Raw genomic sequence first — 244,171 nt, 5'->3', positions numbered from 1 at the left:
GTTGCAGGCACATCAATCAAGTCTTGGGATGGCCCTCGCGAAGCAGCTGGCGGCTGGGGAAGACCTGGTACCCACAAAGGCATCCGCTGGGGCTACAAAGCACTTGCCTCTAAGGGTTTGGTGGAGGAAACAAAAACACCTGGGTTTGTTAAGTTCACGTGTCTAGTCAGATGGTTCTCGTTATTCCCATTGCTGAATACTCGCTAAATCGGCTCTGCGTTAGGGATGCCAGTCCTGCTCCTCTGGGATGATGGCTCACCCATGCCAGTTTCCTAAGCGTTAAGTACCTGTTTCTGGATATTTAAGAGATTCAACAGATTTGAGTTCCCAGAAGTGTCTTTGCTTAGACTCTTGTCTGCAGTACAGACGAGGACAACATGAAACATCCAGCAGCACCCAGAACTGTGCTATCAGGGTATCTGAACAGCAAAGTTACCCCTCCAAAGGGCAGGTGAGCTTGTATTTCAGAGCATAAGTTGCTTTCAGAAATGTAAAAGTAACTTCCTTTATAGCCAGCCAATTCAAGCGCCTCTTGCCTTTCTTTAAAGCTCGTGGTACTGAAAGCATTAAATATAAACCACTGGGCCATGGGTTTCAGCCTGTACCGTGCTTTCAGCGCATGGCTGGTTCCACAGGGGTGTTTCGGCACCCAGCTCCTGTTCGCTGCCTCGCTTCTCGCCCTTTGCAGAGGGAGCGCAGCTCCCTGAGGAGGAACGTGGAGCCCCTCTCTGCGTCCGGCACGGCTGCCGCGCTTTTTCGCCTGTGCTTCCCTTCCAGCCGGGTAGCAGATGTCAACCGCAGCTCAGAGGTACCATGTAGGAAGCACAGGTCAGCAAGGGAAGACAACTTTCTTTTTCTGGACAAAATCTGTCCACAACTAAAGAATAACTGGGCTTACAAATACCGAGGAGATGAAATCTGGTGGTCTCCCAGCCTCTGCTCCAGGATATGTCCGTGATGGTTTTCGGGTGTCCAGCCTGGGGACAGACACATACAGCGGATCTGCCTTGAGGCCTTTAGCTGTTGCTATGGAAAATGGCTTCCTGCTGTGAGCACAAGAACCCTGATCCAGCTGGAAAAGATCACAGGAACTTCAGATGTACCAGAAGTGGAAGGAAAATACTGGGTCTGGCTCAAATCAGTCTGAAACCAAACTGAAAACAAAAATCCAATGAACTGGGAAGTGCTGCTGTTGGCCAGTTTCCTCAAACTGTCTGACTTTTGGCAATACTCACTCGTCCGTGTGCTTTTTGTCCTACAAGGGTTTCTTTTTTCCTATTGTATGCAATAGCCAATTTCCAAGTGACTTTCTTACCTTTGATATACAAATGCCCCATATTTCCCACACACAGATCTTTCAATCTAGGTAACTTCACTAGCAAATGACTTTTACTCCTAAAATTCCACTCTTTTGCATCACAACCCTCCTTCCCTGTGAGCTGCTGCCTGGTAGTATCACGTTGCCCTGGCTGAGGCAATGTACCAAAACAGTTCCCAGAGTTTGGTTGATATTCAGTAACTAACTCTCCAGAACTCCATTGCATACCTGAACCATTAGTCATTAAAAAAAATGGATAGAAGTCTTACAAAAATGTCCAAGAAACATACCATTTTCAGCTCTGCATGTTGGTCTTTTGGGTTGCTGTTTTTGCACAAGATTTTAAGGGTAAGTATTCGCAGCTGACTAATAAACAGGCAGAAAAGGCTCACATAACTCCATAGCAACTGGTAGTTATCAAGAATATTAAGCCACCTAAGAAAAAAACGATTTATTGTGCAGTCAAAGTATAGAAAACAGAAGCTGGAAGTACAATTCTTACACTGCAAAGGCACATTCCTCCAAAGACCTATTTCTGCTGTAAATTGGACCATATCAACACAATCCATGAACACAGCTGAACACCTCTGACATTTTCACTCCTGTTGGAATCAGTAGTCACAGTAATATTTGTGTTATCCAATCTGCTCCGAATTATTTTGGGGTCTTCAGCTGCCTTTTCACACAGCAGTGCATCCTGCGCTGCCCAGCTGCCCCATTTACCTGCATGTTCTCCATCGTTTTAGAGTCACAGTGAGCAAACACCAAGTGATAAAATGGTGGCTGCAGCTAGCCTCCTCTCTCTCAGAATGATCCCTATAGTGAGAACAGGGGCTTTTTTTCCCCTCAGACTTGCACTATCCCTCATCCCTGTGCTTCCAGATAGATTTGTAGTAAGGTCTTCCATCTCCACGTTTACTAGGAAGATGCCACAGTCCAGGAAGTTCTGGAATTCCAAAGGTGGTGGGACCATCTATGCTAGTAATTAATTTGGTGCAACACAAACAGAGCAGCAGACCGAAATGTCTAGTGCTGAGGCTCCTCACCTCTGACTTGGGGGGTCTATTTTGCATTAGGTTAGGGCCAAACATCCTTCTGAAACATGTAGTTCAAAGCTGTACTGCAAACCTTCACTTCATTGAGTGCAACCTACTTGCTGTCCTCTCACATGCAGCTGACAGTAGTACATCAGTACACAAATCACTATCACCTGCGTAAGGCCTTACATGCAGAAGCCATCTTACTTTTCCTCCATGTACAATCCCCATGTGGTACAGTACTGCTTGATCCACCTCTCCAGTCTGGACAACATCCACTGCAAGGTGCTGGGTGAGTTCTGATGGTCTTGTTTCTGCAGCTCTGGCTGCTATTCTGGGATGATATTTGCAAAGAACTGACGTTCATCCTCCCGGGCAATGAGGATTTCCCTAAGAATTAGGAAAGGCAAATTGGCTTTCAGGGAGCAAATGGTTTGCCTGTGGCTGGCTGGAGGTGGCGGGCCCAGGAGATAGGCTTGGACTGCTGGTATCCCGCAGGATGGAAAGGAATGCACATTGCAAGGAAACCCTTCCCACTCCTGTGTCAGACAAGTTCCCGTGACATCCCCCTATCAGCTCTTCAGCTCCCAGAAGTTACCCATCCCTCCAGTGCTGAAGCACTCTGCTCAAGAGGGGTTGTGCCCCTCCCGACACACAGTGTGCCATCACATCCCAAAGCCAATCACCCACACCCAAGCCAGACCCCTTCAGTCCCAGAAAGCACTTCCACGTTCCTGCAAAGCACTTGCAGGCCAAGCTCTCTGCACACGTGTCCCCTTTCTGTCCCGCCTAAATCCTTTGAGGGCAAGCCTGAAGTTGAGCTCCAAACAAATTGCCCATTTGGACCTCCACACCAGCATGGTGGAGGAGCAAAAACTACAGTTTGGCTTCGTCGACACGGGTGCAGGTAGCAGAAATAGCCATGTGGTGGCAATATGCTCACTGTAGTGCTGCATTCGCAGCTATAAAATCTCCCGGGCAACATTTCAAGCACTCTCACCATCTCCATCTTTTGTACAGGGTCCAAACAAGCAGATCAAGCCTGGTGGTCTGCCCGACAACGTGATTATGAAGCAGCAGCCTGAAATACTCAAGGCCTGATGTTTCAGCAGGCGGCACGTGGTTTAAGGGAGCATTAGTCGCAAGCTTCACCGCATTAGGGGTTAGATGTTTTTCACCAGCTGGATCTTCCAACAGCACTGCAGTCCTGCTAAAAAAGAAGTCAGCACACAGGTCAAAATTCTTTGCAACTAAATAGTAATGTCTAAGTATTTCGGGTCATTTGAGATGCACAACTAACTCACAATCACAAACTGGTTACCACAGACTCTGCAATTATTTCTACATTAAAGCAATAATGTCATTTACAGTTCGATGTATTGTTTCTAAAAGCATTTGTAACCTACCCTGCTCTTCCTTAACAATTGCTGTATTTTGAAGAATAGCCCCAAATCACTTAAAAGGAATGTTTCAAGAAAATAACCGAATGGAAAAATCATAGCTGAACCCTACAATTAATCAAAAGTGACGGAAAAAATGTACATTTAACTTTCTGGTATTTGTGCTGCTTTTTCCTTGCTTTGGGCTTTGAAAGTAGGAGCCATCAGTTTTAATTGGGGGAAAATACCATGGATCTAAGCTGAAATATGTAGGTCTGCATGTCTCAATCCACGCATCTCAGCAGGGATTGCAGGTGTACGGCGCTTCCCAGAAACACTGCCTGGTCTGGCAGAGTATCTGGAGTATTACTGATCACTGATACATGTTACAGCTGCTGCTCACCTTTCCACAGGCTGTACAGTGTCCTACTGCTTTCAGCTGGCCTACTGCTTCTGATAGCCTTATTTCAAGCACTTCAGTTAACTGCTAATCAAAAAAAAAAAAAAAAGTTTTGTGCAGTTTCAGCTGAGGAAAGTGGTATTAGTGCTCATCACAGTGGTTCAAGCCACTGTATGCCATTTCATATGCCCGAGAACCTAGGAGCACAAAAGTGATGCCTCAGCTTAGGAGAAGTCTCTTGCTGATCTGCAGCAAATGGCTTATGAATATCTGTCCACGTCCAGTTTAACGTGCTACGGGTCACTGTCGTTCACGCAACAGCAAAGCTAGAGGTTTTAGCAGCCATTAGAACAGGAACACCTTTTTTATTTGTATCTCTACAATTATTTAGCTATTCAATCCAACTAAAGAGGCAGAAGAAAATCCTTTTTATTTTAGTCAGCATCCAAGATGCCAGGTATATCTTTGTAAGTTTAGTCAGAAGACTGTAGACAGCTGTATCTTTATATTTTAAGTGTAAGATAGCTCCAGACTGGTACAGCTTAGTCCTCTGACATGTATGTTAAACTTAATTTTATATTTTGGGAAAAGGGGAATAGACATTTTTGTTTTACGTAACTGTTATTCAGTCATATGGTACAAAAAAAGAATGACATTTAAACAATTTGTCAAATACTGCAAAGGAGCAGGAGGCAAAAGGCCCCTCTGTCAGGCCGTGGCTGCTGGGTGGACGGGTGCTCCCCGTGGTTCCCCTCTCCGCACAAGCTGCTGTTACTTCAGGGTACTGAATTCCTAAGTAAATCCTGTGAAATATATTCCCCTGATTTGTGTCAATACAAAACAATGCTAGGGCCGCATGGTGAAATGTGACCCTCTCTGCATATGTAATCTTTAACCGTTTTGCTTGATCTTGTATAACCGTAGGCCTAAGGGAAGTAGGAGAGTATGTATATAGTTCTTGCTTCCTGCAAAAGCCATATAACAGTAGGAAATTACGAAAGTTGGAAACGAAATAAAATCAGACATCAAGTAGAAACCGGAAAATACTTTACACGGTCTCTCGGAAGTAGTGGAATCCTATAGTTGCAAAAGAATTTGCAAAGGTTTAAAGAAAAGGGGGGGATTGATATAGAGAACGAACTGCTTATTGCTTAATGATTGTCTCTCTGTAACTTTACATACCAAGGACTGGTGTTTGTCAAGGATTAAGCCTGTCAGAGACTGGTACTTGGGAATGATGAGCAAGAAGGAACCAAGAGCGATCACAAAACTTAATTAAATGTTTGATGAATTTACGATCTTGTTGAGAAGGCACAAGCAGAGGCCTTGCTTGAATAGATAGGGCCGGAAAAGATAAGAACTCCTGCCTTTGTTCCCGTCCTTGTAGATAATTTAGCTTAAACTAGCCATATGGTTTTGCACCACTAATGAGAATTTAGATAATAAGAGCACTAACAATCACTGACGTATCAAAACATGTAAAGGACCATACTGTGCAGAATCACCTGAGGAGGGTCAAGTAGCGGACAAGTGAGGAAGACTATGGAAGACCACCAGAGGACTCCTGAAGACCACCAGAGACCTTCAATGTGCCTGCGTAGAGGACATTTGCATATGCTAATAGTTTCCCGGAAAACTAATGAATATGTATAACATTTCTGAGGAATCTAGTGAATATGTATGTAGAACCTGTACTTAACCTGCACAATTAGACCCGACAGTGTGCGCCTTGGTAGAGCAGAGACTGTTTTGGACATGATCATTTTTCACAACTGGGGGCTCATCCGGGAGGGTCTTAGATCCTGAATTCTGACTTAATCTAGGAGGGGCGCCCCACCATTTGGTGGCTCCTGATCAGGTCGGGTCAGGACTAATGCCATCCTGAACCTGAATAGGGGTAAGCAAATAATTTGATTTTTTGAGCTCCCTTGCCAGCTGCAGCAGTTTATTTTGCCCGTAATTCTGCGCGCGAAGATCCGAACGAAGACGACGGAGTCGTAAGTGTTTAAGGAGTATACTGTTCGGTTGGGTGGGATTCGGTCGCCTGTATGTGTGTGTAAGAGTGTGACTGAGACGAAACTTAGTTTCGAAGCCATTGTGGAGGTCTTCTAACCGCGGTTCCAATCTCCCGCGAGGGACTTGGCCGGTGAAGGACCGAAGTGACTCCTATAGGATTCCTGGGTGGGTGATAGGTCCTAAAACCCCCTGCAAGACACTCTTACCGGTGACCAAGGGCTGTAGGAATTGCCACAGTAAAATTCCTAAGATGGGTCAGACAAAATCGAAGACCAAGGACCAGAAGAAAGGGAGCAAATTACCAGATATACCATCAGAAAGTCCATTAGGAGTAATGATTAAAAATTGGAATGAAAGGGGCCCCAGAAAAGGAAAAAGTAAATTAAAACTGATTCAATATTGCATGGTTGAATGGCCAAAGGAGCCTTTAAGACCACATGTCTTTTAACCTGTTTTTGGATCCTTTGAAGACTGGATTTGCCAGGCCTTAAATATATATGTTAACTCAAAGGAACCTTTTAGTCAGGAGGAAAGTGATTATGCAGGATTATGGATCAGGACTTCACGTCCTTTTCCAGCCTCAATACTTACATTAAAAACAGATGAGAAGTTTGAGGGAGAAGAAGAAGATACAAACGAAAAGGGGGAAGAAAAAGATGATAAATGGGAGCCACTAGATAACCTGCCGCCTCCATACCTTAACAATCTACCTCCGGCGGTGGCTCCCCCTCAGGTGGCCGTAGTACCCCCACCAGTACCACCGTTGTCCCTGCCTCCACCACCAATAGCACTGGAATTAGAACTACCTCCGGCTGCATGTACCAGAAGTAGGACTGCCGTATCTGAGGGAGCTTCTTTATATCCCTTACGAGAGGTACCCCTCGGAGGCAATCAAGGAGGTACCGGGTTTGTGGCAGTCCCATTAAATACCACAGATGTAAGAAATTTTAAGAAAGAAATGGGGACCCTATTAGATGATCCTCTCAGAGTAGCTAAAAAACTGGATCAATGTTTAGGTCCCAATACTTATACCTGGGAAGAAATACAGTCCATTTTAGGGATCTTATTTACCGCTGAGGAAAAAGGGATGATTAGACAAGCTGGAATGAGAATTTGGGAAAGACAGAATCAGGCAGGACCCCCAGGAGACCAAAAATGGCCAAATGTGGATCCCCACCGGGATCATCAGCAACCCCAAGGAAGACAGAATATGAGGGATTTAAGAACACTGATCATACAGGGAATAAGGGCAGCGGTTCCCCGAGGGCAAAACATTAATAAAGCATTTAATGAACAACAAGGGAAAGATGAATCTCCAACAGAATGGTTGGAGAGGTTAAGAAAAAGCCTACAAATGTATTCTGGAGTTATCCGAATACAGTGGCTGGGACAGCTCTTCTTAGAACACAATTTGTAGCTAAATCCTGGGGGGATATAAGGAGAAAATTAGAAAAAAATAGAAGACTGGCAGGAAAGAGGACTAGAGGAATTACTTAGAGAAGCTCAGAAAGTCTATGTTAGGAGAGATGAAGAAAAACAGAAAACGAAAGCAAAAATTTTTGTAGCTGCAGTAAGAGAGAGTCAGAAAAACAAGACCCCGTCTGGGGAAAAAAGGGGAAAAGGAATAGAGCACACACCACGGGGACAGCTTTCCCGAGAAAGGTACACTGTTCCCGTCTGTTACTATTGCAACAAGAAGGGACATGTTCAGAGAAACTGCTGTAAGCGGGAACAAGATGAGAAAATGTTTAAAGAAGAATAGGGGTGTCAGGGGCTATATCTTCTGGGGACTTCAACATCAACAGAGGCCTTGATAAAATTATTAATAGGTCCCCACAAAGAGGAAGTTTTATTTTTGGTAGATACAGGGGCTGAAAAATCAACTATTCAAAAACTTCCAAAAGGAATAGAAAAAGGGAAGAGTTATATGTCAGTAGTAGGGGCAAAAGGGGAACCTTTTAAAGTACCTATCTTGAAAGATGTAGAAGTAGAAACAGAAAAGAAAATTTGCCTTAATGATTTACTTTTGCTTCCTGAAGCAGAATATAATTTATTAGGAAGGGACTTGATTTTGAAATTAAACTTAGTCATCCAGAGTCAAGGGGATAAATTACAGATCAAACTGTACGCTTTAATGCAGAAAGATGAAGAAGCCATTAACCCCTCGGTGTGGTACAAAGAAGGGGAAGCTGGAAAGATAGAAATGGACCCCATAAGTGTTCAGATAATAGATCCGCATCGCCCAATTAGAATTAAGCAATACCCTATACCCATGGAGGGTTGAAAAGGATTAAAACCTGTAGTTGAAAGACTTTTGGAAAAAGGGACTTTAGAACCATGTATGTCACCTCATAATACACCAGTCCTCCCTGTAAAGAAACTAGATGGGTCATATAGAATGGTACAAGACCTAAGAGCTGTAAATCAGCGAACAATCACTAAATTCCCTGTGGTGGCAAATCCTTATACTTTACTGAATCACATATCCCCCAAACACACTTGGTATAGTGTGATAGATTTGAAGGATGCTTTTTGGGCCTGCCCTCTGGATGAGGGATCTAGAGACTATTTTGCTTTTGAGTGGGAAGACCCCACAACAGGACGAAAACAACAATTAAGATGGACTGTGCTACCACAGGGGTTTACAGAGTCACCCAATCTATTTGGACAAACTTTAGAAAAAATATTACAAGATTTCACATTACCCAAGGAGGTGAAATTATTGCAATATGTGGATGACATTAATAGGAGGAGAAACTGAAGAGGGGACCCGAGAAGCTACCATTAAATTGTTAAACTTCCTAGGGGAAAAAGGATTAAAGGTGTCCCGATCAAAATTAGTTTGTAGAACAGGAAGTAAAATACTTAGGACATTGGCTGAGTAAAGGAAGGAAAAAGTTAGATCCTGACAGGGTATCTGGGATACTATCCTTGAGACCTCCACAGACTAAAAAGGAAATTCGGCAAATATTGGGATTATTAGGATATTGTAGACCATGGATTGAAAGTTATAGCGAAAAGATAAAATTCTTGTACGAAAAACTAACTAACAACCAACTTAAGTGGTCTACAGAAGATGACCAAAAATTGGAGGAAATAAAAAAGACGTGAATACAAGCGCCTGTATTGAGCCTCCCAGATCTAGAAAAACCTTTCTATCTCTTTGTGAATACGTCAAACCAAACAGCATATGGAGTTCTTACTCAAGACTGGGCAGGAATAAAAAAACCCATAGGGTACTGTTCTAAGTTACTTGATCCAGTACGTAGAGGATGGCCCGCTTTTCTCCAAGCTTTAGTTGCTACGGCATTATTAATAGAGGAAGTTAGAAAAATTACCTTCAATGCTCCTTTAAAGGTGTACACCACACACAATGTCAGAAATGTGTTACAACAAAAAGCAGAAAAATGGTTAACGGATAGCCGGGTCCTAAAATATGAAGCAATACTAATTGACTCCCCTGACCTAGAATTAAGGGTGACCTCTGCTCAGAGTCCAGCACAATTTTTGTTTGGGGAGCCATCAGAAGAATTACAACATAACTGTTTAGAAGTAATTGAGACCCAAATCAAGGTGAGACCAGATTTAAGGGATATTGAATTAGAAAAAGGAGAAATACTGTTTGTGGATGGCTCCTCCCGAGTGGTAGAAGGGAGGAGAAAATCAGGATATGCAATAATTAATAAGGTCTTAAAGCTTGTGGAATCAGGACCTCTGAGTCCATCATGGTCAGCTCAGGCCTGTGAGCTGTACGCCCTATGCAGGGCCCTGGAGTTACTAAAAGAAAAAAGTGGGACCGTATTTACAGATTCTAAATATGCATATGGGGTGGTCCACACTTTTGGAAAAATTTGGGAGGAAAGAGGTTTAATTAATACTCAAGGGAAAAATCTTATACATCAAGAATTAATAGTAAAAATTGTAAGGGCATTAAGAGAACCAAAAGAGATAGCAGTGGTACATGTGAGAGGACACCAAAAGGGATTAGATTACCGAACCAGAGGAAATGATTTGGCAGATAAAGAGGCCCAGGAAGCAGCCCTAAGGACTCAGGTCGCTAAAATTAATGTAGTACAAACCAAGGGGGATACCAGTGAAGAAAGACGGGAGGAAGGAGTGAAGAAGTTTACCCCTGAGGAACGAACAAAATTGAAAAAAATAGGAGCTAAGTTAGAACGAGGAAAATGGACACTGCCCGACGGGTGAGAAATGTTGCCAAAAGCATATGCCAGACAAATATTGGGATGTTTGCATGCGCAAACACATTGGGGTACAAAGGCGTTGAGTGATCACTTCCTTAAACAATTTGGCTGTATTGGGATTTTTGAAATAGCAAAACAAATTACACAAGGCTGTTTAACCTGTCAAAAGATAAATAAGAAAGCGTTTTGACAAGTAGCTGCGGGAGGTGGAAAAACAGCTTACAGACCTTTTGAGAGAGTACAAGTTGATTTCACTGAATTACCCAAGGTAGGGAGGATAAAATATTTATTGGTAATAGTAGATCATCTAACACGGTGGGTAGAAGCTTACCGTGTAGCACGAGCTACAGCACAGATGGTGGTAAAAATTCTATTAGAACACTTGATACCTAGATATGGGATAATCCAGTACATTGACTCTGATCAAGGCACACACTTCACTTCCAAAGTAATAAAAATATTATGTCAATCATTAGGTATTCAGTGGGAATACCGCACTCCGTGGCATCCACAAAGCTCAGGGAAAGTAGAAAGGATGAATCAAACAATAAAACAACAGTTGGCTAAATGAATGATTGAGACCCAAATGCCTTGGACAAAATGTTTACCATTGGCACTTTTAAATACAAGAACGAAGCCACACAGTGAGACTGGATTATCACCGTACGAAATGTTATATGGTATGCCTTATTCTCATGGGATGCCTCTGGGGAATAATGTAGTTGAAGATCAAAATATCCGAGAATATATAATTACTATCGGGAAAAGATTAAAGGAACTAAGAGAGATTGGCATGTTGGCTCAAACACCACCATTAGGATTTACAATTCATCAATTAAAACCGGGAGATAAGGTTCTAATAAAAACATGGAAGAAAGAAAACTTATGTCCCCTCTGGGAAGGACCTTTTCTTGTTTTATTAACTACAGATACAGCTGTGAGAACTGCTGAAAAAGGGTGGACGCACGTGTCACGAATAAAAGGTCCAGTGAAGGAGTGGAAAATAACATCTGAGCCAGGAGAAACTAAACTAACCATCAAACGGACTTGAAGAGGCCTTACAATTGACTGGTAGGGGTATATGTGTATCCTTACAGACTCCAGACCCAAGTGAATCCCAGCTCGTTGGCTGAGGCCGTGGAAAGAACCATTGTTGTATGGGAGGAGTACCCCAACTGACGACGCGGGACAGCAGAACCCCGAGTCGAGCTAGTACTCAGCTTTGTCCAATTTGTCGCCGGTGCAGTTTGTATCTTATTTGTCATTGTTATTACTGTGGGAAATATATAATCCATTATAACGGATCACAACAAGTATATTTAGTGAGCACACTATCTCCTTTTTGTATTAGATGTAGACGTATTAATCAATTAGAAATACTAACGAGACAAAGATATTTTTGTTGTCGAACTAACAGGGTTGTAGTAATATAAGATAAATTGCTGTGGGAATTTTATTATGACTATTTCTATATAATATATACAAAACCTTTTAATTCCTACCAGGGAAAACAACAATGGGGATCATTGAAGTATTAGGATACCTATAAAACACACTGAACTTTTGCAACATAGCACACAAATTGGACTAAGAGCTGACCCTATAATCCCTTGAGTGTTTAGGACAGACCACCTCTTAAGGAAGAGGGCAAGACTGGATAGGGAACCGGTGGTGCGGCTAAAAGGGTCTGCCAAGGGCTGCAGCCCCTCAGGGCTGTGACCGCCGACCACTATGGCCCTTACTAGACCTCTTCTAGTTCTACTTGGGGTGAGTTCTTTGACCCTGACTACGGAAAACAACTGCAGTCAATGTACAGTGACTACTAGAAGGGGACGAATAAGCTCCCTAACCTTAGTATATCATACTATCTATGACTGCAAGGGTCAGAAAATTGGAAGCTGCATCTATAACCAAACCCAGTATGCTCTATGCAGAGAAGAAAACAGAACTGTATGCTATGATCCAAAGGAACTCCCTTATCAATATTGGGTCGAGATTAGAACGAATGATCAAAATGGGAGATTAATAGGATCAAGTAAAAAAATTACTAATTCAACCATACCCGCCTGGGTATTCTTTGATGCATGTGATGCAATTGACGATGACCCAGACACAAATTGTGGGAGTGTAGAGTGGAGAAAATATTATTCAGAACAACCAAAGTACTTATGTCCAGGAGCCGGGCATTGTCAAATTAATGCAAACTACTGGCGCTCTGAAACGGCAAGATATCAATCTGCCCACTTATGCGGCAGGAGGGGATGGGGGTGTGTGTGTTGGGCAACCCAAAACTGGGGATATGAAAGTCATTGTGGGGAAATACAGGCCTCCATAACTGCGGGGCCTGTAGATAAAAACTGCACCACCCGTAGCTGTAATCCTGTCAACATAACTATTAAAAACCCAGAAAAATGGAAACAGAAACAAATAGTTTACCTTGGGCTTAAAATCTATGGGACAGGAGGGGACCCAGGCATTGTCCTGAATTTACAGATCAAAGAAAAGTCTAGAGAATCAATACAACATCGATTATTGTTTAACTTCTTTTATCATGAAATAGAGACAGGAGTAAAATATGAAATTCCCACAGTTGCTAAAAATTTATTTGTAAACCTTGCAGAAAATATCGCTAAATCGTTAAAAGTGACTAATTGCTATGTTTGCGGAGGAACAAATCAAGGTGAACGATGGCCATGGGAGGCCATGGAGAGCAACATAAGTAATCCCCAAGTATGGAAAACAGTGGGAAAGGATAATAGGAAACAAAAATGGGTGCTACAAACAAGTATAATTGGGAAGAGTTGTTGGCAAAACCTAAGGGATGATGGAAGGCAAGTAGGTAACCTGGAGTGTGAAGGCGGTTTTCTATGGAATGAAACCCGGAATAATTGGGATAGGTGGGGAAACCCACTGGAAGTAAATAATCAATTTAAAAATTGGACAAATGGAACGAATATACCAAATGGTTGGCCAACTCCTGAAGGACATTATTGGATTTGTGGTAGATTAGCTTATGCATATTTGCCAAAGAATTGGACAGGGTCCTGTGTATTAGGAACTATAAGACCCAGTTTTTTCTTATTACCCATAAATCGAAGAGAGCAACTAGGAGTTCAAATATATGCAGAGGCCAATGAGTTAGGAAAAAGACGTCAGAAACAAAACCTACAAATTGGGCATTGGAAAGATAACGAATGGCCTCCTGAGAGAATTATTGCCTATTATGATCCAGCTACATGGGCAGAAGATGGATCTTGGGGCTATAGGACCCCAATATATATGCTTAATAGAATAATAAGGTTACAAGCTGTAGTGGAAATAATCGTAAATAAAACTGGAGATGCACTTGGATTAATTGCCAAACAAAATACCAAGATGAGAACGGCTTTGTATCAAAATCGCTTAGCTTTGGATTATTTGTTAGCACAGGAAGCGGGTGTTTGTGGAAAATTTAATCTTAGTAATTGTTGTTTAGAAATTGATGATGAAGGAAAAGCTGTGAATGAACTTGTAACGGAAATGAAGAAAATTGCACATGTCCCAGTTCAGACTTAGAATGGAATTAACCTAGGAGGATTATGGGGAGACTTTATGAACGGTGATTGGCTCAATAAAATTGGGATAGTTGTAGTAGGAATATGTGGAGGATTGTTAATAATTCCATGTTTAATACCTTGTTTTACTAGACTAATACATTCGGTTATACAAGGAATGCAGATATCTGCTGCACCTGTTGATCCGGAATCTGGAAGAGAAAAGGCCCATTCCCTAATGATAATAAAAACAAAAGAAGATCCGAGACTGATACCAATTCGGCAAGTGTTAACACGACTGGAAATGAAAACACGAATCAATACCATAAAAAAGGAAATGGGGGATTGTGAAATATATTCCCCTGATTTGTGTCAATATAAAACAATGCTAGGGCCGCATGGTGAAATGTGACCCTCTCTGCATATGTAATCTTTAACCGTTTTGCTTGATCTTGTATAACCGTAGGCCTAAGGGAAGTAGGAGGGTATGTATATAGTTCTTACTTCCTGCAAAAGCCATATAACAGTAGGAAATTACGGAAGTTGGAAACGAAATAAAATCAGACATCGAGACTTTAATTAGAATCCTGTTTTGGACATGATCATTTTTCACAATCCTTTTTTAGAAACAAAAAACCCCACCCGCCCAACCAAAACAAAAAGATGCTGCGGTGCTAATCCACAAACTCCGTTCGATCCTGCCCAGTAAGCCCACCGCTCGCGGGTTTTTGGGGGGGGGAAAGCGCTGTTCGACCCCAGCGAGGGCCAGGCAGGGCCTGGCAGCCGCCTCGGCCGGGGCTCCGCCGCCGCTGCCCGGCCGCAGGCTTGGGGCGGGGGACCCCAAAAACCCGGCCCCGGCCCCGACCCAGACCCAGACCCCCCGCCGGCCGTTTCCCGGCCCGCCCGGAGCCGCCGCTCAGCCGCCGGGGGCACCGCAGGCCGCCCGGCCCGGCCCGCCCACCGCCTCCCCGGCCCGCGTCTTCCCCGGGGCCGCGGCGGAGGCCGCACCGCCTCCCTCGGCCGCCTATATAGGGGCGGCGGCGGCGGGACGGTCCGGGCGGGCGGCGTGCTGTGGTGAGCGGTGGTGCGGGGCAGCGGCCTCGGCCTCTCCGGGGGCTGTGGTGCGGAGCGGAGCGGGGGAGGTCCCCGGGCGGGAACCGGGCCTGGCGGGCGGGCCCGGGGTTGTGCCGCGGCCCTGGGGAAGCTGCGGGCCGCGTGCCGGGGAGCGGGACCGGGACCGGGGTGAGGCGGCCTCCGGCCCCCGCAGGCCTCTGCCATCTCCCCGCGCCGCAGGCTGGGGCTTTCCCGCTGGAAACGGGCGGGTGCGGTGGGAACGGGGCTACCGCGGCTGCAGCCGGAGCCTTCCCCTGCCAAGGAGAGCTGCTCCCCCCCCCCGCCCCGGAGGCGGCGGTCCGGGCGGTAAAGAGCCGGTCTCCGCACCGGCCGCGGTCCCTGCCGTGGCCGGGGTGCCGGCCTGCCATGACCTTGGGCGGCAGAGCCGGGGCCTGCCTTGGCGGGCGGCCGCAGGGAGCGGTGCTGCCGGCGGGGTTTGGCTGCTCCGCGTTCGGAGAGCGCCGCAGCAGCAGCAGGGAACGGCGTCTGGGGCTGGGGGGGCTCTGCCGGAGCTCTTGCGCCGGCTGATGCTTCTGTGTTGCCAGGTTGGAGGCTTGGATTCGCTTTGGGAGGAACAGAGCGGTTGTTGCCTCGCTGTATCTACCAGCCGGTTTTAATCTGCTAGCGTTACTACAAATAGGAAGGAAAAACGGAGGGAAGGTACGTACATATGGAATACCGGTGTAGTTTTGACTAAGGCTTAAATCTTCGGAAAGTGGCAATGTGCCCCTATGGATCGGGAAACTAAACTTCCTCGGCGCTTAAAGCTCCCATATTTTTATAGGCATCTCTGTTTTTTCTTCTGCTGCCGAGCTTTCAGTGGGTATCTGTGGGTGATTTGGCATGTGCCCCCTTTGGGGACTGGCACAAGTCGATAAGCATTCGGCATGATGCAAGCAGTGCGGGTTTTACTGAATGTGAGCAATTGTTGCTCTCTGGTAATTCCCTTCATTCACAGGCTGTCTCGCTGATCTGTTGTTCTTTTCTTCCTCTAAATGAGAAGCAAAACTGCAGAGTGCTATGTGAACGCTAACGAGGTATATGGGATAATGAAGTGTAACTTGGTCTTGGAGCCTCTGCTTTGAAATAACACCTAACATACTATGGTTCAAATGAAACGGTTCAACTCTCTAACCACAATTTGGAAATAGCATGTATTAGTGCCATTTATTACAAGAGTAGTGACTTTTGGTTTTTTAAACCCATTACATTCAGATTCGTGCAATACATCTTAAATAGACTGGACATGCAAAGTTACTGAGTGACAGTATTTGGCCTACTGGGTTTTTTGGTTTTTAAGCTTTGGGAATAATAAATCTGCTTAGAGACCGGCTTTCTTAAAGCCTTGCTTGTATGCAAGTGTCTGTGCTTGTAATGTAAAAGTTGCATGAAGGATGTGGTTCATACAGTGTGGTTTTTTAATTATTCTTTCAATGTAGCCTACTGGAAATTACACTTCCCATTCATATTACCCCAAAACATATTTTGGGAGGCAACAGGCTCCAAAAGAAGCATTACAGTAGGTAGAAGAGTGAAAAACATTCTGTTTACTGATGTGCTGTGCTTGAAGCCAGGCTTGAAAGTCAATGAGGGGCTGATTCATGTGTGTTATATGTGTGTTTTTTAAGACTCGTGCAACTTTTTTGACAGCACTGCCAGCCAAGTGTCTCGCTCAGCAACATAGTTCTGAAACAGTGGGAGCTCTTTGGCTCAGTGATTTTACTCCAGATAAGCAAGCTTGTTTTAACTAGTCACCAAGTGAAAGTACCTTGCTGCAAACTTGAGAACTGAATTAATTTGAATGTTTTATTTGAAAGTGTTGCCTTTGTATTTCTGCTTTCCAGCTGCCTTCCTGAGAGATGAGGTGTAATTCTTATTCATAATATGCTGGGCTGTGGGGGACTTGCACTGGGAACATGACAGCCAGACAGTTCTAGATGTTCATATTCATTCCCTTTCTACTCATCTTCTGAGAGCCATGTAGAAATACCTAATGTGCCTGTATCATCATGAATACAGTTTTCTTAGCTGTTGTTCACCACGAGGAGAGCAGTTCTCTCTTTTGCTTTATAGGTGGGGAGCTGAGATGGGGTGGGGGGAAATATTCCTGCCAGCTAGCCTTAGACACCTGATGGAGACTATGCTTCTATAATCAGTAGAAAGGTAATGCTCAGCACTGGTCCCTGGAGCTACTCTTTGCTTTCGTTGGAGAGATCCAGGGAGACTAGAAGCTGGAAGGCCTAAGTAATCTGAAGCTAGGCAGTGATACTCCAGAGGACTTGCCTAATGTGGCAAAGCTAGTCAGTCAAAATGCAAATATGCTATAACTCAGTCCTGGGGACGAGCATTTTCTGTCTCTAAATGGTTTAAAACAAGCTAAATGGAAGAGTGGAAGTGAAAGCATTTGTGTGATGCTTTTGCCTGTCAGAGTTATTGTTGTAAATTGTGTATTCATCTGTCTCTTCCCTCAGGAGACAAATAACTTGACACCTGCCAGGAAACAGGAGACTTCACTCTGAAGGAACTGATAAACAGGTGTGAAGCATGAGGATCAACTCAGCTATTCAGGCTGCTATTGACCTCACAGCAGGAGCTGCAGGTAATGCTGGAGAGAACTTAATTGCACAAAACTTTGAGGGACAGTTTTAATAGCTTTGACAAATCTAAGAGCAGTTTCCTGTTGCTATAAAAAGCCTCGCCTTCTGTATTTTAAGGATATGGAGGTGAAGCAGCTGACCTCAGCCAGCGTGGTAACTGCATCACTATTGTTTGTCCCTGGCGAAAGCCCTGCCACAGTGAAGGTGTAACCCTTATTTCAGACTAATGATTTTCTAGAAGGAGGTTTAAGTTTCAGTGTTAGTTCTCATGCTTACATGAGTTCAAGAATCAGTCACGAGTAGAGTTTTGGAATGAACTCAAACAGTGTGTGACTGATTGAGGTGCTGCTTTTGTCACAGGAACCCTCCTTAATGTAAATGGGCAAGAGGCTATCGGAAGGGTTGTTGGCTCAGACAACATCCCAGTGTGAATCTTTAAACGCTGGGAAGCTTAGTAGTAGGACTGATGATGATGAACTTGGTTAACTAACTTCCACATTGGTCTAGTCTGTGCTATAAAGTTTTGCTGGACCAGTTGTGACAGTCACAAATGTGGAAACAGTTGCATGGTGTCGGTGACATTACCATGTTGGTAGTGTCCGTGGCTGAGGGATGAATTGGTTTAACTCCACCGGGGAAAAAGGGTCTTTTTGGTGTTTCTAAGCTGACTGTGTTTAGACAAATCTTTCCTTCCACCTTTTCTGTGTAATGTACTGTTGTAACCGGTTTAAACAATTTCATGTTTTTCTTTCCCATGCAATAACTATTACAGACAGTCCTTTTATGATGGTGTTAATGCTGCAAATATGACAGTATTAATGGTGTTACGTGCATTCAAGGGTAGTTATTTGAGGTCGTTTGTCAGAGTGGAGATAACCTTACTGCAGTGAGAAGGCAAGGAGTGACAGATAACATGAGTCCCGTGTGGCACCTTTGTATAGCATTTCATCTGCCACCACATTTTGCCCAGTGAATACCTGCTTTGCTAGCCTTTGCAAAATATGTTATTGACTAGACAACACCCTCTTTCCCTGCAAGGGAAGAGGAGTGTTTCTGCTCTTACTCCTTTGCTGCCTTAGAAAAAGTAAGTTCATTAGTCTGTTCATTCTCCTTGGGTTTTAGGTCCTCAGTAAAGAATAGCTGTTACATCTGCTCTATTTCCCAAAGTAGCAACTTAATATCTGTGCAGTTCTTCATGGTTTTGTGGGTGATGCCAGGTGCTTAAATGGGAGGTGTGATTGCTTTCCTTCCAGGTACTTCAGCTCAGAAGTGCTGCTGTTAACATCCAGGGCAGTAGAGCACTCTGGCTTAGGAAGTTGTCTTTCTGGGTTGAAGCCTGGTCTGTCTCATCTTAGCTACTACAAGAGCTGGAAACTAGCATTAGCTTAGAAATCCATTGCTTAGTGATACTGTTCCATGCCTGCATTCAGGCTAAAAGGGCATGCACTTGAGGTTTGCCTGGTTTTTGGCAGTAGGGCTTAGAGGATCTTGGAGCTAATTATGCTCTTTTTTTATCCGGTACAGTTCTCCTTCAGTTAAGATGAAGGAATTCAGACCTTTTTCAACATGACCTCAGTAATCCTAAATCATTGTTCTCATTTTTTTCTTTGCTACTTCTGTCATAATGGATAGTTTTACTGTTCCTCTAGAATTTATTTCCCATATTCTTTCCACATACTTGCTTCTTATTGCTTATGTTCATTGGTAGTGCTTGTTTCTGAGTTCCATGTGTCTCTGCATCCTTTAGAAAGTGTATTTAACTAGGCAAACAGCTAGTTCCTCCAGCAAATGTGTAACCTAGTTTTACCTTCCTCCCCAGATACAGTCTTGACTAGCTGATAAGTAATGACATATTGGGGCAAGTAAATTCTGAACAGGAATAAATAAGTCATTTAGCTGCCTGTGGGTCAGTCCTTTGCTGAGGATCTGAGCAACCTCTAATCACTTCTTTGACTAAGTAGGACTCTTTCCCCCGTGTTCCTGTGTTATTATTAGGACCACATTTGTCTAAATGTTCAAGGAGTGCTGACTTTCTGGTTTGTTTTGGTTTTTTTTAGACTGTCTACTGCTGGCTGGAAGAACTATTTTTTTTCTTTAATATTTTGGATATTAACTGGGACTCTTGGTCTTTACCTTGAGGCTTACAGAGTTCATTGCTGTAGTTTACTGGGCTTGTGCCACCTCCAATGACAGTGTAAGGAGAGCTTTTTCTCTTTTTGGAACAGCCATTCACAGTCAACTTCCCATTTTTCAGCTTTGCATTGCCAAGACCATTCCTGGTTTTCTTGGGCTTCTTCCAACAGCCATTATCTTACTGCATGTGGATGTTTTAGGTTTACCTTTACACAGGAACCTAGCATTTGTCCTGTAGATTAATATCTACCTGACTTGCCTGCAAGTAGCATTGGCTGAGCCTTTCCAGCTCTGCTCTTCATCTGAGGCTTACATGGATGTTACTGGTCTGAGCCAGCTACTTTCCTTGGTTATCCCTCCCAGAGCAAGAAGGTCTTCATGCTTCCTTGCATGATTTGCTCTGAAGCTTTTAATGATGCATCTGGTTGAGAATGAGCTTTTATGGCAGGTAGATCTTGAGTTCCTCTTAAAGCCCTGAAGTACCTCTTTGCAGAGGAGCAACAACAATGTAACAGAAATGTGTTTGCAAAGAGTAAAATCAATTGAAAATAACCCTGGTTAAACAAACACTTGCTTATTCTTCTCCCCACTTAAAAGAAAAATAAATAATCTTAGTTGGATTCACATGTTTGTTTCTATTTCAGTTTCCTTATCTGCATTTACAGATAGTTATTTCTGTTTTGTAGCTGAAAAAACATCTTGTTAATTTGCCCTCTTTAAGGTATATGCATGTCAGCTGTGCTTGGGTTAAAGATCAGCTTTTTCTTTAGGATGGTGGTTCTCTTGCTAAAAAAGCAAACCCATAAAGCCTATATAAGGTACACCTGTCATATGCTTCCTGTTAGGTATTGGCTTCTAATAGATTGCTGTCAGTGTCCACTGGCATTTCTTACTGAACAAGTGTAACATTGGCTCTTTCTGCAGACTACTGAATTGAGTTAGAGCTTGTGGAAGAACGCTGCACTGTGGGCAAAGTGGTTATTGATGACACTGATGGAAATATCTCACAAGTTTTCAGGGCATTGACCTTGCAGTTCAGTTTGAAAAAGATAAGATGTTATGTAACTTTGCCCTTTTGTCCTTTTTCAGCTTATACTGGACACTTTCTTCCAGTATGTGGGAATAAGCGTACATAAGAATCACCTGGAGTTTTAAAGTAAAGGGCTTGAGTCTCTGGTTATCATTTTATAATGCATCATCAGTTTTAGCACTCTCAGCAGTGTTCCTCTTGTCCTGGAGGAATCTTTGTCTCACTTGATTACAAATCTTTCAGGTTTTTGTTATTATTGGAACGTAAAATCAGATGACTTATGAACCACTGTGTTAATGAGCAATGGAAAATGTTGCTTAACTCATTAACACAAGCGGCTTGATTGCAGAACAATACCTCTAATTCAGTACCCGTTTATGTAAGTGAACTGATTCATTTTGATGCTTGCTTTTAGTAAGATAAAAGAATGTTTAATGAGAATCAAGCTGTTACTGCTCTTGCGCCTGTTTTTTTTTGTTTGGGTGTTTTTTTTTTCCCTTCAGGTAACTAAATTCACCACTGACAATTGGTGCCATTGTGCTAAAATCAGTGCACTTGTCTTCCCCTGCAGAGATTTAATTCATCTTTGCTTTCTGCATGATTTTCCTAATAGTGCCGTTTGTGTACAAGTGTTTCAGTTGTGATAACCTTCAGCCACCCTCTTAACTTCCATTGCTTGCTTAGGTGGGACTGCGTGTGTGGTGACTGGCCAGCCCTTTGACACTGCAAAGGTGAAGATGCAGACATTCCCCAACATGTACAGAGGAATTGTTGACTGTTTTGTGAAAACCTATAAGCAAGTGGGGTTTCGAGGCTTCTACAAGGGAACCACACCAGCACTTGTAGCCAACATCGCGGAGAACTCCGTTCTGTTCATGTGCTATGGATTTTGCCAACAAATTGTGAGAAGAATTGTTGGAGTAGACAGGAAAACAAAGCTCAGGTTAGTAATAGAAATCTGTTTCATATTTAAAAATAACTAAATTAAAAATCCTGCAACTGCTGCTTGCAAATACTGTATTGTCAGGGTGCAGCTGATGTCCCAGGCCCCCCTCTGCCAGTATGCAGTGTAGTAAGTTTTGGAATATAGACCTTTGTGCTAGGAAATGGTGTCTAACTACAACAGAGCCATTTACTTGTCACTGCAGCTGGCTGGCTTAGATAATCAGAACTTAACTGGAATATTCAAGACCTGGTATGTTTTTTACCAAAGGGACTGAGCATTGCAACACCTGAAAGTTAGTATTCCCTTGATCTCTAGGTGATTCTGATTTTGCAGGGGAGGAAGTGGCTCTTCTTACAGGGAGGCATACTAAGGGGGAAGGACACTTTTTTTAATACTGCCTTGCTTTTAAAAAAATTATTTAAGTTTCAAAAGCTTGAATGTAATGGTGGTTAGACCAAAGGTCTAATTTTGCACAGTGTGTTGTCTACAGCGCTGGCAGTAAGTGGTTGCCTAAAGAATGAAAAAGAAGAGAGGGAAGTGTCTAATACTTCCTCTGAGTCCTGTGCCAGGCTGTGTTCTCAGTTCAGAGGATTTCTCGATCCTGATGTGATCCAGTCAGTGACCTTGGATCTCTTTTGAAGCACTTGTCCAGTCTCCTCTCAAATTCTTGTAAGTTCCTTGCATCTGCAGTATGCTTTGGCAGGGAGTTCTGCAGGTGATAGTCATTAATTCTGTAACTGGAAGAGGCAGTTGATCCTTAGCCATGGTCTCCATGCTATATGGGTTTTTGCAGACCTCTGTCCATTGCTTCATGCCCCTCTTCCCCACCTGAGTCTTTTCCTAGATGGAAGGATCCCAGCTCTCCTAGTCAGTGAGCACTCCAAAGCTGTTCCTTTAGCTGTCCTCGCTGTCTTTCCCTGAAACTCTCGTAATTCTAATGTGTCTGGGGCTTTAGCTTATGAGACCAGAGCTGTGCAGAGTATTCAGGGTGTGATCAAGTCATGGATTTATGCACTGGCATAATGATCGTAATCTCTTTCTAGCTAGGATGGCTTTTCTCCAGGTGCATCACTTGAGAGCTGTCAGTGGTCCAGCAGTCTCAGTGTGCCTTACCATTACGCATTTCTCAAGGTATGTCTTCTGTGCAGCACTGAGAGTAGCTGCACCTTCTCCATCCTTCTGCTGCCCCATAGTGTGTAAAAGACTTCTCATAACTGTCCTAACTCCATTCATTCAAAGAGTGATGCAAGGTTAATGACATTCAGCTTTTAATAAAAAGCTTTGTTCTGCCTCTGTTGCCTCTGTCTCCAAATGGAAGTAGCGGGGCAGGCCATGATTCTGCATTTGAGATCTCTGACATGGCATGGGTAGCTACCTAAGTGCAAGGCAAGTATCTAAAAGTGGCATTAAGTGGGGTGTTCTCCTGTCCCATGTTAAGATGTGCTGTATCTTAAGACTGAGGCCTGCTGTGAGGGAATATGAAGTGATGAAGAAACAAATTATATTAATTGCTCTCTACTTGCATTCTCTTTCACTGTCTTCCGGCAGTTGAGACAGAACTGTTTCCACCTTTTTTTATTGCTTTCTTAGATCAGGGGGTTTCTGCTTGCTCAGCTTACAGACCCCTTATTTTTTCCTACCCACTAAAACGTAGGAGGGAGGCCTACCAACAGCATGCTTTGCTTCTTAACCATCTTTTGCAATCTTCCTGGGAGGCAGACCACAGACTTGCAGAGGTCCTCATCTCTTCAGGTGACTAAGACAGCATGTTTATGATGCATGTAGGGGAGGTAGCACAGGAAACTTTCAAATAGTATATATATAGGTGTACTACTATGTATCTTTGGAGTAGGATACAGAATGGGAATGCAATTTGAGTATGTAGCAATAGCATGTTCCTCTGACATCTGACCCTTCTTTCCTTGGTCAGGTAATGGTATTTTTCAGACCCAGGATGGCTGTTTAATACTTTGTTGATTGAATAGCAAATAGTGTGACTGCATGGCTCTGCTAGGACAAAACACTAAAGGATTTAAGTTAACTTGAAAGATTTCTCCCTTGGTGCTGCTCCCTTGATCTCTTCATCTGGATCATTGTGGGGGCATCTTACAAGATGCATGTATGAGAGAATTGTATTGACATGGTCTGCAGTGGTGCCCTGAGTACATGCAGTCTGTCCAAGATGTCTCCACTCATTCTTATTGTGGAAGAGTCAAGAAGTCTTTGTAGTGTGCTGTAGGGGAGGGAAGAAACCCTGGTGAGGGTAACCTCCAGACATGACAAGTAAAGAACTGTAATTACCTTCATTGCCTCTGCTGTTTAAAAACTGTCATACCGTCTTAGGCTGAAGAAGAAAATGCATCAAGTCACAAACTGAGGTGAACCTCACCATTTTTCTTACCCATATGTAGGCAATTGCTTCTCACTTTTTCATTATTTCATGATGCTTGAGATTTCTCAAAACCAGCTATAATAGTTTGGTTTTAAGTTACCTTTTCAGTCATACCTTTAAATGGCTTGGGAATAAGTTTGCCTGGTGTGCCTGTGTTTAGGGATACCCCGGTCAGTGTGTGAAGCCTTGCAAAACCGTTACAAGGACAGTTACAAAACAACACTTTTTCTAGTTAAAAGAGTACATGCCACTGATGCATGTGTCAAAAAGAAAACAAATGGAGAGAGAAATGCTAAATTCTATTTATCTTTTAACATCCATTTAGTTCAACCAAACTGATTTCATTCCATGCTAAAGTCTAAACTGAGACAACCAAATTGAAAGAGAAGTGCTAAATTCCGTTTGTCTTTAAATGCCCATTTAGTCTAACCAAACTGATTTCGTTCTGTGCCAAAGTCTAAACTGAGAGAACTATTATCCTTGTTCACCTCAGTTTGACTTTCTCATTACGTGACTAGTCATCTTCAGCGGGTTATTTTCTTTGAAAAAACAAGATAAATGACTTTTATAGAAGCAGCAGCAGTGTAAGAGTAGAAAGATTCTTGCTCCTGTGATGTGTGATCAAAACTCTGCCATCCAGAAAAAATACTGAATTAGGCATTTTGAGTTGAGAGGGAACTTGGAACAGGATTCAAGGCTTATCACTTCTGCAATGAGGTTTCCTATATTAAAGACCAAAGCCTAAACAGCAGGTCTAGTTGAATTTTTCTATGTAGAATTAAAAATCAACAGGCAAAAGTAAAGATCTGAATTATGGCTAAATCTAGTCCTTTATGTATGTGTGTCAGAATTCTTTTCATCTGATAGCATCTGGGTTTTTTCTCTCTTGAAGGAGGAAGGATCCTGTGCACTCCTTAGTGCATAGTTAGGAAGCACCTCTTCCATGTTTTCTTATCCTAATTCTTTAATGTGTAACCTTATTGCCTTGCTCTAGCTCATAGCTTAATGACTGCAGGGCTTAGCCACATACTGTATTTTTAACTCTGCCTTGCTCTGTCTTGAGCTTTAGTGGGTTGCAGTTCAGATCCCCATTAACACCAAGCTGTGTGCTGCAAGATGGTTGTGCAGTCAGTGTTGCCATTTCTTTCTTACTGCCTATTATTCAGTTGCTGCTCTGCAGGCAGTTACTGATTTCTTCCACTTTGACAGTTCTTGTCACTTGCCATATCTGAATATGTCAAAAGCTTTGCTTCATGTCACAACTTTAGTTCCATGATGCTTCTGTAAGGTGAAAAGTTAATCTCTGATACTATTGATGTATAAAACTGCTGGGCACAGGGCAAACATCTCCCTTGTATGAAAAGAATTTCTATGTAGCTGCAAGGTCGGTTTCGGCTGTGCTGACTCCCCAGATTCTGAAAGAAGAGAGAAGCTCCACTTGTTCTGTGCTATGGTGCAGCTCCTGTCCAACATACCAGTATCTGTAGGAGCCCGTTTAAAGTGTATCATAAAGCAGTATGGTCCTGGAGTTACCAGCCTTTTGAGGCCTGGCAGTTTAGCAGCTCAGACTTTGCAATATGTGTAAAATCACCGCAAAGTAAGCCCCGGTTTTGGAATACTGTGAGTCAGTGCAGGTTACAGTGCTGTCTTGTTCAGTGGTGGGGTTTATGTTTGCACTATCTCTGATTCACATGCTTGTGTTCGTGGCAACACATCTGTAGAAAGATTATAGCGGTCCATTGTGCCTTGCTTTCAGATTTCTAACATCTTCCACTGAAAACCTGTAACAACACTGGTGAGGTGAATTTGAAAACGTTGACTTCTGTATCAGGTGATTATTGCTGCTGTTCTCTTTGAGGAAGTAACTACTACCCCAAAGTTTCCCAGTAAAACAAGTGTATGGAAATCTTTATAAAAGCCAAGAAGGGGAAGGTTTGATAGTGTTTATTCTGCTGCAGTCACTAAAGTATAGCAAAAAGGATAAAGGTTGCAACATATCTTATTGGGTGTCAAAAGCATGTATTTGAGTTGTATATGAAGATGGGATGAGCTAGGTTTTTCATCTCCCTAGTTCAAGTAACTGCCCTTTTCGCTTGAGACTCTTTCTCCCTTTCCCCAAGACTGTGCGTCAGTGTTTCTTGATGATATTTAGAGTAGGGGTTCAGGAAGCTGATTGCTGGTGCAGTGGCTCCACTGCACTGACAGTCAGTGCCCAAATACCTTCTGCAGTTTCTCTCTTGCAGTGATCTGCAGAACGCTGCTGCAGGCTCCTTCGCCTCTGCCTTTGCCACCCTCGTCCTCTGTCCCACAGAGCTGGTGAAGTGCCGGCTGCAGGCCATGCATGAAATGCAGTTGTCAGGAAAGATAATCCAGGGACATAAGTAAGTATATACCCTGCCCAGTATCTCTGAAACCCTTTTATATGTATTTATTATTTTTAATTCTCTATTGGCTCAGTGTCACATTTGTAGTGCACTGTTAACCAGAGAGGAGTTGTGGCTGGGAGGGTTGCAGTCTGGAGGTCTTTCTGGTACTGGTAAAGCTGGATGCCAGTGAAGGGCTCCCAGCAGGATCTTGTTCTAAGTCTTACTTGAATTCTGTTGTCTACACAATGGGTCTAACCCTTAATTGTTGCTGCAGTTGCCTACTGTTCTGTAACCTTCTCATTATCTGGCTATTAAGCATCACTAACTGGATCGACCTCTCTCTCAGTACAGTTTGGTCAGTAGTGAAGGGCGTTATTCAAAAGGATGGTCCCCTTGGATTTTACCGTGGCCTGTCAAGCACTCTGCTGCGGGAAGTCCCAGGCTATTTCTTCTTCTTTGGAGGGTATGAACTGAGTCGGACATTCTTTGCCTCTGGGAGATCAAAAGATGAATTAGGTATGGTGCCTCTTTTTCCAGGTGGATTTTAGCATGCTGTCATGGGGGACATAAAGGGGGGTGGTGGGGATTTTTTCCCTGAACATATACTAATGATGCACAGCAGTTGTAAAATACATGTAAAATGAAGGAAACTGGACATACAAAATATGGAGGTCTGTATTTTGTGTACTTACAGTAATGAATTATTGAAGTGACCACTTTCCAATGGAGCAGGATGTATTAAAAATGGAGAATACAGTGAGCTAACACTAATACTACTAAACTACTTAAATATCTGACCCTACAGTGTAACACAATTATTTCATTTCAGCAGCCGTTCAGAGTGATTTTCTTGGAGTCTTTAGCTGTATTCTCTTGAACAGTGTGTTCAAGTGTATGCTGACCACTTGATGTAATTACAATGATAGTAAGAGAACACTGAGATTGAAAATTAGACATGAAAAAATGAGGAGATGGCCAGAATAAAGATTGCTTGTCTCTTGCTGAAAGAATGAATGGTAATACTTTGTCTTGGTGGGAGTTAGGATTTTAGCTGCTTGCATTCTGGTCTCTGTTGCAAAATATTTCTAAACATCTTATCTGAAACACAAAATCAGGTTACATTGTGAAAAATGACTGATCACAAAGTAATTTCACTGTACCAAATAAATCTCTGTATAGGTGATTAACGACACTGTGATGTTACTCTTAAGCCATTTCACAATTAGCCTTAGAAAGTGATTACAAGTGTGAAAGGGGTGGAGTTAACTTAGTTAATACACCCAAACCAGCATTCCAAGTTATGCTTTTTTAGCATGGCCAATAATCTAAGGGGCTAAGAGGCACTCCTTATAACCTTTGAGCTTTTGGTTAGACTTGTAACTTACCAGTGGCTTAGAACTAATTTACAGGTTTGTGGGAGAGCAGAAACTGCTCTTTTGTCATAAGTAGGTTCCTCTGTGTTCTCCTTGGCTTCTGTAGATTAAGTAATGTGATACTTATGTTGGTTAATATTTTGTGGTGTGTATAAAAGCTTATTTCTTAACTTTAGGTCCCATTCCTTTGCTACTAAGTGGAGGTTTTGGAGGCAGCTGTCTGTGGATTGCTGTGTATCCAGTGGACTGTGTCAAATCTAGAATTCAGGTTCTTTCAATGGCTGGAAAACAGGCAGGCTTTATGGGAACATTTGTAACTGTTGTGAGAACTGAAGGTGAGTGTGCAGTTTATCAGATGAATCTGTAGGGCTGCAGATTGAAATCTATACCCTCCAATACCAGAAATTGCTTAAGAAACCTAGTCCACTGATAATGTGGTAGAGACAGACAATAACTGTTTCTAACAGAAATATTGATGCTTCATGTAGTTTGGAAAGCTTTGAATCTAGAAACTGAGGCATGGCAGATGCAGTAGGTCTCTTGGTTCAGGAGACAATTCACTTAAAGCTAACAAAAGCTCAGTATGCACTAAAAGCAGATAATGGAATGAGCTCCACTACCCATGAACAAACCTATACATGAAAATTGAAGGAACTGGTTGAGTCAAGTACAGAATTTTTCTTCACCTCTAGAAGTTAATATTTGGCTGACTGAGGGCTGTTTGATAAATCAATCCTATCTAGCCTGGCAACTTGGGGCACAGCTCCAACAGGGTCCTGCTGTTCTTTCTGTCCCCTTGCCTGCTGTGGTATGGCTGCTGTGTATCCTCAGGTGACCAAGGCAGCCTTGTGAAGACCCTGTCATACCTGAGATAATCTTCTACCATAAGCACTTAAATGGCTAAACTCATGTTAGAACTCTAGATACTCCTTCTCTATTGATATCCAGCAACAGCAACACTGTGGTTAGCAGCTACACCAGTGAGTTCAGCTCTGTGTGTGTGTGTGCCCCTCTAAGCAGAAGTGTTTTACTTCAGTATCCTTTGAAGGTAAAAGCACAGTGGTTGATGCAGATAGGCTGTTTAATAAATTGCTGACTGGCTCTGATTTAATTTCCAGGTGTACTTGCCTTGTATTCTGGACTAAAACCAACTATGATCCGTGCATTCCTGGCCAACGGGGCACTGTTCCTTGCCTATGAGTATAGCCGGAAACTTATGATGAAACAAATGGATTCTTACTGATACCTTCTAGCAGCTGGAGAAGAAAAGGTTGTTTAAGGATCATTTAAATAAATGATCGAAAACATGTAGATCACATCATGGTCTGAGCAGGGCCAAATCAGTGACCTAATTTTAGGAACTCAACTCCAGTTTAGGATTTATAATCTTTTTAAATTCAGGTGATTTCATAGAGATGTGTACATGCTGCTTGAACTGGACCAGCAGAACTATCTCCATCTGGCAGATTCTGCACTGGTGGGTACATTGCATGTCATAAATGTATTTTCCTGACCTGTAATGGTGCTAAAAAGACTTCTCTTGAACTGTGGGGTTTAATGTAACATGCAGCAGTAGGCTGTGACTTGTTTAAGGCAAAGCACTGTTAAAATCTGTGGTGTGGTAGTGAAATTTCCCAGTTGTTGCTGGCAAGTGCCTGATTCAAAGTAACAGCAGTCCTGTCTAATCTTGCTGAGATGGCTGACACATATCCCTCAGCTAGAACCCTGCCCTGCTCCAGCTCCCTTCTGTTCTGTGACTTGCCATGGTCATGGCAGTTGGTGTCTGACTTGACTTGTATACTCTGTCCCAGTGAATGGGGCTTATAAAAGTAGGAAATGTTCACCCTCTACCTTGTACTGGTATGACTTAGAGCCTGAGATATGCCTGTGTTTGAGATAAAAACATATAGTTACTGGGTTTGAGTCCATGCAGAACTTCATTATTTTCTGAATCCTTTCAAGAAGTGCTGGAATATGCTAAGCACCACTGAATTAAGCACTTAACATAAGGGAGACTGCTGGAAATAGCTGCTGGCTCTGGTCATGGAACTGTAACTTTGTGCAGGCTCCTGTCTGGGTCACCTTGACATGAATGAGTCTATGTGCTTGAAGGAGAGGAAGCTGAAGAGGAGCAGAAAGCCAGAACTGAGTTCTTAAAGACAACTCACACCATGGTCTCCATGGTGTAGCACACACTTACTTGGGCTGGAGTCCTGCCACTTGCTGCATCTCTTCAGCTGAGTGGAAAAAGCTGGTATGACTGGGTAGTTTGTATCACCTTCAGGCCTGGAGGGCATGCCTGCTTGGTCATGTTACTTGATTAAACATGCAGTTTGTTAGTGTTACTCAAAATGATGCAATAATGCCTATTTCTAGGTGCCACTTCCATTCTTGAAGTAGAATGTTCTTTATATAAGCATGCTCTGCCTTGTAAGAAGCAGCTACTGCCTATCCCCGGGAGAAAGCAAAGCAGGTCTTAGAGCAAGACAGTTCATGACTCCAGGCTTGGAGTTGCACAGAGGGATGTTGCCTGTGTGCTGTAAGTGACAACCTACCCTTGTGGAAGGCACAGACAGCTCTTTGACCCACCAAGTTCATCAGAGTAACATAGAGATGAGCAACCTCTCACAGCAACCACAGTTCACCAGTGACTGACAGTCACAGCTGGAACAGCTTGGTTTTGCAGGTTACAGCTTCCCTTTCAGATCCCAGAAACAAGGAAGAAGCTTTAGGCCTAGATGAAAACATCTCAGTACCTACTGCCTCTTGCAGTGAAGCCAGGGTGCACTCCAGTGCCCTGTTACAGCCTCTTTGATGAGAGGTAGGTGCTGTAGTTCCACAAATGCTTTTTGCTTCCCCAGCCTTCACATGCAGCAGGAACTGTGTATCTCTCTTTCATACACCCATGAGATAAGGCAGTTAAAGCAGGGCATGGCTGAAGAATCTTCAATGTCTGTTGCACCTATTTACCTTGATGGACTGGTACACTAGGGGCAGTAATACCGTGCATCATCAGTACTTTAAAAGGAATTTATACCAAATGTTTAAATCATTCAGGTAGGAGGGTGAAGCTTTAGGAGTTGTTAGACTTGCCCTTCTTTTCAAAATTGTCTAGCCAAGAGAAATAGTATATTTGTACATGTTTCTAATAGTTATGAAAAGGTGAGGACTGATTCCACATCAGTGGAATACTTCAATCTATTTCTTAGATTTGTCTTTGCTTTCATTTTTTAAAGCTCATGGTTGTAGTTTTTAATACAAAAGTTGAAGCTTCAAGAGAAGCAGGATATTTAGAACTGAGTCACCAGCTTCTTGCTGTAGGTTCAGACATGCATTTTGAAAGTTTAACATCAACTTCTGAAGGAAGCAGTAATTTTTCCATGCACAGCTGCTTAAGCTGTAGACATGTATCAGTTGTTCAGCTAAGAACTTCATAATGCTGGTATAGGAATTCATGGGAATAAAGTTTGATTTGATTAACTGAGTGCCTGGCTATTATTTATGCAACAACACTTAACAAACTTGTCTAGCTGAGAGCAAAGACAGATAGGTTGAAGTCAGTGTCACCACCCCTCCAGAATTAAAGGAAAAAGCTTTCTACAATCAATGAAAGTATAAAGTCCTCAGAACTGAAGCAAAGTACCAGCTGTAACAAGGTGCTGTGAAACAACTGGAGATTTTACATAATCTACTATGGAAAATAAAGCCCATAGTATAGGCCTTGGCCTGGTGCTTTGTTAGTACCAAAGTCAGTTCCAATATTAAGGTTCAACTCAATGTCCAAGTTTCTAGACTGTTGATTATCCTGATTGATACACACTAAGGGTAGGTTTCCTGCCCAGAGTCCCCAACAGGTCACCTAAATGGCACATCTGTAAGTGATGAGTATCCACTACCCTGAAGCCAGAGAAGGTCAGTGCTGCAGGGAATTCAGGAACTATTGTTACCATCTGAGCAGCAGTGCTTGGATCTCTTAAGAGAAATCTCTCTCTCACACAGCTGGTTTGTTACTCATTCCTGCTTATCCAATAGTTTTCACTTAACTGTATGCTTCAGCTAGAACAATCTGACTCCTGCTGCTACAGCCTTCACTGCCCAAGATAAGCCAAAAGGAACTTGGTCATCAGCCACCTCTAGCTGCAATGAAATAGCATCCTCTTCCAGCTCCTGATACACACAGTGCAGACACACAGGCCATAGCTGCCACCTTGCTCCATCACCCTCTAGTGATGCAGCCTTGGTCTCACTCCTGTCCAAGTGGGTACCTCCTCCTCCTTTCCTCAGGCCAGAGATGCAGGGGTTGCATTAACTTTGCCAGCTCCCCTTAACCTTGACGGGCAGTTTACCAAGTCTGTGTGCAGTAATACAGGCAGCCTCTGAAACAACACTACAGTTTGGGGAGCAGCACACCCTTGCAGCAGAGGCTAGGCTGCAATAGCAGGCTCTGGAGCCAATAAATCAGACAGTTCTGACCCTCTGCTCACACCTCTCACATCTGTCAGAACAGCTGTGGAATACCACATCCAATTCCATGTTCCCCAGTACAAGAAAAGCAGTGACATACCAAAGCAAGCCAAGCAGAGGACAATGAGGACAGATGGTGGAGAGAACTGTAACAAAGCTGAGGAGAGAACTTACTGCTGCCTGTAGTTACCTCGTTCATGGGAGGGGACAGAGGGACAGAGCCAGGCCCTTTGAGACATACAGGGGCAGGACAAGAGTCAGCAGCCACAACTCAGAACACAGGAAATTCCAACCAGGAAGGAAGAGCAGTTTTAAGATTAAGGCTTGTGTGAAATCCCTATCCTTGGAGATCTACAGATCTGAACTAGGTTGTGTGAGCCTGCTCTACCTGAGCCCATTTTGCACAGGAGTTTAGACTACATGACTCAGCTACTTCCACGCAGTATCCAAGTGACCCAGGCTCACTCTATCCTGTAGCTAAAACTGCAAACAATTAGTGGCACACTTTTTTTGTCATTGAAGACAGGTTTCAATGTCCACACTTGAAGTACAGTGCTGACAGCAGCAGCTTCCAACTCTGTGGGAGTTTTCAACAGCCCAGTTCCTAAATACCAAGTAATTACACAGCAATACTTGAGTCCACACATGTACTTCATAGTATGCCACTACCCCCAAGTAAGCACCTGGAAAGTATGAGATCTCTCTGCCTACTCTGTTAGCTAGTTATTAGCTATGGAAAGCTAATGTCAGTCCCCTTCTGCTCTTAGTGCCTAACAAGAAGCTAACCTCAACACGTTTCCCATCAAGGAAGGCTTGAACAGTCTCCACAGAAGAGCCATACTGCTGAGAACAGCTGGAAGCAGGATAAGCATTGTCTGTGCATTACAGGTCTTGGCCTTGCTCAAGAGGGGTCAGTGAGCATCTGCAGCATTAGCTCAAAGGAGCAAGTGCACAGATCATGCAGGTACTAAGGCAAGCCTGGCTAACTGATCCCAGGCAGTTAGCATGCTCATGAGCTGATGTGCCATCTCAGCCCTCTGCAGGGAGGAACAGTGCCAGAAAAGCACCTGTGCAGTCTCCAGCCCTCACAGTCAGCTCCCAGGCCAGGTGTTGCTCAGAACCCTACATCATGGATTTCTGATGAACAGCTGTTTAATACCAAGACTTTTACTCAAGAAGCATTAGTCTGCCTGTGCCAGATTACTATTCCTCCCTCCAAATTCCTATGTTCTACTGACCTGTGGAAAACCTTGATGCTGAGCAAAGGGGTGTCAGATTTTTCCAGCAGTCTCCTGCAGACTGCTAGTCTCCACTCACCCTCAGGTTAATGCTCTTGCTTAAAGACAGACAATTGTCTTAGATTAATGAAGTAGGGATTACCTGTATGTAGAGACATCTAAGCTCCAAAGGATCCAACAACTCAGTAACATGATGTGACAGTCAGCTGACGCTAAGTAACTCTTCAGAGTATTATTGCTCTGCACAACAGAACTTCATGTAAGTTTATTTGAGAAGTATCTACACAGAAATACATTAAGTACATCAAAATGAGACTGCTCCACTTCATACTGAAGCAGCAAGACATTCTCCAGGAAGAGAGATTAATTTTACGTATTTCCTTTCTTTCAGCTTTGCCTTAAGGTTCAGTAAAGTTCACCTCCACAGCAAATGTCTCACTATAGACTTTCCATGTTTTAGACTTGTGAGGGTTATCCAGCTCATTCCTGGGAAGGTAGAGTCTGAAAGACAAAATTTGGTAGTGTATCTTACAGCCTAATACATGCTTTTCCTTTCAGCTAGCCAAGAGAACTTCAGGCTCAGCCCTGCAATATTAAATATAGCCCCAGATCTTAAATTCAGACAGACATCAGCCATGCCTGCACCGGGCTTTGGATCTGACATAGTCTGAGAAACACACACAATCAACCTGATGGGTTTGCGAGTTGGTTTTTTGTTGGGTTTTTTTTGTTTGGTTTTTTCCCCCCAGAGCCCTACAATGCAAGACTGTTAGAGTAAAATTAGTGTTACCTTCAGCTCAAGACCTCCTGATGGTTATGCAAGTGGCAGGAATTTAATAACTGACCTTCCTAATGCCAAGGGTTTGATTCAGTACTCAAGCTCATTAGGCATGTTGTCCACTTCTAATGCTTACCAAATTCATGTCTAGTTATCACTTAACAGCACCTGCACATCAGCTATGGCTGAATTAGAGATACAGAGAAAGGAGCACTGCCTTAGCAGCTGTTTCACTTCTGATTAGACCTAGTCCACCTGAGGTCTACCAGAATTATCTGGGCAGAAGGAGAGATAGTCTCCACTAAACTGTGTTTAAGAGAAGGTCTGGTGGGGCATCCTCCCTAGCCCTGCAGGAAACAAAGCACTTGGGCAAAACTTTTGAGATGGCACTGTTGCAGGGCTGTCAGACAGCAGGCATACATTTCTCCTGCCACTGGTTTGGTCTAACTAGATGTCTGCACCTAGACTGCAAGGTGCATTGCTGGCTCAGCATATTAAATTTAGAGTTATGAACATAGACTCACAGCTATCTCTCCACATGCTCTAATGGGATCAATTAAAAATTGTTTCCTTACAATTACTGTTCTCTCCATGACTGGAATAGGATCTCATACATCAAGTTCACTGTTCTTCTGTCTAAATCTGTCAAGTTTAGTAGACAGAAGAGACAGATCTCATGTCTCTGCATTTCTACATCACTCCCCTAGTGAGACAGACGAGCCCAACTTTTGCTAGCTAGAGCTCCACTGGGAGTTCTAGTTTCAACAAGAACTAACCACAGTAATTTCTGATTTTAACAAAAGCATGAGTAGCAGTAAGTTAGAGCCTTTCTTTGGGATCTGAAGCATTGGTACCTCTAACTCTGGTCTTAATATTTGCCTGCTAAGCCACTGAACAAGTTCCAGCCTCTCAGTCAGCCATGCTATAGAGGATGGCAGAGTTGCCTTAGGTTTAAATAGTTAGCATTACCTTTTTGAATTCGAGTTCATTAACAATACCTAGAGCACCAAGGAAAAAGTCCAACAGATTAACTTAAGATAAAGAGCTCACATATGTTTAAAACACTTGGCACAGTGCAAGCAGGTGCGTGCCAACTGCCTGCTCACAAGTTACAGTCGAGAGCCAGAGACAAGTACCCACACAGAAGCTAAGACAGGCTTGATCAGCAAGCTATGTCAGCTTTCAGTACTATGTTTGTGAACTTTCAGCTCTGTTCAGACACTGGAAGTTAGGATCTGAAGGCAGTCACTATGATCACTTACCTGTTATTTTCAATAAAGGAAGTGTTGAACCAGAAGAAGAATGGGCAGTCATCATAGCCTTTGGGGAGAACCTAAAGACAAAGGCCTTGTTTAAGGACTCCATTTGACAGCATGACTCAATTTTTGCAGAGCAAGAGTACCCACCTGTCCCCAGTAGTTTGGTTTACAAAGCTACAGTGTCAGTCAGTACACTTGAAAAGCCCAATATCACACCCAGATAACTATTTTCACTGAAGTTATTTCAGGACTAGGTCACTCAATACTAGGTCACATTAAGTAAGAGACCCATGTTAGAAGCAGCAGCTACTCAAGTAAGAGGTCTTAGTTGTACTGTGTGAACAGCTAGATGCCTCCCCTACCTGCACAGACTGACATAGCAATGTTTGCTGCATCACTCACTGCACAGGGGTGGAATAACAGCTGCTACAGTGGGGCCACCCCACACAGCAGGAGTCACTGGGGAAGAAAACAGATTCTGCCCCACAAAGCACAGCCAGCCCAGCTGCAGTTTGCACTGCAGCCTCTCCTCACACTCAAGTGAAGGTCTTCATGCCATTGTACTTACAGAATGTGATTCAAATCTGACTTTCACATCACCACTTATAACAGGGCTGTCTTCCAAGCCAATGACTACAGAGTCACTTTCAGAATCAAAGAAGAGCTGGATAACAGAATAAAGTATTACTTTTATGAAAAGTTACTGCAGAGAGACAAGGGACCAATTCATGACAACACCTAGCTACTCATTCATGGTATACAAATACAATAGCAGTGCTAGAATAATAGCCAACAATTTAAGCTGCTCAGGTCAGAGTGAGCTATTGCATTTAATTGATTTCTAAGGAAATCTTTCACTATCTTACCACTACTTCTCCTGTGATTTAGCAAAGCTTAGCTTTTTCATTCTCTCAGAATTTACAGCATCCATTTATTTAGATAGTTTTATGTCCAGTATTCAACTTTTATAGGAAGACAGTTTTGACCTGTAAGTCAGCTTTCAGCTTCTGTGACTCAACTGACACAATTTCATAGTACTCTCACCTTGCAGTTTCTTTGACTGGCACATACACATTCTAGTACAACTTGCTTCCTCACAATTATCTGCACCTTCATATCGGTTCCATTGCCTTTCCCAACTCCTAGGAAGAAAGGGTTACATTATACCATAGTATATACATTAGCTGAAAAACCAAGTGCAATCCTGTTCTCTCCAGAATGCCTTGCTATAGTCTTTAGAGAACTCAAATCCTAAAGGTAGCTCAAGATTCAGAGGTTGAAAGCTGTACTTTGAAGTAGCAGTGAATCCTACTAGTGGAGCAGGAACAGAGTAATGTAGAGTCTAGTTCCACTGACTGAACAAGAACAGCAGTTTGAAGTCCCCTTGAACAAGTTGTGCTGAACTTCCAGCCTTTTATCAAAATTACCAGTGTGTATGTACAGAAACAGGTGTTCCCTAATCAGAAACATTAGTGGATCCAGCTTAACATGTGGAGTTAATCTCACTTGAAAAGTGATTCCCTTCCCAAAACAGAGCAGGTTGTATGTGAGCCACCATTAGACCAGACACCCAGGAAGTGACAGAACACATGGGGCAATTGCACTCAAAAAATATGATGAAGAGCATTTTGAACTGTGCCATTTGAATTCTCAAATCCCAGTAAGTCTACATTCCTATCATGGGTTTAGCAAGAGAGACAGTAGAGATCAGCCACCTGTACTAGGAAACCATTACCAGAGGAATGCCCAAATTCAAGAGTTCTTACCATGTATGGAGTGGATTTTGAGGTTTTTTATTTTGAGTTGCCTCTCTGGTGGGAGTTTCAAGTTATACTTGTTTTTCAGGATCTCATAATACCCAACATACCTACTCTGTAATGCAAAAAACCCAGACACATTATACAGTTTCTGTACCCCACACAGACTAATTCTAGGCAGAAGTAGGATTAAATAGATCTTCTCTGCCAAGCTCTTAGCTCTAAGTCCAAATCTAAGAAGAAAGTAGCCATTTGTTCTCCTTACCCTCCCAAGTTCAAACAATCCTCTAGGCAAATTCAACATCTACATTTTCAAGCAGTATTTAAGCTTCATGTTCTGAGAGGAATTCCATACTTTTGAGTTCAGCAAGAAGTGAGGAGCTTTTATATTGCAGCTTTTTAAGGGGCAGAATGTTTAAATGTACAAGATACTTCCATTTTTACAGATGCACATTCTGAAGGACAGCTGTACTTCCATTCTATTTTATACCAGCAACTAAAGTACTTCTGCCACCAGCTTCATCTCACACCTCTGAATCTCACCATACACAGTGAATCAAAAAGAGCAAAGCCCCAGACTGTGATCTGAGGCAGTAACTTGTTTAGTGTTTCCTTATGAATGCAGTCTCTAGAGGATGCGTTCCTTCACCCAGACACAGCAGTGCCATGGCCCTCCCCAGGCCAGGCTGCAGGCTTCAGTACATCCTTGATAAACAGCTCAACTGTCTTATAGGGTCACACTCCTGTGAGGGTGGGCAAACACTGCAGCAGGTTGCCCAGAGAGGTTGTGGAGTCTCCATCTGTGGAGATATTCTAGACCTGACTGCACACAGCCCTAGGCAGCCTGCTCAAGCTCACCCTGCTTGAACAGTGGGGCTGGACTGAAAGCTCTCCTAATCTCAACAATTCTGTTATCTTAGATACCATAATTCAGATTTGATTATATTACAACAGAGAAAGGCTTAAGGAATATGCTTGGACAAAGGGGAAGGGGGTGGAAGATGCAGCGCAAGCCTACCAGCTGATAGTCTTCCAACACTTAAAGAAAGAGTACAGAAAGTTCAGGAGTTAAGCATTGGTAGGAACCTACATCTCTGAAACAAGGCAGGGGAGGTGGGGTAGCATAAGCACTCACAAGGCTAGTATTGGTTTGACTACTGTTGCTGGACCTGCTCAAGCTTACCTGGGAAGGAGTTTCAACTCCTTGAAACTTGGTACTTGTGCTTCTATCAGTTCTTCTCTCCCCAAAGTAGTCCAAACTTTCCTATGTAGGAAAATAATTTCAAGGGTTAAGATATATTCATTCCACCACCATTCCCCTTCCTGAGAAAGGGATAGCAAACTGGAATTACACCAGTCAATTCTAATAAGTGAATGCAAGTGAAAATATGCAATAGTTGTTTTGGTACCTTTTAACAGGAGGCTTTTAACTAGAATAAGAAAGTACTAATTAGGAAGTCAGATACATTAAGTCTGTCATCCATGAAAGAGTGCTAATAAAGCTCATTCAATGAGGAGAGCAATATGCTTTAAGCAATTGCTTTAGAACCATCTATATTCAAGTGGTCTGTGGCAGACCAAGCTGAACATTAGTTCAGATCTTCACAAACCAAACTCAGAGTAAAACAAGCGATTAAATGGATATACACTCTGGCCAGACTACCTTGAGTGACCTGGGCCTTCTGCAACCCAGGTCTCCAGACTGATATGCTAGACCTGGGATACTAGAGCAGCACATGCATCTGTCCTGGCCAGGACTTGCTGATCTTTCTCCCTTTCCCTAGAAGGGCTTCTTGCTGTAATGCCAGCAGTCAAGACAATTCTTGATCCCTCACACTACTTGGAGGGAGGCTGAGGAAAAAATTGCACTTAAACTGTGACACTATCTTTAGTAGAGCATGCTCAGAAGCCATCTACAGTTAAGAAAGTTGTTGCTCAAGATCCTAGGTCTATTATGCTTCCAAAAAAAGTGCTTCAAAGTTGGTCAAAGTTGGTATCCTGTTAAATTCTATTTTCCCAGTTCTTCCTCATCAAGAATAGTCTTCATCAGAAAGGAGTTTACAAGGTAGCAAGATTTGCAAGAACTTTTTTGTAAAACAGGTTGTTCACAGTATCCTTTTTCCAGTATAGACTTTTTGCAGAGTATTAGTGCATTTCACCAATTAAGTAGGTTCTAAAGGGGCATTTTGAATACTAGAAGAATCAAAAAATAAACACCAGTTTTTTTACCTTTGCACTCTCAAACTGGTCACTGTCTATAAGCCAGGTACAGACCATTGTTCCAGTCCTGCCTGTATTAGAAGAGACAGGTTGAACTACAGCAGTTAGGGTGTTTGGGTTTATTTTTGTGAAGATGAAGTTATAACTTTTGAAATAGAAGACATAACAGGAGGTAAGTGACACTAGAGTAGTTAAGTGCCTGTATTCTGGGAAGAATGAGTTAAAGACAAGATACTGCAGTTTAACATGTTCCTTGAAAGCAGTCCCCACATGTCTTTGTAGTATTCCTAGAGATACTTAGGAAGCTGGTCACTATCTGCGTACTCTATTTAGCAGAGGATACAGTCAAGTACGCACTACTAGATTAGGTTATAGACTGGCACTTGCCCACAACTAAGCCTCAAGACTTCTCTGCTCCAACTTTTCCCCTCCAACCCTACAAAGACGACATCAAGACTGCTAGCGCAAAAACTCAAATATAGTCTCAGTTTTGAATTTAAGATCTAAGAGGTCCAGTCACCCCTCCCTACACTTGTTCTTCAAGCTAGTTTTGCCCTGCAGGTAGTTTCAGTGTTCAGTTCTGCAAAACCTTTTAAGCTATGGTTCCAAGCAGGTGAAAGAGCCACCTTTGTGTTAAGTAACCACCTGGTTTAAGCCAAGTATTTGCAGTAGTAACAGCAGGCAGCTAAAGATGTGGCAGATGTTTGCAAGGAAATTTGGCTTATTTGCACAGTTATTATGCACTTCCAACAGCTCCCGCACTACTGCAGGTTGTGGATAGCACCCACAGGTCAGCTCACATGCAGTAGCTTTGACTAGTCTGTCCCCATAAGACTACATTGCACTCTATCACATAATACCTTGTGTATCTCAGTTTAAGACCCAGCAGTACCTACAACATTCCAGCCTCCCCTGCAAGAAATTAAAAAGCTTGAGGTATATTACAGTGCAGGATATTCAGTGTGGGTGACTGGCTGCCAGGGAGCCAAAGCAGCAGCTTAACACTTTTGACAGTAGCAGTTTTAATACTTCCCTATCCCCAGCCTCCCCTGGGGGACTGCTGTCCCAGCAGTCAGGACAGCTGGAAGTTACTAAAGACGATTAATCTAAGATGACATTGGTTCTTAAGAGATCAGATCTGGGCTACCGAGAAATGGGGTTGTGTAATACTAAACACACAGCATTATACTGTTGCTAATCATCACGCTGTCTGCGGAATTTGTGAAGTTACACTCTAAACCCATCTCATGCTATGACTTAAGGCCATACTAACATCAAAGGTGGCATGATAAGAATAACATGATTTGTAGCATACACAGACTACACAAGAAGTCCTACCTTTGCCTCCTTTACAGTGAATTGCTATGATGTTCTTTTCATCTTGACTCATCCATTCACGGACACTAGCAGTGAATTTCAGCATGTCCCTAGATAAGAGGGAAGTTAGTGGATCAAAGCAAATGCCCACATAGAACTATCATGATGTATGTATTTCTTGACAAGACTCACTGTAGCGCTGGGACATTGTGGTCATCAATAAAGATCCTTTCCACCCTGTAGTGGAAGTACTTGGGGTCATAGCCTTTTTCACCTACAAGGAAAGATCTGGTGTTATGCCAGTAAAGGGAATAGACTTGCAACAAAGAAAGTGGCTTGTGACACACAACTGCTGGTCTGAGCATATACTAGTTTTTAAAGTACAGTAGTAAAAATAGACAGATCAAAGTAGAAAAACTATGAGGTAATTTGGCTAAAACCATGCTTGCTTAGCTTCTAGTTTCACACTTCTCACTTTTAAGTGAGAATTCACCTCCAGGCCCAGATGGCCAGTCCTTTCCATACAGGTTATTTAGAGAGCTGAAAGTTAACATTCTGATGTACTGTCAGGGTCAGCCACAGCAACATTCACCTACAGAGTGGTAAGCTGCTGCTAATACCACACTCCTCATCTGTGACCCCTCACCTATCCCTCCACTGGCTAGAGGACAGTTTTACTTTTTCAGCACTTCAGTATCAATGCTTCTGTATCATACCTTGTCTGCTTCCAGCTCTGATGCTCTACTATGAAAGCAGAAACCACAGGACAGTTATTCCCAAAGTGTTTTTCATTGTTTTAGGCATTTTCTAAACAGAACTATTCATTCACTTCTCTTCTCAGCCTTTATTAGAAAAAACCTCCAACATCACCCCAAGTTTTAACCCAGGTTTAGTTTTCCACTTCTTTAGTAAGAGTTTTGGAACATTGAAGCAATTGTTCAGCATGAGCAAGGGAGTCTAAACTGCAAGGCATCCAAGTATCTTCTTTGCAAGCTTTGGTACAATACATTAGATGCTCAAAGTCCATAGCCACATTCAGGACAGAAGGTAGTCAGAGACAGCTGTGCACTTTTGACAGACTAAATTCTTGGAGATCTGGTATTGCCACCAGCATACCTTGAAGACATGTTTTTCTGTTTAGCAGTATTTCAATACAGTCACCAGCTAAACATACTTACTGCAGAGATTGTAGACTTTATAGTGGTCTGCATGTTTGGTGTCCAAAAATCTTGCAACTTCCTAAAGCAATAACAAGATACAAGTTCAGAGTAGTTGGTGCTCTACTCCTTATTTCCACTACCACCTCATCCCTCATCCCCCACCCCCAAGCAGGGTCAGTGACTGCTGTTCATCAACAGCCCTGGGACAGCAGGCCTTCCCAGGCCAATAGCTCAGGTTCTTGTCTGGAATAAAAGTACTACTGCAACTACCTTCCCTGCCCTACATATGTTTCCACAGTATCAAGCAGCATAGCTGTAACGGGCATTAATGCAGACCTTTTAAACATCTTTATTTAGATGAATATACAGTTCTCACTTGTACTATTACTACTCTGGGAGAGAACTGACTTGGTTCTCTGAAGCATTCCCAAGAAACAGGAGCATCAGAGCACCAGTTTGTGCACAGTGCCAGATACATCCCACTAGGCTTAGCTAAGAGACTACAACACAAGTGGTGCAGCACAGTGGAGACCACCATTTAGTCATTCCAACCAGCCAAGACAGTAGGACTAGGGTTGACCCAACAATCTAGTCCACAGGCAAATTAGTGGGAGCCTAGAAGTGAAACAGCATTCAGAAATACTGAACCTGATAAATGATGGATTTTTACCTCAATAGGGTTCCTATAGAAAGACTGCTTCCCAGAAGATGGAAATGACATTGCAATAATGCGATCTGTGGAAGAGAGAGCAATCAGAAATAACAGGGGGAGCCCTCCCCACATGTAGGAACTACATGATTGAGAGCAATATCATTATGAAACAGCTTATTTCTACCCTAATTATAAGAACCACCTACCCATTTCTGAGAGCTTTTCTTCTCCATTTAGTATAGCTAGAGTAGGAGAATAAAGCTTCCTGAAGCATCAGCTACCATTAAGTGTCAGTCTCTACAGAATCACAGGCAAAAATACTATTGAGTTAGTCAATAGTGTCTCAGCTCTGGCTCCCTAGGCCTCAGGAGAATTTCCATCATTACATACAGAATGTACAACCTCTCTCCCAGAAGGCTAATCCTTGAGAATAAGTGTCAGAGTCAGGAATCCATATTTCAAAATGCCACAGAAAAGCAGTAGGCCTGCTTTGAGTTCATACTTAAGTTTCATTAGTCTAAAACATTGCCTGTATTTCATGTCAAGCACTTAATAACTAGTGTTAGCAGGATGTAACATGCAGCAAAGTATCATTTGCTTCTACACACCAGTAACATAAGTGAGATCCAGATCAAAGCCATCTTTCATATAACGCCTTTTGTTTTCAGAGACCTGCCAAAAGAAGTGTAGAGTTAGTCTTCCAAAGGAATGCCAAAGATCAACAAGAGTTGCCTGTTACTATGAAAAACCAACCATCTACACTCTGAACTTCAGTCATGAGTAGCAGAGCCTTGTTTTGCTATAGCAAAGTTCACAGCATTAGCCAAGAATAACATTTATTGTGTTAGCTTTTAGGTAGAAGCTCCATACAGAAATTTTACCCTGAAGTATCAAAGTTTATTCTAGTGGAAAGAACACTGCAGATTCTTTGCAGACTGCAGCATGAATCTGTCATCGCCGTTTGAGTGGCTGGGGGCTAAGGGAAGGAATTAGTTAAGGGCAGCATAACCAAGACTGCTTATTCCTGAGCAAGAGGACATACTTGAAGCTTCGAGTACCACTTTAGTGCCCCTGATGAAAAAAAGAAGAGGCATTTACAATGGATAGGGCTTCAACAGCTAGGTTTTTTTGTTTTCACCTGGAATAAGCACCAGAAGCATTAAAATTCCTATCCTTCCCCATGTGAGGGAAAGCAGCCTATGTACCACACAAACTAGAAATTACCAATTGAGACACATGGTGGTGTTGCAATCACTTTGATATGCTGGCCTTCCAGGTCAAGTTACTGCTTACTTGAGCAAAGTTAAGAATTATTAGCTATACTGAAGTTGGAGGTAAAACTCCAGTACCCTGTCAGGGACACCAAACAGGCATGCTGCTTAGGCAATATTACCAGTTGCAGACCAACAGGCTGAGGGCAGTCTTGCTACTCACTATTGATGGTAGCCTGGAGAAAGAGCTGGAAACCGTAATAGTAGCCTAGATATATTAAGAGGCCAACTTACCATTCTCCTGGTCACCACTTCAAGTTGCTTCTTCTGTGAAGCCAGGCGAAATATTCTTATTAAGATGATAATTCTCAGAACTCGGAGGAGAGTAACCATTCTAGATGAGAGTCAGATTCACCATGAAAGAAAATGAACACAAACTTAGATACAAAGCTTAAAGGTATTTAAAAGCTGTTTCAGAGACAGTTTAAAGCTTTGTTTCATATACTAAACTAGGACTTTTCAGGCTGATTTTGGAGAAAGAATACTATGCTTGAAGAATACCATGGTTTTATTGAGTTTTTTTCAGAAGTACATGTTCTGAACAGCTAATGGAACTAGGAAACCCCCTACTTGCTCAAACAGACTTTCACAGGCACCACTGCCCAGCAAGCAACAAACTCACTTAACACTACCTATGTTATTAACCCCAAATTCTTGTTCCTTGAAGCTTATTCTCAAGTATACATTTAAGTGCAAGTAGCCACCTGAAAAATAGCTGAAAAGAGAAGTTAGACAGGCTATATACATCATGCCTTGATTAAGAAACCTGAGAACAGATCAGTATAAACCCTGTGTTTAATCATTCAGCAACTTGAGCAGATGATTTGGTTTGAGGAACTTTGAACTGCTGTTGAACTTTGAAGCAGGCAAGATGCTTATGTGAGTGATTCTACTGAAACAACTGAACAGAGGCAGCTGCTTTTACATACCCTTAGGGACTAGGGCAAACGAACAATCATTCCTTAAGGACATATGTGAGCATATACTTTTAAGGAATACATGTGCATATTTCAGGTCCTGATACACTTAAGTAAAAACCTTGGTGAATACCTGCAGTAAGGGGGACAAATATTATAGAAACATTAACCCATGACCTGCAGTTGAAGCCAGTCTGCTCTCCACTGATGTAGAGCTTAAAGTCAGCAAGACAAGGTTGTCCTGGACACCTGGAAGAAAGCTTCAGTTTTTCCCCCAGCTCCTTCCTACTCCAGGATCACCCTGCTGTTTTCAAAAACCAGAGTTCCCTTCAAGCTAGCAGCCAAGGAGCTGAACCAACACTGGAGTGAAGACTCCATAGCCCCTCTCCCCTGCCTGAACCACAACTGAGAAGCAGCTCTTCAAGATAAAAGCAGTTTGCGTTCTGCCCTTTAGGAAGTTAGCCAGTTTAGCATTAGCTCCCAGGCTGATACCCAGCTCTCATTCCTCAATGTCCTTTTATAGGTCAGACTTCAAGGAAATGGGTAACTCATCCCAATGCACACCCAGCTAGACTAGATTAGAAATAGAGACCATACCCCTCCATCAGGGCATGTTACCTCTGTGGACTGCCACCAAAATTTCACTTGTCACATATACACTCTCATCCACAAAAAAGCTGCTCAGATTCTAATTATTCTGAGATTTATCAGGTGCTTTAAGACTGCCATCTGCTTCTTGAGGAATGTCTATGACAAAAGAAAAGTGATAAACCCCAGGTAAGCTACTGGGAATTAGTTGGATTGTGCAGACACTACTGGAATGTTAGGCAGGAAGACCATCTCATCTCAAGATCTGGGATTTGGCCAAGTCTGAGGTATCATCTAGTACCAGGTAGTATAATTTTGGTCAGAAGCGGACTGAAGCACCCTTAACAAGAGAAGCCTTACAGAGGGCCTTAAGAATTGCATGGGTGAGATGGTAGGTCCCAGGTGAGTACCTTTGGAGAGCATCAGTGTGAACTCCTTTTTATGTGACCCAAAAGCCTATTCTAAATCCCCATCAATTTCAGCAAGTCAGAATACAAGGCACTTGCACACACCAATCTACAACAAGATGGGTCAGTGCAGGATCAGGCCTACTACTAACATAGCCTAGTAAAGATAGCAGTGCAGATTACCCTGTCACAGTGCCATTTCTCCTACCTGTAACTAGACACTGCCATAAGATGAAAGCTGCTTTAGAAAAATGTGGCCAGAGAGATGGTAAGTAATTATTAAAGTCCAATTAATGTTTAAAAAGACCTAGAAGGAAACAGCTTTTTATGATTGAGGCTGCAAAAGCTATTCCTTTGACAGTTCTACTTTTTGAAACCTGAGTTTAGCTGGCATTTGAAGAGATGACTAGTAATTCCAGATGTTTGTCCAACTCTGGATTCTTCAATAACTAGACTTTGAGTTGGTTACTTCTAGAAGAACGTTTCCCCCTTTGTGCCCAGTAGCCAGTTGAATTGTGGGGGTGATTTTTTTTAAAAAAAAAAAAAAAGAGCTCAACTTCTTTCCCTGGCTGATGCAAGCAAGTTTCACTAATTCAAACCTAGTGTAGATAAAATAATCTTAGTTGTAGTTCTGTCTCCATCAAGAACGGATTCCTCTCACAGGTTATCATCTGGTCAAGCTACAGAAATCAGATGGAAATATGACTTTAATTTATGCACATGAACAGCACGTTTCCCCTCCCCAAGGCATGGCTGAAAAATCCAACACGTGTTACCATGGGGCTTTTGGGAAAGCAAGGTGGAGGAAACAAGACAATGTGGCAGCTCTTTCTATTTCAAGATCCATAGACAGAGATCCTCCCTCAGTTGTCTGTTCCATTTGCTATTATAATCCAACTCTTCTTTCTGACCTTCAGACTCTTCTCTCTATCAGGGCTGCTGCACACCTTCCACCCAAAAAATACTTGAGTTACAGCATTTGATGGCCTCACTCTTCACTTTTAGTTACCCCAAGTGATATGTTTAGATCATCTCTGCCTTCAAGACAGGGACAGTCTATAGCATAACTGTAGTCCAAAGTTAGGTGTCTCTATCCTTCATTAGTCTATACCATGAAATACTATCACTGCCATATTCATGATCTAGTATGCACACATCTAGCTTAGAGGTGCCCAAGAAAATTCTTCGAAGACTATCAAGAAAAGATATCACATTTAATAGCTGCCATACCATTCTTACCTTGGTATCTGATCTGCTGCAGCAAGGTCTGAGAAGGAGTAAGTCATGTTAATTAACAGAGTGCCCACCACTATGAATGCATCCAAAATATTCAGTTTGGACTGGAAATAGTTCTTGAAGCTGAAACAAAGGAGAGTTTTAGACAGATGCCCATAGGGATAGCAAAGACTGAAATACATCTTCAGGAAAAGAATCACCTATACAGAGCTACTGCTAGAGACAAGCTCTCCTGAAATAGTTCTTAACACTAAGCACTGAAGTCTCACTAAGAAAGTAATCTTACACCTGGCCTACACAGGTAAGTCACAGCAAAGCTGATGCAGTTTCCAAGTGCTCACTTTACAGATTATTCTATAGAAGGGTTAACAGCCAATGTACACAGCCAAGAAAAGATGTGGCCATTGTCTATGACCAGGAAATTAGCCTACAGGGCATCCATGTTCATAGTCCAAGCCCAAAGTATTACTTTCTTACTAGCTTGAGGACTTGCCACACTGACTGAATTTTTGTCACTGTCTTACTTACCCTTCAACAAACACCCTCAGGAGAACATCGATGAGAAAGAAGAGTGCTATTGCCAGGGAAACACCTTCAAGAATCTCTCTAACACCCTTCTTCTCACTGATAGCCAGATCCACAATCACAACTATAATGTCCACAATGATAAGTACAACTCCAAATACTCTGCCAAAAGAAAAATACAAGTCAACTTGAGACATAGGAATGACTTGCTGACATTGACTGAAGAGCACAAGCCCAGATTTGTTTTCAGCTGTTCCAGCGAGAGTGTGCTCTTACATACAGATTGAGGCCTGCTTGTATAAGCAGCTGAAGGATTCAAATTGCATTTTTTTTAAGTGATCTGCACAGAATATGTCATCCATGTGGAACCATATATCTACCTCAGACTCAGCTGTAGTTATTAACCTATAATTCCACTGGTACCTAGAAGTGGTACAAACCTGAACGCTTTAAGGCACACAAGTGTCAGTGCTGTCTTTCAGCTTACTCACCTTCCCTCCCACTCACAACTTGGTGTAGCCCCTTAAAAATAACTGTCTTTAATGGCTTACCTTGCTCCAGCACCTAGACTACATACAACTGACCAACTAGTTGTTCAAAAGCTGCCACAGCCTGGAGTAAGCCATTAAAGAGCTTTTATCCAAGTCAACAGCATTTACAGTTCTGACTTTCAGGTCTCCTTGGACAACGTAGTCATATCTGTTTAAGACTTCTTTCCCAATCAAAGTACTTTTCTCAAGTCACCCTTTCTGGGGGTGATAGGCGATTGAGTACTTTCCAGACAGAGCAGGCTGGAGTCACTGTTGTTCAAGGAACTCTCCAAGTTCTCACACCAGAAATGAGGACCATTTCTACCCTGCCCATATCATTACAAGCATGACCTTTTACCTGAATCCAAATGACATCACAAATGGGGAAATTCTTCTCCTAATTGCACTGCAAGAGAAGAGAACTGGCATCAAGACAAGTGACATTTTGTTACTGGTATTAGCCACAAGAGCACTGTTGCATTCTTTTGTTCACATTCTTTTGGTTTTAGAATTCTGTATAGTAGCAATTTCTTAAAGAGGAGATTATTCAGTTGCATTCATGAAGTATATAGGTTAAGACAGTACTTGAAAGCAATGCTTTGACCACTCGTTAGAAAAAGCATTCATCAGCTACAGACCCTAGAAGTACAGCAGTATGTACTTATGCACAACACTATTCAGTGTCACAACTCCAGTGACACTAGAAGTTTGGCTTAATGCCCAGTTATAAGCTTTAAGAAGCGGGCTTATATAATAGCTATTGGTCAATAGGGAAATTAAAGGATAAACATCTCAAGGTATCTTGTTCAAGATACTAGGTTATTGTATCAGAAGATTTTTTTTTCCAGGCCTGGAAAAAGCTGCACTTGTTAATAGCTCCACTACTGCTTCTGTCCTCTTGGAATAGATGAAGAAAAATCCCTCTTCTGCCTTTAAAAGGAAAAATTGGTTTGGCTTTCAGATTGAAGACTCAAGTGCCTTTTAAGAAAATGAGTTACTGAAGCTAAGTTCTTCCAATTGTGAGAGTTATCTCCAGCCCTAGCAGGGTTCCAGCTCCAGTTACAGAAGATTATTTGTTGCCTCTTTGCTATGCTTTAAGCCTTCTGGTTTAAAGCTAGGCCTTTGTGTAACTATCTCACTAGTTGAAAGTCTCTTTAGGCTACACCAAGAACTAAGGTAGAAGCAATTATCTGCAAGCCCCAAGTTCTGACAGTCTGAAAAAAACAGACTGCCAGTCTGTTAAGTAATCTTGGGATTACTTAACTACTGTAAGCACTGAGTCTTTTCTTAGACACTTGAAAGAAAACACCTTCTTCAAGTATATCACTAACAGTAGGACCTAACAAAAACTCCAAGATACTGACAAAAAGTACTGGTAGACTCCTTTTGTATTGTTCACATACCTACCCTATCTCTCCTGTTATATACAGTTACTACACTTCCCCTCCCCACCACCATTAGAGATACCACTGTTACAGGAAGTCTTTGTCAGCTCAATAATGCATATTGCACCCCAGTGATCCTGTCTGAGCTACTTGTTTCCTCTAGGGTAACTTGAGCATTGCATTTCACTTGGTGCATATCCTTAACACCTCAATAACTCAGTTTAAGACAAAGCTAGATATCTTTGAAGTGATTAGGAAGCCTACTGAATTAACCCACACTTCTTATTAGGCTCATACTTCAAACTCAGAAGCAAGGTCTAACCAGCAAACATCTGCATCCTTAAGCAGGAAGGACATACTTAGATTGTAGAACCCACTTTTCCCATGGAAGTCAAGGATGTAATAACAGGTCTTGTCTTGAAGGCAGCCTAGCATATAGGAGGTTCTCCTTGCATTTGAGTGTCTAAGGAAACACTGCAATAAATACACTAGCAGTTTGTTGGTCTGTGTCTTTGCTCAGTCAATCCTACAATGCAAATGTAGTAGGCACACCAAGACTTCAGCTTCCACAGTCTAAGGACAAATACCTTTATGAGGTGCACTAAAGACTGAAATGTATGCACACCACTCCAATTTGGCCTGCCAACATCTTAAATCAGCTGAAGACAACATGGCATATTTGTTCACATACTTAGCTGAAAGCCTTCATGAAATGCATTTGTAAATGCCAACTTCTGAATTCTAGAAAGACATGTTGTCACATAGAAGAACTGAGATAACAGGCTTAATCTTTCTGTTCTTGAGCTGCAGGAACAGAGACACAAGTCTATTCACTTGTCACTGACTTGACTAAGTATGCTAGCAGAGTTAGTAATCTGGTGACAAGAGCTAAACACTGTTAGAAAATAACCATTTCAAGAATGGAGTTAATCACTAGCAAGTTCAGACAATTTAGTCTTGATGAGGGCATGATGCTTATCATTTGCCCCAGATACTCATTCACCTCATCTTCTCACCAGCATTTGTTCTTCTGTGCTCTCCCAAACACACTGCTTTGGGAAAGTTTAATCAATGCAGTTTGCATACACATTCTCCATAATATGATGGACTTCTAACCTGAGAACAAGCTACACTTTCATCTGTAGAGACATAAAGAAGCTTTCTGAACTTACTTGTCTTTATTATGTGCTAGAACAAATGTCAATATCAAGTGATTTACTGGGCTTATCTCTACTTCAGCAGGCCATCTGCCTTCTTATTTTGGCCCAACAGTTTCCACCTTTGGGGGTGAGCAAGGCATTTAGTGTAACATTAGCTTACTTGAAACAGCTGTCTGGTTCATTATCCTCATCACGACCATCATCAATCTTTACTGTGGGCTCTTCTGCTGTTGGAGAGCTGGCAAAGGAATAACACAAGTCACATACTGATACAGATGTCAACTTTATACATTGCTACCCTTCATTGTCCCAGAGAAAAGAATATTAACTGTCAGCTGAGCAGTGAGCAGCAGCCTGGGCCAGAGCACAGCCACAGTACCAGAGGAAGAAAGATTTCACATACATTGGCAGAGCAGAACCCCTTGGCTTGTAGTGACCTAGTTCCCATTAGCAATCCATCTCTCAGAAGTTTCTCTTTTGGGGGAGGAAGGGAACAGATGTGTTCAACAATCAGATAAAGAGCTTTGAAATAGGGCATCCAAGAGCCTGCTGAGGACTTAACAGTCCAGTCCAGACTCTGGAAGTGCTGGAAACACACATATGCAAAATTGCTTCAGAGAGTCCAAGTGACATTAAAGCTATTACAGTAAACTACTTGTTCAGAGAATTAATGTTTTCACCAGGAAAAGCCACAGCACAGAGATGTTTTTGTGCAGAGCAGGATACCAGACCGGAAACTGGAAGACCAGAGCAGCAGCAGCTGAGCTAGTGCTAGAACAGCATTTTTCGGGGGTAGTGGCTGCTTGCCATAACTTCCTTAAAAGGGTCTCTTTAGATCAAGTTTTTGTTCAGCCACCCGAGAAGCTCTGAAGGCCACATGATGACTTCAGAGAACATAAAGGATAACATCCAAAGCCAGGAGTTTCTAATTCAGCCTTCTCCACAGAAATACTGTGCTGCATAATAGCACAGCCACAGCACTGCTGTGGGTCTGCCTCTGGCGTCATTGCTTCTTGGGCAGGAGCAACTACATATGCATATTCAATATTGATGTTTCCATACTGTTCTGAGGCAGTTTAGCATGTTTGAAGCATTAGTGTAGCAACTCAGAGGATCCAAGTATTCTTCATCCTCCACAACGGACCCACGCACCAGCACCGCTTCTGCAGTGTGCGCTAACCCCCTTTTAAGCAACAAGTTAAATGATGCATTTCCTACAGTGTCAGCAACAACCAGTACTGATGGTTCACCACCTGCGCTCAGTATCAGGCTGAACAGAGGAATGATTTCCCCTCCTGCAACAATTTTGTTATTTAAAACTAATTTTCCAGCTCCAGTATCTCCAGACAGCAGTATCTGCAACTTTGTTCCCAGAACTGAAGCAAAGCTCTAGTGATGTATGGCCATTCAACTTTGCTTCGCAGCTATTCCTATGGGATATTCACTTGGGAGTTTCCACTTAATGTACAGCTGAAATGCTTCACTCATTAAAGCAGGTTGCTGCTGCTACAGCAATTTTGCTGCTGGTCACTTGCTTATACTTGTAGACACATGAAGGATACCAAATGCCACCTTCTTATCCTCTACTGTGATTAAAATAACCCAAAATAAGAATGAGCAACAGCTGTGTTTTGGGTTAGGAAGCCAATCTTTAACACAAAAAGAAAACAGAAGTCAAGTCTGAGTACATTATTTCCACTGTGCTCTCACACAAAAATTCAGTTCTAGATAATGCTTTCCTCAGAGGGAGTTTTGTTTTCCTCTACATCTACTTGTTGTCCAAGCTGGAACAAGCTCTCTGCCACAGCTACTACACCTAGTCTTTAACTACTGGGGTAGAAGAGAAGAAAGTGAGGATAGGCTAGAAGAACCTATTTCCTCCCCGCAAACTCTGAACTTCAGACTTGAGGCTTTTAAGGAGAGCAGATCAAGAGCACCTTCTTCTACAGGAGAGCTTGACAGTGTTTCTGGAGGCTAGGAGAGCACTGGCTTTACTGCCAGAGGCTTATTATACTGGAGCTGGGTGCTCTGTACTTCTCAGCTAGCTCTTAGCTACTTGTAAGAAGCCAATCACAACAGCATATTTCTCTCAAAGATATCATACCTCACAGACAACAGCATTTTAAGGGGGGGAATACAAAGACTGTATGCTGTGTAAGCTTCAAGCACTCCATCATTATTCTCCTCGTTAGATTTAAAGCACCAAGACACTCTAGACAGGGGACTGACTTACACAGCATACTTCAACCCCAGACCCATACCCTGGTGCGGTTCGCTCCACTCACCTGGACACTCCTGTCAGCTCTGCCCCGTGTTCATACTTCACAGTCGTCATTTTGCCTGGTGTGGCTCTGCTGGTCTTAAGAGAAGCACATCGAGTTAAAGAGCTATCAGTACGAGAAACGGCGAATACCAGCATCCTACAGCAGCAGCCTCACACGTTACCGGCAGACATTTTCGACTAGCGTCCCCCCCCGGCTGACGAAGCACAATCTTCACCTATGAGGCTAACGAGAGTCAGCGCGATGAAGGTTTTTTGCCCGCACCTAACGTGCCACAGCGACAATCCCTTCGAAACAGCACCTCTACCTCACGACGAAGCACCTTCCCCTGCTTCAAAGCCAGGAAGCGCAGCCGAGCCCCAGCCGGCACCTCCGGGCGGGACGCGGCCCCAGCGAGCCCGGGCTGCGGACCCCGGGGAGCGGCTCCACAGGCTGCGGCCACACGCCGGCCCCTCCGCTCCCTTCCACCACACGCAGCCTGCGGCCCCACCCCGGGCAGCTCTCTCCCGCCGCCGCCCTCACCTCAGCGCGGCCGCCCACCCCCGGCGCTCCGCGGCCTCAGCGGAAAGTGGCGATAAACTTCCTGAGGGCCGCTCCCCCGACCGCTCCCGCCTTCCCTCACCCCGCCCCGGGCCGCAGAGACCCACTCACCCGCCGAGGCGAGGCCGAGCCGCGGAGCACGAACGCGCCTCAACTGCCCCAGCCCCGGGGCCGCGGCTATAAATGAGCCGGCGGCGCCGCACGGCTGCACCTGGGCCGGGGCCGGGCCGGGCCGGGCGGGACCGCCCGCTGCCATGGCGACGGCCCCGCCGCCGCTCCCGGCACCGGCGGCCCGGCACCTCGCCGTTAGCAGCGGGCGGGCGGCGGGCCCGGGCGCCTCGGGGGGACCGCCCGCCTTCTGCCGAGCCTGGGGCCGTGCGGGCTTTGTAAACTGCCGATGCCTCTTAACGCGTTTCCCGCCGCACGGCGGCTTTTGGGGGCTGCGGTGGGGCGAGGCGGGCCGCGGGCTGCCGGCCAGCCGGGCCCCACGGCCGGTGGCGGCCGCTGCCTCCGCGCGGCACGGGGGTTGTGGAGCGCTGATCGACACGGAGAACGAGCTATTGCTTAGGGATTGTCTCTCCGTAACTTTACATAGCAAGGGCTGGTGTTTGTCAAGGATTAAGCCTGTCGGAGACTGGTACTTGGGAATGATGAGCAAGAAGGAGCCACGAGCGATCACAAAACTTAATTAAATGTTTGATGAATTTACGATCTTGTTGAGAAGGCACAAGCAGAGGCCTTGCTTGAATAGATAGGGCCGGAAAAGATAAGAACTCCTGCCTTTGTTCCTGTCCTTGTAGATAATTTAGCTTAAACTAGCCATATGGTTTTGCACCACTAATGAGAATTTACATAATAAGAGCACTAACAATCACTGACGTATCAAAACATGTGAAGGACCATACTGCGCAGAATCACCTGAGGAGGGTCAAGTAGCGGACAAGTGAGGAAGACTATGGAAGACCACCAGAGGACTCCTGAAGACCACCAGAGACCTTCAATGCGCCTGCGTAGAGGACATTTGCATATGCTAATAGTTTCCCGGAAAACGAATGAATATGTATAACATTTCTCGGAAATCTAGTGAATATGTATGTAGAACGTGCACTTAACCTGCACAATTAGGCCCGACCCGAAAGGTGGAGCGATCCCCCGTGCATCCAGCGCTGCCGATAAAGAATACCTACTTAATGAAGCTATGGCGTTAGTGTCATTGAATCAGTCGCCTTTTTCGCAGAGCCGGAGGTGCGGGGCGGAGTACGGCGTGCCACCCCGTGCCCTGCGGAGTCTTCACGCCCCCCTCGCCGCGGGGGGACGGAGGAGCGGTCCCCGAGCCCGGGCGCGGCGGGGCAGGCCGGCGCCGGGCCGCAGAGGTTTCCTGCGGGACGGTCGGCAGCAGAGGGAGCCCGAAGCCAGCGTTTGGGGGCTGCTCCGGGGGCTGCGGGAGCTCGGTCGGGGGTGGATGCGGTGAGCCGATGGCAGGAGCTCTCCGGATGACCCTGGCCCCAAAGAGACAGAATCTTCGAGGCGAATGCTGAGGATAGGGAACATTCCTGGGCAGGAGACGGCGTAGAAGGTTCCCCTTTCAAGTCCGTCATGTCTGTAAATACGTGGGTAAGCAGCTAGTATAGACAGCGGTAGCAAGTAATGAGCTAAATATGTCTGGTATATCCCGATAATTATGTATTCAAGAAGCAGCTAAACGTGGATGGGAGCTAAGCTGGATGATGAGACGAAACAGTCGGTTAATTTGCTTTTGGTTCTGAAAAAAGTTTACATGTGCAGGCTTGATCCCGTGGACCATGTGGGTATCCTGTGAGTTACTCTCAGCAGGAGCTTATGCCTGTGGAGCACCTTCACGGGGAGGACCGCATCGGAGAAGAGTGAAGAAATACAGAAGTCCGGTTTGCCCTGTCCTGGGCTCTGAAAGCACCAAGGTGTGAAGGCAGTTTGGGTACTGAAGTGGACTTTTCACAGAACAACCTGTAACAACCAGTCAAAGGAGGGTCTGGAGGCGGGAGGCTTCCAGTTTGGCACTCAGACTGAACGAATGCCAGGGCGGTAAATGAACCAGCTTGCTAGAGGCTGCAGATGCACTTAAAAAGGAAAAAATGGTCCTTCCCATTTTTCATCAAATAGGTGGACGCCACATTGCCAGTGATAACGCTAACTGTTCCTTTCAATGTTGCTAATCTTGCAGCAGTGGTGATGCCGTAGAAGATTTGCCAGCTCTCATGCGTCGTCATGAGTTTCCTGGTGGTTGATCTATTTTCTTAAAACCCTAACTCCTGGACTCAGATGAATAAAATAAAAACATCAGCTTTCTTTTTTGTTAATAAAATTAAATTTCTAGCTCTCAGCTGGTGGAGAAATGTGTGGGAACAAGATCCAAGGGCCATAAAGCTAAAAGTAAAAAGGAAGCATTGAGAATATTCTGGTTTTTTGAATTCAAGACTCGTAAATCATTTTCATTATATTTTGCTGGTTAACTCATGATGCTGACATTTTAAAACCCTTCAGAATCCAGTTCTGATCCCTTGATGATTATTCATCAGGGTAAAATAGCAGAATTGTCAACAAAATGCAGAAAAGATTGAAATGTTCAGTAAATAATCCAGTTACGTACTGGGTAGAGAGCAGGATGAAGTATGCATATCTCAGAGGGGTGATGACATACTTTACATTCCAAAAATAACAGAGAGGGTGGTAAACAGAATCTCTTAACTTGGCAGATTTTAAAATCGGTAGGTATGGCTCATTTATATCTGATACTCTTAAGAGAGATGGCCAAGAAAAATAATTTCATTTTTGTTAAGTCTTGGGGTAGCAGAAATATGGAGATAAGTGGGGGGAAAAAAAATCAATCCTCTGCCAATATTAAAAGCAGGTAGATCAGATGACCTGATGGTGATAGATCTGTCAACTTGGCTTTGCTCCCAGGCGAAATGAGAGCAGAGTAGACAGAGGTTTCAACTGATAAAATATTAAAGAAGCTTAGTGATAATAATAATTAATGCCAATCAACATGGGTTTAGGGAAAATAATTCCTGTCTCACTAATTTATATTTCTAAAACAAGATTGCAAGTTTTACTGATAGAAGTATTTTGTTGCTTCTGTAAGCAACTGTCTGGCTGGAAAATCACTGTGATTAAAAAGGTAGAAGAATATATAAACTCAATCTGGTTCACATTGGTGAAAACCCAGCACACTAGTCTTAAAATAACTAAAAGGGAACCATCCTTAAGCAATTCCTTTCCAGAGAGGTTCTGCAGGGATTGGGTGTTGGCTTACGCTGTTTAATGTTGTGGTGTGGTGTTTTGTTTTAAACCATGCCCCGGATAAACTCCCTAGTGATGAAGTTCACAGCTGACACAGAGGTTGGAAAAGTGGTCGGGTAGAAGAAGAACGGCTGCCTAGCACTGAGTAAATTGTAACAGCTGGTAAGTTCAGATGAGCGAGCAACATGCTTTTCCATACATACGCTGTCAATCTCAGAACAAAGGACTTCAGGACAGTGCTTTTCAGCCCTTGATACCGGAAGGACCACGCAACATCTTTAAAAGAAATCCTTGGTCTACTTATAGTCCCACTAGCTGTCACTGCAGGGCACCTGCCACCTGCATGGCATATGTGTGTACATGTCCAAAAGCTTGCAAGCATTTCTAGACTAACTTCTCATGTGCTGCGATTCACAATCACCCTGACTGCAGGGAGTAATGCCATGGCAGGTCAGCCTTGGAGCGTCAGTGACTGTATTATGAAAACAGGGAACTGAAAAATCCTGCGGTAGTGGTAGGGAGTAGCCAGCCACAGGTGACTGTGGCATGTGGCTCTGTGGCAAAAGGAATAACAAGATCCTTGGATCCACAAAGAGGAAAGATGTTGGCTTGGAAATACTGCTTGAGCTCTTTACATGGCTCTCAGGTCTGCAGTCCTGGTAACCACAACTCCAGAAGAAAGAGGGAAGAGCCGTGATCTGGGTACAAGGCTGTGCAGTGCACCTCATCACACCTGGGTCGAGGATCTCAAAGCTGTCCCTCTTCTGAAAGAAAAGATAAGGAGTGACTTAATCACTGTCAGTCAGGGCTGGATCTGGAAAAAAGTCTAGGTGCCCAAAAAGGGGTGTAAGGAGACTTAAAGCTTCAAAACTGAGATCTAGAAGGGTACTTGTTCAGCAGCTGCCTAACACTAGAGGCAATTAAATTGGTTGGGCATCTCTCTGTTGGGCTGCAGAGATCCCCCCAGAACCTGCCGTTCTGCTCCTGTGCATGCCCCGGACTGTCCTGGCCACGTAACTCTGCCGCTTGGCCCTGCCTAGGGTGGATCAGGATCCCGAATCTAGGCAGAGGAGTATTGCAGTCCCCGGAGCCCCCTCAACAAGCCCAGTGAGACCAGCTCCACCACACCCTGCCACACACCACCCACAGCTCTTCTCACCTCTGCGTAGCTCTGCATTAAACAACCCTGAATGAAATCACCCCAGGAGCAGAACTTGTTCTTGCCCTTCCTCCCTCCCCGTGCCAGCCAAGTGCCCTACCCACTAGTGCTCTTCCCTCGGGATGTGCTTGTGCCGCGGTGCCCAGCCTTGCCCAGGACAAGCTCCATGCAACCCCTCGCTCCGTGACCCCGCTGGCTTTCCCCCAGCACGTACGCCTGCAGCCGAAGTAGCTAACGGGGGTTTGGGTTCCCGGCCAGGGCCAGGCACACAGCTCGTGTGTGCTTGGACTTAGCCTTAAGCAGGGAAAAAGACGTTTGGCAGCAGAGGGCTCTTCCCCTTTGCAGAGTAAGGCATCAGGAGATTAAAAGGCTGCAGGATGAGACTTGGCAGATTCAGACTCAGGGCAAAAACCAATAATAATTAACAATGTGGGTGATTAAGCAGTGGAAGAGCATGCTAACGTCTGTGGCTGGCTCTTCAGCACTGAATATTTTACACCAAAATGTCTTTTTCTCAAAGAGATGCTCCAGTGAATTAGGTCAGGGGAGTTCTCTGACCTGAGGTAGGTAGAAGATCACACAGATAATCCACATACTCCCTCTGGCCTTGTGACTAATTCCCTTTGGTACAGCTATTCCTGATCTAAGTGAGATTGCTCGGACCTGTGCTTGCCCTCAGGAACTTATAAACTAATTACGTTTGTTGTGTCAACCCATTAGATACTCATAGGCTGCATGCAGACTCATTAGTTAGACTGAATTATGTCTTTGCTCTTTGAAGGTTATCGAAACATTCAGATCTAGCATATTTCATGGTCTGCCACCATTACTCCTTCTTTGTACGCAGATTTCTGTGGTTACTCCTTGCTAGCAAACCACAGACTTTTAATGCGCGTATGCTGGTTTCGGTTATTTCGTAGATTGAAACTGTGGTGGCTGACGTCATCCCGATCTTTCGAATTTATCTTGCTCTTGATGAAGCACTTTATTGTTAGATTTAAGCAAAAAAATAAATATTTGTTTCAGATCTCACACATTAACTTTGTTTTAAACCTGGCAGCCCAGATTCCTACAGAAGATGTGTAGTAGCTCAGACATTGAGAGCCTGCAGGGCCCCTGGTACCTCCCCACCTTCAGCGCCTGCGAAGGACCCCGGTCCGTGGTCTCTCCCAGCGAGCAGGGCGTTCATGGAAGGTGGGACGTGATAGAGAAGTATAAAAATAATGGCAAATGCATAAAGCACCTGGATTCGGTGCAAATGAGCTGTTTTGGTTGGAGCTGGCTCCGGACTACTCCGAATTTTCCTAAGGCACAGGTAGGCAGTCAGACTCCTGCTGCAAAAACCTCAGGTCTCTGCACCTCCTCTGGAGTCTGAAGCAGTCCGCCTCATTTCTTCCCTTCCCCCTTTAAGAACAGACGAACGATGGGGAACTTTTCTTGGGAGAGTTTGGAGATGCCACCATGGTCTTCCAGCTGCAGTGACGTTCCGGTGGGCCCTGCAGGGGTGAATGTCTGTCAGGTGTCATCTTCATGTCTTCATCCCGAGCCGTTCTTTCTGGGGGAGCCCAGCACCCCCTGACTGCAGCAGTATCAGGAGTACCCAGAGCCGCTCTCTTCACTCAGGTTTATCCACCGCTTTGCATTCCTCCTGTGCTGGCTGTGCATTTAATGTGTGAATAATATTTTTTTATGATTGTTATTCAGCACCTACATACTTTTGCTGGAAGGAGGGTGGAGGAGAGCAGGGTGGGGAGGTTTTTAGTTAATGCAACTGTTATTATTTGCTGACAAGATCACTGAGTATCTTAAGAAGAGGGAATTTGATCTCCTTCCAAGTAACTAAACAGGAATTTGTACTGCAGAATATGTGTGAAGCACGTGTATTCCAGGAAAAAAAAAAGAAGAGCATTTACAGTCGTGTTGCCTAGGGACTTCAACATCTGTGAGGAAACAACATCAGTCATCACACCGTGTCCACGTTCCTTACGATGACTTGATTACTTTAGCTCTGGGCCAGTGGAGCAGTACGTGAAAACACCCTCCCGCGAGACCCACCTCACATGAGCTCAACCTCACGGCAACCCCTCTCTCGTGCTTCAGATATTCCTAAAGCTTCATCTAGCCTGGGAAAATAAGCTCATCATGAAGCAGGTATGCCAGAAACACGTTCCAGCTGACCGGGTGTTTCACACGCAGGCATCGGTGAGGCTAACGCTGGTGGAGTCGTCGAGAGAGCGTGAGAGTGCTCCAGAGGTCTCGGCTCTGGGGGGCGTTTGGGGGTCCCTGCAGGAGGGTTGGAGTTTGAGTCCTGCTCCTGCGAAGCTGCAGTCACGGAACGTACAGGCGTGGGTCCCACCAGGACGGCAGCTCCGCTGCCTCCTCCTGCACAGGGACCAGCGGGATCGGAGACACGGGGCCCGATGCTCCCTGGCCGTACAGTCCTGCAGAGAGCGGCGGGGGCTGACCGTGCTGCCCACACCGTGACTCCGACGCTGCCGGCACAGACCCAGGCCCGTCGCCGATCCCACCCGGGACCGGGAGGTGCTCACGGGCTCGGGAGGATGCTGGCCGCCTGGGCAAGAGCATAAACCGGTGCGCAGCATCGCGAGCGATGGCTGGCTGGCTCCTGCTGAGAAAGAGATACGGCTGTGGCGGAAAGCCCCCGGGGATGGCGTGCAGCCCCCCTGTGCTCAGGTGCGCGGTACCTCAGCACCCTGCTGTCGGCTGCAGCTGTGGACCAGAGGGACGGAAGAAAGGGCCGAGTACCTGCTGAGGAGGAGAGGAGAGGTTTCACTCCTTAAATTTCACAGCTGCCAAAACCAGCCTAAAACTGGGAGTAGAGAACAAGTGAGAAGCCAAGCGCTGTTTACATAATCCCTTGGCAGCGAAATGGGTCAGGGTTCTTGCGGGAGAAGAGGAATGCAGGTTTTAGGAAATAAACAACATTGCTGCACTTGGTGATAGCTGCACAGTCCTGCTTTCCTGGAGAGAAACACAGAAGTTTACTATAGGCTTATGTGCCTTGTCTTTTTGTTCCCCATGGAACATTCCTGCTGTTTTCTTTAAAATAACCTGTAATTCCTTGGCCATAATGCAAAGGGAGGCACCCATCTGTTTGTTTGGGTTTTTTTTTTTCTCTCTTCCACAAATGTCCTTGTTTGTGTTAACTAGCAAATCTAATCATCCAGCTCAGAGGAGAGTTACACAACTGCAAACCTCCTGAGATTTCAGTCGAACAGCAAATCTTGCTTAATACCCCCGTGCTCGCTTCTTGCTTCAGATTTGCAGCTCCTTTGGCATTACAGCTGTGCTGTGCTTTTACATATAAACCAGATTAAACAGCAAAAGGAATGTTGAACGGAAAAGCTGTGTTATTTCCACCTTGTAGGACTTACTGAAATGAGCCTGGCCATATTAAACATGAGATAAAACTCCCACAGGGAGCATTAGTCTGAGTGATTCACATAAACACTTAAAGAAGTCAGTCTTGGTTGAGCTTCCTAGTCAAGTAAGGTGGGCAGTGGTACGCAACCAGCAGAGCCCCTCTCCTTTGGAGAGCACCGCTGACAGAAACCTAACTGTCCTTTATCCTCACTGGGAAGCAGCAGGATGAGTATTGGGTAACAACAGATAACCCGGGGTCTGGGTAACTCTTTCACATGAGGAATTGCGAGTGTCTTTTCTGTGGAACTGCCTAGTGCTGTGAAACATCTGCGCCCTTGATGTGGGCCATCTGGAAAGGAAAATCCCATCAACCTCTAGAAATGCAGCCAGGTTTATGATCACTTTATTTTGCAGTTGGCTTTTAAGGGAGATAATCTTACCAGGAGGAGCTCTGAAGGAAAGGCGAGTTACAGGTATGTGCATTTCATACGTATTGATAAAGGCGTAGATGAAGTTGCTTGCTTTCCCTCTGGTCTGCACTGCCTGGCTTTCAGCAGGCATCGCTCAAATCCATCCTTCCTGTTATTTGTTTTTTTGCCTCCACGCACGCGCACCGCATGGGGCCTGATTCTGACCTCAGCGCCGGTGCTGCAGCCACCGGCACAGCTGCAGGGCAGCGCGGATGAAGAGCACCCGCCGTCACGGGCTGGGGGTCCCCTGCTGTCATACCTAACTCTGCTCTCCGTGAGCTGAAAAGATGCTGCGTGCTGGGGCACCCACCTGCGCGACATCTTTTGTGGTTGACTTCCACAGGGCGCTTATTCTCTCGGCTTGCTTCGGCTTGGCAGACAGCTCCCCTCTCGCAGCGGCTTTGCCGGCTCTGGAAGCAGCAGCCCGAGCATCAGCCGCTGCGGGGATGCTAATAGAGCAGAGCCATAGCTGAAACAAAGCACGTCGCTCAGAGCGTAGAGCTGGGTAGCCAAGTTTCTGCAGCACTTCCAGATGTGAAGCGGGGGAGTCAGTTTTAGCCTATTTTTCAGACTTTTTAAATTCTTTCTGATTTTTTTTTTTTAAAGCACCATGCAGGCACACTGCGAACAGTTTGTACTGTTCACTTGCCTTCAGCTGCATGTTCCCAGTGGCAGTCGCTTAGCATTTTTTCTAGCTGAGACTCTCTGACTGAAGCCCCTTCTGTGCGCTGGGGCAGGTCGACAGCAGAGATCTCTTCCACTGAAATCCAAGCAAAAACTATCCCATGCCCACTCTGTCCTACGTGTGACTTCTGCCCTCAGCCTCCAAGGTAATCCCACCCTGACAGACTGCTCCGTAGACCAAGGAAGGGCAATGCCTACGCTCACTCAACCAGGAGGCAAAATTCCTCTTACCTTTGGGGAGTTTGGGCTGAATAAGGACTGCGTGATTTTGGCCAACCAGTTTGGCGAGGAGTGCTCCAAGGGGGTGTTGCCGCCGAGTTAACTTCCCGTCTGCGTGGGCACTCGGGAGAACGGGCAGAGGCTGCTGGAGAGTCACGCTGGGTATTTATTCCCCCTGAGAAGCAGGAGCTTGGACCTAAGCCTTGATCCCCCCGTCAGCACGCCGCACTGGTGCTTCAGCTTCTTCCTAACGCGCATCTTTTCCCTGATTTTGTCCTGCCTGTAGTTTCAAGCAACCTCCTTAACAAGTCCTGCAGCATAGAATCATAGAATCGCGGAATGGTTGGGGTTGGAAGGGACCTTTAAAGATCATGTAGTTCCAACCCCCCTGCCATGGGCAGGGACACCTTCCACTAGACCAGGTTGCTCAGAGCCCCATCCAACCTGGGCTGGAACGCTTCCAGGGATGGGGCATCCACAACCTCTCTGGGCAACCTGTGCCAGTGCCTCACCGCCCTCACTGTGAAGAATTTCTTCCTTGTATCTAGTCTGAATCTACCCTCTTTCAGTTTAAAACCATTACCCCTTGTCCTGTCACTACACGCCCTTGTAAAAAGTCCGTCCTCATCTTTCTTATAAGCTCCCTTTAAGTACTGAAAGGCTGCAATAAAGTCTCCCTGGAGCCTTCTCTTCTCCAGGCTGAACAACCCCAACTTTGTCAGCATTTTCTGGGGAATTAAACATGATTGTGATGGGGATTAAGTTGTGAGAGGAACTGAAGAAACCTCCAGTGCAGCCTGTCAATGCTTCTTTTCAGGTGATAAGAAATGAGTGTAACGATGCCCTGGCTGCTGCTGCTCCTTCTCCTGGTCAGCTTCGGCTCACCTGCACCCAGGTTTTCGGTGCGTATCTTTTAGCTCATGTCTGTACCACCTCTCAATGGTTTGTCATTCCCAGTCACGTAGAGAGAGGTGCTCCTCCACAAGAGGGAAGCAGGCCTGCAAGAGCAGAGCAAAAAGGCATCTGCCTGCAGCTAAAGGAAGGTCACTCTTGTTGTCCTGATAATACAGGGTTTTCACGGTGTTAGGGGCTGTGCAGCTCTCTGGGTGGCTGGACTGACATTGCCAAGAAATAAAAACAACAACAACAACAAAAGCCCTTTAAAAAAAAGGGCCAGTGAAGAAATACTCCACTCCATTCCCTCAGGGAAAACTGCCTTCATTTATTCGTTGCAATTTAAAAAACAGGAGGGGAAGAGGAGGTAGGCATAGTCTGAGGCAATCTGTACTCTTCTGATGAGCAAATTTCTCTTGGGCCCTCCCAACAAGGTGCAGAGCTTGGCAAGAAGAGTTCGGTGAGCTTGGGGCTGTCTGCAGCAGGTCCCTGTGTGCCTCCAGCCTGGAAATCCTCCTCTGTGGAGGAAAACCAAGGGGCCCAAGAGAAGGAAGAGGCAGCTGGGGGGCCACGTGTGAGCAGGCTCGGCAGTCTGCGGTCATGGGCAAGTGCTTGTTTTGCGTATGGCTAGAGCTGGTCCTCACCTGGTATCACGCAAGCCAGCTTGCTCAGAGTGAAAACAGGCAATGATTCTTACTGCATGGGTTTGCTTGGTTGTCTTGGAAGAGATTTTGCTCTGTTTTTTTTATGTTTTTAATGGAGTAACACCAGCCACAGACTAGATTGCTGCTGAAAATATTTATCCCAGCCCATGTGGGTCAGATTCTGGTCTGGGTTACGGTCATGCAGCTCTGAATTTATACCACTGTAGGCTCACTGCCTTCAGCTGATGTGCACCAAATATCAGCTCTTTTATCTTCCAGTTTTACAAGAAGATGTTTTTGGAAGCTCGTCGGTTTGGCCTGGCTGCAGTGCAAGAGATGAGTTTTCCCCCTCTTATTACCCTGAGCAGTTTCATAGTCTGCATACACTCCCTCTGAGTTCATTAAATGGGAGTCGAGACAAATTATTTTTGTCCAAAGTAATTCTTTGCGTATCTGATCGTATTCTGGGATGCTCTGAGCAGTGGCAAGGTCGTTGTAGAAAACCCTCTTCCACGGGGTTCAACTCAACAGCCCATGCTGGGCAAGATTTGTGTATCTTAGGAAGAGACCACCATTGAATTGTCTTGATCCACAGAGGCAGCGTGGCATGTTAGGGTCAAGAGGAGACAGATACTCCTTCTCTCTCTGCCTCTCTGTTCTTAGCACTGACTGAAGCGTGAGGGGTTTTATTTTCTCCACAGGAAAAAGATATCTGCCTCCTAGACAACAATAAATTAAGACAAAAGTTGAAACAGCTTCAAGACTTGTTTTACTTATACGAACTGCAACTGAAGGACATCCTGGAGAACACTTACCACAGAACAAAAAGTGGGCTGTTCGCAGGCAACAGGAGTGTGCAGCATGAGATGCTTTTACCCACAACCAGTGGAAATTTGATAGTCTATGACCAAGGTACAGTTTGCAGTAGTGTGTGTGGAAATTCCAGCTTGCCACATGGTTTATTTCTCCCTGCAGCGTCCCATGTGTCATACTTTATTTCTGCTAAAAGCTTTAGAATTTTAAAACTGGATTGTGTTTTAAAATGCAATCAGATCCATGGGAAGAAGGGCAGACTGGTGGTCCTGGTACAACAAGACATCCCCTGGGGCCAGTCAGCTGGGACAGCTTTAGGCAGCTACTGCCCAGGTACAATGCAGACACCTGCAGCGGGGCTTCTCACCTGGGATGCTCGTGCAGAGAGGAACAGGCACTTCTCGGATGTTTCCCACCAGACTGACTTTAGACTTAATCTGCTTTAGGAAGAGACAGGTCTTGCTCTTGAAGACCCCATTTCCCCTGGGTGACTTACGGGAGCCCAGAGTCCCTGGCTCAGCTGCGGGCACTGAAACCTGTTTGGAGGAGCCCAGCCTCCCTGTTCCTCGGCTCCTCCATCCCTTCTGCGGCTCCGTAGCAGGCATGCATACTCTGTTCCTTGGTGTCACTTTGAGAACATGGTCATACCTGGAATCGTGGCCTGTGGCTGAGATTTTATCCTTCATGGGCGTTACACTGAAAGTGTGAAGCACTGAAGTCCTGAAAGGCACTGTCCTGATACAGCCCTGGTAGAGCTGGTCACAGGAGCTTAGCCTCTTATTTTAGAAATTTGGGGACCTGATCCAATCTGAAGTACAGCTGAGGTTACCTTCCACATGGAAATTAGCTTCCCTGCAAATGATCTTGCTGACAGAGCCAGTCCTGGTCCTGCATCGCTCCCATGCTATAGACCCAGCCTGAGCCGCAGCCGTCCCGTATCTCACCAAAGATTTGGGAGTGCCTCCCTCCGCGGGCAAGGCTGCAAAGGCTCTCAAGCCTTGCTGCTCTTTGGCAGGCCCAGCAGTTTGCAAACCAGCATTGCTACTACCTTACTGAACCACTTGCCTTGGCTTTGCAGGGCTTGCAGAGCCAGGGACGGGCTGGCCAAGTGTCCTCGTCCCGTACAGACCCAGCGCTGTCTCCTCTCGGCTGCACGTGTCCCTTTGCTTTCCCTCCGCCCTGTTTAACAAACCAAACCCGTTCTGCCTAGATTGCTCTGCAGTGTATAATCGCAAAAAGACCAAAACCGGCTACTATCGGATCAGGCCCAGAGCAGACCGAGAGCCTTTCCTGGCATTCTGTGACATGTCTGACGGCGGGGGGTGGACTGTCATTCAGCGGCGGAGTAACGGCAAGGAGAATTTCAACAGGTGGGTGCCTCGTGGTTGCATCAGCAGGACTTGCAGTCAGGCCTCCAGCTCCCACCCCCATCCTGCTGCTTGGCAAAACCCAACATTTCAGAAGCAGGGTATGCAAAACTATACCTAGTGATGATAACTCTTTGCATTTAGGACAATCTGGTGGTACATATTGGTAGCAGGAGGCCATTTTCAAAGTGGAACTATAACGCCTTTTCCGTGGCTCCTCTGCATTTGAGTGAGTGTGTATGTGTGTGCATATTTGTTTTATCATTACTGGAGCCTGCCGAAGGCTCCAAGTTGGCAGGTATCTGCTGCCAGCACATAGACGGAGACCTGTTAAACCTATTATCTGTTCTCATATCAGGAATCATGTTCAGCATGGTGTAATATTTATTTCCTTATTCTGATCATTGAAAAAGATGCCAAACCACTGGTCCAGATTGTCCTTTGTCTATGGAAAATCCCAGAGATGTGACTTTCACCCGGAAAACTCCAGGAGGAGAGATGCTCTGGTAGCACAGTAAAGAAGAAACGTCCCCATGCAGATCAATTCACTATCACAGCACACACAATTTCAGGGCACGTCTAGTGTCTCTTACAGTGAGCGCAGTCCATTGCAAAGCTAGCTCAGCTGGCTTCAAGCTGGCTTACCCAGAGAGTGGTAGCTATCTAGCCACGGTAGTTCAGCTCTCAGCACAGGTGCTTGAAAAACATCCTGAAGAGGAGCACTGACTAGTACATAGGTCAGGCAGAATTAATATCCCTAATAACAACATGAGGGAGGGAATAAACACAGGGTTAGTAAAACTGGAAACAATGACAGACAGGAGGTATATGTGAATATAAAAGGTTACACATAAATAACAGAGAAGATTTTAAGAGAACAAAATGATGAGAAGAAAGTAACAGCAGGAGATTTCTCAGAAAGATGAAGCCAGAGAATGCTGATGAAAAGTAAGTATGTATCTTTGAAGGACAAGTTGCCACATCCAAACAGTGATCCTGCAAAAAAGCAGAGATGAGTGTGGCCAATGAATCAAAAATAGATTTAAACTGAACAGGAGCACAAAGAAAACCCAGATATTTTCCTTTTAACTTCACCTGGAAGCTTTTGTTTGCAGCTTCTATTCAGTTTCTGATTCTTTGCCATACCACATCATACATCCAAGATTGCAGCATATTTTAGACTGCAACATTCGTTTCCAGCCAGGAGTGCATTTGAGTTATGACTTGCTGAAGAACAATATCAGATGCTTAGCTGAAGACCAATATGACAGCTGCTGCTTTCCCTTTCCATCTGACAACCTCATTCTGCGAGCACCGCATCTGGCAGTTTGAAGGTTTGATCCCGACATATCTGTGTGCACAGGTTTAAGAGGAGAAGCAGCAAGCTGTGAGTTGTGTTTACTTCTAAGGCAGAGTGACAAATCTCAGCTCAGCTTGCAATGAATCAGATACTTTTACAAAACAGTGTCTAGAGATACAGATGAAGTTTCACTTGTTACCATAGCCAAGTGTCACAAACTGCCTAATTCCCTCACATGCTGTAACTGGTATTTGTATCTCACTGCAGGAAATGGGATGATTACAAACTGGGATTTGGGAAATTTCAGGGCAAGAATGATGAGTACTGGCTGGGCAACGACCACATCTATGACCTGCTCGCTAGAGGTGCGAGTATTTTCCCTCCACAGATTTCTTTCCAAGTTGCATGAGATAGTTCATCTAACAGGACACCACTTTGTGTTTAGGAGAGAGCTCATTAAAGATTGACCTGATGGACTGGCAGGGGGAAAGACGTTATGCAGTCTATGAAAATTTCCAGCTTGCAAATGAGCAGGTAAGAAACGGAGAGAGTAGCGATTTGCTTGTTGTGTCTGTGAGGGTGGGGCATCTGCATATGCAGCATCAGACTTCAGTTATCAGGGTTGTAATTACAGCTCTGCACAACTCACCTGCTCTGGTTCCCTGGGATTCCTGGTTTGACAAAAACAGCCCTGGGAGCAGGGACGTAAGCCTGGGACTTCTCACAACCACTGAGCGCCCGAGCCAGCGGGTGACAGGATCATGCGCGCTTGCTCTCTTGCTAACTCTGCTGCTGCACAGAGGGCAGCTCTCTGCCACAGGGCACGGGGATTCCCACATGCATTTGCCTCCGGCCTCATGGTTAAAAGTCTTCCGTGAGGGAGGATATACGGGTTTGAACTTCTGCAAGGAAACTGAACCCTGTTCTCCTACTTCCTAGGAGTGTGCTTCAGGCTGTCGCATAAAAGGCAATCACCAGAACAAACCCTCTCTACTTTGTTTTAAAAGAAAACAGTGAACTCTAATCAAAGCTTTGAAAGAGCAGTTTTAAGTTCCTATCTTGAAGAGAGGTACCTGTAGCACTACGCTTAGTGTTACAGACACAGAAAGCCCAGAGGCAGACAAATCCCTGTATTTTCGTGCTTGCTTTCTAGCTTTAGACAGCGTCCTGCTCAATGCAGGCGCTGCTCTTTGCAGGCTTGCTGTTCTGAACACCACACCTAAGTAGCCCGAGTACCCAAGGACACGAGGTCCATTGCATGGACCATTGCATGGACCAGTCCTAGTTCCAACTCCATCACCACTCCAGAAATGGATGCATTATGTTCAGTTTGCAATTAGAGTTTTCTTATGAAAAGTTTAAACGGCTTCATTTTAATACCTTACTGCTATTTTTCACAAGCAAAAGTGGAATATGATGACAGGAGAAAGCCCACACCACAAAAGTAATCATCCATCTCATATCAATTGTCTCTTAGATCTGTTAGCAGTGCACAATGAACTATTCTTCTAAGTATTCCTACCAGGACCAGACCATTTAGCTAGAAATCAGATGGCTTCTAGTTCTTGGAAGAGCAAAATTCTGAAGGAGTTATTCCAGCTGAACAACTGATCAGTTTATGAAGGCAACTACTCGGCACAGTTTTCTGCCAAGTTGTTCCTGATGAGCTAGGAAGAGCCTTCCAGCTTGTTGTATAGTGTATCAAATGGTTATTGAAAGACAATAAAGCCTGAAGCCCTTTGTAGCAGCAGCAGCAGTAATTAGCAATCCCTTCTGGAAGTTTAAATCCCGTATTGATCTACACCAGGATCCTGAAAGCATGGGGCCTAAAGTCACCCTTGATGTCAACAGTCATGCCTTTGACGGTGGATACAACGGCCAGAGCAAATTTGATCTCAAAAATGGAAGGAAGGGCAGAAAGAGCTGATATCAAAGACATGTTTCACATATTCTTGCAGGACAATTACAGGTTATGGTTCGGCACCTATTCTGGTAATGCTGGCGACGCTCTGTCTGGTGGGAGCAATTTTGAAGATCAGTGGTCAGCCTCTCACAGAGGGATGCAGTTCACCACATCTGACAAGGATCACGATCGATTCCTGGCAGGCAACTGTGCGTCAGAGAACAAGGGCGGTTGGTGGTTTAACAGGTATGGAAAACAGCCGATTCCTCTCGGATGCATAGGGTGTGGGTGGCTGTACAGCCGAGAGGACTTGCCTGCCTTACAGCAGCTGGAGGTTGCTGTGTGCACTTGCCACCTCGCACAGCCAAATCTAAGATGCTCACACCTACAGATCCTCAAAGGAAAGCAATCTGCTTCTTTCATTATGAAGCAAAGCGGGTAAGTTCCATTCCTTTTAACAAAATGGGCCAGAATAAATAAATGCATAGGGAGGAATGACCTGGAAGGAAACGAGCCCAATTAAAATTCCTTAAAGTGCTTTGGGTTATATCCCAGGAAAGAAAACAATTGTAGCCACTGCAAGGTGAAGGGTGTACAAAGGACATTTCTCTATTGTGGAGCGTGTCTAGGGGGTGAGCTACCCCTTAATAGCCCTGATGGTATGTTTGTAGTTGGGCATACCCCACACATCAGCAGAACTCAGGTTCACCAGCCCTGGGAGCACAGACACACTGCTCTCGGTTTTCCTCTGCTTTAGTGCAGGATGAGCCTCTTCTTTGACCAGGCCCTCATCACATACAAATTGAAATCAGTGGAGCTACAAAAATGCACATCAATAGTGGGATTTACCTTGACTAAAAGACATCTGCATTTTTAGGTGTCAATACGTAGCTGCCTACACTTGAGCTAGAGCCTACCAAATGGCACTACACGCCTCTGTTTAGGCAACTGAATCATGTCCTTAGTTAATACACTTGAAGGAGTCAACAGGTTGAATTATCTGACCAGTGTAGGTATCTACTTCAGGATGACCCACATACTTCTCTGGGTTCCACTAAATGCATTAACAGGTCTCCATAGGCTACTGTAGGACTTTCAATAAGCCGTTTCGTACAGACAGATGTATCTCGGTGTCCTATCTGTCAATGAATCCCGCCCTGGTATTTCTAAATGTATGTTGTGTGAAAATTGTACTTCACTGTAATGATGCAATGTCTTCCCACACTAAACCTCATCTCCTTTTCTCCCTCTCCTACGTCGTTACGAGGTGCCATGCTGTAAACCTCAATGGATGGTACTACAGAACAGGAAGGTACAATGGATCCCATGATAATGGCATAGTGTGGTCCACGTGGCATGGGATGTGGTACTCGCTAAAATACTCAGCCATGAAAATCAGGCCTCCGTTCTTTGTTGACAGAGAGAGCGGAGACGGTGAGAACAGTCAGGGCAGCTGAAACCTGCTGCTTTGGAAAGAAAAAAATTACAGGCTGAAAAGAATTGTGTAAGTTAATAGCCAGCCCTCTGCTGCTGCCAGTCGCCAAACCTGCACTGTGATAACTGGAGCTGCACCTGTTTCTGCTAGCTGAAGCTAACATTGCGAGTTGTTTGAGCGCAGCCAGCCAACAATTTAATGGAAAACATATGGATCTCCGTCATGGAATAACCAGAGTTTTCTTTTTCAGCAATTTTCAGGACTTCAGTGGAGAGTGTTTATGAAAAGCTCTCTGGACCTTGAATGATCAAGCATGTTCTTTTAGCTATCTGTACTGTTCAAGGGCTAATTCTTTCTCACCTTGATTTTAACCATCAGTGCTTCAGTTACGAGAACGTAAGAATAGAAACAACAAGGTGATGGGGAATTGGACTTCATCTGGCATGCCTTTGTTAGTGCTTTGTTCTGGGTCAGGAGAATGTTTTTAAGCAACTCTGCCTGCGGTCCCAAACTGCCGCACTTCAGTTGCAGACCACTCCTGGAGCGTGTAAAACCAAACCAGTGGATGGAGGTGCTCCAGCCGCTAACGTGCATCCAGCTACGTTAAGGCTACGTCAGAGCAAACCCCCACAACACGGACAGTGCGGACGCTGGGTTTCATTGCCAACAGCTTCCCGCTGCAGATCCATTTCTATAGCACACCGCGACACATTAATACAGACAAAGACAACGCTGATGACCAGACTCAAGCCCCAGATTAAAATTAGGCATATTTTACTAAATTTAAGATGAGCACAGATATTCTTAGGAGTTCTTAAAATACAGTCATGATTCATTTTTAAGTTCTCGCATAACTGACGAGGTGACTTTGAGTTAGTGAAGAGGAATCAGAAAGTGGGAAGTAATTGAACCACAAGGCACACTGCTTTCATTGTCCCATCGGAGAGAAACAAAAGAGCAACACAAATGACTGAAAGAAATGGAATACTGAAAATTTATTTTCCACGAGTTGTTCATAACAACAGTTAAAAATGAACAGTAATATCAGCTTGATGCAAATCATTTAACTACCATGTTGTAGAATGAGCCTATTTTTTTTCTGAATTACAATAATTTTTTTAAACTGGTAGTTCTTTTCCATTTACTTGCTTTTCGATCCATACATATTGTAATTTGCATTATATATCCATAAAGGGTGAAATAAAACCATCTGAGTAGGACTTAACACTTTGTATCTGGTTTTCAACAGTAGGAACTTGAACAGAAATTTGGATTAAAATCTTGAGAAAGCTCGTAATACGAGAAATGCATTCTTTTGGTGTTGGCTCTGGTGCTTTTGCACCCGCTGTCCGGGGTAGTTGAGAGGATCTGCAAGGTAAGTTTAATTTCCATGCCTCACGCTGTCCTGGAGACAATGCAGAGACATGTGAAGGTTCAGTGTAAAACTTGGTTTGGTCCCTCTGCTCTGTCAACAGGTAAACCCCATCCTCAATTCTTCCTAGCCATCCCAGGGATTGCAAACGTGAACACCAAGGCGCAATGGGCCAGCACTCCAGGGAGCCGTGCTCCTAAAGCCTGAGCCCTGGCAAGACTGCACCGCTGCCTCCGGCCAAGCCTTGGCACGTACCCACGTGGAACGAAACTTGCACCTGCATCTCTGAAATGAGGTTGCCCTTGTGAAGAAAGGGCTGTGAACAGCCAGCACTATTTCCTTTCTGATCACTACTTCTGTATTCTACCACAGTAAAATCTTAGTGCAAGGTTGTAACTGCATGTTGGGAACATAAGGAACCACTTTGCGCATGTGTTAACCATGTGGCCACTGATGCAGTGCTGAGAGCAGCAAGGACGATTTTCATCTAGGCAGAAGACACAGAGAAATGTGAGTGAAATAAGTTAATGCCTTCTGGCAGATGACGCTTAATCCCATTCTTCAGGAGAGGGCTAGGGAAGCAGGGTAAAGATTACAGACTGGTGATGCTCAACTCTGCATGCTGGAAATCAACTACAGCACCAAAGAGACAGCATTAGTGGTTTGACAGTTCACTGAGCAGCCGATAACCCATCTGATAATGCAATATCAATCTGGAGATAAAGTCAACAGGGCTTAGTCAGACAACTGCTACCTAGTCCAGTTCCCCAGTGAGTGATGTAAAGTCCAGGGTATGGAGCCTCTCTCCCCCTGTGCCAATATGGAGAGGCAAGCATTATAGTTGGCCTGCTTTCAGCCTGCATCAATACATTACGGTGCTTTTTTCTGTCTCTGAGGGAGAAAAAGGGGCCATGATCTGACAAGCTGGGAGGGAAGGGGTCTGCCTTGCTGTCTTGGATGTAGGATGTACCTAAGCACATCTAATGCATTACAGTAGCTGTTCTGAACGCAGCCCAACACTGAGACGAGGTTGCAGGAAGCAGCATCTGACGTAGAGCAAGGCTCCCTGCCTCCTCTGCCCTCCTGCAAGGCAGGGAACCTCCTCGGAGATGCACGGGTCACGGGGCTTTGTGCAGGACCCTACAACTCCCACAGCAAGCCCAGGAAGTGTTTCAGAACCCTCTTTATCTTAATAAACAGGGTAAAATGCCACTAGCTGAGTATTTATTTGATCTGAGGGCTATTGCCAAGCTCAAGTCACTCCCACTGAAGGTTAGGGGAATGCTTGCTAAACGTTGCTGTGCTGCACGTTTCATCTCCTGTGTCCCCAGGATCTCCTGTGCTGAGAGGCTCATGAAGCTGTAAATAGATTTTGTAGCCCTGTAGCTCCAACACTGACAGATCACGGCTTCAGGGTGAATGTGCTTCACAAGGTGGAGCTTACTCTAGCACAGGGTTGGTAAGTAACCCGAGCAGCAATTGCTTCAGAGGTCTGATTTCCAGCTCATTTAAGTCAATTTAAAGACTCGTTACATTTGGCTAGCTTTGGATCACTTTTCAAGTGTGGACATGTTCTCAAATGCTTTAAACAGCACTTCAAGCTGACAGCTTATGGGAACGCGTAGCTGGTACTAACACCACGCTGGGCTGAAGGGCTGAACGTCGACAACGCGGCGTGCTGGCCCAGCTCCTGGGAAACAGGGAGTTCACATCGCCCTGCAAGTCAGATCTGGCACTCCAGCAGCAGCTGCAAAACGTTACCCATCAAAAATGCCGTTCAAACGGTGGGGTATGACTCCGGCGGCCAAATGCTGAGCGTCTGGCTCGTCCCAGTCTGTCACTGCAAGCCCTCCCACTGTGTGCCTGTCAAGTAACCTCTGCACGCTTTGGACGCTTCAGTGGGGTGCCGTTGGTAACTGCCTAACGCAGAGCGATGCTGCTCTTCCCTTAAAATTGCTGTTGGTTTGGAGAATAAAGAAAGTGTGGGATTGGAAAATCTATCTTTCTGCTCAGAAAGCCAGTTTTGAGAAACAGAGCAGCCCAGTGCCAGAGAAGTGAGCACATGCTGATTTTCCCTTCACACCCACAAGGCGGGTTAAAGGGCAAGTAGGGTTGGGCTCCTTATGGGAGAGTTGTTTTAAGACTGACAGTCCTCTGCCTGAACCCACCTTCTCTCACTCCATCCTCCATGGGCAGCATCTCCTCTTTTCTTGTTTTTGCCCAATAGCATTCCCCCGGTCTTTGCAAACTGCCTGAAGAGTCGGTTATCCTAACAAATGGCAAGCAAAGTCTCTGAGTGATTCTCGCTGGCCTGAGCTCTGTCTCTGTTGTTAACTGGGGTTTCAGCCCAGCTCTGAAAACTTGCAGCAGTGTGTGCTCATGAATTTTTGATCTCTGGTTTTAAAGCACAACAAAAAAAACCCCAACAATGTAACTTTTGTACTTCACCATAAGATTCTCTGGGAATCACCAGATGTTGTCAGGCCATTTTAGTTTTTGTTTGCAAAACAGGTATTCATCAAATAAATTTGTTGTTCACTGGTTTTGTTCATAATTTATTTTGAGCTTGCTGTAGTTGTATTATTGTCAATTTATTTACATTTAAAAAAAGTTTAATAAAGGCAAAGATGATTATGGAAAGATGGGTGATTCAACAGTTCTGTCCCTGCCTTTTATAGGTGCTTAAATGCTGCAGTAACATTTCTGTGAAGACTAAAATTTAATCACCCACTTTCTTTGCCCTCCCAGTAGCATGCCCCTTCCTACTCATTTCCTGCAAATATTTGTATGTTACTGTTTTCTTGGTATAAATATTGGCAGAAAGAAAATATCAGACTCTTGAATGGTGAAAAATGCCCCCTCAATTTTCAATTCACTCCAAGTATTCAGCATCAATTGTTTGCACTTCCATGCAACCAGCTAAAAGAAACACCACCATATGACTTATTTGAGCAACTACGACCAATCAACACAGTTGAGAAATGACTACCAGAAAAAAAGACGAAAACCACTCACAACTTGAGGTTTGTGTCTTCTAAATGGGAAATGACTCACTAATTAGGACAAATGGTCGAGGATACTGGACAATGGATGCTTTAGGACACCATAATCTACTAGCACACGGTCCACAAGGTGGGAAAGGCTCGATCAGTGGCATTCATCATGTATGATGCACGAAACGTCACTGCTTTATGCAATAAAATCTATTTGCTATTCCTGTGTCACGCCTTCACTAACAAGTGCTTTCCCAGGGTATTTTGTGTGTATTGTACACACATACGTACAAAAAAAAAAAGATACGGAAGCACTTTCCAGTAATTAGAAAGGAATGTGTTCCCACGAGCCAGACTTGGGGCATGATTCCCTCCTGCTCTGTGCGGAGGTAACGCAATTCCTGCTGCTCCTTCCACCAGAAGCCAACAGATCCTGCAGATCCGCTCCCGCGCACGCCCCTCCTGCTGGGCTGCAATATGTCACTCAGATCACCAGCTTCTCAATGCTTAAAGTACTCGTTTCATCCTCTTCATTTGAGCCAAAATAGCCAGGGAGGTCAATCATCTGCTGCTCTGCCTCCGTTAAGCCAAAAGTAGTATTATCATAAAAGGCAAACTCGGGGTCCAAGGGGAAGCTCTGGCACTTGTCCCTTCGGTACTGGGCAGGGCTTACACTTAGGCCTCTCTGGGAATTATCTTTGCCAGTTGAGCCCGTTTCTTTCCGCCACACACCTCTGGGGTTGGGTGAAGGGCCCCTCTTACTTCGGCTGGGCTCGTGCTTATCAGCTGCCTTCTCCTGACCGGCAGGCTGGCGGTCAGAGCTCGGGTCCAGCTTCTTCACTGGGGGACCTGCCCTGTGGTGGCACTTTGCACCGTAGCCCTGCGGTTCACACCCCAGCCCAGCGCTGTGGGGCTGATCCAGCTTGTCACAAGGTGGATTAGCGTTTCTCGATTTTGGCCGCGTCCTGTCCTCCAAACCCTGGTCCCATGTTCTGGTCCTGGAGTTGTAGAGAGGAGTCTGTCGCGGGGTGAGGGTGGACATGCTTCTTTCTCTGAAAGGCCTGGCCTTTTTAGTTTCATGGAAACTGGCTGTTCTTCTGAACTGTGGGTTTCTGTGACAGCCCCTCTCGGACAAGTCCCCTCTGTTATCCTGGTGCTTGAAATGAGCTCTTCTTATCAAGGTTTGGGTAGGGCTCATTGCAGGGTTGCCCTGTGAGAATGGAAAATCCAGCCTAGGGTGAGAGCTTTCCCCCGGGAATTTGGGCTGACTGGTTGGCTGGTCCACAAATGGCGATTTGATCCTAAATTTGTTTGCCGCTGCCTCCTCTTGGTTTTCTGTTCCCAGGGGAAGCATCGTGGTGGCACCAAGAACCGTGTCCGTGAGGGGATTCTGAGAAACGTGGTACACCTTGGTGGTCTCAGTCAGGCCTTTCTTCTTCATCTCTTTCAGCTGCTGCTGTGCCAGGCGGTAGCTGAAAATTGGAGGGATTATTTTTTGGGCATTTGGCTGGAAGTTCTCACTTCCAGAGGCATCGTCTTCTTGGGCAAACTGGAGGCTTCGCCTGTAGGTCAGAGGAATGTTAACGGGGGCATCCCCTCCTTCGGTGAAACTGTCCCGCTGCTTGTTTCCTTGGCAAATGTTCTCTTCGTCGGAGTTTTTGCGGAAGCCGGGGGAATGGACGGAGTTTCGGCGGACGGCAGTGCTGCACTTCTGAGCTCTGCAGAGCTTCCTCCAGAGGGTGATGAGAACGGTGGCAAAGATGATGAACAAGCATAAGGAGATACCTGTGATGGTGACTATATTATTTGCTTTCTGGTCCTCTCCTGGCTGGACAGAAGGTGGGGCGGGAGGCTTGATCGCTGTAACAAAGAGCACAGGCGTCTGTCAGAGCTGCACTGTCAACAGCATTTTAGGATGCATACTTCACTACAAAATAAAAATAACTAATTAATACAGTACAGGAAGTTAAAATTTGCTCGTTGTAGATGACTTGCTACTGATGATTTCAAACTGGCAGGAACAGATCTATTTACTTTAAACCAAGGCTCCCACAGACCTTTTAAATGTAATCAGTACTTTTGCCTGCTCTGCCATTTCCATCAGGCACTCCTAAATACATGTAAAACCGGATAAGAATATTTGCCCTCCTTTATGAAATACATTAAGATCCCCTGGTGAAAACTGCCATAAAAGGGGTAAAAATAACCCAACCCAGGCTAGTACTTCAGGTATCACTTTAAAATTATTTTTAGGATAGCTTAAGCGGGTGTGAAAATTGCAGTGAGTTTGAAGAGCACAGAGGCAGCAACTAGCAGGGGCAGTGTAACTTTTCTAAGCAGTCCTCTGAGGGTGCTTCTTCCACCACTGCCTTGTGTTGCAGCCCCAAAGGACAAAACCTCCCCTCCACAGCAGGCTCCTAACTGAGAGGAAGGACATTGTTCTGGTGCCCCTGGCATTCTGGTATTGACACTTCTGTCATGGACTGGAGATGCGCCTTCAAACGGGGAAGAATACCCTGCAAACCTGTAACGTGAACATCTTAGAGCTTGCCACAGCCCTATTTAAACCTCCCACCTGCACACTCCACCACACTACAGACAGCTGAAGCAATGACAAATTAATAATTCTTTTGTTGGACGAGATCTCCAGCATTTCAGTGGCAACCCTGAGCAGAAAACAGCACGGTGGATGGATGAATTGGTTCAGTAGCTAATTTTAGTGTTAGATAGTGCTCATTTCCCAACTTCTTGTGGCCAAATATCAGCTTCATAAGGCCATGAAAATGCTGTTGGAAGACAAGGCTGCTCAGCTGTGGTTGACAAGGGCTGGCCATGAAGCTGTGACCTCGAACTGAACCACTTAACAACCTTCTCCCAGTCTCTAGTTTTATCCAGAACCCAGAGCCTTCCATTGGGATGATGGACAGTCAAGTCCAACTTCCCAGGTGCTCCTGCCTGCACCACAGTGATGATCCAGCCATAGAAAATGCGTCTGCAGAATAACGAGAAGCAGACACCATGTACTTCCCATAATCCAGAACACTCATTCAACAGCGAGCTAGTAGCACAGCTATTAGGTGTGCAGAACACACAAACACATTTATGAACACAGGCCAGAAGGTCTCATGCTGCTACGATAACAGACATGCAGGGTGCTGGGTGGGCAGGAGACCCATTTCTTTGACTCAGGGCTACCTGACAGCCCCAAGGCCTTTGAAAAATCCTGCCTTGGGATTAACCTTGATCTTCATGTCACTCTGAGACATCAGCATAAACAACGAGACCACTGCCTGCTCAGTCTCTTTTGGAGGATCCCTAAAACTTGCATTCAGCCCAATGCCATCATGCCTGGAGCACGAAGCACTGCCGTTCCAGGGGCCTGAGCGGGAAGTGACCCCAGGGGAGAAGGCAGGACCAGCATTTGCTCTGTTCAGTACCACCACAGCAGAGCAAGTCATTCGTTGCTCATCTCTCAGTCTCACAGCTATTTTCTAAAGACTCCATTTTCTATCTGTAATGCACACTGTGCTACATCATTTGGAGTAGAAAGCTAACAGCTAGCGAACAGTGAGGTTTGAAACAAGACTTAAGTCAATTAAGTTTGCTTCTCTCCACCTCATCCACCTCTGCCCCTAGACTGCGTGCTGGTTTTGTTTATTCAGCCATTTGCTCCATCTGCTGGACTAATGACTGCAAACATAGTTATGCTCAAAAAAAGCTTTCCTGCTTCAGAAAGGAGCGGACAGTTGAGGGTTGGGGGGAATGACACTCCCAGCCTGAGATCAGACAGCAGAGGAACACTGTAAGATCACAGTGTCATGTCACTTCTCGAGCAACCTAAGATTCAATGACATGACATCATGTAGGTAATTCTGTAAAGGAAGCTGCCTGACGTGGGAGCAGAAGGATTAGAAACCATGGGCAGGAGAGAAGTGAGGTAGTTCCTCCAGATGATCCCATGGCAATGGGTGCAGATGCAGGCTTCCTGTCCATCTGGGTTTTCTATACATAAACCCTCTTTATTAACCCAGAGACCCCACTGGGATTTCAGGATTGTCCAGACCTGCTGAGCGCTGTCAGTAACTCCAACCAGACTGCCATGGGCATGTCCACTGTGCACACGCAGGACCACTGACCTCTCTGGAAACCATCATAAGCCTTATACAGTTGCACACCTGCGTGGAAAGAGTGCCACCTCCGAGAAGCACCAGAGAGGCCTGTCACTTCTGTGCGTGTAAAGCAAGGTGCACACCCAAATCACACATCCAGCACATGCTCCGTGCACAGAGACCCAGCTCCGGGGAGCTCTGTGCACCGGGACTGCTCCCTGAGCTCGAGGAGTGGGGTCAAACAGGCGGGCAAGGAGCCGAGCAAAGCACTGTGCTTATGGAAATACCCCCTCCAGCAGGCAACAGGAGGCACGGAATAGCACAGCTCAGCATCAGCTTTAGAAAAACACCAACTACCCCACTGCATTTCGCTGGTGGCATCACTTTCCCCAGCAGTCTGACAGAGTTTGGCATAAAGAAGACAAGTAGCCCCAGAGCTGGGCATTAGCTTTAAGCTGGGCCCCTAAACAGCTGACTTGTTCCTCTCTGCTTACGGTCACAGCTTTCTGAAATAAGCAAACCCACAAGGCCCACATTTTCCAGTCATTAAAAACATCAGACACCTTAACAACAAGCTCTTAAAACTGCCCAGGCGCTGCACAAACACTGACAATATGCAATACCTGACTTGATGGAATGTAATTTTTAGTATTTTTCCCTCACCCGACCTTTTGTTCAATACCAACCCATTTCTTACAGTGCTCCACAATACATTTCAGTCCTGCCTGTATACTTCTGAGGCATTCTTTCAACAAATGCCTCGAAGCTGGTTCAAGCCAACACCTTCATCAAAAAAGGAGTCCTCTTCCTGCTCCAGCTACACATTCTCCCCCTCTGCTGCCCTTCCCTTTTCAGTGGCACAAGCATTGCAGTGGCCATGTGATAAACAACTTCCCCACATCCCCAAACTGTCTATTTTTTAGCTGGCTCCATTCCAGTTCTCCACACTCCACTTTTGCCAGCACAAGCAAGTGCATGGAAGTACCCAAAGCAAGGGGTAAGGCATTGCTCACTTTGTAATAGCTTAAATTATCTGTTAAATTACAGCCTGAGAGCCTAGGAGCCCGCACAGTCCCTGGGCACCTTCCCTTCCCCACTCCTGCCCCCTGTGGCACCTGTGGGGCATGAAGGCATTGCAGCTTGTACATCAGTCAGTTTCTGAGCAGATGGACCTCTGGGGCCCCTTGGCATTAGCACCCTCCTTTTCAGCTGGGAGTTTGCAAGAAGCAAAAGTTTTGCATGGACTGAGCACCAGCACCCCATTAAAAGGGGCCACTTCTCCTTCCCATCATGTTGGCTGCAAGCACACAACTATGGTGCTGGCACAGCCTCATCCAGCCTCACCGGGGGCCATGCAGCTGCTGTAATCCCCCTCTTGCCTTACAGGAGGCTCAGGTCTCTTGTATCCGCACCCACTTGCCACCCACCAGCACCAGCCAGCCCGCCCTGTCACTGGCCAACAGCAGTGGCAGGCTGGAGCAGGGTGAGACCTGGCACTGCCACCAAAAAAACCTCCCAGAATGGGGACCCCACACTGCGGGTCCCAGCTGGAATCAGCCCTCTTTTAATAGGTTTTCACTTTTTAATAGGTTTCTACTGCCTGGAGTCTTTGGCCTTCGGTACTGAACACGTTCTGCTAGCCCCAAGATCTCTCCTTCAGCCCTTCTCCACTCCCTGGCCATGCTGGAGATTTTAAACCCCTTCCATGGCACCCACAGCATTCAGAAATCTTCTTCTTATGCCTTGGAGCCCTATCTCCAGCTGTCCCACAAATGCATGTAGGCTCCCACCCTACTCCATCAACCACAGGAATGTGATACCCCCTCCAAAATCAATACGACAGAAGGAGAGATCGGATGCTTCCATTTTACAAAGCCCTTCTAATAACAAGCCCTTTGCTTTTGCCAGGGCAGACACGCAACTACAGGGAAGAGGACAGCAGAACTACATACACAAACACTCCTCCAGCGAACACAAGGAAGTCTCCCTTGGTAATCCAGCGCAGCCTGGTTTTGCCGGCAAGGAGGTGAGGCACTCTCGGAAGCGCTCCCGGACACCGTCCCCACAGGTGACGCTGCAGGGGCTCCAGGGCTGCCACAGGCTCCACGTTTCTGCAAATACACAAGCTCATAGCAATGAGGAATGTGTCTGCCTCCTTACCTTTAAAGACACAGCCATTTGTCTTCTCTTATTTAAGAAAAATAGCAATAAATAACCAAACAATGCAAACAGCAACACTACAAGAGCAAGCAGCATCCAGGGACCTGCTCCTGTTCCCATCAGAGTCTGGGGCAAGGCTCCCACTTTTTCTTTTCACTTTTCCACTCCAGTGTCAGCCAGCAACACAGCGGTCAGTCAACTGGCAGGCAGGTTCTGCTTGGAACAACAGCAAATGGAAATTAATCCACAAATCTCTGGAATGGGTTAGTAATTTATATATTCATCCAATTCCTGCCTGACAAATAGTGCTTTTACAGCAGGATAGCTTCATTTACTTAAGTGTAGTTACTCCTAATTTATATGATTGTGAAAGGAGGATAAGCCTACAAGCCCTAATGAAACAGCAATATTGGTTTTTCTCTTTATTATCTTCTCAGCACACAAATGTGTTATTGAATCATTCCTTTGACAGCTTACAGGTCCCTATTGTTTTATTGCTTATGGTCAGGCAATTAACTCAAGATGAAATTTGCAGGTTCATTTATTTATTTTAAGTGGAGGCAGACTCAGGTTCTAACACTACCTCAAACATTATCATTTTTTAATGTGTAATGAAATCCCTCTTTTGCTTTGACAACATCCTCATCCAGTGTTCAACACTCAAACTTTACAGCAGCAAGAACCCAGAGAGAGAAGGGGACCGCTCCTGCCCATATCTGACAGTTGTGAAACTGAAAGCAGGACCACAACTTTAAATTCCAAACTAACACACAAGTCCAGGTGCAATCTTAAAGGAGAAAACCCCTGAGGACCCTCCGATGGGTCAGTTGACTCGGTGGCCTGGTTTTGGAGCCTGCCAGAAAGAAAAACAATAGACCACTTAACTCCATTTCACTGCTCACAGATAAAGTGGAAAATCGGCTAAATCAAAAAAAAAAGTAGATTAGGTTTGTTAAAGTTTGCTCCTTTAAATAATTTATGGTGTTGCTACTGCCAACACAGGTCATGATCTTTAATTTCATTACACAGTTGCTTTGCTGCTAGCATGCCCCTGAGCTCCTGAACAGTGACCAAGTTATGATGTCAAAGGACTTGACAGTGTTGCATGACTGGAAATGGCTTTATGATTTCATGTTAAATCAGTTGTTGAATTGTTCATAGTGTTATTATTTTTAAAAGTCTCTAAAAAAAATAAATACAGTTGTGTTTTAATAAACATGAAATTTTAACTGCTTTGGGGCTTGTCCTACAAATTTTGTGAGCACACCAGTAAGAATAATGTTAATGCGAGCAGCGTAATAGAGCCAGCGGGGCTGCTCTCCTGCAAGCAGGTACTCACCTGCATTGCAGGATGGGGCCCAGAAGTTTTGAGCTTACACTTGTGCGGTCAGCCAAGGCTGTAAAGCGTGTGTGGGCACATACTCACGCACATCTGTGTGCATGCATGTTCGCGTATGTCTGCCTCGCCTAATGCAGAGTAGAGATGGGCATGGCGAGACACCCCCGTGGTGCTGCGGCGGTAAGCCCACACAAGACCAAGTGACCTCCCCGGCTGTTTGCCACTGACTCTACCACAAAATTGCGATATCCACGATCCCAGGCTGTCTTCACTTTGTGCTCTTTGTGCACCTCTCTGCTTTCACCCCTCTGTCTCTGGAGCTGCAGAGCTCCTACAGCAGGGGAGAGGGGCCCAGAGGCAGGCTGAGCTTTCGCACTCCTCCTCCAGTTTGCAGCCGTGCCAGTTCCCAGTGAAGTGCAAAATGGAGCAAGACTGGATGGTGTGTTGTGTCAGGAGGAAAAGGAGTCAGAGGATGCCAAGGAGGGGGGAACCGAGGAAGTTTGTGCGGTAAGGAGTCCCTCAAAGGTACAGACCCTGGACAGTTGCAAAATCACATCAGCTGGCCAGCAGATCTATTAGTGAGGGCAGCAAGAAAAAAACGGCCATAATCAGTAGTCAATCAAGGGCTCACTGATCCCTCCTCCAAAAGACTTCATGGTATCACAGTATTTGGGGAACTCATGACACTTTTCTTTGTATCAGTATCACGAAAGACTCCAGCAGTGTTCCTTATCACTGGCAGAGGGAGGCAGACTAGCTGGAGAAGCACCTACCTCCTCGTAGACTACTTTATGTGAGCAGCTTGGTGAGTCCCTGCCGTAATTTCCAGTGTGTGAGCTAGCTCATTTCCCTCTCTCCACATTCCCTGCTCATTTAAACTTCTGTTAATTACAGTCAGATACAGAGCCAGACCCAGAAAGGTTCTGCTTGCCTCCAGTGCTAACATTGGTGATAGTGGAGAGTGCTCAGCAGCCTCTACATTGACATCTGTGGGCTTCAATGTACAAGCATTTAGGATTTCTAACTTTGACATCAAACCTATGATGCGCCCATTGCTCCAGGGCACTTTTCACTGACTTTGGCTTCAGCTGAGGGCACAGAGTTCCTTAGCAAACACTTGGCATCCATAGCTTTGGGGCTAAGAATATGCGCCTTAAGCAGCAGGAGAGCATGAAATGCTCCAGCTCCCATGAAAGACAGGAGATTTAAACTCCTGCAACTTGCTCTGCAACCTTCTGCAATTACCAGAATGTAAAAGAAAATGAAGCATAGTTTATTCTCCCCCAAGGAAATGAAATGATTAACCTCCATGTAAGACAAACAGATCCAAAGCACAAGGGGAAAAACCAGAAGGCATGCACTGCAAACTAGCTCTAATAAGTGTGAATTTTTTCACATACAATTGAGGAATCAATTATCAACGTGACGACATCTAACTGATGAGTTAGTTTGAAATAGCTGACAGTTGGCAGATCTGCCAACATGAAAGATAAATGCAATTAACTGTGTTAATTGTTGCTCTGCATAAATATCTCCCCTCAAATTTCTGCGCTCATAAGACTTTGAGAATGCAGTGCTATCCAACAGTGCAGTCAGCGAGGGATGCTCAGCATCATCCTTCCGACCTGATGCACGTGATAGTCCTAAGCACTTCAACAAGAGCAGTGATATGGGACAAAATCACTAATTATTTACAGGCTCATGTAAACACCTACCCTAGCTTGGGGGATTGCAGTTGAGATCAGTTTTTAGGTCCTGAGACTGGGTGTACACACATTGTATCGGTGTTTGGACAAGACCTGGGAAAACACCCTTCTCACCTGTTCCGAGTTTCTCTATTTCCATGGAAATGAAGCCTGGGTGCACTGAAATGGTGGCATGCTCCAACAGGTTACTAATTTGGACAACGAAAAGACTAGGTTCTCTTTAAAGGAAAAAAACCTAGACTCCACCTGGGCAAATTACAGTCTTTTCCCCACAAACAGGCAACTTCAAGAATTGCGGCGGCATGGCCTAAAAATTTTTTTTCAGAAGCTAAGCGCTATCCCAGTGAGTCTGTAACACCCGAGTTGTTCCTAAAATGCTGGGAGTGTGGAGATGAAGCATTCACTGACACAGGAGAAGAGGATGGGGCACAAACCAGCCCTAGCATACAAGGATCCCCTGCATCTGCCTGTTTCTAAATAAATGCAAGCCAGGTACAGATTCAGGCAACAGAGCAAATTGGTTCCCAGATTTTCCTACAGATAGGCAGGTCTGATTCATACAGTCTTATTCAGGGAGCAAGAACTTGATGGAAGTTGTATGTCCCTGCCTGACGCCCACATACTCCGCTCACTCCTCTCCTCCCAGAAGTCTCACTGCTGGGGACACTTAAATCCCAGATGAGCAAAGCACAGGATAAAGCGTTGAAAAGAATCAACCTGCAATGCGTCTGTTGCTGGGTAAGATGATCTAACAGAGTTTCCTACATCAGGCATTCAAATAATCCGGTCAAACACAGGGAAAACAATAGCTGCATGACTCTCTCTAGAAAGTCACCTGTGTGAAACAGTTAACACCCCACCGAGATGAATGAAGTGACTCACATCTCACTGTTATTTTTTTACAGGTTCTCCAGTTGGAGTCTACAGAAAGCTGCACAAGTGCTGGCTCACATTTAACAGACATATTCCCCATCTTTAATAGATATATTCACAGTTTTAGATAGCACAAGCTTTTTTGTGACACTCGCTCTGAAACTGATGGCCTGGGTGGGAAGACCTGCTGCCCCGGCCCGCTCAGGGCCACCGGGAACCTTCTCCCTCCTGCTCCAGACACAAGGCAGGTTCCTGTTCCACAAGCTGTACTAAACCTGGCCGGGATGAGGAGTAAAAAGCAGGATTGACAAAGGGTCAGGAATATAACTGATGCCTAATCTATGGAAAATGGGTGTGGCAAAATAATCTTCTTTTATCTCATCCTCTGTCGTTTGGATGAAGATAACTTTAATGATTTAGGAGCTTTGATCTTTTACATGACAGTATCTCTGCTTCATAATAATAGAGCATATGCTAAATGAAGTAAGAACTGGCTGAGTGACAGATTTGATATGCAATTGTCAACAGAAAACCATCACCAAGTGGGAATGCATTTGGAGAGATTCCAAAGGGATTAGTATAAGGCTCAGTGCTGTACAATGCTTGCCTAGTTGACACAAAAATAAATATAAAACCATTACTGAGAAAATATGTCACTCCTGTGATGACATAAGTAGATACTGCAGCTGTATGGAGCAATGTGGGGTACTTGCTAAGTTAGGATAACTGAAGCAAAGTAGATCATAAATCAGCAGAATGCCAAGTGTAGGAAGAAGGAATACAAATTGTACCTGCAGGATGGTAGGCTACATACTGAAAGGTCATACACAAATACAGCTCAAGAGGAGTTTCCTGGGTAAAAGTTATGGCAAAATTAGCTGATGCAATTAGTGGAATGAAAGCAGAGGTAGGGGTAAGGAAAGAGCTACTGCTCAAGCAGCATCAGTGAGGAGGATGTCTGAACACAGCACCCAAAGCTGGCACCCCTGCCGTCAAACAAAAAGGAGCATTTAAAATAATGGAAATGGAGCCAAAGAGAGCCAGAAAATTAATCAAATCCTGAAGAAAAGGCCTTCCAATTAAAGACTCAATCTCTTCAGTTTATTAAACAGAACACTGAGATAATCTGGAAGGACTGAGATGATCTGGATGTGCAAACGCCTTCGCGGGGGAAAGACAGTGGATAGGGAACAGCTGTCTCCTCTAGCAGAGAGCAGCAGAGTAAGAGCCAGTCACTAGAGGATGAAGCTAGATGAGCTTTAGTCATGAAGCACATAGAGTTTCCCTTCTTTAAAAAAAAAAAAATCAAAGCACAGTATTGATTGAAATTACCAGAAAGGTCTCTGTTTTGTGGTGCCTTCAACAAAAGACCGGATAACTCTCTGGAGGATAAGCAGCAGTCAACTGCAAAGACTAGCTGTGGGGCTCGACACCGGGGTAACTGGATGAAAAGTGATGGCCCCTGCAGCACAGAAGCCCAGACTAGAGGATTCGTCACCTCTCCTTGCCTTAAACTGAGTGAGTTCAGGAAGTCCAAAGCAGAAAAGAAGCGACTGGAGGAGAGGCGCCTGCTGTGCAGCAGCCGCACATTTTACACCAACAGCTATCGGGGGTCCGGGTCCATGCACGCTGTCTCACGCTGCCCTGCAGCAGGGCGAGAGGGCTCAGGAGAGGGCTCTCTGAAGCAGCCGGGAGGCAGATGGCCATCGCAGGCAGCGCAGGTTCGCTCTGCCTGTCGTGGCTTTGGGCTGATGCACCCCTCCCAGAGCACCCCGCTCCTTTCAAACACTGCCTGTGGGCTTTGAAGTCTCGCGGATACAGGCACGAAGTCAGATGTGCTGCAGTCTAATTAATTTCGGGTTGACATTTTATTTACGGCTACATGGTGTGGTTTCGCTTTCACCGGCTTTGTAGATTTGACACTTCTAACTTGGCAGCTATTGACTTCACTCCGTTCTGCACAGGCATAGCCTGATTCTTTCGACTGCGCTTGTAAGGATGGTGCTATCGGGGAACCCAAGGAAACAAAGCAGATTGCAGGGAGTCATTGCTTAAGGTGGATCTCATCAATTAAAAGAGTCAAATATTGAGCACAGAAACATATCTATGTCATATCCTAGGTATTCATCTGTCAGGGTAGTTATCTAGATCATATCACTGTAACATACCACCCAAGCACAGAGAAAGAATTAGAATTCTCTCTTCCTTTTTCCTTGAGAATTATCTCCATTAAGAAAATAATATGCTTTCATTTTTAGATAGACTTTCTTATGCCAAAGGAAGAGAGAGAGTGCCAACAGAGAATGCAGATGGGAAGTTAAGATGAAGAGAAGAACTACGTACTGAGTTTGGCATGTGGTGAAAACAGAGGTCATTTTTAGTACAGAGTGTTAATTAAACAGCTAACAGTTTTAGATTTATGAAATAGTATAAAGTAAGACTGCACAATACTAGGAACCTAATTAAGGTAGGCTGTGTCTGGACTGTGTGCTCTGGAGCATGTCCTACACTCCCGGTCTCCTGATGAGCCCACTCAGATACCTGCCCATGAAGCACAATGACCCTCTTTTGGCTCGAGTTCCCGCACTTCCTTTTCAGGGAGACCAGGGAAGGGAGGTGTAGAAAATGGTGTACATCTCAAACCTTTCAACCCAAACTCTTTGAAGTGTGCAGATGGGAAAGACTTAATTCATCACCTACGGACACAAGCCTGCTCCAAATGAGAACATCCACTTTTCCATTCCAGGGTGTAGGCAACACAGCCTAACACAATGCAACCCAACTCCCATCCCCTTGTGCACAGACAGTCCATCCCGCGCTGTGGTTGCCTGCCACAAATGAGGGATGAGAAGGACATTTAGCTCCTCTGCTTCCTCTGCCATGCTGCTGTGATTTGTAGCCTCTGCCAAACCATGGACTGCCACCTCTGAAGCTACAGCTGCATAAGATGTATAGATATAAATAGAACGTATAGATATTCCTTAAACAGGGCTGGGGAATGGGCTCGAGCTCTGTCTTGTGGTCAGACTCAACTGTGATCACTCCTTAACCATGATCATTCATACTCCTGAACATGGTTTTGGCTTCTGCCAACCAGCACTCTCCCAGACCATGCCTGGTCATGGTCCAAGGGACTACATGGACCACAGACTGTCCCTAGTTCGCAGTTTGTATGGGAGGAAAAGTTTAGCTATACAAATGTGACCCATGATCTGCCAGGTGGCCTCATGGGTCAGAAAATGCACCCTGGTCTGTTTTAAGCAGCAGAGACATGTCTTGAAAGGCTACTTGAAAAACCTGCAAGCTGTCCAAGTGACACAAAGTGTCTTTCGCTATGGCCAAATCCTGATTCATCACACCAAAATTTGTGTATCTAACAGGTAGGACTCCAAACTCTACAGCAAATGGGCTACAGAAAAAGACACCCAGGTAAGGATTCAGCCCATGTATCTTCTATATCCATGAATCACCCTTGTGAGATGCCTGTCTCTCTTGACTAAAAAGCTAGACGACTACTTAATGTTGGACCCTTGGCTTTGAGACACTTAGATGTAGGCAAGGCTAATCCTACCTTTACTGTTTCCAATGGGCCAGATCTACTGCCGTAGCTTCTTACCTCATTGAGAGGGACAAGTTTCACTTTTACCCGGACTAGACAGATACATCATTGAGAATGCCCCAAACGGTTTTGGTTGGTACTTAGTGTGAGCTTAGTGCAGTTTTAAGCCACCACAGTGGCATTTGTTACCAAATGTCCTTGTGTATGCCTCTACATAACACTCTACTCCATCTTGTTCCCATCTGCATGTGACATTACAACTATTTTGTCTCGTGTAGGAGACCCAAAAATAGCTATTCAACAGGGGACGCCACAATCATTACCCATGTTGGCTGGGAAGAGTGCTGATTTTGGCTAAAAGAGGACAAACACCAGTACAAACCCATATTCCTTTGGATCATCATACACTCCTTAACTCTTGTTGGGAAATGGCTTCGGTTTGAGAAATTAAAGAGGTCAAAGCAGTATTTGTTCTTCCCCACATCAAACAAAGTGCAGTTAAATTCTGTCCTGTTGTCTCCTGGATGAAGGGTGTTTTCATACAGCCAAGTTGTTCTTTGACTAGGATGCTTGAGAGCCTCTTTATAGACGACAATTTTTCCGCTGATAGAAGTACACGGTGGAGAGACTACGAAGACCTGAACCAAAGTTTTGCATGTTGCTTCTGGTGCCACAACCAGTCTGTATCCAAATTTGTGGAGGAGATCTATGGGTCCTATGGAAGCAATGATAGAATGGGTTTCTAACGATTTCAGTAACACAGTGATGTACGTTTCTTGACCAACAGACGGGCAGTCAAACTCTACCCACTGGGACCTAGACAGTGGGATTCCTTTGCTAGTTCTAATGCCCAAAGTCTCATCAGAGCTTACTCTTCCGAACTCATAAAGGGTGCTGGTGAATATCACATCCAATGAAACCACTGTCTCGTTCACGGCACACAACTGCTCGTTTGTAAAAAGTCCAACCTGAAGGGAGCTCCCAAGCACCTCTGAACTCTTGTTCAAATCAATGTGAAATACAGGCCATTCCACATGTAGGGTGGACACGCGTCTTCTGCTCCACTGGGCAGCACTGCTGTTATCACTGGGAGAGACCATTCTGAACAAAAAGTCCCCAGCACTCTTGAAATGGACACACTCAAACTCTACCTTCCCCTGGGACTGATTTGCTGGAAGCTGTTTTCTTGCAATTATCTCGTTGGTGCTGGCATCCAGCAACAGGATGGACAGATGCTCTGCTGTCACATTACCACCACTATAGTACTGATATTCCACAGACACTGTGTCATTGCTGAAGGCTACATGACCTGGGCGCTCCAACAGGAGATACTCCACTTCGCTGAGAACTGAAAGGAAAACAGTTTCACAACAGTATTAAGAACCAAAGAGACAACTGATTTTTTATCTACCTTATGAAAGAAAAAAAAGATTTATAAAGTGGATATTTAAGAAGCATTTCTCAAACTTTTCAAAGTGAATCAGGTCACACACAAAAAAAAAAAAAAAAAAAAAAAAAGGTCCTAGCTATAGCAGTTAAAGCTCACCACCTCTCCTTTGTGCAGGGACTGGGTTTGGAGCAGCACATAGTCCACTGCAGTAACATGTTCAGGAAGGTTAAAAACAAGGTTTAAAAAAGAAAAAAAAACCCAACCCACAACCCAAAAGATTCACAGAAAACTTCATTTATCAGGATAGATTCTCAAACTTCCCAACTTCTTTCACTTATAGATTCTTAAAGTCCACTTCACAGTGGCCAGCTGTTGTTCCACTTACTTGAGGGAAAAAAAAAAAAAGGACAGTAGTTTCTTAATACAGAAACATGACAAATGTCCCCCAAATTAAATAAAATAGGAAGTCTGCATGATGCTTTTTGAAGCCTCTTCTCTTGCTCTGTCTTATGAATCTTTCATTTTGCTCATTTGCATCGCAGAGACACTTGACTGAAAGAGCTGAAAATAACAGTGATGGTGACTGCAGCACTTTTCTTGTCTCAGATGTGGTGCAACATGTCTAAATGACATCATTTCATTATAAATGGCGCAGTCTTTTTAAATGCATTTCTTGCATGACCATGTTTGTGCAAGTTGCCAAATTATCCTGAGACGTGCTGTAACGAGCGGGGATAGATGATATCTAAAGCAACGGATTGGGAAAATCACATTTCCCTTCTCAGCTCAGCTAGCTTTTCTGCGTTGCATGAAACTTCCAGATTTCAGACACAGAAAGGTTATCTGAAAAATGGGAACTGCATACATCTGTTCCAGATACAGAATGCGCTGTGAGACATCTTTATTTAATTAATTGTCTGGGAAAAGGCTTCTGAGTCTTGGGTGGAAGGTGCTACGGAAGTGTAAAACTTCAGTTAAAGCATCCTTTCATAAGTAGTATCAACTAACAATACTTTGACTTGTTAAATCTGTTACACATGTCTTAAGATTACCTCAAAGAAAGCTTTGCTGGAAAAACACTGCAACTGCCAAGGCAAGCACTCAGCAGTCAGGAGTAGCAGGACTCATCTCACATTAATATTAGACGCCTACCACTCTAAGCTTCAATTTGAGTTAGTCACCCTGGATTCGCTTTCTTGTCAGCAGGGAAAATTTTCAGGAAGAAATTCATCTGAGCAGCTATAGACATTTACATCAGGTTGAGGTGCAGTATGCACTAGAAGAGCCTATTACTCTCCACCAGCTGTAACATGTCCTCAAAATAACCAGCTCCAACCACATCCATAAAGTCCGAATGAAGGTGGCACGCACAGCCTTACACGTATAAATCATGCATATACTCTTACATATATGTACTATAACTCAGTCTTTAACTTGCATTTCCACAAGACACTGCTTCGTTTGGCAGAAGAATGGTGCTCGTTACCAGAGGGCTCTTTTGTTCTCATTCTTCCATGGGTGGTCCCATGTATTATTGACTGCACACCATCCAAAATCCATCCTGATAACACAGAATTAGTCATTTCCCCTATGGACTCTTCTATTGTGTTCTTATAGTACATTAGTGCATTAGAAACATTAATGAGTTTATCCTTCCAATATCCCCGAAAGACAAGAGGATGTCACTATTCTTGTTTAGTGTGTTAGGAAGCAAGGCACAGGCACAAAAGTGAAAACTGTCAAGCATCAACTAATTGTGTATGCCATAAGAAACCCGGGACCTGATTTTAAATACAGTGGTCCTTCAGACTTCCAAAGCAGGATCCCATTGATCCCAGCTGTGGTGAGCACACGGCACCCCAGCAAACCCGATCTCGACTCGGACACTCAGAGAGTTGGAAACAGACCCTGAATGCCTGTGAAACATGGCACTCTATGAATTGCCCAGCAACACATTCTCCCTGCTCTTCATGTTTTGGTTCTGTCATCTGTGCCTGCCCATATTTTCCAGTCGTGCTCCTACCGTCACCTACGGTCAATATCTCTTGGGTACTAACCTAACTCCCTTACCGTTACCATGGTTCTCCAAACTCCTGCCCTTGCCTCTCTGCCTTATAGCTCTTCTACCTTCCCCGGTTCCTTGGGCCTGCAATTAACTCCAGCAAGTTCCCACCTTTCCTGCTCACTGCCAGCATGACAGCAGAGAGCACAGGACAAGCAATTCTATTGACTGATATTACAGATGTGGGGGAACTCTGCTGCCCTGGCCAGCAGCACGCACAGTATTGCCTGGGGCTGGCAAGAGGAGCCCACGGGAGTTGGGGCACACTCAACCCTTCAGAGAACTTCATCACTAACTCATCTGCAAGGACATAGATTTGGACCAAGTCTGGGCAAGTCTTCACAAGGACAGCAGAAAGCATGTCCTAGGCCAACATCAGCACTCTAACAAACATGAAGTTCCCACAGGTGTGGTAGAACTTCCCAGTGAAATGGTTGCGAGTTGCTGAGATTTTGTTTCTTTGAACACAGGCAAAATGATGCATTTCTCTACAAAGGAATTGGCTAGATTCAACTTAGCTGAAACATTACAAGGGAAAAAGAAATCAGACCGCAGCAAAAATCCAGCATGAAAAATTCCAACTTCAAGCTTTAAACTTAGAGCAAAAACATTAAAGTGATAATAATGAAAAGCATTGATGTTTGTACCTACTGCTCTACTGTCCTTGCTCTCTTTTACAACTGTCTTGACTCTCTTGCACTATTTTTTATTTGGAATGGCTCAGACGAGAAGAAGTAACACCACTGTGTATGTGTGTGGGAGGACTGGAGAGAGGCCAGGGGACTGCCATGTAGCTCCCATCAACCCTAATGCAGATCACTTGGGAAGCGAGGAAAGCGAGCATTACTGGAGGATGCTGTTACAGCATTGCACAGCTCTGACTGGTGCACCCCAGTTCATAGCATCCTTTCCCCCATCTTTCGTTAGTAACACAAGAACTTTGCACTCATGGACAGCCCACATAGCAGCTTTTTACAATGCTCCAAAAGGCGCCAGTCAGAAGTAGCCAGCTTCCACCGCAAGCTCCTTCAGCTGCCCTCCAGCCTACTGCGCGCACATGACGGTGTCACATGCCAAAACTTGGTCCCAGTAGTTTGGACAGCCAGTCAGGGGCAGCTTTCAGTGCATTTGTATATTTTTGGTTGTCGTTACAATGGTCTGCCATTGAATGGAGCCTGGCTGTGGCACCAACAACCTGCCAGGGAAGTCTTTGCAAGAACTCACTCTTAAAAAGATCAAAAGGAAAATCCTTGTTTTCACTGAAGAGTGAGAAGAACTATTTGAGGGTGTTATTCTGATATTTATTTATTTTTAATTGTGCTTAAGCCAACTTGGGTTGTGCTGTTGGCTTGTCACCAGTAGCACAGAGCTAAGAAGAACAAACACATCAGAAAAACCGGTAAGAAGTGAGAATACTGTTTTGTTGTATGTTAGGGCTTTTTCTAGCATTACAGTAATTTTCCAGAGTATACTGGATAATTTAAAAATAGTCTTGGTCTGAAACAGAGAAGTATGAGTGAAATAGTTATCTAAAAACTATGTACACATGTGATACTCAAAGGTGTGTATACACAGAACTGTTTGGAAGACATTTTCTGAATTACGGACTACCCTTTAACTGGAAATAAGGCAAAAGATGATGCACCTAAGGTTTGCAGCAGAGATATAGCTCTTTAACTGCACCTTGTAATTAACTTACTATGCCACGCTCTATAAAGCTCAGGAATAATAGCTTTTACCTCTGAGTCAACTAGTTGTGAATGCCTGCAGGACTGGCTCACTGAGAACCAGTGGATATTGCAATCATTCACCTCACTTCTTGGGTTAAGTGAATTTAATACTTACCTTCACTGTGTTCCCCACTCAGTGCTGTGTTCCTAACTTGGCTAGTTAACTTTGTCTTATTAAAAGAAGAAATGGTACTAAAAAGCCATAGACAAGTGTCTCCACTTCTGCTGGAATTAAGTTAACTTAAAAGATGGCAATTCTAGGCTCTTTACACCTTCCAGTGGTCCCTTGTTCTAGAGCAGAGATGGAGCAAGCACAGAGGCATGAGTAGCTGGGCATACTTAGTATTCAATCATTACCTATAATCAGATTTTTCTCACTCATACAAGGAGAGCAAACTGCATACATTTTTGGTCCATTTCTCTCCTTTGTAAGAAGACATCTTCAGCTGTTTGGTGTGTGAACTACCTGCTACCACAACTCATTCCATAAGCAAGGACTAAACAATCCTTTTTCCATGCTATAGACGTTTCAGCAGTGCATGGCTTAATCCTTTAGCATGGTTTGACAATGTACTGCAGCTGTCAGAACAACACCTGCTTTTAAATTAGGAATGTAATTTTCAAAAACATATGTATTATTTAGGAATTAAGAGTCCCATTTTCAAAATTTCTAATTCACTGTGCAATAAGAATTAATTCCCTTTGCAAATCTATTTCCTACTTAGCACATTCTTGGAAAAGATAACACACCATGCATAGGATGCCTCTCAGCTTGTAGACATCTTACAGTCATCTAACCTCCGTCCCTGGCAGCTGATGGCGAGAAGGAGGTACTTTTTCATTCCACATATCTCAGATTGCAGATGAGTTGGAGCTGCTATCAATATGTGCTGATTTGTGCATGGACTACTCAGAGGAGACTGATTGATTGCCTCTGACTAGCTGCCTAATTTTACATGACTAAAATTGAATGAGTATGAACACCATCCTTTGGCTTCCTATACGGTCAGAGGAAAGAACACCTCTGCTCTTCTCCAAAGTTCTCTAAGTGGCAGCTTAGGTCCATCAGATGGGGGCTCACTCAGACATAGGAGGTTGCCTGTACTGTAGATGCTTACATCTCAGCCAACCATCATAGGTTCCCTTTATAGTTAATGGAGAGATACAGGTAGTTGTACGGTGGAATTCCGCCCATCCTCGTATGGATACCTAAAATAGGTCTATCTTCCATGACGTTCATCAAATATTATGAAATACGAGTCTTACAAGATAGCAGAGTTCCAGTTACTGCTTCTAACATAGCCAGTCCCTCAGTGATGCCCACGGAAATCTGTTCATCTATCTTGTTTATTTCTCTGAGCAAATTTACAGCAAGAAAGGTTCCCGCCACTCTTATCTAAAGGGGCAGTTTATGCAAGTTGCATTTTCCACCTAAATATTGCATAAGATCTAGACTATATTCTGTGCACATCAGTGGTGGCTTCTGTGGCATCTGATTTCAACAGATCACCTGGCAACAGCACCATCCAAAACCACCCTGTGAATACACATCTCGCAGTTTTCCCTTGATAGCTCTAATACTCACCGTAGTCACAGAGCACTACTAACAACAGATTTGAAAAATCTTTCAACATCTGTTTCATTCTGACCAGTGAGATCCCAGGTCCTTTTACTCCTCATGTCCTTCTTCAGCCCCAAAGTGCAGGCACTTTTTTCCAAGAACACCTGAAAGTTAAAAAATTACAGCTGTGTTGACTTTGCTTCATAAAACACAAGAGGGAAGACATCCCACTAGTAAGCAAAAAAAATACACTGTTAATCAGCACTTTTCTCCCATTTACTTAACAATTACTAATACTGTATCAATGGATCTGAATAAGCACCACTACAATTCACAGTACAATAAGTTTTCCATCCTGAAATGTCAGCTCCCGAACCAGAACAACAAAGACAGGCCACAACAATTTACCTTTGCACTGCAGGAACTGCTGCTGTGCGTGTCTTACATTAAGATCAAGACTCACAATAGCAAAATAACAAGTATTTTATACAAAAATGTAACTGACCTCAGCACATATCGATACTGGAGATTTATTGCTGCTACACAATTCATATCACTTACTGTCAACTGCTCTCAAGCATGAAAGAAACTCAGTAGAAAACAACCATTTTGGTCCTCAAACTGCCCTGTTATTCAGGTCTAGTAATATATTTAGTTATCTTACTAGATTTATAAAAGATCTATAACTGCCTTTTATGTCATTCAGACTGATCAGATGGAGAGGGTGCTAACTTTCACTTTTTTCCACCATTGTTTTTTAAGTTTACATTCCCTGCAGCCTCGGTTAAGCCAACAAAAAATAGAGTTCCTTTTGGCAAGTTTCACAATTTTATGTCCATGTGCTTTAAACTAGTCTTTATGAGTCTTGTAACAATCACATAAAACAGGTTGGAAGCACACTGACAGCAGCAAAACCAACAGTTTGCTTCAGAAACAGAAGTAGGGGAGAATCCAAAAAGAGAAGGTCTAGCTCAAGGGAACCATTCTCAAAATGTAAGAATTGCTCTTTTGTATTGCACAGGAGCGCCAGCAAGTCAGTCTTACTGTGCTCACCGTCACGCAAACATGCAAGAAAGTTCTTGTTCCATAAAGTTTACAACCTAATTTTATGAGAGAAACCTGGCACTGGAGCAGGCAGAAGTTGGGAGCGAACAAACTGCAGAGCATAAAGGTAAAACGTAGCAACCAGGTACGGTGATGATCAGGTACGTCTTTAGGAATCACAGATGAGCTATTTCAACAATTACATTGCTAGACTTGTTGAACTAAGAGACAGTAGATGTGTTACTTGAAAACTTTTTAAACTCTTCTCTGTGCCAAGCGGCTGGAGAGAATAATTCTAAGAAAAGACTAACAGCATGGCTTTGCTCAGTAAAAGCCCATTACAATAATAGCTGTACATATCTGAAGGGAATAATCATCATCTGGCCCACGAACTTGACAAGGCTCCAGAAAGAATTAGATAGGGACAGCGATACCGCCACCACCCACAATTTCACTTGATACGCCATCAATTACAGGAAGACAAACCTTATGCCTCAAGACAGGGCCGGGCTGAGGGCGGCGGAGAGCCAGCCTGCCCATAACTGCCCCCCGCTACCGGCAGCGGGCACGGCATCGCGCCGGGGACGTCGTTCCTTTCCTACATCGTTACTGATTGTTAAACAAAACGAAGAATCAAAGCGGCCCAAGGAAGAAAAAGCAGGTTTCATTTAAAAAACCCAGTGATTGTGATTGACGCCTTGGCCTCTAGCATTAACAGCTGAAGGACAGCAGCAGAAGTTACGCAGTGTTGCTGTAAACTGCTCTGAAATACAGAGGGGAAAAAACACTTCGTGGGCCACAACCATGATCGTGCTGGACGATCTAACGTGTCCTTTCCGCTTCTAGCTTTCCTAGCCATGCATTTTTCAAATAGCTTTTACAAATACTTCTTTCAGAGAGTCACACACCGACAGGTGAAATTCAAATAATCCTAATCTCAGTCTAATGAGCGACAGACTGCAGGGAGGAAACGAAGCTATGGAAGGGAGAATAAATCCTCAGGAAGGACGAAAAAAGCCTGTGTGGGAGAGCACTCTCGAGATAGTTGCCTTACATCTTAATTTGCACATCAGCCCGACCGAGGGAAAAGCAGCGTGGTTCACGAGACGGGGCGCCGGCGGGAGGCACGGGAGACCCGACTTCTGTTCCTGTTATCACCAGGCACGCGATGTTGGCAAACTGCAGCGCTGATCTGCTCCTCTCCTTCCCACCCCACCGCTCCCACTCCATATTTGTAGTACAGACTTTTCAGGACAGAGACCCTTTCCAACCAAGCCCACGGACGGAGCCCAGCGCCAGGGCCCTTGGGTGTTTCGGTAACGCCGATCATTCCTCAGACCAAAACCTCCTTCCCTCTCACCCTTCCCTCTGCGCTATCTTGGCTCGCTTGGGAAAAGACTCCGCTGTGCAGCGCGGGCAACACCCAGGCTAGAACTGGAGTATTTGAAACGGTACCAAAACTAACTTCCAATTAGTGAGATCAGGTACCTCTGGAAGCCTAGCCCGGGGCTACTTCAGCCTCCGCAAGCCTCTGCCGTCGCTGCATGGCAGCGGGAGCCCTCCCGCCTCACACGCAGCTAGTTTAGGCTACTGGCTGCAACACAGCCCTACCTTTGAACAAGGCTCCGGTTAAACTGCCTCCGTGAGGACTCCCTGAGTTTTTGCACCTTTGCTAGCTCAGTTCTAATAGCAGCTTTGAATGCAAGAATTGCTGGCCCGTTTCTGGTGTAGCATGGCCCCTCTCCTCCTCCCCTCTTTCCCCACAGGTTTCTTCCTCTCCCCTCCTTCAGTTTTCCCTCCTTTTGCCTCACCTTGGTTTTGGACAGGCCTTACGCTGACCTCTAAGCTCAGTTCAGACTTCTCCCCTCTCCGCTCAGTCTTCCCTAAGCCAATTTCTTTCTAGCTTGCTTCTCACTTTTAGGTCTTCTTCAAAACTCGCCACAACCTCGCCCCCTCCCCTCCCCCGCTCCGCTATTTTTCCACTTTTCATACTCGCATAAAATTCTGCTTTTCAAGGCAGACAGTACATCTTAAATGGGTTCTACTCTATTCAGATCTTCTACCTCAAGTTCATTAACTTAATGAAAAATGATCGAACAGAGAAGGCCATCAGACTTTGAATAATTGGCTTTTTTAATTTATTACTCTCGTGGACAAGCACGGACTAAGGCTCTATTGTGTGAGACGCAGCAGAAGCACAGCAACATAAAAAGATGCTTTCTTCTTCCAAGAGGCGGTGTAATGGGCTGATTGGAAGTGGAAGACTTCCTCTCCAAAGGGGATTGGAAATGACAGATGAGGAGGCGATAAGCCATAAAGCGCCTTGGAAATGAAGACCAAGAGGCTTGTATGTAACGCAAATGACACAGGAAAACTTCAAGTCCCTGCTCTGCAACAGTTTTCCTGTGCGGCCTTGGTCACATCACTTAGTTTTCCTGTGTCATAGCTCTCCACTCGAAATAGTACCTCACTATCTGGTACAGGTATTACAAGAATAAATCCACCATGAACTGTGAGGCTTACAGGCACCACAGTGTCAGGAACCGTGTAAGAACCAAACATGAAATTTACAATTTTATTTACAGCATTTTTTTCAAAAAAAGAAGTAATAGAACAGATTATATATACTGACTACTAGTCACATATATTAATCTATTCAAATAATGTCCCTATTTCTCTACATCATTAAAATCGTAAAGTATTTTGTGATCATTTTGGTTTTACAAACAAACAAAAAAACCCCACCCCAAAACAACAACAAACAACAAGCCAACTGGATTTATGACTCCCGGCACTTCTTGCAGCAGCATCCAAGGCCACAGAGTAGACATGACATTTTACAAACCAGCCACCTCTTCCAAGTGCTGTCACCTGCTGATTTAGCACAGCTAACCAGTTACCAGCTTCATCAGCTGCAACAGTACGGCATTCAGCAGCTACTTCCCCTTCATAAGGGAGATGAGGAGCAAACGCGCCCTGCAGTTAAGAAAGGGCCATCAGGAATTAATCAGCTACTCCATGACCGAGCACTGAGTTTACTGAGAACACAAACTCACAGCACCAGAGACCTCTGTGCTCCAGAGCCTCATTCACGTGAAGGGGAGTGCCACTGACGGATCCTGTATTTCGCCCCGGCCACGGGTACCCTCAGTCCTCCTCCTCTCTGCAAATCCCCTGCCAGAGCTGAGCCCTCCCCTGCCCTACCTCCATCCTCCTTCAGGAATGGGGAAGAGGCCCATCCTCGCTCATCTCTCCTCCAAGCACAGCGCTGCTCCCTCCTCATCCCCCAGGCCCCACAGCTCCAGGTGAAGGTGGACCCAGCCAGGGCACGGGACCCCCCACGACTCGGGGCACGTGTGAGAGCAAGGTGGGAGAAGGGCTCGGGGAAGGAATAAGCGGGGAGGTCAAGCTGAGGACTGATCCTCTCGGAGCCAGCCTGCCTGCCCCTTGAGCACTGCCCCGAGCAGCGGCACCTACCCCAGCCACCCTGGCAGAGCCAGCAACCAGCCCGGGTCTGGAGTGATGCTGCCAGAAAAATAAAGTTATTTATTGGAATTTAAAGCAAGCAAAATGTTGCCAGAATGAAAAGGAAAAAAAAAAAAAAACCAAACCCCAAACAAAAACCCAGATGAAAAACAGTTTCCTTAATAGCTCTCCATTAGTAAACATTTTTCAGTTGTATTTGCAACCCAAAATTTGCACAATTCTGGTTATGCATGAGAGACTGACAGTAAAATAGGCTAGAGACGGAAAAGCCTGAAAGTCCCTAAATCCTCCCTACATTTTGCTTGAGGGACGTCAAGCAGCACAAACAGCAAGAAGAAATGTGTATCTGCAACATTTCCGCAAATTTAAGATATTTTATCTGTATGGCAGGAAAGAGATTAATTATTTTCAACCAGCATTCGCTTACTGCAATGGGATTAGGCAGCTATTGAAGTGTTACCACCTGCTGGGAATTTCAGAACTTCCCATATAATCCTCCCCCTTTGACATTAAAGAGGGAGCACCTCAGGTATGCATCACATTTTATCAAAACCTATCACTGCTGGCCAGTCAGAGTGGTCAGGGCCAAAAATATGCCGCTTCGCGGAAGATACTGAGTTTAGCAAGGAAAGTATATATGCGATGTCTGCCACAGCAGGGGGCTAGAGCTGACATCCTCAAAGGCATCTTTCATTCTTATTTACACATCAGACAATTTTACATTGTTATCAGATAATGGCTTTATTAAAATTATGCATCTAAATTCACTAGGCTGAAAGTGACAGCACCAGATTCTCTGTGTGCAAGAAAAAAACACAAGAATTAGCTGGTAAAGCCTGTTTTCATCAACATTTGGGGTCTGATCTCACAAAATCCTGGGATTTCTCAGCTCCTTTTGATATCAACTCAGCAATTCAAGAGCTAGCTGGCCAGCAACATCCATCCTTCGAAACCCAAGGGCTACAGCAGATTGAATACATGGACGAGATGTACTTTGGAAAATGCACGGTGAAAATAAGTTTACTCAGCACAAGGAGATTTGGGAAGGCGCCCACGCAATAATAAATAACGAATGCAAAGAATTAAATACATTTGATCACCCCGTATGGCATGAGGGATGGAATGCAGTCACCCATTCTCTCCTTTCCCCTCTAGATTTTTTTTAAAAAAGACATACATTGTTCACCGTTTCTGGCACTCCCCTTTCAGCGGGGTTTATCTTCAAGATCATAGTATGGGGAATATGTATTGCGCAGCTGAAATAATTAGAAATACGTTCGAGCAGCGGGTCTGAAATATCCCGAAGTATCGGCATTAGAAAGAGAACGGGGAAGCTGCCGCCTGTGCTTTCCGCTGATTTTGCCGTATACCCACAGGGTTTCGCCCGGTCCGGCAACCGATACAAAGCAGAAATCACCAACCGTGCTGAAAAAGGCACCGAAATTAATGCTACTTACCGCAGACTCGGACTGACAACAACATTACTTTACGTGCCCGTGCTAGCTGCGCTTCGGGAGCGCCGAAACGGCGGGGCCGCCGGGCGGGACGGTCCCGGCCCCGGGGGCAGAGCCGACCCGAGGCGAACCCCGGAACCTGAGGCGGCGCCGGTATTTCGGGAAAATCCTCGGCAGCCAGCCGTCACGGCGAAGACGGCGCGGTCCGGCCCGCACTCCCCTCAGGCGACCGGCGGGCTCTTCCCCGGCCGGTGCCGCCGGGGCTCGGCGCCTGCAGCCGCCGCCGCGGGGGAACCCGCCCGCGCCTCAGCGAGGCCCGGCGTCCCCCGGCCGCCGCGCTCACCTCCACGCCGCCGCACGGCGGTTCCACGCTGGAGGCGGGCGGCGGGACGGCGCTGAAGCGCGATCCTTCCCGCCGAGGTAACACCTCCGGCGGCGGGCGGAGGGTTAAATGGCGGCGCGGCTGTCAGGGCGGCTGTCAGCGGGGCGCGGGGCGGCGGCGGGCGCCGTGTGAGGGGAGCCCGCGCCCCTGGCGGCGAGGCGCTGCCCGGCCCCGCCCCGCCCCGCGCCGCCCTCACACGCCCGCCCGCCCTGCCGCCCGCCATCCCGCCGCCGGGGTGTGGCGGCCGCTGTGGGAGAGGGGCCGCCGGCAGGGCGGAGGCGGCCGCGGCGGCCCGACGAGGGAGCCAGCCGCCGGCATCCGTCGCCGTACGCGCCCCGCGCTCGGTCCCGGGGAGGGCTCCGTCCCGGGGAGGGCTGTGCCGTACGCCGGCCTTCAACAGGTCGCTTCGCGGTGCGGTGCGGCTTGGGCGGCCCCGGGGCGAACGGCCGCGGAGTTCCCCTTCGGCGGTGAAGAAGCTGGAGAGCGGCGGCGGAGTCGGGGCGACCCTCCGGGGGCAGGCCGGGCCTCGAAACCTGCCCAAGGTCCTTGCTTCTCCACCTCCGGCACCTCCCCGCCGGCTTCCTTCAGGAGGGAGCCCTCGCCCCGGCATCGGTCCGACGCGGCTGGGCGTCGGCGAAGGCATCCCGTCCAGGCACAAGCCTGCGTCTCGGAGCCGGCCATCGGTGTTGGTCACCGGCTTCGCAAGAAAGCAGCGGGCAGACCGGCGGCCGCTTTCCAGAGTCGACTTGCCGTTGCCGAAGACCGGGCACCGAACGATCGCGTCAGCGGGGAAGAGCAGCCCTGGCCCCGTAGCGTGCCCATCTGCAGCCAAAGGTCCCGTACGCGTGGGCGTTTGTCGTGCCCAGTGTTCAGGGATAATATTCAGGGACTACTGTGGCAGCATAAACTATCCTCTTGCAGAGATACTTCTCTGAAAGAAGAGTTTCTGTCTGTTTTTATGCAACAGACTCATCCGTTTATCTCAAACCACAGCCAAATTTATTTCCCTGACATGGAGTTTGTGATTTAAATACAGACCTACGGATACCTACACGCCCACAAAGCTACGAAGGGATTTCAAGGGGCGTTTAAATCACGTTACGTGTAAAGAATCTTCCTGCTTTCCCTAATTCATCTACAATAAGCACGGGCACGATGTAAAGGCCGAGGAAGTAATTGTCAGCTTTTGGTGTCCAAAATTAAAAACAAACCAAAATGTTGCCCCTAGTTAACTTCCATCATCCATACGACCAAGAAAGTACAACTTCCACACAACGCAAGTATCTCTGCCCCACGTGAACTCTGAGCCCGAGCAGCCAATGAGGGTTGCCACCCTCTCTACCCCTGTCATCCCCTGCCCTCCCGCTTTCCCTCTGATCAGCCTGTGCTAAAGCCCTTTTCCATACGCTAGCTGGGTATGGTTAACGCTTCACAGGCACGCTGCCATCTGGAGTACTGTCAAAAACCTTCAGGAAGGCAAGATAAACACTTGCTGAGGAACTCGGACTGTATTCTGGACAGCAAAAAGTGAAGTATTCATGTATCAGAAAGATTTTCGAGGCTCTTTTTTAGCATTTTAATTTGAACAATCCAAATTCCTAGTATTCTCCCGGTTTGTTTTAATACAGGTGTATACAGGTTTTTTTTAACTCAGCTGTCTTTCTGGTGCCTGTAAGGCTTTGTTCAGTGTTTCGTGTTTCATAGGAGAAGGGGTACACATGTGTGCCCAGTCTAATAAGTGAAGGTCACTGCATTTCGCTGTCAGACACTTAGCGCAGAAGATGCAGCTACACAATCTGTTCCATGTCTTGCTGTGACATAGCTCAACCCTTCCCTTCAATATATAGAGGGGGCTTATAGGAAAGACAGAGACTTTTTACCGGGGCCTGTAGTGACAGGACAAGGGGTGACGGTTTTAAACTGAAAGAGGGTAGATTTAGATTAGATATTAAGAAGAAATTCTTCACTGTGAGGGTGGTGAAACACTGGCACAGGTTGCCCAGAGAGGTTGTGGATGCCCCATCCCTGGAAGCGTTCCAGCCCAGGTTGGATGGGGCTCTGAGCAACCTGGTCTAGTGGAAGGTGTCCCTGCCCATGGCAGGGGGGTTGGAACTACATGATCTTTAAGGTCCCTTCCAACCCCAACCATTCTGTGATTCCTTTGAATGCCGAGGATCTTCCCATGCCTGGTCCTGGTCTGTGCAACTCATCTGGCAGCAAGGGTTCGGCTCCAGGCAGTGCCGCTGCGGAGGGGCTACCGTGCACAGGTACACAGTCATGCCAGAAGCTCCTTTCGTGTTGGTCATGTAAGGTACCAGCTGACACAAGTGGATGCACCCTGGTACTGGGTTTGGTCTAAATGAAACAGGTAATAAATCATGTATGGTAATAAAGAGAATAATACCGTAAGGAGATTACAGATGATGGGGAAGCTCAGAGGAGAGGAAGTGAGCAGCAAATGGCTCCCTGCTCCGATAGGTCTGCTGGAGTCCCAGGACTGAAACTCTCGTCTCTCTTGCTGCCTACATTTAACATCTAAAAAATCTTATATCGGCGAGTGTTTTGCCAGGCTTTTTTTCCTCTATGAACACAACTTCTTAAAAATTTAATCACTAAGAAAAAAAAGTTGTTCCTCCATCGTAATGCAGAGGAGAAAGTAAAGAAATCCACACAGCAGGAAAGAGTCTGGACATGTGGCAAGATGTTTTACTCGTATCGCAGTATTTTGCACTTATTATAGTGCCTTTGATCCAATGGCCTTGGAGTATTTTATGAGTTTTGAGTGATCTGTGGTCTTTTTGTTTCCCACTCCTGACAAAAAAGGCTTTGTCTTCCTTTTTCTGCCAGAGTAAACTGATTCGCTGAGATTATGCTTAAATAGTAAAGCCAAAACCAAAACTAAGACTGCTGCTCAGGTCACTGTGCTCCCCTTCCGTGCCTTCTTTTAGACCCATCTCACCTTTGTGTCAACATTTCCAAAAGGGACAAGTCCAAAAAATAGTGATTAAAAAACACAAGTCGCCCCTATGATTACATGATAGAAATTGTAAAGACCCCAGATAACAGGAGGATGAGCACAGGATAAATACACAGGCTACATTATTAAACCCTTTGAAGCACACTGGATTATGTTTGCACATAACACACCTGCTGTGATGCTAAGGACTAAGATCTGTCTTTGTTAATGTGCCGTCCAGATTTCATCAGGAACATATTTTTCATTAAAATACTTCAGCGGAGCTGGTCTCTGAGGCATCTGGCTAGCGGCGGATGAAATGCTGGGTTCCTTGCCATTAAAGTTGGTCTCCCTGGAGAGTGAGAAACTAATAACAGAAGGGACAGGAGAAAGAGGGAGCAGATGAATACTCATTTAGCCCACAACCGTAATGTTGAGAACAAAATTAATTTAGACACTGAAGGATACAGACAGAGAGTGACCTTTAATTGCCGATCTGTAGCGCCGGCCACCGGTGTGATAAACAAGCAGGGAGTTTGTGGACGGATCCCCCCAGAGCGCAGACCCAGTCAGCCACTGTGTGGAGGTGGCCTGCGTGCCTGGAACGTTAAAGGCAGCCGTGACAGGAAGGTCAGGCAGGTAAAAGCATCTGGGCCTGTAAAAATGGGATTACCTGTTTTCCAGCTGCTGGCAGCTGTGCAGAAAACACTTGCACGTGTAGCGATGGGCAGTGTCAGAGGCGGCGGGCAGCTGCCCCCTGCATAGCCAAGCCAGAGCAGCCACGCTGACTCCAGCCACGAGCTGAAACTGCTCTGCCTGCTTTTACCCGAACCAATGTTAAGGGTATTTATATGAAGATTGGCTGTGTTGGTGGTTTTCAGTGGGCATAAGGTGGTGTGTTGGTCTGTGGCTCTCTCCCCACTGCCAGCACAGTTGGGTTGGGAAGAAAATGTCTTTTTTTCCCGTTGGCATAAAACCAAGATGGTGTAGTAGCACATACTGTCTACAGACCACCAGGTGTGCAAGCAGAATGGCTAGCTACCGAATTCCCTCTCCGCTCTGCGTAGGGGGGAGAGATACGACATTGTGTGTGATTTCTATCTGTGCAAAATATGCTAAAAGTCTCCTCTTGCTGATATTAAAATGACCTCAAGCTTCCTAACGGGAGCAGTAATAATATCCTGACTCAGAAAGAGAAGCGTGCAAGCAAGAGAAATCTCTGTTTGCTCTTATCTGCATTGGCAGAGAAGAATTAATTGTGAAACCCCCCAAAGTAGTGCTGGCTGGGATGCAAGCTACTCATCTGTTATGGATGGACAAGGTAAGGGCCAAAACAGTAATATAAATATTTGGTGGTTTAGGCAGAAACTTCAGAAAGCTGGAAACAGGGAGAAACTGAAACGTGTCCTTTTAGAAATGATACCTCTGCATTGCTCAAGAAAATTTCTCAAGCTATCAAAAAAAAAAAGTTGTACTGGCTGAAGAAAATCCAGTCTTGACTGGAGAACTGACAAGAATGCTAATAATTTAACTACAGAAGGCATTTAAATTAATAAAAATCAGTAGAAAAAAAGGTAAAATTGTCAGGCATTGGTAGAAATCAGAAGCATAAAACTGGTAAAGAACTTAAAAGAAGATGAGATCTGCAGCCAGCGACGTCGAGTGATAAAAGATATTTCTGATTTTAATATATATTTGAAATAAAAGAATGGTAGCTATTCTACTGATCTACTGCTATGTGAAAAATTTTACATGTTAATTGGAATGCTAAAGAAACACAGATGCTCAGTAAATATTTCTGTTCTCTTTTGGGGTGGAAAACAGATGATAGAGCCATATCCCAGAATGGTAACAAAATACTTTCTACCCCAATGCAAGCCTGAGGATGTGAAATAAGAGCAGCTCCAGTTAAACAACTTAAAATCAGCAGCTCTGAATAAACTTTCATCCAACAATTTGTAATACTACTTTTCAAATCAGTTAGTCTGGAGATGCTGTGGAGGTTTCAGATCACTGGATGAATGCTCGTGTGTGGTGTTTTATCGGTTTGGTTGCTCTGTAAAGTGAGAGCAGCCCTGGCTGATACAGACCTGTCAGCCTTACCCTGATTCCAGACACAGGGGTGGAAAAGCTGATAATAAAAAGGCAGAGTACCATCACCAATGCCACTTGACAAAGGTTGGTGGAAAATGTCTTTTAGGTAAAGTTACAAGTTTGGTGAGTAAAGGTAGCAATGTTATAATGTAATAATATTTTACATTTCCATAGAACATTTGGTTTGGTAACCCCTGACATTTCCGCCAAGGACACTTCTGCAAAATCAGCACAGCATGCATTGAAAGGATTAAATGTTGACTAATTCGTCTCAAAAATGTCACTTTAATGTGTCATCTTCATGCAGGACATATTTACCTAAAGATTTAAGTATGGATTAGGCTTTCGCAATTTAAAACTGCTATCAGAGACCTAAAAGAGGATGTAACATCATTGCTGCTCAAGTTTTCAGGTAACACAAAAACTGGGACAAAGGCAAGTCCTGAAGACAGGTCACTACCACTGAGCAATCTCTGAGTAAGCTGGGCTTTAGGCAATACATATTTTAATATAGCTCCCATAAAATTACATGTCTAGGAACAGAGACTGCAGGACATGCTTTACAGTATGTGCAGCTCCCTCTTGGGTACTCATTACTTCACAAAGATCTGGAGATCATACTGAGTTGTTACCTAATCTTGAGCTCCCACTGTCACATCAGTTTGTTTGTGCTGCTGCCCACAGCTTTTGAGCAAAGAAAGATGTCACAAGTTTTTGCCACTATCCCACCTGGAAGTATTATGACCAAGTGCAAGGAATATGACCTCGATCAAACTGCTATGAGGAAACACAAAACTTATAGGAAAATTGGGGAGAGAGTAGTTACCATTGATACCTTATCAAAATAAAGAGATGTTTGAGTGAAATTCATCTGTCACTATGAGAAATAATCACACAACCATAGCACGAAGGTTCAGGCGCATAGTTTTCGTACTGTGCTTAGGAAAAGTCTAGCTTTGGATGCCCACCAGGAAACCAGGCTGCAGTGCACTTAGCCTAGTGCAGTTTTACAGGAGACTACCCTCAAACCCCGCTTTCTCTCTTTCTCAAGATACCCACGGGAATGAGAGTCCAGCAGAAGTCTGACATCTAAGTCATGTTTGCATCTGAGCACAAGCGTAGGTTCAAGCACACGTTCCATAGCGTGGGTGTGGATCTATGTGTGATGGCTGGGAGTATAGAAACTGGGGAAACAAATTACCTCTGCAATTAGTACTTTTGCAATAGCTTTTCTTGGTCCAGTGCTGGTGTTCACAATTTAAGGTGGTTACTAGGTAACTACAGAAAACCTTGGGAAGAGCAGAAAATAGGACAATGTGGTGGGCAGAAGGACTCCAAATGATTTATCTGTAATCTTAGAGAGTTACATGCCAGGACACGCGGCATGAAGGGAACTCACCCTTAATAGAATGATAAAATCACAGAATGGTTTGGGTTGGAAGGTCATCTAGTTCCAACTCCCCTACCATGAGCAGGGACACCTTCCACTTAGTAGAGGGCTTATTAAATGTAAGGTCCAGTGACTAGAAGCCGAAGCTAAACAAACTCTGATTACATAGACTGAAAACATTTTTACAACAGGTAATAGTCATTGGAATAATTTGCCGAGAGCTGCGGTGGGATTTCCCTGAAGTTGCAATCTCTTGTTGTTCCTAAAAGAGTTCTACTTCAAACACAAATTAAGTAAGGGAAGTCCTACAGCTTCTGTTACCCGAGAGGTCAAGCAAGATGGTCATAATAGTCCCTTCTGGCCTTGTAACCTATAAATAGATTAGAGTCCCAGTGGAAAAAAAAAATTATCCTTATCTTGGGCTTTCCCAAAACACTGTGGAAAAAACAACAGGAATGCAGAAAGATCAGAAATAGTCACTTTGCAACAGTTGTGCCTAGTTTGGTATTTCTGCTGAAGAGACCAAAACATTTTGTGATCTTATTCCAGGATGTCTTTTAAGCTCTTCCTTCTTGCTGTCAGAGCTCAGCCATACCCAATACACCCATCTTCAGAGCTGTTAACTAGTCAACATTTGATAATTATAACAAAGGTTGGGTTTGAAGTCGGTGGGAGTTTTGCCATTCTCATTTAATGGGTGGATCAAACCAAAGTATCTTTGCAATTTAAGGACACACCTCAAGTTCTCCATCCAATGTGAAGTGAAACTCAGGGGAGTTATGCCACACACACACAACTGCTGAGTCTGGCTGAAAGAACAGACGTTTCTCATATAGCATGTCAAATACTGTTATATTTAGGCAACATTTGAAAAGAATTCTACCTACACAAAGTGAATCATTAAATAGCCACAGTACAAATGCCATACCAGCAACAGACACAAATTTATTCTGTGCAACTGTGCTGCCTTTACTGTTCTTTGCAAAAAGAGAGTACTTCACACAGCATGTATCCTCCTGCAGATTTTTTGGTTAAAAGAAAATAACAAGTCCTGTCTTTGAGTTTCTGGGAGTGTTCTGCATGTATGGCGCAAGGGACACACGAGCACTGATTTCGTTAACTGCTGACTTCAAAAATACAGTGAAACAGCATGTAGATTTTACCAGTCCCCTCCTTTACTTACTGCCTGAGATAATCATGATGATAATTCATCATCAGCTAAGTGAAACCCTCCAAGTTACATAAAATACTTTGAACAAAACAATGCAAAACATCTAAATAGCCTGAGCCTTACGCTCAGAGCAGGACTAGATTCACAGAAGTGCTGTGTACCAGTACCAGCACCAGCAGTACCAGCCCCTTTTACCTTGAACTTGCTGCCCACTGTTGCTGTGAGCACAGCAGAGCAGGGTTTAATGTTCTCTTTCATCAGTGGGAACTTGAAGTCACAGCATTCCCAGCCCAGTGGGAAAGCAGAGACCCAAGTTCCTACCTGGTCTTTGGTCTGGAGCAGGGATATGAAGCAGGGTGGTTTCTGTCATGTCTACCTCTCACGAGTGTGTGCTAACTTGCAGGCTATGGGGTTTCTGGAACTGAGGTTTCCTCAGTCCCTCCTGAAGTTTTTGTGTTTTGGTGTTTTTTTTAATATTTGAATACTACTTCAATTCTAAAACCACAAAGAAAAATGACTCTCAGGCCTGCTGGCCAGGACAACTACCTGGGCCTCTGCTCCAAAAAGTATTTAAGTATTTCCTTAAAATAAAGATGAATGTTGCCAACAGACACGCCCAGAATATCCTCTTAGCACGAGTACTTGCAGCTCATTCCTGGGAGAACAAAATGATAGCTGAAGTCTTCCCAGCAGAAGATGACCTGGAGCTAGAGTGTCTTGCATTTCATATGAATGCCTGAAGCTCTGAGAATTAGGATGAAATGGGAACTCCTGGAAAAGGAGAAGCAACGCCAATTGTCATATTTGTGAATCTAGCTCAAAAAAAAAACCATTGCAGAGGGGGTTCCTCCCAGGGGAAACAATGATGTCATATCAAATCCACAAATTATTTTGAATCAGCCATTCCCACCTTTTCAGGGTGTATTTTGAAAGAACTGTCCAGTTGCAAATGAGAACCTCCCAGGCTTGAGGAAGCAGGAACTTCTACTGTTGGCAACAGGTTCCCGCTATCCCCCACTACTGTCCTCATGAATTCGGTGACAATACTTCCACTAATTGTACAAGAAGCACAGTCAGGCCCTTTGGACAAACTGTAGAAGTCCTGTTAGAAGAAGAACTGAGCATCCAAGAGTTTAGCTAATCAATACGCAGCTAGTAGTGATTATTAAAGATACACTTCCAAAGACTTCCAAATACACAGACATATACATGTATCTATCTTTCAGACAAAAAAAAAATAAAAATGTTTGCACTTCAGAAATATGGTTCAGATTAGATCCACGTTTCCATAGGCTGAATATAATTTTCCTGAAAAAAAAGGCAAAGGAGAAAGGCAAAAGATGTACAGATTCCTGAGCAGCGTTCTCTTCCCATCAGAGGTATAAAAAGGCCCGTGTTTTCAAATTAAAAACATAATCATCATTTAAGACTGCTCCATAAAAAACCAAGCAGTTTTTGAACAGACCTCTGTTACAAACCTCTGTTCAAAGGACTGTATAATTGGGCAGCCCTGGCAAAACACAGTAATGTTCATGTATCACGATACAAATATTCTAGGAATAATCAAAACATGAAAGGTTCATACATGCCATCTGTGAGAATGGCAACTCCTGTATTTTCCTCTCTCCTATAATCCCACTTCAATACAGTCAATAGTTTTTTTGCTGGTAGTACCAATGGAAACAGGACTGGGCAACAACAGTTTAGGACAGTGTGATGGACTACCATGATACCACACACCTGTACACGTGTCACTCCATTTGTCTGCTCGACAGCTGGCTCTCAGTATGGTATCAGATAGATGATTTCTGTTGTCCTTCAGCTGGGAAAACACATTCAAACATGTCAAATGCCTTTCCAACACTAGCACAGGATATACGCTTGGCTCAGACTCAGACTGGCTCCCTCATGAAACTGGTGCTTGTGTAGACATCTATAGTTTTGCAATTCTGGCTGGGATGGGTCACAGGCTACTCTGCAACAGAACCAGGACATTCTAATTACATTTAATTCTGTCTTTTAATTTTAAATCAAAACTATCTTGTACTCTTTTAAGTACAAAATGAGACAGCAAAAATATGATGTGCTTTAAAACCTGCCCTACAGAACCACAGGATTTTGATGTGTAAAGATTTTAAAGCTGCCCACAACATTTAGGGAAAAAAAAAACAACAAGAGAACAGTCTATTTAAGAAAATCTTTTAATTTTTATTACTTTCTAGTAGTCATTTTCTCATGTGTATGTTTACATTCTAAACCAACTAAACAATACACCCTATAGGTTTCTTCCCTGTAGGAAAAAAAAAGTCAAGGAAAAATCTTGGGGAAGGAAAGCTTGAGAAGGTACCATCACTCTAAATAGGCTGTATTGTTATTGCTTAATTAAGATAATGAAATGCTCAGGGTTGGAGCAACGGAGGCTGGCGGTTTACACTTGGCATTTCCCTTCTGGTTTTGTTCCTTCTGCAGAAGACATGCCCCCTCGTGGGGAGAGGTTCAGGCCCATAAACCACGGAGTCTCCCTTGACAGGTTTGGGTATCGGGCAAAAGAAACAGTTGTCAGAAACCAGCTTTTTCCTTCTGGATTTCTCACTTTTCAGTCCCTCCTTAGATGCGCGATGCTTGGCGTACCTCGCATAGATCTCTTCTGTGGGTTGTGGGGAGGATGAAAAGCAGCAAGCCGTACGGCTCCTGAAGAGATGAGACTAGATGGCTAACACAGTAAAAATAGCGTGGAACCGGTTCCTTCAGCTGTGTCAAATACGTTAGTTTTAGCACCTTCATGAAATAGAGGAAAACTGCCCTAAAGAAAGCACTGCATAAAAGTTTGCTCATGACAAGGATAAGAGGACAAAATTCCCTGGATCTAAGTGAGCATCCTACAAACCAAAAGCATCATCACTGTAGGGATCTCAGCACTGAACTCCTTATTGGCAGGCTCTTAACCCTTGTCTAAGCTACAGTAACATTGAACTAGTTCTGAAAATATTTTCAGCTCTTAAAAGCCTTTTTCTCCTTTTTTGTAATGTCGGTTTGGCCATTACAATCACAGTGCAGTTACCTATATGTTGTCCTTGCCCGTTCCTTGAATGAATTTTGTTATTTGTTAAAACTGGTCACTTCAAAACACCAAAAATGTAAGTAACGTGGATCGTAAACATCCACTTACCATTATTACCATGACAACAGATCTTCAAGTAATGTGACAACTCCACTGGAGTTATGAAAACTGAGACTATCAAATTGCATTCAGTGTGAACACAGGGTGAGGAATACCAAACAATATGACACCTCGTGACTATTAAACACAGGGCGATAGTCTTCCTCCCTTCAATATTGAAAGCATATTAATTTTCGCATGCGAGATATAAGCAAATGAACCGTCTCTCCAAAACAGATAATAGGCTGATGAAACAAACAAATGATCTTTCATTAGAAGTACAAGATAAAAAAGCAGCACATTAAAGCACAGAGTCTGGTAGAGTGACAGGAGGCCACTACACTCTGCTATGTAAAGAGAGGACAGAGAAAGGGCACTCAAAGCGCAACATAACAAGACAGTAAGATAGCAAGGAAAAAGAAGTCTGTGCTAACAATGCTTCTATCTGAGATATTAGCATAAGACATGACAAAATAAACACCGTGTTTTCTAGATTCACATAATGTACGTTAACCTCTCCTGCAGCAGGTTCTTTCTGTCTCAAAGTACAAGAACCCCAAGATCCTCTCTCAGAAAACTGTTCCTCACTTCAGGGAGAAGGGGTTATTCTACACTGGTTTGTTCCTTATACCTCAGTAGGCACCAAAGCCACTTTTCTTATCGCTACGGATACATCTGTCTGCTTTGTTGCTCTAGACATAAACAAAGTGAAATCGGAGTATGCAGTAACCTGTCTTCTGGGTGCCGACCCTCATGGCAGACTACAGGGACATCCTCTCCACTTTCACTTGTGTGGAATCTTCATCTGACTTCTCTTGAAATGAGAAACTACAGAGCACATCAAATAAAACTTGAAACATGAGCTAGCCAGCTTGAGACAATTAACATGCTTCTGACTTAGTGATTCCTATTTCCTTTCAGTTCCACCTAAGAGGATTCAGCACTTGAAATACCTGAGAACTGTAAAGCATTGCAATGTTCATCACTCTTGCAGTTGACTAACAAAATAAAAATTTTAAAGTCAGTTGTTGGAAGGATTCTGCCCTCTGCTCTCTTGTTCAACTGTTACATAACAACTGTACACAAACTATATTAGCTTTGTGTCAGAAATAAATTTGGGTAGAATCTCAAGCCTTCCACTGAATCGTCTCTGCAAAGATGGCCCATCTTTTCAGCAAGAAGCAGCCTAGAGAAAGCAAAAGAAGACATGCTGTATTACTTGAGGACAACATGACAATGAATGTCTTAAACACAGCAATTATTACTTACCTTTCTTTGGCTAAGAGAACAGACATCCCCACCAACTTAGCAAACTCGTCAGCTGTGAGAGAACCCTTTTCAGATACCTGTCAAAAACCAAACACACAAATAAACAAACTATGGCATTAAAAGAACAATGAAGTTATCTCAGCTATTGAATCAGGTCTAGCCTCGTGAAGTGATAAAATTGGTAGCAAATCCCTTGTGAAGACAACTAGTTTGTTTGCATTTTCAAAAAGTACAAACAATTATGAGTATTTCCCCTTAAAAATACCTCTTCTGTGTCCTGGGAAAATTGCCAACTATGAAAAAGGAACATAGAAAAGAGTTAAATCTGTTTAAAAAAAAAAAAAAAAAATCACATGGTACCCTTTCCTTAGGATTTTTTTAAAAGATGCCTTAGGACAAAATGAGGGGAAACATTAGAATAGCTCAGACAGCAGTATACTATTACAATCAGTATTTACACAGCCCAACTATACTAAGTGATTCTGCAAACGGTGAAGCCTAAATGAGGAAATAAAAGACCTGTTCAGGGCAGGTCATCGATTTAGAAATTTAAGTCATCTCAGATGGAAGTGGAGAATTTGAGTTTAACGGGATTTAAAATATCCCCACTGCCTATAGAAAAATCTGTACACCTTAGTACTCCACCCTATATTATGGCATACCAGAGGGATCAGTAAAAGCCACCATCACATTCAGTTGACACAAAAGATAGGTTCAGTCTTGGGACTCAAACTTTGGCCCCATTGTCTCAACCATGCTAGCTAATACATGCTAAAATGAAACCTCACACAGGTTAGACATGTGGATGCTTAAAATATTAGATATGAAGTCTAGACTTATTAGTGCATTGAATTTCCCAGATAAACATGTTTTACTGCCCTACAAATTAATAATTCTTCCATTTCTCCATTGCTTCAGATTCAAGCAAACTTGTAAATCCAGATGTAGTTGCCATTTCCTGCTTCCCACATAACTGAGCGGGGAGGGGTCTATTCTGCGTCATTCTCAGCAGTAGTCTTTTTACACAAACTCGGATTAAATTAGTCCTAACTTGAGATTTTATGAAGCTAAGTGATCAAAAATCTGAGTTACGGAAGTCAGCTGTACAATCCGATATGCATATGGGCGATTAGTTATCTTTCCTCCCCAAACCACTACTCTCAACAAGGGTGACTTCGGGTTCCTTTGACTTCCATGTCGTTTCCTGTCTTCACCAGCCATTCAAAACTACATCTCTCTCCCGTCTGAAACCCTATGACTTCCTTTCACTTCTACTCAGAAGTTTCATGTAACTGTACGTTATACTTTAAGTACAGGGTGCTTTTGGCCACAAGTCTGATGTCATCTTCCCTTCCCCTTATGGGCTAGCCTTCCTCATTCAAAGCCTCTCCCTTGCTTTTTTCTATGGAGTCAAAGTCTCATATTAAAAAAATAAAAGAAAAAAGGCACTTCAGTAATAAATCCACCATCTGTTGCTTTTTGCAGTTGACCTCATTTGTTATCAAGAAAAGGTTTTTCCTTTCCTTTCAAAGAGATAAGCTCTCTTACTGAAGGCAACAAATTAATTAGAAACCAAAAATAATCAGAAAAAGACCTAAAATGGACTAGGTATTTTTCTGTAAATATAAGAACATAAACTGAAAGGATTAACATATACTAAAAGATTTAAGCATTTTAGTTTTGATAATTAAGGATGGAATCTTTTAGACAGCTACATACATTTCTCTCATCTAAAAATCTTTTTGGTAACAATCATGCAAAATGCACTGAAGAGTCTACCTCATCTATCCAGTGAGAAGGTGTCTGTGATAGCTCTACTTTTTCTTGACTGCCCAAGTTAAAGTCCTCTTTGATTCTGATGTTTAACTTTGGATACACTGAATCAGCCTTTACTCAACTTGTATGAAAACCAAAAAATTACATCCCACTGAAAAAGACACAGGAAAACGCATCAAACAATGGGATAGCAGGACTTCAAAGAGTCCAGAGGTAGCAAGACCATGAAGGTTTACCACACTGAGCAATATATACTCTTTTTTTTTTTTTCCTGATGAAGCTAGCTTAATTCTATATGCACTACTCTCCAACTGAGCACTCTTCACAGCATCAAACTCGGTACAAGATGTTACACACACAGTGTGCTATTTTATGAAATAAACCCAAACCAAACAACTGCCTATATGAGCATTTGAGCTACTTTCACTACCTTCAAGCACATTGTGTACAGTGTCTGAAGTCCACTTCCGTTAAATTAAGTTCTTAATATATGCCGTGAATTTTATCCTACAGCGCAAAAGATTTGGAGGAAGGTTGAAGGTTAATGAAGTTTGAGAAGAGATGGAAAAGTGATTTATTACTTAAGGAGAAAGCAATGACTAAGATTATTGCCTGCACAGCACTTTGAAGATGAAAAGTGCTATTTAAGTATTACTGTCAGAAGATCTGGAAATGGAATATTTTGTATTTCAAAAGCTCAAAAGGAAATCCTGTACCTCAAGTTTTTATACCTAATTTGTTTAAATTTCCCCAGCATGGTCAGAACACTGAAGGAAATGAAGTATACTTACTGTCTCTAAAGCAGAAGCTACCATTTCCTCTTCATTATGAGACTGGAGTTCAATCACCATCACACCACTGTCAAATATCCGAAGCCTAAAATCAAAAGAGAGAGTCAAAGTAACTAAAAAACCCTGTGCACATCACCTATGGTTGCATTTCTAATGCATCTATACCTATAACCACGTTACAAAAGGGGAAAAAAAAAAAAAAAAAAAAAGCTCTGTAAAATGAACTTAATATTAAAAGCATCTTCAAAATCTGAAGAGACTGAAATGAGCAGGGCGTATGTCTGGGCTTAGTTAAACACTTTTCCTAGTCTGAAAAAACTGCATTGGAAGTGAAAAGCATATTGTCTTCCTAGCAAAGTGAACAATGGTTAAAAATTCATATTTTAATATAGAGTGGATGTTGGTCCATCCAGCAGCATCCTTTAAGCAAAGGATGACTTTGTTTAAAAAAAGCAAAAAAATCTACTGCAGGTAAATATCAAGTCATCCAAGCACCACGGTCTGACTTGCCAGTGCCATGTTTTATAAATATATCTGTAAAGCTCTTACCTTAGTGGTAATTTCAGCGACTCCAGCATCTTACAAGCATTTACTAAATCTTCTGGTGACAGCAACTATTAAAATAGTAAAACATATTTATTCACAGCTTGCATTTCAAGTATACAGTCTAACACCAAACAAAACAGTTTTAATAACTAAAGCTACAAAATACACCAGGCTACACAATACTGTTAATTTTCTTCCTTTCTATTGTGCAGTCTATTTTCTTGGCTTTTATGCTCCTTTCTGTTCCCTTACTGTGTGTTCTATAATAATCCTTCTTGCCCTGTTTACAGAAAGAATTGATGTATTTTGTAAAATAAAATATTATCCATTCTTTACTATTCTCTGTCCTTTCAGTCTTCTTTCCAGATAAGGATGGATTTTCCCTTTTATTTCGTATTAAAAAAAGCACCATACATTATGACAACTTATAGAGGATATATAAACAGTACATGGAAGAAGGAGAAAGGAAAAAAGTAAACCCCCCTAATTTTAATAAAGGGCTGATCACTTCATGCTGTTAGACGGGTAGAGTGAGCAATTGGTAGGGAACATTTTTACCCTTTTCCTTTAATTACCTTATCACTGAAGTACATTTTTATAAAATATACAATAAAACCAATTTCTCACCTCTAATCCTCGTGCGCGATTTACCAGACAGTACACTTCTGTAAGTGACATGATCCCTCCTCGCTCCTGTGTTAAGCACAAAACTGGTAAGAGAAATAGCATTAATCTAGTAAACACAGTATCTCAACTTGCATTTGACTGATTAAACAGGCAAAACAGAGGAGCTAAATGATGGGCCTTAATGAAAAAAACTACCCAGGCAATACCACCTATTTCTAGCGTGAGAGGCAAGTTGTTGTATTATACCTTTCTCTAATCATTTTAAAATGCGAAACACTGATACTACATCCAAAGACTGTGAATGACTTTGATTTTAAAGCAGACAATAAATCACAGGAACAGGGAATTTCAGTGTATTAAATCTATCAACCAATTTACTGTTTTTACTTTTCAGACATACTCAGTTTTCCATTCTGATCATAGCAGGTAGCACATAGCTTTCACAAAAATACTGTAATATCTATGCTTTTTAGTAGACACGTAGCCTTAGAAGTTGCAACATGAAATCTAAATTTTTGGTGAGAACCCTGAATTCTGCCATAGCTTCAGATAAATTAAAATATGTGATATTACTAAGGGGGGGGGGGGTAATCTACGTAATAAATCTGTGCTATATTTGCAGAAAACGTAATTTTTAAGCAGTTTAAAGATTGACTACTTATGTTTTCAAAGTCAGTGTTGTTTCACACTTTCTTTAAAAAAGTTAACATTCTTCAGCAAAGGATGAATACAGGGAGGTTCAAATAGAAGACAGACTGCTAGTATCACTTTCTAAATATCACTGATATTTTGCAAATTAGAAGTTGAGATGCCCTTACTACAAAGAAAAATTCTTCCTTATATTTAAACTTCATTATTCAGAAAGAGGATATATATTCCTTCCATAAACACTGAATATGAGGCTGTGCTGCTAAATCTGAGGCTTTAAAAAAAGGCACAGCACTACAGCCAAAACACGTGTACATCAAAATTCAGCAACACATGGAAAATGCTGGGGCAAAATTAGGTACTTTACCTCTAATGGTGTCTGCAGTATTCCAGCTAGCTGCTTCGCCAGTTGCATGTGGTAATGTGTACCAGATCCATATGTTTCCCTAGTAACTGGATTAGCTATACCCATACTCAGTAGATAGGACTTGAACCTAATAGTCTAAACAAATACACAAATAAATTTAAAAGCACATCAGCTAGTGAATATTCTGGTTATTAAAAGTCTGATTTTATTACTATAAGACAGTTTTGGTGAATAATTCCATTCAGTTTACTACCAATAAAGTCAATTACTAACAAAAAGAAGGCAAGACTCAATACAATTTATTTTTGACCAGCAGAGGTCAAAAATACAAAAATTTACACAAAGGCAGTAAAATCTTTGCTTTTAAGAAAGGGTCAAAAGAAAAGCTAACACTAAACAAGTAAGTTACTTTTAATTTATGTAGAATTAAAACACAAAAAATACCAACCATGAAGTGTTCTTTATTTACATGTATTAAGCGGATAGCTTTTTGCTTTGCATAGGAACATTTTTTGTTGACTTAAAAAAATAATAATTTACCTCATCCTCAGTGATGTCACCTTGTTTTTCTTTAATCTTATTAGCTATTGACTTGGATAACTCCACCATTTCCTTAGCCTATCAAGACAGACACATAGATAAGTCAACTTTCAGCTCAACAGAGAAAAGCATGCTTAAAACTGAGAAAACAAGCATTGGTCTGCTTGGATAAGTTGATACATGCCATACCTTCTCCATTAGTTTGCTAAGATCCTCAAAAGCCTAAAATGAAAAGCAGACACTGCAGATCAGTATAATTACAGCATTCAGCTTCATGGATACAGCGAGCTGCCTTTGTCCACCTAACCAAGCTATTTGTCAGAGCTACTCTCCCTCTAGATTAGTATGTTACAATGTCAGATATTGTATGTAATTGGTTGATATATCTGTTTTATATCAGGTCTTAAAATCAAAATTATACAATCCATAATCAACAAAGAATGAAGAAAAGAATCAAACAATCACACACTTTTCTAGTATGTGAACAGTAATTCAATATGATTTATGAAGTCCATATGATAGGAAGGAACCATGATTTACTAAGGCCCAGAAAAGATTAAACTGTCCACGGTTATTATGCTCTCCTAAAATCTGGGGGAAGGTTTCTTGGAGGTGATGGTAGGTTTTCTTCCAACAGTTACCCTCAGTCAAGGAGATCTATTGTTTCTGGGCAGCAGCAAGCCAGCTGTAAAGCTACGGAAGTACTCCTCCTGACAAGACAACATCTACTGATTAAAGTAAAATTACTAAGTTAGTAAGAAACAGTTATGCCAAATCAGCAAGGAAGAGGGTATACGCTTTCACATGTATGCTTAACTGAAGAGACAAAACCTCTGAAAATGTGTGGCAACATCTCTTCATTGAAGTATCGCATACATAGTTACAGTGCTGCTACCACAATAAACAAAATAGTTAAAAAAATGAATAAAATAAGATCCATGAGACAAATGATCAGATTTAAATAAATTAAGATAAAGACCGGATAAAAAGCATCCTCTGAAAACTCTAGTTGTTGGGCCTAAAAACCAAAAATACCTGCTAGAGCAAGGGAAAAAATTATTTCTACAAAACAATTTTTTTCTAGGCTAAGAAACCTTTTAGTTTGTTTCCACAAAAAAAATATGTAATAAACTGGACATCCATCATAGGACCACCACTATATCAAGTCTATTAAGCTTAGTAAACTGCTACGGTCTCAAATACAACAATTCTGCAACAACCCACAAAGGGCATTTTTAGGCTTAAATAAAACATATTTTAAAAAAAGCTGAAGGTATATTGAAATTCAAAAGTTTTAGTAATGATAACCAACTAGCATTAAAAAATTAATGTAAAAAAGAAAAAAAGTTTGCAACGATATTAAAAAGTAACTCTCATTTCTGCCATCCTCAGCAACATACATTCAGCCTTCTCACCCGCTTCTCTCAAATACGTGACAAAACGCCCAGCTGGTCAACCTTTTCAAACGACCTTTTTTTAACACCGAGCGAGCGTGAGAAAAATTCCTGAACCTTTTCAGCTAAAGCTTGCCTCACAGCAGCACCCAACCCCTCCAGCCACAAGTAAAGAAGGTTGTTCAGTTAGAGTATATCAAATGACCAGAGATACATCTTGCCTACAGCTTCTAGCCATTGCTTCTACGGGATTCCTAGCTTATTCTGACTAATCCTCCATTAGAAAGACACATTTTAGCAGAATTTGTGCAGGAAGACCCAATTGTTCCCATCTACATTTAGGCGCCTGACTTAGAAGCTTACTGGTCAATTCGACATGCAAAGAAGAGAAAGAGATGCCTCCAGGAACGGACAGAGTTTGCTTTTCATCTGAATCCCTCCTAATGGTGCCAGTGTTTCTCCACTGACTGGAGAAGTCTAGCCTCGTAACATGGGTACCTACATTAGGTATCCAAAATTAAGTGGGACAAAGCTAGGTCCAAGGGGAGAAAAGAAAATATACCGCCATGTAACAATAATCTACCACTATCAGAACAAAAGCTTCTCTTTGGAATATTTCTTCTTACGTACTAGTCTGCCAAATTCAGTAATTTACAATAGATTTTCCCAATCTCTAGTGTAAATCGAAGTCCTTCTTCTGCACTTGTATATGATATCAACAAAAAGTTTTCTAACAAGGCTTTTCCCAGCTTATTTCTAATCTCTATAACCTGCATGAAAACATCATTCATCAAAAGAACCCTTGATTTAGCTAAATAAACAGCATGCTGTGTCTAACTCCTCCTCTGCCTGACTCACCGAGGGCAGGCCTGGAAACAAAGGGGAATGTGCACACACCTAACAGGAACTTCCTCAGATAAACAAAAGGCTAAAGAACTGGATTCTTATCAGCAGTGAACAGCAGATGCAGGAAGCCTTTTCCTGGAAGCCAGGGCACCATTTTTTAAATTAAGTCATTTATAACATTTAAAGCTGGAGGAAGGCAGGATTTTACAAGTCATGGTTTTCCTCTGTTCATACAACACGTATAAATGGATTTCTTTTACTCTCTGACAAAGCTACTAAAGGAAAAAATAACCAGACAATACCTTTTGAACTCTATACGCACACGCATGTAACCACAATACCTTTTGAACTACACACAGAACTTCATTCATTACGTTCCTCATAAACAGAAAGGAAAAAGTTTAATGCCACCAGTATCTGAAACAGCATGAGGCCTGCAAAGGTACTGTAATTTTCCTATGTATCAGAGCAGTGAATGCCTTTTTTATTGTGGCACACTGAATCCCATAAAGCTTTGCCACAAGAACAAATCTGTTGCTTGTAGTTTATGAGTACTTCTGTATTAATCTCTACTACCAAGACAGAACCAGACTATTTTTGAGAATATTGCTCCCATGTATATATGAATAAATTAATTGCCTCTGTTGTCCATCAGTATTGATATCTAGAATTCAACTATTGTGCTGTTTCTGGGGAAAAGGATGGTCTCCATCTATCCCAGGTATTTCGCAAAGATACTTGTAACATCTTGCCGATGCCTGGACTGCAGAACATTTTACTGTAATTATAAGCCTAAATCTAACATTTAAGAACTGAATATTTATAAGATGAATACCTAACTTCACCACAGTTACGTGCAGACACTTGGATCAGTGTGTTCTTCTTAATATAAAATTTTCAATTGAAACCAAAATTAGCTGTAAAACAAAGGAAAAAAAATCCAAACTTGTAATAGTCTCTTTCTGCAGATGCCTTTGTGTTCTGCTTCCCCTGATGAAAAGTCATGGAACTCAAGATTTCTAATTCTACCCAAATTAATTTTATAAATACACACCATTAGTTTCAAACAAGTCTTCTTGAAAAGAACTGTTTAAATGAAGTACCTGTACATATATTAAAAAGCCAGTTAAACAAAGTAAATAACTGTAAATTATACACTCTTAATAAATTCAGATTTCTCAACAAAACCAATAAATAGTCACAGCTGCCCCTAAAAGAAAGTGTGAATGAATGTAAATGGCTCAGACAGGTGGTTGACCTTGAAACTTCAGTAGTATTTACCTCGGAAATGTTTTTGTCAGTCTCTTTTCTTTTTTCCTCTAATTTCCTTTCGATCCCTACAATTCCTACAGCCCTTATTCTTCCTGCCTGCAAAAGAAAATAATGAAAGGAATCAAAATAGGAAACGCTAAGTTTTCTCATCCGCCTCACTGTGAAAAACCTTACATTAGAAGACAAGAAACGTTCCCCCAAAGAGCTGATATCATGCATACAATATTTTTCTTGAAAGTATTTTTTAAACCAGTGTAAAAAAATAAACAGTAAGTGTAAAGCATGCATAAAGTTGCTGTAGTAGACAGATAATAAATTATACTGAAGCTATTAAATGAAGCTGCTTAATAGCCTGATCCAGACTGAGCATTCCAGCTCATCTCAATTAAAGCCTCCCAAGTCCGTGTGTGAACATCTATACTAGAGCTGTGGAAATGCGTGACTGTATCTAAGCATGATCACCTCAAGAAATCTAGCCTGAAGAAACATAGCCACAGAAACACAAGCTGGAGTGTAGTCTAATTTACCTTGCTGAGAAGTATCAGAATGGAGGCGATGGTGAACCTTTCATTTGATGCCAAAGGTGTTTCAGAAAGGCTAGTACCTAAGCGGCAGCGGTGCCAGCCCACAAACCTCTGACTGCAAAGCTTAGCACTGGTGTTAGTGATTTGCTATGACTTAAGAATAAGAACAGGAGGAAAGGCATTTTCATTAAGTGATTCTTGACGCAGGGTGCAGGCTTCCCCATTAGTCCAAATGCAACTATGTTTATAGGTACTACATTTACAAAGGAGGACATATGTGATCTGATGTTGAACAATCTTTAAATAATCCTATTTCATTCACATAGTACTGTATGTTCAATATATTCATATATTCAACATATTCATATACAGAAACAACATCTGCATGTTATCAGAGTTTATAACCTCAAAGTATGCAGACGGATAAAGGCAATCTAACACATGACAAAGAGATTCTCCATAACAACTGTCCATTTAGAACATACCTTTAAATCAAGCATACATAGTTTCCAAAGAGTTATATAAAGTTACATGTTATATATTTGACTACCAGCCACAAAAAATAAAATAGAAATCACAATTAAGACCAAAAATCTTTCAGCTTCATTAGATCTGTCATGCTGAATAAAATTATATGCAAATATATATATAAAATATTTGCATAATTATGTGTGTGTGTCTAACTACATTAAAAAATGGAGCTCATTATCAACTATTCAAGTCTAAACACACTCAAGGAAGAGAGGCCACAGTGTTCTGTATCAGGTGAAAACTGCAAAGGAGAAACTATTTCATGCCAGTGAAGAAACTGGCAAAGTAAAGCTGAATTCCCACATGTGCCCAGGGTGTTGGTTAGAGAGGCATGCTAGATTAAGTATATGGGGGCAGCAAGAAGTGGAAACAAGAGATTACATGCAGTTTCTGCTCAGAAGCTCTGCACATACCCGTGGATCCTTGTTAACTTGAATGGTCTGACCAGCAGGCATGTTCTCCCATCTCCTTTGTGTCATTTCTTCTGATAACCGTCTATAGAACTACAAACATTAAAGAGTGACAACAGATGTTTCATAAACTGTGCAGGGTACCTCTGGGTATTTTTAGCATCTTGGTGGTAGATGAAATAAACTTCACTGCAAGACAAAGCATGGTAACACCTACACATCCACAGTACAACATTCATTATCTGGGAATTCTCCGTGTCCAATCTTCAAAAATATACACTTTAGAGGAGGAGCCATGTAGTTACTAGTTAAACTCGCATGAGTACTTCTATTGTAAAGGGTTTTTTTCAGATATTCAAAATATCTGTTCTAAACCAAGCTAAAGTTAAAAATGTCGTGGTTTGCTCAAAGGCATGCTTTTAAAAGTAAGGAAAGTTCATAGAATCATAGAATAAGTTGCTTGATTCCTCTTCAGTAGAGGGTTAGCTACAAAGAAACATCTTTTACTCTGTTAAACATTTAACAGATTTCAGAGACGTCACTTTGGAAAATCCTGTGTTCAATTTAAAAGACTGAAAAAGGAAGCATAAGATTATATTAAAACTCCTAAAATAAGGACAAAGCCTAATAATGCCTCTTGACATTTTTGAAACTGTATTTGCATTATTTAACCAAAGTATAGAACCCTGAAGGCTCATAGTGTTTGACTTCAAAAAGGATGTACTGAAAAAGCTCCACCTCAAAAGTAAACATGGGAAGATCATGGAAAATTATTACTAACACAGCAAGAGGAGAAAAGCATGTCCAAAAGATCTGACGTGCTGGGCTTGCATGGTACAAAACTTACCTCAATCTGTCCATGTTCTTTGAAAGAAAGTTTGATGTAGGAATATTTGCTGCTTTGGAAGGGACCAGGCTCTTTGTTTGAAGAAGCAGGATGAAGATGAACTACTATTTTGGCACTAAGAAAAAGTTAAAAGAAAGAGAAGAGGCGACTTTCTATAATATCTAAAAAAATATATTTCTACAATCAGAGTTAACAATTTAATAAAAACCTCTATTAACTTTATCTCACATAAGAGCTAAAGTACAGCAAATAATGCTTTATGCTTGTCAATCAACATTTAGAGTATTTTGACTCAATATTCAATAATATAGTAGATCTTGCATAGAAACTACTATTACCTTTAAAACTGCAACATCTCAAAATTTAAAATGTGCCATCGATTCTTATGAAATAAACATAATAAATTTTAACATTTCAAGCAATAATTTCTGAAAAATCTTTTAGTTAAGATAAAAACTAATCATCAAGTAGTCATTTGATTTGGCTTTTGACTTGCAATAACTACTGCCAAAATACACTATCTTTGTCATAGGAAAACAAAAGGTCTCAATATTATGTTTAACCTATCCCACTTGTATATGTCACTTGCGAACACTGTATGTGAATTTGTCCAAAACCAACACTCAAAGGTAACATGCATGGAAATAACAATCTAAAATGACAACTACCACCAAAACAAACCCTGAGATAGCATTATTTTAGGAACATAACAGACTGCTATCACAGCATGACTGCAAGTCTGCCATTCCCATTTCATTTTACTGATACTTTTTTCATGGGTCTTTATTTGACTTCTCCAGCATTAGTGAATTACCTGATTTCTTCTGGACACCCCCAGCATTTTACCTTACCCATCTGACTGTAAGCTGCAAGCAGATGTCAACTACATATTTTTTTTTCTCTTTTTCTTGTGAAACTTCTTTATACACATACCATACTGAATTAGTTTCTCAAGTGAGTGGAAACACTGAAGTTCCTTCTAACCATCACTAGCATTTCCATGCTCGAATGAATCATATGGTCATTAAAAGTTATATAACATGGGATCTGGCAGAGTTTCTATCCCCAACCAGTTCTGTGGCACAAAAGACTAAAATTAGCTTTCAAATTTAGATCCAGCAAAATCACTGTTGTCATTTATGACGACTCAAATGAAAATGGCAAGCTAGAACACATACTTGTTTAGCAATTACACGACAGTTATTTAACAAATCACATCAAACACTACTTTGTCAGGACTCCCTTACACATTTGACCTCAAGTGAGGAAAGCAGGTCCTTGTGGCTGTCAATCTGGAAACTTAGATTGCAAATGGAACCTACCATGGATTAATATATAATCTTGGGTACCTCACGTAACATGCATGTGCAAACTATCCATCTGAAAAAGACAATGACTATCATCTTACCTTTTTCCTATCCCAGCTGCTTGCTCTTCAATAAAGACAATCTGAGACAGAGGTATAGCAATGCAGCACTCCTGGAATAATCAACACAAACACAAGTGAAATTAAAGCCATATCCTGACTATTCATTCTCTAAAAACACGTGTTCTCTCTCCACATTTCATAAACAGTACTGATTTCTACAGGTGCTGCCTGAGGCACTCCATATGAAATATAATGGTAACAATAGAAATAATCTATTAAAGACAATACAAAGTTGAAACTGAGTTCTAGTTGATCAAAAAAACAAACTTCAGTGTCAACGTGTCAACTTTAGATACCTCAAGCTAGATTCATAGGACGACTCAGGAATTTAACAGATCTTTAGTATCTAAGTTCAAAATTTAAACAAAATTTCCACACTACTGCAGCTCATCCCTGTAGGTGCACAATGCTCATTATTTTCTTAACATTTTTGCACTGATGTTACTTTGGGAGCTAAAACAATATCCAAAAGCATAAGCATTTTAAGTGTTGAACGTCTAAAAAACTAGACTATCCTCTGAGTGGAACAGGAATTTCTCCATCTATCTCACACCGAAGGACTTAATCCAGCAGTTGATGCATCTCAACACACATTAGCTTTAGACAAAACAAAGCAGAGCAAGAGACAACAGTGTATCCATCTGTGGGAGACTAACCTACCCAGGCTAAGCTCTGTATGCATTTGAAACAGAAATTGCTCAAGGGAGCAATTCAAAGCAACTAATTAGGTGCCTGGTCTTGTTTTGGTGAATATCCTTTGGTGAACATCGTCTTCTGCGCAATAACTTAGTGAGTGACACAGTCACCCACAATAGAGGCAACACAGGTTGCGTTCCCTCTTTGAACCTCTCTCTTCCATCTGCCATGAGGGTGTGCCTAAGACCAGGTTACAATGAACACTGTTACAGGGCCCTCTCAATCCCTACTACCAAAATTGTTCCTCTTTGCATAGAATAATTAAATACTCGTTAAATTGGAGATCAGAGAAGTATACATGCAGGAACTCTGACTAATGAGTAAATCTCTCATTGGGAAAAACATGGTTTGTACTTCCTGTTGTAAAAACTCTTAATACAAGCTATCTAGATTCTTCTACGGCTCCGGATTCTACAGCCATTATGTAGAACTGCTATTGTTTGTAAAACACCCACATAGCTCTGGACACTAAATATAGGCAAAATGATACTTCTGTTAAAGAAAGTTTTTGAAAGTGACAAAAGAGTCCATCTATATATAGTATGTACACTGTCAAAATGATTGATTAATTTAGTTGACAGCTACAAAGTTACAAACTTGTAAACACAAGGACTTAGAATCACCCCCCTTCCTGGTGACCGAAGCAAGAGGAAGAGATACAAAAAGAGAGATGTGTGAAAAATGCTGTGAGTTTATTTGGGTATTTTTTTCTAATGTCTCATGCTCACATTATGCATGATTTTATGATTTTAAATGTTGTACAAATCTAGCTATGTAACAAACTTAAAAGTTACATATTTTTTTCCTTTGGAAATCATTGTATTTTCTATACTGCTCAAATGTAGATGGTATGTAAGTAACAACAGCAGCTATAAAACACACCTGTCCATTTCTGTAAAAAGGTGTGCTATGTTAACTTAATGACAAACGCCCCATTTATTACTAAAGTTTGCTGATGAAATAAAAGGTGACCCTCTCTACAAGTTTATTCTAGGTAACCTAGCTAAAATTTCTAAGGCTGGTGCTGTATCACAGCTGAGCTTAGCCAAGAACTCACCGTGAAAATAAAAGGGCATTGTGCTCCCCATGTTTCAGTCCTAAGAGCTTGAAAAAGAATCAGCTTTATTCACCACACTAACAAAGTCATTTATATTTATATTCCCCTGATGAGAACTGCGTAATTTTTGCCAATGTCCTGGCCACATGTTTCTGTCCCTTCTGCCAATCAAGCCTGGAGCTTGCCAGAATCTTTGCCGAATTAAATTAATTTGTTAAAATAAAATTATTTTTCTTATTCTCCAAGGTTCTTCTCTGCTGATTTAGCAAATTCAATGATCTTGGAAGAGTACAAGAAACCATGTGGCCTAGGAGCAGGGGGAGAAGTCGGGGAAAAGAGACAAATGTCATCCCTTAGTTGGGAAGGAGAGAATAGGGATATGGACAGCTGTAAGACTTGCTGAAGCCATAATGCTTAACAGTACTCCAAGCAAGCAAGAAGTCCAAGTGAGAAGATTAGAAGCAGTGCATGTGCAGTACATGCCCACCTCTCAAAAGGAGATGCTGATGAAGAAATAAGAAGTGATTAACACAGACAGTTTAGCACAGATAAATTATCTCATGCTGACTGTGCCAAAAAAAGGTTAATTTATACAGAATAGCTCATGGTCTTTGCAATCAACCCCTGACTTGTTTACAAGTAGACCCACGCTGGGAACCAGCTCTCAAAACTTTTTCAAAAATTTGTGCTAAAAATGGTTCTGCTGTTCCCACACACAATCCCCAAAGAAAAAATATACTGCTTTGCCAAATTAAGAACATCCTTGGTGACCCTACCTTCAGAAGGCTCTTAGTAGCATCCTGCTTTGCAGCAAGGATGTAACATTTGTTAGGGAACGGCCTTTGGGTGCAAGAGGTGCTTCAGCTATCCTTGCGCAAAACTCGTCCAGTGGAATATAATTCATCTTTGAAAAGTTGTCATCTGAACATGCTCTGTCTAAACTCTGGCTTCCAGGGCTAAATTTCTAAAAGATTGTGTCCAAAACAAGCATAACCCAACCTGGTTCTGAGGAGGATTTCTTCAACTGCAGCTATACAGTGGTGCATGTTGTCACAGTCTACGCTTAAGAGCTTTGTTTGTGTCTGTAGCCTTCTTCACCCATTTCTAGCCTGCTGTCTCAGGCTGTGGCTTGATGATACAAAGCGTTCCACAGCAGTATTACTACGCTGTTGTTCTCACACTGCCGCTTAACCTCCGAGTCAATTCTCCATAGCAGTACAGACAAATGTTCTGGCTTATTGAAGGGACAGTTCAGCGCAGGTACAGGCAGTTGGGAGGGTAAGATCTGTACAAAATAATACTGCCACCAAACACATCCTACTATCAAACCTTGGTCTGGGACTATATGGTGTGAGCAGAAGACAAGGAAACTCAGACTTGAAAACAATGAGGAAGAAAAGGTCTTGCCAGACAAGGAGCATGGCAGAGGAGTTCACATTATGATTTGCTTGTCACATTCAACTTCAGTCTCAAAACCAATTTTTGTTTAGTGCATGACACCAGACTCTTTTATCCTCTATTTTTGTGCCATAGAAAAGGAAAATTTACATGATTCATTCCCATCCCTCCTCATCTCTGCATGATTATTTTATTAAAGCAGAATTGGGTGAAAGAACATTGCTGTGCAAAATTTTCTTTCCACTGTGAGGCAAAAAATGGACTATACTTGTAAAGCAAAACACACAGAAAGGAAAGAAAAATCTCCTCTCCATGTGCAGTCTTTCATTGCAAGCTACCTGTTGTTTATTATGGAATTTACAACTGAATGACATAAAAGAGACCGAAGTGGGACTTACATGATTCTTCTGATCCCTCCAGATTAGTCTGTGTGTGCTAAGCAGTAATACTCCACTATCAAATTTCACCTAAACAGGAAAAATAAAACAGATCAACAACAAATTTAACCAGTGAGTTGCGTAAATACTGATCTTGGAAAGTTACATATTACCACAATACAGCAATCAGACTCAACATGCCAGTGTTTTGAGAACACTCTCTTTTTTCAGTAAACACAATAAATGAAGTTTAGGAAACAATGCAGAGAATTGGTATAAAAGGATTAGATGGATATACACAAACTTCCTTTTTTAACTGCATAAACTTTCCCCCAGGAAATCCTGAAAGATCCTCCCTCCATATGCTGCGCAAGATACACAAACATTCTTAAATATCATATTTTAAACGGGGCTATTGGTTTCGGAACGCTATCTGCTGACAAAAAAAAGTTACGCCAAAAAGCAAAGCGAGCCTACTAAGCCGCTACGCGCAGTCCGAAATCTTCCGGCCTACCACACAGGAGCATCGCCTCTATCCGTTTTACTGTTGCAAAGCTCTTTATTGATCGGGCAGCCATCAGCACGGGGAAAGCCTGCGTTAGCGAACTGCTTCCTACGTGTAAAACCTGAGGCGCGTTTTCACGGCTTTTTACGAGGGCGTGCAACCACCGAGGTGCGGAAAAACGGCGAGACAAAGGGCGAGTGCGGCGGAGCGGGCAGGCGCCGGTAAGGGCGGAGGGCAGGAGCGCACCCCCAACGGCTGGAGCCGTGGAAGAGCATCTTACAGCCACCGGGGGGGCCGCGGTGTGAGCGGCGAGCCCTGCCCGTGCAGGACACCGGAGCCCCAGAGCACAGACCGGCGGCCGGGCGAGCGCTGAGCCCCCGAGCCGCCGGCGCCGAGCTCCCGACAGTGACACAGGCCCCATGGGGAGCCCGCTCTCCTTCCCTCCCCGGGGCACACACCGTCCGAGGCCTTTCTCCGTCCCACAACGCCCGGATCTCCTCCCTCGCCACCTTCCCACACAGCCAAGCCCCGCCAGGCCCTGGAGAAAGACGGACTCGCCCTCCCGTGCCCCGCCCGCAGCCCAGGCCCCTTCACGCCCCTCATCTCGCCCCCCCCCACCCCGCCTCGCCCGATACCACCAACGGTCACGTCCCCCGCCTCCCTCCTCGGCCGGGGCCCGCTGCCGTGCCGCTTCCCCCGGCCGCGGCCCCCCGGCCGCGCCGCCAGGCCCCGCGCAGGGCCGCTCCCGTCACCTTCTCCTCCCCGTCGCAGAGGCGCACGCCGCGCTGCTGGACCACCAGCGTCTCCCCCAGCTCCAGCAACCCGCTGGTCCACGCGAATCTGTCCATGGCGGGCGCGCAGCCCCTTCCCCTCCCTCGCTGCTGCTGCCGCAGCCGGACCAGGCCGCCGCCGCCGCCGCCGCTCCCCGCCCGCCGCCGCCGGGCGAGGCGGGCCCATCCCCGGCCGCTCCGCGCCCCCTAACGGCCGCCTGAGGAGCGGCCGCCATCTTCCTTCCCGCCGCCTCTCGCTCCCACCCTGCCCCGCCCACCGGACGCCCTCCCGCTCGCCACTGGCCAGTTCAAGCCCCGCGGCCGGACCAATCAGGGAGGCGCTTTGCGGCGCGGGTTTCAAACGGCCATCGTCAGCCGCCTTGATACTGCGGGCGGTTATGGCGGCGCGTCCTCCTCCTCAGCTCCCGGCCAGCCGCAGGTCCGAGCCGGCGTACCGAGGTAAGGCCGCGGGGAGGGGGGCTCGACCGGGCTCTGCTCGCCGCCGGGGCTGCCTGTCGTTAGCGCTCCGCCTAGCTCCGGGTAAGGCCGCCGCCGGTCAAGGCAGGAGCCGGTGGCAGAGGGGAGCGGGAGGTGAGGGCAGGCGCCTCAGGCGGGGTCGGGGACCCGGCAGGTCTTGGCAGCCGCGCCCGCTGTCGCGGCCTCGGAGCTTGCGACCAGGTCTGCGAGACTCCCTCCTCCCCCCGCAGGGCCGGGACCGGTGCTGGTGCTGGTGCTGTCCCCGCCTGGCAGGGCTCCTGGGGCGAAAGCCTTCCTTCATGATGGAAGGCACGCCTTAACGTAAGGGCAGCCTATTGAAACAACCAAATGCTCCGGTCTAGACTGGCACTCTTCTCTTTGTTATCTTCTGAGCGGTTTGGCTTCTGCGAGTTGTACGAACCGAATGGTTTTGATGGGGCTTTGCTGTTCGGAGTCGGCGAGAGCCGAGTTTCTGAAGCAGAAGGTGTCCGGGGGGGCTCAGGGTGCACGCCGAGCTTGCTGCTGTGCAGCATCTCTTGGCAGGTCCGCCGCTGGTGTACTAGGTGGTGTACGCCTTGAGAAGCAGGTGGTGTACGCCGCCTCTCGGGCTTCGTTCAGCGCGGGCTTGGACAGGTGTGCTAAAAAAGCACTATATCCTAAACGAAACAGAGCGTTGCAGCAAGCCTAAGTCTCAATCCACTCTGCTGGCTGTGTGTTTCAGGCTTTGGTGTGTCAGTGTGTGAGAAAGAACTTGCCTTTTTCAGCTCTCCCATACTAGGAGGAGGTCCTCAGGGTAATTATCCCATTCTGTGGGAGGACAACTTTTTACCACGGAGAGTGCACAATCAAGTGCTTAATTCTTTTCAGGATTAACATTCAGGTCCTCAAAGACGATAATGTTTTAGCAATCTCTACAGTCTGAACTTCAGTAATACGGAAATATCTCAGCATTAAGGGAACATGTTGATGGACCTTGCAGAGATTTCTGAAGTGTGAATCAAGAACAACGGGCAAGGCAAAATATGAAGGACAGAGAGCATGTGCAAAGAGATTCAAAAGGTGACTCACGCCTGCCTAGGAGGGGCAGAAGTTGGGGTTTATATGCAAGTTCTTTGACAACTTCCACTGCTGAATGAGCCTGTCTGTGATGGAGAATGGTGCAATGCCATGAGTTCCCAAATGCCACAAAGGAATTGTTGTTCTGAGTCAAAGATAATGCTTTAACTTCTTGCTCTCACATCCCACTGCATGTGAAACAGTTGTAAGACTTGGAGTCTTAACTGTCTAGACTGACTAGCTTGCCTTGGGTGGCAGGACCATCTTACCCCAGCTGCTTCCAGCAAGCCAAGGTCACTAGCTCCCTACAGGAATAAGGAAAGGTCTCTGAAAAAGATCAACAGTGTAGTCCTATGAAGAATGTAAGTCTCTGGTGTGCAGTCAACCAGCGAAAACATGGGAAATAGTACCCTGTTCTGAGCGACTTTCTATATTAAGACAGTGACAGCTGGCTTAAGACCTTCTCAGGATCGTTTTGTGCTGTTATTAACATTCCCATTGGTCCAACAGTTGCGCGGATGCCCAGATGACAAGGGAAATGATTTTGCATATGGTCAGTTGGGTTCATGTGCATGGTGTTTTTCATGTGTGGTATCCTTACCTTACTACTGTGAAAAGTGTGCTTGTTGAACCAATGGTATGTGAAATACTGGACAGGCATCCAGAAGACAACAGAGCGAGCCTAACTTCGTCCCATCACAAAATTATGGTTTTTAGCTTAATGCAGTGAAACAGCCATCTTGCATAGCTGTGAAATGACATTCAACTGTCCCTTGAATAGAGCCTTTCTCAAGAAATGAGAGAATGTGTAAGACATCGTAAAATGTGAATATTAAACTAAAGACTTTCTTAATCCACAGTGTATGTTGCATAATGTCTTGCTTTTCTAATTGCATTTCCTTTTTCTCGAAGAGACAAAGTTTGGCATTACTATTTTAGCTGAAAACATAATATGTCTTTTTCTTTTTTAAACCCACTAGAACAAAGACGACAAAAAGTTGAAGAATATCTATCAAGAAAAAAGACCTTTTCTACCGTTCCCATTCAAGAAAACCAGACATCGATCAGGTAGTATCTCTGCTATGGCTTATATTCCTTTAGAAAGGTCTGTGGTTGGTGGGAAAAACACAAATAGCAGTTCTTGCAGAGAACCTCAACCAAAAGGTGAGACTATGCAATAGTCCGGTGATCCCATGGATTTCCTAAAGTCCTTTTATTGTCAGCAAATACTAAAAGTTAGATGCAATTCATGAAGTATATTATCTGCTCCTCTAGACTGAGACTGGACAGGATACCCTCATGGCAGAGCTCTTATTTCAGATGCCACTTTGCTGTTTGCTTCTATAACCTTCCTTCTGCAAATAACTTCCCCCTCGCCTCTCTTTCTACTCAGGCTATACTGCATGTGTTCACAATGCACTTGATCTAGCTTCATTGTGTTTTTATAGCTACTAATTCACTATTTTCTGCTAAAAGCAAATACATTGTAATAAAACCCAGCCTGTGTGATGGCCAGCAGGTTGACAAAATGTTCTACAAACAGAATGTGGGCACCTATCACCAATTAGTAGTGCTTCTTTTTATTGATTTGTATTTAAATTTTCCTGCTGTTTCTAAAGTCTGGACACTTAGTATAAGACCTTCTAATAAGCAACAGAAGTTTCTTTAGAGAAGACAATGGTGTGAAGGAGTACAGAAAGTTCTAGGTCTAACATTAGTTCATGGTGTAGCAATGTTTTTGCAACTAGTAAATTTCAGTCTGAAATTTGTTCCCCTCTAAATGTGAAGCTTTGCTTCCCATTTTGTATACTTGAGGTGGCATGGTCCCATGTTCAATAGCAAGAATTACTTGGTAGTACAAATCTAACTGAACAATGACCTTTGAATATAAAATACACTTAAATGACAAGGATAAATATAATCTGTCAAAGACTTGCTCATGTAGCAGGAAAAGGCAAGTGCTTTCATGTTGTAGAAAGCTATCTTGTGTTAGAAAATCAATGCCAATTCATTGTAGCAATACTCTTGATTTAGAATTTGATCTACTTTACTTTTCCTTGTTTTCAGTTTCTTCTCTGGCTATTAAATTCCAGGGCTTTTCATAGTTTTAAGCAATGAATTAACTGAAGACTATAACGTATGTGGGTATGACTAATGCTTTTATTTTGTAGATATTTCCCTTTTGTGAAGCTATCGCTGTTCCACACTGTTGACTACCTGAAAGGAGGTTGTAGTGAGTTGGGTGTTGGTCTCTTCTTCCAAGTAACAAGTGATAGGACAAGAGGAAATGCCTCAAATTGTGCCAGGGGAGGTTTAGATTGGAAATTAGGAAAAATTTCTTCACCAAAAGTGTTGTCAAGCACTGGAACAGGCTGCCCAGGGAAGTGGTTGAGTCACCATCCCTGGAGGTATTTAAAAGACGTGCAGATGTGGTGCTTAGGGACATGGTTTAGAGGTGGACTTGGCAGTGTTAGGTTTATGGTTGGGCTCAATCTTAAAGGTCTTTTCCAACCTAAATGATTCTATGATTCTCTAACTTCTGATCAGTTCCCTTAACATGTATTCTCCATCATAGGTGACACGGAGGTGATAGCATGATGCAGACTGCTTTTTGTGGCATTTCAAAGTCACTAATTATCTTTATTTTCACTAATTCACCTTCATTTTCAACTCAGCTGTCTTCCAGAAATCTGATGCAAAGATAACAGTTGCTAACTGGAATGTTAATTTTCAGTCACATGCAATAGCGCCGCATGTTTCATATAATGTATCATGAGGCATTTGAGGAAGAATTTGGATTTTTAACTTTAAACTGAGATGTTTTTCTTCTGAGCTGTCAATACATTTTCATAGTTGCTAGGAGACAATACTGGTCTTGGTGGTTTTGTTCCTCACGGGGTAGTCCAATGCCAGCTCTGGTGCCTGACTGCAGGTTTTGGAACCTGTCAGTGTGGTAGGAACTCTGTATCCTTGTTCAGACTGGCCTCAAATGGCCTGGCCTCTGATGATTGCAGTAGCTGAACTTCAACTCCCTGTGCTGCTTCTCCTTCCCCCTCAACTGCAGCATTTAGAAACTTGACCTTCTGTAGCAGATGCATCAGGCCAGACAGGTTTGTGCTCATCCTTATACATGAGAATGGCCCCTGCAGTAAATAGGGTCTGTTTGCTTTTCTTCCCCTCTGTTAGCCAGCTCTTTATGGTATAAGAAGGGATGTTTTGCAGCCTGGGCCCTGATCAGTGGTTGCTTAGCCATTTATTTTTTCTGGAGTAAGAGTACAAGCTGAATAGAAATGCTTCAGCATGAATTCAGCCTGCAGACTGCCACCTGGACCATGTGAACTTACTGTAAAAATACATTCCTTTGTTATGTTACAGGATGATTTAAGATATCTTCTTATTTTTTAAGCAGTAGTAGAACTAGAAGAGCAACTAGCAATAAACTGCAAGACAAAATACAGCTCTCAATATCTCCAAAGCCAGAAATGGTAAGTTTTTGACTGATATTCAAATACTGGTGGCACTCTGTTTCTGTGGCTACAACATTACACTCACTTTAACTGTATTTAAGTTACAGGACTCCCAGAGCATGAGAAGCTTGCAGGTGCAGAGGTGCAGTTTCTTAAGACTTTATTCAGTGACTGCTTATTATATGACTGCTTATTATGTTTTTTTGGAGAGCTCTCGCATTACTGTATATAATGGATCATACTGATATTCAGCTTGTACCTGAATGGAGACAGGGTTAAAGAGGATACCATTGTTGCTGAAAGAATTATTAAATTTTAACAACTTTTCTTGAGACTCTCAGAACTTTTTGGATATATTTTCAGTCCTTGGGGAAGTTATTTAAAATCTGAGCAAGGTCTTCTGTCAGAGTAGAGGATTCTTCTATTGTACTCTGTTACTTGGGAAAAAAAGAAACAACTAACAAACTGCTGAATTTCTGTGGTGTTTTTTTTTTTTTTTTAACCTAACTGGAGTTCAAGCAAATGTTTTCCCTATATCATTTTGTGTCACTTTTCCAGAATTAAGACACACGTGGTTGTGCTGCTTAGAAATGGCAAAATAGAGATTCTTCTCTGGACCTGTTCTCAGGGACAGATGAGGGAAAAAAACTGGGCACAAAACCCGTGCTCATTAGATGGTTTTGAGTTTGGGTTCTGAAAGATGTGAGAGACCTGGGGTTATTTGAGGAGGAAAGCAAAACCCTTAAAACTTCAAAATTGAGTGTTGAGGGGAAAAATTCCAAAAGTGAGAACAAAGTTGGTTTAGAAATTTCCTGAAGGGTGATATTTTGGTCTGTCTTAATGTCTTATGTGATTTTTAAAGTTGAGTTAAACTACATAGCTTCCTGAAACAACAGCCCTTGTACTCAAACTCTAGTTATTGGCTCGGTCAAATCTAACTTCTAAGCCTGAATGACAGACCTAGAAGTAAGATGTGGTGTAGTTTTCTTAAAGTTCAAGGGCAACCTCCTTAAAGGAGAAGAGTATCAGCTTCTGCAGACTTCCATGTGTCATTCACATGTTTTTTTTCCTGCCTTTGGATCTTTCAGTCTTCCATAAGCTGCTGCTTGGATGATGCTGAATTAGGTGCTGTAGAGCATCTTCTTTGGAGGAAAAGACTAGGTGCTACTTCTCATGGCATCTGGGCTAGAGTTATGCTGAGAACACAGGGTTGAGAGTTTCAGAGAGTAGTAACGCCATATAAAACTCAGGTGTCTATTCTTAACTACAGTATCCTACAGCTCATTATTAAGAAAAATTCTCTCTCTTCTGGCAACATATCCTAATGCCCTAACTAAAGGCTTTACTCACTAGCTTGTGTTAGGCTATCCACACTAAGCAGAGGAATGGTGCCGCCATTAAGTGATGGGGTATGCAAACTGCGATACTGTTTTTGACTATGTACAGCCTAAAGCAAGTTTCTACTTTTATGACTTTCCTTAGAAGGTGATTTTGGCAGTTAAAAGCCAGCAGTTGCTTTGAGAGTTTTGTTTCTGTAAGAAGACAGTAGCCCTCAGGCCTTCTTACTTCCAAGGCAGAGTTTAAACAACCCTTATTTGATTTTTTTGATGTGAATTCTGCAATAATAGTTGACAAATACTCTCTCTACTCAGTATATGTACACTACTTTTGTAGATACTTTTAAAATGGCATTTACTGTTAATTACTTTAGTCCTGCAAGTGAGTGAAAAACTCTTTGGAAACAAGTAACATGCAGCATGAATGTACTTTTAACATATCTCCATGGATATGCTTTTGATTTCAGGAGAATAAAGAGAATGCTAATAAACTGTTATGGGACCAATCAAATGGAACCTCAGAGAAAAATGTTATTTTAAACTCTTCCACAATCATACTGACAAATTCCATATCAGGGACAAATTATAATCCTGAAGATCATGCTTCCAAGGATGGAGTTACTGAAATAAAATCTCAGCATGTGTCACTCAGCAAGTCCTCCTTGCAAATAAAAAGCATAAAAGAGAAGCAATTGATGGCAGAAAAACAAAAGTCAACTATCGGCCTACCAAAGAAACCAGTGCTTGGTACATATCGTGGCAGAGTTATTCAATCCAAGATAAACTCCTTCCGAAAAGCACCAAAAAGTGAGGGTGAGAAGAGTTCTTTGCCAGACAAGAAGCTTCATCCTTCTGCCACCAAACCAGCAGCAAGTTCTTTGTCCACCAGCAGCTGTAGTGTAGTTCTGAAGACCACCAAAGTCACAAACTACCCTAATTCTGTAAACCCACATGGTGCCCTCCAATTCCAGAGCAAACCATCTGACAAAGCTGCTATTAACTCACAGTCCAGTCTGAAGAAATGGCAACCAACATCTGCTGCAGCACCAAAGAAAGTAACAATCCAAAAAATGACTGGTAGAAGGGGACCACAGCCGCCAAAAGCTGCTTCTAACAGTTCTGACTGCAGAGTGCTAGGAGTGAAGAAAAGTGCAGATTTTTGTGAAGATGCAAGACCAGAAGCTCCAGCAAAACCAATTTCTGTTGTTCCTGATACAAAGTTGGGATGGAATTCTAAAACTAATGGCAACAGAAAATCTGTTCTGCCAAAAGAGTCAGCAGAAGTGAGAAGGTAACTGAATTACTGTTGTAGCTTGATCTTGGGAGGTATTTAGACCTTCTTTCCAAGAATATCTATTTTCAACTATTTCTTGGTGTAGATTTGCTGAAAAATAAGAGAACTGAGTGTTTGAACTTGATGCTCAAGGGCAGTCCACTGAAACTGTAGACTTAATACTGAGAAATCAGGATTCAGACTAATTGCACCAGCTCTTCAGGCTTACAGCTTGTCCTGTGTGGTTATAAATAGAAAAGGCACATTGCTCAAGCTGTCTGGTTTTTAGGCTAAGTGTTGAGACAGCCTTAGGCATGACACATAATCCTGTAAGTGAACTGCATATGTATGCCACTTTTTTTAAAGTGGCACGCTTTTAAAAAAAACAAAAAGATGACTGATGCAGGATGTATATAGAAGTGAGTGTGTTTATGGACTGAAGGAGTGCACTTGTCAGTGACATGTTTTTCAGCTTGGTGAATGCAGGTTAGGTGATGGGGTGAAGATTCATAATCTAAAAGTTATTTAGTATTCTTGGTAGTGCTCCTTGTAGAAAGTCACATTTACTAAAAAATGGTGGTGTAGGGGGATGGGGTTGAAATGAAATATATAGGAAGACTGAATTACACTTATAAGTCAGTTTCAGATTTCAGAAGTTGTGTGTAAGGTTTTTCTGGGCTGCTCTCCATGCTTTGTGTCTTTAGAGATAGTTTCTAGTTTTCTGGTTTGAAGTGGGATTAGGGAAGGGAGGTGGCACAAATGAATAAATCAGAAGTACTTTTTACCCTCACTTGAAAAAAAGGGTCTGTAGCCTAAGTCTCTCCTTGCTGCTGGAAAGGGAGAGATTGAAGTGTTCTGACCTGGTAGCTACCTAAAGCAGATAGTGATATGTATGGTTCTGAAATTTCCATGCAGGTCTAAATGGCAGCTGTATTATTTTTAGGATTAAAGGGGGAGGACTCAAGGACTATCTGGAAAGTACATCTTTGTATGACTTACCCTAGTTAGTGTCAGTCAATGTAAAAAATTATAAAACATCTGTCACTTCAGCTAATAATATTCTTAAATGCAGGGCTCGCCTGGATGAATGGAGGGCATCTAGAGGAAGAGTGATGAGGAGACCTCCTGTATCTGTGCTTCTGAGACCCCAGTCTAAAAGTGAAGAACAGGAACTCTCTTCTGGTGATTCTTTAGAGCATGAATTACATAGTGAAAAAGTCAACAAGACTCTTGCAGAATGTCTGCAGTTAACCGAACAGGTATTCAGTCCCTTGCCTACCAAGTTCTAATCATATAGGTCCCTACAACAGGCAAGTCCTATGGGTGTGCTGGACCTGTGAATCAGATGCAGGGGACTAATTGCTCCCCAAGTTAAGCAATAGAGTAGTTTTTTGCTGACACCTGAAGAAATTAGTTCTCACTTAAGCTTCACTAACTTACTGAACTACCCAATAAGATTAGGCAATACCACAGTAATAATGGTAACATAATAAAGTAGAAAAGCTATAATGTAATGAGAGTAGCTATGAAGTAATTCATCTAAAACAAGTTTGCATTTGCAGAAACTTGCCTGGACTTCTGAAAAAGTCTGTTTTAAGTAGTTCTGAAGATGTCTATGCATTCTGCTATCCCTTCTTATTACAATACTGTATAAATAATTCTCATTTGGAAGAATAGGTGAATGACAATTCTTCTGCTGAAATTCATAGTTCAGTCTTGGAAATACTTGCCGTCTTCAACTTTTGGGGTTACTCTCCAAGGAAAGAAAAAATACTTGCTTTCTAGTTCAAATCCAGCTAAAATACAGCACCTCAAAATGTTCACTGCACTTAAATCTCTGCTCCTGTGTTGACTTCAGGGATGTCAAGGCGATGAAGTACGTGCCATGTTGGAAGATCTGACACACAGCATTCCTGGGGCTAAAAAGCTTGCAAAATATTGGATCTGTTGTATGCGTCTTGAACAGATGGGCCCTCTTGAGAAGCTTATTGCTGTCTATGAGGAGGCCATTTTGGCAGGAGCAATGGTAAGCAGCTTGTCTGGAAGTTTGAGATTTAACAAATATGAAGGCATGAAAGTATGGTGTATATAAAATACAACTACTTCTGACTTTAATAAATCCTTTTATAGTAGGAGGAGAACCATGTGACCTACTTGAACGTAAAAATATTCGTTTGCTCTGTAACAGCTGTAGAAACTACTTTCAGGAAGAAAGGTTTAGGATCATCAAAATACCATATGATGTTCTGCCTAGAAGAAAGTAAGGACCAAGGCTTCTAGTATCACTAGAAACCCAGAACAGAACTTAATCTTACATTCATCGATGGACTTAATTCCTGTGCTTTAATATCAGCAAGGTTTCAGGCCATCAAATACAGCCTTAGTGCACCAAATACAGAAAATGCAGGATTCACTTGTGTTCTGACTTATGTCTGAACAGCATTAAATAAAGGGTTTATAACATGAATATCATGTGGTCTATACCACTTTCCCTGCAACTGTTATACCAAATAAGCTGAAATGATGATTCATTTTGGAATTGTTTTTCTAAAACAACATAACTTTTTTCCAGCCTAAAGATGAACTACGACACACACTAATAGATACTATGAAAAATACTGAAAGCCTTTTTAAGTCTGAGGATGGTAAGTCCAAGTACTCTATTCTAGTTAAATGTCTGGCTTGACAGGCAATACAAGCTAATTGTTTAAACTATTTGTGCCTATATTAAATTCTATTTCATGGAAACTTCTCTGTGATCGTTTTGTACTCAATTGTCTTTGAAAACAACCTTGACTAAACTAATCCTTTTCAATTGTGGGCATGTTAAAATGAGTAGTGGTGATACTTTCATATTCAAACTTTCTACTTAAACCCTATCAAAGCAATGTTGTCCAGCTATTTTAGCCTGATAATCAAAGAGTAAATAAAAACTTTCTTGTGAGCTAAAAATCAGTTGCCTCTGACACATAAACTCCTGCACTAGCAGATGCATGGTTGTGTTATGGCATAGTGTCAGTTAAAGGTGGTAAATGCTCAAATTTTGGAAGCAAAGTAGCCATATACATTCCTGTTCAGTATAACATAACCTGACAAGTATTTGATCCCAGAAACTGACTGAAATACTTGTGCAGACCTTCTGTGCTTGGGAAGGAAGAGAATGACTTCTCAGGATGTACTTAGCCTGAGTGTTCATGTTGCAGGTTCATGAACGTGACTAAAATCATTAGTAACTTAAATTGCTGTGGCTCAGACTCAACACATACTTAACTTTCATTCTCATGTAAAGCTTTAAGATTTCAGAGATCTTTCTAAAACATTAACTTCTCTTTAGTTGTAACTAATCACACCTGTACTTTCTTCAATATTTCAATTTTAGGGGGAACTGTGGTAGAAGGTCATTTAAGTGAGGTAGTGGAAGTCAGCAAGGAACCAAATTCATCTGTAGAGCAGGTTCAGGAGGCCTTCAAGGATCTTGGCTCTGATGATGACGACCAAAAAGCAGATAGTGATGACAAGAAGGTGGATACTAGCAGCGAAGTGATCAAAAAAGAAGAAATGGATTTAGACTTGAAACCGAGACAAGAGATCTTGCCAAAAAAGAATAAAAAGCACAAGACTAAAGAACGTGCAAAAAAGAAAGGAAAATGTGAAACAGAAGAGCAGAATCAGGATGGGGTAGAAGATATAGCCATATCCTTCTCTCCTGAGAAGGAGAATGACACATCTTATTTAATGAGATATAATCCATCTGCCACGCCATACTTGGAAAGGTAAGATTACTTTGGGTAACTGTGGAAAGTTTGCAGTGTCTGGGGCAACAGTAATGTTTGTATCCTGTTGAAACAGGGAGGCAAGGCACTGCATTTGTGAACACCTAGTTAAAAGCTCTCAAGAACTTAGCTTTTTAGGATTGTTTCCTCTTCTTTCAGAAGGAAGTCTTTTAAAATAGATTCTTCTATCTACTCAAACTGTTTTGCTTTTTGAATGCCTCACTACAGAGTAATCAAACCTCTCTGTGGCAGAGACAGAAATTCCAGGTTTAGGATCTCTTCCCACAGCCCACATGGCAGTAGCAGTTCTACACTGAGCTAGGTAAAGAGAAAGTAGGTGTCTCCAGCCCTCCCCTTTTCAAATGTAGATGTGGTTGTATGTTGTACAACACAGAAGTGAACAAGATGTAACTGTCCTGTAAATATTATCTTAATTATATCTTGAGGCAAAAATCTGGGTAGTAATCTCAGGACAAAACAGATGACATTTACATTCTTCTTTGCCACGAGGCTTCTTTTAAGATAGCAGACTTAGGAAAGTTGCGCTCAGCTTTGGCATCTGATGAAGCTGGACTCCTGGCAGCTGTCTGCTATCCCTCATAGCAGGAAGGACAGTTTCGCTCTGATGGAATGGGAGGGGGAATCTTCCTTTGGAAACTCTTTTCAGGAGGTTCTGCAGATTAAAATATTTTGCCCAAGAAAAGAGTTTGTACATCTGGTTTTCACTGTATGAATGGGAAAGGGCTTATTTTCTTTGTCTATGGGAATGGGAAAGAGTTGAATAGGAATCATTTCTTGCTGTTTCTGCTAGATGCTACAGAGGTAATTTGTTTGATGGTGTGCCTATGTTTAGTGATTTTTTTTTTTTATTATCACTTTTTTTCTTTTCCTAAGCGTGAAGATGCGCCATGAGGCAAATGACTCCAGTGCTAAAGACCTGAAAATTGTAACCCCTTTGCGATATTCTCAACGCATTCGGGAGAAGATGTGCAAGCTGTTGGATACTGTTAAAGATCAAGATCCATGCGTCTCTTCATTTGAACAGCTGGGAGAATGGGAATCACAAGCCACTGAATTTATCCACAAACAGAGCATTGTGCTCAAAGAAACAAGTGCTGAAGTGGAAGAGTAAAAAATAGCATTAATGCCACAGGGGGGTTAAAGATTGTATCCTTTTTAAGGGTAGTTGGGGAGTGTTTGTTTTTAGATAGCTCCTTTCTCACAGCTACTAAAACTTGCATGGATGGCTTAAGATGAAATTTGACTGCCTGAGTTACTAAACTTCTGAATTTATGTATCTGCCTTTTAAAAATTGTGGTAAAACTGATCTGTTTTAGTACTTATAAACATCAGTGTCTTCGTGTTAAACGTGATTCATTAAATTGAATTAAGGACTAGGTTTAACACTTCATATAACAGTTTGCTTTTAATATATTGCTAATATCTACCGTTTTCCTGTTGCAATTAGAATTGCATAATCTAACTTTTAGTTTAAGAAACAAAAATAATGTAGGCATTCCAATAGGGTAGTGTCCACTACAGCAACATTCTGTTTTGAAAACTGAAACCAGCTCCTAAGGCGTACACTAAGTTTAAACTGTTGTATCCATTTTTAGGGGGTATTTCAACAAAACTGAGTTTAATCCCTTTAGTTACTGGGATTATTCACTATCAAGTACTCTCCCCTAGATGAGGTCTGATACACTAATTACTATGTGACTTCTGTTGGTTTGCATTAGTCTGTAATATGGTAGATTTATTAAACTAATCAACTGAGTTGTATTTGTTCTTTATTTATGGGCTTTAGGCAGGAAACTAATTGTAGAACGTGGCTGTAAGCCTGAAACTAGAATTCTGAAAAGTATTTTAACCTGTTTTCGGAAGTGAACTGTCAGAGCAGAACATCATGAAATTTTTCCACATTCAGCAGAAGCAGAACTTGTGAGTGTTGCAATATCTTCAGTACGCAGAGTTTACATGAACTGTAACTTAAACCTCAGCTGAGCGTTCCCATTTCAGTGCTTCAACAGCCCTCAGGGCTAGCTAGAATCTTCTGTTCGCGGAAGGGACGTGCTCTCTGCATCTCCATTACGCTTCCGTCTGTGGGGGGTGCTGTTTATTGTTAATAAATACCAGGTATAAGCCCTATTGGCTTGTTCTGAGGAACAAAAGCGGGAAAGCCTCCATGGAAGGCCGGGCTGTCATGGCTGCCCCCTCCCAGCCTCGGAGGCTGGGCGGGAACGGAGAGGGGGCGGCGGGCGGGGCGGACGCCCCGCCCGCCGCCCCCTCTCCGTTCCCGCCCAGCCTCCGAGGTAGCGGCCCGTCCTCCTGCGCGGTGTGGGGAGGCCGGCGGTTGTAGCCGGCCAGGCCGCGGAGCAAACGCCGGGCTTGCCTGAGGGCCTTTCCCGGAGGCGCCGGCGGTTTGCGCGGCCCTCTGAGGTGAGTACCGCCTCCCGCGTTGAGGGCCCGGCGGGGCTTGAGGGGGGGTCGGGGCGGGTTTTGGATTCCCCCTCCCCGCCCCGCAGGGTAAAGGAGCCATCCACCATCCTTAGTCATCGCTTAGGTGCCTTCAGAGTTTTCAGGTAAATGAATCAGCGTGTTTATTTTTCAGCCTCTGAGTAAATCGGTGTTTTATCCTCTCAGAAACAAGCCCTGCCATGCCTTCTAAAAACAACTCATCGGCCCATTAAAACACTGCGTGCGCAGAGCTGTATACGTAAAGCGATGTTTGAATCGTGGATAACTAACTTAAAAGTACCAACGTTTCGAAGAAAACACGTAGTCTGTAAATCCAGTGATAGGATGTGTGGGAATGGTTCGAAGCTGTGTCGGGGGGGGGGGGGGGGGGCGGTCAGACTTGTTGTTAGGAAGCATTTCTTTATCGAGAGGGTGGTCAGACATTAGAACAGGCTTCCTAGAGAGGTGGCCGATGCCCCAAGCCTGTCAGTGTTTAAGAGGTGTTTGGACAATGCCCTTAATAACATGCTTTAACTTCTGGTCAGACCTCAGTTGCTCAAGCAGTTGGACTAGATGATCGTTGCAGGTCCCTTCCAACTGAACTATACCATTCCATTCCTTTCTCAACCTGCCAGTTGTTGAGGTCTTTGTGCATGAACACCAGTAACGTTTTCCAGTTTGATCCTGCTTATGCTGTTTTAGGTGAGAATTGTCACTGGAAGCTTGAAACTTATTGTTTATATTCTTGTGCCTGTGAGTTTTGTTTAGCGTTATGAAACCACCTGCAGACATGCAGGTAGCAAAAAGAAGATGCTAAGTTGTACAGCTGTAATTTACACTTTCAAAGAGCTTTAGCATTCAAAATAAAAAAAAAATTGCATAGGTGGACTGTACAATACTTTGAGTTGAACTTTCCGAAGGCCTTATTTTCAGCAAAATCACAATAAAAGTGGTTGGAATTATATTTTTGGTAACGCTGAACAGTTGTAGGTACCCACATACTACATTTTTCACCTGTTCTCATTATTTTGCGGGGGTTTCTTCTCACGCATATTATATTAACAACAAATTTCAAAAAATGAATTGAGGTCGTGACAAAGTTTAGAAGATCATCCTGTGAAAGAGAGTGCCTGGAGAGAAGCATTGGACCTAGGCTTATAAAGCATGGAAGAATACAAAGTGTTGAAAGTACTAGGAGAGGGATCCTTTGGCAGAGCTCTCCTAGTTCATCATAGAATCAGTGACCAGGAGTATGCAATGAAGGAAATAAGACTTCCTATGGTAAGTGTGACGTGTACATCACCTCCCCCACCACTTAAAATTTAAAAAAAAAAAAAAAAAAAAAAAAAAATCATCATTCTGGATTTAGTTTTGAAGTGCTGAACACTTGCTGAGAGAGCTTAGTGTATTAGGCAGTTGCATGGTATGGCTACTATATAGCTCTCTCTGAGTTGATGTTGATAATAAGAAAAACAGCAAAATCTGATCTGTTTCAGAAGGTGCATGGTTGCCTTTTGGGCAGTGTAGCACATAGGAAGACACTCAGAATGAAACCCCTGTTCTGATGACCTTGGCTGGATTTCCATTGATTTCACTAGAATGCAGATTTCATCTGCAATACCTAGTAATGAAATTAACCTCATATTATTGCTGGTAATGTTATTCAGATTACCTTCTCTGTACTTAGCTGACCAAAAAATCACAAAATGGGAGGCACTGGCTTTATTGAGGCTGAAGCTCAGTTAATACCTGGGCACTTGGCTTTATAAAGAGTTCATGCAGTGTAGACTGTCAGCTGTTCCAAAGCCAGTGGGTGCTGCTTTGTTACATAGCTCTGGGTTGTTAAAATAGAAAAAAATCATTAACTGTAGTAGGAAAATACCCTCTCAAATTAAAAAAAAAACCAAACAACCCCCCAAAAACCGAAGAAGTCTTCAACTAGTAATAAACCATAGATTAAAACATGATGGGGTTTTCAAGTTTCTGAATTACTTTTTAAAATAACTGAAGAACAATTCTTAAAAATATTTTCCTTTTGGAAAGTGAGGTGCATCATGTGTATACATGAAAATCCATTAGTGTGACATATATATATAAGTGTGCTTACATTTTCAGTCTTCATCTGATGTAGAGAACTCTAGGAAGGAAGCAGTTCTTTTGGCTAAAATGAAACACCCAAATATCGTTGCCTATAAAGAATCGTTTGAAGGTAAATGTAAAACTTAGAATATCTTTATTTTGTTTAAAATTGCACACTCCTGAGGGATCAAGATTACTTTTTGTGTTTGTATATAGTACATGTTATAAATAAAATACATGTTTATTATAATACATAATACATAGCATGTAATCGGAGCTTTATAGTAACAATAATATACTTACCCTGCTAATGAAATTACTAATTATTCTTAAATTACCTAAAATTTAGCTGATGGACATCTGTATATAGTGATGGAATATTGTGATGATGGAGATCTAATGCAAAAGATTAAACACCAAAGAGGAAAGTTGTTCCCTGAAGATACGGTAAGAAAAGACATTGTTTTGATCCGAGGACCTAGGAAACCTTTTTCATATAAACTGAAGCACACTACACCACACCACATGAAACAAATTATAGATACACCAACACCTTAAAGTACCTTAAATGAAACCAAGTCACTTATAGATAGAATAGAAGCATTATTTCTTTGGTAATTTCCAGCAGAACCAGGTGAAAATTGCACTGAAAGGAATAAGAAGGAAATTGCTGTCTGTGTCCGAGAAATGTGCAGGCAGTGTGAAAAATACAGTCAGGTTTGCATGCATAAATTTATGCAATTAAGTAAAAATTTAACACAAACTTCAGCCTTCAGGATTTAAAGCACAGTAAGAGGTACTGCAAATGAAAAGTAAATAAAGCGCTCTGGTAAGGTAAATGAAACTAGCCAGGAGACTAAATGCCTGCATATTATGTAGCAATTAATTGTTTAAATCATTCAGCAGGCATTAACTCCTTTTGTCACAAAGGCTATAAAATTACTTAAGAGAAGGTCCAAAGTGACATTGTAGTGATTGAAAACTACTTCCTGCCACAGTTAGAAGCATCATCTTAGTTAAAATGAAAAGACCAGAATCCTCACCTAATCTAATATTTAGATTGGCCAAGCATCTCTAAGAACTTTATTTTGTACTTTTAAAAGAATACATTTCCTTTAGGAAAGTATGTTATCTCATTGTGTTTTTTTGTTTTTTTTTTAATTTGCTAATTTACTGTGAAATTGTAATTGACATGCTTATAAAGTGCCATGTAGTGACTCTCTATCTTCATTATTGTTACATATTATTAGGGTTTTCTAGACACAGGCAGCAAACATTCCTTCTGCTGTGTTAAAATATGTTTTATCTTAAAGAATTCAGTCTTTCATGCTGACTGGGGGCCATTATGCTAGAGTTACTTTTAGCTCCCAGATATTCTGAACATGTTTTGGTTTGGTATTTTTCCTTTCTTCATGGTTTTTCATCTGTTAGTAAAGTATTCATTATATACAGCATTGAGCTGTTATAACTCTTAGTTACTCTTTTCAGATCCTTCACTGGTTTGTGCAGATGTGCCTGGGCGTGAAACACATTCATGATAAACGTGTGTTGCACAGGGATATCAAATCCAAGGTGAACAGAGCAAGTTTTGTTGCCATTAATAAACTCTCTTCTGCATGCAAAAGTTCAACTCCCTCTCATAATTTCCTGTTACTGCTACACGCTGTGTTTTTTCAATTAGGCTGAAGAATATTAGGTAAATGAAATCGTTGAGTGTATGGGATGATGCAATGTTGTGGATGTAAACGTCATCTAAATATAGCTATACCCTTCATATCCACACTGCTGATAGAGCCAATTGCTTGTGACAGACTGCATATAATTTAAAACAATAACAGAAGTATAAAATGTGTATGGAGTATGCAGTTTGTAAATATCTCGCCTCTCTTTTTTTCTTTTTTTACTCTTTCCTAGCAGAAAGATAGAAATTCAGAAGGAAGCGAGAAACTTAGTAGTTTGAGTACAGCATAGAGATTAAGACATTTCTAAGTTCTGATTGTCCTCTGCTACTGATGCTGGGGCTTTAGGTCCATATAACCTTTCAGTCTCCCTTTAAACACAAAATAGTTCTTAACCTTTTTTTGGTAGAAGTATTAGGAGAAGCAAGTAAAAGAAATATAAAGGTAAAATACCAGAAGCGATTGTCAGTGTGTTTTCTGTGTACACAAACTACAGAAATGTTTCCTAGAATATTTAAGTATGTAAATCTGTCTTTCTCTTGAAATACAGAATGTCTTCCTCACTCAAAATGGAAAAGTCAAATTGGGAGATTTTGGATCTGCGCGCCTTCTTGCACAGTATGTGGATATCTCCACTGATCACAGTGGTGTAAAGTTTTATTTTACCGTTGATAAATAGTACAGATCTCTTAAATAATTAATTTTCATCTGGCGTTTCTTCTTTGTCGTTTCACTAGTCCAATGTCATATGCTTGCACATATGTGGGAACTCCTTATTACGTACCTCCAGAAATATGGGAAAGCATGCCGTACAACAGCAAAAGGTATCTGTGTTTTCAGTGGTCACAAATAATGCCTGACTGATGTATGTCTTGTTATTGTTGTCTCAGTCTGGCTTTGTGGCTTATCCGTATTTGGTTTGGAGAAGATACTGAGCTGAAGAATATTTAGAAAAAGGTAATTATAGTTTTTTTAAGATGAAAACGCCTAAATTCCTCTTTACTTAGGTAACTGAGTGTACAATATCTTCAGTCTTAAAAGTTTGAAAACTGGTGTGCAGACCTCCCTGTGCATTTGGGAGAGTAAATATATACATAGAAACATACACACATGTGTGTATGTATGTATGCACATACATATGTATGTGTTCGTGTCTTTTGGCTGGTCTTATTTTTTTGGCTGGTCTTATTTTTTAAGCTCTTCTTGCCAGTCCTGATAATGTAGGGATAATGGCTACAGAACTGATTACTTTAATTTACAAAACCCAGTTATTCTGGTCCTTATGCAAGAACTGAGAGCATCTTGATAGTATGGTGTTTACAGCTGCCCCCCAGACTCCAAAATACTAAGTCGTTTTATATCCCCTCCCTAAGATCTGTTTTGTGACCCTAATTGTACCTGAGCCAAGTGACTAATTTTCCACAGGAGGGATGAAACCTTCTAGCGCTTAAGTTTTTTCTGCTCCTCTTGCAAGAAAGGCATCAGTTGCTTCTTGTGCAGGTGGCAGTACTCACTTTGGGTGGAAGATGATGGGTTTTTTCTCAGTAGGAGAATTCTCATTGACAAGGCCAGAATTCCAACTCTCAGAATTAGGATAGTGTGTCTGCTCTCTGATGTTAAGGGCTGTGGAAGACAAAGGCTTTGAAGTGTGGAAGGATAAATATTGTTGCAGCAAATTGCTTAGGAGACATTCTGGGAATAAAAAGCCAACTACAGTTGTATGACAGTCATCCTGTTTTACATCAGGGTGGACAAAATAAGCAAGATCATTTCCACTGGAGAGGGTAAACACATAATGGTATTGTCTTTTATGGTTACTTACATATATTTTTAGTTTATTCAATTCATTTATGTACACATAATGAATTTCACTTTTTCTAGGCAGGATACTGAATTGTATTTTTGGCTCAAAATGTCTCATCTTTCTCTATACTTACAGTGATATATGGTCTCTGGGATGTATTCTATATGAGCTGTGCACTCTGAGACATCCAGTAAGTACAGCTTTATTGCTATGAGAAAAGTTTTGGAATTGCTTAATTAGCAGTTAGCTGTAGTTCAATGGATTCACAGCCAATTATTTATTTGACTGATGTGTTTGCTGCTGCTTCTGAAAGAGGGAAGTGTTGCTCCATCCTCCCCATCCATCCTCCACTACATGCCTTCTGTTTTTCAGCAGCTCTTGGACCTATTGGACCCTTCTGTGAAACACTCAATTTTCTAAATTGTTAGGAGAAAAAAAAAAAATCTTTTTTTTTCTTTCTTGGTTCATTTTCATCAATATCAGTAAGATGATCTGGGACTTATTAAGGAGTTCAGCAGGTGCCAGTCTGGTTCCAGGTATCTGCAGGAATGTTGTAACGAGCATTGCATTTTACAGGATCAAGATGATCACTAAAGATGGAGGCAAGGACACTCAAAATCTTTGCTAAAGAGCATATATTGTATGCAAGTATAGCAAAATAGAGTAAGCAATAAGCAGTTTTGTTCCTCAGATCAGTGGTACATCTGTTTGCTGATTCTTCAAATAAAAGTCCAAGCACTGTCCTATTGGGACAGTGGGAACCTTGATGGACAGTTCCATCTCTCTGTTATTTCTGGGACACCGTCTTTTACGGTGTTGATGCTCTGCTTCTTATGTGTTAACTTCCTCTGGCTTCTATATACAGACACATGGCTAACACAAGAGTCCTTGTTAGGATATGTTTGTTTTGCAAGAAAATGAGATCCTCCTAATTTAAGGTTATTTTGTCTTAGTTTTTTGTAAGCAGAAGTTTCCTTTCATGGAGCTGATACTATACCTTGAAATCCTGTGTATCAGCAAAAGATCTTCGACAGCTGCAACTGCTAGGAGTACAAGAGTTTAGAAGTTCATACTGTACGTGACTGAGTGATAAGGAGTCTGTGCGTAGGCGTGTGTTAGCCTAAGTAGGTCTGTGGCAAGGCTTTGGCAGTGTCACAGGTATTCAGGCAGTGCTCAGAGCTGGGATACCAAGGAGTGGAGTATTCTTCCCTTTTTAGCAGCAGTGAAATATTATGTATCTGGTTTTATGTGATGGTCACATATATTCTTGCATAATCTATCAGTCAGAGATGACATAAAAGGATGCCACACACCATGGATGCTTGGCACTCTGCAGCTAAGCCAGCGGCGTGTACCGTAAGAAAACATCCTGCATGGAAATAGAAGTTCTCAGCCATTTTCGCTCAGGCTGTTGCCATCCATAGTTATAGCTGTCCCTGCTGATATTGCAGTTGTCCAATGACTTGTACTTGGAAGCAGTAATTCCTGACTGAAGACTGGTTAACGGTCAGCTGAGGAAAATAACAACTTCAGCCATTTCATGTAGATTTGCAAGAGGATATTTGTGCCTTGATAGGCTACTTTTGATGATTCTTCTCTTTTTTTTTTTTTTTTTTTTTTTTTTTTAATCAAAGTCTGCATCTTTCCTGGCTTACAGGTTCACTCTTGCAGTTTGATTCTGATCTCAAGTATATGAAGTAAAGGACACTAAGATGATCCAAATTTTCTCAATGCTATATTCCTACAAAAATAAAATTTGAACAATCCTAAATTTATAGGAGTAACTTCCACCTGGTTTCCAGTTGTACAGTTTATTATTTGCATTGTCCATTATGATCTGGTTTTAGTCAGACTTTTTATTCAAAATGTGATGTTTTAATTCTCAGCAAATTATGTTTCTGTCATTGTTAACAAATAAATGCCTATGTCATAGCCCTACAAAATGTAAAGGAAAGTTACTGATGTGTTCAATCAGGGTCGTTATCCTGCACCTCTGAATTGGAGCCCTGAAACTGTCAAACTGGAAGCCAAATCAGTATGGTAATAGTGAGCCTACATAGATACGTACCATGCATTTTTATATAATAAATGTTAAAGTTGTTCTTAAATTATATCAGCTTCTTTTTTACCTTATGCTTAAGGTAACTTTGTGCTCTAATGTTCATTTATTTTTAATGCAGTTTCAAGCCAATAGCTGGAAACATCTCATCCTTAAGATATGCAAAGGGTCCTACAATCCACTACCATCTCACTATTCTTATGAACTTCATTACTTAATAAAACAGATGTTTAAGAGAGATCCCAAGAATCGTCCATCAGCCAGTACTATTCTTGCAAGAGGTTGCTTAACCAAACTTATAAAAAATTGTTTGCCTTCTGAGGTATGGTATATTATTTGTCTCTAGATGTAAACAATAGTATCTACATTTTAGATACTAAATCAGTTTCTTTTGTGTTTTGTTAGTGTGTAACACTATGAAGTGTAGTGTTTAGCTACTTTTATTTAGCTACTCTAAAAGCCATAAGTACAATTGCAGACTTCTCAGAAAACTGAGTTTTTAGAAGGGTTTGTTTTGAAAATAAAAGTTGAATATTGACATGATGCTGCTAAAATTAGATATTGTTTGCTGTAAGAGTGCTTTTGTATAGTAAGTCTGTTTTTATCAAATAGCATATACAGTAATTTGAGAAAGGTTAAAAAGGTACAGTACTTGAATCTCTTCATACACATTCCAGATAACAAATGAGTTTGAGCAGGTATTAAAGGAAACCAAGAAACATGAAGGCAGTGCAGCAAGACCAAAGGGTAAGTCAGCAACATTTTTCTTGATGTAAGGAGTAACAAAATGACTAGGAATTGTACAATCTTAAATACTGCTATAAAACATTAGTATTATATGTTCAAATCTACTTCTAATTATTTCAAAATCTATTATTACTGAACTTGTATGGAAAAATGCTTGAAGGGCGTAAATTATATTCCAGCATGAGAAGTACAGTGCAGAGCTACAATACGTACATTGTGAGTCTTAAGACTTGTGCTAAGAATTAAACCTTTCCATTTTAAAACAAGCAAAACTTTTAGCTGTTGCATGTATTTTAAATATGACAGTGCTTTACTTCCCAGAATATGGTGAAGCATGTTATTTTAATTATTTAATTTTTAGAGAGAATGTTGGATTTTCTTCTTCTGAATAAATTTAGCTACACCAAAATTTGTACACATTTGGAACTGAATAGTAGCGGGACTCCCTGTTGAGAATGAGCTACGTTGACGGAAGTGTGAAGAAGCTTTCACATAATTGTCATTGCTTGGTTCAGTGGTGTTGCTGTCACACCTCTGGAATACCACTTTACCACAAGTGTTAGCTAAAGGTATTAACTCTTGAACCTGTTCCTTAATGTATCAGGTAATGTCATGGCTGGTGGAAGCTCAAATAATAAGAAGGAAAATCGGGTAAGTATTCAAATGTAAATATAATATTTGTATTTTAGTAATTTAGAATGTTCTCTATTATAGAAAAATTAATATGGAAAATTGCTAGTATGCTAAACCATAGATCAGCCTACTAGGTCAGCTGTTAGCTGTCATCTGTGTTCAAATTGCAGAGTTTTCCTATGGATTTCCCACCACTGTAACTTTTTGATGTTTCCCACATTTAGTTTAGTTCCAAAGTGGATTTCCTTTAGCCCTGTCAAAAAAAAAAACCAAACCAAAAACCCCTCTCCTGTTTTTCTAAGTTTTGGGATACTGCAAAAATTGATGCATTTCCTTTGCTTTAGGGACACATTTTGAACAGGCTGCTGTGGAAGCAGTCTAGTCTGAACATAAGTCTCACTAGGTTTTAGGGCCCATGTGAGATTTGAGGTGATGAGAATTAAGTCACAGGTGGCCAAGAAGTCACCTATGGGTACATTATAGCACAGTCTGGCTCAGCCATATTGAGTATATTTTTCAAAACATGTTGTCAGTAGGGCTTTTTTTTTTTTTCTTTTAATAGACCTGTCAATCTGAGAAGCTTAATATTCGGGTGCATCTTGTTTTCCCTGGGAGTATGATTCATTTATCTTTATATTGCTTCTGTTCTTACATGTAAAAAAATAAAACCACAAATTGCATCAGGTAACTACATACGTGCTTAGCTTCAAAAACTAAGATTGTCTGTCTAAAAAGGGCATGCAGTGTGAAGTGCAGTGCAGTAATGGATATAGTGCAATTCCAGTTGGCTTCATGGTGTCAGTGGTTTAGTCTTCAGATCTTTAGGCCAGCCATTTAACAGCAAAACTGAAATAATTAATGCCATGTTAATATTACTGCTTTGTTTTTCTCAGCAACAAGGATAATGATTATTACAGTCTTTATTCTTTTAAAGCAAAATAAAGATGAAAGCAAGTGTAGCCCCTTAGAAAGGAAAAATATTACTAAGGATTTGAGTGAAAGCACAAAGGAACAAAGGAAATCTGATGAAGAGGGTAAGTTTTATAGTTTTAAGGCTGATGCATTTCCTTCTGTGTATTGATACCTAAATGTCAATGATCCAGCCATTTAAACAGGCAGAGCATACACATCTGCACCTATAGAAAACCATGCCACTGTGTTACTTCTGCAATTATATTGATTCTTACTGCTCATCTGAGATTTAAAAAAAAAAAAAAAAATCTTGGCCAAAGTCTTAAAAAATGTCTGTTTGAAAACATTTGGCATAAAGTAAATGTATGGGAAACTCTTACCAAGTTCAGACTTGTACCGACAGAATCAAACGTCACTGTTAGTGAAGTGCTGTACGCTTAGAACTAGTTTGCATGGACAGAGAATCAAGTTAGATGCTGGTTATCATCCTCTTTTTGTTGTTGTTGTTGTTGTAATTACAGTAGAAACTTCTGACGTCCTCCCAGGAATTACTGATTTGTCACATCCCTGTAGGAAGCAATGGGAAAAGAGGATATCCAGTACTGTAGTGGATGTCCTGGAAAATGCATCCTTGCTTTCTTCCAGTTTTACATCTGAAGAGGCTAAAAGTAAGATTTAATTAAATGTGCTTTAAAGTAATTTTAAGTTCAAGTAATACCAGTGGTTCTTTACAGATTTTAAAAGCCAAAACTTTACAGGGCATATTTAAAAGGATATAAAAATAATTTTAAAATACTTTATTAACAAACACTCAAAGTCCACTGTGCTGAAGAGAATTTCTTAGTGGTCTTGTGTGACAGGAGGATTGCAAAGAGTGATGAAAGCCACAGATAACATTAGCAACCCTAAAATTATCATCATCACTAAGAAATTATCCTACCAACCCTCATCTTAATATGCCATTTGTGGGGGTAACACAGAGGAATTCATTTGATGCAGAATGCAGCTGCCTGTCTTTCAAGGACAGCATACTATTGGGAGCATGGAACATCCGTACCTCTACTTCTGTTGTCATTTCACATACAGATAATGCCAATGACAAGAGCTATTAATGATGTACCTCAGATGTGAGGCAGAGATTCTTCTTCCACATCAACAGCTTTTAATTAGAACACTTAACACAAGGTTTCTTCTGAAAAATGTTTCAGTTTTAAAATGCCCCACACTGTATGCAATTGTTATAATTATTTCATGTGATTGTGGATATGTATTCTAAATAAATGTCAGTAGATGCTATTGAAATAAATAATCCAAGATATGACTAGTCAGAAAATTCCCAAGCTGTGGTAGGAACATTACGTGATAATTACATGCAGGTGTCCTGGTTTTGGCTGGAATAAAGTTAATTTTCTTCCTAGCAGCTGGTATAGTGCTGTGTTCTGGATTTAGGATGAGAATAATGTTGATAACACACTGATGTTTTAGTTGTTGCTGAGCAGTGCTTACACCAAGTCAAGGACTTTTCAGCTTCTCATGCCCAGCCAGCAAGAAGGCTGGAGGGGCACGAGAAGCTGGGAGGGGACACAGCCAGGACAGCTGACCCAAACCGGCCAAAGGAATATTCCATACCATGTGACATCATGTCCAGTATATAAACTGGGGGGAGTTGGCCGGGGGACACTGTGGCTTGGGGATTGGCTGGGCATCGGTCAGCGGATGGTGAGCAGTTGTATCGTGCATCGCTTGTTTTGTATATTGTAATCATCATCTTTGTTCTTGTTACTATTATTATTATCCCTTCTTTTTCTGTCCTATTAAACTGTCTTTATCTCAACCCACCAGTTTTCCTTCTTTTTTTTTTTTTTTCCGTTCTCTCCCCCATCCCACTGAGGGGAGGAGTAAGCGAGCAGCTGCGTGGTGCTTCACTGCCAGCTGGGGTTAAACCATGACAGCAGGGCAAGGGACGAGGACAGAAGAATGCATGTATTTAGGTGCTCTGCTATTAAAAGGTACAAAAATGGCCACAGGCTCTGTTTTGTGAGATTTATAGAGCCACCAAATAAGCTTGCAGAGACTCTGACTCCTCCCACCCCGCACCAATTTTCTGCTGCTTCCCTGATAGCAGAAGGCTCCACTGTGGCATTCTGTAATTTCCTTTCCTCTTAATGCTGATAGTGTCAACCTCAGCACATTGAGAGGTCAGCAGTGCTACAGATGGAAACATCTAGACTATTTTCTTCCTGTGTTTCTCTCTTGAATGTGATCTTTGTAATCCACACTGCTAATGCAATTTTGTCTAAGTAGTATTTATTAATGATTTTATACCTAGGTGGCTGTGTTATAAACTACAGTGAAAATAAGCCACGTAAGCAGTGGAACAAGGAAACTCCTCAGACCCTGATGAACATTCTCAATAATGCAGATGTCAGCTTAGCATTTAAAACATACACAATTTATAAACCAGGTAAATCCCCAGTGTGCGGGCAAACTTTTGGCAAACAGGTTTATTAATAAAGACATTGGGGTTTTTTTCCTACATAGCCCCTACGTATAGAGCTTGTGCACTCGGAGTTCATGTCACAACAGGCTGTTTTGTTTTATTTAAAGTTTGCCAAATGAAATTTGGGATTACAAAAATCCAAGCTGGGAATTCACGAGTGATTGTACATCTCCACTACATCTCTTTATGAAGAACGTTCGCTTGCGGCTCAATAGCTGAATAAGGTTGTGACAGAAATGCAGGGACTGCAGAGCCATGCGTTCTCCATCCTGCTAAGCAGCCTGGTGCATGTGTTAAGGAGGTGCAATAAATGGGCTGCAGCCCCGTCGGGTAAATCCGCCTTTGCTAAGTGGGTCAGTAGTGCCTGGTTTGAAGACGGGATGGTAAGATGGCACAGCAAAAGATAACTGCAGTTTATAGATGTGCACAGCTACAGTCATAAATACTTGTTCTGCACTTCAGTTGCGTTACTGGTTTATCTCCCCACTTAAAATAGGTAACAGCTTGTACTGGCATCTGCTAAGAACTGGGGACAAATTAGGAGGACTATATTGTATTTATATTCTTAATTTTATTCTTAAAATTAAAGTATTTTGGTGACATTTTCATATTTTCAAAGCTTCTGAAAATACATTAAGAGGTCCGCTTTCTGATGGAACTGAAGCATCTGATGAAGTAGATGGTGAACATGAAACTGTTGTCATAGATTCGGAGAGACTTGAGCCTAGATCTGATGAAGATGACACGTACGTTCAAATGACATCCTTGTATTTTTGTTTTCTTTGGTTCCTCAAAGTGATTTTTTCAAAAAGACATTCCCCTGAAAAAAAAATTTTTTCTCAGTGTCTAAATCCATCCCTCTCTTGCATACCGATACTAAAATTTATTAGCGCTTGATATCTTACAGGTTTTCTGTGCTATATTTATAGTTATTGATGGTGTTGAGATTAAACAGGTTGCTTGTTGTTAGCAGATATGCTAATAATTTGCTGATGACTTTACAAAAATGAAAGCATGAGATGAAATTAGATCCACAGTAAAGTACAAAACCTTCTTGCAGGAAATGTCTTTGTACTCTGACCTTGAAATCAGATAACCAGTGGCAAAACCACTTGCCTAGTGGTATGTTTGCTGTGTTTGTGTATTACTCTTCCTACTCATTCATGCATAGTGCAATAAAATCACTTTGGTACCTACTTACTGAGATATATTTGTAGAAACTTTTTAACTTCTATGTTCTATTTATGTTAGCAGCCCACTTCTGGTTTTGAAAGTGTACATCAACACATTCTGACAGAAATACTGTATTTTACAGATGTGTGTATACTTTGGGGGGAGTTTCTGGGATTCTCAGAATCTCAGTTTATGTCATTGCTTATTTTTGTGGCACTTGGAGACAAACTACTTGAGGATGTATTACTGCAGTTTGGCTGCAAGCCGTTAATATCAGCACATTTGCAGTGTCTTAGTGTATGCATTTGTTTTTGCTTTTGATAAAACTTACTTGGGTAAATTCAAGAGAGAACATCTAGTGGTTCCTTAATCACAATGGTGCAGGAAACAAGTCTCGTGTTGATATTTTTAACATGATTTCTCCTGGTTGTAGGGTAATTGGGGAGGGGGGGGTGAGCAAATAAAGATTTATAAAGTTGTATTTTGCTTTGCAAAATTAACATTTTGAAACCTATTTTCAGGGACTTTGAGGAAGATGACCCAGACTGGGTGTCAGAACTGAAAATGGTATTGAAACACAGTGACTGAAAACTTGAATTTACCTACAATAACTGAAGTTAGGCTTGCCAGTATTTATAATCCAAATCATTGTTAATAGTTGTAGTTATTAATAAAATTATTTCGGTCAAAAAATTCTGAGTGGGCATATTTTCTGTATCACAAAACTGAAGGTGGAAAATGCATAACAAACTTTTTTAGCTAGAACACTTGCAAATAACTAAACAAGTCTAGATATTAAAAGTACTTGGAGCGGGTAACAGCTTTGCAGAAATGTTCAGTCAAAAGCATTAGTGCTAATAGTATCGTTCACATTGCCCCCTTGTCCTGTTTCAAAGAGATGGTGTAACACTATGAGAATGTGTAAAGTTTTTCTTCCTGAGTACATACTGAAACACTACGTTGTGGTGTGCTGACCCTGGCTGGACGCTGGTGCCCACCAAAGCCGCTCTGTCACTCCCCTCCTCAGCTGGACAGGGGAGAGAAAATAGAACGGAAGGCTCGTGGGTCGAGATAAGGACAGGGAGATCACTCAGCAATTACCATCACAGGCAAAACAGACTCGACTTGGGGAAATTAGTTTAATTTATTGCCAATCAAATCAGAGTGGGGTAATGAGAAATAAAACCAAATCTTAAAAACACCTTCCCCCCAGCCCTCCCTCCTTCCTGGGCTCAACTCCACTCCCGATTTTCTCCACCTCCTGCTCCCGGTGGCACAGGGGGACGACGGGGAATGGGGGTTGGAGTCAGTTCATCGCACTTGTGATGCAGTTGTCTCTGCCGCTCCTTCCTCCTGTGGAGGGGGAGGACTCCTCACTCGTCCCCTGCTCCAGCGTGGGGTCCCTCCCATGGGATACAGTCCTCCACGAACTTCCCTGGCACGGGTCCTTCCCACGGGCTGCAGTTCTTCACAAACTTCGCTGGCACGGGTCCTTTCTGTGGGCTGCAGTCCTTCAGCCACAGACTGTTCCAGTACAGGCTTTCCCATGGAGTCACAGCCAACTTCAGGGGCATCCCACTGCTCTGGCGTGGGCTCCTCTCTCCCTGGGCTGCAGGTGGAGATCTGCTCCCCCGTGGACCTCCCCGGGCTGCAGGGGGACAGCCTGCCTCACCGTGGTCTTCCCCACGGGCTGCAGGGGAATCTCTGCTCCGGCACCTGGAGCATCTCCTCCCCTCCTTCTGCGCTGACCTGGGGGTCTGCAGGGTTGTTGCTCTCACATGTCCTTTCTCCCAGCTGCAATTTCTGTTCTGCAGCAACTTTTACCCCTTCCTAAATCTGTTCTCCCAGAGGCACTACCACCATCGCGGATGGGCTCAGCCTCGGCCAGCAGCGGGTCCGTCTCGGAGCCGGGTGGCGTTGGCTCTGTCGGACATGGGGGAAGCTTCTGGGAGCTTCTCACAGAAGCCGCCCTTGCAGCCCCCCTGCTACCAAAACCTTGCCATGCAAACCCAATACATACATAGTAGGAATAACTGATCTTGTCTGAAGGGCATATTATGGAAAACATTTAGCTATGCTAAATATTTGAGGCTTTAGCTCATGCAGTTATTAATCTTCTGAAAACTCTTGGGGCTGAGCTTTTGCCTTAATTACTTCGATGAAAAGGCTTTTATAAACGCCATTGCACGTGTGGAAGGAAGCTAATTCGTCCATAAATAGGGGTGAATTTTCCGATTTTGATAAGGAGACACACTTCTGCTGCAGAAAGCATTACGGGCAATGTCCCGTTTGGGCTCTGTGCCGGCTACTGGGTACTAAATAGTCATTTTGGAAGAGAAGCACAGCAGGGGAGAGCAGAAAGGCTCTCAGCAGAGTTCTCCTGGGGAAGCTGTTCCAGATGGTGTCCACCTAATAAATAATACTAGAGAATAATAGGTAAGAAAAGCTTTAGGACACCTGTAGCTGCAGTACTGAGGCATTTTGCAGCGTGCAGGCTGGGACGCGAGGCTCCGCCGAGGCCTCCAGAACCCGAGGCGGTCCAAAAGATTCTCCCGTGGGCCACCCCGCTCCTGTTCCTACCCCCCCAAGCCCAAAGCCGCCGGCCGCGGGCGGAAGGTGCGCTCTGCCCGCGGGGAATGCGGATCCCGCTCCTCCCGACGGGCCCTTCACTCTTCCCGGCCTCGCCTGCGGGCTCTGCCGCCGCTTCCAACGCCGGACCTCCGGCCGGGGCGGGGAGGGGGGCTCCGGAGGCGGCTGGGCGCACGCAGGTACCGCGTCCCACGGGCGGCGGGCCGCGCCGGGCCGGCTCTGGCGGAGCCGGGCCGGGCCGCAGGGGAGGGAGGCCCCGGGCGAAGGCCTGCCCGGCCGGTTCGCCCCGTCGCCACGGCGACGGCACCACAGCCGGGGCGGGAAGGGCGGCGGAGAGCGGAACCCCGCCGGCTTCGGTGCCTCTGCCCCCCCCCCCTCCTCGGCCCCCCGGCCGGAGCGGGCAGCCCACCGCCCGGGACTCGGCGCAGGTCCCGCTGCGGGGGGGGACGCGGTGGCCGCCTCCACCTGCCCGAGGCCTGGCCCCGCCGCCCCCGCCTCGCCAGCGCCCCGCTCCCGCCCAGCTGCCCGCGGCGGCGGCAGGCCTGGGTGCGTGGCCGGCCGACACGACACGGCCCGGCCCGGCCGGGGGGCAGCTCGTCGTGGCTGCGTGAGAGCCCACCTCGCCCGTGGCTGGGAACGGGAGCGGGCTGCGGCCCGGACCCCCGAGTGACCGATGCCTGAAGGTCGCCCCGGCTCGGGCAGGTCGCAGAGCTCGGCTGGCCGTCCCGAGAGGGAGAGCCGAGCGCCTCAGCAAATCTCCCTTGCTAAAACCGGGGCCGACCAACAAGAACGGCTTTGTGGCGTTTTGCTCATACGCAGCCGCGTGGGTTTGCCGACGGGTAGGTCGCCGGTGACGTGGCCGTGGCTGCCGGAGGTTTCCGCGCTGGGCCGCGGTCTCCTGCCAAACGCCGTGGCTTCTCGTCTTGCTGCCAACGCTAGATCGCGTTAGTTTAAGCTAAATCGACACGAAATAGGTTGTAATTTTATTTTTTCCCTTAAAAGGACAATTCTGCGGTATTGTTAACTTACGGAAATAGCGAGTCGGACTTTCCAAAACCATACCGTAGTCTTGCGTAGTACTCTCTACTGCCTTCTCATGCTTCAGCTGTAGGGTGTACTAGGACTAAGCGTCAGGCTTTTCTTTATGAGACACTCGTAAACTTGCTGCTTGTTGAAAGTTCAGATCTGCAATAATTTGCAGACTTCCAGGAGATGACATTTTTAGGAAGAAGCAGCACCGGTAATAAAAATGTAATAAAACGTAGTAAAAATGTGATAAAAATGACAGTCTTAAAAGGTAGTGTCTATTTCAGTAGTGCAGACTCAGATGTTACAGCACTGACTACGTGCAATACTAACTTGGGGACTTTTTTATTTTAGACGCTGCTGTAAGACGAAGGCGTCATGGATAAATATGAAATCATTAAAAAAATTGGGGAAGGATCTTTCGGCAAAATATTCTTGGCAAAAGGAAAAGTAGATAATGAGCAGTGTGTTATCAAAGAGATCGACTTAACTAAGGTAAAACAACAAAACCTGGATGATAATGGTAGTTATTTACCTGATTGTGCTAATTGCCTTTAGCTAGGGTGTGAACTTGGGTCATATCTCCTTTGTAGTTCCATCTCCATTATATAAACTTTCCAAAGACTGTATACTTTGCTAGTTTAGAGATTTTACGGTCATAGACGAAATAGGTATTTTGATACTAATGGTGTTTACTTTTTACTGCTTTTTTGTTCTTTTCAAAACCTCTCTCTGCCTACAATATGTGACACTACCTAATTCAAATTTTATAACAGATGATTCATCTACAGTGAAACTATTGCTACTGAAACAAATCACAATTTTGCGATACATTTCTCTAATCTTTTTCATTTCCTTTTTTTCCCCCACATCCATATTTTCAGGCGTGAGTAATTCACAACAGAGTCTTTCCAATTCTCATTTATGTTTATGGCAGTTTGGTTCATCTCATGTAGTTTTAAATTTCCATTCTGTAGCTGTCAGCATCTGAGCTGCTCGGCTAGACACCCTTTCTAGGAGAACAAGAGAAATACTACACGTGTTTTTAGGAAGCTGTTGATCGTGTGTGTTTTAGAATGAACTGAATCGGGCCATAAAAGTGCTCTCTTTCTTTCTGTTGGCTGCAGAGGCAGGTTAGGGTCACTAGCTCAGCTATCAGAGGAAAACCACTCCTGTATCTAGTTCCAGAAAGACAGGCAATGAAACGCCCTGTGATTTCAATAGAGGGGTTTCAACAGTCAATTTCAGTGAGTGCCTACATGCTTTTTACAGGTCTTTTGCTATTCTGGGCCACACTAGTGAATTTCTGATATATTAGAGAATTATAATAGAAGAATGAATTTTTATACATCAGTTCTAGAGAGTGCTGTGTAACTTCCAGATTCAAACCCAGAAAAATTGATACGCTAGTAATGACAGCTAAATAAAGACATAGTTTCTCTCTATGCTCATGACCAATAAAAACCATGCATTTCTAATCTTAGATTTTGATGTATGCAAAATAGAAAAATGGAAGTTAGTAAAATATTGGTGTGGATCCCACGCGTTCAAAAATCAGGAGCTGGATACAGAAAATTACGACTTTGAAGTCATAAGGGTTTTTTTATGTGGTAGAGTATGTTTCATTCACTTTCTGGTTTTTGAATCTTTGAGGATTTCATTTCAAAATTATTTCTTAAGAATGAGGGTAAGAAACTTTCTATAAATACAAGCGGACGTTTTGATGGATGGCTACTCAGAGACGTGAATTTTTAAGAAGTAATATTGATGAAAGTTTGATCACAATGAACCAAATAGAAGTTTTCCATTTAATGTAACAGGGCAAAGAGTTTGCCCGAAATGTTGCAAGAACTCGTAACACCAGTAAAACGAAGGACTTTTTTTCTTTTTGCTTTGTTCTTTCGAGATCACCCATATTAAGAATACAGAATCATCTAGACCTTGTTCTTCAGATACTTAAGGGAAGTTTAACTTTAGAGTTTAACTCTATTCATCAGCTAGCTTAGCAATAGCATTTGTGTAAAAAGTTAAAAGGTATACATTTGCCTGTTCGTTTGACTGGTAATGTTCCAGTATGTTTCCAGGCATACACTGCAAATTGATATTTTACATTGTATGTGCATCATATTTTATAATATTTCTGCATCACCTTGGTACACACTCTTTTTGTATTTGCGGGAATGGTTTGATAACGATGTAACTATTTTTGAAAAGAGTTAAATATATTATTGCTAGCATATAGTTTCTTAATTCATCATAGATGCCTGTGAAAGAAAAAGAAGCCTCTCAGAAAGAAGTAATTCTTCTGGCCAAGATGAAGCATGCAAATATCGTAACCTTCTATGCTTCTTTGCAAGGTTTACTTTTAACATTTTTGTTTTATTTGTGATTATAGGAGTGGAAGGCAGCAAAACCTACCTTGTTAATATTGCCCAACCTTAAGCCCGTCCCCAGCCCCTTACTTACCCGTGGGGACAGGTCCCAGCTCCTAAAAATGAATATGAGATATCCAATTCAGGCATCACTTGGCCTTTTCACATGTGTGGGTGGGACCTAAGGTATTGTGGCATGAATGCTAGATCCTGGGATGTCTGCATGGCTTAAGTTGAACTTTAGTCTTCATCTTCAATAGGCGTCCAGGGTTTAATGAGACTTTCTAGGAGTTTCAATAGAAGAAGAGAGCGTTTGAGTACAGCAAGAAATAGGTCCTGTTGGCCTTTTGTCTTGAGCCATGTTTTGAGGTATCACTCAAGGATACGGAATTCTTCAGGACTGAAAGAAGTGGAAGGAAGTCCGTTCTCCATAAAAGCTAATTCCCTATATTTATTTTTCCTGCTGACATCTGTCATAAGCAATGCCTTATGTAATGAATGCTGTTGTTACAGCTTGTGTTCAAATTGTTTTCTGTGATCAGGATGTTTAAATGTTTTAAGGGACACATAAATCTGGTAGTCTTCTGGACCCAAGAGAGCTAAGAATAGGGTGAGTTTCCATATTAAGTAGCCCCTGCTGTTTATTTCTACTGTTTGGACACTGTCTGCTTTAACCTTTTCCCTAAGCCTAACTGTATTCTTAGTTGTTATTGGGGAACGATCCCAACTATGAAGCATTCTGCTAAGCTTTGCCTGTAAGAACATCTGTCTTTCTATCAGTGTGGTCTCTTGAGGGTTTTTAATATTTTAATATTTTGGTGAATCTCCATTTAAATATATTTTCATGTCAGTTTTGCATCAGGTTTCACTGGAAGTGTCCATTTTTTCTCAGTTACTCTTTGAAATGGAGGAGTAGGTAGAGCATTAACTACGCCCTTTTGGAAGAAGGGCTATATAAAATAAAAAGAATTTATTGCTGTATTAATGAGTAATAAAGGAAAACTTATACTCTTCCTTTCAGAAAAGAACAAGCTCTATATTGTGATGGAATACTGTGATGGTGGAGATTTAATGAAGCGGATAAATATGCAGCATGGAGTGCTGTTTGACGAGGACCAGGTGAAAGAAGTTATCTTTAGAGGAGAGGACTTATTATGTAAAACACATGGTTTGAATTATCCAGTACTAGCTACTGTTTCTTTTCTGGCCTGTTAAAGTAATTGAACATTTTAAAGAAATTTCAGTAATTTTAATGGCAGTTTAGAGTTTGCTTTTTACATTGCTTTAAGATCTTAAATTAATTAATTAGCAGTATTTTGATGCTATTTTTATCCCCCCTCCCTCCCATTGCTCCTTCCATTGTGGATGCACTTTTTCTTTGTATTAGTAGTGTACCTACTAAGCTATAAAGACTTTCTTTTAAATGGGGTTTTAGAATTATGGGAGGATATATTATATATGAATTCCTCATTTGTTTATGCTGTTTGCATCGTGGCATATCCTGCTTTATACTGGAGACAATGGTAAATCTCCCATTCATTTAATTTGGGTGAAGACTTCTCTGATGCTATTTAAATTGTTAAACCAGCACAGAGAAACAAGCCCAGACATCTGACTGCTTTTGGACTGTGTTCACATATATTTTATTTTGTAAATAGGTGAGTATGGTAGGTATTGCAATTCACAGAAACAGAATTTCCCACTGTTCTCTACTTATTCCTTTATTTTTTTACTAACTCTTAGCTTTCTGAAGGAAATTTTCTCTTATGTGTTGGACTTAGTGTACTGAACTCTGAGGTTATTTAATCATGCATAGTCTTCTACTTTTGCAGGTAATTGCAATGAAAACTTGCCTAGAAACTACATAGATAGTATCCATCCTGTTAGTGGAAATATATTCTAAAGCATAAAAGTGGAAAAAAAAAAGAAGTATTGTCACTTTTCTTTTTGCTTTAGTAGTAAAAGAAGTACTCCTTAGTGTAGAACTCAGTTGGAAGTGAATTACTGTTCAGTAATAATCAATTTTAAGATCCTATTGGGAGTCATAATAGAGGTAGAGAGAACCTGAGAGAAAATAAAAAGAGGACAAAACCACAGATCATGAAAACACAAAAGAGAGAACCAGCACACGCAAACCCCTTGACAACGAGGCAGAGTAATACATATCCAAAGAGAGGCAAAGGAATTACAGACAGAAGAATGGATTATAGAAACTAAAGATACATCTACAAATCAAGAAAGGAAAGCAAGTTGCCCAATTTAACATAACATTGCTAAAGTATCTTTACATTTTCAAATGTATGCCTAAGAAAGTCTCATTTGTGGTATCAGCCCTAATCAGGAAATCATCTGCTTAATGTGAAGCATTACTAAATAAAAGATTATTACTTGAATCAAAGTCTTTCCTGACCATCAATTTTCCTAAACAGAGAAGCATATAAGCACATTTTAGTTTTGTTTCTGAGTTAAGTCCAAAGGCCCTTATTCAAGAAAACACATGTATATTTAAAGTTAAATATATGTTTAAGAGCTGTACTGGGTCAAGGATAAAGGACAAATCTGTGTGCTTACTTATTATGCAAGTTCCTTCATAGCTCCCTTCTTTCACCACATTTCAGTCCTTCATCCTTTTTTTCTGTTTTTTTTCTGGACCACTTTCAGTAAGACTGCAAATATAATAACTGGGTGGTATGACTTCCACCACTGAGGATTAAGAAGACACTTCCCAATTCTGTCTTAGTTGTTATTTGAACTCACTCATTTCTAAATAAAGGTCTAATATTCTTACTGTCCTTTGATGTGATTCTTCAGTCCTTGTTCAAGTACTTGTCCTGTCACAGTCAGTGAACACTTGATGGGGATAAGGAAAGTGGAGCAGGTATCTATTTCCATTTAGTTTTGTGATAGCACTAAAAAAACAAAGGAAAGGTCTATGGCATTAATTTTAAAAGTATTATTTCTTACTATTTTATATTGTATATGCTCTACATATTTTAGATTTTGCTGTTTTTATTTTATATATTTCAGTAAGTTGCCCCATTGGTCATTAGAGTCACACAAATTTATAAATATCTGTTCCCTTTACCTTTCACTGCAGATTCTGAGTTGGTTTGTGCAGATCTCCTTGGGCTTGAAGCATATTCACGACAAGAAGATTTTACACAGAGATTTAAAAGCACAGGTAGTAAAACTGGTACTGGAGAGGGGGTGATTTTGTCTCGTAAAAAATATGCTTAAGAAGCTCTGCTGTGTTTCATTTTTGCATACCAGTTTTGTTTTTATTTGCAGAACATTTTTCTTAGCAATAATGGAAAGGTAGCAAAGCTTGGGGACTTTGGTATAGCAAGACAGTTGAACAGGTAAGCGCCTTTTTAATTAGTCTGTGACCTACACCAAATAGGACTGTTTCTGAACGTTCAGAATGCAACCTGAACGTGCAAATTGTTTGTGGATTGTGCTTGTTCAAGAGGTCTGGGATACAAAGGGTCTGATACTACATTTTCTTCTGTTATCCTAAAAGATTCCATCCTGCGTGAAACCACAGATGTGTCTAGCCTAGTAACTGGGCTTCTGTTCTGTATAGGACACAGGGTGGGGAAGCTGCAATCTTTCCCTATTCCCTGTGGAACTGACATAAAGAGATTCTGGAGGCACAGCTCCTGCAGCTGTTGATAATCACTTCTGGTGCCTCACAAAAAAGAAAGTGAAGAGCGTTAAAAACTTAGGAAAGAGTATAAGAAAAGAGTTTGTACAGATATTCTTTGTATGTCCTCCCAGACTGTGCCTATATTACATTTTTAAAAAGGGCCAGAACCTGCTCTCTGGGCCTGAGACTAAATGGCATGGCATGGCTTGCATCGGTATGGCTAAAGTCTGTTCTCCCAAAGAGGGTGGCCTTATCTTGACTGACTTTGGGGACAAGGTTGGCCTGTCCTGCGTAGTGGCCAGGTGTTCTCTAGGAGAGTGCTTTTTGGTGTGGCCAAAGCATGCCAGAGGGCATGCTAACGATGGGACAATGCTTGAATCTGATCTTTTTTTGAGCCGCTTGATTATATTTGACCTTGGCAGGATACTGTGGCAAAGAAGTTCCACAATTTAATCAGGTATTGTGTGGAAAGGTCATTTCTTCTGTCGATCATTTTGCAGATTGTCCCTCTGGTATCAGTCCTTTTCAGCTGCTTTGTACTCCCCACCTGCTGCAACTCACTTGTTAAAACTTTTCCTATCCCCAAATTAAGTCAGTGTAAGTTTAACCACATTTCCGTCTAAATGACAACAGTAAAGAGAACAGATAACTTAACCAACATAGACAATTTCTCATTCTCTTCAGACGTACTTAGCTGTGTACATGTATTAGGTACCTTTATGCGTTCTTCACATGGATGTACAGCCCATGTAATTTCTGCCAAGGCCCCATCAGATTGGCTTTGGATTTAGGCCTGCATAACCTTGCAAGTTCAGTGGTGCATCAGAGCTAGGAAGTCTTGCTGAGAGTTGGAGTCTATTGGATTAGCACGTTTGGATAGTACCTTGATCCAGGCCTGCGCCTCTGCGGGGATACGCCATGTCGCTGTTCTAGCTCAGTCTCTGCCGGCTCTCGTACCTTTGTGGTGTGTTCCTCTGTGGAGCACAGACCTGCTCTCGGTGCCTCAACTCTCCACGTGTAAACTGCTTATGCAGAAAGTGCCTACCTTCAGAGGTGTTCTGGGGATAATTGCTTTAAGGGTTGCCCCTACACAGCAGAATAGTCCATAGCAGATAGGAAGTCAACCTCAGAATTTGAATGTCCAAGTACAGACATTTTAAAGAGTATTTAATAGGCTTGTACAACAAAATAATTGCAGCTTGATAGTACTTCTCCTCATATAACAAGTGAATTAAGTTTCTCGGGCTCTCTTTTCCTCCTCCCCTGGGGTATACAAAGGCATTTTCATCTCTCTTTTCCACTTCAAAATGCAATAGCGTCCAATACTTTTACTTGCAGTTAGGTGTCTGTGGCACCTCCGGCACTCAGGCTTCATATACTTCATATATATAATATATAAGAGTGTAACTTACAACTTTTATTGACATCTAGTGTAGAGTGAGAGGAATCACACTCTGTGAGTACCTGTTTCTCTCCACTGACTTCCCAGGGACTCCTGTTGATATCCACAGTGTCGATATCTAAAAGCAAGTGAAATGAATGCAGCTGGTGCTATTTGGCTACACCTTCACAAGTCAGCAGCAAAGACGGAACTAGAATTCACTTACTCCTGCTTTAGCTTCCAGACAGCGCTGCCCCCTTCCACTGTTTCTGTCTGACTGCCACCTGCGATATTCTTACTTCATTGAGTATGTTGGAGACTTCTAGTATTTTGCTCTGTGTTTGACAGCTTTCAGAATTTTGTGTTAATGATAAACATTCCTCAAAAATGTTGATTAAAATGCTGGTGAAAACTGGGGAAAAGAGAATTCTTGTGCTTTCTGTTGAAGTGCAGATGCTCTCCACTTTTGAAATAGTTGGTCATTTTTACACAGGACTGGAAAATACTTTTGTTTTTCTTGGGGTGTTCCATTATTCAACTATTGGAGAACAGAAATAATGTCCCCCATGGGCTTTTCAGCTGGGGCAGAGAAGCCTCTAGTTCAATTGCTTGTAAACTTTTTCAGTGTGTAAGTCTTTTTCTTCATTGTGTTTCATTAGCACAACGGAGTTTGCCCATACCTGTGTAGGGACCCCTTATTATCTGTCACCTGAGATCTGTGAAAATCGACCATATAACAATAAAACGTAAGTGTCTGTCTTTCCTTCATATGCTTGTGCATGAGGGCATGCAGGCACATGAGAACTTACTTCAGTAATATCATGGTTTAAATCAGTATTTCTGCAGGGCACGAGGAATTTCATGTGTGTCACCTTTTTTGTGTGTACAATAATTAGGTGCATCAGTCGTATACAACAACTATGTTATACTGTACAACACTGTCAGTTGTATTTTGACTCACAGTGTCCAGAGTATAGCAATCATGAATTTGTTGTGATTCATCTACAGGCTTAACATAATTATATTTTTTGTTTTTATAAAATTACTTGTACTTTAAACTTAAAGTTTAATCTCATTCTAATACTCCTTGTTAGTAGTGGCATGAAATGTAAAATAGGTGATTTTTTTTTCCTTTGCTTTATCTGGTTCTCCATCAAATACTAAATTTCTTTCTGTGTTTCCAACATGTAATAACAAATGCAAGTATGGATCTTTTCAGTTCCAAGTTTATGAATTTTTGATGCACTCATTTGCGATTTCTAAAAATACACTAAAATGAAAGCTGCTAGATTGGCAATTCTGGAACTTTGCAGTAGCCACCTGCAAGAAAGACAAATAGGTCTGAGAATCGTAAAGGCTCACTCAGGCTTAACACAAAATACCAAAATAACACGATGAGAAGCACTGAAAAGTCAGGAGCTGAGCGAGCTGGACAGTCTTCTCTGTGTGTGGGATGTGATCAACACCAAATATCCTGGAGCCCAGACTAGCATCTCAGCCCTAAGGTGCTATTCACACAGGTTTACTCCCTTATTGTCTCCTTAACTGTCAAGTCAGCCAGAGATCCCTTTGCCCTTCATCCTACTAGGAATGTTAAGCAGGCATTCTTTATGTCATGTGCCTTTTCCAGTGATAATGACAGTACCTAGTTAGGTACCATAGAATCATTGGTATCACAACAAAGAAGAAATTTCTAGTTGTTCTTTTCAGTGCATCTTAAGAAAAATTAAAAGTTACACCAATATTAATCTGTGATGCAATAATGTTAATAAATTTGAGAGCTGAGAAGAGGTACTGATTACATGTATGAAAATATTATAGTCTTTTCCCTGAAGCTGTAATCACTTTTTCTTCACAGAGATGTTTGGTCTCTTGGCTGTGTACTTTATGAGCTATGTGCACTAAAGCATCCTGTAAGTACCGTAGAATCAGATCATTATCATATTATTAAAAAAGATAGTGGACAGCCTGGAAAAACTGTAGTAATAATAGTATTCAGTCAGCTGCTAGAATTATTTTCAGCTTATTTATTGATATTAAAGAATGACTGCTAGTGTTTAATTTTTCGTATTGTGTCTGCTTCGTGCATACTAAAATACAATGTATTATGTTGAACTTCTACAACTTACATATGTTTGTGTGTGTGTGTGTGTGTGTATACACACATTGAACATACATTTACTCTTTAGTAAGTACTAAACTTTTTTAAAAAGGCAGATGAACAATGGAAAGAGTTAAAGCCAAACATTTTCCTAAAACATTTTCCTAAAGGTTTAATTTTATTTGGAAGCACGTTCATGTTGGAAAATAACTGAGATAGCATCTTCAGGAAGCTGTGTTGTTGTCATCAGCCTGTGAGTATTATGTGAAGAAGGGAACCCAGCAGACTAATCCCGACAACAGGAAAAGGATCAGATTCCTGGGCCCAGCAGAAGTTGACCTTTTGCTGAGCTTGAATGCGGAAGAAGGCAGAGCAGCACTGATAGGGAGAGCAGTGGTGCTGAGCTGAGAGCAAGGGGGTACTGCTGAGGAAAATTCCAGATTTCACAAAGTGATAAAACATTAATATTACTTCTTATGAATATTAGCTGTTTTATTCTGTATTGCTGCCCATTTTTTTTTTTATTTTGAAGGCAGGGACTAGATGCTGATATAGATAGGAAATGCGAATGAAGCTAAGGCAAATTTTGGTTACAACACCTTCAAAATACTCAAGTAAATAAAATGGCAATTTTAGAAAGAAATTGCTTTCAAAATTAGTTTTGCCTGTCTAAGGCCCTTAAAGCTATATTGATGCTGACCTGTTAAGAGATTTGCTGAACTGAGAGGGCTGAGTTACCTGAGTGGCATCAGTTGTTAAAAAAACCAGATTGTACCTTAGTTTCTGAGAGGACACAGAATGCAGAGGCTAAGTTGTGTCGAGTGACATTTTGAAGTTGAATACCGTGAAGATACTGTGTATGCAGATTTCTGTTGAGCAGCTTTTGGCAAAATAAATCATGTTTCATTCTGGAAAAATTGCTACCATATGACAGCAGAGTGTGAATTAAACTCTTCCAGGTACAAAAGCTTTTGGACCTGCTGAGTCGTGCAACTGAAACAAGGAGAACATAACCAGAAAATACAGCCAGGGATTTGGTTATATTAACTTTCCATAACAAACTATGGATAGCAAGAAAGGATTTGTGAAGCGATTGCATAGCACAGGGCTTCTGTCAGCCAGTACCTTTTTTCAAGCTGGAGTGTCTAGTCCATCATTTCCAACCAGCGGTACTTACTGTCCTCTTTTTACTGTTTTCATTGATTAAGTTTGAAGGCAATAGTTTGCACCAGCTGGTGCTGAAGATCTGCAGAGGACATTTTCACCCCGTGTCTCCCAACTATTCATATGATCTGAGGATATTAATTTCCCAGTTGTTTAATATATCTCCAAAAGATCGACCATCTGTCAACTCTATTCTAAGGAAGCCCTTCTTGCAGAACCTTGTTCTCAGGTATTTGCCCCCTGAGGTGAGTGCCTTTTACTGCTGCTTGCTGAGAGAAAAAATGTATATCAAAGTAGTACAGACAGTTCTGTCAGATACCTTTTTGCTTATAGATAGCACAGGAAGAACTCAGTGACACTGTGATACATAGGAAAAGGCCTTCAGCATCACAGACTGGACCCAAGCTGATACAAGGTAATGATAATAGTATTATTTAACATTAGTTCTACACTAACATTTGTTAGTTATGATATACTTGACAGCTATAACTTTCTCCAGCAGTCTTTCAGGCACATTTGGACACAAGAGTTTCACACAAAGTTGAAAATAAAAAGAGGAGAGAACTGCAGCAGCAGAAACATTCGCTCCAAACAGTGCATTGCTGTTCTGTTTGTGAAAAGGCAACTTTAAGACCTGCTCATTAGCCACATTCAGCTAGAAAAGCTGCCATAGGAAGGTGCTGAAATGTTAATCTTAATTCTTTTAAGAACAGAATTTACAAAACTGAGAGGCTTTGGTCGAGATGCAGTTTAGGTCTGTCACATGAATAAACATCCTTACTTCATTTTGCCGAGCTATGTGCAAAAATCTTGCAAAACTTGCTCCACTGTATTTTACAAAATAATAAAAATGTATTTTACAAAATATTACAAATTAGATTAAATTGTGAGAGATAATGAACTCTATTTGAGTTAGTGCTCATTGATAGATCAGATAGTGTGTGCAGATTCTTAGAAGACACACATGAGACTAAATGGTATCTCTGTATGAATTGCTGAACATCTGATGTTTCTGGCAGCATAACCTTTTCCTAATTTTGTATCCTTCAGTATATCATAATTATTTCTCAAATTTATCTTCGGAGGTATTAAAGTAGTTTAAACACATTTGTGAAAATAAACCTATGTAGTTACTTAACTATGCTGTGGACTTCCCCCCCCCTCCAAAGTTCTTCAGTAGTGTGGGAACCTGTATTTTTTTGTAAATAAAAAATTTCAATGTGATTTATCTGCCCTCAGGTCTAATGCAATTTGGACACCTAAGTCACTTAGGCAGTTTGAAAAATAGCTATGGTCATATACTCATAATTTTCATATATTTTTTCTTCTAGACATGATACTCTTAACAGTCATTACACAGGAAAAATTTAGAACTCCTTTAGAAACTACTTAATCCTAGCAAGGACTCTACTTTTCATTTTTGCAGATAAGGTCTTTGCAGAATACTGACTGACCAAACTGGAATGGTGTGTACTTTTATTCTCCTACCTGGGGAACTGATAAGCTAATTTTTTCCCTTTGCAGTCCACCCTTCCAAATTTCACAAGTACTACAACATTGTCTAGTGATTTGTAGAATACTGAGGACTAGGTTTAGAAAGGGAATGCCTTAGCAGATAGACACCTAGCCTCCAATGAAATCTGAGCCTAAGAATCAGGCGCCCTGTTTTCTGTTCTTGGTACCAGCATCAAATCAACATTTTAGTTTATAGAGGTCTCCCTTTTATTTAGTGTGCTTCTTTGCAAAACTAATCAGTAAGATCCACTTTACGTGAGTGTGTTAAATCATGATGTTTTCGAAAACTTGTCATTCTAAGGATGAAAAGCAGAGTGCCTAGGAAGTGTAAAGTATGGTGATGGTGGTGATGATGAAAGGACATAAGGAGTGTTTGTTAGCCCAGACTGTCAGTGTTAGCTGTATGCACCATTACTGTGGTTTGCAACTACATGATCATTAATCATGTAGAGGGCACAAAAGGTAACCTTTTAATCTTTTATTCTTAAAAAGCACATAAACTTCAAAAAAGGAGAGTCCAGGACCAAGTTCCTCCAGAATCTGGAATGGTGGTGCCTGTCAGACAGGAACTATTTCGAAGGAATGAATGGAAACCTCCTTCAAGAGAGCAACAGCCTATTGTTCAGGTACTGTGCATCCACATTCTCATAATGTTTAATCATCTTCAGAAGGCAAATTCCTGCTCTTAGAAAAGACGCTTTAAAAGGCTTCATTAAGATGTGTTAAATTCAGCCTAATGACTACACTAAGTCAGTGGAGACAGTTAAGCACTCCTGAAGCCTCAGAAGAGGTGTTTTAGAAAGCGTAAGTGGGAAATACTGAATTTTGGCTGCTTCAGTATGGTCCTTCCTAACAAAAGGAGTCAGGCATGCTTTGCATTTACACTGCACAAAGGCAAACAAACTTTGTGTTTGCATTTTGGCTATAGAATCAAATACACTGATCCTCTTACCTCAGCCCTTCTGAGAGCCCTTTTGTGGGCAAAACCACTGGTACCCACTGCCCTTGTCTCAGATACTATTACAACAAACTGGGATCAAACCCTACAGCAGAAAACCTCAGTTCTCTCTGTGTCCCTCACTTATTTTCCACCTCCTCCTTTCCTCAGGCTGGATATCAGCTGTATACTTGGCATCACTTCATACCTTTATGTTTATCTTCAAGAGCATGTAGTACTGTGTTGGATGCTGGTGAACACAGAACAAAGCACATTTAGGATCTGGGAGCTCCCAGCAGTAATTGCACATTGCAGTTACAGTGGATTAACTGATGGTGGAGTCTTGTGGGGTTCCCAGAACTGCAGCCCTCAAGCAGTCACTGGCACTACCTATGGATAATATTGGACCTATGCAGAATATAGGACTTAGTTTTCCTCATAGTTACCTTTGTGCATATCCAATGCAAATCCAGAGATGCTCGTTAAGTTTCCTTACACTGTGCACTGCTGTAATCAAAGGCAGAATTTTGTCCACAGTGTTTTTATCTACAATACATGCTCTAATATTAACACTGGGAAAGTTCCCACATTTCTTTCAGCACCCAAATGGAGCAGTTTGCACGGTTGCAGGGATACTTGCATAGTGTCATACTTTGAATGTGTTGCTTCAGGATTCACAGAATCAAGAATGGTTGAGGTTGGAAGGGACCTCTGGTCGTCACCTTGTCCACACCCCTGCTCAAGCTGGGTCATCTAGTGCTGGTTGCCCAGGACCATGTCCAGACGGCTTTTGAATATCTCCAAAGATGGAGACTCCACAACCTCCCTGGGCATCCTGTGCCAGTGCTCAGTCCCCCTCACAGTGAAAAGTGTTTCCTGATGGTCAGAGGGACCCCCGCCGTGTTTCAGTCTGTGCCCATGGCCTCTGGTCCTGTCGCTGGGCACCACTGGAAAGAGCCTGGCTCTGTCCTCTTTGCACCCGCCCTTCAGGTATCTCTATACGTTGATAAGATTCTTCCTGAGCCTCCTCTAGGCTGAACAGTCCCAGCTCTCTCAGCCTTTCCTCACATGAGAAGTGCTCAAGTTCCTTAATCACCATTGTAGCCTTTCACTGGACTCTCCCCAGTATGTCCATGTCTCTCTTGTACTGGGGAGCCCAGCACTGGACACAGCACTCCAGGTGTGGCCTCACCAGTGCTGAGCAGAGGGGAAGGATCACCTCCCTTGACCTGCTGGGAATACTTTGTCTAATGCAGCCCAGGATACCATTAGCCTTTGCAGCAAAGGCACATTGTTGGCTCGTGGTCAACTTGGTGTCCACCAGGCCCCCCAGGTCCTTTTCTGCCGACCTGCTTTCCAGCTGGGTGAATCTCGGCATGTACTGGTGCACAGTGCAGGACTTTGCACTTTCTCGTGTTGCACTCCATGAAGTTCCTGTCAGCCCATTTCTCCAGCTTGTTGAGGTCCCTCTGGATGGCAGCACGACCCTCTGGTGTATCAGCCACTCCTCCCAGTTTTGTCATCATAGAAGCTTATCAAGTTGGTCAAGCATGACTTAACCCTTGGTGAATCTAAGCTGACTACTCCTGATGATTTTCTTGTCCTTCATGTGCCTGGAAATGGTTTCCAGGATTAGTTGGTCCATCACCTTGCTAGGCATTAAGGTGAGGCTGACAAGCCTGTAGTTCTGTGGGTCCTCCTTCCTGATAGGAGTGACATTTCTTTTCCTCCAGTCCTCAGGCACTTCTCCCAGTCACCGCTATGATCATTCAGAGATAATAGAGAACGGCTTTGCAATGACACCTGCCAGCTCCCTGAGTGTTCGTGGGTGCATCCTATCAGGCCCCACAGGCTTACGTTGGTCCAGTCTGTTTACATATTCTCTAACCTGATCCATTTCCACCAAGGGTATATTTTCTTTGCTGCAGACTTTCTCCCTAGTCGCAGGGCCTGGGATTCCATTCCTGAAGGCTGGTCTTGCTAGTAAAGACTGAAGTGAAGGCGGCGTTCAGTACCTCAGCCTTTTCCATGGCCTGTGTCACCAGGGCACCTGCTTCATTGGTCACAGTTCTCAGTCCTTTTACATTTATTACATTACATTTACATTATTTGGCTTGATTTCTTCTCCTTATTGCTTGGAATTGCCATGCTTCTGGATACCACACTGCAAAACTTATTTCAGTGAGGGACAGGATGAACACATTTTGAGGTTACTTCTTCCTTGGGAACATTACTGTCAGTGGAAATTTTTCTTCTTACATAGGTATGAATTTATATTCTACCGTAGGTAGTTGAGCCTGTTTTCAGTGTTTCTAAGAAGGAAAACAGGGAAGAAGAGTTAATGTATTTACCATCTAAGGAAGGGATACTTAGATGCTTTTTAATTTATGTAAGAAAATAAGCCACATTCAGCATTTTTCTTATACACCTTGTAGTGGTTTTTAGCCTCTGACTGTGGAAAAGTTTGTGAATGTCTTGCCACACTTCTTTTAGATCATGCAGTGGCAGCTAGATGATCACCTTCTCTCCATTGTTCTTATAAGAAATGGAAAAGCCAGTCTTGTCACAAATTAGAAATACGGGGATGTTTCATCACAGTAAGGACTTTGAGAAATGAAAGGCAAGCTCCCACAGGCAGATAATCAAAGAGGCGGTGACATGAAGTAGCACAGTGCTCTCCTGAAAGCAGCAGTCAATGTGTATGCTGCCCAAAACTACATCCCAGATTCCCCTTGCTCTCACATGTCAAAATAAGATTCTCCTGGAATGAATTCAGTGCTTTAAAGCTTCAGAACAATGAAGGGACTTGAGGGCAACGATGCTACAGGGTACAAAGCCCCATGCTGATTGACTCGTACAATGGTATGGGCTGCTGCTTAATGACAGGAGCTGATGGAACATGGGAAAAGGAAAAGACAATGTAAGATGACATATGCCCTGAGAAATTAGGAAGTTTCTAGGTTATGTGTGAAAGGATTTGGAAAACTTAGAGTAACTATATTGTAGACTATATTACTGTGCAACTCAGACTGGGGAGAAGGACAGGAAGCTAATTCAAACTTGTACTGATACAAGTGAGAACAGGTCAATTAACAATAATTAACATAAAATATATTTTATTATATTTTCAGCCACAGAGCTCCAGATTTAAGATGGCAGAAAGGCCAGAAAGTATTAGAGTACATGGCCATTACGGTCATTACTATGATAAGCTTGACAACTTGCAGAGGAAAGCTAATGCACATTATGACCTTTCTCACGTCAGCCAGAGAGTTGAGGAATACTATAAACTAAAAGGACAAGTTGCACCTCCACCCCCACCACCCGACTGGTAAACTTTTCTCACTCTATTAGTAGTGAACTGTCATGCATGTTTTGAGTTATCAGTCTTCCTGAGTAGGTAACACCGGATGTGGCTCATTCAGTAGAATTCCTTCTCTGCTTGGTCTTTGATAATTTTTTTACATAAGTTTATTGTACAACAACATAACTCCTGTTCCTGTCTATCCAGAAGTTCCTTCTGAATGTGTTGTCCTGGTGTTTGAAATTTCATTGTCAAAATGTCTCCCAAATCTCAGCATTTTATTGGGTGAGAAGTAAAACACAGGCTTTTTGTAGACTTTCTGATTATATCAAGGCTAAACACTGTCTTTCCTTCCCACCAGGATCAGAACAATACAAAGAACAAAAGCAGTTCTCCACTTGAGGGAACAGAGTGGGAGGCAGGCTATGAAAATGTTTTTTTCCTGCAGGGCTTATATTTTGGTTTCAGATATAAAGACCCTTTCTCCAGCAGTTTGTTTACTTCAGAGCCTTTTTCTTACAAAATATAAGTACAGCCTTTTTATTACTTTAGACATTGCCAGTCCGTTCCATGATTGGCCATTTTAGGTGTGGATGAGCTTTGAAAACCCTGAGAAAGGAAGGTAAAGAATTTTTAATACTGCCTACTTTGGGATCCTTCCTGACTGAATCATTAATTTTCATTCAATAATGACAACATTCAGAATATTTCAGTTAAGGATCATCAGGTTTAGAACATCTTGTCTGAGCTGAGTTTCTAGTGCCTTATTTAAGGACAAAGTCAATTCAGTTTGTCTCCCTGGAGGACAAGTGAATTCTGAAGGTAGGAGGTGAAATAAATAGAAATCAGGGGGCTTACAAGTGACTGCTGGTATTTTATACCAGAAAAAGAGGTGAGTGTTTAGAAACCACAAAACTACGTAAATACAAAGTTTGGCTGACAGAATTAGGCACAGAGGAGAAAGAAAATTTGTTGATTATACAACCTCCATTCTGACAATTTTCACTCATTTTGAGGATCTGGAAAAACAACTTTATTTTCATTAACACTTTCACATACCATTTATCAAATAAAAGGTAGAGAAGGACTTTGCTGCACCCTTCAGAAGGCTAATGTAACTGAATCAATAGGAAGGGGAATGCCTGAAGTGGATATGTTTTCTTTTTGTTATTTTACCATTGTTCCATATTTATACATATTTTATCCGTATTTATATATTCGTGTTGTACAAAGAGAGCTCTGTTTGTCATATGTGATAGAACCTATAGAGAATGATTTGCGCAGAAGATATCAGAGTCTGAAATAAAATGTAGTATATGAACATTACTTTCTTGTCTCAGGCATGCAGAATATCTTCAAAGGCATTTTGAAGCCCAACAGTACAAGATTAAAGTGGAAAAACAGCTGGTAAGTAAATACTGAATCATAGAATAAAATCTGTAAAAAAAATAAAAAAAAAAAAAGGAATGAAATTCCAAAAGATGAACTGTTGTCTTTCTAACAGCAGACTGTAACACTGACAAGTAGAAAGTTCTGCTCTAGTGAATTCGTTGATCTGCTATGCAATGCTCATCTTGAGGTTTTATTTTCTAATAAAAAACTGTAGCCATGTAAAATTCTACTATAACTTTCCTCCAAAAATACACACTTGCCCTTCTGCACTCTGCGGTGGAACAGGGCGAGTGAATTGAGTGAGCACTGAAGGAAAGGATTCTAAATGAAAATTCCTTTGCTCTGGGATTTATTTGTACATCCATAGGGACTGCGACCATCCTCTGCTGACACATATCATGACCAAATACAGCAGCAGAAAATAAAGGAAGAGCATCTGAAAAACCACCAGCAGGACATATCTAGAAAGAATGAAATGAAAGAACAGGTAAATGAAATATCTTCCTTAGCTGCTTAAAGCTGTCTTCTTACACTCCTTGACAGTAGTATTCTTTACATAAGAATTGATTCTTTTCTATTTGACCACTAGGAAAATATAAACTGTTTTCCTCTGGTTCCATCTTACATAAACTGGTGAAGACTTGCATGAAAGTTGATGTCCGTAATCATTTCAGAAACCATGGCCTTGATTTTGATTTCACTTCTACTGAGATTAGAGGAGTTGCATCACTGAACAAACTAATATTGGAGGACAACAGATCCTCACAGTTACAAATCAGAGAAAACAGTCATACATGCATTATTCATGTATGTATATTCATTGTTCGTAAGTCATGCTATGACATTTAGAATGTGATATAGTAGTATGTGATGCATACTACTTCCCTGGTATGTTATGACTTTTGGAGATTATTTTATACAGAAACAATATGCTTTTCTGGTTTTGCTTTTGGGTGACAGAGAAAACAAACTGCTACTTCTTACTTACATGAACACATGCAACTGTGTTTAATCTATCTTTGATTTATAAAAAAATGCCAGAATAAATATGAATATATTAACTTTACATAATGGTCAGACTTAGGAATAAGAACATACTTGTCATATATACATTCAGATACTGTTGCTGTTCAGTTCCATAAAATCTGTACTAAATATGCCAAAAAATGAAATTTTACAGATTTGTCCATTTGTAACATGGGCAAATTGGGATAGACTCTCATATAAACAGTAACAGAGATGTCCTTAACACAAAAATTATCTTTTGGCCAAATTTGAAGGTTTTGCTCCAAAGCATAGGAATGTTGAAGCATCTCCAAGAAAAGATTACCAGGTTTTGTTTGGTTTTGGGAAGCAGGTTGCGATACAATAAATATTACGTAATTTTTTGTCCTCCTAATTTCCAGCCCTCTATTTTTGGATTGCAACCCTAGCATCATTACTCAGACAGTCCTTAGGTTATTCTTGGAATTAGCTCTTTTAGATACAATTCTGCAGAAAAGCTAGCATGAAACAGTGTTGTGGTTTTGGCTGGGATAGAGTTAATTTTCTTCCTAGTAGCTGGTACAGTGCTATGTGGATTTAGTGTGTGAATAATGTTGATAACACACTGATGTTTTAGTTGTTGCTAGAGTAGTGCTTATCTGAAGTTCAGGATTTTTCAGTTTCCCAGGCTCTGCCAGCAAGCAGGTGTACAAGAAGCTGGGAGGGAGCATGGCCAGGACAGCTGACCCGAACTAGCCAAAGGGATATTCCATACCATAGGACGTCATGGGCAGTATATAAACTGGGGGAGTTGGCCGGGAGGGGCGGATCGCTGCTTCGGCATGGGTCAGCAGGTGGTGAGCAATTGCACTGTGCATCACTTGTGTTTTCTTGGGTTTTATTTCTTTTTATTATATTCCTTTTCATTACTATTACTATTATTATTGTTATTATTATATTTTCTTACTATTATCATTGCTATTATGTTTTATTTTGTTCTAGTTATTAAACTGTTCTTATCTCAACCCACAAGTTTTACCTTTTTCCGATTCTCCTCCCCATCCCACTGGAAGTGAGGAGGAGTGAGCGAGTGGCTGCGTGGTGCTTAGTGGCTGGCTGGGGTTAAACCACAACAAACAGTTTGGAAAACTTCAAAAAGGTTGAAGTCTGGAAGAGTTATAACTCCAAAATGTCCTCTAATAGGAAGTATCAAGCAATCTTTAAAACTGGCAGCAAAGGACACTGATCCCTTTTCCTTGATATCCATAGACTATTTTGTTTAGCTAGTGTTATTTCTGTATGTATTTCTAATACATATGTATTCTACCTTACTGTTCTTTAATAGGAGTACCTGAAACAATTGCAGAAGATTCGGGAAGAATACCACAGCGATATGAAAGCATTCAGATTTAGAGCAGGAGTACTCCAGGTAACAAAGCTCAAACATACACACAGTCATATTTCCTTTTTCTTTTTTAAGCTAGTACACTTAATTAGAAATTGAAATGAATGTTTTATAAAAATGTTCCCTAGGAGAATAAAAAAATACAAGATAAAACCTATTTTCTGAGGCAAGGGAAAGCTGAGGACCAGTCTGAAACCAAGCATACAGCTGGAACACGAGAAGAATCACTTCAGGTATCAGTACCATCTCCTAGTCTAAACAGAACTTTTTATGCAAGTCCCGCATAGCTTTTGATTCACTCTCTGTGACAAATCTGAAAAACGGTGAAGCTTAAATCTCACCTGATGCTTACACTGTATGTGAAAGTCTCCCTAGGTTCCCTTCATGAATAGCCCGGAAAGTTTCTTTGGCCAAGTCCTGACTTGTTTTAGTAATTCTTTTTCATCTGTAAATATTAGGATGTACGTTTATTTAATTTCTTTTTGTGGTATGTTTCTTTTCCTTGCTTTCTGAGTGAAGTAAAGAAGCAGCCACTCACAGGGCAAATGTTTATGAGAATTCTGTGCAGAAGATACAGCAATTCATGACAGCCCAGAGTAGCACTGTGTGGGAAGTTAGAATCCAGTTTTATGTGGAGTCCTTACTTAAACAAAAATTTGGGAGAAGTGGAAGAGGCAGAGCCAAAGCTTTCCAGCTACAGTACTCCTTCACTTCTTTCTCATCAGACACTACCAAAGCATCTACTGGAATGGAGTTGCAGAATTGTTCCACTTTTACATTGCAATGATGGTGTTGTGAGCACCAGATGAGGTTTCCAGACCACATGGAGTTCTGCATCAAGAAGTCCACTTTTCTTCAAGTGAAATGAATGAAAGCCTCAATTTATGAAAATTAATCTCAGTGTGCAAATTCCCAGTCTATTCTGAAGGGAGAACAGCCCTGATCTTGCTACTAGGATTCTCCAGTCAGATTTGCCTCCTGTGGTGTAGGACTTTGTGCACTGTTCAGTAGCAAGGAGCAGACTTCCACATAAACCGGGGACAGACATTGCTACCCTCTTGCAGCTGGAACTTGGGCCAAACCTGCCAATAGTAGTAGGATCCTCTTCAGTGATTTTCACAGACCCTGGATCTGGCTTTTACTAAAGTGAATTCACACATCACTTGATAGAATAGAGTAGGTTATAGACAGCCAGAGCCACGATAGGACAGAAATTATATTCCCAATGATTTCATGGGAAATGCACGATAACAAAAAAGAAACACTAGATTTTGCACCTGCTTGATGTCACCTTAGTTCATGGGCAGTCCATCTACTGAAGAAACTGCATAGGTATTTTAAAAAAGTAAAATCTGTGAATTGTTGTGGTTTCACCTGAGGTTGAGGACGTGCCCGAATTGCAGCAGATCACTGAAGGAGCTGCATACAATTGTTTACTTTGCTTTTATCTGACAGGTTCTAACATAGGATATAGGAATATGAAAAGGAGTAATTAAATATTTTTTAGGTATTACCAGAAAACAAGATACCATGAAACATGGCTATACTTTCTACAGGCATACGTTTCCATTATCATCTTGATTTTCATCACTTCCAAAGCTTTCCAGAATGAAATCAGCCTGAGTCATCTTGCATATGATCATCAAAACTAAAAGATGTATTATTTATTTCTTGACACAGTACTGTATCCTGCAAACATAGGTTTTTGAAAAATCAGAGGTTTGCACTTTATGCAAGGTTTTCTACTTTTCTTTTTGCCAGATAAGCCAGAATTATTATGTCTTTCAGTATTAGAGTCTAAGTAAGGCAACGAATGGAATATTCTTACAGATATATATACAAGGAAGTCAGTGACTACATTTACTACTTAAACAAGGGATTTTTTTACAGGGTATACACATATCCTGGTTCCAAAGAGTGTATTTTAAAGTTGGGGTTTTTTTCTCCTTCCAGGACATGGAAGAAAACTTTAAACAAGTCAGACTCCAGCAGAGGCAATACCAAAAAATCTTAGAAAAGAAACATAACACAAAGGTATCTGTCCTTATTGTTGTATTTTTTTTCCGTTCTTACATCTGTACATTTCAAATGGTTGTATTACCACGGTAGCTCTGGAAATCAAGTTATTTGAGAGTCAGTTAAGAGTGCTGGTCTACTGTTTGTTAAAAGTTTATATGAGAAGACAGAATCACTAAGAAAATAAATGAGCTTTTCTGATCACTTGAGGGAAACTCCCTTTAGATATTCCCAGATAGTAATCAATCCCTACCTTCTCATCTTTATATCAAACTGCATTAGTAGTGTATGGGAACTCATGTTTACTCTAAGTTTTAAGTAAGTGAAGTCAAGTCAGGCTGCTAATTTTTTAACACTTTGTTATAGAACACTAGAGTGCTTTTTAAATGGTAGAAGGGGATGGGAATTGAATGAAAGTGCATATAAGATATCAGGAAGGTTTCTGACCATAAGATCATTGTGAAGTGGGCTAAAGGTCTTTTGTGAAATATTGCACAGAAGCAGTACAGCATTCAAATTTTAATACTGGCTGAGAACCAGCTGTAAGAACCAACTCTGTGTATTGCAAGGATTTGAATTAAATGATTATCAAAGACACCTTTCCTTAAAATCAAAAGTGGATGTAATAATTTGAAAATATCCATAAACTATATTTATTGAAGTCTATTTTTGTCCAATTTGTTCAACGCTGATCTTGTTAAATAGAAGAAAAATATTATTAAATAAGTTATTTTCAATAGAAGAATAATTTTCAAGTTTGTAGTTCCATAGAAATGGTGAGCATTTAATTAAATGTTTTTATTTAATAAAATAAGTTAATGAAGTGTGTGAATTTTCTTTAGGGAGGAGTAAAGTTTGAAATTAATTTAGATGTATGTGTTCCTGAGGAAGACAGCATTCAAGAAGCAGAGGTATGTTGTAGTTATATTCAAAGCATTTACATTAGTAATCTGAAACCATGACAGTAGCTCCATGATCTAAAGTTTGTTTCCATTACCTCTACCTTTCTTATAATGAAGCTTCTTATTGAGGATCTGTTGACATATTGCATATATCTGACCTTCTTCAAGAGGATAATTGCTTAGAAGAAAATTGGGTGATATCTGGGTGTTGCAGTTTAACCCCAGCCAGCAACTAAGCCCCAAGCAGTCACTCACTCACTCCCTCCCCGCTGGTTGGGATGGGGAGAGAATTGGAAGGGTAAAAGTGAGAAAACTTGTGAGTTGAGATAAAGACAGTTTAAGAGGTAAAGCAAAAGCTGTGCACAAGCAAACCAAGGAATTCATTCCCCAGTTCCCATGGGCAGGCAGGTGTTCAGCCATCTCCAGGAAAGCAGGGCTCCGTCACATGTAATGGTGACTTGGGAAGATAAATGCCATCATGCTGAATGTCCACCCCTTCGTCCTTCTTCCCCCAGCTCTATATGCCCCATATCAGCTACTATGAAGAAAATTAACTCTGTCCCAACCAAAATCAGCACACTGGGTCAATCTTTCATATGGTAAAAGATGAAGTGCAGATATTTAAGTTTGTAAATTGGGCTCGAGGGGAAGAACTCATCTCAAAATTGAGTTAGTCTGCAAATGCCAAATTTGATTTGTAAATTTTTTTAGTACATTTCTGTTTCTTTTCACTAGTATTGTATCACAAAGCAAGAATAATATTGTGATGAACCAGCTGTTATTTAGAAAAAGTGGAAGTGAGACTACAGACATTATGTGATTTCATTTATTAAAAATGACATTTGTGGCTGATCAACATGTAATAGCTACCTATTACAATTTTTATTAGTATTGATTTTTTTTAAATATTTGTAACAGCAACATCGAAAATACAATTTCTTTCGAGTATATATATCCTTAATTTATAAAGCACTATTTTGTCATTCTGTTGTTTCACGTCTCTGCAGACCCCCATGCAGCCTTCTGATAAACAAATCACAATGTGACTTTTGAGTTCTGGTGCTTCACCTTTTGTTACAGTTTTCCTGTGCATACCTGAGAATGTCTGGCAAACACAGTACCATGAGAAGTGATCAGTTATTGTCCCATATTTGTTTTCTCTTTCCAGAGTAACCTATTGTTTTTTCAGGTACTAGATAAACTCAGTGAGACTTTAAATTTTGTGGATGGCGAGAATCCTAAGCAGAAATTGGTGGAAGTTTATGAAGATCATACGGACAGAGCTTTGGAAGAACTATCTGGATACCAAACAGGTATTTCTTGGGGAAATGCAATGCTGAGTATTAATCCTGAAAATTACATAGGAGTTAGGTAAATTCAGTAACTCCCGGCAAGTTTATAGCAAATTTATCTGATGAGCTCTCTCTTTCTATCACATAACATTATAATCACACTGAAATCTACTTAGAAAAGTTGGAATAACTTTGCTTCCTTTTTCTTCTCCTTAGAGTCCAATGACATAGATAATATGAAAGAAAAGAGAAAACATTGGCAAGCTGGAGCCCCTCAGACGCTACTGAATTTTGTAGCTGATGCTGATTTCACACCTATATGTCCTACTGTGGCTGAAAATGAACTTGGTAAGAAAGTTTTGGTTTTCAGTGAAAGTAGGGAGCTGCTAAAATTCAGTCAGACTACATACAGACCTTTGCCAAAACAATTCCATACCAGAACGTTCACATGATCTGGCAGGCTTTTAATTGCAGGGCTTCATAATAACTGAGGTTATTGTGTGTTGAACCACAGAATGCAGTCGTCATTTTCCCCTCTGTCTAATATTGCAATCATGCTGTGCTGCTCCTGCGTATTAAGAGGGCGGCATTTTATGACTCACTCAGTGGCCTGGGTAGCAACGGCTGAAAACACCAGTCTGTGCAACTAATCAGCACCACTTTCTCGGGCCCCGAGCTGATGACAGACAAGAACTAGGGCAGTCTGTTGCCAGCGCCATCCCAGAGCGTGGTGGAGTTCTGCTGTCCCACCCCCACCCCAGTGTTGCTGGACAGTCCCAAGAGCAGGTTCACGCCGGGCTGGCGGCGGTGGGGCTGCTCCGTTTCAGAAGAGGCTCATCGCTGCGTTCCTTACAGTACCAGTCCGTGTACTGCCAGGCAGCCAGGTACCTCCAGTCACTGGTTGCTGCAAACAAGGAGCTCTTCCAGCATTCCAGCGTGCTCCCGACACCCCAGACACACAGAAATAACCTGGAGGGTTTGCATGGACAGTGAAGACAAAGCAGAACACTACTAATATGCCACTTCTTGTTCATTCTGCCTTAGATGAAAGAGCATAGGGCGCAAAAGAAACAGGAACTTCTTTGAAGCTTTTTCAGCCCTAAGAAGCCAACAAGCTTGTGAGCCAGAACTGCTCCATGAAGCTGCACCTGTCTGTTTCAGGCTTAATAAGCAGTTACTTGAGCATTACAACTGGTGACACAAATTTTTAGTGACAAATAGTCCAAACTATTTTTTCTCTGCAGTATAAATCAGATCAAGTATTTATAAAAAATTCAGGAGTATTCCACAAAGGAAAAAAAAATACAGCTGACACTGAAACTGATTTGAACTCACCTACGCTGCAGCGCACTTTCCTAAAGTAACAGACTGTTTTAAAAATGACATTTACTTTGCATCAAAGTTGTTACCTAAAAAGCCAGAGTATTTTCCACAGAAAGATGCTGTAAATGTAACCAGACATTGTGGTTTTATGCACAATTGCCAATCTACTGAACGTATAATTGGATGACAGGACTTTTAAGCCAGCTAAATTGCATATGCCAAGTTTCAACAATTTTAATGGATCATGAGAAATATCTTTCACTTGCAACTGTGCAGTCAGCACTCTCCTGTTAATTATGCCTCACTTACTTACATGTTTTCTCATAGCATAACGAGCTCTTTTAAAACTGCCCCATCCAGAAGGCTAAACCACCCAAATGTACCAGCTAAATTCCATTCCTAAGACAAGCTTTATTGCTTACACATTTAAAAAAAAAAAAAACCAAACCCAAAATGAAATTCAGACCACTTTTCACTAATGTCAGCAGTTCACAGGGCTAAAGCAAGAGTAAGTCACACAGGGATTCTAATTGCTGTTGCTTTCATCAGTTACATTTATTAAAATACAGCACTCTTTCAATACCCAGTTCTGCCCTGCTACTCAAGCTGACATTGTGGAGTACAGTGTTACCCAAACTGACAGATTTCTGTTGGATCACATGCAAAGTTTAGTCTTTATTCTGAAACAACAACTCAGCGTTGTTCTCCCACCTTCAGGTTAGGGTCGCCCTTCAGTCTTTGAAAGCGAGCCTTTTTAGGTAACTAGAGCTACATCCAAGTAGTAATTTTCACTCTTTCCCAAACAGTACTCCCCTAAGTGTTCCACTGAAAATCCAGATCCCTGTATTGGGAACTTAAACCTACTAACATCATATCACCTTTCTTACTTAACTTTTATAGTCCTTGGTTATGGTCCTTGGTTATGGTCTGCAAACACACTAGGTTCCACTAAGTGGAAGTTAACAAACCACTGACTAAAGCGTGTGATCAAGAATAACAGAAGCGTGGTATTTGTGGTGTTGTAATTTGAACAGCAGCAAAAAAATCCAAGCATTTACTTACTTGCTATTACTTTACATACACTTTTATAGTTAGCTAATATACAAATAAAGGAATGTTTCTTTTCCGTTCCAGAAAGGAGATTAACTATGTTGCCTCCAAAAGAAAACAATGCAGATGATTCAGAAACATACTCTGCCGTTGCTGTTACTGAAGGCAGACTTGAGCCAAGATCAGATGATGAAGACACGTAAGTCAAGCACATCAGAAAAAAATCCATACAACTGAAGTTTCCATGAAATGACAGGTTGCATTACCTAAAGCTTTTCTTCTGTTCTTTTAAATTCATAAATGAAGAAAACTCGCTTGTTTTACAGAGTCTGCTAATATAACTTTTAATTCTCTAATTTGTCACATGCCAGTGCTGTCATTAAAAATGTTATGCAGAAGTATGAACATGGCTTTGCAGCTCCTGTTCTCTTACTTTATAAACACAGGTAAACAATCTCACGGGGAAAGAAGAAACAGTTCGCATTATGTGTGTCACTTGTATATTCTTAATAAAGTGTTTAAAAAAAATCTCAAAGACCTTGAGAGGAGAAAGACTCCTTTGTAGCTGTAGCAAAGATATATTTAATTGATATAATTATCTTATTTCACTTTACAGAAATTTTGAAGATTCTGAAGATGAACTCAGACATGAGCTGGAGGGATGTCTGGAGAAAGTGGCAACTTCTCCAGCAGAGAGAACCATGGAGTCTCCCATCCTTTCAATAAATAAAGGACAAAGAGAGGAGGAAGAGAGGAGTTTACCTCACAAACTACTTGGAAAATCTGATGATGATGTAGAAAATAACTGTGGGTCATTTAGTGCTGACACACATAATGAAAAAGGCAAGCAGGAAGCAAGAGCTACCTAAAACATCAACAGTTACTGTTTCAAAGCTTTAACTTGCTTGAAATTTCAGCCACATCAGTAACAAAATTTAAGGCTAGCTAACATTAAATGCCAAGTAGATCAACTGCTTTTCAACAGTGCTAAACAATCAATTAAAATTAACAGAAGGTTGTTATGATTTTGTTTAAAAGGAAAAAAAATCAGGCTACTTTTCAGATGTCTAAATGTTGAAAAATCCTCATCCAGACTGAAATGCACTTTTTATTATTCTAAACTACCTGGGCCATCTCTGACAACACTTGCTTGAGAAATTTCTGGTTGTATACTCTCTTTAAACATTTTTGTATCATGTAAGAAAGTCTTCTCGTCACTATATTGTATTTCCCTAGCTCAGTCAGCTCCTGGTTGTAAGCAGCTCTTCCAGCTTTTCATCTCTCCATACTGCCAATACAGCTTTAGAACCCAGTTGCATTTACACAGTACTGACCCTACACAGTGTCACCAGCTGCTCAGCAGTTCTATGCAGTAGCTGTAAAAGGGTTTATTAGCACCATGAGAATTGTGTGTTCCCCAATTCCTAATAAAACATGGGACAGTAGGTTCTTCCAACCGTATTTCTTCATATACAAAATTTCATATAAGCCAGGTGAAGCTTAAATAGAGGGAAAACCGCATTCTGAAGTCTGATTTCAGTAGCTTTTTGCCCTCCTCTTAGTTCACTAAAATATAAAATACTGCTTTGGTGGCTCAGAAAAGGACTGTGTGTTTTTCCATTTTTGATACAACAGCAGATGTCCAATTTTTGAACATTTTGTTCGCAGTGTTCTGTTTTATAATAAGCAGTAGTTTAGGGCTTCAACGTTCATATTTGTATAGCATTTAATTATGCCCTCTCATCTAGACCCTTCTATTCCCTAGGAAGAGAAAACCTTTCAATGGAGTAGGGTTGGAAGAATACTATTAAGTTGTCATACTGTGAAAGGGCATGAGGAAATAGCTAATACAAGGATCATAGACAAGTGCAATTATTACACTTATTAAAAAGCAAGCTAGTGAAACCACCATATGATTAACCTAAAGGAATCACTGTAGGTAATGAAATCTCCAGAACCACAATTAAAATCCCACATAATACAGTTTTGCCACACAATGGGGAAGAGCAAATTGAAAAGGTGCTACAGATTCTGGAAAAAAAGTCTTCTGGGTACAAAAGCTATCAAACAGAAGTGCTGACTGAGGTAAAGAGTCATGAAATGGGTGGAGACTGAAAGTATTCAATAAATAAAAGAACATCCAGATGTAGTTCTGTTACCAAGGAAATACAATGGTTCTGTGAATCCAGAGGGTTTTGCAGTGCACTGTACTGTCATGTAGTCAACAAAGAAAATTTTCAGGAGTGGTTTTCTCCCAGTAAAAAAATGCCCGTTACATAAAGCAGATACCCTGACAGAAAGAAATAAAATCTCTTTATTGAATGGGACCAAGGGATCATAGATTAGATACATTTACAGGTGACCCATAGTCAAATATAAAAAGTTAATTTTATTCATATACATTTTTATTAATATACTTTTATTTAAATAATGGCTCCACAGATAACAGGAATGTCTCTTCAAAATGCTGGTCAGAAAACCTATGCACAGAGCGACGAGCATTCTCCCTGATCTCTAACCTTTTTTCAGGAGACAAAGAGAGGATATAAGCCATCGTCTCAGCATAATTGTCCTCGTTTTCTGCTAGGAAGCCTGTAATATGTCCTTCGTAGGGTACCACAATATCTAATTTTGGGCCTCCAGAACTGTGAGCCAGGATAACTGTGCCAGCTGCCATACATTCAACTACTCCTGTAAAAGACACAAAACATGCTGGTGTGAATTGCACATCATGTACTTTGGCTTTCCATAAGTCACTGGAAAGTTAAAACCGCAGTAAAATTCACCCCAAATTATAAGCTACTATATAGCCTGCCGTTCTAGATCAATTTGAAAAATAGAGAGTAAGTGGTCTCATAAGAAAAACAAATTTAAGCTTTTCAGTCCTAGGGACTGAAATGATAGTGTCTCTTAAACACATAAAATTGAAATTAGAAATCAGATATAATTGGTTAAGTTGTGGTTCTTGTACCATATTTGATTTACCTGAGATAGATTGTATCACCAGTATATCTGGTGGGAAAAAAAGCTAGATACTGAAACAAATGTGAAGATAAACATGGAAGGTAGCTCTGTGACAGAACACTGCATAGTTCTGTTCTGCTCTGTAACAGAACACTGCAACACTGGTTTTATGGTGTGGTGGCAGCTGCAAAAAATAATTAAAAATTAGAGCTGAACATAACTGTATTCATTTTCTCATCCACACTGAAGATTTTTAACATTTAGAAAGATACTGAGAGAAAAGCTGACTGTGCACGTTTCAATCGGATGATATTCAGAAGTTCGGTATTTTGTAGATTAACAAATCTTTATAGCTTTTGACAACTCAGCAAGACAAACTAGTAAAAATTGTTATCGCTACATCTGTATTTTTGATGGAAGAAGTTTTAATGAAATGGGAATCTGATAGTAAGCTTTCCTCAGCCAAAAGCAGTGGGACAGGAATAACACATCATGTATACATCACAGTTCTCCTCCATAGGTCTGGAACAGACCTCAGAAATCACTTTAATTGCTGATTCTTCCAGTTCTGATTTCATTTTTAAAAAGTTCCCCTTAGCTCAAAAATTGCCAACTATAAATAATGCTCCAAAGTTTTGGTACATGTTTTTTTACAGGTAAAAAGCCATTGGAGATGAAGGTGAAATCATGCTGAAATTCAAAATCACAGTGTGATTGTATACTTTTTTTTTTTTTAAATCTATTTAACTAAACTGTTTTGTGGTGGGGGGAAATACAAGAAACCATTACTTCCACTCTGTGGCAGTTGCTTCGGGGAGACACTTCAGAGTCACATTATAGCCAAGTACAGCAACCGTTCCGCTTGGCTGCTGACTTACCCTGGTGTAGATTCACAGCAGATGGGCAACCTCGCATTCCCTTTCAAGGTCAGGACTCAACTCACCCCAACAAAGTGAGCCAAATACCTTAATTCTGTACGACAGCACACTGCAAACCAGGTGCCAGCTCCTCTTTGGCACTCTGCTCCATGCTACAGCAACTGACTTAAGGACTTGATTTAAATGCCTTAGCGCAGGTGCCCAGTGCAATGAGATGACCAAGGGAGGTACCTGGTGGCATCGACACGGGGCTTACAAATAAGAGACGGGATCTGTGGGAAACGCGCACCTCTGAAACAGCAGCTAGAGCCCCATGACATGTATTAGACATTCCAAAGGGCAGCTGAGGCAGCCGAAACACCATCAAAATCTCTATGCATGGATGTCTACACGTGAACTGTGTCCAAGCCCCACCCCTGCAGCCAGTGGAGCCCACAGGGCACGGTCCAAGGTGCTTCAACAGACGCACCCGCTGCCTGTTGAGGCCCCGTTGGGTACGGGAGGCACCGGTGCAAGGCTGGCAAACCCCACGCAGGACCTTAGGGTGACCCACGACCTCGCAGAGCGGTAGCTGGAGGTCAGGCAGGACATCCTGGGCAGCACAGGCGGCACCAGCTGCCTGTTGGGTGACTAGCGGACACCCATAGTTAACGGCCTACAAGGCCTACGGCGGTTCCGCTTGCGCTGCAGTCGCGCCTAGCGCCTAGTCACCCAAATCGGTGCTGGAGGCTCCACCTCAGCTAGATTGCCCCTGAGGAGAACGGGAGTTGGACACCCGCTCGGCAGGCAGACACCGACACCCAGGAGCCCTCGTCGCGAACTGAAGCCCTCCCCAACGGTGTCCCCAGCTGGGACAAGCGGCTGAACGCTGAAGAGATACTGACCGATCCCGAAGTGCTCATTCCACATCGTATGCAGGCCGATGGTGGCCTCAGCCAGGTGTCTCTTTAGCTCCTCAAAGGGAATGTTTATTCTGAACGTCACGTCGTTACTAACTCCCAGCTCTTCACAAAGACGTTTCAGGTTATTTACACGCTCTTCATCTTGCTGGTTACGACAGCCTCCAATTAGGATAAGCTTCAATGGTGGCTGCTGCCCCAGCCTCTTCTCTTTCAGCAATTTAGCAAAGGCTCTGATTTGCAAAGGATGATCTTTTTCAGGCCTGAACTGGCTGATGGAAACAATGGAATATTCCCTGGTGCTATTTTCCTCTTCCAGTGGGATGTCCAGGAAGGTCTGAACATCGCACGGGGGATACACAATGCTAGTGCAAGCCCCAGCTCTCCAGAGGGAAAGGATGTGATTTAGCGTCCAAGAAGAATTAACCATAATCACGTCACTGCAGGAACCAACCAACCCGTACATGAAAGCGAAGAAGTAGTAGTAGGCAAGTTTAAATTTGCTGAAAAGAGGACTGTTTGTAACGAAGGCTGCATTGTTAAACCTGGTATCCTGATTCCTAACAACAGAAAGCATATCGGTGCTGATAGTGGGATAATGGACGTAGCATCCAACGCGACAGCCTCCTAAATATTTAAAGAGGGGAAGCGTGAAGGCGTAACCCATTGAGTCAATATAAATATCAGGAACACACTTTCGAAGAGCTTCCCAGCCAAGAAACACTGATCCTAAACTTTGTCCCAGCAAAGTGAAGTGAGGGTAAAGAGAAGCTTCCACAAGGTAGCGTTTTTCTAGAAATACAAACTTCACAGGATGAGTTAATTTAATATTGAATCTTCTGAAAGCACCTTCTACTATTTCTTCTCCCGTGGCACCTCTATCACCAGTGTAAACGACACACGTTACATTTCTGTACCTGCAAGAGTAAAGAAAAGGAATTTCATACATTCTTCTCTTCAATTTTTTTAACGTGAAACTAAAATACTATCCATTCAAAATTACTCAAAAGATATGCGAGAACAAATGCCTGGCCTAGCTCTGAGACGATTTTAACTAAACTATACTTTTCCTTATACTTCCACAGTTTCTTCTGATCTGCAGAAAAACATATGGCTGAGGACTTGGGGAATATTTTTGAGTAAAACACAAAAGGAGCTCAGTATTATTCTACAGACTTAAGAATGCCTTGCCCTATATTAGGAGATGTCTCTCCAGTGCATAGCATGAGTAAAATACAGAAGACTCTGCAAGCCAGTGGACATACCAACGTTAAATCCACTTTAGACACTAACTCGTTTCACCTCCTGCACCAAGAGGCAAGTACCAAGATTATCAGTTACCTGCTGATGAATTACGCTTACACAAAGCTCCATACCAGTAGTGGAAACCTGAAGAGGGAGGAGGGGTTCTCCCAAGGAGATAAAGAAGTGAGAGGTGTCACAGCAGGAAAGATCAAAATCTGGGTAAAGGGATGAAATGGAACGGTGCAACCAGGCGAAACTCAGATGTAAGAAAAAAGTAGGACCAGTAGATTAATGATACCTATTTAAATACATAAAATGCCAAAATGCGTGTAAATAATACCATCAGTAGCTGAGAATGAAATACGATATTTGATAAACATATATGCTTACTTTTTCTGGAGCGTTCTTATGGCACACCACAAGACTCTCTCCCCTCCACCACCTGCATTGCAGTACGGGTGAAAAAAGGCAACCAGCAATGGCTGCTTCCCATCTTTTCCTGCTGAGGTCAACTGTTTTTTCCTTTGTTGTATCCAGAGCCGTACACCCCACAGCAGCACCACCAAGCAGACACACAGAACTCCACTTAGAAATAATGCAGGGATTAACAATGAGCACAGCAATCTGAAACAAGCCAGAAATTTTAAAATATAAAACTGCTTTAAATAAATACTATGTACGATATTGAGAGAGAAGGGCTTTTGGGTAGAGCTACAGGGAGTTCAACAGTTTCTTGAGTTCTTCTAATCTCAGAAGTCATTGATGTCTGTGTATCATTTCAATGATTATGGAAAAAAAAAAATCACTATTCTACGTTGTTTAGCCAAAGATTTTTTCCTCCTACTGTTACCTTGCAATCATTTATTATTGTTTATTCATGCCATGTCCATATCCACACATATGTGTGCTCTATACACTATAAAGGTTGCATGTCCTCAGCAGTCTGGCAAAACACAACTAGCGAAGAGATTTCTAAATAGATTCATAAGAGTTTTCTTCAGTCCAAGCTCCTGTTTGGCCTGCCTTTGCATGAACTGCTTTGGTGCAGAGCTACTTGGGCCAGCCTGCAGTGCGCAGCCCAGAGCCTGCACCTTCCATTCCCCCAAGACTTGAAGGGCTATGTCAATTGTCCAGAAAAGCTCTGAGCGGCGTCTCTGTTTCTAGAGACCCGTCCCCTCACACCTCCGAAGCGCTCCCTTTGCTCACCGCCGCCTCCCCGCACAGCTCTCCTCACCCAGGAACGGGAGGTTTTTCACAGGAGCCTCTTCTTGGCCTACAGAGCTTCACAGGCGCCAGAGCCCGGGTTCTGATGCTGCGCTACGTGCCACGATAAAGGCCATTAGCCCAACACTAAAGGGGTTGCCCACGGCGACCCACGCGTCACCCCTGACACGTCGGGCAAGAGAACGCTTTCCTTTTCGGGACGAATAAGCGGAAAAGCACATTAACCCTCCCGAGGCCGGCGGCGGAGCGAGAAGGAGCCGGGCAGGGGCCCGTCCCACCTCGCCCTGCCCGGCCGACTCTTCCCCTCGGGGAAGAGGAAGAGGGTGAGGGTCGGGGTCGGGGTCGGGGTCGGGGTCGGGGTCTCCGTCTCCTTCTCCTACCCCCCCCCCCCCTCCCCTCCCCGCTGCCAGGACGCGCCGCCCCACCCGCGGCCCCGGTACCTGATCAGCCCACACAGACTCAACCCTCCCACCACCATCTTGGACAACGCCGCCACGCCTTTCCGCCGGAAGGGGACGGCTCCCGGCCGGGCGGGCGGGGCGGGGGGGCGGAACCAGCCGGGCGTTTTCTCCCCTCTCATTGGTTCCCGCGGGAGATAGACGGAGGGGAGGGGGAAGGGGCGGGGCTAGGAGCGGCGAGCAGGGCGTGGCCGGGCCGGCGTCAGGTGGGTGGTGCGAGCGGGCGGTGCTCCCTGAGGGGCGGGAGCGGCGCGGCCGCCGCCTCCTCCTCTTCCTCCTCTTCCTCCTCTTCCTCCTCTTCCTCCTCCTTTTCCCCTTCTTCCTCCCCTTTTTCTTCCCCTTCCTCCTCCCCTTCCTCCCCTGCAGGGGTGCGGTGCGGTACGGTGCGTGAGGAGGCCGAGGCCTCCCCTGGGACAGCCATTTTCTTCTCCCACATCCCCCGGCCGCACGTTTTGTCTCTGTCAATGCTGGCCCTTCTCTGTGGGCCAGAAGGGGATGGCCTGTCTTCCTCCTTCCAGCCCTGCCTCCCTCTCCTGCTTGCCAGTGAATCCCCCTGAGGAGCGAGGCACCCCTCTGCGCCCCGGCAAGGCCTGCGAGTGAGCCCCGGCGGGCCGAGGGCAGGATGTCCCAAATACCCTGCGCCTGTCGAAAAGGATCCCCGTGAACATGGTCACCGGAGACAATGTCCACTGGAGGATGTCCGGGCTGTCTCTGGCTAATAGACTTTGTCTCCTGTTTTGTCTTGATTGGGGAGCGTATGCACAGACCGGAGGATTAGTGCAGAGATAAGACTGAACAGTGCTGGTTTTTAAAGTGCTGCTAATGATGTGTCATTAAACAGCAAGACTTCGTATTTCTAAAATGGCTTCCCTTGGGGAAACGTAAGAAACGTATCCCGCTCTCCCAGATGCTGGGAAGTGTTGAGTGAAAATACCAGACTGTAGGTGCGGAGGTGCTTAGGCAGAATGGGCCAAAATATTTCTGATTTCCTGTCACATCCCTAGGTGCTTTTTTTCCCCCCACTACACTCTCCATTAAAAAAAAAAAAAAAAAGTAATGCTTTATGTGGCAAATCTGATCCAAATAACTCAGTCTCCACTCTCTTACAGAGTTAAGCTTGTCCAAAATTTGAGGGCATTTCAAGCATACTTTCTTTGAACAGAGCCTCTCCACAACCTGTGATCTTTCAGCCTCTTCGAGGTCAGCGTGATCTCTTTCATGTCATAGCCACCTGTTAATTTTGAGGTCTTGAAGCTTAGGGATGTTTTTGAAGGTCACCCTGTGTCGTCTTTGTCAGAAGAGTGCTGGTTGGAAAATGCTGAATCGTTAGTTTATTTGGCCATTGCCATAGCCCGAAGCAGAGAGACAAAAGTCTCTGCTGTAGTGGGAGTGAGAAGAGTTCAGCTTAAGTAATGGTTATTTGATTCTGACTTGCCTGGATTGAGTTTTCCACTTATAAGGACTCACCGTGTGGGAATAGAATTAGAAATGTGTCAGGCCCTCAAAGTTAGAGTTTTATTGGTTATTTTACTGGTGTTTGTAATTAAATCTCTTCACTGTCCTAACTACCGCTGACTATAGGTTTTACTGGGGCATCTCTGCCTTTATGTAAGCAGGTAAATTGGAAGAGTTCTGTTGGGAGGTCCAGCAAGCATGACCTAACATTTCATTTCTGAACCAACAGCCCTCATAAGTAGGGTGCCACAGGCACTGGTTTCTCTCCCTTAATCTTTTTCCTCTTCCCCAACAGAGCAGTTGCCTGAGAAGCATGTGGGATGTTTGCAGAAGAGACCTTTGCTGGATTCACATCTCTCAACTCAAGACACCTCTGTTGTAATGTCAACGTTTGAAGATAATTGCCTGGTTTCAGAGAAGAGGCACAGTTCTTCTAGGGAACAAGACATCCGGTCTATTTTAGATGATGAAATTTGTGTGTCTCCCTGCTGACTTGAAAAGGAGCTTATGGCCACTCCCTTGGAAGGTATGAATCTTAGACTGAGTGTCTTTATAAAGCTGAAGGATCACAGGTTAGCCATGGCTTAATTAAGATAAGGCTTAAGTAATGCTGAAGAGTTCCAGGAAGCAAGAAGAATAATTAATGAGGGAGACACCTACTTACCTGGTTTTTGAGTTGCCTGGGCCGTAAATGGTAGTGCAGTGTTTCGGGTTTAGATTCAGCTCTCTGCTCGGGAAATCACATAGCAAATGTACTTGGAAAAGCCTTTGGCTTCATGTGGCTAGAAGAGTACAACTTGTTCTTTCCAGTCAGGCTCATTGCAAAGTTAGCTGTACTGAAATCAGGATTTAATCCATGAAGCTTCCATTATAAGTCCTATGCTTTCTTCAGGGTTTCAGTCCTAAGTGTCAGAAGTATATTTTAGCTTGAGCCCAGCAAAATATCTTGCTTTTCCTGAAACCACTTAATCAATTTCTTGGAAGGTCCCCAAATGTCCTATTAACGAATGTATACGTCTGTGCGTTTGGCAGCTGGAAGAAAAAGTCAGATTTGCACGGTCACAATGGAAACAGCTGCCTCCTGGCAGCATACTGTATTTCCAGTGCATGAACTTTCCAGCAGGGTGAGCTTCAGACTTTATTCAGCTAGCTGTACAGCCAGACATACTCTGCATGCATAGCATAGCCAGTGTGACACGTAGATGTGGTGCTTCCCTCCAATACTGAAATTTTTGCATGAATGCAGATTGACTGTCCAGCCTTAGTGCTGCACAGCATATACAGTCACATAATTTTGCTAGTGACAGCAAACTGAGGGAGTTGTTGTTGGGAGAACAATTCATAGATACTGTTCTTGTCTTGCTTTCTCTCCCAGGGCAAACAACAGACAGGCCAGGGGAATTTTTGGGGTAGGAACAGCCCTCTCTGATTTATATTCCTTTTTTTTTTTTTTTAAAGCTTCATGGCCCTTTCCTAACCATGTGCACTCATTTCTTGATGGGTACTTTCAGGTGGAGTATGCCAGGAATGTCCTTGATGTCCTTGTAGGCTGTGTATGACCTATAAGTTGTAGCTCAGGCACATTGTAATAAAGCATCTGCATAAACAAATAGATATTCTGGATCTGGATAACTTTTTCAGATCGTTACCATTGCTAAACAGGGGAAAAGAGGAGTTCTTCGCAAGACAATCAGGCTAGATGGAAAAGGATGTGAAGAAAAGCTGCAGTGCATCTGCTTGTACTTTCTGCCTGGTTTGGTTTTTTTGTGGGTTTTTTTTTTCCCAAAAACTACATGAGTTGCTACAGACACAAACTCTCACATAAGTTCAAATGATAGTTTTGAAACCTCTGCCAGTCCTGGCACAAATTCCTCAGACCTGACTTTGCAGTCAGAAGATGTTTTCTTTGATGGCCCCTGTTTCTTCTGCCGTTCTTCCTATGTGTTTTGTAGTCGCCTCAGATGGTCTTCTTTTCATGGAAGGCTATTTTTATTTTGGAAGCAGTGTTCACTTGCTTATTGCAGGGAGAAGTCTGTGTGATGGTGGGAGTATCAAATAGTTTTCTCAGTTCTAATAATTTGTAGTTCACAGAATCAGATTGGTTCAGGTTGGCAGGGACCCCTGGAGATCTTCTGGTCCAACCCCCCTGCCCAAGCTGGGCCACCCACAGCCAGTTGCCCAGGACCATGTCCAGACGGCTTTTGAGTATCCCCAAGGATGGAAACTCCACAACCTCTCTGGGCAACCTGTGCCAGTGCTCAGTCCCCCTCACAGTGAAAAGTGTTTCCTGATGGTCAGAGGGACCCCCGCCGTGTTTCAGTTTGTGCCCATGGCCTCTGGTCCTGTCACTGGGCACCACTGGAAGGAGCCTGGCTCTGTCCTCTTTGCACCCGCCCTTCAGGTATCTCTATACGTCAATAAGATTCTTCCTGAGCCTCCTCTGGGCTGAACAGTCCCAGCTCTCTCAGCCTTTCCTCCTCGTAGGAGAGGTGCTCCAGTCTCTTAATCATCTCAGTTATTTTATTTCTTCTGTAGTCCATCTAGTGGTAATTAAAAAAAGACATATTAATACTTTCAAAGTTGTTTTGTTAACTTTTTTTTAATCAGGCTATTCAGCTTCTGACGTGAGCAATATGAAAACTGTGTTGCTGACAGGCTTACAGACTGCGATGGATACCTTTAATGTGTGAATGTCCAACACAGACTAAACGAGTTGTCACCACTTAACAACTTCCCCACCTTAATGCATATGTAGCAGAAGATATTGTATGCATGTGTTTAGGGTATTGGCAATAACTTCGGCAAGAGCAGTGCTGAGCTCTCTGTGGCGTTCCCACTCCAGCACTGAGAACGCTATTAAAAGCCTTGTCTGTAGAAATTCCATGTGGCTGACGTGCCAACGAAATTAAACTAGCCTTGTCATGAAGTCGCTTTGTTTTCACCTTCCCAGAGATGCACCAAGTTTTTAATCTTTTGCTGCCTCTGTAAGCGTTTTTGTCCTGTTTAAAACCGCTGGCAAGTAATAACACAAAGAAAGTGCATTAATATTGTGTAAGGATATTCATATGACAGTCATGTGGTCTTTTATACTTTCTTGTACAGTTGGTTACTTTCTTTCAGAAACATGCACTGTGTAGCACTCAGTCTCTCATACAGGACTGCTGTCTTAGCTACCAAAATGCCTGGGACTGTTTTTAGCAGAAGGAATCTTAGATCATTGATATACACAGTAAGTTTTTCCTTTTTGCACGTGTCTCGTGATGGGCTGTTAAATGTTACAGTACATTTGTTCTTCATTGCATAGCAACAGGAGGCAGAAATAAAGTTGCACCAGTTGTGTACTAAATATTTGCGAAGCAAAAAACTAGTATTGGAAATAAATTGTGGCACTAATGTATCTAGGGCAAATCACTATGGGGATGTTTTTACTAATATATTGTAATATTAAAGTTGCCAAATACAAGCAATTCTACTAAATTTTTTTTTAACTGTCATCTTTACTTTTGAGCTAGATGTTCTAGGGCATGGGTGCTCTCACCATGTATCTATGAGCAAAAGCTGCCCATTTTTTTTTTTGGCAGAAGCAATGAAGAATTAAGCAGCTTGGACCTACCCAGAATTTTTGCAAGAGCTCCTATAAACAACGTTTATTTATATCACCAGGCAACTTAAGCAAGATGAACGCATAGCTTTTGATTAACAGAAGATTATTTTCACACAAGTTGTCCCCATTGGGCAAGGACTATGTAGGAAAACAAATCAGTTCCACTGCTGGTGTTTAATCCTGTAGATTGTGCCAGTATTTTAGACTCCCATGGACTCTTCTGTCAGTTCTCCTGAACAGTTATAAGCAGGAAAAAGCAAAATGTCTGCCATTTTTTAGGGTGGGTGAAGGAAATACATTCAAGCAACTCAGAGCACAGGTAGAAATGGGATGGCAAATGATGTAGCCCTACTGATAACATCACTGAGCTTGCAAAATAACATGTAGACTCACCTTAAGTCCCAGCTTTTTCAGCTGGAAGTTTGGGATTCTTGAGGGGCTGGGGACTAATTTTGTGTGTGTGTGATAGCAGACCAAACCCTTGCTTTTCCTTCTCCCTTATGCAGATACTAATGTCTCTATGGCCATCTGCACCTAATCAGGACATGAAGGGGATCATGAAGGACCACCTCTTTCACAGTAGTACCTTAACATCTGTTTAAATCAACTATGAAACTGCTCAGGAAGCTGCAAAACCTCACAGTGTGAAATTTTTACTGAGATAGGCACCTCCATCATCAGACTTGAAAGGGTTCACGTATTGAAGAAGAAACACTCTGCGCTAACTTGTTCAAGGCACATTTGTGCACATGTGTTTGTGTGTGCCTCTCTTTGCCTGTTTCAGGAAGCAAGGGAGAGTGCTATTTGGATGAAAATCCGATTTGTTTCACATGAAGCCAGGATGAGGCAGGATTTGCATTCTGTGCTCACGTCTGGCTCCTTGGCACGGCTCAAGAAAGAGAAAGGAGCCAGAAACTAGCTGTGGAGCAGGACAGAAGGGAGTTACAATTATTGGAGGAGACTGTTTGGCTAGTCCAGACATGAGAGATGCAGGCACTGTGCCTCGTCGCCTCCTCTGACTTATTTCTATTCTGGGGATGAGGAAAGCTTGAAAGGTCGGTGATTTTCCCATGGGGTAGATTCAATCAAATATGCTCTTCTGGGGGGTGAAGTAAGGCTGCTTAGAAGTAGTTCCCTGCCACACTATCTTTTCTTTCAACAAGCAGAGGTACCAGGAAGGAATGATAAATGAACTGAGCCTGAATTTCCATGGACTAGCATCTCTGCTTCCCAGGAATTGAAGGCAGTTAAAAAATCTCAGTAGGTTGCTCAGCAACTCTCGGGATGGTTACCTTCTTTTATACTGAGCTGCAGGATGCATCAGTTTTGACTAAATGTGTCCTTGGAAGAAACATTCTTTGTCTGGAGAGCAGACGGAGGTGAACTCTGGAAATGACAGGATTGCTGAGAGCTGAAAAAAACCTCTATTTCACTGTCGGAAAGCTTTTTTGTGTTTCCCTTTTCTCACAACTGCAGGCTCGCAGGAACTCTTTCTTTAGGAGTCAAATGTCTCCAGTTTCCTCTGTGTGCTCGTGCAATAAGCAAACACTATTTTTACAGTGAGTTTGAGTCATGATGAGCCAGTATGCATGCTGCACAAAACAACCTGAGAAAATCCATCTGCATTTGAAAGCAGGATTTTAACTCCATATTTCAATCCAGGTGTTAAATGTTTCAGATAAAAATACTTGTAAACACAAAGAGGTTTACTCTGTATTGCCATTTCCCTTAGATGTTTCTGGAAGCATCTGTTTGTATGGAAGCAGTTGTGTAAAATTAGTAGCAGAGTTTGCTGTGTTGATACTTTCATCCCTGACTGTTGCTTTAGTTCTGACATTTCCACCTGAATTCTTCCCTACTACTTGCTGTAGGCTGCCGGTGTTACCTGATGTAATAGGGAATTACTATCAGGTATTCCAGCAGAAAAAAGTAACAGCAAATATGTTTTCATCTTTATTTTTTATTTCTCCGCTCAGTTTCTATAAAGCCATCAGTATGGCTCTATCCAGGCCAGCTCCACTTATTTTCGTGGTCACTTGGAAGTATGTTTTGTCCACTGATAGAGACTGGTACCTCCCTGCTTGTGGCTCTTGCCTGAGAGTTGACTGTAAGTTCATGTGAGATATTAGACCTCAACGGGGCAGTGCTGTAATAGTTCCTAGCCCTGAAGAGCAAATAATTGACAGGATTTTTGTAGAAAAATAAGTTAGCTAAACAGGAGCTCACATACATTACAGTTTGGACCTCTGACAACTGGGAACAGCAAAGCCTCTGCCCCGTGCGCCTGTAGCGTCCTCATCAGAGGTTTCCCTCCTCGCTTCTCGCCTGCTGTGGCAGAGGGAGTCAGCCAGAGAGCCGCCAGATCTTCATCCCTCTCCAGATCGGGAAGAAAAACCCGCCTAAGGGCAGGCAGTGCTGTCGTGAGGCTGAATGACTGGACCCTCCTGTCCCTTCTCTCCACGGTGAGTAGGGTGATGCCGAGGTCGGCGGCATGTGAGCAGTGCCCCGGTTTGCTCGCTCGCGGGAGGGCAGTAGCCTTGTCTTGGCAGGACGTGGTGGAGCCCGAAGGGGCGAGTGGTGGAGGATGTGCGAGAAGGGCCTTTGCGCCGGCCTGGCTGGGCTGTGTCCGAGCCCCTGCGGCCGTAGGGTCACCCCAGAGTCTACGTTCTCTGCAAGGCTGGGATCACAGGGAGGGCCCTGACACCCTCCTGCCTTTCCCTGTGCAGTAACTGCAGCCGGTCTGCAGGAAGAGAGGGAAAAAAAGGAGTAAAAGAACCAAACGGATGATGTAGTAAGCAGAAACCCTACTTCCCAGGCAGAGTTTTGCCTGGAACACCAGGAAAGCAGAGAGGGCTTTGCTCAGGACTCTGTGCAGGAGGAGCCCAGGTCCTGTGCTGAGGAGTGCTGCTGTCAAGCTTTCTTAGGGATTTGGGAATTGCTGGTAACTCCTCTCTCTCTGTAGAGAGGTGGTTTCTGCCAGGATAAGGTAGACAGAAACAACCGTTAAGAGAAACTGAATTTGGGCTTGCCTTTACGTATCTGGCCTGTCCTAACAAAGGCAGTATGTTTGTATTTTAGACATGGCATCTGTAATGCAAATACAAGATGCTGTTTTGTCTTTTATTCTTGAAATAAAGGTGATGGTGGTGTATATAAATGAAATGGGATGAAATAACCTTTTATTCAGAGGCCAAGCAGTTTGTCTTGATATTAAACTCTGGCCATAAAACCAGAAATACAGGCTCAAATCAAGGTTACATTCCTTTTCTTTTTTTTGGTCATTTTTCTTTTTTTGCATGCTTTAAAAATATGACGTGCTTTATGTTATTTACGTAGTGTCAGGTGTCTCATCAAGGTGAAGTCTCTCTCTCTGGCTGTCAAACATGACCACAATATGATTTGAAACAAGTGCAGGCAAGGAACTAACAGTAATTTAAACAGTCTGGACTCTACAGTCAGGGACAGTTTAGAGGATCTATATTATATATGAATGTCACTTAATACACAGGCTTACATTCCTGATCTGTATAGGGAAAAAAATGATTGCAGATTTGGCAAAGCATCTTAGGATCTGCTAGTAGTTTGCCTTCTGCAGGATAAACAGCAGGTTACTTTGAAAAAAAAAACCCAAAAAAACACCCCCAGTCTTCCCATTTACTTAAATCACAGTTCAGAGACTTACCACTTTATTTATTCAAAACAAGTGGGAAAGATATTTTTAAAAACCCACAAATACTGAGGAGTGTAAAAAACAAAACTGGAATGAAGAACTTCAGTCTTATTTCTAAATGTGGATAGCAAATGTAGCTGACAAAATCTATGATCTTTAGCAATGACTGATATCGGTCATAGGTATAGGTCTGTCTGTCTCCTCAAATAAGCCTTTAAAAATAGTTACTTTTGTAATATTCTCAAGTTATATTTGAAGTACTGCAGTTAAGATTGATAAAATGTAGGTCCTTTTTCTCTGTATGGAATTCAAAAAAGCTTTTGCTCAAACTTTACAAGCCAAAACCAGCTCTGAGCAAGAGCAAAGCATGGACAATGCCAGAAAATTAGGTTGGAAATACAGAAGTGAAAATACTGGTTTTGTTGTGGCACTGCCCGACAAGTTCTGCCAGCCTTCTTCACCTGCTAGGTGAATGAACGTCACTGGAAATCTGGACTCGAATTAATTCATGCAGATTACAATTGTTCTTTGCACTTAAACCCTGACCCAAAAGGTGTGCCTTTTCCTGTGTTAATATTAATATGATCAGCCTGGTAGTTTCCAGGCACTTGAAAACAGGTTCAGGTAGTATAAATAGACAGATAACAGAAATGATCATAATGAAATCAACACTGCTAAAAGCAGACAAAGTACCAAGTCCACACAATTTTGCAATCACATTAGAAGCCATGGAACGAAAAAAATTAGTACGCATTTTGGGCCCTGTTACAAAAGAGATACTCCGTTGAGTTTTGCTGGTTTAGAGCAAACAAATCGTTTTTAAATATTTAGAGAAGATTGAGTCTGCTTCCTGAAAAACTGAAGCCAAAGTCTGAGCTCATTTGATTCGAAATGAGGCCATCAACTCTTAAGCAATTTTATTCATGGCAGGTAGGAATTCAATTCCTTGTATGTACAGTTTCTTTTTTTCTTATAGTGTAAGAAATAACATTACTTATGATCATGCTTCTTCATCTGTTGAAAGAAATATGTATACCATTAACACTATAGAAACGCTTGTGTACCTGATGGCTGCCAGTTTTCTTAGGACTGTAGCCAAAGAGTTATCTTTCTGATTTCATGGCTCAAAACTAGGAGCAAATGTACGTAAAGAGAGAGTTTTGTTGGCTCTTCAATGCTAAAAAGGTATGGCCCTTTTTTTTTATTTTCTGTAATAAGTATGTCAGTTAGTCTGGAGAAGTCAAGGACGTTGTTATGTACTGTCAATCTGACCAAGCTTCCACTGAACTTTCAGCTGCAACTAATTGACTTCATGGGGGAAATTGCTTAGTAGGACTGAAAAATGACTGCTGAGCAAGCGCAGGGATTTGCTTGAAGAAAAAGTGCATACCTTTACTACTTCTCTTTTGGCTTAAAGAGGACACTGACAGAGGAGAAATAGTTGTCTCACACAAGGACTGGGTTTTCCACAGGTTTCCCCCAAGCAATGCTGTTAACAACTTGTTGGTAACCGGGAGTTACCAGCACCGTTGTTTGTGATGTTACTAGGAGCTTTGCAATACTTTGCTTTTTTCCTTTTTTTTTCCCCCTTAAAGCTGCAGGTCCTGCAGTTGCACTATATGTGTAAAAACCAAAGTCAATCTAACTCTGTTATGATGGGGAAAAAAATTAAAAAAATTTTAGCTGACTGCATCCTGAAGACCAATTAAAAAGAACTCAAAATACGGTCAAATGTGAAATTGCTTGGGTTTTAGCCCCATATCATTGTTTGTATGCCTCAGGATGGATTGTATTTCAATGTTCTAAAATGATGTCTGAGGAGGAGAGTAGGAAAACAATTAACATTCAAAAGCAGACTGGATTTCTAGAGTGATGTATTAATACTAATACATCCCTCTTTGCATTGACATGATGTGCACGTATCTGAACCTGTTCCTCTTGTCTGTCAGATTAAGGCAATACGACCCCCGTACCTCCAGGCTCACAGTTTTTTCCTTGAACCCAAGCGTCTCATCTTTCAAGGCATTGTTAAGACTATTTTAAGATGCTTTCTTTGGGCAACAGCCAGAGGGATTAGATACAGGCCAGAACATAAAAAGCCAGGGGTGAATGCACCCAGGAAACATAATTTGCCTGAAAATACATAGTTCTTGTGTGTTTATCATATTCTCCGATAGTAGCGGATAATGTAAAGGGGAAAACTCATGTTTTACCAGCTCTTGAGGCTTTAAGTCAAAGGGATTTAATTTTCTTAGGATGTTCTGCATTTTCTGACATCAACTCTAAAGGGGCAATTAATTGAGCCAGAATGGGGAAGATAATTTGGAAGCCAGTAGCAGTCTGTTGGAGTTCAGCAGCGGCAGGCGATCGCAGCAGTTAACTCCAAGCAGCTGCCTCGCTCCCCTGCCAGGCATTGCCACCCTTGAGGTGCCGACATCGGATCCCTTCCTGATGTCCCTGAGAGTTGTGGAGTGGTTGGGATGGGGCAGGACCTCTGAGTTTTCAGTCTGGTGCATTAAGGTAAATGGAAATTGTTCGGTTTTACGAGATGCTCGGTGGTTTCTGCTTTGCGAATGGTACCTCTTCTCCAAGAGCTGCTCGTAACTCAGTCAGCTACATACGTGTCATTTGCCATTGTCATATAGCTCTGCTTGAGCCTGCAGCTAAACTAGGTATTGTAAATCAGCTAGACTAGTTGAAATATATATTATGCCCCTTTCATCTGAAGAACTATAGCAAACTTTTTTCCAGCCAAATAATTCTTTTTAATGTGGGTGAATATCTTGTAAACTGAATGTGTTTAAAGCACAACCTCGTGTGTTTCTTCTCTACCTCCAAATCAGTATTCAGGACTCTGCCGAAGGCAAAGGACTATGGGGCACTAAGTAAGAACTTGTCTCCGCTGCTTTCAGAAACAAACAAATTTTTACCTTAAGAGTTGCTCAGAAGTTGGGGGAAAAAAGGGTGATTGAAGGGAATCAGAGAGAAGATACTTACTAAACATCTCTTTATTCTGTCAGCCTAAGTTGAGCTTTGCTGGTGAACCTGAAATGAAGAAGAAAAAAAACAACTTGTTTTTACAGTATGTTTCATCACATGATAATTTCATGAATATTAGTTACTTGTAGAAACATGCTAGGTAGAGTTTGGGATATTTTTAATAGTAAAGATACTGTCAGAGATGAGTGGATCAAGTATATATACTTTAGAGCTGGCCAGAAACTGGAATTTCTGTTCCCGAAGACAATCTAGAATTTGAAATTTCCATTATTTGGAATTAGGATGCAGAGCTGAATTTCTGAATATCTTTGATTTGAGATCAGAGAATTGTTTTGTTTTAGAAAGACAAAAAATAGTTTTCAACTTTATATATATTTAGTATTTAAATACATTGTACTGAAATGTTTTCACATAAGTCAGATTGTGTGATTTTCAACTGCTTGTTTCAAAACCAGTTAGAATCAGTAATTCCTGAAAATATTTCACCTTTAACACAGTTTTCTTTTTTAGAAAAGTGTTCTAGCTGAAGCCAGGTGTGTTTTTAATTGGTTTCATTGGTAAATGCAGAACAAACACAGATGCTTCACTCTTAGTAGTAATACTCATTAGAAGCGCCATTTCTCAAAATGTTTTCAAAATAACCCTTTTTTTTAAGTTTAATATTATCACCGATCTTGTATATTAGGACAATGATACAAAATAGTGCCACAACAGTATTTTGAGTTTTGCTTCATTGGCAGAAGGCCTTGTTTTTGCAAAGATGGTTCTTAACTCTGAAGTGGAGTCAAGAACTTGGATGGTGTGAGTGGAGCGGAGGATTCATCTTTGTGGGAAGTTATGACAGGAAGACAAGCCAGGATGCTAATGCCCTGCATGGTGGCTTTCTGGACCACTGTATTTGTGGCAGGGGTGTGAAGGATGTACCTCTGCTTTTGGAAGTAGAAAGAATCTGAATTTGTCCTGCCAGACAGGTAGAGTATCTATCATCTATTCCCTCAGGTTTTTGTGACATGATAGAGGTCTGCTGAGGTTTTGACCCTGTGTGCTAACTTTTGCATAGGAGTAATTTTGGTGACTTTTTCCAACAAGTCCAAGAGATTCTGATTAAACATAAAACAATTATTTTAAGGCTTGCCTGTGTGGTGAGGTCACTGCATAGCCAGGGAGGGTGTGAATCAATGACACATCAACTATATTATATAAATTCCTTGCATGGCTGTTCTTTAGGTGTCCCTGTTCAGGGGTGTCTTTAGAAGTGGACTGTGCTACTGTGGGCTTAGGGAACTAGAGATCCCACTCACCAAGTTAGCACAGTGCTGTGAATTTGCTGCATGCAATCCTAGAGAAATCTATTCAGGCTTGGCTCAAGGCACTTCTAGTGGTGGGATCTGTCATGTATGGCTGTCTAATTAGATCTTCCCTTAGCTGCCCAGAGGATTTAAGGGGAACTGAGTTCGCCAAAAGGAATATGTTCTTTTTTTTTTTCTTTACTTTCTGGCACTAATTGCTGGTTTAATTTTGTTTGCTTGTTTGTTTTTTAGTAAAGCTTGCTGATGGTAAAGAGGCACATTTTAAAAAGTATAAATATTGTACTCTTTTTTTTTTTCCCCCTCTTGAAACAAAGAATGAATATTCTCGTGCCCTAAATTAGTGAAAGACCTTCAGTCTAGGAACCTTATCTGATGATATAATCATAGGCACGTTTTCAGTGTTAGAAGGGACCACATTTTATCCAAGAAATTCCTGGTAATTTCATAGGAGAAGGAAATGGAATAGCATTGCCGTTTGTAGGAGCTGTGATTATGCACATGGCCACAAGGAGCTAATGCCTGGCTGGCTGAGTTAATTATGCACTGGCTTGCTGCACACAGGTCATGTTTGACTAGCTTGTGAAAGGCAGCCTTGGCGGAGCTTGCTGCAACGCCGTGCGCAAAGATTAGCAGCGCTGAACGCAGTTCGGTAAGCACAAGGGATGCCAATTGGTGGGAAGCATTTAAACTGGCAGGAAGAGCAGGTAGCCGAGTGCAGCGAGCAGTGTACAGAAGGATCGCAGGTTACATCTGGGATTTTGTGATGAATGCCTAATGAGCACATTGATTAGACGGGCAGAACTCTTCAAGCCGTTGTAAATGTAGCTGAAAGAAGTGTGGCTGATAAGACACCGAATAACCGCTCGTGTAAAGCTTTCCTTTGGCATTGCAATATTTAAAGCCCAGAAAGATAATGGAGAGAAAACTGGACAATAAAATGAAAGGGGAACTGTCCTGTTTAGCTACTTTAAACAACAAAAACATAACCCTGGTGTCTATTCGTAAGCGGCAGGCAGCTCATGATGTGCCTGAACTACTGATTATTGGTGAAAAGTCCAAGACAGGATCTCCGGTAAAAACAAGCAGTAACTTGCAGAAAGAAGAGAAACTTTTGCAGAGTTGCTCCATGGGAATGCCAGAAGTCCATAGAGTTGAAAGACAGGTCAGTGAGCCGGTGTGTGTGTGTTGAGAGGGACGAGGTGCTTCTGATTTGGATAATTTAAAACAAAGCATGTTGGACACGGGTTGTATATTAAAGGAGGTTAAACCTTCTTTATCTAAATTGTTTCAAGCCCCAGCATGGATGCCTGCCCCATAACAAGCAGTACACAAATGCAAAGTCCTCTGGAGATCCTCTGAAAGTAATCTTTGAAAGCAGATGTTAATGATGAGTTACGCAGTAGTAACTGATGAGCATTTTTTCAGCCCCACCTCTAATAATACAGAGTGGTGTTCTTAGTAAGGAAACATAATAATATTTCTCCTTTTGAACTGCAATTGCTTGAGTTTGACAGCAGCTCATACCAGGTTATTCTCTGGAATAATAGAATTTGCAGAAACATTAAAAGGTCCTAATTGTAGGTAAGTAGTTTATTTATAAGTACTAAGTGGATGCTAGTGAAAGTTCTTGATAATACATCTGTGGCAACTTTTTTTTTTTTATTCAGTGTTGTATATAACTATGGTATTTTTGGAGATTAACTCTTGTGGAGAAGAGACTTAGAAAGATCAATGCTGATAAAAACATGATAAGGTTTATTATTTTAAAAAGAAGTTTTGCTATCTAAAAGGTATGTAAATTACAGTAATGTAGTTTGGATCACTGAATATTGTGAATATTTAAGGAAAAGAAACTCTCAGGACAAATTTTGTGTCCTTTGAAACTGCGTATGCTTAGAATGGCTTAAATAATTAGTGTCAGACTTGGAATGAAATAACAGCCAGGACAGACCAAGTATACCTGAAGGCTTTTTCTGCCTCAAGTTACTTCTTATATTATAAATGTTTGCTAGAAAACAATCATGACATCTATGACTTTGTTCTACCAAAGGATCTCTTTTCTGTATTTAGTTCACTGGGATATATGTGTTGCTTGTACCGGAGCCGTGAAGAACATCACAAAGTGTTTTGCTTTGTTTTAATTCTAAATTAGAAACAGTCCATTTACAACAAGGCTTTCCCCTTTCCCACTAAACCAAGCGTGGTTTATATAGCTCCCTTTAATTTAAAAGTACCTGTTAAGGTCTCTAAAGTTTGTTAACTATGGTGTAGGTATCATTTCAGTAAGACTAGCTGCAACTGCCTAAATCTTTCCCCATTTTCTGTATTGTTAGAGAAACCTGTTCCCAGATGGGGAATAGCAGTCCCTTGGCAGAAGCATTAGGGCAACTAACAGCATTTTGAAAACAAAAGCACCATAAAGGCTGCTTTAAAGTAATATTTTCATTGAATCTTGATATCCAGGTGGAGAGGGTGGTTTTCCCCTTGTTTAAGACTCAGGAACTATTTGAAAAAGAACAAGTTGTGTTACAAGTAGTTAGTGAAAATAGTAGCTACTGACATTTGTTAATCTTCACTAAGCTTGGGGGAAGGAAGAACAACCAGTTAAGATCTAATACATTTAAACAATATGGGCTAACAAGATGGATGGACAAGTTGCACTGAAATTTGTTAAGGAAGACGAGGGTTGCATTTCCACCTACTCAAAAGTGCTGCTGTTACAGGCACGAAATTGAAGACTCGGAACCTTTGATGTTCCCGAGGCTGCTCTGTCCTTGTTTCGTTGTTCGCTGGCTGCCTATAACAAACAGGGAAAGCATCTGAAGTATTTAATTAATAGTGTGTGGCTTTTCAGTTGTGTGTTACTGCCTGCCTGAGCCCAAAGCCGTGAATCAGCGGGTTGTGAAAGAATGAGGCAGTAGAAGGTAAAACAGCGACACAGATAAGGTAATTCATCGGCGGTTGTGTGCTCGAAGGCGAGAGGGCGATAGCTGGTTTCAGCCTGTGGACGTACGGCGAGAAAAGCAGCCCAAAACCTTCGGAGACACTGGGCGAGATGTTCCGTGAGGTCCGGAGCGGACGGGCATAGGCAGAGGGGAAGGTGCTGAACGGGACGGGCCCTGTCTCCTCGCCGGCCGACTGCCTGACGTGGCGGTGAGGAGTCTGGCGCTTGGGGGCCAGGAGAAGGAGGTCGGGAGGGCAGTGCCGGCTCGGGGGGAGAGCCGTGCTGGAGCACCAGCGAGGAGCAGCAGCCGCGCGGGATCTCAGGGCGGGTGATGCTCGGGGAGCTGCGGGCTGCAGCCGGCACGGCCTCAGCCTTGTGCCGCGGAGGCTGAGAGCTTCACACCGGCGTTTCGGGGGTGGCTGCGCCTCTTGGGAAGGGGAGGTCTGCGGGGAGAGGGATGGCTGTCCTGGCGACAAGCCACCCCACGAGGTGACTGTGGAGAACAGGGGTGGAGGGAGCAGGGGGACCCAGCCAGGGGTGGCAAAGCTGAGGAGGGCACAAACCTTGTTGAATTTATGGCCGTGGGGTTGCATCTGTTGTCAGGATGCCGGTCACCCACCACGTGCGTGTACAGGAGGGTCTCGCCCAGTGCTGTGGTTTCTTGTTCTTTGGGTTGTTTTCTTCCCCAGTTCAGTTGATTTTCTTACATTTATTCTGTATCCCCTCGCTGCTGTGTTAAACCCTTGAGCTTTGCACTTCTGAATGGGAGTACCCAAAAGAAATAGCCCATTTTAGGGGACAGGGGGGCATCCTGATGCCAGGGCTCCGAGGGGGGCCCTTGATGGAGCGGTTTTACCCCACCAGTCACACAGGCCGTGGACAACGACCATCCTTCCCGCTGGACCTGCCAGATGCCATAGGGCCGAGAGCTGCGTGTCAAGCCAGGGCTCGAGGCTTGGTGCTCCCAATCCAGCAGCGTCTCCCTGCCCTGCTCCACCTCCATGCTCTCCCCAAAAGTGAGTCCAGCCCGGGGCATATTCCCATCGGATGATGTCCTTCCTGCTGGCTGGAGGCGGTCAGGACAGGGAGCAGGAGCCTCTGCCTCTTCCTGCTGCTCCCAAGCCTTGCTTTGCCCCAGGGCAGGCATGAGTGCTCCGACTCCGGTCTAGGGCAGCGAGGGTTACTCTTTATTCTGGGGCGTTTGCTCTGAAATCCTCATATTGGGAGCTGGGATTCAGGTGCCACGCTCATGCACATCAGCAGTTTCAGTTGCTACTTGTCTTGGGTCCGGTTTAGAGCTGTCAGATGGGAATGTTTTCCATTCAGCTCTGGTGCTTCCTTTAAAGCTCTCTCCAGCTACTTCTGCTTCTGTGTCAATAAGTCCCCTTTTAATTTTCTTCTTTTTTTTTTTTCTCTATTGTTTAAATGCGCTTCAGAACACTGCTTTCTGTAGGGATTCTTCGCTTTCAGACTAGAGCTTTGTTCTGCTGTGCATTTTGAATTGAAACTTTCATGTGCAGAACAGGGGAGGGAAAGAATTGTGGTAATTGACTCAGTGTACCCCTCCCCTTAAAAATAAGCAGGTTTCCTTTGGTGTGAGAGACGAAACAGTCGGTAACTGTGGCCGGTTCTTTCACACTCCCATATGTATGTGGAGTCAGTTGCATTTTCATTATTTCGTTAGGATTTCTCTGTAGGCAGAAGCAAGCAGGAGAGGCAACACCTGGGAATCCTAGGCACCTTTTTTGTTATTTTTGGAAGTGATTGCTTCTCTGATCCTCTTGCAGATGGTGTCTCTGAATTACTGTACAGCCTCATAGATGCCATTTTACGTGTGGGTGTTAGCTGATATCAGGAAACCCTCTTTTGAGGCATAGCATGTGCCTGAGGAAAACTATGGGCACATTTCTGCATGCCTTGTCTTTGTGTCCTTATGTGAACCTGCTGTTTTCCTCTGATCTAGTGTAGAAACACCCCTTCTTGCAATTACACGCAGAGATGTGTTTGTGCCTCTTCTTTTTTTTGAAGCTGTTAAACAATACTAAAGGCTTTGTAAATACTGTATTTGAACCTGTGCACATTTCTGGTATTTGGGGGGAGATTCTTCAATGATTTGGCATTTGTGGGGTGGTTTTGTTGTTGTTTTTTTTTAAAGGGAAATAAACATTTTATTTCTTTTGTATCCACGTCCCCTCTCTAATTTTCTCCTTCTCATTTAAAAATTTGTGTGCAAGGATTTTTCTCCTACAGAACATAAACATCTGGTTTTGTCAAGTAACAAACAAAATATTTTTGCCAATTCTTCTGAACGATGGGATAGCTTTTTATCCAAAATATAAAGCGGCGGCCAAGTTTTGATGTTTCTGTGTCTTACAATGCATTGAAATAGTAGAATCAGTCCTTGCTTTTATGTTTTTTCAAAAGACTGGAGGATGAGAAATACCCTTTAATCTTTTTATACATTTAATTTGAATTGCTTTTATATCGCTGGGTACCTAGGGAAGCTGAGACAGTTGGTGAACGCGAGGGTGGAGGGAATGCAGTGGAGGACATAAGGCCTATGATGGTTCCTGGTTTTCATCTGCAAGGGGCTGCCAGAAATGCGGTGAATGGGGGCAGAAGAGCAGAGGATGTTTGTCTCGCCCATCTCTCACGCTCTGTTTCACCAAAGGATGCAGAAGGCAAATGCCTTTGTCGTACGAGCCAAAGTAAAGGCGCAGGGTGAGCTCCTGTAACTCGCACGCAGATTTTCGCTTCACCGGGTGTTTGTGATAAGAAGAGCTGGCCACCGCGAGCAAAGTGTCCTTGGAGGGCTGGGGACAGGAGATAGGGAAGAAGAGATGAGGGACAATATTCAAGTAGACATTACAATAAATGCAAATCTGAGTTTAAGCAGCATTTGAAATGCGGTGGGTGAGAGACAGTTTTCATTTTCAGATGGGCTTCTTTTCCATATACAAGGCCATATTATTATTTTAAACTGTGGGAAGGCACAAATAGGAGGAAATAAGCATGTGGTCATCTTTGTGTGCGCTTAAACAGGGAACCACCTTTGCAGGGAGGTCCGATTAACTATAGTTTTTTTTGAAAGGAGGGGCTGGCTGTGCATTTCCATGTATGTTGGGGATTTCAGTGACTTCTGGGAAGGAAAGTGCAAGGAGAGGGACATGTGCCCCAGGTGCTGCCAGGCCTGTGGGAAGGAGAGGTAAAAGGGGATGCTGGGGCTAAGATAGTCCCGTGACTCTTCTTCCCCAGCGTCCCCAGCACGTAGCCTTGAGGCCAAGTGGAGAGGGAGGGGACACGGGGGGAGAGCTTGTGATCAGGATAGTGAGGAGCTGCACCGTAACGCTGAAGAGTTGAAGTTGCTCATTCCTCCTCCTGTTCTTATAAATACAGTACAGAGAAGGCTGAAAGCAAATTTCTCGTGTTAAATTTTTGCCGGTTTGGTCATGACCCCAGACCTCATTATTCCCAAGTTGTCTAAGCATGAAACAAAATCAAGTTAATGAATTTTGAATACTGCATCAGATGAACTGGATGCAGTCTAGTGTTAATAAGCAGCCTAAATGCTTCTCATCCGCGCTGCGGTACAAAGGAGGGAGTTTTCTTCTTGGTGGTAGGAACAAGATTTGCAGTACTGAGCCTGATCTGGTGACCCTTCTCTGCAGTAATACCCAGCACTAGGTGCTTTATTGAATGGTGGAAAGCCCGCAGCTTCGCAGGTGAGAGAATAGATTTGTCATAGTAGCTTGCATCTAGATCTTTAATAGTTAAAGCAGCCTTAAGTCACAGACATGAATTTTGATGTGCTTTCCATGAAACCTGACAATGTGGGGCTTGTCCCTCACTTTCTCAATCTTCCTCATCACTTGGTGCCAGCAATTTCCTTTGATGACAGAGTCTGTGATCTGATTACCTGTTCTGAGAGAAGCATTGCCTTTACCGCTTTTTTTTTAATATTTCATTTTCAGTTGAATAGAGTGCACTAAGCTCTAGAGTCCCAATACTGTGGAGCCTGTGATCTGGCTGACAGATAGTCCACTTCTGGCTGATCTACTTCAATACTGGCCATTATATCCTGAAAACTGGTGTTGCATCAAACCAGTGAGTTCTTGCAGCTCAATATATGGTCTGTCTTAGGTAGATGAAACTAAACCATAGTGGAAGTGTCTGCATGTAGGCCTGTGTCTTTTAAAATCCTTGTCAGATATAGATTTTAACTTAAAGATCTGTATATACGCAGGCGGCCCAAGTCCATGTGTGCACGCATACAGATCTTCAGACATCGTGCAACTGGTCCTCTCTGTGCCAGCTGGTTTCAGGCTCTTGGGAAGTTCTTGATTCTGTTTTCTGTGGGTGGTTTGGTTTGGTTTGAACACCTGCTGAGCAGTAGCAGGTTGCACAAACAGAGCCGGCTTCTGACACTTGTGGAGAGGCATTCAGCACGCTGTCTGCTGAGACCCTTTCTGGAGGTGACAGTGTGCTCCGAAGAGCAGGGCTCGGGCTGCATGATCAAAGTGCACCGTGGCTGCAGAGAGCTCACGTTTTAAATGATTGGAATGGGGTGGGAATATTGAGACAATTTTACTTTTATATCCCTAGTGAATATTTTTTAAATTGCTGCTCAAAAGAAGTGTCAGAGGCCTGATTCATCATCGTGGGCATAGCTCACTGGTAATATATTCAAAGTGTAAGTTAATGTTGTGAAGCATTTTGGCAGTATAGACTGACTTGAGAGCACTTCTACTATGTGCTTGAGAGCACAAGCAGAACATTGCTGCTTTTACAGTGCTAAAGGTACTTCTATTTTATTTTTACTTCTCTTCTTGCTCTTTAGGCTTTGTCCAACACTGATTCTCCTCCTGGCTGTGAGCTGGAGCCTACAATGAAACACAATTTTGCTTTTGACAACATGGGCTATGAGGACGGCTTTGAAACAGCGCCCTCTCCATCTTCCCAAGAACATACCATGGCAGTCAACATTGTGGGAATGACTTGCCAATCTTGCGTGCAGTCGATAGAAGGCCGAATTTCCAAGGTGAAGGGCATTGTGAGTATTAAAGTCTCCCTTGAACAGAACAATGCTGTAATAAAGTATCTGCAGTCAGAAATAAGTCCTGAACAGATTTGCCAAGAAATTCAGGATATGGGTTTTGATGCCAACATAGCAGAAGAGAGACTGATGCCAGCGACTGTAAGTTTGTCGTGCTTGAGAGAAGCAGTAGTTAAACTTCGGGTAGAAGGCATGACATGCCAGTCCTGTGTCACCAACATTGAAGGAAAGATTAGGAAACTGCATGGTGTGGCGAAAATCAAGGTGTCACTTGATAACCAGGAAGCAATTATTGCTTACTATCCTTACATCATTCAGCCTGATGACCTCAAGAGCCATATCAGTAACCTGGGGTATGACTGCACCATTAAAAGTAAATCAGCCCCTTTGAAGCTTGGTGTGCTCGATCTTGGGCGCCTGCAGAATGCAAACCCCAGGGAGACACCAGCAAGTCTTGAGAGTGATGGGGTGGATCCACGAGTCGCCAAGATGAGTGGCACAGCTACAGTGACTGTACGGATAGAAGGCATGCACTGCAAGTCCTGTGTCAGAAACGTTGAAGGAAATATATCAGATCTTCCTGGCATACAAAGTATTAAAGTGTCTTTGGAGCATAAACGTGCTGTTGTACAGTTTAGCCCAAATTTAATTACCCTGTCAGCTCTGCAGCAAGCTATTGAGTCCCTTCCACCTGGAAACTTTAAAGTACGTCTCATAAATGGTTCAGAAGTTAGTAAGGGAGCATCTCCATCACCTGCTTTGCTATGCGATCTCTTCAGAGAGCCACTGCAAGACATGACATGCATGGCTGTTATTAGGATTGATGGCATGACCTGCAATTCCTGTGTACAGTCCATAGAAGGGACCATATCACAGAGACAAGGAGTGCAACAAATAGCAGTTTCTCTAGCTGACAGAACTGGGAACATACATTATGATCCAGCTGTCACTAATGGAGAAGAGTTAAGAGCTGCTATAGAAGACATGGGGTTTGATGCTTCTGTGCTGAAAGGTAACTGTTTTTTCTTCTGTGGGTAGTGTGACAAGCTGGGCCATGCGACATCTGCGTTGAGACTCTCTTCTGGAGAGAAACTCTTAAAACATCACATTGGCCTTATCTTTTCTACGGGACTAGCCTGATCTGATCTCACTTAGCAAGGGCGAGAGATTTCAGCCATGAAGCACCTTCTTTCAGCCCTTAATAACTGCACTAGTGAGTGGAAGAGTTGAGTTACTTTATGAAGCCAAAAGATTTGGAAGTTGGTACAAAGTCCTTCAAATAGCTGATCCTCTTACCCACCGAAGTAGGTTTCCTACTCTGTCTACAGGCTGCTGTGAGTAGATCTATCAAATGAAATGTTTTCATTTACATTCCAAAATACTAGAAAAAAACCCCACTTAATGAAATATCTTTCATTTAAAACCACTTTTTACCTAGATAAAATCTCTCTTTAGTGTCCTAATCCTTTGACCTTTATTTCTTGAGTATTTTTACTAGCCCTACTTTACTAAGCTTTACTTTCAGCAAGGTAAGCGCCAAAATGCAGGTACTCTTTGGTGGGAGCAGGTGCTTTCACATGTCAGCTGCAGAACAGTTTGTACATTTTGTACATGCTCAATGTTTAAGAGTTGCTATAGTGCACAATCTCCTCTCTAGTGAATTTCAAATGTGGCAATATTTATCTGCTTCAACTGAACAGATTTGCTTTGAGATACTGATGTAGCTTACCTAGAATGAATTAGTTTGATTGCAATAGACCACATCCTATTCATTTTTCTCATGGGTCCAATCCCTCTGAATCTGTGGTACTACTGCAAATGAGGAGGAGCCTGTATGTGGTGTTTAATTATGATTGTTTGGTTTATAATTTGTTGGTGGGAGACCTCCCGATCCATCTATGGAAGAGGAGGGGAGCCCCTGTGTTAAACGTGTTCAGAAGCAACTCTTGCTCCTTTACACAAACCTCTGCCCAAGGGAGGCAGTTTGTGAATGCAGCTGGAGCTGTTGGGTGTCTGTTCAGTATCTGGTAAAGAACAAAAAGGATTGCAACAAGCCTGTATGTGTGGAGGTCTTCTGAGTGCTGCAAATCCTTCTACTACTTGTTTTGCAGTACTTGCAGTGTAAATATTGTGCCATAAAGAGAAATCTGTTGAGAAACTTGTCCTTTTCCTTGTTTGAGATGAAGTGCTATGAGCCCTGCATAGATGACAGGAACAGAATGGATGTGAGGCTGGACTGCATTGTCTGTGCTGGATAAGGACCCTCTAGATACTAATATATCTTTATTGAGTGTAGGTAGCTGTCAGGTCTAGGCATTGAAATCAGAGGGAATCATTTGCCATCTGAAGGTGGAAAACCAGTTCTGTAGACTTAAATAGTCATGCAAGTGGTACTGGTGAGTGTATATTGTTATACACATAGTAACAATCTATATTATTTCCATGAAGAGACCAAGATTACCATGTCACCTTTCAAACAATTAAGAGACTTTGCATGATTGATAAGGGTGACCTGCTTGTAGTTTTATGTCATCCGATCGCGCTGTAAACAATGTTTGTTCAGTTTGTTGTGCATTTATTCAAGATACCGCCGTTGGAGAACATAGGCACCAGCCTGACGCCAGCAATGCTGCCATGCAGCCTCGAGCTGCAGAGCCTCCTCGCCAAGGCTGTGCCTCGGATGCTCTTCCAGACAGTCCTCACCTTGATGAGCCAAATCAGGCCAGTGGAGCGACAGCTGAAAAGTGTTTTTTACAAATCACAGGCATGACCTGTGCGTCGTGTGTGTCTACCATTGAAAGAAATTTGCAGAAAGAAGATGGTAATAAATTTCAGATTCCTATAATGAGTCTGTAAGGGACTACGGGATAGAAAACGTATTCTGTGCGATTAATGGAAGAGGCTGTGGTACAGCATCTGGAGGTTAAATAGACTTAATGCTCTTTCTTAGTGCTAATGTAACTATATCACTATTTAACTATCCTACTGGGTGGACAAACCCAATGGACATACTTGTATTGTAACACTAAGTTGTTGTAATGTGATAAAAATTTCAAATAAGGCTCAAGACAAGAACAGAGAAATGGTTCTCATTTAGTTTTCAGGGCCTTATTGCTTCACAGAGCAATCCATCTCTTCCAGAGCTGTTGAGAGCTCTGACACGTTTGCGATGTGAAACTTACCCTTCAGGGCACATTTGCACAAGCAGGTACAAACAAATGCATGGCTCCAGTGCCTGGGTAATTATATTAGCTTAGGCACAGCAAAGCTTATTAGGTTAGAAGTCTGCAGACTGGAGCTGCCTTTCCTCTGGCGATATAGAAGATGAACAGATGAGCCTCAGCAATGTGATTTAATTTGTGTAGGCATACCTTTGGAGGGTTTTGATTATTGATTCTTGTGCCCCCAGTCTCCCAGTGATGGTCTCACTGCCTTGATTTAAAAATCCAAGAAACCATTAGCATTTCAGAACAATTTTTTTGCCTGTGAATTTTGTGTTTTGCTTTTCAATTCTAAATGTAGATTTTGGTGGGTTTTTTTATTTTAAAAAAGAGGAAAAAAACACCAAGGGGAAAAGCAAGAAAAGAAAAAGGCCTAGCATTGTACTGTGAGGTTTGTTTAGGGCTTTCCAAACTTAGAGATTCCAGGGTAGAGCTTGCAGCAATGAGTGCAAAGATTGATTCTGAACATCTTTTTTGTCTCATTAGATCATAGCAGAACTCACCTCCTTCCCTGTGTAACTCTTGCAGTTCCTTTAGTCATTGCTAAAGGGAACCACAGTGTGGCTGGATCTCAGTAGAAACTTTGCTGTTGTGACTAGGGAACAACACTAGAAGGAGGCAGAGAGAAATCATTAGGCTTATAACATCTCTAAGTTGTTACAGCCCTCACTGACAATCACTTGTAATATTTTATTTTTCTTCCCCTCAAAGGAGCTACGTTATCTAATATTTTTAATTATTGCGACTGCAGGAATTGTTTCAGTGTTGGTAGCACTGATGGCAGGTAAAGCAGAGATAAAATACAAGCCAGAATTCATACAGCCTCTTGAAATAGCACAGCTGATCCAGAATTTGGGTTTTGAAGCTACCGTCATAGAAGATCATGCAGAAACAGAAGGAAATGTGGAGCTTCTTGTAAGTCATATGTATTTGAAATTCCATGTTGGTTTTGGAAAAGTCAGGTCTGGAAGAATAATTTTCTTGCAAATGCTTTTGTTTAAGGAGTTGTGGCTTCAGCAGGTCAGTTCTGGCTGGTGACACTTTTTTTTCCTAATTGCTGAAAAGACAAAATCAATTTGGCTTAGGAGAACCTGTCCAAAGGCGCTGAAGTAAAGTGGTAGTTGGATGCACAGAATAGACTTTTCTTACCAAGGAGAAATGAAACAAGTTTTCTGTGAAGGCACTTCAGTCAACTGTACAGACTCTGAGCAACTGAGAATGTGTCACCAAATATGTGTTGATAATGCCTGGGGCTTTGTATAGAGGTCTGAGAACTTTGGGTAAAATTAGTAAATTATTTATACAAAGGACAGATTCTTCAAAAGTCTGGTTTTATTCTCTGACATATACCTACTACAACACAGATAACAACAGTCTGCAGTTGTGCTAATAGATCAGAAAGTGGGAACGTGCCTTATTGAAGCCACAGGAAAATTTAAGTAAGCAAGATGAAGTTACACTTGCAGAGTTTGACTTTGGCAACATTAATATAGCTGCTGGTAGAACTGTATTAGCTATACTATTACAGTTAATACAATGTACAAGTGCTGCTATACAAATATATTGCTGTGACTATAACTGTTGGTTGCAGAATTTATAATAAAAGTGGATAGTTATGTTCTCAGCTTTGTTTCATTTAAGACAGCTCTATAAAATCTTCATGCTGAGGCCTTGGGCCAGTACCAGCAGAGCTTGAATAGTCTTTAGTACCTTTGTGACATTGGGAGGCCTTGTCTCAAATTCATCCACAAATATTGGGTGAATGTGGGGAATGGCTAATTATACCTAAATTTGTCTTTTCTTTAGATTACAGGGATGACTTGTGCTTCTTGTGTTCACAATATTGAATCCAAACTCATGAGAACAAATGGCATATTCTATGCCTCAGTAGCACTTGCTACGTGCAAAGCTCACATCCAGTTTGATCCTGAGATTACTGGACCTCGAGATATTATAAAAATAATTGAGGTAGGCTTTAGAAGTTTTTTTATGTATAAACAATTATAAGGTGAAGTTAAAAAGGAAATAAAGCAGCTGATATTTGAGAGGTTTCACTGACTTTTGCAGATGACATAGTTATTGCCATATGTTTTTATGCTCTTGTGGTGAAGCTGCTGTGCTCCACAGTAGTGCATAATCTCCCAGGTTGTTACCCTAAAAACACACCCTAAAAACTACAAGAAGAAACCTTTTTTATCTATATCTGGTAAAAGTGTCATATATTCATTCCTTGCAGTTCTGTGTGTAGAATCATGTGGCTCTGATTTCCAGTCATTTCAGTGAAGTGTTGATACTTTAGAAAAAAATACTACTTTCTCTTGCCAGTGAAAGAGGCTGTAAAAGTTTTGCAACAGCTCATACCACAAGTATTACACATCTCTGTATACACTGGCATTTATTCTCACATCTATTCAGAGAAGAACTTTTTAAATCAAAAGAGCTTGTGATACAGCCACTAAAGGAAAAAAAAATCCTAGTTTACCAGTAACCACACAGATCATAAAATCTGCTGTTATCATGGCCCAGGTGTGGACGAAACTTTTTCCTTCTCTGCCCCACCAGAAGGGAAGAGAATGTACTGTATGAGGCGCACACAGTGAGTAGTCAGGAGGACAGCTATTCGTGTTCTAGAGTATTTACTCAGAAAAAAGCTCCTAGACTGCAGAATTGATGTGGCAGCAGTGATTAACATGTTAACTAGTAGACTGTTCAGGCTGACAGAGTAGTTCTATAAAGAGTATCTTGCCACAGGAGCATCTCATGATGCAGATATGAAGTTTCTATGTATTGTGCTTGCAAGTGTGCTTTGGGTTTTTTGTGTTTTTTTTTGTGGGGGATGTGGTTATGCTGCAGTGACTCACTGAAGTGTCAGTCAAAACTGGCTTTTTGCTTGTATTTGTTTCTGGGATGCTTTGCCCTGCAGTTTTTTGTTTTACAGGTTTAAACTGATTCTAGCCACCTTGATTTTCAACTTCAGGTGTATCTACTCAGCTGTAGTGTTAAGGAGATGCTCTCAAGGTTGACTAGCCCCGTGGCTTGTACATTTCTACCTTCCTTTGTGGTATTTCCCATCTCTCATACTTATTCCAGTGGAGATGAAAGGGCATAAATTTCCCTTGAGGAGGAGGGCAGCAGAACTCCAGCTGTCAGCGGGAGCTTCCTGTGCCTAAGAAACCTTGGACACTTACTGCATCTGTACACTCTGTCCATGTATAGGTAGAAGAAATCCTTTGCAATCCACATTTTGAGTACTTTCTGAAACATCCTCTCATGTTGGCAGGACCTAAAAATAAATAAGAAGTTGGCATTTATTAAATATGGAACAGTGTCCTTTTCTGACATTTCTTCTAAAAGTAGTGTCATTTAAATATGTTATAAGTAATATGGTTAGATTAATCAAAACTAACTCATCTTTCCTCCCCTTTCAATAAAAAGGAAATTGGCTTTCATGCTTCCGTGGCTAGAAGAGTTCCAAATGCGCATAACCTGGATCATAAAAAAGAAATACAGCAGTAAGTATTTCTCTTTCTCTCTCACTAATGAACATGTATAGATCATCTCTTGTAACTCACCTCCCCCCGCTCCTTCCCACTTACTTTAGCTTATCCTTGTGTAAAGCGTATTTAATTTTACGATTTGCCATTTGATTCAGGTACTTTTATTACTTTCATTAGTTTCACTTTTTAACTGATAGAAGTCTATACTGTTAAACATGTAGGAGACACTGAAACTGTCCTGAAGTGTTGGATCTTTCCCAAATATCCCCAAGCTGTGTGTTAGTACAGCTGTGTGTTAGTACAGTACTAATACTCCAAGCTCTGCACTGTGAGCACACTGTTTGGCCTGGGTACTGCGGGGTGTACGACAACCAGGGATTTACAGCTTCTACTTTTCAGGTGGAGGAAATCTTTCTTGTGCAGCCTACTGTTTGGTATCCCTGTCTTAATCCTAATGATTTATATGCTGATACCCAACGGTGAGCACCACGGGTCTATGGTGCTGGAACAGAATCTCATTCCTGGATTATCTATTTTAAATCTTCTCTTCTTTGTCCTGTGCACTTTTGTTCAGGTATGTCCACAGTACTTCCTAGGGGTTTGCTTTCTATTCATCTCCCATTTATGGAATCCGATGTGATAAAGACAGGAGACTGGAAAGGTTTAGTGGATTAGCCCTGCCCTCTTGTCTGTACCACCTACGCAGAATGAAGTGGCACTTTTCTGGAAGTTATCCATTCTGTAATTGCTTACAGCACTTACTCCTGCCAAAGTTGTGTCAGATCGTTTTCCAAGTGGGGAAGGTAGTGTTAAAATGAAGAAATACCTGATCAGCTGCAAACTAATTGGGTAGCTATAGGGAAATCCCTTCAACTTCTGTGCCTTGTTTACTTTGCATTGCTGCAGAAAAGGAGGATATTTAGCTGGCAGAGTTGTTTTGAGAACAAGGATGGGCAAGTGAGAGGATGACAATGGAGTCAGCCTCCTAGTAGACCACTCCACTGAAGTTATATCAATATAAAATTTGCATAGGGCAGCAATGGCTTCCCTTATCTACTACGTGTTTATAATTCTGCTACAGGCAGTATTATGTACTCTCCGCTTTCACTGCTGTGATCTTAATACAAGTCTGTCCATGCTTACACCAACAGTTTCTTGGTGGATGGTATTTTTACATACAAGCTTACAAATCACTGAAGCACAAGACAGCCAATATGGATGTGCTCATTGTACTGGCCACGACAATCGCTTATGTGTATTCATGTGTGATCCTGATGGTAGCGATAATTGAAAAGGCAGAGAAAAGCCCTGTCACTTTTTTTGACACTCCTCCAATGCTGTTTGTGTTCATTGCCCTTGGGAGATGGCTGGAACACATAGCAAAGGTAACTCATCTTCACACTAATTATTGTGTATTTATGATAAGTAGAATAAAACTATTCAGAGGAATTTTGAATCAGATGTTTCTGATGTAGCCTTATATAAGGTCATTTAGAGTCCATTGTGTTAAGTAGACATCAGCATTTATATATCTCAATATATCTTAAACATTTATCTTTGTTTCTTAGAGTAAGACCTCAGAAGCTCTTGCTAAACTTATATCTCTTCAAGCCACAGAAGCCACTGTGGTGACTCTTGGACCTGATCACTCTATCGTCAGGTATGTATTTATGAACCAAAGCCCCTTCAGCCTGCCTGGGTGCACAGACTAGGCTTGATGCAGTTGATGTGGAAGCATTATTATTCTTTTGAAGCGGATGGTGTAAATAATCTGTTCTACTTGTGTCTTTTGCAGGGAGGAGCAGGTAGCTGTTGAACTGGTTCAAAGGGGTGATATTGTAAAGGTAGTTCCTGGTGGAAAGTTCCCAGTGGATGGAAAGGTCATTGAAGGCAGTTCTATGGCAGATGAGTCTCTCATTACTGGTAACTTCCCTTACACTTATGCAAAGAAGCGAAATCTTCTAGAACACTTTCTTATAAGAAAAGAGAGCAGACTCAGCCCAAAAGCTGTCTCTCTGAATAACCTCCCACCTTAATGGATGCTGTGCCTAGCCTTCATGAGCTTGAATCCAAATCCCCTGTCTGTACACACCCTAAAAAGCTGAAGAATTTCTGCTCAGTTTGGTCACTTTTACTAATGTACTGATGGTATGGGTAGAGTCTAAACACTATTGCCATTATTCCAGAGATCTGGTGGGAGTTTCCCCTGGAATGTATTTGTAGAGATGGTACCTTCTCAGAAATAACTTCTAAAGGGTGATGGGGAAATATTGCTGAGATGTTGGGGTGTGTATGCATGGGCACTGAACAGGACTTCTGACGGGGATCTCCCAGTGAGCAAGAACAGGGAAAGGAAGCTTCACAACTTGATGCTTATTAAGGATCATGGGACTGTTTCACAGCTTCTGAAACTTTAATTTCATTTTGTAACTATAATAAGGATTTAATGCATCGTGCAATTCTTATAAATAAGGTAAAGGGTATAAAAACTTTATATTGGCACTGGCTTACTTGTTTTAGTTATGTATTTACTCTGCTTGGGGAACAGGGACACCCTTAGTTTAAGAGAACCAGTCATGATCACTAACCCTAAAAATAGAGAAAATAAAGATTTTGTAGAGCTAGTATTCTTGGAGAGGCAGTGTGAGAACAGGAGCTTTGCTGCAGAGACAACTTTTCTAGTCTTTGAAAACTGAGGGTGGCGGAAATAAAGACAGATTGCTCAAACTCCCATGGCTATGCAAAGTGTTAATTCGAGAAATTCCTAGAAGTTCCTTTTACAACCAATTTGCTACTGGCCCTTTTGAGGGATGACATACTGGAGAGTTAGGACCAAGGAAACAGCATTTGCTTTGAAACTAAACCTAGAAAAAGGTTTACAGAAGTATGACACCACTTATACAATTCTTCTCTAGACAGAGATATACAATATGTGATTTCTGGTCATTATTGCTTAGCATACTGATTTTGCTAGCATAAAATGAGCTGTGTGCTAATCGACTATGTTCACTGTTATTAGGGGTATTGGCTCATTTATTCTTACCTTTTCTTTCTAGGGGAAGCTATGCCAGTCACTAAAAAGCCCGGGAGCACAGTGATTGCCGGTTCTATAAATGCACACGGCTCAGTTCTTGTTAATGCAACTCATGTTGGTAATGATACCACTCTGGCACAAATTGTGAAATTGGTGGAAGAAGCTCAAATGTCAAAGGTAAAAATAATAGAAGACAAAACCTTATTCACAGATTTTTATTAAATAAGAAAAGGATTCTATATTTTGATATATTTACTTGTTCAGCAAACTGTGTTTTTCCAGACTTCAAAAAAGAATCAGATAAAGACTATTAGATATTTTCATGAATTCTGCATATTTATGTGTTTTGACCATAAACATGCAATACCTATTTTTCTTTTTTATAGGCACCCATCCAGCAACTGGCAGATAAGTTTAGTGGATATTTTGTTCCATTTATCATCAGCATTTCAACAGTCACATTGATAGCATGGATCACAATTGGTTTTATAAATTTTGATGTTATTCAAAAATATTTTCCTGTAAGTAATTTCATTAGGAGCTGGATTTTGGTGTTAGGATATCTTCTAGAGTAATTAACATACCTTCTGTGTGTGTGGTTTGATGTTGCAACTTGGCAAATACTTTTGTACAATGTGGTGTTTTCTACACAGAGCAGATAATTACACTAATTAAAATCTATCTGCAGGTATAAATATACCTTTGCATTTACCCCTTAGTTCTGCATGGGATTCCTACAAACTGAAATTATTGGCAGTCTTTCTGGACTAAACATGATCTATAGCTGCATTGCAAGGAGCTAAGCCATTCCTATCATGCCTGACATTTTTTTGGACATCCTTGTTCCTGATGGCAGATAGTGATTTTTGTTTTAGAAAGAAGATAGCTTCTGTTACGTTTAGGATGTGTATTTGCTATGCTTAGCAACTGTGCATATCTGCGTACCTGGAAATAGGGTTCTCCTTTGCTAAGCTATAAAGGAAATACATTGTCATCCAGGAGCCTGAGAGCAGAGTCAAGCATATGTGTGCTTAGGCAGCAAAAAGTCCAGAAAATACTGCCATAAACAATTCATAACATTGACCTTTCTCTACCATTACAGTAACAATAATAGATTGTTTTCCTATACTGGAGGTTTCCAGGTAAATGTGTTTTTTGAAATGACTGTGATTGATTGTACTTCTATGTTATCTTCTATCAGCAATCATACATCTTTTTTTCCCCCTCTCTTCCCTTTTCTTGCAGAATCAGAACAAACACGTTTCAAAAGCTGAACTAATACTGAGGTTTGCATTTCAAACCTCAATCACTGTGCTGAGCATTGCATGCCCCTGTTCTTTAGGCTTGGCTACCCCCACAGCTGTGATGGTGGGCACAGGAGTTGCTGCGCAGAATGGTATTCTCATCAAAGGTGGAAAACCCCTGGAAATGGCACACAAGGTTAATAGTTCATTCTGTACTTTTGTAGCTTACCCAGCTGTTGCTACATGAAATATAATTTCCCAGGAAATCCTGCTGGTCCAAAGAAAGACTGCAGAATGTTGTTTGGGTATTTTTCTGTTGGTTGCTGCTCATTAAGGTGAAGAAGACAGACCTGACCATCTTTCTTCAAAGCAGTCACAGCAAAGTGTTGAGAGCCAACAGTTCCTGCAACCTCATACCAGTGAAGCTGCTAATCTTCTGCATGACCTCAGAGGTTTCTGACTTCTGCACTCTCTTTAGCTCTTCTGCGAAAGAGCCCAATAATCCAGTGTTTTCCTTCTTTCCTCAGAGGGCTGTTGTGAAATGTATATTGTTCATGATCAGTAGTTTAAAATGTAGGATGTAAAAGAAAAAATGGAATGATTTGAAGTTGTTTTAGTATATAGAAAATAGACGGAAGGGAGGCAGAAAAAGCCCTTCTAAGACAGAAGACTGATGAAAAGAGGAGAAGATTGAAGGAGGAGAAGGTTTGACATGTCCACAGCCAGTGAAAAGAGTATGAGTTTAAAATGTGCTATGGTAGACTGGATTAGACATACGCAGAACATTTTTAGTGAAAAGGATGGTAAGAATAAGTTAATCAGACTGATAATTCTTCTTCTTACTGGACATTACAAAGCATAGACCAGAATTTTTTCCAAGGGTCTGCAAAAAACCAAAAAATGACTGCTAATTAGTGTCAGGACTTTTTACCTGTTGAATCTAAGTGAGGTTAAGGTCAGGGCTTGGAAAATTAAGTGACTGGTTGGATTCTGCAAGGTTGGTGGGTTGGAATAGCTGGGAATGGAAATAGTGCCTACTTTGTTGCGTTTTTTGGTTCTGGTGTTTCTCTGTGCTGTGTTTATTTTCAGGATTAGAATTGACTTTAGCTTTGGGTTTCAGTGTAAATGGGGCTGTGGTTTTTGGTTCATTCCTGATTCCTCAAGACCTGCTGTGCTGGCTAACAAGTCATTGCTGAATTTGGTGAATAGCATGAGGTTGGTTTTGGTTAGGTTGTTATTTCTGGAACTTGTTGCAGCTTCTCGCACTCTTCCCACCTGCTCTATCAACAAATAACTTCGGGAGTCCTCTTTCCTCAGTGCTATTGTTAATTGTTTAGAACAGCATTCGTAAAAGCCCTCCTTGCATCATATACCTTGTGGTAAAAGTGATTAAGGTGCCACTGTGTGAATCCTGCATGTGAATACATACACACACACGCAAAGGACTGTAGAAGTCCTGCAGTGACTCAGTTGTCTGCGATCCTGATATAGGTACAGGATGACGTTGTAGCTTCAGTGAAATCACTGTATAGGGAATGAATAAAAAAGCGTAAGGAGACCTACTGTACAGATAGTTCAAGGTACATACAGGAATCCCTACTTTTGTAGGTTTATTCTGTCTTGGTGTGGATATAGTCAACTGATTATTAAGGTCTTGCCTGTATTTATGTGCCCTATGCTTGCAGGGCTTAGGCAGTAACTCTGGTTTATTTTTTGCAGATCAAGACTGTGATGTTTGATAAAACTGGGACCATCACCTGTGGAGTTCCAAAAGTCATGAGGGTGCTTTTGCTGGGAGACACAGCTGTGCTCTCCCTGAAGAAGGTACTGGCAGTGGTTGGCACTGCAGAAGCCAGCAGCGAGCATCCTTTAGGAGTGGCAGTTACTAAATATTGCAAAGAGGTACTTAGCCTTCCTGTTTCATCTAAGGCCTGAAGGGATCTGTGCAAATGCAGCAATGTTGTATAAAATGAGCAAGTCCCAGAGGGACAGGCCTGCCTGAAAAGTAACAGGCTGGAAAGCTGGGAGGTTTTATGATTGTGCATCTTAGTCTGGACAATACCAGAAGGCATATTCTAAGCTTTTGTTTTCTGGTACTGCTGTGGACTTCTCAAGCAAGGTCTTACAAAGTTTTTCCTGAACTAGTGAGGAAATAAGGATTGTGGAATATGTGCAGGAGGAATACTTATGCTTAAAATAGCATCATGAAGCAAAAGTGTGTGGTGACATTTCATGTTACCTGACTGTAGTGGTTTCTATTAGTCACTTGCTTATCCGAATAGATCAGGCAAACAGCTTTAAAACCTGAATATTAAACTGTGGTATTTGTGAATTTCACAAATGAATTAATAGATTACTCAAGTCTTTGCAAACTTTGCACATCCTCAAAGGTCATTTATATATTGCATGTGTTCCTCAAATGTTTCAGGAAGAGTGAAAGCACAAATAGTAACCAAAATAAGAAGCCTGGTTTAAATAAACAATTTATTTCTGCTAAGACAAGTCATTAATTGATTTATGGAAAAATTCCTTGGCAAGAATATATCAAACTTATTAGTGATAGATCTTTCAGTGGTAAAATTTAGAAGTTAACATATAAATTGAGAAGCAAAAAGAGAGTATGGGTAATGATTCAGTTGCCTCTCTTATATTTTACATTTTCTGGTTTTGAATTTGTCTTAGTACCCTGACACTTCTGTAGTTATCCCATGCACCAGTTATTACTGGATCATGGCTTCTATGAATTGCAATTCTGTACTGTTTCCTGATATTCTTACCACCTGCCTTGTCATCCCTGTGTTGTAAGGAGGTCACTGAAGGGTACATGTAATTCCAACTTCCAGGGACAGCCCTGAATAACTTGTTTATAAATTAATATTTTCTGCATTCCTTTTTGTAACTTATAGGGTCCTGGTAATCCCTTTTCTCATCTTGAAGGTACACACTGGCTTCTCTCTCTAACTCAACAGAAAGACCCAGTTTCCTTATCATCCAGCCAAATCACTCCAGCAATTCATACAGTATTTCACTGTACTTTTACATATATATAAAAGGCCTTATACCCCCCAGCCAGTTCTCTGTGAGGTTAATTAGAAGTTGGATCTTTTCAGAAGCTGTATGGCTTATTTTTACAGTATTTCTCTTTAGTTCCTTGTCTTGGCTGAGGCCATGAACCACCAATGTAACTGCTTCACCCTTGCACTACCAAAAAAAGCTGTCCTTTGTGGTTTGCTGGTGCTAGGGCTGAGACCTGGATGTGATCTGTATTGCCGCCCCTTTCTAGAAGTCTAAACCACAGCACATCCAGAACATCCTTATCTTTAGTTCTGCGCTGCTGATACCCCCATGCTGCTTTTCAGTCGGTCAGTCATTGTCAAGAGGAGGAATTAGGCCTCTTTTCAGCAGGAGTTATCTAATATTTGTACCCCATGTGGGCATCACAGACTGATGGTGAACTCTGGTTATGTCCACAGGAGCTTGGCACTCAGAGCCTGGGATACTGCACTGACTTCCAGGCAGTCCCAGGCTGTGGCATCAGCTGCAAAGTTGGAGGCGTTGAGGCTGTCCTGGGCATGGCTGATGAGGGTCTTGATAAGCTGGATGCTAACAGGAGCAGGGACAGCAGTGCTGCTCTGGGAGATAACACGCTGATCGCTCTCCCAGAATCACACGGTATGTCTGCCCCGCAAGTGACCACCAGTCGCAATGCGAGAGCTACTGAGTCAGCAATGCTGACCACTGTAAAACAATCCTATCAGATTAGGAACAACAGAAAGGTGGATTTATGGCAGAAGGAGGCAAAGAACACGAGGGATAAAAATGCGCCTTAACAAAAATTGAAGCTTTCTCTTTCCCCTACTCTCGATCTCTCTGCAAGTCAGAAACCTAAATAAGAATTTAGATGCTACAGTGATGGGTACTCGAAAAGTCCATACAATAAGGCATACCCAGCAATGTTCCTTTTGGATAGAAGAATGGTCCAGCAGAGAGCAAAGTTAGCCAGTTAGCATTATCTTCCCATTTAGAGCAGTTGCCTTTAACATGTTATCTTACTGCAACTATTTATAGCCTACCCTTTAGTTCCATATTAACTTGGACCTTTTGTTTTCTGTTCATATCTCTCAAGGCACTTAATTAAAAAAAAAAAATCTATTCAGCAGATGCACAATAAAGCGTGTTATATCTGCAAACTGAGTTTCAGTGCCTGATGTTTTTGATTAGGCCAATACATTTGTTTCTGTTTCAGGCTCTGTGGAAGCTGCTTTGCTGTTTTGTAGTGTAGGAGAGAAAGAAAAAGTATTTAAAGCCTTCCTTAAGAAGTTCATTAGTTCTCTTCAGAAGGCTGTGGCTCCCCTGACCTTTTTGAGAAAGCTATTAGAAGAATTAAATAAAATAAGAACTTTAATCATCAGAACTGTGCCATCTGTGAATGGTGTTAATGTAATATTTTCTCACCTGCTTCATACAGCTCTTGTGAAGTTGGATTGAATTCATAATGAGGGGCTCCACATACTGTTTCATTGTTTGTTAGAACAAAACTACTTTTTTCTTACCAGAAATAGCCTTGATATTTGAAAGAAGTCACTAGTTGTAAGAACAAAGCAGCATGGCATTTACAAAATGTGCATACTGCACTTATTCAGAAAAACAATGCCAACTGGCAAATATAGGCAAATACTTCCATTAAGTTCATGATGCAGTTCTGTGTATAAACAGGCACAGAATGAGTCTTGAAGGAGAAAAGTTTTATGAGTCTGTCTTCAGGTAGTGCCTATACATTTGTTCGGCCATGACAGCAGCCCTTCAACAAGACTAATTCTGTTTGTGTCTTGGGTGTGACCATTGCCAGTCCAGAACACACACAAAAAAGAAATTAGGAAAACCTCTTCAGAATATCTTTCTATAGCTAATGCAGCCTGATGTTGCCATCCTCAAACATCTCTGGCTTGTCTTCACTCATTTTTCTTTTTGTCTGTGCACAAAGGTCCATCAGCTTCTCATACATACTCAGTGTTGATTGGAAATCGTGAGTGGATGCGACGCAATGGCTTGCATATTGCAAATGATGTAAATGATGCAATGACAGACCATGAAACAAAAGGACAGACTGCCATACTAGTGGCTATAGATGGTAATTGCTCTTCTTTGGAGTGACTTAATAAATATCAGTTGATTCTACCATGAAACGGATAAAAACAAACTCTGGAGCGATTGATCAGTGGCTTAGTGTCAAGAAACTACTAATCTTTTAGTGCAGAACTGGTTGTGAACTGCAAAGTATCAAGGTGTTCTCAAAAGAAGCTTTCACCTCAGAACAGTGTTTGTAAGATTTTGTTGGGTAGTTTTTAATTTAAGTATTAATTTCTGAACTTCCTGTTGTCTAGGACTGTTGTTCAGAAAAGCAGTGCCAGGGCAGTGCCATGTCCCATCCTGACTTTACATCACTTAAGGGTCACAGACAACCTATTGTATCACTGATTTCAAAACATTTCATGAATAAACATGATGATTCATTAGGTCATTCAAGTAAAATAGATTAGACTAAATGAGTTTTGCCGGAGGGGTTCTGTTCTGTGCTTCGCAGAAAGAGATCCCAGACAATACCTTAATATGAGAAACTGCTGTAATGGTGATAGGTTGCCAGTGCAACTGTGATCTTGAAATGGTGCCTCTGATTCAATTACTGAATAAATATTCTTGGTGCTCCTAGAGAGCAATTTTGAGATGCATTTGCATGTCTCAACCTGGGCTTCATCAGCAGTCTGGCAAAATCAAGTGCTCTTTGCATGGAAATAAGGACCCTGATGTACATCTGGTGTTCCTACTGCTGCTGGTGATAGCAAATAGAGATACAGGGGTGCAAAAGCTACTTAAGTCCTTACTTTTGAAAGGTAACATGCAATGATAAACCAATGTGAGATTTTTGTAAGTCATGTGAAGGAAATGTGGATGCACCGTTGAGTCAATGTGTTGGAAGGCAGGTGCAACACTTCCATATGAAAGTAATTAATTATAATAGAGATCCAGCTCTGAAAGATTAGGGACATAAAACCAAATATCTATATGCTTCCTCCTGGAGGACTGGCTTCAACATCTGACCAGGGCACAAATACTAAAACTTTGCCTGGCCCACTATCATTTTTGTCTGTACCATAAAATCTAGAAGTCAGGCATGTTTAAAAGCTACCCTCATCTTCTCCCCTTCCTCCTGGTCCCTAAATATCAAAAGTGTTTGTTGTTCTATGTGAAACAGATAAATGAGAAAAGTGTGTGTGTGTGCGTGTAAGAAAGAGACCATAACTTAGAAAACTGTAGGCAGTTGTTCAGGCTTATGAGTGTCAGTATTGCCCAGAATGTGTTATTTCACAAGCCACCATGGTGTGATGGAGGTGAAGTCCCGTTCTCTTGCTGCCACTTTGCCTCCCACAGCTCTCTCTAACAGAGGATGTTTCTTTGTGCAGGTGTGTTGTGCGGAATGATTGCAATAGCAGACACTGTCAAGCAGGAGGCAGCCCTTGCTGTGCACACGCTGAAAAACATGGGAATAGATGTTGTGCTGATAACGGGGGACAACAGAAAAACTGCAAAAGCCATTGCTACTCAGGTATCTGCTTCTTTGCATTTCAAAAAAATACATGATAAGGTTCTAAAACTCTGCTTACACCAGTGAATTCAGAGCAGGAACTCAGAGTTTCCCTGGGTACATTAAATGAAGACTAACTTTTCTTGAATTGGACTGAAAATCTGGTCAGGTCCTATGGCATAGTAAAGGCCAGTAGCTGCATTAAGATCCCACTGAAGACAAGCAGTCAATACTTCTCCAGAGGTACAGAGTTTCTTGCAGTAATTAGTCTGTTGCTGAACTGAAGCCTCCTGCTTCCCTTCGCTGAAGGGCAGTCGTGTTTGGTTAGTGATGAGCGAAAGTTCCTTTAAGGTCCAGTCCTGTTCCCAATAAGGGAAGTGGGGTTTTGTCATTATCTTTAAGGGTAACATAGTAATAACAGTAAGAATTATTGTTAAGAAGCATAGCAGTCTAAAAGAGTTTGGGTTTATATGAGGTTTCCTTGATCTCAAATGATAAATGTTGCTCCAAAGGCAAAGCCAAATTCTCAGTCTACCTTCTTTTCCCTTCATTTCCCTCTTTCCCTTTGCATTGGTCTACTTCTAGTCTACCGTGTGCCACCTTGCTTTCCTCATGTATCCCACTACACAGCTAACTCAGCCAGCACTGTGGTATGCACGTTCTTGTATGTTGTGAGGTCTGGTTTGTTTCTCAGTGTGATGCTTTAATGCTTCTCCTATCTTGTTTCATGCTTTTGCTTTTGTGTTCAATTGTGGTAAAGTGCTTTCCCACCCAACTTTCTTTGTTAAGAAGTATTTCAGAAACAAGCTTCGATTTATGGTTCTAGGCCCTCAGGTGAAGTTTTCAAACAAGCTTAGTCTGTGCCAACCTACATTTTCACTGAATTTTTGGCACTTACTTCCTTTCCAATGGAAAAATGGAAAGCCAGTTCTAAAAACTTTTTAAATGTTACTTTTTGAAAGGTTAAAAGGGAGCTTCTACCTTGTGTAGTGAAGAGAGCTGATCTCTGCCTGGTGAGGCAGCCAAACCAGGGCCATTATCCCAGCCCTCTTTAGTACACCCACCTGTTTTTCTACTACAGTGCTAAAGCCGTTGGTCGCAACTCCATATTAGTTGAGATGTGGATGGGTAGAAGCATTTAGCCAGCCGTCTGCTTTATTTTTGTAGTCTCCCTGAGACTTGCACATACTTGGCATTTCTGTATTTCCCCTAGTGTAACTGCCCAATTGTACATGGTTCCAGCATTGCATTATCTGCTCGAGGGTAGGAGGACTCTACAGAGGGATCTGGACAGGCTGGATCGATGGGCTGAGGCCAATTGTATAAAGTTCAACAAGGCTCAGTGCCAGGTCCTGCGCTTGGGCCACAACAACCCCATGCAACGCTACAGGCTTGGGGAAGAGCGGCTGGAAAGCTGCCCGGCAGAAAAGGACCTGGGGGTGCTGGTCGACAGCCGGCTGAATAGGAGCTGGCAGCGTGCCCAGGTGGCCAAGAAGGCCAACAGCATGCTGGCTTGTATCAGAAGTAGTCTGGCCACCAGGACCAGGGCAGTGATCGTCCCCCTGTACTCAGCACTGGTGAGGCTGCACCTCGAATACTGTGTTCAGTTTTGGGCACCTCACTACCAGAAGGACATTGAGGTGCTGGAGCGTGTCCAGAGAAGGGCAACGAAGCTGGTGAAGGGTCTAGAGCACCAGTCTTATGAGGAGCAACTGAGGGAACTGGGGTTGTTCAGCCTGGAGAAAAGGAGGCTGAGGGGAGACCTCATCGCTCTCTACAACTACCTGAAAGGAGGTTGTAGTGAGGTGGGGGTCAGTCTCTTCTCCCGAGTAACAAGTGATAGGACAAGAGGAAACGGCCTCAAGTTGCGCCAGGGGGGGTTTAGAATGGATATTAGGAAAAATTTCTTCACCGAAAGGGTTGTCAGGCACTGGAACAGGCTGCCCAGGGAAGTGGTTGAGTCACCATCCCCGGAGGGATTTAAAAGATGTGTAGATGTGGCACTTAGGGACATGGTTTAGAGGTAGACTTGGCAGTGCTAGGTTAATGGTTAGACTCAATGATCTTAAAGGTCTTTTCCAACCTAAACCATTCTATGATTCTGTGATTTCACTGAAACTTTTTTTGGTGCATCAAGCAGCACTGTTACCTGAAAACTGGCTCTTTTAACCATCAAACCTTTACTGCCAGGGCGGTAGAGCTTCAGAAGCCCTGGGGGGCACGACGCTAAGGGCAGAACATGGTTTGCCAGCATCTCTGCAGTTAAGGTGGAAGGGGCTGTAATCAGTCCCTTTCTTATGCCAAAGGCATTTTGCTCTTCAGCTTTCTGTGTAGCTTGCAAGTGTTGCCTCCACTGGAATCAGTTTGGTTGATCTTCCTTTGTTTCCCCTTCACACAGAACAGCAAATGGCTCTTCCTTTCAGCATGAAGCATATCACCGACTGGGTGTGTTTCTTTCTTTCTACATAGGTTGGGATCAAAAAAGTCTTTGCTGAGGTTCTTCCTTCTCACAAGGTTGCAAAGGTCCAGGAGCTCCAAAATGGGAGGAGGAAGGTTGCGATGGTTGGTGATGGAGTCAATGATTCCCCTGCACTAGCCAGGGCCGATGTTGGAATTGCAATTGGAACGGGCACCGATGTTGCCATTGAAGCAGCAGATGTTGTTCTTATCCGAGTGAGCACTACAGTTTTGACTTGTCCTCTTTTATCACTGACACTCCTCTTTTTGGTTTGGTATTCTGAAGACTGCATGTGGAAAACTTCCAATGCTCTTCTGTCTTGCAGAACGACTTGCTGGATGTAGTTGCCAGTATTTGTTTATCAAAGAGAACAGTTCGAAGAATCCGAATAAATCTGATTCTTGCCTTAATTTATAATCTGCTTGGAATACCCATAGCAGCAGGTATGTGACTGCCAGAGCTCAGCTTGTTGAAGACAGCAGCACAGTTGAGCTCTGTGGTGCCTTTCGCAGGATTTCCTGCTCAAGGAACCAAAGAGAGGTTCCCAGAGTATTTAAAACTTGGCAGAAGGAGGACAAAATAAATATGTTCTTTTTTCTTTTTTTCATGTTGTAGAAAAAAAATCTTGGTTCCCCAAATTTTAAACTCTCAGGAATAAATTCTTATATGATGAAATTAAAACCATGCTTTTATTTCACATAGCACTACTTGGGGATTGGTTTCTGTATATTCAAACGCAGCTCTCATCAGAGATACCATCCCACTTCTGGGTGCTCCCTCTTTTATTCACCCCGAATCACGCATTTTCTCTCCTAGCACTTGCATTCTCCCTGCTTCTCTCAGACATCATCTCATGCTCCAAATTCCTCCTTAAAACTTACTTCAAGCACCCCTCTTTTTCTTTAGGAGTAACTTCTCCCTCCTTTGCCTGGACTATTGCCTTGTCTTTCTGTTGCTTTTGCTTTGTTTCATATGTGCAGAATAGCTGGAAGGGACGAACAGTCTTACTTTGTGGCCACAGTCTTGTAGCTCAATTGGTGCAAAGGTCATCCCTTGCAACGGAAGGGACATATTTAAAACTAAGTGAGTAAATATATATCAATCTAGTTGTGTTTATGGAGGTCTCAGCAAGTCATGTTGTAGAACAGCTGATCTGTTCTATGATATGCAGGGACAGAAATGTCTGTCTTGGGACAGGCGGCTCTGGCTCACGTCCATATGTTTTTTTGCTAGGTGTGTTCATGCCTGTTGGCCTCGTGCTTCAGCCTTGGATGGGATCAGCTGCAATGGCAGCTTCTTCTGTGTCTGTTGTGCTGTCTTCCCTGCAGCTGAAATGGCAAGTTGTCTTACACTAATCAATTGGGGAACTGTAGGCAGCACCGCTGCTCATACTTAAGTGAGACGTTACTTTGGGGTTTGTATACCTAAAAGTACCTGACAGTCCTTTAGCTTGGGGTTGTTTTCTCTAACCCTTTGCTCCAAGAGACAGGTGTCACTATTAGGAACAAACCTGGACTAAGACAGTACCATTCTGGACCATTCTTTACCTAGCAGCTAAAAGTGTGGCAGATGCCACCTGGGCACCTGTGTTGGAGATCTAGTTCAATTCCAAGTGAGGTAATGATTAGCACTGGTTTTGCTGCGAATATCAAATGAACAAATCATTCAAAACATAGTTCTCCATAATGTAGCAGTAGATGGTTTTTAAAAATTTGTACCTGTTTTGATTTTTTTTTTGTCTATTTAGTTTAGGTAGAGAGAAACAGAGAAGCAGTGTATTTATTCTTTTGCACCTTGCTAAAGTATCTTGCTCTATTTTTTTGGAAGCGAACCAATTTCTGAACTATAACAAGATTTTTAAAATTCTGTTAATTTTTTTATGCTACATTTTTTGGGTGCAGTTACCTGGGTGCAGTGGACCTGTTTTTAACAGCATTGAAAGCAAACATCTTTGAAAAATAAGATGTCTGAAATTAGTCCAAACCTTCACATATTTCTACTGTAGCTGGGGTCTTCTGTAGTGTGTAGTATAGTATAGTACAGTGTAATACAGTATAGTATAAACTAATATAGGAAATCTGTTGCTGCATCATGTTTCTGATCCTGCAAATGCTCAATGAGACCACAATCTAGAATAAAAACTACATATGTGCTCAGGTCTGTTTGCAGAATCAGCCCTACCACTACAGGATTTTCATCCTAAACTTTCTGTGTGTAGTTATCCAAAGGATGAGAAATTTCTTTAAAGGGATTCCTTTATTCTCCACTTCTTTTGATCTTGTGCTCTTTACATTAAGTATCAGACACCATTGTGGTTAGATATTGAGAACCCCCGAAAACATATTTGGCTTCAGACTTATGGAAGCTCTATTACAGTATACTCTATAGGACAATAAACTTTCCTGAAGCTTCACATCAGCTGAACAGAACTTCAGTTTCCAAAGAACACAATAATACATATATGTGAAGAAGACCATGCATACTTGCCATTGCTGGGCTTTTCTTGACCTAGAATACATTGAATCAGAAAGTGACTTTTGGGTCATCAAGTCCATTCCCCTGCAACTGTCTACTACAAACCCTTTCATAATTCAGCAAACTCATAAATTTTCTTAAAGAACCTCACTTTGAGGTCCTGCTCTTTTACTATTGAAATGTCTTAATGCCGTGTGACCAGTACTCTTAGCCGTTAACATTGTGTCTGAAGTGCAGGAAACATTTCGGTTATCAGAAGTTTCTGATTTGTTCTAATGCCTAAGACTCTTCTACTCATTGAGCTCTTGGTACTAAACATCTTTTCTCTTTCTCTTCTTAGTTATAAGAAGCCAGACACAGAAAGTTATGAAGCACAAGCTCAAGGCCGCATGAAACCACTTACTCCTTCCCAAATCAGTGTTCATATTGGAATGGATGATAGGAAGAGGGATTCATCCAGACCGGCTCCTTGGGATCAGATTAGCCAAGTGTCTCTCTCTTCCTTGACTTCAGACAAGCTGCCAAGGCGTAATGGTTTTGTTGAGGAGGAAGGGGACAAGTGGTCATTGCTCATGAATGGAGGAGATGAAGAACAGTACATCTGAAGTACATAGTACAGGAGGAAACGTTCCTCCTCACCAGTGACAGGAGGGACTGACTTATTTCATCAGGAGCTTCAAGGTTGTAAGTGAAGTCATTCCTTCAGCTCACAAAATTGCAACTCAGCTCAATGTTGGGTTGTATGGATTTTTTTCAGGTCACCAATTATTTCTAGTCACGGAAAGAATCTGTGGCTCTAAAATGAACTGGCTCCTCTGCACACAGCAGTTAATGAAATAATCTAAAACTGTACTTTTCAGAGTCTAAAAGAATTTCTCTCTTCTGGACTGTTTGCTGGGCACCAAATTTCATACTTTTCACTCTTTCTAACTTTATTCTTTCAAGAGCACATGAAGCAAAAGTATATTCAGAGCTGCCAAATATTAATTTCTGTGTCCAACTGAAAATAGCCATGGCATAAGGAGCTCTGTGGTCGGAAGTTCTATTTCTACACAGAATTCTAACTAGTCACATCACTGTGAGAGCACTTTGTATTTAGGATTCATGTGCGTCTCCTTGGACCAAAAATGCTTTGGTGTTTTACTCACTGTAACTCTCTGAACGGTCTCTTTCAAAGATTTTCACTTGCTTTCAGGTATTGCATCATTTTGATGCACATTTCCATTGCTAAACTTGTTCTGTCATTCCCACTGCTCTCCTAGATTTTCTCTTTTGCTCCATATGAGCTCTTTTTTCCCCTTTTTTTGCACAAGATACCTTCTATGAGTTGTTATTATGTTTACAGATATTCCTGTTTGGGACAAACTCCTTTAAGTCACCAGGAACTTTTCTGTTCCTATTGAAGTCCACAAAGGCAGAGCAATTCCTGGTCCAAGTTAGCATATCCTTTTCCTGTGGATATCTTGCAGGACCCCGTGAAGCTCCTGGCAGTTGAGCAGTTGTCTGTCTCTTCCCTCTGACAGAGTGAAGAATTTATGCCAGTGTGAGCAAAGGTGGTATTTACCATGGTGTGACTGAAAGCAGAACTAGCACTGCTGTGACTCCAGCATGGCTGAATGGAGCGAGTTTATTGCATAAGTTAACCCAGCTTGCTGGTTGCTTAAAATGGAGCCAAAAGTTTAAATGGTAAAAGTGGGAAAATGGCCTTAAAATGTGGGGCTTCTATTTGCTATCATATAAATAACCTTTTCTGATGACAGAAGGACTTGAACTAAGATTTGTAATAGCTTGAATTTTAATGTAAATTTGCATTCATGTTTTGAATTGGTTTTAATTTCCCTCTTTGCTCTAGTTTAACGAGAAATCAAGGTGCTGAACAACCCTTTTTTCACTTTAACGTTTTTACCAAAGCTTGCAGTAACTTTGTCACTGTGAATGTCAAATTTATCCCTTAACACTTTTTTGAGTCAGGACAGTAGGAATCAATGGCTCTGGTGCACTGAGTCGGGTCCCGGGATGCTGCCTTTCCCAGCTGTGGGACTTTGAAGTAAGGACACCAGAGTTTTATAGTCTGATCTAAAAAGTGAAAGAAGAGGAATTACTATGCTAAACAATGTGAAATAACCACTTACTTTTCATTGACTTAAATATAGAACTGTTTCCAACACGAGTTCAAATCCTGCTCCTCCTAATGTAAAAATGAAAAACAAGCCAGAGAGGAAAAGAATTGTGCTTAAAGCATTGGGCAAGTCTTCGTATTCTCTCTTCCTCTTAGTACTATATTTGAGCTCTCCTTAACAAACATTGACAGCACTATCTTAAATATAATTACAAGTCAGTTTTAAAACTGTAAAATCTTTCACAGCACACACACTTTTCAAACATGCTGTAGGTACCTGTACATGTCCCTGTGGGGAAGATGGCCTACTGTTTCACTGTTTTATGTTTTCTTACCAGTGCTTACAGTAAAAATACTGTTTTTTTTTTAAAAAAAAACAAACAAACAAGCAAATAACTTTGTGTCTTTGTTTTTATTTTTTTGGAGGGGTACAGCAAAAAAAAAAAAGAGCATAAGCAGCGATTGTTGGATTGAAGGATACATATGCACAAGAGAGATTTTGTGACTGCTTTGTGATCTATTTCAGGCAGGATATATAGCAGGGAAAAAAGAGACAGTGTTGTATTGTATGCTGAGGCAGGTGAGGTTGCAAGCATGTTGAAGGGTGGAATTAGGATTCAAAATCATCTTGAGAATTTGGACAGAACTGAAAAACTTTGCAAACAGGAGAGAGAGGAATTAAAGGTCAGCGTGGCAGAAAAAGGTCAGGTAGTTGGCTGGCATTTGTTTTGTGACCTATTCTAACAACATAGTGATGCTGCAAAATGAACAGACACATTGAGATGTATGAAGACTGTATCATCCATATGACATAAAATAACTCTTTCTGTTTAGCTCTGGAGAGACATTAACTGAAGTATCAGGTCTAGTTTTAGATGTCGTACTTGTTAGGACAAAATGGAGACAGTTCGGAGAAGAGTAATGAGATTTAACAGAAATCTAGAAAACATGAGACCGTAAGTCCATAAGCATGAGAAATACAAGAAGAAGATTGAAGGAGTTTGAGTATGTTTGCCTACAGAATACTCAAAGGAAATAAAAGTCTCCAAACACAAAGAGAACAATTTATTCCTTTCATCTTTCCAGTGTCTTTTATGTTCGTGGTGGCTAGAACAAGAAATAACAGGCTTATGGAATCAAAGAAGATTTAGATTGGTCACTAGGGAGGAACCACGTAACAGGAATGATTGTGGCGCACTGGAAGAGATCCCCAAGGGGGGCTCTTCAGATGTGCACGGCAATCAGGCACGTATCTGTGCTGGTTTTGGCTGGGATAGAGTTTATTTTCTTTACAGTAGCTAGTATGGGGCTATGTTTTGGATTTGTGC

General features: G+C 42.6%; 10 protein-coding genes and 1 long non-coding RNA gene across 33 annotated transcripts; 6 read left to right on the top strand and 5 right to left on the bottom strand.

Annotated features, from left to right (window-relative positions):
• Positions 1-1,754: 1,754 nt before the first annotated feature.
• Positions 1,755-4,933, bottom strand: LOC115350781. Its single transcript, XR_003926609.1, has 3 exons — positions 4,138-4,933; positions 3,356-3,565; positions 1,755-2,745 (listed from the first exon to the last, which is right to left on the bottom strand). It is a non-coding gene; the product is annotated as an uncharacterized LOC115350781 (long non-coding RNA).
• A 10,589-nt stretch (positions 4,934-15,522) lies between these two features.
• On the top strand, positions 15,523-31,315 carry SLC25A15 (solute carrier family 25 member 15). Of its 4 annotated transcripts, none has more exons than XM_030036486.2 (8): positions 15,523-15,658; positions 17,470-17,597; positions 21,443-21,701; positions 22,752-22,835; positions 26,340-26,477; positions 26,809-26,978; positions 28,012-28,170; positions 28,954-31,315. In XM_030036486.2, the coding sequence occupies exons 2-8, from the start codon at positions 17,543-17,545 to the stop codon at positions 29,076-29,078; spliced, it is 990 nt and encodes a 329-aa protein (XP_029892346.1). In that variant the 5' UTR covers positions 15,523-15,658; positions 17,470-17,542; the 3' UTR covers positions 29,079-31,315. The 4 variants fall into 4 exon arrangements, with proteins under 4 accessions (XP_029892346.1, XP_029892347.1, XP_040984624.1 ...); XM_041128690.1 differs by lacking the exon at positions 15,523-15,658 and adding an exon at positions 16,016-16,035; XM_041128689.1 differs by lacking the exon at positions 15,523-15,658 and adding an exon at positions 17,072-17,161.
• Positions 31,316-33,783: 2,468 nt separating this feature from the next.
• Positions 33,784-53,737, bottom strand: LOC115350653 (phosphatidylinositol 3,4,5-trisphosphate 3-phosphatase TPTE2-like). 3 transcript variants are annotated; one of them, XM_030036483.2, is made up of 19 exons: positions 53,633-53,737; positions 52,985-53,058; positions 50,860-50,937; positions 48,513-48,560; positions 47,628-47,786; positions 47,103-47,222; positions 44,186-44,285; positions 43,289-43,352; positions 42,699-42,763; positions 42,047-42,107; positions 41,061-41,142; positions 40,890-40,978; positions 39,561-39,622; positions 38,515-38,595; positions 37,341-37,446; positions 36,619-36,716; positions 36,143-36,238; positions 35,578-35,648; positions 33,784-34,038 (listed from the first exon to the last, which is right to left on the bottom strand). In XM_030036483.2, the coding sequence occupies exons 2-19, from the start codon at positions 53,032-53,034 to the stop codon at positions 33,936-33,938; spliced, it is 1,533 nt and encodes a 510-aa protein (XP_029892343.1). In that variant the 5' UTR covers positions 53,035-53,058; positions 53,633-53,737; the 3' UTR covers positions 33,784-33,935. The 3 variants fall into 3 exon arrangements, with proteins under 3 accessions (XP_029892343.1, XP_029892345.1, XP_029892344.1); XM_030036485.2 differs by lacking the exon at positions 53,633-53,737 and adding an exon at positions 53,504-53,606 and having other exon boundaries at positions 52,985-53,053; XM_030036484.2 differs by lacking the exon at positions 53,633-53,737 and adding an exon at positions 53,504-53,555.
• A 6,183-nt stretch (positions 53,738-59,920) lies between these two features.
• LOC115350727 (fibrinogen-like protein 1) lies at positions 59,921-72,297 on the top strand. 5 transcript variants are annotated; one of them, XM_030036624.2, is made up of 8 exons: positions 59,921-60,110; positions 61,758-61,816; positions 63,534-63,618; positions 64,956-65,166; positions 66,278-66,437; positions 68,002-68,099; positions 68,180-68,268; positions 69,693-70,997. In XM_030036624.2, the coding sequence occupies exons 3-8, from the start codon at positions 63,544-63,546 to the stop codon at positions 70,077-70,079; spliced, it is 1,020 nt and encodes a 339-aa protein (XP_029892484.1). In that variant the 5' UTR covers positions 59,921-60,110; positions 61,758-61,816; positions 63,534-63,543; the 3' UTR covers positions 70,080-70,997. The 5 variants fall into 5 exon arrangements, with proteins under 5 accessions (XP_029892484.1, XP_029892488.1, XP_029892487.1 ...); XM_030036628.2 differs by lacking the exon at positions 59,921-60,110 and adding an exon at positions 71,323-72,297 and having other exon boundaries at positions 61,440-61,816; positions 69,693-69,883; XM_030036627.2 differs by lacking the exon at positions 59,921-60,110 and adding an exon at positions 71,058-72,297 and having other exon boundaries at positions 61,440-61,816; positions 69,693-69,883.
• On the bottom strand, positions 72,053-102,396 carry THSD1 (thrombospondin type 1 domain containing 1). 3 transcript variants are annotated; one of them, XM_030036620.1, is made up of 5 exons: positions 101,914-102,396; positions 95,951-96,090; positions 89,566-90,531; positions 81,499-81,657; positions 72,053-77,297 (listed from the first exon to the last, which is right to left on the bottom strand). In XM_030036620.1, the coding sequence occupies exons 2-5, from the start codon at positions 96,006-96,008 to the stop codon at positions 75,922-75,924; spliced, it is 2,559 nt and encodes an 852-aa protein (XP_029892480.1). In that variant the 5' UTR covers positions 96,009-96,090; positions 101,914-102,396; the 3' UTR covers positions 72,053-75,921. The 3 variants fall into 3 exon arrangements, with proteins under 3 accessions (XP_029892480.1, XP_029892481.1, XP_029892482.1); XM_030036621.1 differs by having other exon boundaries at positions 102,254-102,396; XM_030036622.2 differs by lacking the exon at positions 101,914-102,396 and adding an exon at positions 100,175-100,509.
• A 9,694-nt stretch (positions 102,397-112,090) lies between these two features.
• Positions 112,091-131,855, bottom strand: VPS36 (vacuolar protein sorting 36 homolog). Of its 2 annotated transcripts, XM_030036478.2 has the most exons (14): positions 131,666-131,853; positions 130,430-130,498; positions 126,860-126,930; positions 125,452-125,566; positions 124,608-124,697; positions 123,149-123,235; positions 119,817-119,849; positions 119,628-119,705; positions 119,088-119,222; positions 118,073-118,138; positions 117,449-117,513; positions 116,900-116,984; positions 114,333-114,409; positions 112,091-114,249 (listed from the first exon to the last, which is right to left on the bottom strand). In XM_030036478.2, exons 1-14 carry the CDS (start codon positions 131,759-131,761, stop codon positions 114,156-114,158), a joined length of 1,161 nt encoding a protein of 386 aa, XP_029892338.1. In that variant the 5' UTR covers positions 131,762-131,853; the 3' UTR covers positions 112,091-114,155. The 2 variants fall into 2 exon arrangements, with proteins under 2 accessions (XP_029892338.1, XP_040984626.1); XM_041128692.1 differs by lacking the exon at positions 119,817-119,849 and having other exon boundaries at positions 131,666-131,855.
• A 156-nt stretch (positions 131,856-132,011) lies between these two features.
• CKAP2 (cytoskeleton associated protein 2) lies at positions 132,012-144,842 on the top strand. Its single transcript, XM_030036477.1, has 9 exons — positions 132,012-132,142; positions 134,197-134,284; positions 136,626-136,701; positions 138,488-139,311; positions 140,366-140,552; positions 141,152-141,319; positions 141,866-141,938; positions 142,673-143,066; positions 143,961-144,842. The coding sequence occupies exons 1-9, from the start codon at positions 132,082-132,084 to the stop codon at positions 144,196-144,198; spliced, it is 2,109 nt and encodes a 702-aa protein (XP_029892337.1). The 5' UTR covers positions 132,012-132,081; the 3' UTR covers positions 144,199-144,842.
• Positions 144,843-145,370: 528 nt separating this feature from the next.
• Positions 145,371-159,802, top strand: NEK3 (NIMA related kinase 3). Of its 4 annotated transcripts, none has more exons than XM_041128711.1 (16): positions 145,371-145,505; positions 146,612-146,804; positions 147,639-147,732; positions 147,952-148,049; positions 149,091-149,174; positions 149,832-149,899; positions 150,019-150,105; positions 151,221-151,275; positions 153,266-153,466; positions 153,822-153,891; positions 154,496-154,542; positions 155,459-155,558; positions 155,982-156,104; positions 157,766-157,900; positions 158,556-158,682; positions 159,631-159,802. In XM_041128711.1, the coding sequence occupies exons 2-16, from the start codon at positions 146,688-146,690 to the stop codon at positions 159,695-159,697; spliced, it is 1,473 nt and encodes a 490-aa protein (XP_040984645.1). In that variant the 5' UTR covers positions 145,371-145,505; positions 146,612-146,687; the 3' UTR covers positions 159,698-159,802. The 4 variants fall into 4 exon arrangements, with proteins under 4 accessions (XP_040984645.1, XP_029892531.1, XP_040984643.1 ...); XM_030036671.1 differs by having other exon boundaries at positions 155,958-156,104; XM_041128709.1 differs by having other exon boundaries at positions 155,952-156,104.
• Positions 159,803-161,771: 1,969 nt separating this feature from the next.
• NEK5 (NIMA related kinase 5) lies at positions 161,772-190,633 on the top strand. Its single transcript, XM_041128679.1, has 22 exons — positions 161,772-161,877; positions 163,079-163,219; positions 164,985-165,081; positions 166,118-166,215; positions 168,194-168,277; positions 168,385-168,455; positions 170,783-170,869; positions 171,982-172,036; positions 173,433-173,633; positions 173,722-173,803; positions 175,396-175,529; positions 178,972-179,171; positions 180,485-180,551; positions 180,904-181,023; positions 182,866-182,949; positions 183,054-183,158; positions 184,879-184,959; positions 185,784-185,852; positions 187,033-187,156; positions 187,352-187,483; positions 189,593-189,707; positions 190,125-190,633. Exons 2-22 carry the CDS (start codon positions 163,103-163,105, stop codon positions 190,375-190,377), a joined length of 2,376 nt encoding a protein of 791 aa, XP_040984613.1. The 5' UTR covers positions 161,772-161,877; positions 163,079-163,102; the 3' UTR covers positions 190,378-190,633.
• A 1,171-nt stretch (positions 190,634-191,804) lies between these two features.
• Positions 191,805-197,248, bottom strand: ALG11 (ALG11 alpha-1,2-mannosyltransferase). Its single transcript, XM_030036491.2, has 4 exons — positions 197,159-197,248; positions 195,885-196,118; positions 194,235-195,166; positions 191,805-192,199 (listed from the first exon to the last, which is right to left on the bottom strand). The coding sequence occupies exons 1-4, from the start codon at positions 197,194-197,196 to the stop codon at positions 191,928-191,930; spliced, it is 1,476 nt and encodes a 491-aa protein (XP_029892351.1). The 5' UTR covers positions 197,197-197,248; the 3' UTR covers positions 191,805-191,927.
• A 1,023-nt stretch (positions 197,249-198,271) lies between these two features.
• Positions 198,272-243,899, top strand: ATP7B (ATPase copper transporting beta). Of its 8 annotated transcripts, XM_030036573.2 has the most exons (24): positions 198,272-198,376; positions 198,927-199,157; positions 204,473-204,697; positions 217,997-219,224; positions 220,797-221,033; positions 222,185-222,348; positions 223,240-223,401; positions 224,869-224,945; positions 225,330-225,504; positions 226,082-226,315; positions 226,499-226,590; positions 226,726-226,853; positions 227,987-228,141; positions 228,351-228,485; positions 229,210-229,404; positions 230,928-231,110; positions 232,682-232,880; positions 234,193-234,339; positions 235,670-235,812; positions 238,261-238,464; positions 238,575-238,692; positions 239,156-239,332; positions 239,483-239,585; positions 241,065-243,899. In XM_030036573.2, the coding sequence occupies exons 2-24, from the start codon at positions 199,095-199,097 to the stop codon at positions 241,327-241,329; spliced, it is 4,809 nt and encodes a 1,602-aa protein (XP_029892433.1). In that variant the 5' UTR covers positions 198,272-198,376; positions 198,927-199,094; the 3' UTR covers positions 241,330-243,899. The 8 variants fall into 8 exon arrangements, with proteins under 8 accessions (XP_029892433.1, XP_029892437.1, XP_040984612.1 ...); XM_030036577.2 differs by lacking the exon at positions 204,473-204,697; XM_030036572.2 differs by lacking the exons at positions 198,272-198,376; positions 198,927-199,157 and adding an exon at positions 201,528-201,860.
• Positions 243,900-244,171: the final 272 nt, after the last annotated feature.

The sequence above is a fragment of the Aquila chrysaetos genome, chromosome 14 (assembly GCF_900496995.4).
Source record: "Aquila chrysaetos chrysaetos chromosome 14, bAquChr1.4, whole genome shotgun sequence".
In the NCBI taxonomy this organism is placed as follows: domain Eukaryota; kingdom Metazoa; phylum Chordata; class Aves; order Accipitriformes; family Accipitridae; genus Aquila; species Aquila chrysaetos.
Note: the sequence above shows the minus strand (reverse complement) of the source record. Positions and strands in the feature narration are given on the sequence as shown.

Coding starts and splice junctions, on each gene's coding strand:
- SLC25A15 (XM_030036486.2), top strand. CDS start 17,543: ATGAGGATCAACTCAGCTATTCAGGCTGCTATTGACCTCACAGCAGGA. Junction 17,598..21,442: donor CCTCACAGCAGGAGCTGCAG/GTAATGCTGGAG, acceptor TTGCTTGCTTAG/GTGGGACTGCGTGTGTGGTG. Junction 21,702..22,751: donor GACAGGAAAACAAAGCTCAG/GTTAGTAATAGA, acceptor CTTTCTAGCTAG/GATGGCTTTTCTCCAGGTGC.
- LOC115350653 (XM_030036483.2), bottom strand. CDS start 53,034: ATGACGACTGTGAAGTATGAACACGGGGCAGAGCTGACAGGAGTGTCC. Junction 42,108..42,698: donor TCTATAGGAACCCTATTGAG/GTAAAAATCCAT, acceptor TTATTGCTTTAG/GAAGTTGCAAGATTTTTGGA. Junction 36,239..36,618: donor CCAGTCAAAGAAACTGCAAG/GTGAGAGTACTA, acceptor TCTGTTATCCAG/CTCTTCTTTGATTCTGAAAG.
- LOC115350727 (XM_030036624.2), top strand. CDS start 63,544: ATGAGTGTAACGATGCCCTGGCTGCTGCTGCTCCTTCTCCTGGTCAGC. Junction 65,167..66,277: donor TTTGATAGTCTATGACCAAG/GTACAGTTTGCA, acceptor CGTTCTGCCTAG/ATTGCTCTGCAGTGTATAAT. Junction 68,100..68,179: donor CTATGACCTGCTCGCTAGAG/GTGCGAGTATTT, acceptor CTTTGTGTTTAG/GAGAGAGCTCATTAAAGATT.
- THSD1 (XM_030036620.1), bottom strand. CDS start 96,008: ATGAAACAGATGTTGAAAGATTTTTCAAATCTGTTGTTAGTAGTGCTC. Junction 90,532..95,950: donor AGTAGTGCTCTGTGACTACG/GTGAGTATTAGA, acceptor TTTTCCTTTCAG/TTCTCAGCGAAGTGGAGTAT. Junction 77,298..81,498: donor TTCGCTGGAGGAGTGTTTGT/GTATGTAGTTCT, acceptor TCTTTGTTACAG/CGATCAAGCCTCCCGCCCCA.
- VPS36 (XM_030036478.2), bottom strand. CDS start 131,761: ATGGACAGATTCGCGTGGACCAGCGGGTTGCTGGAGCTGGGGGAGACG. Junction 119,223..119,627: donor GTGACATCACTGAGGATGAG/GTAAATTATTAT, acceptor GTATTTGTTTAG/ACTATTAGGTTCAAGTCCTA. Junction 117,514..118,072: donor ATCGCGCACGAGGATTAGAG/GTGAGAAATTGG, acceptor CTATTTTAATAG/TTGCTGTCACCAGAAGATTT.
- CKAP2 (XM_030036477.1), top strand. CDS start 132,082: ATGGCGGCGCGTCCTCCTCCTCAGCTCCCGGCCAGCCGCAGGTCCGAG. Junction 132,143..134,196: donor GTCCGAGCCGGCGTACCGAG/GTAAGGCCGCGG, acceptor TAAACCCACTAG/AACAAAGACGACAAAAAGTT. Junction 134,285..136,625: donor GAAAACCAGACATCGATCAG/GTAGTATCTCTG, acceptor TTTTTTAAGCAG/TAGTAGAACTAGAAGAGCAA.
- NEK3 (XM_041128709.1), top strand. CDS start 146,688: ATGGAAGAATACAAAGTGTTGAAAGTACTAGGAGAGGGATCCTTTGGC. Junction 149,175..149,831: donor ACAGGGATATCAAATCCAAG/GTGAACAGAGCA, acceptor CTTGAAATACAG/AATGTCTTCCTCACTCAAAA. Junction 153,892..154,495: donor CAGTGCAGCAAGACCAAAGG/GTAAGTCAGCAA, acceptor TTAATGTATCAG/GTAATGTCATGGCTGGTGGA.
- NEK5 (XM_041128679.1), top strand. CDS start 163,103: ATGGATAAATATGAAATCATTAAAAAAATTGGGGAAGGATCTTTCGGC. Junction 168,456..170,782: donor ATAGCAAGACAGTTGAACAG/GTAAGCGCCTTT, acceptor GTGTTTCATTAG/CACAACGGAGTTTGCCCATA. Junction 182,950..183,053: donor TTAGAGCAGGAGTACTCCAG/GTAACAAAGCTC, acceptor AATGTTCCCTAG/GAGAATAAAAAAATACAAGA.
- ALG11 (XM_030036491.2), bottom strand. CDS start 197,196: ATGGTGGTGGGAGGGTTGAGTCTGTGTGGGCTGATCAG. Junction 196,119..197,158: donor AGTCTGTGTGGGCTGATCAG/GTACCGGGGCCG, acceptor GGCTTGTTTCAG/ATTGCTGTGCTCATTGTTAA. Junction 192,200..194,234: donor GAATGAGCACTTCGGGATCG/GTCAGTATCTCT, acceptor TGTCTTTTACAG/GAGTAGTTGAATGTATGGCA.
- ATP7B (XM_030036572.2), top strand. CDS start 201,756: ATGCACTGTGTAGCACTCAGTCTCTCATACAGGACTGCTGTCTTAGCT. Junction 221,034..222,184: donor AAATTTGCAGAAAGAAGATG/GTAATAAATTTC, acceptor TTGCGACTGCAG/GAATTGTTTCAGTGTTGGTA. Junction 239,333..239,482: donor AGGGACATATTTAAAACTAA/GTGAGTAAATAT, acceptor TTTTTTTGCTAG/GTGTGTTCATGCCTGTTGGC.